Here is a 227,500-nt window from a genome sequence, read left to right on the forward strand (position 1 = left end):
ATTACATTTTTCTTCTTGACTCTCTTTTTCTTGATAAATGTTGAGGAACTTTTATCCATTTCAATGATAGATACGCTCAGTCTGGGCCGGAATGTCTGCTGCACAAAGCTTGCTTCTCAACTTTTAACCATGATTCCTGTTAAGCTCCCAAAGCCCCCCTCGGCGGGTCCTTTTTTTTTCTTTTCACGACACTGTGTCTCAGGGCATCTTAATATTTAAGAACCTATTAATGTGTTATACCAGATTAACGGGAAGAATCTCAGCTAACTGACGATACAAACCATTTTTACCAAAACAAAATATAAGTCTCATAAGAAGCATCTAAATGACCCCTGAGCAAAAATTGCTAACGCACTTAGGCACATAACTCAAGATAAAGATACCCTTATTACTTATCGTAGCTGCACACAAGATGTCCGTTTAAAGCTGAGGTTCCACAGATTATATAGGTATAGTATCATCACTGAGTGATCTGAACTCGCGACAGGGGAAGCAAACTCAGACATCACAACACGTACCTTTACGGAGCTTTTACGGGAGATCGTCTCACCGTAGCTGTCAATCTGATCAAAAGACGTATTCAATGGCATGAAAACGAGAAAAAAAGCGACTGAATCGGTTGATCCATAGGTTGATAATGTTTCTGTTGATTTGAAAAAATTATTTATAATCCATAATTCCATTTTAATGTAAAAATCGGAGAGTAAAAGTTAGCTGCTAATGGTAGCTACCAGAGTTATCGCAGCTTCCGGTTTTGGCTATGCGTCAGTCTCACACACACATATTACCAAATAAGGAGTATGTGGGAGTTCCCCTCGATTCCATTGGCTCTGACGGTTAGAAAGAGATGTCAATCAGCAAAATCGAGCAAGGGGGGCCAGAGATATGGAAAATCCTTCCAAATTATCCCAGAAGTGGGGTTTCTTTTGCTAAATCTCTCTAAAAAGGTCCAATTTAACTTGTTTTGCATCAATATTGATACAGGGTACTTATTATATGTTGTAGTTTGGATTCCTAAAGCTTTTAGTCTATCATCTCATCATTCAAGGGTGGTTTTCACTATAAGTAAACTTTTTTTTACTGTGTTCAATCTGAAATTGACTTAAAATAAAAAACATCTATATTGATTCTGACACTTCTACATCCAACTCACAGATGTAACCTTGCTTTGAGAAAAAATATTATTAATTTAACCCTTTAGAAGGGAAGATATGATCATTTGTTCTGGGAATGTCATTTTCGAGCCTGAGACCTGAAAAACAGGCTCAGGGCTTCACATTGGGGATTCACAGGTTTCATGGATAATGTGCTGAGTCATTAAATGTGATTATCACAGAGTATAGCATTGTATAGCAGCGGTTCTCAACCTGTGGTACGCGTACCACTGGTGGTACGCCAGCTCCCGCTAGTGGTACGCGTAGGAATCAGACATATACATTTGTTTTACATTTTATTGAACCTTTATTTAACCAGATGAAAACATTGAGACAAAATCTCATTTAGAATGCTGACCTGGCCAAGAAGGCAGCAACGTTACATGTTCTTGCACATAACACAGACATATAAAATACAGAGAACACAACTAAGTAAACAAAAAGACGAAAAGCAGTCACTACATTGTGCACATTCGGGACAGTAAGAAAGATACACTACTTATTACTGCAAGAGCAGCTGGTGGTAAGGACTTCAGACAACTTCAATTTAAAACAGGCTATAGGGACAAGTGAGTTTGAGGCTTGATTGAATAACATTAATTACAAAATAAATCATACTATCAAAATACTACAACGAATGAAAATAAGCTTGAGATAATTGAAACTCTGGTTTGAATACATTCTTATAGGCTATTGTTGTTTTTAGATTTAGAAATTAAAATGTTTTTTCTTTTTCTGGCATTGCTAATGACGACCATACTACCCGCGAACGATTAGCGAACGTTGCAAGCAAGCTAAAGAAAGAAGAAAGCTGAATGATGTTTGTTAGCAGGGGCGGATCTACCGGGGTGGCATGGGGTGGCAACTGCCACCCTAAACAATAGCCTTGCCACCCCAGCTGCCCACCCCAGTTGGCATCTTTGTTTTTGAAAGAAAAGTTGTGGCTCATCGGACATTTATGAGAGAAAGTCTCTAATGTCCGAGTGCAAGTGAATGCAGCACAAGATGCACGTCATGTAACCCCTCCCCGGGTCCTGGCGCGAGAGTGGAAATATGATTGGTGGCGAATTCACTTGAACCGGGGGACGGCGCAAAACGAGAAGCATTCGGACCCAAGCCACTGAAGGAATGAGGTAGTTGCGGTCTACAATGACAGAGAAGAGAAACGTCAGTTTGGCTGTACTCAGCATTGAATCAAAAAACGCACTACAGCTGTTGATCTTAATAAGTTTGTGAGCGTTTTGGCTGAACAAAAATAGTAATCGCCGCATTCAGCTGTAATAGACATGCCAACTTGATGCTCTTCATCACGGATGACCTCGATGAGAATAACAACTGTTAAGATGATGACCTTGTATGCGTGTATATATATTTTTTCTTTGAGGGGGTCTGCCCCCAAAACAGTTTTAAGTCCTGAGAAAGTAAAATAAGACGGTGTGTAAAACTACACTGGCCCAGCCAACAGAAAGTAACCACTTTGATTTAACTAGGCCAGTAGGTTAAGGACCTTCCACTGGATCATAACACTGCAGCGATGTTTTAGCTGAATATACGTTTTTTAACCCTAACTGATCAGTTAGTCACTTCTTTAATGTTTGTTCTTTCTGATGTAAAGTCAAGGTTGTAACTGTATATCAATAATGATATAATTACTTGTTTTCACAAATTTGAAGGAGGGCGAGCAAGCATCTTGATGAAACATTCATCATTAACTCCTCCAAAAAATATAGTTTATTCAATAATAAATGAATATGTGAATCATAACAGTCTTCACTATATCTGTAAAGCGTCTTTGAGCACCTGTAAAAACGCTAACAAATTAAATCTATTATTATTATTATTATTATTTATTAACAGTGATTGACAGCTGATAGGAATAATATGATTGTTAATAGTATCAATTCATTCCAGACAAACATCAATGAGACAGTTAATTAATGTACTTATTGCAGCAGTCTGCATAGATTGGTACCCCTGCTGTCTAAGAGTGAAACAACTTCATTCAGTTATTGTTCAAGTTAAAATTCATTAAATTACGTCGGCCACCTTATATGTAAGGCTTTACTGATGTGCCACAATAATATCACCTATGTGATTGAGTTAAAATATTAATATTGTGGCTTTCCAATTTAACATTGATTGTAGGGGTGTAACGGTTCACAAACATTTCGGTTCGGTACGTAGGCCTACCTCGGTTTTTAGGTCACGGTTCGGTTCGTTACGTTTTCGGTACAGCAGAAAAAATTATCACAAAACATTAAATATTGTTTTTAAATTATTATTAAACTGACTAATGTATTCAAATAAATACAAAATATAGTAAAATAAACATTAAGGTGCAGCATTTCGATGAACTGAAATAATCTGTATTTGAACTGTACTGTACCTAAGCAGCCGGCTTGACATTAGGACTTGCTTGTCATTGTATTTTCATGTTGTTTAAAGAAAGATGAACTTGTCCACATTGCTTGCTGAAATGGCAGATCTGCTGGCACTAACAATGCCTCCTGCTGTGGAGAACACCCTCTCTAGGGACAGAGGTAGCAGACACAGCCAGGTAGCGCTTTGCTAACATGGCAACATAAGGATACTTGGCGTTTGTAATAGCTTTGGCTCGGTTCCTGAACTCTCTGCGGAGTGGTGGAGGCTTAAATGCTAGTGGGAGTTGGGTTTGCACTTCAGTCTTTTTTCTTTTGGTGTACCGAACCGAAGGGCCCGTACCGAATAATTTCAGTACCGTTACACCCCTAATTGATTGATATGATTGCGATTTAAATCAGCATATACTTCTGTCAGGGGATGCCACCCCTCAAAATCTCCTGCCACCCTCTTGCCACCCCATGAATATTTGTCTAGATCCGCCCCTGGTTGTTAGAGAGGTACAGAGGAGAATATTACCAGCGAAAGTGAACAAGTGAATGAGGAGGACAGTCATCAACGAAGAAGTGACTCAGGAAAAAGGCATTTGCGCAAAGAATGGAGAGAAGGCTGTGACCGAGGTCAAAAGCTGAAAAAGCACACACTTGTCCTTAATTGTTATCTTTTTTTTTTTTTACTTTGCCACCACAGAAATGGCAATCAATCAGCATTAGCAGACTGAAGATTAGCTATTAGCCCTTAGTATAGACTAGTGCTGGGGGGAAACGATTATTTTGAAAACGATTAATCGGGCGATTATTTGATCGATTAGTCGACTAATCTAACGATTATTTTTCTGTTGTTCAATTCATAAAAAACGTAATGTAAAAAAAACGTAATGTAAAAACACATTTTTTCACGATACTGTGTCTCAGGGGATCTTAATATTTAAGAACCTATTAATGTGTTATACCAGATTAACGGAAATAATCTCAGCTAACTGACGATACAAACTATGTTTACCCAAACAAAACACAAGTCTCATAAGAAGCATCTAAATGACCCCTGAGCGAAAAATGCTAACGGACATTGGCACAGAACTCAAGATAAAAGTACCCTTATTACTTATCGTAGCTGCACATACAATATATCCGATTAAAGCTGAGACTCCACAGATTATGTAGGTATATAGTATCATCACTGAGTGATCCGGACTCGCGACAGGGGAAGCAAATACAGTCATCACAACACGTACCTTCACAGAGCTTCTAGGGAGATCGTCTCACCACCGTAGCTGTCAATCTGATCAAAAGACGTGTTCAATGGCATTACAATCGGTTAATCCATAGGTTTTTAACGTCTATGTATAAAAAAATGATTGAATTTATAATCCATAATTCCATTTTATGTAAAAATCGGAGAGCAAATGCTAGCTGCTAATGGTAGCCACCACAGCTAGCTGCTGCTTCTGCTAGGCTATGCAGCAGTCTCAGTGAGATATAAATATATAAATATCTTTGCGTTTTGGACTAACTTTAAAATATTCCCATGCTTTTGAAGACCTAGGGCGAGATGTTTTCGTTTGGGGGCTTCGTGCGCAATCCTGTGAGGAGGAGGTGGTAGCCGTTTCAGTCTCCATTGTGTTTGAAGTGCGATTGCGAACTGCTTGTTGCTTTGGGTGACCCACGTGTGTGTAGCGACGCGTCGACGCGGAAATATGTCGTCGACGATATTTTGAAGTCGCTACAGCACTAGTATAGACTCATCTGCTCCTGGAGGCTGTCATTATTATTGTGTAACTGAATTCCCGATAGGACATTCACACTTTGGTATTTGGTACATGTATGTACGGTTGTCATTTGTTGTGTGAGAATAAGTTATTATTATTGTTCTTTATATTCTCACTTGTGGTGTGTGAGTGAGTCAGTGATGAGTGTGTGTGAGAGAGAGAGAGAGAGAGAGAGAGAGAGAGAGAGAGAGAGAGAGAGAGAGAGAGAGAGAGAGAGAGAGAGAGAGAGAGAGAGAGAGAGAGAGAGAGAGAGAGAGACCTTTGTACATGTAGCTGTGGCTGACAATAGATAATGTTATTATGAATACATTTGCCTCAGAGTCCTGCATGAACTGTGCATAGACTGTATTTTAACATTGGTCATATGGTGGTACTTGGAGAGACATCTATTTTCTCAGGTGGTACTTGGTGAAAAAAGGTTGAGAACCACTGTTGTATAGGGACCGAGCCGCAGACTGAACATTTATTCTAAGAAAGAACATTATTCCTATCCCATTACGGCTTCATTATTATCCATCATCTTCCACTATTGACTGATGGAGGTGCATGAGTGGAGCTCAGCTCTCAGTTCAAAATGGAAAAAAAGTGGCAACTTCTCACACAGAAAAGCTTTCCCTTATTATTCATATCATGGTGTTTTCAGCAGGAGATGAAACTTCCTGTAATAACAGAAGATTCATTTTTCTTTTTGATCCTGCTCTGTTCTTGTTCCTGTCTTATTTTCTGAATTTCTTTGATCTCATATTGTTGAGGTCGTGTCATGTCTGTTCAGTATTCTTTTTTCTTATCTTTTTATCCCTGTACCCTTACGTCTTTGTGGAAACCAGTTTGTAAGAAATCCTCTGTTCAAAGGGAGCTCTGTAAATAAATGTGTTTTCAGTAAGAAGAATTCATAGAGAAAATCAGGAAGGGTGCTACCTGTTTACCGTTACGTATTGAGTAATGGCGCATTTCCACTGCAACGGGGTAGCCCCGTTTAAGCGTCCCTAAGCGTCCTCGCTCAGGCCTCGGGCTGCCTCGCTGACCGTCCGAGGCCGTGGCGCATTTCCATTACAGTTTAGGACCTGGGGTAGCAACGCAGTGTAGGCGGGGCGATCGGCTTCACATTTCGAGTTGTTCCGTCGAGCTCCCGCTGGATTTGATCATCCCCAATGAGATGTAGGAACGTCGTCACCTCCTCGGTCGACCACGGTGTGCTTTTCTTATTAGACGTAGCCATTTTTGTAGCTCCTCCGTTTACAAAATGCTGTTTATAAAAATGCTGCAAGCTTGCTTCTAAATATATATGCGACGCTAGGGATGAACTCGCGCGCGATCTTGTGACGATTCTCTCTGACCAATCAGCAGTCGAGAGTGTTGTCGTCACTAGTTCAGCCCTGGCCCTGGTCTGATAGAACCACGATTTTATGGGGCCGGAAAAAGAGGGAAAAAGTACCCACTAGCCGGTACTAGGCTATATGGAAAGGCCACCAAAAACTGGCCTGGCCGCTTGAGGACGGTTAAGGACGCTTAAACGGGGCTACCCGCTGCAGTGGAAATGCGCCATAAGTCACTAACATTTGTTCCGGGGCCATTACCAAAGTCAGTAAAATATATGTTCAGCCTGACAGCCAGAGAAATATGTCAGTGACAAAGCTTGAGAGTTGATGGTCAATTTCAGTTTCTATAACAATGGGCTTTACCGAGTAATATTAAAATATGGTACAAATTGAAATAAATTATATGTATCCACCACTATAAGTGGGGACAGGTCCAGCGGTTAAAATATCAAAACACTTGCAATGTACAATTTTATGTAATACCAACCAAGACATCTAAATATTTTAAGGTGTTTTTTACTGATCAACCTATGTTTAACATGTATTTTAAAAATAAAGCTACTAACCCATACACAATAATGTTACTTCAGGTTGAGGTGAGCTTGAATTGTGTGTGTGTTGGCAAGGTTGACTGATTTATTAAGGGTCATTAACTTAAAGTGGAGGGGTATAATAAAGGTTACAGCTGACTGTGTGTACACACACACACACACACACAACACAAACACACACTCTGTACTATATTAATATGTGTGTGGCTTGCCCAGCTGTCTCACACATGACAGCAACCATTTTAAATGTTAATGACTGTGAACCCACAACCTTATGGAAATTAGAAACGGTGACTTGATGAACCCACACGCATACATACACACACACACACACACACACACACACACACACACACACACACACACACACACACACACACACACACACACACACACACACACACACACACACACACACACACACACACACACACACACACACACACACACACACACACACACACACACACACACACACACACACACACACACACACACACACACACACACACACACACACACACACACACACACACACACACACACACAAACGTACCTCCAAGGTCGCAGATGATCTTGAAAGGCGAAAGGTCGAAGGCGGTGACCACGTCTTTACCACAGATGTTCCAAATGGAGTTCATTAACTGCATAAACTTCACCATCTCCTCATCAGACCTACACAAACACACACACACAAAAACATTCCTCTCAGAACATGTTTTCTTTCATTTCAATCTCTGTGTATTAAGGCAACATTTATTTTCTGTAAGCTGTCACCTAAGTTTACTTACTCTGTGTCTACAATAAACAGTCAAACACACACGTACACACACAGAGAGCCTCATCATCTACAAAGTTTCTTCCAGTAGCAACACAGTGTGTGTGTGTGTGTGTGTGTGTGTGTGTGTGTGTGTGTGTGTGTGTGTGTGTGTGTGTGTGTGTGTGTGTGTGTGTGTGTGTGTGTGTGTGTGTGTATAGCCCCATGGCAGGACAGAGTGCTGGGTGATGAGGTGGAGACTCCTCAGAGCAGCAGCAGTCACCACAGGCTCTTTTATTCTGCTACACCCTGGCTCTTGCTCACTCACACACATACTATATACACACACATACATTTACACACACTCTGAGTATCATCTGTTCTGCAACACTAAACTTGTATTCATCTAAACTTCACTGCAGCAAAATGATCAGCAATCCACTGGACCAGACTCCAGCTGACCTCCAGGGGAACTTTGAAAGTGACTCATGGTTGCGGCTTCAGACTGATTACATCGGATGTGAACAGATACAAATGACTGTAAGGCCAAACAGCAGACTGTCAGCTTTAATTTGAGAACATCTTGGATGTAAGTTATCGAATGCCCCCAACGATAACATCTGCAGCCCTTTTTGTTCCCGATTGAGCACATTTACATGCACACTCTGGTTATCTCTGTCCTTAGATATACATTGTTGTAATATCATGGTGGTTTGTGATCAGTCTGTTTGTGTTCTCAACATCCCCACAGGTCTCTGTCATATCTCTGTCACTGACTGGGTTACGGATCATGGCTGCCTGATCTCTGTTGTGTGTTTTATAGCTGTCTTAATGCTTTAGCCTCTCCATTTACTGTACAGATAATTAAAAAAAGGACTGAAAAATATAATTTAAAGTAGTGTACACTTTGACTATGCTTTGACCTCTACCAAAAATGGAGATTGTAATTAATGTGTTGTTTTAATTTCTGTGCGTCCAATGTGTTGTTGACTGATGGTTGAATCTCATTGGGCTGATCCAACATCCATATCTTGGAGAAATAATGTGGTATAATAATTATAATTGTTAGACCAATGTGACATTGATTTGATTCTGTCAAAGAAAATAAAAACTAATAATTAATCAGAAATATTTGAATATGTTAGTATTTCTTTCAAATACCATTTTGACTTTTAATTCTATTTTTTTATTAAGATATTTTACATTATTTGTAGGCTATTACATTTTATGAAATATATTCTTTTTATTTGAAATATATTGCCTGTTTTATTTAGTGCGATAAGCACTTTGAGCTTCATTTAGCACATGAAAGGTTGTGTACAGTTAAAGTCATTGTTATTATCATTGATTGTAATAATGATAATATGATAATGAATACATCAATATGTTCATTTCACAGCATCAGGCTAATTGATTAAATTAATGAAAATATTAACTATGTAACATTCATAATTTAATGGGTTACATGTATTACACTATGTGTTTACTTCTTTATTTTATGCTGAAGTTTGACTTATTTTAATGGACTTTAAGATGAACAATGTAATTACTAATGACCATATCAAGTGAAGCATATCAACCACTTATCTAACCCCTCAAACTATTTGAAATAAAGAAATATATATATAAAATGACATGTAAATCCATGCCACACATCAACCTGCTTTGAACAAAACGATGAGAAGTTTTCATCCGTAGAACGTATTCAGATACAATGTCTTGTATATTTTTGAAATCTCAAAAGCTCTGCAGCCAGTCTTCACTTCAATCTTCTCTGCTTTCTCGAGTATGAGAGTTGAAGCTGCAGACGGGACCGGGCAGTGAATTATTCAGGTGCAGTACACGGCTGGCTAAATGTCGATGAGTAAACAGGAGTCTGAGTCATCAGCCAGCTTCGGATCCTCCTGCTCTGCTCCAGCTCTCTAAGAATGCAGTGAATTACTTCAGCGGTTGTTTCCCTCTTGCTAATTTACCCACAGTATTCACAGGGGAAATCAGCGGGGACAAACAACTGCTACTCCAAATTAAATCAATTGTGCGCAGGTGTTAGAGTTTTTCTCCGAGGGTATTTTCTTTTTCAATCAATTAAAGTTGAATTGCAAATTCATCTACACGAGGGTGTATTACATTATGTGTGCACGATTCATATTTGGAATATTCTCATTTTGCATTTTTGTTAAAGAGGCTGTTTTTGAGAGATCATCAGCTGCTTTTCAAAAGGAAATGAGGACCAAAATGAATCAATTACAGAGATAGTTCAGCTTGTGTAGAACCCTCAACAAGCAGCTACATACAAACATAACTTGCATGACATGTTCAAAATCTAAAAAAATCAAGAGAAAGATTTGTGATATTGGTGTGCGAAAATAATTCATACATCTGCACATTGGTGTTGGTACATTCCATTGCTTTATGAGTAAAGTAATAATGGAAAATTGCGTTTTAACATCTGTTTCATCCTCCATTTGTGCGCATCAGATCAGCTTCCATCAAAGTGAAATGGCTGTGCAAATCATACTGAGGCAGGATGTTTTAGCACTGTGTTTGAGTTTTGACGGCCTCTGATCCCCTGGGAGCAGCAGTGTTCTACAGTACGGTGCCTCGGGCGGGCTCATCGAAACCTATTAGCAAACAAAGTGTGAGACTTTGAGCGTGTGACCCCTGAAAACTGCTGACCGGCAGATCAGTGAAGCGTTAAAACTGTGGGCACTAGTTACCATAAACACGAGACCTCAAGGACAATGGCAGAGATATTCTATATCTCTGCTGCAAGCGCCCTCACATCACCGCCCAAACCCTCTGCTGTCTCTCTGTCTCCCCCTCACACACCCACTGCCTCCTAATGAAGCCCACCAGTTGTTTTTTTAGAGGGAAGAGGATGACAGACAGGCTTACGATGGAGAGAAAGGAGTGGAATTTAAATAAGCAAACATTTGTGTGTGTGTGTGTGTGTGTGTGTGTGTGTGTGTGTGTGTGTGTGTGTGTGTGTGTGTGTGTGGTGTGTGTGTGTGTGTGTGTGTGTGTGTGTGTGTGTGTGTGTGTGTGTGTGTGTGTGTGTGTGTGTGTGTGTGTGTGTGTGTGTGTGTGTTTTGTACCTGTAGAGAGCTTGAAACAGGTCGTTGGAGCTGACTCCAAAAGCCTTTTCATACTGGTTTCTACCCTCCCTGGAAAAAAGACAAACATATTCATATGACAACATGATACGTGTTATATATATATATATATATATATATATGTTATATATTTTCACACATATGTTTATAATTCGAGTGTACAAATTGTGGGATAGGTATTTCTAAATTCTGCTTCAGCTTTATCTCATCTCCACTGTTCAGGTATGCTATGTTTACATCAATTTGCGGTCTATTTTAAGGTACATTCACATGATTCAGTGGTACATTCCCACACAGAAGAGGGTGTCTTCTTCCTTAAGAAGCATATTAACTGGTAATTGTTTTCAGTTTTGCTCACAAAGGGCTGCTGTCTGTCTACCCTCAGACATAACAATGAGAATAAAATCCATTTAAGCCACTGTTCAAACAGAGAAGGAGGACTACATCCTAAAACATGCAGTTCTCCCAGCCCTACCTGTGTGTGATTTTAATTGTAGCTTACTGATTTAATTGAATAACAAAATTCCTGGGAATTGTTAACAATAACAATGTCTTTGTATTTTATAAGCAGTTATAAAGCCCATTGATATGATTCTTGTTTTTATCTGCTCAACTCCCCTTGCAGCATTGTGTGTTCTCAAGTTACATTTTGTTACCTATATTGGTCCTCTACAGATTTTCTTATACAAACACATGTTTAATTCGACAGGTCCTTGTGAAGATATCTGAAAGGCAAAGCACCTCGAGAGGGAGCAAAGACAATCCCCCACATGAGAGACTAAACAAGAAATGTAAATTGATTGATTGTTTAATATTCTCAAATGTTTGCATTTCCTATTTTGTAACATTGCAATTTACACTGAACATTTTTGGTTGTTCATGACATTGTTTTAGGGGAAATTGCGATCTGACATTTTAAAGCTTAAAACGAAAAACTTGTAATTTAAAAAAAAAACATGTGTGACCTGACAGCGTCGGTCAGGTAGTGCCAGCAGAGGTAGATGGTTCTGGAGCTGTACTGGATGGATTGGTAGAGAGAGACAGGACTGGAGCGGGTCAGGTACACACTGGCCTGCTCTGTGTTACTGTAGCACACTGAAACAGGTGGGAGAAGAGAGAGAGGAGGAGGGGGCTAAATCAGTGCAGATGTTTTGATCTTTTATGTCCACATTGGAGACAAGGACAATTATAGGGAGGTGGGCACGTTGGTGGGGGAGCAATTGACAATGTATAACACGCATGATAAAATAAATAATGAAGCCTTGAAAATCAAGAGAGAGAAATAAAACATTCTGGTGATTGACTGTTTTAAGTCAAATCCATGATGTACCTCCATTCATCTGTGAAACAAGTGTGAGGAAACAGTTTTGCCAGGGTTATTTTTCAAATCGTCTTTTATAATCATTGTAATTACTCAAAGTTTGACCACTTAACTTATTTAGAGGTTGTTAGACTATTGAAGAGTGTGTGTGCTACTGCTGACCTTGTCCATTGTCCCGGTGTGTGTTGAGGAGCTGCAGGCCGGCGCAGGCAGCCAGCAGCCTCTCTGTGCCGTCCAGACTGGCTCCTATGGCCTGACTGATCTCCTCTGCAGACAGGGGGCGCTCTGCAGCCAGCAGCACATCAAACACCCCCAGCTCACAGGAGGAGAACACTGTCTGTGTCAGAGAGAGACACAGCTAAAGGGGAGTTCATTCATAGTAGAGGGATTCTACAATTTAGGGTACATTCCATGTCCATTGATGTCCATTGATGATAATTATAACTATTTTCTTCAAAAATATCATATTTTGCCTATTATTGGAAAGCATGATAATATCACACACACATTATGTGCATCTTATGCTTTATTTAGCTTGAAATGTGTCATGATGTTCTTAAATTGTCAGTTCTCATTCATAACACTCCGTTCGATGTCTCACTATGGGATGCGCCTCATCGCGGAGCAAACAGAAGCATCAATCTCATTACGCCAATCCTGATTGGCTGATGATCTTGACGTCAGCGTCAGGGAATTCACCCCCTATAAGTAGCTTGTGCAATGACGCATGCGTAATTCAAACACCTCTTCTCGCTTCAGAGCACATCTCTATAGTAGCCGGACAAGCTTAACGGTCCACAGACTGAACCCAAATATAACCATTTAGGTCGATGGGCGCTCGCCGGCTACTCCTTCTGCTTTGCAGGAAGACGGTAATACTAACGCCAGTTAGTATTGAAATCGACCTCGCCGTTTCTTTCCCCGGGAAAGTAAGGTAAGGTTTTGATTTTTCTCAAGCTAGCTACGCACCTGTTGCTAGCTAGCTTCCCCTTACTACCGACACCACGGTAGCGAGGACGCTTTTCTTTTTCTCTCTCACGGAGGAGAAAAGGATTAGAAGTATATTGACACACCAGTCAATATTCTTTGAGAACAAAGGACCCACATCGTCCCTTTGTTGAGACGCGGGAACGGAGCACCACGCCTCACCAGGCGGGAGCTCCCGGCGAGACCTCACCATGGTCTCGCCCGCGGAGGATGTCCTGGAATTAGACTGGAGGACGAAGAGGACACCTCTGAGTCCTTCCTGTCTGATTCGGATGAGCAAGAAGAAGATATCTTCATGTCAACGGCTCAAACGGCAAAGCCGGGAGCGATGGCTGCTCTCCCGGGCGATAGCACACCAGCTTCGCCCTGTCTGAGCATGGACCTGCAGGCCGCGTGTCAGCGCGCTGCGTTTCAGGCATCCCGTGGCCCGAAATGGCCAAGGAGACCGCCAGGTCCCGTTACGAGGGGAAACATTCTCCCCAAGCAACGAGGACAAGGAGGCAACTCCTCCCGGTCTTCCCGGAGATGTTGGATGAGGTGTCGGTCTCGTGGAGGGACCGACCCTTTAGCAACAAGGCCCCAATCCAGGGTGCCTCCTCCCTAGACTGCGACGGTATGGAGAGGCTCGGCCTGCTCCGCATACCGCCGATGGAACTGCTGGTGGCAGCCCGCATCCTACCGAGGATGGGCCCGTCACCAAGCAGGAACCCCACGCTGCCAGCGAAGGTGGACCGTTTCCAGTCGACCATGACTGAACGGTCCTACAGAGCCGCAGCGTTGTCCGCCAGGGTTCTGAACGTTTCCTCATTGCTAACCGCATACCAAGCGGAGCTTTGTGAGGATATGTCGAGTAATCCTGGACCGGCCGTTCTGGACGAGTTGGCCGCGGTCACAGACATTTGTCTCCGTGTCCAACGCTGCGCCGTCCAGGCCACGGGCAAAACAATGGGGATCATGGTGGTGCAGGAAAGAGCTAGATGGCTCAACCTCACCAACCTCCCAGACCGGGAAAAGGAGGATGTGCTTGACATGCCCATCGTTCCCGAGGGAATTTTCGGCTCTGCTCTTGCCTCCATGCAGAAGAGATGCGAGTCGAAAAAGAAGGAGGACGAGGCCCTCCACCTCTGCCTCCCTCGAAGGGCCAAGCCGCTGCCTTCGCAGCGGCAGCCCTTCGTCCAAGCTGCCCCGAACCCTGCTCGGTTCAAAATACCGAAAACGCAGAGGTCGCAGTCCGCCCCGAGTCCCCAGCCCAGGCAGGGGACGAGGGCGAGCTGGCCTAGAAAATCTCCGGTTCCGGCTGCAGCCCAGGCGCAGCCAACCCAGAATTTCGGCCAGCAGTCGAGGAAGAAGAAGCGAGCGGCGTGACAGCCCCTCCTTCACCCATCTGTGACAGAGCTGGAAGTCTACGGTTCCCCAGCTCTAAATGTGTTCCCGCCGCCTCGAGAGATGCCTCAACACCATCCTCAAGTCCGCATATCACATGTCACACACTTATTGATTTTTCTGTCATAAAACATTTTCCGCTGACGCATCCAGGCTTCGAGCCAAGGGCGCAGCTCGAAAAAATGAAAAGAAAAACAATTAAAAACAATAAACAGTCCGTCAATTGTTCCCCTTCTGAGAGCAGCTACGGCCTCTCTCAAAGGGCGGACAATTGACAGGTCTGTGAAGGCACCACCGTCACGCGCATGCGCAGTGCCGGCTGGAGCTGTAAAGGCACCACCGTCACGCGCATGCGCAGTGCCGGCTGGAGCCGTAAGGGCACCACCGCCACACGCATGCGCTGTGTCGGTGGGGATTGTCGAAATGGGGCACCACAGTGCTCAGACACTGGAGGGCCCCATAACACAACAAATAGAGAGTCAGAGGGGAAGAGACATGACATCTCAGCTGGCTCTAAGGAGCATACAGCGGGATATGCTCACGACATCTGCTTGGGTTTCTCAAGACAGTTACACGGAGCTACAGACTCCAAGTCACCGTCACCCCCCCTCGCTTCTCGGGCTATCTGTATTCCCAAGCCCGGGGAGAGTCAGCCCATATTCTGGAGAGAGAGATTCTCTCACTCCTAGAAAAGAGGGCTATATCTATTGTACCCGCCGAGCAGAGTCAGGGCGGCTTCTATTCCAAGTACTTCCTCATTCCCAAACGGGGAGGGAACGGAATTCGGCCAATACTTGATTTGAGGGCTCTGAACAAATATCTAAGAAGATATAAGTTCAGAATGCTCACTCACACATCTCTGCTGCGGCTCGTGCGACAAGACGACTGGTTTACATCAGTCGACCTGAAAGATGCGTATTTTCACATCCCAGTATATTACCCACACAGGAAATATCTGAGATTCGCATTTCAGGGGATCTGTTATGAATACAGAGTACTCCCCTTCGGTCTGTCTCTCAGTCCAAGGGTGTTTGTACGATGTACGGAAGCCGCGATAGCCCCGTTAAGACAACAGGGTATTCGCCTGGTGACCTACCTGGACGACTGGCTGCTTCTCGCACAGTCGGAGCAGGAGGCTGTTACGCAGACAAATGTCCTCGTAAAGCACCTGCTCAATCTGGGTTTCATAATAAACACAGAGAAGAGCATGTTGTGCCCCGCGCAGTCTATACTCTTCCTGGGTTTACACCTGAACTCGGTGCCCTTTTCAGCTCGCTTGTCAGCGGAAAGAGTGAAAGCTTTCAGAGCTTGTCTCGCTCTTTTCCAGCTGCGCAAACATGTTCTCTTCAGATCATGCCTGCGATTGCTGGGGCTCATGGCGTTAGCCATCCTGGTCGTACTAAAACTCCGCGCGCCATGGGATGAGAGTGATGGTTACTGTGAAATGCGTAATGGCACTGCGCCACTGGCTGCACCCGACTTTTCTAGTACGAGGTGTGCCTATGGGTGCTGTCTTTTCACGGAAAGTGGTCACCACGGACGCATGTCTGACAGGTTGGGGAGGTATTTATGAAGGTCGCCCGGTGAGGGGTCTCTGGAGCAGAGACCTCCAGCGGGCGCACATAAATTACCTGGAGCTTTTAGCGGTGTTTCTCACCCTAAAACGCTTTCTGCCTTTCCTCAGGGGACATCACGTCCTCGTGAGGACAGACAATACGACGACAATATCGTATATTAACCGCCAAGGGGGTTTGCGTTCTCTCCAGTTACACACACTGGCGCGCAAACTGATCCTATGGAGCGGTAGACGTCTCCTCTCTCTGAGAGTGACGCACGTACCGGGAGTGATGAACCTCGGGGCAGATCTACTGTTCAGAGGTATACCACTTTATGCAGACTGGACTCTACATCCAAGGATTGTGAACCAGCTGTGGGTGCGTTACGGCAGAGCCGCGGTGGATCTGTTTGCATCGAAAGACAACGCTCAGTGTCAGCTGTTCTTTTCGATGCGCGATCTAAATGCACCTTTAGGCGTGGATGCACTCGCGCACGATTGGCCCCCGGGCCTTCTGTACGCGTTCCCACCCCTGGCTCTGATACTCCCCAACTCTGGCCAGAGTGAGAGAGCAATGCCACACACTTATCCTGATAGCTCCGCACTGGCCAGCTATGTACTGGCTAGCGGAGATATATCAGCTGCTGTGCGGGCAGCCATGGCAGCTCCCACTATGCAGGGACATACTGTCCCAAGCGGGGGGGCGATCTTTCACCCACACCCAGAGCGCTTGGCTCTATGGGCCTGGCCCGTGAGTGGTACAATCTGAATACAGTGTGACATGAAGCTGACCCTGGCAGCTGCCAAGCGAGCCAGTGGCACTCATGCACTATCTGTACAGTCTTCATGCACTCAGTTCGCCCCAGGGCAAACAGAGTGGGGTTGAAGCCCAACCCTGCCTTTATCTTAAGGCGGTTGGTTCAGGTACCACATTTGACATTGAGGCATCCTCCCCGCCACTTTATTCCTCCGGGGAACAGCGGCCGGATTTGCCGTGTCTAGCCCGTGCTGTACGCATGTACAGGGACAGATCAAGGGTGCTTCGTCATAATGACCAACCCCTTGTGTCCTGGGCTAACCCTTATAAGGGCAAGCCTGTTACTAAGCAACGGCTCTCCCACTGGTTTGTGGAAGCAATTGCTTTGGGGCCCATACGAGTCAGAGTTCGCAGGCACGCTCGGGTCCGCGAGCTCTTTCGACTCAGGGTCTGGCTGCATCCTGGGCTCTGTCCAGGATGTCTCCCATCCAAGACATTGGTGCAGCGGCGAGCTGGTCCTCGCCGCTCACTTTTGTCCGCCTCTTAACAGGCTGGACGTTCTGCTCCCAGTGTGACTCAAGCAGTGCTTAGAGATAAGCTCGTCTGACAATACGGGAGCTACAATTTCCCATAGTGAGACATCGAACGGAGTGTTATGAATGAGAACTATAGGTTACTTACGTAACCCCAGTTCTCAGAGTAACATGAAGTGAGATGTCTCACCAGACGACCCTCCTTGCTATGGTGAAGCGAGAAGAGGTGCTTATTTTGAATGACGCATGCGTCGTGGCGCAAGCTACTTATAGGGGGTGAATTCCCTGACGCTGACGTCAAGATCACCAGCCAATCAGGATTGGCGTAATGAGATTGATGCTTCTGTTTGCTCCGCGATGAGGCGCATCCCATAGTGAGACATCTCACTTCATGTTACTCTGAGAACTGGGGTTACGTAAGTAACCTATAGTTTTTGCTATGTCTGCTTTTCAGTTGAGGGTGTCTTGGTTTCAAAATAATGAATAAAAAACATTAAAGTAAATACAAAAAAAGTATTCATTTATTTCACAAGTCTAAATACTAAAGAATAATAATATTTTTTAAATTTATTTCCTCCTTTAAATAATTTAAATATCTTAATATATGAATGTCCGCAAAAGTTCTGTCAACTATGTTACTAACAGAACTCCCCCCTTTAACTCAAAAATGGTTTGTCCCAATACCATGTCAACCATGCCAACCATGATGCCATGTTCCTCTTTGGCAGACATTTTGAACACACTGTGGTGATTGTCCTCTAATTTTGTACAATATTTGATGTGCACATTGTCAATGAGTATATTAATTGACCATCAACAATGTTACATACATTGTTATGGTTTACAATTGCTTAATGATTTTAACTCAATGATATGTTCAAATGTGATGTTAACCTGTAAAGAAAATGACATGTGGTCATCCAGGCAAGGCCTACCAAATGATGGGTCAAAATAGGGAAATTGTCAACTAGGTTACCTGTCAACTAAGTTACCCAGTACTGTAATAACTGTAGTAACTTAGTTGACAGGTAACCTAGTTGACAATTTGTATGACATGTAGACATCATTACACATCATTATCAATGGAATTTTGCACTTCTGCCTTGAAATGAACATAGTGCTGATGGTTAATAATGTGTCCAGTCAACTATGTTATTTCCGTCAAATGTTTGACTTTCATTGTCAACTATGTTACACCTCATTTTTTCAAATGTTAAATATCTAAAATAGTGCTTCTGATATCCTTTATAGTATAATGTATATCTACACAGGTTGGAGTTTTACATGACATCTCTTAAAACTATCAAAATGACCTGTATGGTAGTTTTATAATACAAAATATCCCTATCCTTAATGACAGTGCTGAACAAAACTTTAATACAATTATTTTTTAATCTTTAAAAAATATTTGGATATATGGTAGAATAGACTCAAGAGCCTTTCAAATTTGATTTTACTTGAAGTGCAGGACTTAATCAAATGATTGTAATGACATCAAGTTTGTCCGTAACATAGTTGACAAACTGAGTAGTGAAAACATCCTTTCCCTTAAAATAAAAAAAAATAAAAAAATGTTTAAGCTTTGCAACTAGTGGATATGTTACACTGAGGAATATACTAACTTGAACCACTGATTGTTCTATTGAGAAAGAACACTTTTTTTGTACTGTTTTGTTGATGAAATGCACCCTAAATTATAGAATCAGTCAGTAGATGATCAATAGAGTGCAGTCTGTCTGCAGCAACACTTATCTCCTTGAGCACACATGTGTTTATTGTGATCATTTGTTGTGGTGCTTCATTCAGGTGTACATGCAGGTCACTAACATGCAGAGTAAAGGATTAACTAGACTTAATATTAAAGATGCATTCTAACTGTCATGTTAGAGTGAGTTTAGCTGCAATTTTGATGTACATCAGTAATGTTTTTAATAAAAGACTGCTGAGCATATTGTACATGTTTGTGCCTTTTCTGATGTATTCATTAACTATAATTATTTCTCTTGTTTTTCTCTAGTTACCATTTGCTGAAATACCTTGGAATCCTTCAAATGAAGCTTCATCATCCATCCATTATAGTTTATATAATTATTTTTAAAAATGCAGAAAACTGACGAGTGGTTGGTGACAAAGCCTCAATTAGATTAGGGCTGCAATTAATATTCGTTTTGTTCTGTGAAACCAAAATAAAATAACATTTCAGAATTGTGTCTAAAGATTTTGTTCAAGAATGTTGACAATACATTTCTGTTGATTGACCAATTGATTAACATTGTTTTTGCTTTTATGAAAATACATCACATTGATGTAACATTAACCTTCAGGAAAAGAATGAGACACTTTGGGTCATTAGCTTTAAACTGAGTAAAAGGGAGATGCATCCCCGTTTGTGACCCATGAAGGGCAGTATGTATGCACAACATGTGTGTGTTACCTTGGAGATGAGGAATCCTTCCATATACTCCAGGATCTTCTTAGGATACATGTCTGCAGCTGGTTTCCCCTCAGATGAAGCCCCCTCTTGATTCTCTGCCATGGCCGCAGTTTGGACAGGACTCCCTGAAAACAATCTAAAAATGTCTTCAACATGCAAAGTGAACGTCTCCTGTTGATCAGTCCTGCTCCTGAGGCACTTCAGCAGGTGTGTGTGTGTGTGTGTGGATGCAGTGAAGACAGGCGCAGACTAAAGCAACACAAAGTGCCCACCCAGCAGTGGTTATGGTTAGGCTAAACTGATTACAGCCAGATAACCCAGATTAGAGCAGGGGCTCAGTCTGCAGTGGACAAAGAAATAACTCTGGCAATACACTGCTGCCTTGTTCATGATCACTCACACTCACTTGGATGGAGACTTTCACTCAGAAATGCTCACACCAGACGTGTTTTGACACCAAAATGTGGTTGTAGCGCCTGGTAGGGCTGCTCGATTATGGCAAAAATCATAATCTCGATTATTTGGGTCAATAATTGTAATTGCGATTATTAAATGCGATTATTCATTGACTTTGAAAACATCCATTTATTGGAGAAAAAAAATGTGAACAGTATGTTTTTAACAGTTGATTACCCTGAACTTTAAGTATAATTCAACTGAAAAAAGTAATAATAATAAAAAAATAATCGTTTTATTTCGATTACGTTGTTTTCGTAATCGTTGCAAGCCATAATCGTAATCGCGATTAAAATACGATTAATTGAGCAGCCCTATAGCGCCTGGACTACCAAACCTCTGGGGGGGGGGAACGGTGTTTTATAAAAGATGTGCTCTCCATCTCTTCTCCATAAGGCCTGATTGCACCTACACTGAGAGACTAATGGTGGCTTCAGACCTACAGTAATGACACAGACGGCCATGTCACAGGTCTGGAGTTGTGGAAGTTGTCACCATGTTCCTTCAGGAATTTAGTTTGAATAGAGATAACATTTTCAAGATCTGTTGTGACAGTTTTTAAGTACAAAGTTACAGAGGCAGAAAACTCAAGTTTTCTTTTGACTTTAATATTAACAATGTGTATGCAACGCATTCTCTAGTTTAGATCATGAGAACATAGTACACAAAACAAGAGGGCTTTGCAATGTCGAGTAACAATGTCAATGTAGCAGCGTAGGGCTGAACGATTAATCGATTTTAAATCGAAATCGCGATTTGAAATGATGCGATTATCAAATCACAAAGCCTGCGATTTTTTAAACATTATTTTCTTTTTTCTTGTGTGTCAGTCATCCACACCAATCAGAAGTGCTGTACTCCACATGTACCAGACATTGTTAACCAATCAGAAGTGGCCCATGATAGAAGGTGATAGACAAATTGATCCAATCACCTGCCAAGTGCTTTTGAAAGTGCCTGCCCTTTCCAAATGGCTTCCAATGGAGCTTTCCTAGATGGTTTGGTGAAACAAACCATCTGAGTCAGGTTAGTAATGCTCCATCACATGTTTCTATTACAGGGTGAATCTTAAACTGAAGCTTGACTTTAAAGCAACCCAACGGAAGTTACATGTAAGTTTAGTTCTTTCACTCGTAGCTCGGGCTGCGTGGGTGCTAGAGACGGGAGTACGTTGATACGACCTTCCTAGCCGCAGTTATGGCCGCATTTTACAATCAACTTCCGTTGGGAACAAATATCGCAATTCGAATCGCAATCGCAATATTTGTCAGAAAAATCGCAATTTGCTTTTTCCCGAAAATCGTGCAGCCCTATAGCAGCGTCAACAACACTGATGGGACTTTCCTCCCCAGAGCTGAAATATAGCAAAGAACGGTGTCTGATTCAGATTCAACGGCTTTAATGTCAGCTACAGTGTAGAAATGGCAATGAAAAGTCCCGACCTCCTCCAACATAGTTATATAAGACATAAAACAATACAAATAACACCAAAAAAAAAGCTTCATAAATGTATCCAGCGCTACATTGTGAAGCTAAAAGAAGGAGTTACATCCTAACATATCATTTAATTTGGTTGCATCATCATATCGCATTTATTATATTAACCCTCACACATTAAAACATATAAAATGAAATTAAAAGAAATCAGTCTTTGAGCTGCTCACCAGCAACACAGACAATACTCAAGCAGTATTGCAAGACATATTTCAGGCAGCTAACACATCAGGCAGACTGCAGGTCAGCGTAAACATCGAGGAACATTTGTTATGGTCTGGGGAAACTTCACATTTGTAAAGGAGCAGCAGCCTGTAGTCCACGTTAAAGTCTTCCACAACTATGGCAGCAACGAGGTCTGAAAGTGTGTGTGTATTTTCGTAAGTAATATGTGGACCAACTGACCGAACCACATCAAAATAAGGAACACAATTTGTTCTCTGGACTTGTTACTTCCTCGAAATCAATTATATTCATGCACTTGCTCACAGAAAATGGAGGTCAGACTGGCGTTCAATCTACATATACAGCGGGCTAACGATATTAGCCTTTAATTATCCAATGCTCAATGAAATTTGAATTAACTTCTATATTATGTATAATGCTTTTAAGAGTCAAAATGTTGATAAAATGTATTTCAAGCTTTACAAAGAATACTTTTTTAGAAACCAAATAGTAAATGTGGTGTTTCATGTATAAAATATGAAGAAAATAAAAAGGTAAAAGCATTTCCGTGGAATCCATTTCACCAATTGACATGGCTTACATTTACACGGTATACTCGAATTATGTTTTTTTTTTTTGTCAAGCTTGTTGAACTTCAGCCAAGAATAAATCAATGAACACTGATAATATTAACACTGACAGCAGGACTAGCAGCGCCTGGAGCAGGTCCTGTCTCTGCTGTTGCTGTGTCTCTTGTATCTGTTATGGCTGTGGCTCCTCCTATCTCTGCTCCTGTTGCTGGCCTTGGAGCAGCCTCTGCTGTATCTATGGTGCCTGTGGCTCTTCCCCCTGCTGTAGCTCCTCCCACTGCTGCTGCGGCTCCTGTCCCGGCTGGAGCTGGTGCTCCTGCAGCTGTGGCTGCGTCTCCTGCTGCCGTGGCGACTGACGCCCCTCCTGTGCCGACTGGAGCTCTTCTTGTGACGACTGGAGCTCCTCCTCCTCCTGCTGCTGTGGCTCCGCCTCCGCCGGCCCCGGCTGTTGGAGCTCCTCTCTCTGTGGGGGGGCTCACGGCCCTTCGCTTGTTCCCTACCGTGCTTGCTCCCCACCACCTCCTCCTTTCTTCTCTCTTGCCCTTTCTTCCTGTCCTCCCCTCCCCTCCTCTCTTCTCTTTTCTTCCCTGAAACGTGTGAATGGGCACTCGATTTGGACCCCTGCTTTTCTTTGCTCTCGCCGGCCTTCACTCCATACACCCTGCTCAGGACCCCCAGCATCACATCATCGCCGCGGGGATCAGAGGCCTCCTCGCTGGTCACAGGGCCCGCCTGCTCCTGCGTGAGAGGAGATCTTGAGCTTTTCATGCTGCCCTTCTTCATCAGGTTGCAGACCAGTCTCTCCCTCAGCTCCTTCTCACGCCGCTGGAGTTCCAGGGCTCGGTCCTTCTCCACCTCCACCCTCCGCAGCTCCTCCTCCTGCTTGCGTCGGAGGGCCTCCAGCTGATGAAGACGCGTGAGTTCCTCCTTCTGCCGAGCCCGCTCTTTCCGTTCCTGCTCCTCCCGCTCGGCCCGCTCTTTCTCCTGCTCCTGCTGCTTCAGGGCCTGGAGAGGTGGAGGAAACCACAATGAGATAAAAGACACTATTCAAATAAAAAACTAAATTGTCAGCAGAAATCCAAATTTAGGTCGGACACAAAGGGACAAAGCACTGCTCTAAACTACATTACATTACATTACATTGCATTTAGCTGACGCTTTTGTCCAAAGCGACTTACAATAAGTACATTCTACTCTACATGTTACATCATCCAATTGTCATACACAAGCAATTTTCTGCAAAGCACACAATCTCTAATTATTAGAATGTTCTACTCTTGTGAAATCTGGTTATTTGCAAGAAGGTATTAAAACCAGCTAGTGGCAACGAATCACACGTTTTATCTAAATTGTTTATTCGTACATCAACACAAGTGAATTCTTGGCCGTGAGCAGAAACATCTTGAAATGTCGTCTTCATATTTAACTGACAAATATGAGAGTAGAGTCAATTTCAGCTTAAGGAAGCCAGCCTTGGCATCAATAGCACTCTTTAATGAAATACTCAAAAAGAAAAGTTGCACTCAGCGTTTCTGAATATGTATGAGGCCTAGTGAGGTTTCAAACACTAAATCTTAACCTACTAGAGCTTCACATTTGGTTCAAATTAAGTTAAAAAACTACCAGACGATTAAAGAATCACATTTGTAGACATTAACCTAGGTATTGGTATGTTTACACATCCATATAGCTCTGTATGTATGCGTGTGTATCAGTGTTTCCGCCAGACCAGGGCTGAGAGGGCGTCCACCCCGAGAGCGGGGTGCTTTAATTTTGACTTGAGCCGTCCCTTATAGATACTGTCGCTTTACGTTAGTGAGCCGGATCATTTGGCTGTTTCGGCTCCCAAACGGCTCTTCATGTTACCACAGTTTACCACGGAGCCTCAGTTTCGCCGCTGCGAGGCTCTGGTGCTCGCTGCTCACGCACGTGCTCCACTAGCACCGCTCATCGCGTCCAAATCGTGCACGTTCCGTGTTGTCCTGTGGCAGGCACCTTCGATGTCGGGGAAACGATCTTCAATACTCCAAAAAGAATCCCACCAGACTCCTTTACCCCTGAGGGATGTCCTTGTCCTTTCTCCTTTTCGTCATTTCAAGCCATAAACACTCTCGATGTTCTCTCGAATTATTAATATTTTTGGACGCCCTCGGCTCGCGTTCAGGGCGTCCCGCGCTGAATAAGGGCGTCAAATGACGGCAAGACGCCCCCCTGGCGGAAACCCTGGTGTGTATATTCAGAGGTGTATTGTGTATGTGCATGGCGTACCTTGGCCCTGGCCAACAGCTCAGCGATGAGCCGGATGGACTCCAGGTTGCGCTGAGCCAGCAGCAGCCTCCTCTCCTCCATGGCGATCTTCATCTGCAGCTTCTTCTGCTCCTCTTCCTGCTGCCGCCTCACCTTCTTCATGTTCTTCTTCTCCTCCTTCTCCCGCAGCTTCTGATCTCGCTTTCGTATCCTCTCTTCCTTTCTCCTCTCCTTCTCCTCCTCTTCGTGCTCCTTCTGTTTCCTGTAAAAAATATGAAGTGAACATCTGTTATCTATGAATTGTGGTCAAACAGTGGAAATGCATTGTCACTGCTCTTGGTACAGTGTGGGAAGGATTCAAAGCACCGAAAAACAGATTGAGTGTAGTTTTGGTTTCAGAGAATGCATAAACATTCGCTGCCCTAAATCACTTTTCCGTGTTGTGCAATATAAGCTCGTTTTTGTCTTCCATCATACCTCTCCTCATCCTTACGCCGCTCCTCCTCTTCCTTCTCCCGTCGTTTCTGCTCCTCTCTCTGCCTCTCCAGCTCCTGTAACTTCAGCCTCTCCAGGCCCCTCCTCTTCAGGGCCAACTCACTCAGGTGCTTGTTGGTGTCAAAGGCCACCTGAGGAAAACACATGGATAAGGATTAGCAAAATGGTTCATTTTATTCATCAGTAAGTGAAACAACATGTACATTTTCTTGTAAGAATCACTTTTTATTCTAAGAACTAGACCCTCCAGAAAAACGCGATTCTGCGATCGCAGAATTTACCGCATAATCAGCAAAATGGCGCAGATTTTTTAAAAGGCCGCATATTTATCAAAAGGGCGCATAATCCCCGCATTTTTCCACACAAAGTTGAGAAGAGAAAAAAAGTTAACTCGTCTTGACGTGAAGTGATGATGACGCGACGTCATCAGCTCGTAAACAACACCGTAGAGTGAACGTGTGGAACTCACACGAGAGAGAAAACACCAAGATGAAACAATCTAATCCATCTCATTTACCGACAAACATTTCTGCTAAAGACCGGGCAAAGCAGTACCCCGATGTCTTGCACGAAAGTGGGGGGAAACTATTCTGCACCCCGTGCAACTGTGTTGGAGCATAAGAGAAAATCCACGGTGACGACGACCCACTTTGATTCATTCAAACATTCGAAAATGCTTTCTGCTGCTGCGGACAAGAAAGCCAAACAACTCACGTTCACCGAGGCATCGACCTCCAAAACCCTTTCGAGGGCTACAAGAAACGAGGTGAGAAGCCTACAAGATTGAAGCTGGTCAGATAACGAACAAGTAAATGAAAACAGAATGAGGCGGAGAAGTGTGTGTGTGTGTGTGTGTGTGTGTGTGTGTGTGTGTGTGTGTGTGTATGTGTGTGAGTGTGATTAAAATAGCCCAATTGCTTTTACAATACATAAACATTGAATGTGTTTAATTGTATAGTAAAGGGGTTTAACATTAGTGGCAGGTTGTGTGTGAGAGAGAATAAATAAATAAGACAGCCCAATATTGATTTTTTCCGCATATTTCCGCATATTTCGCAACTTCCGGCAATTTCACCGCATAAAATCACATAAAAACCTGCATGTTTGATCGCATAATCAAGGATTTTAGCCCGCGTTTTTCTGGAGGGTCTAAACTAAAGAATACTCCACTGTGTGCTACAATGTTTTATTGTAGTTTTAATAACGTTGCTGTAACGTGTCTGTGTTTTGCTTTGGTCATCCCAGACAGTGATGCAAAATCTAATTTAGTATTGTAGAGAATGGGAATAATACATGTATTTGAGTAACTCTGATAATCCACATTTTACAGCTTGATGATGTAATGTTAAATCACACAATGACAGTGCTTTGGTTAAAACAGACTTATTCAATACTGATCAGGCATGGAGAGTCATCGTTGTTTTAAAACAAAGTAAGATAAAGTCCTTCATGTTTTGGCAAAAGCTGTTTACCCTAATTTAGATTTCACAGTGAAGCGTTATGCTGTGGATTAAGAGACCTGGCTCTCCCCATACCCTCATTACCCTTGAAATGATGACGAGGCTTAGATTTTCATTCCACTAAAAGGTCTTAAAGCTGCAATGCGTCTCCCTGAACAACACAATCTAATTGCTGAAATCTGCCTATATGCAATATCACTGCAGCATTAACAATTCACTCATGGCCAAAACAGAGGTATGTGGAAGTCTGATAGGCCTACGTGGGTCATTCAGACCAAGAATAGCATTGTGTTATAAGAACTTAACAATCAAAATGGACATTGTTTATGTTACAAAGTAATCTCCCTCACCAAGTGTGTTTGTATGTCTGACCAACAAACTAACCCTTCAAGTTTTCCCATTTGCTTCATTGAGAAAATAATATAAGTTTTAGATATAGTAATGAACATATTTAGGATATCAAGCTTAATTTTGTGCACATGGTCACGAAGCTCAGTAAGCATTTAAGGTATGATATATTGACTATCTCAAAACTGCAAAAGTAAATCAATAATTGAGAAGATAAATAACCATCCCTTTCTGCATAATGTTCTTGTACAGTACTTAACAACCAGGAGAGCCTGCAGTACCTTGATGTTGCAGGCCACGGCCTTCCCATCGTCTCCTTTCAGCATCAGCTTCATGCTGCGCAGGGTGTCCATGGCCTTGGTGAAGCCCCCGTACTCCTGGTACTGGACATAAGCCTCAAAGTTCAGGTGACCACCGAAACTGAACGTGTTGAAGTTCTTGTCCAGCATCTCCTCCCTGTACGGGTCCAGCATGGGGATATCTACATTCCGCACCTAGGATTAAACAGTGGCATATTGGTCAAATCAAATGTTATTTTAGGGCTGTCAAACGATTAACATTTTTAATCATATTAATCACAGCTTAAAAATGAATTAATCATGATTAATCACCATTTGAACTATGTCCAAAATAAGCCATTTATTTATGCATATTGTTGTGTGAATGGAAAGATAAATGAAAGAAGGCGGATATATCCATTTCACATACAGTATCTATGTTTATTATAAAACATTTCTGCGTGTCAAAATGAAAGACAGCCCACACACCTATCAATCATCAAACCGTGGGGTCACGGAGACCGACTCTGTCGTCCGGTGATCTAACCGCCTTCTGGAAAAGCTTCACAAGTACGTCGGTACGCAAATGCGCTTTGTGACACAAGTAACGGTACGTATTTCAGATTACGCACATAACCTGCGTACCAGTTATGTGCACCCCTGTACTACAGCAAAAGTATTCTCCGTCGGGACTTCCTGCAACAACACCACGCCGTTATCAAAGATGTTCTATTGAGAAGACGATCGCTACGTGACAAAAGTTTTCAAAACCGTGGCTACTGAAATCAATCTGACTAACTGCTGTCTGTGCAATATACTCCGCGCGAGTTGGCAGACTTTATTTTGCTTACTTTAACATCATTTTTCATGGTGGGGCTAAGCCATTTATTGGTATGGGTGTAGTCTACCCCAGCCATACCCTGGCGCTGCCACTGGTGGCACACGGGGCGGGCCATTCTGCACATGCGTTAAATGCGTTAAATATTTTAACGCAATTAATTCAAAAAATTAATTACCGCCGTTAACGCGATAATTTTGACAGCACTAGTTATTTTTGGTTCAACCTCTAAATATCGATGATGCAACAATATAAAATACATGACGTTTACTGATTTGGTCAGTATTCTCAATCAAATGTGTTCGGCAACTCTATCATTTACATGTACAAGCTATCTATAATGAGTTATATTAATTTAATCCCCAACACCTTTTTTCCATGAAGCTCATTATTTCAAACAAACAAATAACAACATGTAGATTTCAATGTTCAGGTTAAGTTCCTGTTCAACATAGAACCAGAACATTTCCCACCTTGCCAAATGTCTCAAAGACCGCAATGAGGACCTCTTCAGAGGGCCGGTCTGGGAACGGGCTGTCCTTCTTGCTAAACCATCGGCAAGGAATTCCCTCCATGTGGATGGTGTCAGGCCTCTCCCCCGGCAGAGTCTCATTCATGTCCTTTGCATCGCGGAAGAAGGAGTCCCAGTCGTGACGTGTAGGGAAGTCCACTTTGTTCTCTACTGCACGGACCTGAGGAAAGAGGGAGGGGAGTGTCAATATACAGTTTATTAGGAACAATTAAATATATCTGAAAACCTCCCTGCGATGGATTATATTTTAGTTGAAGCCGTTTTAGAGAGGCATTGATTACATTTTATGAGCATTTTGGTGATAATGCCGAGAAGTACTTCTTATATTTAGTCATTGATATAAATGACGTGGGCAAAAATATAAAAAACATCTGTCGGTACAATAAAATGTAACTCAAATGCGCCAAATCTGCAGCCATCAACATATCCAAGTAAGTACCAGGAACAGACGCTGGAATTAGCAACATAACCAGCAAAGCTTTAAGATGGGCTTTGCGGTCAACAATAATGTCAGCCTTACCTTCAGTACATCAGTAAATCCACTCAGTTTGATGCTCTTTCCATCTAAGCGAGACAACAGGCTCTTGACCACTGTCCTGTTTTCCACCTCGCCCTCAAAGCGGATGAAGTCCATGGTGCTCTTGGAGATCCGCAGGGCTGAAAACTGCTCTGGAGCTACCATAGACTTCACCCTCTCCATCACCTCCCAGTTGGAAATGCTCTTGCCTGGCAGCTTGAGCTGGGGCAGGGCCACACTGACGGTCATTTTAGCAATGGGCTTGAGGTACAGGTTGTACTCGGAGGAGAGGCACACTGCCTCTGTAGTGTCATGGACAATGGTGGTCATTGTGGCCGACATAGTGGAGAAAGCTGCAGGAAGATGGAGACACTGTTAGCTCATCATATGTGCTTTTGAAATAATCATAAATGACTTAACTATTTTTAGTTTATTCACGTAACAAACAAAATCAAGCGAGACAGTGATTTAAAATGTAAAAATGATGGTTCTGACTAGTTGATACTAATACAATAACAGAGAGCTTTCCAAACTAAACTCCATTCAAAAAATCAATGTTTATCGGAAAACACACAGGTGGTTATTTTAATTGTATTAGGTACACATCAAAGTCAGAATGCAGCGCTTAAATGTTATATTAGGCATTTAGTTTACAATTAATTTCTTTGTATACAGAGGTTAACATATTCTTAGGGTAGATAATCACAGTTCTTTATGTCAGTTATCTTAAGTGATTTGCCTAATCAAATCGTCACGTTTTAAACAACTGTTTAGCTAACATTAAAACCTGTATGTGCCTAAAACGTAACTAACATGCTATGTGGCTAGGATAGTTACTAACAGCAATAGTGGTGTTGGCTCATGTCAATCTTAGGAAAATATTCTTTGTTTGACCCACTGTGAACGCAACACAAACGCTGGTTGTATGCTAACATGTAAAGGCTGTAAGCTAACTGTCGCTAGCGTTATACTACATCCCACAGGGAGACACACTAGCTAGCTAGCTGCCGTTAATAATAACAATGTATTGACCATGTTGGACAAGAGATAAACGAATAGCCAAGTGAAATTTGTAGAGGTTAATAGAAAACCAACTTAAATGTGTGTTATTTCTAGCTAACGTTATTTGCAGGCGAGTTAGCTTACAGTCATAAGTAACTCTATCCACACAATTACCTTTTGAACAACGCCGGAGAGCGTCAGTTATGAAAGTAGGTTTCACCGCCTCTTGCCCAACATCCGTCAGCTTTAATGCTAAAAACAAAAACGTACTGATATCGTAATGTAAAAGACTGTTCTATAATACATCCATGGAAAAATCATACATAGACAAACTACATGCCACTTCCGTATGCAGTAATGATGTGATGTGACCGTACAAAGAAACAACGAGTCTCAGCATCATAGTGGAGCTATTTCAGAACAGCGACTCTATGTGGAACATGCGCAAAGTACACATCAGGGAAATAATATATGGCAATACAATTGAATATACAATCATGACAATGTGTTGCATCAAAGTTAATCAGTTTAATTGAAATCACCTGTGTTTATGGTGTGTAAACAATGGGTAACAATGGATTGCATTACTTGAATATGACTATTGTAACCCCTTGAGGCAAATGTGTGATTGTGTCGTATAAAAAAAAACCCATATGCAAACAAATATTTCATATAGTTTAAATAACTCATTCACATTACTTGGAAGACATTTTGTTCTCACTTTGACATTAAATGGCTCTCTGATGATTAGCATCATCATTTCGTTAGTTTTTCAGGGTTGTAAAGTAAAACAATAAATCATGAAAACTCTGACAAGTATGAATACTTTTGTAGACACTGCATGTCACAAGGCGAACAGAAAATCAGGCAGACAGTGAACATTTGTTTACAACTTAATGGTTATTTTGTACTTAGTCACAAGTTAGGCGATGCATGTCATCATGGCTGTGGTGACTGTTAGGGGAAAGTGAGAGACGGGGATAGATTGGACGGATTAGTCCAGCAGCGAACGGCCCCAGGCTCAGAAATTGGCACAGTTTCCCCTGAAAAGATGGCAGAGGAATTTACATAATAGGCATTACTCCCTTCACTTTGTATGTAGGTCAGTAGCTGCAGTCAGACAGTCTCTCTGCTCCATCCAGATCAGCAGTCATCTAACAGATAGGCTGCCCTAAGGCAAATAGACTGAAATATACCGTCCCGGGGAAAAAGCTCATCCCTTCAGTGACTTCTAAGAATCTTGTTTGACGAGTCGACTACAGCAATACCAGAGATCAGAAAAAACATCAAAAGAGCAGACTCTGATTCAAGAGCTTTTACATTTTTCACAAGCAACCCATTTGAATGTAATGACTGTAATCCTGCTTTTATATGGCAGATTTGTTCTGGTAAACATGAAGTAGAACTAGGGACTAAGAAACGCTTCTGTGCCAGCAGAGCAGATTTGTTATGTACATTGAATACAAATGTACCATCCCTTTCATGATAGCATATGAATATAATTGAACTACTCAATGTTATACTTGTTGTTGCCTCTTATATCCTCGATGACATACTGGGGGATAACATGCTCAACTATGTGGCTTACCGAAAAAAAAACAAGCTACTCATCGTCTGTCAGACTCATATGCCAAATGTAGTGATACAAATGATAAACACCTTAAATGCAGTTTACTTGGTTGTGAATTTGCATTTAAAAATACATTCTTAACTGAAACATGTCCAGTGCAGACTCAAAGATCAGATCAACATAAATGCTCAATAATCTTGTAAAAGTGTTTCGTCCTCGGTACAGCAACACACACACACACACACACACACACACACACACACACACACACACACACACACACACACACACACACACACACACACACACACACACACACACACACACACACACACACACACACACACACACACACACACACACACACACACACACACACACACACACACACACACACACACACACACACACACACACACACACACACACACACACACACACACACACACACACACACACACAATATTATTGTGTGTAGTGTCACATGGGCAGCTTGCGGACAGGAAGGAGTGGATATACTGTAAATGGGGGCACAGGGGTCATCGGATCATCAATTATTCAGCACCAGCAGACAACAACAATCCCTTGGTATCCAGCAGGAATGGCAACAAGAAAGCCTGCTTCGATTTGAGTCACGATCCATACTGGTTGAATTAGCATTGACTTCATGTTCCTATCATGTTGTGTATTTGTTCAATTGGAACAACAGTAGCATAAAGGGAGAGCACTGACTTTTATGCAAACCAGTACTGCTTTATTTCATTTTCAAGGATGAAACATAAAGACAAGATGACAGTGGCTCAGTAACAGTGTATTCACACCACATAATAACTTCACAGTATTTCAAAAAGAAGACGGAACAAGGACCTACAGTACAGACATACACATGATCAGTGCACAGAATAATGTTTTCTCCCTATTCATGCATCTGAAAAAGTGACATCAAAGTAGGATACATACATTTCTACAACAAAAGAGTCAGCATTATATTAATTAGTCCTATGATTTGAGTACAAATGCTACAAAATACTAAGGGAACATTCTTAAAGACTAGGAATAATCATATATATGAAAGGATCACATATTTGGGAAAACAGTCAAAAAGTCAACGTGCTCCTCAGCTTAACATACAGTACAGCATATACTGGTCTGAACTCTTTACTATCAACAGATGATGCAGACATGATTGATGATTGAATGATTGTTTACATGCAGAGCAATACAGGAGGAAGATACAGGCTACTTATTAAATATAAAATCTGCTCCAGAGTGGTAAAGAAGCATCAGGTTGTTTGACTGTGGATTTACTGTCAAACTAAGCAGTGCTATGCTGTTTGTCTATGAAAAGACCTGAACAACCTTTCCCCAGATTAGTTTGATGCTTTTTTTTGCATGAATTGCTACAAAAAATGATCCTTTCTGATGAAAATGGTAAATGGTAAGAATTGGGAATTTGCAAAAAAAACACTGTCAACTTCTATTAAACTCCCATACTGTTAAACTCCCCCACAAAGAAGCAATGTAATAATGAGTCAACCAGACTCAGAGGATTTGAGGTACATTATAGTCAGTAGAAAACCCACATCATGTGCTAACCCTGTGAAACAGTCCTAAAGTGTAACTGATCATTGTCTTCATAGTAATTGGATCCAAGTAAATCCATGGCAGCTTTCTTTTGATGTAAACTATTGATCAGCTGTTCGGAAATGTATAATGCAAATTAAATTGTAGTGTATATATACACAGTGCATTATTAATCTAGAAGTGTAACATTTGATCACCCTTTTCTATCATGTACAATATGAACCTATCAGCATGATATCAGACCAATAACATCTGGTTTAGTTTGAGCCGTTTTCTCCCATAATCACAAACCATCTTCAAAGTGACGAGTGCAAACGCGACGGCTGAACATGGCAGTTTGGACATACATTGGAGTTCTCTGGTTACAAATACTAAAATCTGGTACTTAAAAATAAAAATTCACATTCTTGAAATGTGTTTTAAAAAATCAGCACCACTCAGGCAAACGAGGTTGAAATATAGGAATGTGTTGTATGAATATATTACTTTCATCTGCACACAAAATAACAGTTTGGATTAGTGTGTTGAATCTGTGTTGAAGTGCTATAACAAAAACCCTCACCATTTGGAGTCAAACTTAAAGTGAAAATGTGATACAATCCTGTTGCATTTGTGTGAACAGTTTTCTAGTGTAAAGTGTAAAAAAAATGTTTTCATGTTTGCTACCTGCTCTTCAACCGAGCCTAAGAAATAACGAAAAAGAAAAACTAAAACCAAAAAATTCAAAAGGAATTCAAAGAGTAGTTGCTCAATGAATTGTTGTAGCAAATCAAATGCTACATAAACTGTGACCCGCCCTCAGTGATCATCAACCTCGGCCTGATTACTGCAATAAAAACAAAAATAAGTTCGATTTTTAGATAAACATTAAAATACTATAATAATAAAACTTAGTATGTGTGCGGTTAATTTGGTCTAGAAAGGTCTGACCTGTCAGCTTATAAAAGGTGAGTAAACTGTATTTTGTAAATCAACGCACTATATCTCAGAGTTTTGTTACTTTATCCAAACAGGTTGGACAGTGGGCGGGTTCGGATGGGGCTGCTGGCGAGCTCCTCCCCCCTCCCCACCTCCCCCGTGTCCCTGAAGGAGGCGCTGTGGATGATCTGGGCGCGGTGGCGTCCGCGGTGCAGCCTTGCGTTCAGCCGGCTCAGAGACGACTTCCTCTGCATCCCCCCCTTGTTCTTCCCGTTCCCGGCCCCCTCCTCCTCAGCAGGTGGGTTCAGGAGCCGCAGTGGGTTCAGATTGCCCTGAAGGACTCTGGGAAACCGCCATCCACGTGTTCCGCTGTTACCTTTGTTAGTGTTTTCATTGTCCGACTCAGCACCCGGTGAGGTCACCACTCCCTCCTGCTGCAGGTCAGCGGCAATGGGCGGGGCCAAGTACTGGATGGCCCGCCTCCCGCTGTAGTCTCGAGCCTCAGGGTCCGCCTCCCAGTCTGACAGCAACACACGGACCACCTGTCAATCACAGCACATTAAATACACACAGAAGAGGGAATATTGCTTCCTATCATACTATTTTTAGGCATATATTATGGGTCTCAGATATATAAAAAACATGTCTATGAACTGTTTTGCTCAAAATACCAAACAGATCTCCCATTCTAGCCATGCCTCATACTCCTCTATTTCAGCCCTGTTACAGAAGTGCTGATTCTGGGTCAGTAGCTTTAAAAAAAAACAAATAACATTTAAAAAAATAATAATAAGGGGGGGGGGGGGGGGGGAGCTTATGCAGGAGAATTCTACCGGAAGATACTCAGCTATATGCTGTCGTGATTAAGCGCCAACAACCACATCAAGGATTATTTCTGAAACAGTATGGAGCTCAAATGCTCTTTCTCTTGCGGGTTTACCACAAGGTGAGTTCCTTTTTCTATTTCCTGCTTTTGTACACATGCTCTCTCCAGTACAGGTTAGCTCTGTGTGTTAGCGATGCTTGCTAATGTAAACAAAGACCATATTACTTCCAAAACACATCTCGCATTGTTTCTGATAGCGACGTTTCTAGTTTTTAGAGATGTGGGTACGGAGGAAAAGAGAGAGGGTTTAGTTTTCCGACCCTTTGCGAGTTCCCTTACACACCGGGACCAAATATGTATGTATATAAAAAGGCATCAAAAAGTGCATTTTGCATGATAGGAGACCTTTAAGATACTGAAATGATGATACTTGGTTTACTGGTGTGTACATCTGTGAAACATATCATATGAAACTCATTGTTAATCAAATATGTCAACATTGGGATAGCTGTCTTCTATTCTATTTCTATTTTTATTTTTCCTTACTTGGTATGGATTGTAGCCATCTACAGAATGTACAACTGGCAGATAGAGCACATACAATCATATGCCGCTTCACTAGAGATGTGTATAACATGACACCCCATGACCCCCACCATGATTCACGCAACCCACCTGTGTATGTCCATGCATGGCTGCCAGGTGTAGTGGTGTGTATCCAGCACTCGATCTCACATTTACATTCACAGGTATTGAATTCTCCTTTGCGAAGGCCAGCAGCTGGGAGAGAAGCTCAGCTTTACCCTGCTTCGCCACCCAGTGGAGGCAGGTGAAGCCCGTCACAAAGTCTCTCTTGGCGACGAGGCTGGGTTCCACAGCCAGAAGGGGCTGCAGGCTCTCCCACAGGCCGTCAGAGGCGCACAGCATCCACTCGTGCTCCAGAGGGTCCAGGGTCACTGAGCCGCAGTCTGACACTGATGAGAGGATCGATGCAGAGTCTCCTTCGCTCTTTATGGAGTCCCGGATGCGTGAACCTCGGCTGATCAGAGACCTCCGCACCTGCAAAGGGAAGACGATAGAAATTAAAGGGTGCATATACTAAATACAATTATTTGTGTCACCTTTAGATATTAATCCTTCAGAGTTGTAACACTGCAGAATGCTTTTTTGTGATATAAAGAAGGCTTTTGGAAACTTTTTTGCCACTATCCAGTTGGCTCTTCACAGGACCTCGAAGGCATTGTAAATACATGTTTTACAACACTTAAAAACATTTAAAGAGCCACATGCTTTATTGTTATTTGTGGAAGCTTTACAAAAGTAAACCATATGGCAGGGTAATGAACAACTCATCACAGTAAAGTATCAAACAGATGTTAGTAGAATACAATACCTTTTTGACCATAAACAAATGTATAGTTACATTTTGTATTATTGCCTCATGATGATCCCAGAAAAGGAGGTCATAGATCAACAAGCGTAAGAGTTAAGGCAAGCTAGATTACATAACCGTCTCTCTCAGTTACATAAGACAGAAAACTGCTGCTGGAGAGTCATACTTCATGAATATTGCATGTCTGGCTACTCACCATATGGTGTTTTCTATCAGCTATAAAAGACTGTGGTTTTGGCAATGCTGCAAATTAAGCAGCGGCAGCAAAGGCAGGGGAACCTGCTCAATGCCATCTCTCTATACCTGGGCACCATTCAGGGTTTGGAGCACACCCAAAGGTGAAACACAGGATGTGACATAGCTGCTTTAGGTGTGTGGCCATACGTGTAATACATTTGAAACAAATGAAAGGAGCATTTCTCTGTTGTATCTCAATATATGTAAGCGTACTTTCTCCCATGCCTAAATTATTAATTGTTTTATCAGCTACCCCCTGTAGAGAGCTTTGTCAAGCTGCCACACTTAAATTATGACTTATAATAACAATCTACAGGGAAGCTTTCTTCATGCTAGAAAAATAGTTTCCTACCTGAGGAGAACTGCTCATCATCAGCTCTATGAAGTTCCGGCGACTCCCCTTGGGTGTGTTGATATCTCCAACAGGGTCCAGCCCTTCCAAGGTGCTGTCTTCAGAGAGGCAGCTGGTCAGCAGGGCCCGTGTGGACCCTCTGGACACCCTACGTGCCCCTCTCACATGCTGGCTATGGGACCCCCCATGGTGAGCCAGGTCCAGATCTGCAATCCCAATGACTGGAGCGGACTCCCGCCTCCTCCTGTCCCTCAGCTTCACCTCCCCTCCTCCACCAAAGGTAGGAGTCGATGTGTTGGTCTTAATATTCTGGGAGGGGGCTGCATGTAGCCCCTTGCCATTTGATTGTTTGTCATTGTCCAGGCTGGCAGCCAATGAAGTGGATGCTCCTGTGGAAACATTGGACATTTGTCATTATCATCTGGCTCTGTGTGTTCAAGTTGCCACAAGCAGTTATTGTAGAATTGTGTTTGTTGTCATAAAGGTGTCAACATTAAAGGAAATAATTTGTCTACAAAATACTATAGTGGGTAATTTAGAGGGCCAATGCCAGACAATACAATCAAAGCAAATACATAAATAAATAGACACAGTGTTGGTTCGATAAACAAACAAAGGATTTTAAATATAGTTGTGATATTGAAACAATACCATAGATTTTAAAAGGACATGGTGCCTAAGCCTTTTTTGTCATTTGTCATTATCATCAAGCTCTGTGTGTTAAGAGTTTTCTATGGCCACATCTTAACTGCATTCACTCTAAATCAAACTTCCCATTTAAACCCTACAGGCTATTCTTGTAAACTTTTTAATTTGTCAATAGAATGTCAGAATTGAAGGATCTAATCATTTGATTTTGATGATTTCAGTCTTAGTTAGTAGTGGGTTGTTCAGAGAGCCAACGCCAGACAATACAATCTAAGCATACACATACATAAATAAATAAATAAATAGACACACTGTTGGTACGATAAATAAACATAGGATTTTGAATATACAGGTGCTATTTAAACAAATGAATCATGGACACAAATAATACCATAGATTAGAATACGATAAGGTGCCTATCCCTCACCTGTTTGGTCTCTGTTGTCAGGGTTCCCGTTGACATAGTTGTTGTCCAATGCCTCACGGATATTCCCGTTGCACTCCGCGTGATCGTGGCCGCCTGTGTCCGCACACATCACGGACTCCGCGCTGCCTTCAGGGTTCAAACAAACAAATTGCACACCGTCTTCCACTTTCACAACCCCCACGCTGTCCATGATGCGTTTCAGCACCTCTCGATCCACCTCTTCCTCTGACTGGTCATTTTGACCCGACGCTGATAGGAAATGATCGATCAGCTCCATCTGTTCGACCCTCCCTCCTCTCTCCATCAGGAACTCCTGCACGGCTTGCTCTGTGCGCTGGGACGCCATCATCCTCCTGGACGACCCGACCAGAGCAGTGCAAAGATAGAGTAACTGAATAAGTTACTCACAGACGTTTAAAAAACAATGCATGTTCACGCTACTGTCATTCACTCAGGCTGACGGTGACGACGGATGACAGCATCTTCTTCTTATTCTCCTCTCCTCCACGGGGAGTGTCGAGCCATGGCAGATAGGGGTCGCACGTAGCTGAAGCAAAAACACCAAGGCAAAACGGATGCTGTGTTCATGTGCAGCTCGTTAATTCCGGCTTCCAATACTAGCATAAGCGAACATGTAATGAAAGTTGTAATTTTTGGAATATGCAGTTTGATTGAGCTGTGTTGGCAAGACAAAGAAGTGGAAGTATAAGAAGGACCCGTTTCGGATGACATACTGACTATTGATTAGACCTAGATTATGTACTTTACTAGAGTAGGCTTATTTTAATTTTATGCCACTTTCTACTTCTACTCAACTACATTTTAGACGGAGGTATTGTAATTTTGTACACAACTATATCTATCTGACAGTTTTCGTTACTAGAAGTTTTACAAATGCAGTAGCCTACAGTACAAGAGTTTAACATTTTCAATTAACCTTCCATAGAATGTGTAGGCCTACAAGTGATGCGGACATGATGGGTTGCATACAAACAAACACGATGTTGATAGTTAAAGTAATTTGATGTGCTTTTGAAAAAGGTGCAGGTAAATTCTCTAAGGTCAAACCTAATATCTAAAACCTAGGTATCAACATCTAAATAGTAGTGGTTGCATGAGGTTGTTGCGTTGACATTGGCTTTACGATTTATCTGATGGTCCCCACATGCCATCGAAGATGCTGGGGAAATCCAGTTGCGCTGTACCATTATAGAAAAAAGGGGTGGGTGGGTGTAAACTGCTTTCAATTAACATTGTTTGGCATTTTTTTCTTACCGTTTACGTGGATTTATATATTTATATGGGCAGAGTGTTTATTTATTTTTTACATGTTGCCATCATTTATAGACATTTAGCTTTTAAACAAATGAACAGACTATAGTTTTAACCTCATTCCTATCGTGTTTTCAGTAGTGGAGTCTGCTCAGTTGTCGACGACGGTAGACGCAGTGAGGCGGTCCTGATAAGTGTACCAACAAATAAGTCTGTCTTTAGTTAGCTTTGTTGTATTATTTCATAATTTATCAGGGTTACCAACTACTGGGTAGAGTTGTAATGGCTTCATCGGATGTTGCTCGGATGCCGGTTAGTATTTTTCTTCCTTTTGGTTGGTTGTCGGTGCTCTTGACAGTTTCGTAGGGAGTGTCCGGGGCTATCATTAAGTTAGCTCCCGCTAGCCCGATACCTACACGGCTGTTCCAAGTGGCCGATTCACAATAAAGAACCGCACATTTGTAATTCACGTCCACCAACAACCAGAACATCAGGCTTGGTTTTTTTAAATTTAATTATGTAACTTTTCTAAGGGGTTCCGTGTTGCTTCCTTCAACAAATTGCACCGCTGATGACGCTATGTTGCTAACACTACTCTAGCTTCCCCACAGGGAAAAGTTGATGAACATAGTTGTTAGCAGCTCGGTTAAACATTCCTGTGGTAGGCTACTGTTAATATCGCACCATTGGGGCGCTAAAGCGTTTAGTCATGTTTTAATGGAAGAGTTAAGTGTATGTAGTAAGACTTATGCTATGTTGCTCGATAATAGCCACTTAATCTCGTATTTGTTTGACTGGAATTACGTAAATAAACATGCTGTCGATACTTCGGTTGTTCGAAAGTGTGGTGTGGTCAACACCACTTTCGAACAACCGAAGTATCGACAGCATATATAGTTATCAAAAGTCGGAAGTTTTATAATAGGGAACTGTTTTAACGTTACATTGTAACTACTTTTACCACATTATAACTAGGCCAGTGTTACAGCCCTATGCTTAACCGACTAGTTAAGCCTGGCTCAGGTCAGAGGAGGTCGACGCAGTTTGAGGAAGATGTGGGTGAGAAGAGAGGCGGTCTCTGGGTTTACACTGGAGATACTTGGAGCTTAAAGCTAATGAACAACCCCTCCTGAACCCTTTTTATTTTATGTTTAAGATTCCCATATTATCTGCCCAAATAAATCACCATTGTGTTTGTTTACATTACATTCTAAACAAAGTATTCAGGAATGCACTGCAGCTACCACTGTTTTTCTGCTGTTCTGTGATCTTGTTCGTGTGTAGCTCTTAGGACCAAGCTACAACTCCAATTCGTTGTGTAACCCTGCTGAATTGATCATTCAATCATTAAACAAAATAGTCTCTAAACGTTTAGAAGATGTATTTACATTAGTTGCCTAGAACAATTCATATGTATTGCGTGCTAAAATGGTAAGATATTGAACAATCAACCTACAAATGGATTATTTGGTGATTTCATTTGAATGATCTTTCATTAGGGCATTTCCAAATGTATATTACCTATAATGTGGTATGGATAGGTGAAGACATATTGCTAGAATCTGCATTATTGTGCTTCCCTCCAACCAACATTCTAAATTATGAAGCTGATGAACTACGTCTTGCAAATGATCAGTGCCTAAAGTTGCACTTCCCTGGGTCATTATTTTGTTCCTTTTTTGAGGGGGAAAATGGCTGCAGTATCTTGACATTAATCTGCCTATTTGTGTAATTTCTTCTTCAGGAGAAAGCAGTCCGGCCCCTGGGCCTGGCTGGCCATGTGGGCTTTGACAGCCTCCCAGACCAGCTTGTCAACAAGTCTATCTGCCAGGGCTTCTGCTTCAATATTCTCTGCATCGGTACGTTGTCATGCACACACAATTACTAAAAACAATACACACACCTTCATTGTAAAAACTGGCAGACAATAAGATTTTTAGGAACATTTAATTGAAAGCAGTTTATTTGAAGTCAAAGTGCTATCACACACTAGTAAATTAGATCTCAACCACAAAGATGAATAACAAAAAATGGCGTCTTATCTTTTCTTGCTCTAGGTGAAACCGGCATCGGGAAGTCTACCCTGATGGATACTCTATTCAACACGAACTTTGAGAACTTTGAGTCGTCCCACTTTGAGCCTCAAGTGAAGCTGCGGGCCCAAACCTACGACCTGCAGGAGAGTAATGTCCGGCTACGCCTCACTGTGGTCAACACTGTGGGCTTCGGGGACCAGATGAATAAACAGGAGAGGTGGGAGGAGGAGTGTGTGCGAGAGGAATACTGACAGACGCTCAAAGGGTTCAATAGTTTTCAGTTAACCCACATTTCTGATCTACCTTTAATGTCTCCCTGTAGCTATCAGCCGGTGGTGGACTACATCGACAAGCAGTTTGAGAGTTATCTTCAGGAGGAGCTTAAAATCAAACGCTCTCTCCACAACTACCACGACTCGCGTGTCCACGCTTGCCTCTACTTTATCTCCCCCTCGGGTCATTCACTCAAATCTCTGGACCTGGTCACCATGAAGAAGCTCGACAGCAAGGTAGGAGAAGGATCACTGTGTGTGTTTGGAAGGGTCAGACATGGCCATAATTACAGTATACCAAGGCATTGAGAAATCCAGCTGGCACGATTTTGCACATTGCCATACATACAGACATTTTTCTTAGATGTTGTATTTTTGTTTAGTGCCTCAAACACTTGACCGGGGTCAGCCTCTTCCGGGTAGAATCAGCAGCTGAGCTCAGAGACGGCATCAAAACTCTGTGCTAAATTGCTCATATTATTATACAATTATGCTATGTGGCACACCTTTTTTTTAATAACTGATATGTAATTAATACATTTTACATAAACATTTAAATAGCTTTTCAATAGTTTCTGCTAATACTACCATGAAAATATTCATTCAACATTGGGGGTGGACAAATTCCAATAAAGAAAGGTGTGTCCAACTTGTTATGTGTAGTAATGTAATGCTGCATTGATCTGGAGTCATTGGGTCATATGACATAATAGCTATTAAAAACCATTACAACTTTTAAGGAAAAATTGCTGATTTTCCCATTAAAAATATTAACATAAGTATGAAGTACTAAAATCAAATAAAAAGAGGTGTGTCTTATTTATTTAGTCAAGCAATTATATAGGCAATGGATTTTAAGTCACATGGTCACATAACATGGAAGCTATTAAATAAACAGACAAACTAAAATAAAGTCACACATCAATAATACAAATATGTGCCATATAGGATACATTTATTATTCAGCATCATTTTCATAATTATGAGGAAGTTGGCACAGGGATATTTTAATTAGATTAGTTTTGGGTCACTCAAAAGGTAACTTGTTGTTGTTTAAGAGCGAGGGCTTCTTCTGCCTGTCTTTGAAACTGAGACAGAAGACCAAAGTAAATGTCTGCCAAAAATCCAAACTATAACTAAGTGACTCCTCTGAGTTTTTTCTCAGTACTCCATCATCTCCGACGATGTGAAAAAACTAGATCCCGCCCAACAAACTAGTAGGGGTGATGGATTTTTTTCAAGAGATAAATGCAGGTTTAAGAGGAGGGTACATTGATCTGAAATGTGCCTGCATTTAATGGACTGACTCCAGTGGACATCGACATTTTAAAATGGACTTGTCAATTCGCTCTGCTGCCATCGACCCCCCCCCTTAATTGCACATTGTTTAGGAGAGATGTCAATATAAAACGTAAATAAACACGCTGTCGATACTTCGGTTGTTCGAAAGTTTGGTGTTGACCCTATAGAGTTATCAAAAGTCGGAAGTTTTATAATAGGGAATTGTTTTAACGTTACATTGTAACTACTTTTACCACATTATAACTAGGCCAGTGTTACAGCCCTATGCTTAACCGACTAGTTAAGCCTGGCTCAGGTCAGAGGAGGTCGACGCAGTTTGAGGAAGATGTGGGTGAGAAGAGAGGCGGTCTCTGGGTTTACACTGGAGATACTTGGAGCTTAAAGCTAATGAACAACCCCTCCTGAACCCTTTTTATTTTATGTTTAAGATTCCCATATTATCTGCCCAAATAAATCACCATTGTGTTTGTTTACATTAAATTCTAAACAAGTATTCAGGAATGCACTGCAGCTACCACTGTTTTTCTGCTGTTCTGTGATCTTGTTCGTGTGTAGCTCTTAGGACCAAGCTACAACTCCAATTCGTTGTGTAACCCTGCTGAATTGATCATTCAATCATTAAGGCGAGACACCCCAGGTGAATAGGGTACTTTTTTTTAACTTAAAGGTATCAGCTAGAAATTTCTCCAGTTAATTACTTACAATAAGGCAATTGTTTTTTGTATTACAAGTTTCTGAAATAGCATGTTTAAATATGCAAATTATCCATTATCTCATGAAATATGCACATATTTTAACACATTTCAGGAATCGAAATCTGAACTTTGGATATAGCCAGATTCAAAATTCTTGTTTCATTTTGTAGTCATATTAGTATCTAAGGCTTTTACAGAAGGGATATTGGATATCTCTTTTTATCATTCCATAAATCAGAAAATACTGTCAACAGCCCTAAAATATCAATTTTCGCCATGTTTTTAGGTATACAATGTTGTATAATTCAGGCTATGAATTATATATGAACAAACCCTTCTGTAAAAGCCTTCATAATATTGATAGGAATATAACTGGAAGGTTTGGTGTATGTACGTGCTACTGAAGTTGACATTTCGAACTCAGAGTAGGAGAAAAAACTCATTTTGAGAAAACGACCTTTAAAGATTGCAGTGAGGCGCTAGCTAAACCCTCCTGTTCTTTGGATGACAGCTTGCGCATCGACGCACTCCGTGAAGGTATTTCATGTTCAGGGTCATTTTTTTTTTTATAACCTTGCTTCGTGCAAGTGACAATTGTTGGCGTCTTCTCTGTGAACGATTTTTTCGCCGTTCTTTTGGCATTTTGAGATTTCATTTTCTAGCTGAAAGCTAACCAGGAAGGGTTTTAGCACACCACGTGACGCATCTGAACGAATCACGTTGTCAGAAATTGACACCAGCCAATGAGATTTCGTTTCTTGGTTTAAGACCCCTTTGTGCTTTCACGATTGGTTGCTGATACAAAGGAAATTACCATATTTGGATCTGATGAGATTGTGCAGGAGAGACACAGCTTTCCAGCGATACCTCTGTTGACATGGTGCACACAGCGGTCGTGGTACTTTATGTTACGTTGGAATGCTAACTTTTGGTAAATTTAGGAGAAATCTACAGACGCAAATAGACAAACTATAGTCAAATAAACACTTAAATGTGTATTTTGTACGTTTTCCTTCCAAAAGCCTGAAAGAAAACATGTTATGGAATCAAAATAGCACAAAATCTCAAAATTGACCAGTACTCGAAAAACGATGTTTTTGCCTGCCGTGTCTCGCCTTAAACAAAATAGTCTCTAAACGTTTAGAAGATGTATTTACATTAGTTGCCTGTCTGTAAAACTGAGACAGAAGACCAAAGTAAATGTCTGCCAAAAACTATAACTAAGTGACCCCTCTGAGTTTTTTCTCAGTACTCCATCATCGCTGACGATGTGAAAAAACTAGATCCAGCCCAACAAACTAGTAGGGGTGATGGATTTCTTTCAAGAGATAAATGCAGGTTTAACTGGAGAGAGGAGGGTACATTGATCTGAAATGTGCCTGCATTTAATGGACTGACTCCAGTGGACATCGACATTTTAAAGGAGACATGTCATGGCCATTTCCACTGATCATAATTCCATTGTTGAGGTCTACTAGAATAGATCTATATTGTGCAATGTTCCAAACTCACATTGGTTTCTCAAACAGCATCTCTAACTGCGTGTATTCACTGAATTTCACTCTCTGCCTTTAACGGCTGGTTGTAGCTCCAATAGCTCCAGCCCCACCCTCCCTGTGAGCACAGTGTGCTCTGATTGGTCGGGACGTTGTGAATCGCGCTAAGCTCCGTGGAGGTGTGGTTTCCTTGTTTAGCGATACACAGCCAAACTCACCCTGAGCACACACAAAGTCACAGCCGAAGTAAAAACAATAAGTGTGGCTTGATATTGAGTAAGAAAGAGGTTGATAAACGCTGTGAGAATGGGTCTGCAGAGAGAATCCCAACTGTCTGTTATCAGCCTGCAGCCAGGGAGGAGAAATCAGCAGAGCTGCCTGCACTGAGTGAGTGTGTGAGGAAGTCCGTGGATTGGTCAATTTGGACCAATCAGCCTGGTCATAGCTCTGGGAGTGTCCAGGAAGAACATGAGAAATCTCCAACGAGGCGTTTTGGGGAGCGTTTTATTCCCTACAGGGTGTACTTTGAGGGGTTTTGACTCTGCAGACCGTTTACATGCATAAAAACCTTCACAACACACAAGGGGACGGGTAATAATCGGAAAAGCATGACATGGGACCTTTAAAATTGACTTGTCAATTTACTCTGCTGCCATAGACCCCCCCCCCCCCCCCCCCTTAATTGCACATTGTGTAGGAGAGATGTCAATATAAAAGTAAAGACCTGTATCAGGGACCGTGCTGTGGTTGTTTCTAGACTTTCCTCCAAATGTTTTTTTGGTAGAGCTTCACTATCCAACAGACTAAACCCTGAAGTCCCTTCCCTCTTGAAGTGGTCCGAAACTTTCCCATGCTCCCTGTGTGTCGTGACTTTGTGTTTTTTGTGCGCGTGTGTGTTTTCACTGCTCTGGAGTGTCAGTAACCCTGGATTTGCATGTGAATGAAGGAGAAAAAGCAGTGGAATGCTGTAATCACCACACACACACACACACACACACACACACACACACACACACACACACACACACACACACACACACACACTCCAGTTATCCCTTTGTGTCACTGTACAGATACACACAGAAAGAGCCATTTATTGAATGTGCAGCACTGACAGAGAGACAGTCACTCACTCAGACGGCTAAAGGAAAATATCTCCTAGCATTGTTTTGCTTTCTGTGGGTTTGGGGGGGGGGGGGTCTGGCGCAGAAGCTTGTCTCATGATAACCCAGCCTCTCTTTGGTACGACGAGACGACGGACAGGCAGGAGAGGAATGTGGGACGACTTGGACACAGAGTGGGCTGCGGGGCCAGAAATAACATCAGTGACCTCGGTTTATATAACGCATATCCAAAAGCTTTAAACATCTCGATAAAGTCATTAAAAGCAAAACAGTTGGAATAGTTTTTGTTGAATTTATTATTGTATGTACCTTGCGAGAACCAGATTAATGGATGCCTTTGTATCCACCTAGTTTCATTCTTTCTTTATCACAACAACTTCATAAAAAATGTCATCGTATGTCCTGGCACAATGTTATCAGTGGTTTTCAAGAAGTCATTATTACAAAAATATGTTCTATTAAAGGTGTGTTTTGTTCTCTGAATTCTGCGGACTGCTACCATGTACATGAATATGTTCCCCCTCTGCTGCAGGTGAACATCATCCCAGTGATCGCTAAAGCCGACACCATCAGTAAGAGCGAGCTGCACAAGTTCAAGATCAAAATCATGAGCGAGCTGGTCAGCAACGGGGTCCAAATATACCAGTTCCCCCTCGACGACGAGACCGTCGCTAAGGTCAACACTACAATGAATGTAAGAAAAGCACATGTTAGCACATATTACACCTCATTAGCTGGGGTCCTTTCCTTATACGGGTTATTGCGAGATAATAACCAAGTATATAAATGTGCTCCTAATTACAATTGGCCTTTTACTTTAAACTGTTGTACCTATTGTCGGTTCAGTTTTTGCAGAAGTATTATCGATCGAGCCTTGCTATTCGCCTGCTTGCAGTTTGTTTAAACGTATAATAAAATCAACTTTTTTTCAGGGTCTTTTGCCTTTTGCGGTAGTGGGCAGCACCGAGGAGGTCAGCGTGGGCAACAAGATGGTGAAGGCTCGTCAGTATCCCTGGGGAGTGGTTCAAGGTGAGATGGATCATTGTTTGTTTCTTTGTCTGACACCTGTCTTTGTTTTGATGAAGCTCTTGCCGTTCATTTTAGCAATGGTTGAATTGAAATCTGTTTGTAGACCTGCATTTGTTTCCCTTCCACAAACACCCTTATCCCATGTAGAAATAAGTATTTCAGGCTCAATACAATAAGCACGTAAAGAACTAACATTACAGTCAATATAGTGGATTGTCTTATCTAGGTCTTTTTCAAAGGATTCTCAAAACACTGTTGAATATCAGCCGGATGTCTAATACTTATACGTGTCGGTGTGTGTCAGTGGAGAATGAGAGTCACTGTGACTTTGTGAAGCTGAGGGAGATGCTCATCTGCGTCAACATGGAGGACCTGAGGGAGCAGACACACACTCGACATTACGAGCTGTACAGACGCTGCAAACTTGAAGAAATGGGATTCCAAGATACCAACCCAGAGTGCAAACCCGTCAGGTGAGTTCACAAACACCTGCGGAGACACAGTACAACCAAATGAACCACTGACAACTGACTGTGTGGCTGTGTGTGTGTGTGTGTGTGTGTGTGTGTGTGTGTGTGTGTGTGTGTGTGTGGTGTGTGTGTGTGTGTGTGTGTGTGTGTGTGTGTGTGTGTGTGTGTGTGAGCAGCTTGCAGCAGACCTACGAGGCCAAGCGGCAGGAGTTCCTGGTGGAGCTGCAGAAGAGAGAAGACGAGATGAGGCAGATGTTCGTGCAGAGGGTGAAGGAGAAGGAGTCTGAGCTGAAGGACGCTGAGAGAGAGGTACACAGATACTCTTTATAACCTTGGAGTATGGGGACTTAATTTCAAAGCAGTCCAGGAATGTCAGACAAGACAAGTTGGCTTAGTTACACTTATTTGTTGGACAGAACAATGCTGTATGGTTAAAGTACTGTCTTTCAAACCTCGGAAGTTACTTTATTTTCCTTCTTAGAAGCGTTAATTTTTTGTGTAGTCATTACTTTTTTAAATAATTAAATGCATATCTTATTTTTCTTTAAAAAATATTGGGGAAACAAATACCATGAATGTTTCACGATATTAATTCTTCTACTGGATAAAAGCAAAGGAATTGCATTCCAGCCAAAGTAAATCTTTGTACAGTTCACATCTAATTTGTTGAAGTGTGAGAGACCTCATTATGAGGAAAACAACTTGTTGCATCATTTCTATTTGCTAATTTAATAAGGAGATCTAATGAGTTTGCTTGTTCTATTTGGTACCATCAACAATGGAGGCATCTCTGTAACTGGGCCTGTTCTCTGTGTTTCAGCTGCAAAGTCGCTTTGAGCAGCTGAAGCGTCTCCATGCCGACGAGAAAGCGACTCTGGAGGACAAGAGGAGGAACCTGGACGACGACCTGAGCTCCTTCGGGAAGAGACGAGCGGCCGCCCAGCTGCTGCAGGCCCAGAGCCTCACCGCCAACGGCAAGAAGGACAAGGACCGCAAGAAGTAAGAGGCCTCTCTTATCTGTAGGCAGTGAGGGTAAATATACTTTCTTCAGTCACCTGCTAGTGGAATGAATGTGAGGCAGCCCATCTGTTGTCTACTGCTGTTGACTGAGTGGATTTAAGGTCGAAATGATGTCTTTTCTTTTGGGTTGATCCCCCTGAATGAACCTCTCGTATTTGTTTGTAGTTCAAATGCTTAAAGTGCAAAACAGGCATTTTTTGAAGACATTAAACTGGCTTACAGATTTATTAAATATTGTAAAATAGATTCTCATCACCCTGCAATTTTTTTTCCTCTTCCAGCTCTGGCTTCATGTGAACACATCGGGATCTGAAGTACACTCCAGTATAACCAGTGACACGCTGGCCACCATCTTTCCTGCCCTTTGTGGCCAGTCTCAAACACTAACCATGCAGGACCCCCCTCCCACACACACACACACACACACACACACACACACACACACATACATACATACATACATACATACACACACCAGCAGTGTGTGCAGGTTTCTGCCAAAGTGTAATGACTGTACCCATGAATCCTGTGTACACTTTCTTAAATGGTATTTTTAATCTTCTTTGTGGGTTTTATACCTCTGTGTAATATTTTATATTTATCCTTTTGTACACATATACAACTGTTATTTTCCATATACCTCCCTTACCTTTGATGTTGTACTTGTGCCCTGAATGAGGGACTCTTTACACAGCCTCCTCCCCTAATGCTGTACATTGATCAAAGGAATTACCAACATTATATTGAAAGGGACCTCTTCACAAACATTTAATCTGTTTTGTATTGCAGTCAGCTAATGAGAAAGACATCTGTCACATGCTTCTTATTTATTATTAAGCCCCTTTCTGACATACATATCATTAGGACATTTGAGTCCATACGTCTAGATAAATGCCACTCTCTTTGCCATGAGAGTGTATCAGGTCATCAGTAAAGAGAGATAAACAATCACTTAATTATTTCTGCAGCTCACAGCTGTTCTCCAGCAGTGAAGTGTGAGTAATAGTCCTGTCATGTTTAAAAAGAGCCGTCAGTGAATAATTACACCACTGAGACCTATATTCAACAGATTTGTAGCTAAATCCAGCACGGCACCAGAATCCGTGTCTGAAAGGGCTTTAAGTGATCTTTCTCAAAGCTGTTTGAATGCATTCATCATCAGGGGCGCGGGGGGGCATTATAACTCCTTATCCTTTTCCTGTATTATATCCGAGTGTTTTTCTCACATCTCCTTTATGCTCAAACCATGAACACACCAGCGTCACAGAACCCTGCAGGAGCAACAGTGTTGGTCCAATCCCAGTTTTCTAGTCTGAGGCTTGGTTTTGTATTAGGTACATGTTACAGCATATATTTATATACATTGTTTTATTTTGCTCCCATATTTTCTTACTGACACAAACAGTCGAAGTTTGCAATGCAGTCTGCCTGAAAAGAGAGACTCATGAGGAAATGCTTTACGCGGAGTCAGTGTTTGTTGACGGGAAGATGCATTTGTGACTATTTTTTATAATGAGACAGGGTTTCACACTTCAAAGCATTTGTTCAGTACAGAGTAAACCACAACAAGTGTGATTTATAAACCAACATTTACTCACAAACATTGCCACTTTATATATTTACACTAGTGCTTGATGTTAGTGCCTTATCTGTGTGAAGCTTACTTACACTTAACTCGTACATCCAGGGAAACACCGATTCCTAACAGAGTAAATCTTGTTTAAGACACATTTGTACTACGCTTATATTTATGGAATAAACAGTGTTATTTGGGAGCTTTCTTCTTTTAAATAAATCCTTGTATTTTTGTCATGATTCACTCTGCTTGTTTGTTTTCATCACACAGAATGACGGTTACAATGTTTTGACAAAGTGTGTATATATTGTTTTTGAGGACGGTTCATCACAACTATCTTACTTTTGGTATAAAACGGTATTCAGCAAATTACTTGAAATACTCTCCATGTTTTGCTTTCCCTTCTACCACTCACGGTGGAGGAGGTTGTGATGCTTTACTAGTAAAACTATCAATACCAGAATATAAAGGGTTAACTGCTCTGTATTTAGCTACTTTTCAACAAATGTAGTAAGACTACAAATGCATTGATGCAATATGCACATTTTTAAAGATTTCACTTTCTCCAGAGGTGGGAAGTAACTAAGTACATTTACTCAAGTACTGTACTTAATTACAATTTTGAGTTACTTATACTTTACTGGAGAATTTGCATTTTATGTTACTTTGTGCTTATACTCCACTACAATTCAGAGGTAAATCGTGTACTTTTACTCATCTACATGTATTTAATACCTTCAGTTACTTTACAGATTTTGATTAATAATGTGAAATATTATTAACACTTAAATCAGACTTTAGTTACACCTGGAGTAAATCCACAAACTACCCTGCAGAATACCAAGTCATTAAAACTAGCTGCTCCTTTACCAGCTTTGAGAACACTTTAATGCATACATAATTATAATCAAAACATATATACTATTCTGAAATGGACCCAACTGCATAATGAGTACTTTCACTTTTGGTTATCCAAGTATATTTTGATGCTAATTATTTGTATACTTTTACTAGAGTAACCTTTAGAATGCAGGACATTTACTTGTTACAGAGTATTCCTACACTCTGGTACTTTTACTCAAGTGCAAGATCTGAGTACCTCTCACCTTTTCTCACAAAACACCACTTACAAAACATCAAACTTCAGTGCAGACAGAGAATTATTTGTTACAGTGTCTTGGACTCCTGACGTTGGATAACAGAGGTTCCATCACACTGCAACGCTTCAGAATTTCTACTACACATTTCTGGTAATGAAAGGGTGTTATTTTTCCTTCAGGGTATTGATGAATTGAAATGTATCATATCTCTCTACCTGCAGCCATGCAGGACATTGACGGTCTGATCAGAATATTTTTACAGTAGTTCCAGTTTTGAGAGCACAGCACTATGAATGATTTTCTATGATGTATATGATATTGAGATAGTATAGTAATCATGACTTACAGGATACAAATATCCTCTCAGTGGCAGGAATAGGCTTCCATTCCTCCCCTTTATCAGGGGTAAGAGGACAGAGGATGATCTCAAGCTTCTCTCTCACTCTAAAGGAAGATCCAGGAGACAGCTGAACATCTTCCTGCCAAACATTCGGATGTATTTGAACCCACACCATGGAGCTCCGCATCTCCTGGTAGAGGTCTCGTTTCCTGCAGTGTCTTACCCTCCAGCTCTTTGCCCTTCATGTGACTCCCAGCTGGCATGCAGACAGGTAGACAGACAGGTAGACAGACAGCTCCTGCGTAAAGCTGATCGATTCTCTGCAGGGGCCCGCAGCCCCGCGCTGGGACGGGGTGAGAGGAGGACGCCCTGAGAAGCATTGATTTGGGTCACATGATGAAAGCTATTGAAAATAAATGAGACTTTTCAAGAAAAATATGCTGTGGTGATCTAATGCTGCAATGCATGGAAATACTGAGTCACATTACATGTAAGCTATTCAAAAATAATCAAGACCTTTCAATGAAAAAACAACAGCTGAATTTAAAAACAATATTTGTAAATAATTAAAAAAATAACTTCATCTAATAAAAAAAGTTGTATGATATTGTATAAGTGTAAAAACACAATCCGGCATTGATTTGGAGTCATTAAAGGTCCCCGATTATACTGTTTTTCATCAATATATTATAGGTCTCAGATACAAAACATGTCTGAAGTGTTAGGTTCCAAATACCAAACAGATCATGCATTGTAGCATCCCATAAACCCCTCTGTTTCAGCCCTGTTTCAAAAGTGTTGATTCTCTGTCTGTTACTTTAGATGAAAATAAGGAGCCCCTCGGAGAGATATTTGGTTAAAAAAAACCAAGATGGTGCTCTAGGAGGAGATTCAGGTGATAAAGTGGCTTACACAAGCTAACAAATCCTTATGACATCATAAAGTGGTCAAAATCTGAGGGGACACATGTTGCTTTAGGTGACCTCTAAGCCAAATTCAAGCTTTTAAAAACGTCAAATTTTACATTTTAGAAACTGTTAATTTGGTCATTACATGTAAAAAGAGGCGTGTCTCCTTTATCCAGTGTAGTAAAAATTATGCTATACATTTGTAGTCACTGGATCACATGAAACGGAAGCTATGTATGTGAAGGTTAGCATGGAGGTATTGGAAACAGCATTGGTTTTGTGTCTGGTTTATTGATGGTTCCTAAATGAAACCCTGTGGTTAAGATGGAGAGCTCTGATGTAACCATCCTCTGGCAGCCTGGGAAACTGAGGAAGAAGACCAGAGTGGATGTCTGTCTCCTATCCAACCTGAAACTAGCTTTACCGCAGACCAAGAGGGCTGTCATATCCCTGCACTCACACACACTGACTGACACGTGCACACACTGACACGCACACACACACACGCACACATACCCTTGTCACCTTTTGCTAGTCACTCTAAATGCAAATGGAGCTGATCATTGGAGACAGGCCCTGCTGCTGAAGAGATGAGGTTGTCATTTAAGGGGAGTGGTGGCGACGTTGTGAAATTACCAATTACACACCTCGTCCATGCCAGTGTTGGCTTGAGAACACAAGAGAGACAGAGGGAGAGAAGGAGGGGAGAAGATGGAGGCATGATGAAAAGAGTGAAAGTGTCAGCTTTATTTCTAAAACATACTCTACTAGCTGGTGATAATAATGACAGTAAAACACTTCATCAGACCGCCCTACCTGGAGCGTAGCTCAGAAGGCTTCATAAGCTCATAATGAGCACATTGTGAGTGCAGATAATTATAATTAGAGCAGGATATAATATGATTCTCAGGATTAATCCTCCAAAGGGCAACACTAAAATCCTAATGGGCTGTACAGGTAATGTGTTCGTTCTGCATCAGAGTACACACGCGGGTTTAGCTTCCTATCACTGCTGGTGTTATCTCCATTATAAAGCTGCAGGTGGATGCAAGAGAAGACACAGACAATCTGCTTTAAAACAAAGGCATTTATTGCGAAAAATGCACTTGACATGAAAAAACAATCAAATCAACCACGGGTCATCGGTACAAGACGATGTATAATGATCACATGGTAGAGCGCGGCATGGCCAGCGCAGAGCATGACTTCAATGGCACAAAAGGCCTATAAATATTCTGCACAATATAGAATAATATATATACTTTATTTTTTCCTGTTTCCCCTCGCTGTACCGCCGTTTTAAACCGATCTTAGTCATGATGAGGCGTGAGCGTCAACGCCACACCAAACTTTTTTTTTAATAAAGTTCCTTTTTTATGTAAAGAGCTACATACAGAGGCCCCCTCCCCTCGCGCACACACACAAACAGACACTCACACACACAAGTATCCATAGGAACAATTATGGCCGACATCTAATTCAAGATGGCAGGGTGAGTGCTCAGGCTTCCTGGAAGGACAAAAACAGGAAATGCACAGTATTTCGATATCAAATCCGATAAAAAATGTATGAGAAATGTTTTGTTTTGTGTTCATGCCCAATGGAAATGACCACTGCTGTTTACAATTTCTACAAGGCGCCACCGTAGATTCTCGAGTGGTATTTACAACCAGGAGCTTTAGGCGAAAGACTAGCTCACATCACACAATTGTGAAACCATAAGTTAAAGATATAAGATGTAAAACAACTACTGTGGTTTAACTTCCTGATGTTTTGACTGTTGTAAACTGTTTTCCTTCTCACAGCATCAACCTCGTGAAAACAAAATAAGACCTTATTGAGGACTTGTGCTTGAGTGAGACCCAGTAAAATGTGTGTCTTCTGTTCAGCGGCATAAAAAAAGGATAAGGTAAACCTTGCTCAGGGTATGTGCAGAGCTGTTCTTGGATCTGCTAGTTTTTGTCACCAAGTGAAACAAAGCTAATTGTACTGATAAGAAGAAAGTAAGAACAAGTGAAAAGATTGGTCTGCTTGGTGTGAAACTCTGTGAGTGTGTGTGTTGGCATTTGTAGGCACTAGGATTTGACTGGCAGCTTTAAAGTCCAATGCTGATATTGTTGGATTGAGGCTTCAAATAACACAACATTTGACAGTAAAAGACTTATATTTTACCTCAATTGAAAGCCTAAATAGTCCGGCACACTTCAGAAATATGGTTCAATAAATAGAAAACATTTATTGAAAAAATATCTAAAGACAAGCTGCTTCATAGCCATGATTTTAAATGCAAAAGCAATATTGTCAGATTAGCCCTAGTGTTCAACTGCGTGTGTGTTTGCTCGAGTAGTAGTTCATCTGTTGCTCCAGAAACACATGGATTACCCATACTGCACTGCAAGCAGCCCGTGCTTTAATCGCTTTGTAAGGTTTACTCTGTTTACTTTTCTTCACAGTTTAGTTAGGGTCAAGTTTTTATACCCACAATCCAAAAACAATGTTCAAAAAACAAACTGCCAGCCCCACTTCAAGGTGAACAAGAAATAAAAAAAAACTAAAATGTGCTTCCCTTTTCTTTATAATTATTATTAACCAATTAATTTTAAAGACCAAAAATAAAGGAGGAAATAAATGCTTGACCATTTATCTGGGATAAAGGTTGGTCAGGGAGAACTAAATGCATTTCAGATTGTATTGTCTCTATTAGGACTTCTGTGTTGTGCTTGTTTGTCTGTGACTCTGTGGAGAGCTTGTAGCAGTGACTACACCATATGACATAAAGGCAGTTCACCAAGAAGTCAAGTGTCCTTAGCCAATGGACGACGAGAAGAGCGAATTAGACATTTGTGTGCTCAGCCAATAAGCTGTGTGCCAGTAAGTGTTTGTGCTTTACTCTGGCCTAGTTTAAAAAACACAGCATGTGAGGAAAACCCTTCATTCATCTGTTCTCTTATTGAGACATGGCCAGTATTATTCACACACGCACACACGCACACACGCACGCAAACACACACACACACACACACACACACACACACACACACACACACACACACACACACACACACACACACACACACACACACACACACACACACACACACACACACACACACACACACACACACACACACACACACACACACAGCTCTGCATTTATGTGCTTCTATCTCCAGAAACAGGGTAACAAGGTAGATGGTTGTGGCTGGATGTAAACTAGACAAGCTCCACACTCAGGACGTAGAAATTCACAAAGCAGACTGACTGTACACTCACTGAAGCCGTACAAAAAGATTGGAGGAAAAGTTGTTGTCAAAGGTTGGCAGTTGTGTGGTGGGAAACTCGACCCTGCCGTCTGATCTCAGGAGTTTCCTCCTCCTGTACATTCTCCAGTGAGCATCGAATCCACACACATTTGGTTTCACAAACAGTGTGTAAATAAAAGGCAGGAGGAGGAATTGCTTTTAACAATAATGTATTGATTACTGTAACTTCTTTGTTGGTTTGAGTAGCTTCATAGATTTCATTTCTGTTGTGCCAAAGAGGTTTGTGCTGGCTTAAAGAAAAAGAAGGATTTCACTTGTAGCAACGGAAATCCCGCTTGTCAAATAAATAATAATTGAGTGTGTTAAATACTGTATATGTCGATACTGTATTGGCCCTTTGTTTAAAATATTACCAAGTGCATTCTGTGTGTGTAAAAGAACCTAATCAAGTACAATTCAATTGGTTTTGGTGTAACCTTTTTAGTTTCCTCCTACATTCAGCAAGCCAGTTTAACCCAGTTGTGGGGTGTCTGTAAAGGTCATATTTAAAAAAAAATTAAATGGCGGTATAAATGTATGTGAGATATATAAAAAGAATGAACCACCTATTTCACTTTTTGCTTGTTGCACCTTTTGTTTTGTGACAGATCATCACAGCATGACTAGTTTGGGACAACACAAACATCTATTTCAACATATATATAAAAAAACATAATAATGCTACATGCATCGTTATTAACACATATTGGGTTGGTAAGAAACACATGTGCTTGTTGTCACAAACTAGACAATGATGGTGGACTGTAGGCTCACACTTCCCTCATCACCTGGTGAGAAATCTGCACTTCTCGTAGAAAGCACCGAAGTCAAGTGCTGAGGTCTCAGTGGAAAGAAGAGCTAATGCTTTTTGTGCTAGTGTTTGCTGGTGGGTGATGCTGAGGGGGGGGGGGGGGGGGGGGGGGGGGGGGGGGTCTGTGCTCTCTGAGCCTAGGCCTTCAGTAGTCTTCATCACAGGGCCAAAGACGGGGGGGCCCCTCAATCCAAGTCGAAGCTGGGGCTAGCTTTCCTGTATGTGTGTGTGTGTGTATATTTAGTTGGACCGCAATTAAATTAAATGATTGAAGGCAATTACTATTGATTATTGTTTGTGCCAGTCTTAAAAAGCTATTAGTTGGAACATTGTAGTGTTTCTTATTCTGGAAAAAAACGTGCTGTTTCTTCTCTGATGAAGTTTTCAAATGTTTTACTTATTTAAAAACATTTTTTATTTTTTTTATCTGTGTACATTTAATTTGAATTTAATTTTACTTTGCTATAATCTTATGTTGGTTATTGTTGTTATTGATGGTTATTATTATTAATATTATTATTATTATTATTATTATCAAAAGAAGTCTCTTTTTTGCATTTTGTGTTTTCTTGAAACCAATTTGGGTCCATCCATCCAGTTGTGTATGTATGTAGAAGACTGTGTGTATGTGAGTTTGTGTGTGTGTGTATGTGTGTGTGTGTGGGTGTGTGTGTGTGTTCTCGACTCAGAAACAGGAGCAGTGTCTGTCCGTCCACCTCATCCCGTTCAGAAGCTCTCTACGAAGCTGCTGGGGAACAGGCCGGTCTTCCCTGTCCTCTGCAGGGTTCCTTTGTACCAGCCGTCCTCCCTCTTCTTGTGGACAAACACCACGTCTCCCTCCCGCAGCTCGATCTCTGCCTCACTCTGGGGGGGGGTAGGGGACCACCACACGAAACCTGCCACACACATACACATACACAAACACACAGATAGTTAGAACACACACAACAGCACATCAACAGAGCAGGTAAGAGTGGAGAGTATCAGTATCATAATCAGAAATACTATAACTATCCCAGGAGAAATTGGTTTTCGTAAAAGTTGTTCCATCTTAGAATGAAATAAAATAAAAGAGAAATTAACTAGATGATTTAGAATGTGCAATAAACAGATACAACAGATCATATACATATATTTACACTATTTTAAATGTAAAGAAAAAATGTCCAATAAAAGAGCATGATATTATATAACATAAAGAGATAAGTGGCAGCTTATTGACTGGCCACAGGCAGGAGTGACTTCCTGTGGTGCTCTAAGGACAGCAGTGTGAATTATGGGTAAAAGGAAATATCGACCCTGGGATTCTCTGGGACCCGTCAAAATGTTTAATGGATTCTGGGAATCACACAACCATGTCTTGCTTACTTTATGAGTAATCCCCTGCATTTCCCAGTATACATTTTGTACCTCAGAGAGGAAAAACTGAATTGAAAATGTTAGCAATAGTTTGAGAGATCACTATGATTTTGCTGTGTGTGCCCACCTCTCTCTGGACAGGGGTTTGGGTTCAGGCCGGAGGACCATCAGGGCGTTGATGGCGCGTGTTGCCGGGGGCGACATGGGGAAGTTGGTGTCCAGGGAACCCGACTTCCTGTGCAGAGGCTCCAGCCCAATGGCCCCCGCCATCTCACTCTCGATAGGACAGGAGCCGGCGCGCCCCTGGGCCACCATGGGACAAGAACCTGAGCGGGCGTGGTGGTGGTGGTGGTGGGGGTGGTGCACGGGGTCGTGGCCGGCCAATGAGGGGTCGTGGGTGGGCGGGGAGGAGGGGGGTGAGCGGGATTTCTTCTTGGCTGCCGCCCCCGACAACAGTTTTAATAAACCTCCAGCTTTCCTCTCCTTCTGAGGACAGGCAGCATGGATGGAGATGAACAGGGGTGGCGGGGTGGCGGGGGGGGGGGGCAAACACACAGAGATGATGGTGAGATATCAAATACAGGTTTAATGAGAGAAATACAGGTTTCATAAAGCCTATCTTGAAAAGTGACAGCATAGTAATGAAATCTCTGTGTAAACAATACCTCTACAGAGTGAAGAGAAATATTAGTTTTCTCTACATGAGAAAAAACTCCTTACACATTAATCAAAAAACACATTTATGAAACAAATTGAAACACATTTTCCTGTTAACTCCACCTGACAAAAGGAATCAAACTGGTGATAAAAGTGCCTTTCTTTCATCAGAAGGCAGACAGTAAATAAGGGTGAGCCGCACTAACGGCCCCTACACACGGCAGCGTGCGTTGAAGCTTGCTAACTGTCTTCTTCACGCTGATGCTTACGTTGGAAGGACACTGAGGACATGCACTTTAGATTAAATACATTGAAAGCAATAATTACACATGAATACAACTGTGAAGGTTATTAGAAAAATTGATTTTATCTGTAATATATACTCCAACTGCTTTGCTTGATTGATACATTGACCAATAATGATAGTTTGCTGTGTTTGCAGAGCGTCCATGCAACTTTCTTACAATAAACAGTGTATCAAATCATCCTAAATCTGAATTAATCACGTTTTTATCATGTAGACTTCTCTTGTAGATTATTCATGGTAAATAAGAACAGTGCAAAAGTCCAGATCTGTTGTTTTTTTAACCATACATGGAAATGTGATGTGGGATTTATGAGCAGAACCATTAGATGTAGGTGAAGCATCTCCTCTGAATAAAGAGGCAGCTTGATCTTTACCTCGTTCTGACCTTCACTCAAAGCTCTGAAATAAGGCATTCATTGTTATGGGAGTAGGAATACAACTCAAGAAAGTATGCTTAATAATATAATGGTCTGCAGGCACAATGCATATTTTAAAAGGCTGGTAGCCGAGCAAAGCGGTAAACTAACGATCCTTCACGCTGATCACATGTGCATCTACAGCTATATTGATTATAGGCAGAGTGTTTTTAATGGTACCTTTAAAGGCAGAGTCACGTTTTTCCATTTCTTGTCCCATTCATGTGTGATTCTGAAAAGGCTGTACAACACTCAGATATGTATAAACAGCTTTGTGTCTTTTGCTGCTTGACCTGATTTACAGTCTCAGCCATGACGAGGGGATCAATACTGAGCATGCCTGAGCGTAATTACATTTTTTGAGGGAAAGACGCATGAAGCCTCCATATCGGCTCTGTCAGCCATCTGCTGCTTTTATACATGGGCTGCTGGAACGAGCATCGTTTTTTTTTAGATGTGTTTCCCATCCAACACTGTCCTTTCGATGCAGTGATTGAAAGTTGCCATGGCTACGGGGAGTTGCAAACATGAAAGCTAAAAAGCTAAATGGAACTCACAGAATTAAAAATGTTCGGTTCTTAATTGTCTAAAAATGGAAATAGTAAACAATATATAAACTACTTTAGATTAAGATGATAAAAACAGATAAAACAGCATTAGAGAGGAAGATGGTTCCTTTAAATAAATGCAAAGCAACAGGGAGAGTGGAGGAGAGAACAGAAGGAGAGCGTGTGACCTGTTGACCAGCAAACTACTGCAAGGTAAATATATCACACGAGAGAAAACAAATGAAACGCTCTCCTAACAACAAAGCAATATTAAAGCCCCTTGAGGCAAATGTGTTGTCTTTAAAGAAGAAGATTCAACGTATTGTCATTACGTAGTACAGGTACTATGTAACGAAACGGTTTCTCTGCATTTGACCCATCCTAGTGTTAGGAGCAGTGGGCTGCCATTATGTACGGCGCCCGGGGAGCAGTGTCAGGAACGGTGCCTTGCTCAGGGACACCTCGGTAGCACTTGGTCTTTCCGGGACTTGAACTGGTGACCTTCCAGTTGCCAAGCCAAGTCCCTATGGACTTCGCCACCATAAAGAATTGGCTATATAAACAAAATGGCCTTTACTTGACGAGAGAGCTGTTTAAAAAAAGATATAGGACCCTCTCAGTCCATTGTTCAACTAATACATCCTTTTGATCTTAGTCAACTAAGACTTATTAAGTAAAGAAGTATAATTGTGCTTATTTTCATGCTTTTCTATGCTGAATGGCCAATAGAATATACACTTTTATAGCACATCTCTGGTAAGATATAAAGTGGTGCTTCTGCATGACTCATGGTGGAGACACTTAGTATTTAATATCTGTCTGTTAAACTCATCATATACTCAAAACAACAATTGTATGAGGGTTAATCTACCAATCATTTCTATAGTCGTTTCTCAGTAGCAGTAAGAAACGACACTATGCAGACTTTTCATCATGCCGTGCACCTTGTCAAGGTCTTCAGAAACGTGTTGATGAGTGTGAAGTTGAACACTTCTGACTGTGAAGCTGACGATGGAGCAGACAAAGTCGTCAGTGAAATTCAGAGGGACAAAGGAAATCAAATACTGGAGCTGTGTGTGTGTGTGTGTGTGTGTGTGTGTGAGTGTGTGTGTGGCGCGTGCTGCGGACCACACTGCAGGACTGGCCGCTCAGGAATATTGCATGTAATTGAAACTGAACGGTACATTGAATTGGCTCCACTTTCTTAGATATAATCGTAAAGGGAAGTACCAAAGCGCCTTCCATGAAACAGAGGCAGTAAAATCAGAGGATGCACATGACATGGCCTGAACTTCATAATTCAGTGTGATCCTGTTCTACAAAGTCTGGCACACAGTCTAAAAAATCACAGTTATATACACAGTATGAGGTAATGTCCCTTTCCTCCACATTTTCACAGATTTCCTGTTAGGTTCTGGTGTTTGTTTCAGCTTCCTCCACCTGAACGTGTAAATATTTGTGAACAACATTTTTCTCACATCGTAAGTGCTAACCTTGATCAGAAACTGTTAATGACTTTATTCTCTCCTCTTTACAAGAGGGCATCACAAGCCTTTTCATTTTCTTTGCTCCAGTTTTCATAATTTCTCCAAAATGTATTCATTAAACATGCTGCATGAGAGACTATTCTGACTTCTAATCACATTGCTAAGGCCACTGCTTCGATATAATGAACATTTATATCTATTATTTTTACCCGCCCAGCTGTCATACCAAATTGACAAGCCTTAGCAGATGGCTCAGTAACACATACAGCTCGTCTTTAAACCGCCTGAGCTTCATGACTGCAGTTAAAAGGAGTAGTAAGAAAACATGGAGACGATCTCAGTGATAAACTGTCAGAGATACAGGAAAAAACGACAGAAAGAAAAAAAAGAATATACTTTATCGGCACTGTCCCAATTTGGGAGAAATTAAATATTTCAGATTGGGATTTATTGGGTTTTTGCCATGGATGCATTAATCCATTTATGCTTTTTAATCACTGTTTTTGTGTCATTTTTTATTGTGATTCTGCTGCACTATTTATTCATGCTCTTAAGTTTTTATTTTTGTAAAGCACTTTGAATTGCCTTATGTTGAATGGGTGCTATATGCTTGCCTTGCCTTTTTTATTTTTTGATCAACCACTTTATTGTTCAAAATGTCCATCATAATTTCAAGCTCAAATTAACATTGCAAAATAGCTTGTTTATCAGTCGGACGAAATGTTCAAAAACCTAGAAATACATTATATATAAAAATATATATTTACAATCCAATCGATAACATAGCATAGTTTAGACACTTTAATACAATCATAGACACTCAAAGGTGTCTATGACACTGTGGATAATTGTGGACTAACAAAGGTATTTCATGGCAAAAAAATCAGGGCCAACTTAATAATATAAAGAATTGAAACATTACAGCACAACAGGAGAACTTTAAGGAGTGTTGAGTTCACAGACCTGTCCATCATATTGTAAGTATTACGGCCCAAAGTCAACATCCAACAACCATACTTATGCATCAACACTGAAGAAGTACACTGTTTTCCAAATCACTGGTATAAGTGTCTGATCAAAACCAAATCAATAAAAAGTGTAACGACGACAACTCCTGGCCCTAATGACCAGTCTTACTATGTAAATGTGGCAGCACAGAAAAAGTGCTGACCAAGCAAGCGATGCTGTATAAACACTTTGACTCAGCAGACCGACTGGAACAACAGCACACCTTTAGAGATGTTCTGCATCCCCCTAAACAATAAGACTTGGTTATTTCTCACAAGATTAGGTTTATAAAGCTTTTGTTGAATTACTTTAACATAAATCAAATCTTGCTCACTGCCTACAGTATGCATATGAAATGTTCCACCTCTTTGGCAACATAGACTTCTTTCCTGTCATGCAATAAAGCGCCTTTTAATTTTAATTTGGGAAAGGGAGAACAAAATGGAGAGAAAATAAAGATTAAGAGAAGGGGAGAACATTGTGTGTCAGAGAAGGAGAAAGCAATGAAAGAGGAGGGACTCTGAGAGGGGGGGAAAGGTGGAGAGGACAGAGGAAAGGGTGTAGAAACAGGAAGATAGCAGGGAGGACAGAGGGGTGTAAAAGGAGAGAGGAAAGGAAGGAGGTGGGACTGACAACAGCGGAAAAAGTGAGTAAATACTCCCTCTCCCCTTTCATCTGCAGGCTTAAAGGCTTAATCAGCTGCCTGTGAGTGTGTGTGTGCTCCCCTGTGTGTGTGTGTGTGTGTGTGTGTGTGTGTGTGTGTGTGTGTGCGTGCAAGCAAGACAAACTGCTGCTACTGTTGTTCTTAAGTCAACCACCAGGTGGCAGCATACACTCACAATTTCATTCCTGTGCATTTGAAGTGTAATTCAGTACAAGGCCTTGCACTGCAGCACATTGGCAGGATGCTGAAACAGGGAAGCTCTTTTTGTTTCCATTTTGCTGTTCCTTTTATAAACCTGTTTGTACAAAATGTGTACTTATGCTTGTAAATGTGAATCTCTTCCCAACTAGAAACCTCCAAGACACTTACATTAGAAAGAAGAAGACATACTTTATTAATCCCTTACGGAAATATGTCTTTCTCCATTCTGTTGTGTTTGCAAACACTACACACACAATGTAGAAACAGTTGTGCTCATTTACTGCTCAACACTACAAATTCCAGATTTGAAAGGAAAATTGGTCATACTATAGTCACTCCTCCCATTTTCATCGAAGACCAATGCCATCAATGCTTCTGTATAAACACTTAACAGACCTTCTGACATCCTGCCTGACTTACTGACAGCGTTTCAGTTGTCAGCTGTCCTGTGAGTGCAGACTTATTCGGAAAGTCTACAAGAACTTCTCAATGTCCAACGTGATGTGTGTCTGTGATGCAGGCTGTAGACAGCGTGACCAACAGAGATGACTCTGTGTCCGCCAGACGGTTATCATAGCCGCTTCATCATGGCCGTAACACATGGCCGTAACAAAGACTGACTCTGTTCGGCTCATCGCCACCCTGACTTCAACCTGATGCTTCTGCCCCCCCCCATGCTGAAAGCAACACATATAAGCACTGTGGATAAGGGTAAGACTGAACATTTGTTATTTTTGTGCCATTATTCAGTATCATTTTCAACCTCTCAGGGAGTTAAAGCTTCCAAAACTGTATTTTGATCATATTGTGATTCTTAAAATAGCCAAATCCATATTGAAAGGACGTTTTGGGGTGGAGTGGCAGCTTGTTGAGACTCGGTGAGGCAGGTCGTTGCTTAAGATTAATAGAAGGCAGAGAAAAAGCATACCAAAAAACACTAGAATTATTGTTTAAGGCAGATATTTCATTTAGTATAACAAGAAACAACCTTTGTGATAAGGTGGCATTCTGTGATATCAGAATGACAAATGGGGCATTTTAAACACCTTGTTCCAACTTTTATGAGATATATTCAGCCTATGAGTAATGGTCCTGAATTCGGTTCAAGCCATCTTTGAGTGTGCCGATGTAAACAAGGCCGCTTCCTGCTGTTCCATAGTCAATGAGCTGTTTGTCAGCTAGCCATAGATTAGCTGTCCCAGACAGTGGAGCCAACAGTGAAACAAATGGAGCCGAAACAGATGCGAGCTCTCGCTGCCATCCTTCACTGTCAGCGCGGCCCGATTTAACATCCAGCGCTCTAACGCCGCACATCTCACAACATGGAGGATGGCATCCAGGAGGTGTGCCAGCTGCCCGGTGAATGACACTAACGGAGGTGGGAGGGGACTACTGGCACATCAGAAGAAGGGGAAGTGGCACCATGTTTTTCTTCTTCTCACACTTATGGCGCGTTTCCACTGCAGGCCTCGCTCGGCCTCGCTCGGTTTGGTTAGGCCTTATTAGGCCCGGCTCACTTGCAGTGTAGGCGGAGCCGTGACGTCATCTTCAATGAGAGCCCCAGAAAAACAACACAGCCGTTAGCTCTTAGCACTCAGAGCTCACAGCTCCTCATATCTGTTCAGAAACTTGACAAAAGTTAAACAAGTACAAACCACAGACTGCCTGTGTCATGGTGAATACAGTCGCTGGTTTATTTATGTCTGTATAGGCCGTTGTTGTGAGTGTGGACGGTCGGAGCATATATAACGTTAGCTTAGCCAAGCTACATTTAGAAAACACGCATTTTAAAAGGGTTTTTCGCCTGCCGTCTGTCTGCAGACTTGTCAAAGCATTAATTCATGGTTTTTACTAACCGGTATCAGTATGTTGTTACTTCGGCATCATTTTGAAATATTGTCAAATATGTTCATCTTGTTGTAGTTGTAGCCTCCTTGCCAGCGATTCTCTCTCTAGTTTAGCATACTCAGCCCGACTCAGCCTGGTTGTTCCTGGCCCTAGAACCACGATTTAGTCGGGCCAGAAAAAAGGTGAAAAAGTAGCCCCGGGCTAAAACTAGGCCAAGTGGAAACGCAACCAAAAACGGGCCCCGCACGGCTCGGCACGCTTAAAGTGAGCTACCCGCTGCAGTGGAAACGCGCCATTATTGTATTTGCACTATTTTAGCTGAGTGGTCCAAAACAAGAGGGATTGTGTTTTCTTAACGGACTCAAGCAAACTCAGTATTTGTTCTATTTCGTATACTGTATGGCTTCGCCCTCTAAGGCTATCGCTATTGGGTTATCCCTCTGCGCCCCCGCGCAGCACTGAAACACTTTGTAGTCCACTCCACCCGCCAGGTGGGCCCCACCCTCGGGCCTCCTTCCGGTATAAATAGGAAGGGGGCCCGGCAATCTGCTCCCTCTTTTCTTCAGCAACCAGCAGTACTGAAGCACAAGAAGATCGAATCATGAGCAATGATAGTGTCCGCGTGTGTCCCTCGTGCAAAACGGGATACATCATGAGCTATGATTTGCACCCAATATGCGAATCCTGCCTGGGGCCAGAGCACGCGGCTCTCAGCCAGCAGGTCGCATGTTCACATTGGGTTCGTCTCCCATCATCCGACAGGAAGCGAAGGGCGGACGCTCTAGCTGCTGCGGGTGAGGAGGACGACTGGCCCATCCAGAACAGGGACAGCAGCCTGTTTCTGGAGGCGAGTGGGGGGCAGGAGTCGGACGACTCCTACCACGTCTCCCTCCATGGCTCGCCATGCGGCTCTCCCCTCCCCCCTCTTCCCCGGATGGGGGAGACGGGGTCGGAGCGAGATACAGAGGTGGCGGCCGAGCACGTGGTCCCCTTCTCCGTGGCCACGGCGCTACCGGCGTTGGGTGGCATTATGCTGGAGCTGCCGGAAATAATCAGCAAAGCAGCAGCATGCAGAGGTCTCCCCGTTCCCCGAGGACGGGAGAGGGTGGCTCTGGATGACATGGCCAGAGTGTTTTCCCGGGTTCAGACGGGCAGGAGTGACCCGATCTGGCCGCGCTTCTCCTTCATTAGGAGATACCAGGAAGGGGCAGCGGCGAACCCGAGGACCTTGAGGGCTCCGGTGGCCACCTTTATCCCCTTCACTAAGGTGGAGGGGTTCACAGAGGAGGGTTTTCCAACCACCCCCGCTCTGGAACCGAGCTTAACAGCGTTCTTCAGGGTTAGGCAGGCCAACTTGGTCGCCGGACGGCGCCCTATGTTGGCCGCCCCCAAGGACCAGTATGTCGCCTGCCAGGCTGACCGGGCGCACCAGTGTGCGTTCCAGGCCTCTGCAGCAGTGAATAACATCGCGTTGCTGACCAACTCGGTGGTGACGCTGGTCGAACGGTCCACCACCGTGGCACCAGAGGAGGCGGAAGAGATCGCCAAGGCGGCCAGCACGGCACTCACGCTGTGCGCAGCCGTGGCGGTCTCCCAGGCAAGGATCACAGCCTGGATGACTCAGATCCAGCGCCACCTCTGGTTGCAACAAGCAGCGGTTACAGAGCCAGCCAGGAAGGTTTTGCTGGACGCTCCGATCAGCTCGGACGGGCTGTTCGGACCCCAGTTCCTGGCCATGGTTGATCCATGAAGGCGGCATCGGAACAAGAGGAGGACATCCGCCAGCACGTCGGCTGGCTCCAGCCAGCGGTGAAGCATCAGCAGCAGCAGCAGCAGCCAACCCGGCCACAGCGGCAGACAGAGAGACACTCGCAGCAACAACAGCCGAGGCATCAGACTCGTCCGTCAGCGGCGGCTGGGGCACCGTCCCGCGCCTCCGCCCCCCCACCAGAGAAGGGGGGTAAGAAGGGAGTGAGGTACTCCCATTCGGCGTCTGCTCCACGAGAGCCGCCGAAAAAACAGAGCCGGCCCTGACGGTTTGGGGGGGAGTATGAGGGAAATAAAAAAAGATTATTTCCCAACATGTGGTCTGAGTCATCAGTTGCAAATGTTTTTCACATATCCCCCACCCTGGGTGAACCAGCTGCCTATGACCTATCGGTTAATAGCCAGCAGGGTTCGTTACAAAAGCCTGAGCTATTTAATCTATCGATTAATAAGCTGCGGAGCACAGTAACTACGCCAGCTGCCTCTAATCTGTTGATTAGTAGGCAGCAGGGTTCGCTGCAGAGGCCTGGTGGTTATGACTTTTCGGTTATTAAACCACAGACCTCGCGGCATTCCTCTGTCCGAGTAACGCCACCTACACATGGTCACAATAAGCCCATGAGCGCCGTGGTAACGCCTCATGTGGATATCACTGCACACTCCACCCATCCTCTGAGCGTGTACGCGCCTCATGATGAGAGGCGGAGTGAAATGCAGCATGTGGAGGCCTCCTCACAGCCCTTTCGCTCTAGGCCCACCTTGGGTTGCCTCACGGGTAGCGGCGGCGAGGGCTCTGGCGTGGCTCGTCGTCATGACGACCACAACACATCTCGAGCATGTGCGCCCGCTCTCAGAGTGTTTCTCGGAGTGGCAGCGCGTGTGTCTGATGGACAGATGGATGAGCAGGCTGATCAGCAGAGGGTACACCCCACAGTTCAACGGGATACAGGTGACACGCCTGTCATCCCGAGAACAGTGTCTTGCGCTCCAAGCAGAGCTACGGGAACTCCTGTTGAAAGAGGCTATTTCCAGGGTTCCCCAGGAGGAAGAAAATCAGGGGTATTACTCCCGCTATTTTCTTATCCCGAAAAAGACGGGGGGAATGAGACCCATCCTCGACCTGTCAGTTTTCAACAAGGCAATAATGAAAAGGCCTTTGCTGACAGCTCTCCTTCGACGCGTCACACCCCGCAGCGTGGTGACGTCACTCTCCGTGATGCGGCTGCTCGGCATGATGGCAGCAGATCACGGGGTGATTCACCTGGGTCTCCTGCACATGAGGAGACTACAGAGGTGGTTTATCAGCCTACGCATCGACCCCGTACGACAGAAGAGGCGCATGGTGGTCATCCCTCTGTCCGTGGGTTCAGACTTAACCTACTGGAAAAGTCCCCACGTCCTGTCAGAGGGGGTGGCCCTGGGTAGAGTTACGTCACAAATCTCGGTGTTCACAAACGCATCTCTCTCAGGGTGGGGAGGAACGTGCATGTCGCAGGCAGTGGGAGGACAGTGGCCGGCTCACATGTCTTTCCACATAAATGTGCTGGAATTGATCTCCGTACGGAGAGTAATTCAGCATTTTTCCCCGTTGCTGCGGAATCAGCATGTGTTGATTCGCACAGACAACAGAGCCGCAGCAGCCTACATCAATCGCCAGGGCGGTGTACGCTCAGCGCAGCTCCTGAACACAGCCAGACGGCTGTTGATCTGGGCGCGCGCACATGTGCTCTCCATCAGAGCACTGTATGGGGGTGGACGCGTTTGCACATCGGCCATGGCCCAGGGGACTGCTGTACGCCTTCCCACCAGTCCCGCTGATTCCTCGGTTTCTGGACTGAGTGCAGGAGGAGCGGCTGTCAGTGATCCTAATTGCCACGGAGCGCACAGGAGCTTCCTGGTTTCCATGCCTACAGCGTACGCTGTCAGGCAGGCCGTGGGAGATTCCGTGGCGGGGGGACGCTCTCTCACAGGTGGAGGGAGCGATCTACAGTCACCCAGTGATAGGCCAGCCCTTATGGGCATGGCCCCTGAGCGGGAACACTTAGAGAGGTTGGGTCTCTCTCAAGATGTTGTACGCACCATTCAGGGAGCCAGGGCCGTGTCTACCAGAGCGTCCTACACAGCCAAGTGGGCAGCGTTCCAGCGTTGGTGTGTAGAAAGAAGCCTGGACCCCATTACGTGCCCCCTGCCTCACGTGCTGTCATTCCTCCAGCTGTTGTTGGACAGGAATTTGGCGTTCAGCACAATCAAGGTATATGCGGCTGCCATATCATCTTGTCACGTGGGTTTCGGAGCAGGGACGTTGTTCAGTCACCCCCTGACGAAACGGTTTCGGGGTATGAAGACTCAGACCGGTGTCACGCGCACTGGCGCCTCAGTGGGATTTGGCTTTGGTGTTACGAGCACTAAGCAAAGCCCCATTTGAACCTTTAGAGCAGGTTCCCCTCAACATGTTATCAGCCAAAGTAGTACTGCTTTTGGCTCTAACATCGGTGAAAAGGGTGAGTGATTTATCCGCTCTCTCTGTGGCCCCGTCATGCCTCCGGATCCAAGGGGATGGCAGTTCGGCTGGGTTACGTCCTAACCCAGCCTTTATGCCAAAGGTCATCACAAGCTCTTTTAGGTCAAGAGTGATCACCCTGGACGGGTTTTTTCTGCCGCCTCATAAATCGGAGGAAGAAGCCACATCTCATCTCCTCTGTCCGGTGCACGCGCTGTCCTGCTATGTGGCGCGCATGGCGGCATGGCGCCGTTCTCAGCGCCTGTTTGTGCATTATAGAGAGCGCTCGATCGGGCAACCTCTGTCTGCACAACGGCTGTCACACTGGCTGTGTGAGGCTGTGTCACAGGCATATGTCTCCTCTGGGGTGGAGCCCCCGGAGAATATCAAAGCGCACTCCACCAGAGGAATTTCCTCCTCCACGGCGTTGCACGGAGGAATGTCAGTGGAAGATATTTGCACGGCTGCATCTTGGTCTTCCCCCTGTTAATTTATTCAATTTTATTTGAGGGAGGTCTCCCATTCCTCTCTGACGCACCCTGTACTGGGTGTCCTGTCGGAGTGAGTGACGTCAGGGATCCAGCGGTGCGCCTCTCTCCTGCCTCTCGGCACACAGAGAGCGGCCCTTTTTCCCTCGTATGAGAGGGATGTTCCCTTTACTCTGACACACTTCGTACGGAGTGCCTGGTCAGAGTGAGTGACGTCAGGGATCCAGCTGAGCGCTCTCCTACCTGTCTGACACGGAGAGAGCAGCTGTTCCTCCTCTATGATCGCAGGACAAGGTGGAACCTTCGTCTCTACTTTCTCACAGCGGCCGGTATATTCCCAGCCTTCACCCCGTCGGGAAGATAGGCATGTTTGGCTATGTTCCAGGGACGGTGATGCGCCATTACGCATGGCACAACAGGCAGGGGGGTGTGATTGAGCAGGTGTGTCTGTGCTTCTAGTGCCGGACGGACCCAGTGGGGCGCAGACTACATCATGCTTCGCCCTTAACCCAATAGCGATAGCCTTAGAGGGCGAAGCCATATACGAAATAGAACTGAGGTTACCTACTGTAACCCAGCTTATATGAGTAAATGGCGCAGCCCTCTAAGCGCTGGGCCCCACTGGCTCTACCAATAGCTGAAGAAAAGTTATATTGTATGGGAGCAGATTTCCGGGCCCCCTTCCTATTTATACCGGAAGGAGGCACGAGGGTGGGGCCCACCTGGCGGGTGGGCGTGGACTACAAGTGGTTCAGTGCTGCGCGGGGGCACAGAGGGATAACCCAATAGCGATAGCCTAATGGCGCATTTCCACTGCAGCGGGTAGCCCCGTTTAAGCGTCCTTAATCGTCCTCAAGCGGCCAGGCCAGTTTTTGGTGGCCTTTCCATATAGCGTAGCACCGGCTAGCGGGTACTTTTTCCCTCTTTTTCCGGCCCCATAAAATCGTGGTTCTATCAGGCCAGGGCCAGGGCTGAACTAGTGACGTCAACACTCTCGACTGCTGATTGGTCAGAGAGAATCGTCAGAGAGAATCGTCACAAGATCGCGCGCGAGATCATCCAAAGCGTCGCATATATATCTAGAAGCAAGCTTGCAGCATTTTTATACACAGCATTTTTTGACGTTCCTACATCTCATTGGGGATGATAAAATCCAGCGGGAGCTCGACGGAACAACTCGAAATGTGAAAGTGTTCCAGGATGTCTCTGCGCAGATGCCCCGCCTACACTGCGTTGCTACCCCAGGTCCTAAACTGTAATGGAAATGCGCCACTGCCTCGGATGGCCAGCGAGGCAGCCCGAGGCCTGAGCGAGGACGCTTAGGGACGCTTAAACGGGGCTACCCCGCTGCAGTGGAAATGTGCCATTAGAGGGCTGCGCCATTTACTCATAGAAGCTGGGTTACAGTAGGTAACCTCAGTTTTCCCATATTGAATTTCTCCAACAAAACAGATGCCTGCCTCTGGATATGTTCATACATTAGAGACCGTCAGGTTTAGAGTTATAACAGTTACTCCATTCATCAATTTGTTTGAATGACAGAATCAACCAGCAAGAATTGTAAAAATGGATCAATCACTTGTTGTTTTTTTATAATAACAAACGTTTCCTTGTGTTAGCTTCTCATTTGTTATAAGCTTCTGCTTTCTTTCTACTGCGTTGTAGTCCATCAATCATTTATATGTTTTGGAGTTTTGTTCAGAGAAAATAAATTACTTGCAGATATTAATGTACCGTGCGTTCAATTTGCAGACTAAATGATACATTCTTTAATCAAGAAAATTATAACAATAGTAAAAGAGGGTGGAAATAATGAATAGAAGTAGCCCATATTTAGAAGGCTGTGCTCTTATTTGATTAACATGTTACTTGATTAAAATCAAACATTAATTAAAACATGTTGAACCATTAGGTATTCAAGACTTATTTTATAAACAAGATTTTCTCTTTTGGGGACCTGTTTAAAAAATGATATCTTGTCTTGATGTTAATGCGCTCTTGAGTATGCATGTGGTGAGCATAATAGAAGTAACTTTGCAGAAGCAAGACATCCAATTATTCTATTAGAGAGTGCTAGTTGCTCTAATTTCTCAAAACACAATACATCTATTGCAAATCTGTTTAATCACTTTTTTTTCCACAGAGGATCCTTTACACTGCAGGGGTGCCCAACCAGTCGATCGACCTGTCGATCGCGGGGAGATTCCCAGTCGATCGCGAGATGTGTCTAAAACTAGAACAACAATATTCTGTTTTATCGTTAATGTCCTATAACATAATCTTCCTGTGCCAGAATAATGCACTTGAACGCATCAAAGCTTTGTGATTGGCCCGGCGTGACCCCATCTGTCGGGGCGTGGCTGGTGGGCAGTGGGCACTATTTCGCTGACGTTGTCCGTGTCAACCTGGTGTCAACAGGAGTGACAGTCCGCACACACACAAGACCGCAATTATGGCAGAAGCAAAAAAGCCTAACATATATAATTTTCACTCCGAGTGGGAGGATGATTATTTTTGTATCTATTCCAATTCAAAGTCCATCTGTCTCATCTGCAATGGGAGCGTGGCTTTATCGAAGAAGGGTAATTTAGGAGCGGCATTTCAAAACAGTGCACAAACGCTACGAGACGGAATTCCCTCCTAATTCTGCCCTACGCTCCCAAAAGGGGAGGGGCCTGAAAGGACAGCTAAATGCACAGCAGTCCATTTTCACCAGGCCCAACAACAAGAGCAAGGCTGCTACCAGGGCATCTTATCGTGTCAGTCACGTTCTTGCGAAACACATGAAGTCTTTCAAAGATGGCGAAGTTGTGAAAGAAGCATTCCTGGAGGCTGCCGACGCGCTTTTTGGGGACAGTAAAAATAACAGAAGCATTTCAACAGGTTTTTGATATAATAAAAACTTAAGTTAGATACCGTTATTAATCAGCTGTAAGTTTTAGTTTGTTTGAACTTATTCATTATAATTATTGTACAAAATGGTATAAGAATGCAAACTTAAATTGATTATAGTCTATTATCAATTCAGGTTAAGAAACTAGTGTTGCTTGCATCCTATTTTAAAGGCATTTATTTTTATACTCTAATAAAATGCAACAAAAAAAGGGTTTGATTCTATTAATGTTGTCTTTTTTATTGCACTTTGGCAGCAGATTCCTGTGTAGCTTCAGATCTGAGTTGTCTTATTAGTAAGCCTCATTTATACTTTTGTAGCAACACTATTTTTATATAATGGCAAAGAAAGGGTTCAGAGTATTTTCTTTTTTCCCTGTGTCATATGTGGCAGCACTGTTCAATGTTTCTTGAAAACATTACCCACTGTAGTATGTGATGTGTGAATAAACTCCAACTCTATAACAACAACACTGTTGTGTAACTTCAGTTAAATACTTGTATGTGTGTAGATTAGAAAGAGGTAAGATAAAGGATCTGCAGTATTTTATGAAGTATTTATCGTACAAAGGTCAGTTTTATACAAGTAGAAGTGTGTATTTACCTGGTAGTAGGCTGTCAGTAATGGCTACGCCTCGCTATTTGAACTGGTAGATCTCGGCAGACTGGCAACTTTAAAAGTAGCTCTCGGTTCAAAAAAGGTTGGGCACCCCTGCTTTACAGCATGAATTGCTTTATACTCTGAAAAGTGGTTGAATCTAAAAACAAAGCAATGACACATGGCTCGCAGCTAAAATGTGCTTTTGCAGTTGTCAAGACGAGGCTCACCTTCTCTGCTTTGGGTGCGTGGGAGGGGCCCGGCGATGGCGGCTGGAGGGGATTGGCTGGGTCGCCGTTGAGGAGCACCGCTGACACGTTGGGAGGCGTGAGGCAGGACAGAGGGGAGGAGAGCGGGAGGAGGGGCCTCGAGGCGGGTGAAGAGAGAGGGGAGGGCCCTAGGCAGGGTCCCGAAGACACCATGGAGTGAGGACGACCCGATTGGCCGGGGCAGCGCGAGGGGGAGGAGCTCTGAGGACGCAGCGGGGAGAGAGCCACTGTGGGACGCTCCGGGCTGCCAGCTGGTGGACTGTGGACTAAAACAGAAAAAACACTTGTTATTGTTAATGGAAAAACTGATTATAAATGCACTTATTTCGTTCCTGAGTGAGTCCATGCCAATGTTTTGGGAGCTCTCAATATCTGAAGAGAGATATGATATCAAGATAATCCTTCAAAAGCCACATGCAGACTTTAGGTTACAGAGAGACTCTCTTTCTGAAAAGGGATACTGGGTAGAGCAACATTAATTAACACCCATTATTTGTTTATGCGTCAAGGCTTTAGGATGACATAGGAAAAGGCTGCTGAAAATAATGAGAAGTTAAAATGTACTACAGTATTTATGACATTTCGAAAAGAAAGCACATAAAATAAATAAATAACTAAACTGGCTGAAAATGTGTAGGTGGAAGCTTAAGCTTCTAAAACCGACAATGTTATCATATCATATTATAATAAACAAACTCTTTCACTACAAGGTTTACACAAACAAACAAACAGATTAACACCAAGTTAACACCTTGGACAGATATCACTTTTAAGTCTTCCAACCTTTGTTTTTCTAAACATGCCTATCCCCATATGTCATATTAAGTTAATTATCTATGAGTATCTTGTTTAAAAGTTTGGAGTCTTCAATTCTCCTACATTGTCCATTTCTTACTCTGAATAAAACTCACAAACACCAGGTAAACAGCCCAACCTGGGAGAGTAAGGTTGAATAGTTCAAACCCCATCCCTAAAACATTTGAATATGTGGAGCACTGTGAATAATCTAAGCTTAATTTTGAGCACCCTAAATTCTGAACAAACCCCATCAGGAACAAAAACTGTCTGAGATGTCCTGAGTTTTGGGTCACTTTTCCCAGCGTTCAATTTGTACGAGGTAATTTGTTGCTCATGAGGATACAGTACACAGATACACACACACATAGGCATAGATGCTCAAAAACACACACTAGCCACCTGTTCTTCCACACTGCAGTACTTAGGCAGAAATCCACAGAGAGGCTCGCTGGTCATGTGATAAAACCACTAAGCGCTAGAACTATGCACATACTTTATTTTGTAATGGAGACCAGATGTGTGTCTGTTTATGTGTATGTGAGAGTGAGAGAGAAACACAGAGGGGGGAAAGGAGAGAGGCATGAAGCTCTGTCATTACGCCTCCATAAAACAAAAAGCAAGCACAGTGATGTCATTCAGCTGCGCGTACAGGAAATATGTGTGTTCACTGTGCACATGCCTGTGTGTGCGTGTGTGTGTGTTATTCTTGGCAGTGTTCTCACAGTGTGTACTTGTCAGCATCCCAAAGAAACGGTCACCATTATTTTCTCAGAAGGAGAAAGAAAACATACAAAGGGAAGAGAGAAAGGGGTTCTGGAGAGATGAATAGACTCAGTGCTGGTACAAGGCTGGTATGATCTGGACCTTGTTCACAAATAGGTGTGTGTGTCCCGTTTGTGATTGTGTGTATGTGTGCACAAACAATACCACTGCTCGATCAGATCTCTGTTTTGTGCCGACTGTATGTGCACAGTTTCAGTGCATTCTGCAGTTGTGTTGAATAATTCTGCTCCGAGTTGCAGCATGTTCTTGTAGCTGTTATGCTACAGAGGCTTATGTTCAGCGATGATTCAGTGGGTTCGTATAGTGCAGAGGAAAGATGGAGTGAGCATGCATGATGTTCATAAAACAATATCATAGGGTTTTTTTCAAGCAAAATTGTTCGCAGCATGAAGGCTCTGTTTTTCAATTGTCCCCTCACAGCAAGAATACACCTTTTCCCTTTTTGCTCTCTCTCTCTCTGTTTGAATGATTGTTTTGTGTTTTCTTCTCTATTCTGTGTTTTTGAACAGTCAAAAGACAGGCATGTTTGGGCTGCTGGGGGCCTACAGTGGATTAAGGCTCTGACAATATCATTGCAATTCCCCCCAAAATCTCTTTCTCCTAATCAGCTTTCTCCTGTGTCTACTTTATTGTTAAGGCAAACATGTCTGAAATAAATGAATCACAAGATCTGATGAATAGAATACTCAAAATGAGTAGGTCTTTGTGGAAGTGTCAGTGTGTCTTTATAAGCACTGTAACTAAAAAGTTAGAGATGATCAAACAGATGATGTGCATATGACTGATTTATCAATATGTATTTGATATACGATAAATATACTTATGGCTTGTACTTTTGGTGTGTTTTGCAATGAGATTCTCAACTATCTTTTATGATCTTAATGTTCAAATGTGTATACTTTTGGCAATGTTGTGTACTTGAATGTCACTAACTGGTTCTTTCTTTAGTTCTGATTCCTTTCAGCATGATGGAACCAGAGGTTAAATAGTCTGCTGTTAACATAAACCTGCACAGTTTTACATGGTGCAGAGGCTACTTGAATTAATGATTGATCAATATTCTATTATTCTGTAATCACAGACTAAGGGGATAAAATGCCGTGACGACCCAAATTATCTGCACTCTGCTCCTTAAAGTCTGTAGGCTGCTGAGCAGTCTTATCGCGCGCCGTGATATTGCCGAGCATGACATGAAAAATAGCAGAGATGTGAGTAAATTCCTTCCACTTGCTTAACATTTCTCTGGAGGGTGCAACAAGAAATGGCTCTCCTTTCTCATGATGTCATACTGTGAGTCTTTAACGTGGCTGCTTCTGTTGCAGGATGTTTGTTTCACGCGTAGATATCTCAACTTCTATTTGAGTGCAGCTTTGGAAAGGAAAACTATACATAGTTCATTTACTATGTAAAGATGTGATTATGTTAATTCCTAAATAATCAGTAAACATGTGATTGGATTGACCAATAAATAGAAACAAAACCGAACCTTCTGAATGTTTCATGGATCCAGTGCTTAATGATTAAAGCCCATTTTGTGTGTTTCTAACATGTGTTTGTCTCTGTGTGTGTGTGTGTGTGTGTGTGTGTGTGTGTGTGTGTGTGTGTGTGTGTGTGTGTGTGTGTGTGTGTGCGTGTGTGTGTGTGTGTGTGTGTGTGTGTGTGTGTGTGTGTGTGTGTGTGTGTGTGTGTTTGTGCTTACCCAGCTGCATTGAGGTGCGGGCCTGGTTGGCTGTGTGCTGGCTGGAGCGCAGGCAGTTCTTCAGTTGGGCGGCGGCAGTTTGTGGAGAGGAGGCGGGACTGGCAACAGAGTTTACTAGTGGGGTGGAGGGACGCGAAGAAGAGGACCCCGGGGAGCATGGGGACGAAGGGGCAGAGTTTCTACTGCACCCGCTACCTCCTCCTCCTCCACCCACTGGACTGGATACAGACGACCGAGAAGATCCAACTCCAAACGGAGCCCTGCGGGAGACAGAGGGGTGAGGCTTGTCATTGAATGTTTTGAGACTTGTCATTGATGTTTTTTTTAGATTTTTTAAATCTAATTATATGTCACCAACAGTTACATTGCTTTAGGAATAAGGGTCTTTCTGTCATACCAATTAATGTGTAATGCCTTTTTTCTCCATCATTACTTTCTTTCACAACTAAATACCAGAACTGCTGATTAGCTATTGTTGTCATGCTAAGAAGCTAAACAAGGCTTCATTATACTTGTTTGTGGTGTTAGCATTTAGCTCAATCAAACTCTATGAAGCTGTGCCTGAGTACAGCCTCATAGAGTTTTGTTTAGTAAGAAATGTTAATCGCCAGTGTTTTGTCCATAATGGCAGACCAGGAGGTGCAAACGGGGCCATTATCCTCTGTCAAAGTGAGTGATTTCAGAGCTATTATCTGACCGGTGGATCAGCACGACTTAATGTCCAACTGTAACACCTATGGAGCTGCAGGCTGCTCGAGCTCCTCTCTGCAGAGTGCTGAATGGCAGAACAGTGAGCCCAACATTATTGACTCGTATTCACACTCTTATGGCCGCCCATCGACTTCTTGTCACACACATACAGAGTTATGGCTTTCTCTGCGTGTGTACAGCATGTGTGTGTGTACCAACAGAAACATCAGAGTTATTCACACACTCTTTGCCTATCGAGTAATAATAATAATAATAATGCATTTTATTTATATAGCGCTTTTCACAACTCAAAGACGCTTTACAGTATGAGGGAGGGTAGACAAACAAGGACAGGCAAACAAGTAAGTACAAAATAAAAAGGCAGTCAAGATGAAGTTGATTGAGAGGGGGGGGGGGGGGCTTATGGGTAGACAGAGTTGAAAAGATGTGTTTTGAGGCGGGACTGAAAGACTGTGAGGGACTCAGAGTCACGGAGATCTTGGGGGAGGGAATTCCAGAGCCTAGGAGCTGCCACTGAGAAGGCTCTGTCCCCAAAGCTGCAGAGTGTGGATGTGGGAATGGATAGGAGTCCGGCTTCGGTGGATCTGAGGGACCGTGGGCGTTGATAAGGAGTGAGAAGGTTTGTGAGATAAGGGGGGGCCAGATGGTGGAGTGCTTTGTAGGTGAGGACCAGAATTTTGTAGTTGATGCGATGGGAGACAGGAAGCCAGTGGAGGTCTTTGAGGACTGGGGTGATGTGATGCCATGATTTGGTATGCGTGAGGAGACATGCAGCTGCATTTTGAACCCGTTGGAGTCTGTTGAGCGATGTAGTGCTGATGCCGTAAAGAAGTGAGTTGCAGTAGTCGAGGCGAGAGGAAATGAAGGCATGGATTAGTCGTTCGGCTGCGGGGCGGGTGAGAGAGGGTAGGATTTTTGCAATATTGCGGAGGTGGAAAAATGAGGTTTTGACTGTTTGGCGGATGTGAGGTTCGAGGGAGAGGGTGGGGTCAAAGATTACGCCAAAGTTGCGAGCCTGATTGGAGGGGGAAACAATGGTGCCATCGATGGTGAGAGTTATGTTAGTGACCTTGCTGAGGGTGGATTTGGAGCCGATTAGGAGGAGTTCTGTTTTGTTGCTGTTCAGTTTGAGGAGGTTATGTTGCATCCAAGTTTTAATAGCTGTCAGACAGGAATCAATGTGGGTAAGGGGTGGGTTATGGAGGGATTTGGTGCTGAGGTAGATCTGAGTGTCATCAGCATAGCAGTGGAAGTCCAGGTTGAAGTGGCAGAGTATCTGACCGAGGGGGAGGATGTAAATGATGAAGAGGAGGGGGCCAAGTACTGATCCTTGAGGAATGCCTTGGGTGACTGAGGCTGTGGCAGAGGAGTGGTTTGGGAGGGAGATGAAGTGGGATCGTTCTGTGAGGTAGGACTGGAGCCATCTGAGTGCAATACCTTCAATACCAATGTCCCTGAGTCGGGTGAGCAGGATGTTGTGGCTCACGGTATCGAAGGCTGCACTCAGGTCGAGGAGGATGAGAATATTGAGGGAACCAGTGTCAGCAGAGGTGAGGAGGTCATTGAGGACTTTGACGAGTGCAGTTTCTGTACTGTGGTGAGGACGAAATCCAGACTGAAGGGGTTCATAAAGCTGGTTGGTTTGGAGATGGCAGTGAATTTGTTTGGCTACAATGCGTTCAAGAGTTTTTGAGAGGAATCGTAGGTTGGAGATAGGGCGGTAATTAGTGAGGGAGGAGGGATCAAGACCAGGTTTTTTGAGGATTGGAGTAACGGCAGCAGTTTTGAAGGCAGAGGGGACGGTTCCATGGGACAGCGAGGAGTTGAAAAGGTTAGCAAGATAGGGGCAGAGGACTGGGAGGCAGGACTTCAGGAGAGGAGTGGGTAGAGGGTCAAGGGAGCAGGTTGTGGGATTTGAGGAACCGATCACATGGAGTATTTCAAGTGGGGTCACCAGGTTGAACTGGGAGAGGCGGCGCTGGGGAGGAGGAGTCAGGAGGTTAAGGGAGATGGGGGGAGAAATGGTAGTGGTGGAGGTTGGGGGAGATGCTTGTATATCAGATGGAGCTGAGAAGGAGTGGTTAATGGCGTTAATTTTGTCTGCGAAAAATTGGAGGAATGAGCTGCAAGTAGCGGAAGTAGAAGTAGGGAGGTTATCAGCACGGGGTTTGAAAAGCTTGTTAACTGTGGAGAAGAGGATCCTGGGGTTACGGGAGGGGTCAGTGAAGATGTTGGAGAGGTAGGCAGATTTAGCGGCAATAAGAGCATCTTTGTATGCATTGAGATGGAGTTTGTAGCTTATGTAATGGACTGTGAGGGATGATTTGTTTGAAAGACGTTCAAGTTGGCGGCCTCGCTGCTTCATTTTACGCAGTGCGGGTGTGAACCAGGGTGAGGAGGTCTTGAAAGTAACAGTTTTATTTTTGAGGGGGGCTAAAGTGTTGAGGGAGGTGAGTAGGGTGGAGTTGAGGTGGTTGAGCAGATCATTAGGGGAGCTGAGGGTTGCGTCCAGGGGGAGATTAGATGATAGCAGTTCGGAGAGATGGTTATGGTCAATGGAGTGTAGATTACGGAAGGTGATGTTTCTGGGTGGGCAGGGGTTTCGGGTGGGGGGGGCAATGGTGAATTGTATGAGTTTGTGGTCGGAGAGGGGAAATGGGCAAGGGTGGAGGTCAATCACTGGGAGGTTGGTAGAGCAGACGAGATCAAGAATGTGTCCTTTGTCATGGGTGGGGAAGGTGACATGTTGGGTGATAGAGAAATTGTCCAGTAGGGTTGTGAATTTGGATGCCAGCTTGCAGGTGGGTGAGTCAATGTGAATGTTGAGGTCACCAAGTAGTAACAGACGTTGAGAGAGGGATGAGGCAAGTGTGAGGAATTCAGTGAGTGAGTGTGTTTGGCTCGCTCGTAAAGTCCCATACGGATGTTTTTTGCTGCTATCAGTAAGTGATTGTGATTCTTACTACAGTATTTTACAAGAGGGAAAAAAATCAACCTTTACACCAATAGCGCATCTTGCCAGAGTTCAAAATCCTCATGAACAGCATTTATGCATTATGAAACTCAATCATTTATCAAAAAATATCAAATTAATTCAGGAAAACTATGATAAAATGCATTCAGGAATCTTGCATGTTTGTACCAATCATGACATTCAATTCCACAACATACACTGAACAAAAATATAAACGCAACACTTTTGTTTTTGCTCCCATTTTTCATGAGATGAACTCAAAGATCTAAAACATTTTCTATATACACAAAATAACCATTTCTCTCAAATATTGTTCACAAATCTGAAAAAATCTGTGATAGTGAGCACTTCTCCTTTGCCGAGATAATCCATCCCACCTCACAGGTGTGGCATATCAAGATGCTGATTAGACAGCCTGATTATTGCACAGGTGTGCCTTAGGCTGGCCACAATAAAAGGCCACTCTGAAACGTGCAGTTTTGCTTTATTGGGGGGGTCCGAAAACCAGTCAGTATCTGGTGTGAGGGTTAGGGTTAGGGTAATGTTGTGAATCGAGTGGCCTGTGTTCGTCGTCCATAACATACGCCTGCCCATACCATAACCCCACCACCACCATGGGCCACTCGATTCACAACATTACCCTAACCCTAACCCGATTATCTCGGCAAAGGAGAAGTGCTCACTATCACAGGTTTTTTCAGATTTGTGAACAATATTTGAGAGAAATGGTTATTTTGTGTATATAGAAAATGTGTTAGATCTTTGAGTTCATCTCATGAAAAATGGGAGCAAAAACAAAAGTGTTGCATTTATATTTTTGTTCAGTGTATATTCAAAAGTGAGGGACTGACATACTTATTTAGCAGCCACAATGTGTGTGTGTGTGTGTGTGTGTGTGTATTTGTGTGTGTGTGTGGGCATCTTTGGCAGCCTCTCATTAACATATTGTAAATGTTCTGAGCTGCACTGCAGACAAAGGAGGGGAGATAGGTAAGGAGCGACGGAGGGAGGGAAAGAGGGAGAAGGAGAGAGTATGCTTGCGTAAAAATAACAAATTGCCTCTCATTTGATTACTTGCCTGTCCTCTCTCTCACTCTCAGATTGTATAACAGCAGAATGTGAAGCAGCCATTCATATCCAGAGAGGGATCCCTGCTGTTTCTGCAACCGTTTCATCTCTGCATTTCATTTTCTCTTTCTGCCTCTTTCCTACTACCTTGTATTTCAATTTCTTCCCACCTCATTCTGCCTTTCTCACCTCTTCACTCTCCCAGTCTGTTTTCCTTTCCCTACACTCATACTTTCTATCCTACAGTTCCATATCTTTCTTTTCATCTTGTCGTTATTGTTCTCCACCTCATTTAATCCTTTCTATTTTCTTTCTTTCTATTATTCTAATTCACCCTTGCTTTAATTCTCTCCCCCTCTCTCTTTCTTTTTCTTTGACTGCATCATTGAGCAGAATACAGATTAGATGAACAGCCTATGCAAATGTTTTCACGCATACAGGAATAATGAGGGTGATTAAATTGCCAAATATGATTTCAGCACACTCATTTTTCTGCTATATTTGGTTTTAAGAGATTTGAGTAACAGTGTGTACGATGGTGATGAAAATGATGACGATGATGGTGGTGGTGATGATGATGATGATCTACACTAAGTTTGTGGTAACCCGACCTAAGGGAGTGTCAGTATCAGCTGACTGCTGTTTTGTACATTATATTGTATTTTAACAGATTTTAAAACAGATTTCAACAGATTGGATAAAATGGATTTTCTTGTGGTTTCCACTCTAATACATACTTCAAAATCTGGTCTTCTTTCCTGCTGAAAAAGTAAACTGTTCACAGTTTTCAGTCCCTTCCTGGTAAGAATATGTTTTCACTGGTGTGACCAAATCCTTTTTGTCAGTTTTAGTGCCAGATATGAAAGCAGGATCCTGACAGTGCACGGTGTGGTGCAGAGGACGAAGCAGGAGGAATACATGATCAGAACCAGGAATACAGTATGTATCGGCAGATTGCGACTCCACTTTTTCGGGGCGTTCCTCTGTGACAAGAGGCAGCGTGAGTACTGGAAGACGTGTAATTACGTGCCGTAACAAGTAGCAAAATTGCACTGCTCAGCCTGATGTGTATTCGGGTTCAGTTGGAGCCAGAAAATTACCACAAAAATGTCAATGCAAATCACCACTGCCTTTGTGTGAGGACACAATTAGGGGCCTCAGTCTGATTGTACTACACTGCTGCTGGGTTGACATGACCAACACGAAGGAACTCAATTAGTAAGTGGAGCAAATGTTGGAAAAAAACAATGACATGATTGCTTGAAGAAGAAGCTCCCTGACCATCTCTACCAACCCATCAGCTGTCTGATCTGAACGAGGTAGCCACAATTACATTTACAGTAAATTACAGTTGTTTTTACAGACAGACACTTTGCCATGACATTTTGTCCCTTTTTCAACTTGAGCAAAGAAAGTGTGTTACTGCACAACACCAGTTCAAAAGCATTTCCAGCCAACCAAGTGGAAATGCCAAGAGGCTAAAAAATATATAGCGAGTATCTCATGATTTGCTGAGGTAGAAAATTGGTGTACAATAGAAACAGATTAAGCAACTGTATGATTATCTACATGAAACAATTATACTTCAACACACACTAGAGCATAGCTCATCTGAAGGGATGTAAAACTACAGGAGCAAAAAATAAGTATAGAAATATCCTATTTCCTTTGATTCTGTCTACATTGCTTTCCTGGTTTCAGCTGAGACAATCTCTCGATGTATCACATTGTTTTGGAGCACCCTCTTCTTCTGTAATGTTGCAAACTACTAAAGAATTAAGATATGGCACCACATACTGCTTACTTAGATTAAATAACTTTTTGCCAATTATCTCAAAATGTGCAATTCATTTGAAACCTAGCTATAGTTCCTTTGGAAGGTGTGCCACCACGATAATCTCCACCCTCCCCAAGCCTGAGCTCACTGACCTGGACACGGGGGTGACGTAATTTCCCGGGAAGACACCGGAGGCAGCGGTTCTCAGCGAGGTGCCTTTGAACCACCCGTCTTGGCACTTCTCTGTCACCCGATACATCTCCCCTTTCCTAAGTTCAAGCTCGTCTGCCTTCTGGGGCTTGTAGGCGTATAAAGCCAGATATCTGTGGAACAAAGGCAACAGACACAATGTAAAAGTAAGGAAAAATAAAGAAACCCTTTCAAGTCAGCAGGAAATCTCCGAAAACTGTTCATTAAATCCCCATCATTTCTCATGTGGGTTATTCCTAATGTGCATTATGCAAAGTAAAATCAAATGAATGAATAACTAAACAAATAAATGAAAATGAGCAAATCAATCATTTAGAAAAGCAACTGTTAGGAGGGAGGAGAGAATACCAAACTCCAAAGGTCTTTAACTTGAATCAGAGGAAAATAACAGCTTTAGTATACAAAAAATGGCTCACGAATATTCATTAATAATCTCTCTAGAAGTGTTTATTTGATATATCTCTTTTTTAGGTGTTTGATGTACAGTGCAGAGGATGAGAAACTGCACAATGTCGATGCAGCACCTACTCCTTCAGAAAGCAGTCCTACAGTAGGATCTGTGTCAGCTCAAAGAGAGGAGCTGTGGAGGCTGGTCCTCCCACCATATACCATCCTTTTCCCCAGAGCGGGAAAGCAACTGTAGGTGGCAACAGTAAATATGAGAGATAGTAGGAAATCAGTAATTGGTCTCCATCAGCATCTGAAAATAATTCCATTCAAACAGCAACAACAAAACACCCTTTAAAGTTTATTTTGTGGGGGAGGACTACAAGTTAAGACAAGCTTATTTAAGTAAATCAGGATTGTTTTCTGAATCCAATACAACTTTCTACTTAAAGGCTCTCTACTATTTATATCTCAACAACTTAACGGAGTAAAGATCTTTACAGATAGTTTTACTACAGTTAAATGCACAAGTCGATTTGTGCTGTATCATACGAACGGCTGCCGCTAATGTTCGCTCAGCTTGTTCTCTGATAACTTCAGATGTAGACGTTGCTGACTTAAATTCAGATTTCTCTTTGAAAATATTGGCAACATTTAGGATAGTGAAAGTACTCATTATTCAATAAAATACATTTTGAGGCATATAACTAATAAATCCTTAACATATATTTTACTACATCTATACTATATACTATGCTAAACTATATATCTACTATATCGACTTTGTTACCTTGGACTACAGTCTCCTTGACAGTTTTAACCGGGTGACTATGTAAAAGAATGAGGCCTTTGGAGTTATTATTGTATGGAAATCCCTAAATACTAGATTGTTCCTATTTGTACTACAATTTTAATTTATAACATGACCAACCAATTTCCCGAAAAATGTATTTATAAATGTATACAAAATGAATAGTACCAGTTGACCAAAATCAGGGGCTTTTTGTGTTATATGATATTGGAGTAAATGGTGCCCTTAAACTATAACAAAAGACATTGTAAAAATATCAGAATCAGAGGCTCATATATAAAATCTAAGATGTATGACGGTTTTAATGTTGCAGTGTGGCCTGTGATTTATACAATTCTCAAGGAGAATTCAAATAATTTCTCTCGGAGGTTTTAATGTGACCACCAGAGGCTGCCTCAATGATTTTCCCTCCCATATTGTGTGCTGTCCCATGAATGGGAAATCAATAACCCCATGTTTACCTGTCTGCTCACAGGTACGCTGATAAATGCAGAAATTAGCATCCACTACATGTGAGACTGTGTTCATGAGTGGTGCCTCCGCGTTAACATATAAATAAGTTTCTGGCCCCAGCAGGATGTTAGTGGCAGGCTCACGACAGAAGACGATAAGACCGCAGAGTAAACAAGCCCTATATGCGCTGATTCCCCGTTGCCATGGTAACAGATGTGGGGACCGTCTCCCGTCTTTCCATGGCAACAGGAATAGTTGCCAGGTCAAGATGGAAACGTCCGACCTCATCAGCGGAACAAGCCTACTCCGGACGTTTGTGTGTGTGTTGTGTGTGTGTGTGTGTGTGTGTGTGTATATGTGTACAGAGCGCTATTTGGAAAGTGATATAATTAAAGCTGACAATGTTGCAGGCAGGATCCCAGTATACAGTTAATAGTATACATCACACACACATGTGCACGCACGCACACACACACACACACACACACATACACACACACACACACACACATACACACACACACACACACACACACACACACTTGTACTTCTATACTGGTGAGGACCCTCCTGGCCCATAAACCTAATTCCCACGTTGGAAAAAGTGATTACTGACCTTATGTCCTCACTTTCCAAAAATATCCCAAAATGTCCTTACTCTCAAGGTCTAAAACTCGAATCGGTACGCATACAGGTAGAATTACAAGGGCACAAACACACACTCACCTTGAAGATACCTGTGTGTTTCTGGCAGTTACCTGGTAGATTAATTAGGAGGTAAATTATAGAACAAGTCTTGCTCAGCGTTGGCGCCTCACCAGCCATCTGGATGTGACTGGTGTGGTTAGATTTCCACCAGAATTGAATTGTGTTGGTATGTGTCAGGTGGTTTTCACTCTTAATCCATTCACACAATGATAAGATAAGATAATTTAAGTCACTGGGACAGCTTCCAAGCAAACCCTACAATGCTTCGTAATACCCATCTATTGTAAATAAAATGTGTAAGAGGTTGTAATATTTGAGCAGATTTGGTTGAAAGGTTGAAAAAAAAACAAAAAACAAACATATTTTCTTTCATGTCATCCTCATCTCTCTCTCTGTTACCCGTGTGTATTAGGGCCGGACAGTACATTGGTGTGACACAGTTGAAGCCTGGCATGATTTTTTATTTTACCTACAATGGCTGAGGAAATAGTGATAAGAAAAGGTGATGAACTAGCTTTTCCCATGGCTCTTCCCTATGAAAGCAAATCACAGCTGTACAATGAAATGTATTGTGAGTGTAAGGGATGGCTGAGCTGTTGAAAGCCTCGTTATGAAACACTGATGTAAGCATCAACTCAACGGAGGGCACGGTGTGATGGTATTTTTCCTTTCTGAGGGGGATTTGATCGTTGACCAGTGGAGGAGTAAATGTGGTTGCAGAGGTGGTGGAAAGTGGCCAATAACTTTGGGCACAAAAGAGGAAATATTTTAAACGTTGCCAGGAGGCAGGTTCAGAAATCATGCTTGGATCTCAGGGCTCGTATCCACTCGGGTGGAAAACAGAACGGGGGAGGAAGGAGGGGTCACAGGTGGGAGAGCTGACAGCACCCTGAGGTGTACTCACATGTTGAGTGGCAGCTGCACCTTAGCGTGGGCCAGCAGCTCAGAGGTTATGGATGCCACTTTGGGGGGCACCAGTACCCCTGCCAAGGAGGGAGAGGGACCCGGGTGAGATACATCCTACAGACACACAGAGATACAAATCAGGTGGCTTCCATTTAAAACAGAACATTACTCCAATATATGCCAGCAGCATTTCCAGCTTTTCAGTATGCATCCTGGGTGTTATTCAAAAACGCATTTAACCCAGGTGTGAATGCATCCAGAGGCAATGAATGCAGAAGCAATGTGTCTCCAGTCTCCAGCTATCAGAAAGAGCAATGATGTTAGGCACATCCAACTGTCAGAGTATGTGATAGGGGAATAAGTTAATAAAATATCTAGTGGAGAGGGGACACCTGCATGTTTACTGCATATTTAAAGCATATTTTTTAGAGCCAAACCAAAAAATAAGCTGGGCACAAACGAGGCGTACTGCAAATACTGTTGATCCAAATCAGCGTATACATGTTGACAGGAAATTGCAATACAAAATGTCAAGTTTATCCATATACTAAATACATAATAGAGGAGGAAATTAAATAATTCATTTATGTGACACATTTAAGTACAGTTATAATGTACCTTTCCTTCAGTATTTCTCATATATTTTCTTTTCATATTTAGATTAAAATAAGTAAATTAAATCAGCTCCATTTTCACTATCAAATGTGAAATGCTGCTTAGCAAAAATAACCAAAAAATGTAATTATACAAGGAGCCAACCTTCAGGATATTTCCTTTCCCATACATATATTCATGTAGACTAATTGCCTGACGTTTCAGTTTGTGCAGTAATGGCTTGTTTTAAAATGAAATAAAACCTAATTTCTGCACTTATTGGTACTGTCAACCCGGAAAACATTGCAGGTTTAAAATAACATATATAATTATATATTGTATATGTTTAAATCAATCTGCAGAACCTTATAATGGTGATAATCTGTTGTTTTGATGGCCTTCATGTGTGACAAACTGGACTCATACATGTCCTTAATCCAAACATATTAAGCAGGAAAATAGTTTTTCAGATATGTAAATTGCTATTAAGATAACAAAAATGTTTTTACATTTAATTTAATTGTTATATGCATTTTTTTTCTTCATATACTGTATTTAATTAGTCAAATGGCCAAATGTAGCCACATACGGCCTGAAAATAATTGAAGTACTGCAACGCTTGTGTATATACTTCACACACTTTGACTCAAGTTTGAATGCACAAACTTTACATTCACACTGAAGTATCTTTATTTAATTCCAAAAATATGTAATTAACACCACTGCTTCATATAAATACTCATAACAGTGTGTGTGTGTGTGTGTGTGTGTGTGTGTGTGTGTGTGTGTATGTGTGTGTCTCTGTGTGTGTGTACCTGTATGCGTGCAGCAGCTCGGGGGTCCGAAGAGCTGATGAGGACAGGGTGGGAGATCTCCATGCTGTGTCTGTTGTTGAGTTGCGCGGCCCTCTGGTTGACTGACAGCGCGGAGAACGAATGCCTCTTCTTGGCGTTCTTCTTCCCTTCGCCTTTCCGGTGGCCATTTCCATTTCCATTGGACGGCGAGGCGCTGGGGGAGGGACCAGGAGAGCAGGGACCCAACGTGGCTGGCTCTGAGCTGGGACCTGGACCGTTAGTCAACGTGGGCTTGTCGATTTCCATCAACTGCTTTGCTGTTTCATTTAACTGAGAGGACCGGAAGAGGAGAAGCAGGTGGTTGACAGATCAGAGAGGCGAGGAGACGGGGAGGACAAGAGAGAAGAGAGGGAGAGTTCAGGTGTTACATTTCAGTCCTTAGTGGTTCTCATCCAGAACAAATGTTTGTGGCCTTTCCTCGCTGGTTTTTGTTGGCAGCTTTTCAAAAAAAGAGCAGCATTACAATCATCACTTACAACAGCTGGCCCAGTGAGACTGTGTAAAAAAGTCAAAAAGAACTCCCACGCACAACATAACGAAACATGAGCATCCCGTTTTTTCCCACCTAACTTTGGTTTAATTAATGCTTAGATGAATGCATTAATTAGATGAATGCATTAATTAATGCTTTAGAACAAAGTAATGTTGTTGTACCTATAAGACTGTCAAGATGTAAGATATTAACACCCTTTAAATCAACGCATTTCTACCAAATGTAGTCACCAAATCACAAGCACACACACTCAAAATAGCATATTTGAAAGTTTAAGGAATGAGATTAAGATGTATGCAACACACTGCACATCTAACCAAAAAGGAAAATCTGTCATCTTACGCTTTACAAATGAGGTATTTTTTTTAACAACAATGCTAATTGGCTGTTAGGAATATGTTTTTGCTTTTATCATTACCCCAATACATGTAAGAAGTAAACATTCCCTCCAGCAAAGAGTCCATAATTAGCTGTATTTATCACATGATCTGGTCAATCTGGATTATAATAATATGGTGGGTTGTTTTTTGTTGTTGTTTAGAAACTGCTGAGGAGTTTAAGGTACCAAAGCTCCCTCTGTCACGGTACGTTGACATGACAATATTAATTATAATAATGTAATAGTAAATGAAAAGTATGTCAGGCACTTTACAAAGCTTTGTAGATCCAAACAAGTGTGAGCACCATCATTTAAAATGTGTGTCTGGCATTTTAAATTGTTTGTGCTCTGTTAAAAAGGACAGTTCACATGGCACCGGATGTAAACAATACTGGCAATAAAGACATTGATTTGGGGAGTAACAATATTTCCATCTAGTTCTAATAGATTTGAGAGAAGACACATATCTGTATCTAATGTCTCAGACACTCTGCAACTCACACCAAAACAAGATAGGTTGATGAATAGCACAAGAGGCAAGAGGACACGTATTTCTGATCTTCTGTTCTCTAATATGTGATCCTCATTTTCCTCACTTCCAAAATAAATGACTGGTGTAGTACATAACACAGTTTAATGTGTAATTTTAGCAAGCTAGAGCTGAGACTTGTCTTATCAGAGTGGAGTGAAAATAAAGTTGTTAAAATGAAAGGATGGATGTTCCATACACATACAGATAAGCAGCATATTGCAATAACTTATAAAAGCTGAAAAATCCCCTATATAGCTATCACACAACGTGACACCTTAGTGTTTTGTTGCCTTGTGGCTGAGAGCATGTCTTGGTTGTAAATGGAAAAACAGTCAGCGTGTTGACAATTATGGGGCTTTGATATTTCTTAATGCTCTATAATTACCTCTGCACAGTGTTAAAACCTTGTCTCTACAGAGGAAAAAGCAAGCATATAAAGAAAATATGTGTAACTCTAGGCTTGGGTGACTATGCCCGCACACAGGCCAATGTGAAAACAGGGACACATAAACTGACACATAAATAGACAAAATCTTCAGTCCTCTAATGTAAAATCCTGTCTGCTTAGCGTAACGTCAAACTCCTGAATTATCCCTGGAGACAAAGTTTAGCATTCCTTTTTTTTTTTAACGAATGTGTGTGTTTGTGTGTTCGAGGCAGAAAGAGAGAGAGTGGACACGACTGACCCGTCTGGTCTCAGCGTCGGTGATGTTTCATTTACATATTAATAGATATGCTAATCAATGCCAAATCATATGCTAATAAGCATGATGGATTGATACCGCAGATACAACTCAGTTTGTTCTCATGAGGCGGACTAGAGGTCGGACACACATGCGCACACACACGAACACACACACAAAGAAGGTAAGTGAGTCAGATATGCCCCCCAAAAAAGGAACCAATCAAGTAACTTTACCCATGGATTTAAGTTTATTCCTCACACACAACACACACCACACCACACCACACACACACAAACACACACACACACACACACACACACACACACACCACACACACACACACACACACACACACACACACACACACACACACACACACACACACACACACACACACACACACACACACACACACACACACACACACACACACACACACACACAAATGACTGATAAGGAAGTTTCTCTTTAACAACCACTGCTATATTGCCTGGTCATGCTGCAGTAAAGGACACAAGGGAGTGTGTGTGTGTGTGTGTGTGTGTGTGTATGTGTAAGAGAGAGAGATGTTGAGATTCTTCGCTTGGTGATTTTGGCCGGATGAAATCTCCAAGGTCATCTATTTTGTGTTGAGCTAACTGTACTCTCCGTTCTGTGAGTCTTTTGGAGGGTGGGTGCTCTCCCCAGGTATCGCTGAGACTCGAGCTGATGAGCTGATATCTGCAGTGCGAAAAGGGTAAGCCGGCAGGATATATGCATGCTCATGCACACAAACGTACCCAGTGGCAGGTGTGTGCCAACTCCCTCCTGCCGCAGAGACAGGTCGATGCATAAAGTGAAAGAGGGAGAAAGAAAGGGAAACAAAGGGACAGAGGTGTCCTTGACATGGGTTATACCATCTGACCCACATTTATGACAAACCTGTCCACCTGTTCTCCCATCTGCATGACTCAACCTCACATCTGCCCAAACCCATCCACACTCAAAAGCAAACGCATATAAGCTGACGTCAAATCAACTTATACAACACCATCCAACCCACTCAGCACACCCACCCATATTCAATTCTGGTAGTTTATTTATAGCAACATAAATCCACACCAGGTGTATAAACTCAACAAACCATCAAACATGTTCCTGATCGAGATACAAATACACCCACAGAAACACAAACTCTGAGCGAATCCATCCACGACTGCCAACACATAACTCACATTCAGTACCTACTATCCTGCAATTAGCTTATATAACTAATTCCTGACAAGTTAATTATCTGTTTTATATGTACAGTGTACTAAAAAGAGTAATTCTGATGCAAAACTTCTGTCTCCTTTGGCCATTTAACCACAATACATTTGAGAATAGATTATTAAAAACTGCATGTTTATTTGACTTAACCTATGTTGGAAAAGCTAATTAATGTTTTTGATTTCAGTAATTTAAGTTATCCTATTGATTCTTTTTTTGCGATAATATCAGAACATAGGTATTTTAATCAAGGACAAAGTTAAACCAGTACTCTTTGTGTCTTTGTTTCTATTATCATGTATCTAATAGCACAGCCTGGAAAAAAGTGACATCAGCATTGTGCAATATACCACATCTTCTGTCTTCAATGAGACATTTGTTGGCACAGCGGTGGTCCGGATGCAGACGGCTCCAAGAAACCTGTTTCAGCAAAAATAGTTCAACTTGGCTAAAAGTCAGTGCAACATCAACCAGCAATGCAAGGTGCTGGCCAATCGAATATGTGTACAACATTCCCAAATAACTTCACACAACTCCATGCAATTATGACCATTTCAGTGGCATCTCTATCAGCAGCAAATCCTTCATCTCAAGTCTGTTGATCCAGAATACAAGCAGTCGGAAATTAAGACAAGAAGATGTACTTCATATCCAGAGAGACACACACACACACACACACCACACAGATCATCAGCAGTCCAGCTGGGCCCCCCTCATTAAGCTCCCACTGCGTACACACACACACACACACACACACACACACACACACACACACACACACACACACACACACACACAACACACACACACACACACACACACACCACACACACACACACACACACACACACACACACACACACACACACACACACACACACACACACACACACACGACATGCCCCTGTAACCCCTGCTGTGTCAGAGTGATGGAGAGCTCTAAATAATTGATGCATCTCTATCTAATAGTAGACCCAGTGTGTTTGTGTGTGTTTGTCCCTGCCTCTCACAGCCTTCTGTACGGCTTAATAGTCATCACCTAAGAGAGCCGTTTGGTCAAATAGCTAATTTCAGCGACATGATTGGGCAGCCAAGAGTCCAAACCCGTTCAGGCTGTCATCCCAGGGAGAGAGATGGTGTGTGTTGAGAGGGCAGCATGATGAAAGGATGGCTAAACAGAAAAGAGAAGCTTGATTGTAGGGATGTTGCTATCAAAGGAAAATAATGTTTGCAGCATGAAGAAGTCATCCCATTAGTGTCACTCTTTAATCTCTACGTAAATGAATTTCTCTAAGCCACAGTACATGAATACACAATTCAGAAGACATGTACATTGGGTCTTATTGCTTTGCAAAGATGCATCTGTTTTGAATGTGTCATCGTTTGTTTACAACAGGGACACAAGATAATTAGCTCACACTCAATTTTGTGGTGATGAAATGAAAAGAGACAGCTTACAGAAAACATAAGGAAGCACACTTTCTTTCCAGTTTCTACCAACTGCTTATTTACTACGGCTTAAAAGCCTTAAATTCGATGCAGAGCAAATTGTGCATGTTTTTTTTTTCAGTAGCACAGGGATTAAAAGTAAACTATATTTCACTCTTGACAGGCATGGCACTACGAAAGACGGTAAAATGTTTCGGGTGATGGGGGTTTTATCCGTTTACTGAGAGGAAATCCCTTAAAAAAACTCCAGCTCTGCCTGGTTTCAAACAGCATTTATAACGCAATTTATATTCCAGGGGAATTGTTAATATTTGGTCGGGCATTTCTTTAGATAGGTGGACAAACATAGAAAACACAACATCACATCCTCACACTGAAACATCATGTGGAACCTCAAGTAAGACAAACATGCAATCTCCATGTTTAAAGGAGGAAAATAAAGTTTATCTTAATATCCATCTTTCTTTTGTGAACCGCAAAAATTGCACTTACATGTCAAGTTTTTGTACATTTTGAATGGATGTTAGCAACATACTGGGAATATTTCCATTCATACAAACAAAACATTGACATTGTTTCTTGTCGAAGTACACAGCATATACTTTCAACCAAGAAAGAAAATGTTCTCTTCATTTCAAAAGTAGCATTATGATAAATGAAAATACTGTACTGAAGGTGTTGTGCTGTTGCTTTTACAGCTATTTCTGAAATAACCTGATATGTAAGTGTTTTGTGTGTGTTTCTGTAATGTCTGTGGGTTTACCTCCACATAGAGAATGGGGAAGATGCCAATCTTGTCTCCCAGCATGCCTTCTGCCCAGTTCTCGTCCACTCGCCTGATTACTGTCAGTACCTCATCCTGGAGAGAGAGGAAATGAGTATTGAGACTACACACATTGTAGGTCCACCACATGTGTTCAAATCCATTTGTATTATAATAAAGTAAAGAAAAGGATAAATAAAGAAAGAAATGCGGCTTTCTGTCTTCATCACTTAAAAACACTTTATTTATCAGAAACTGGCCAAAACAAAGCATCTCAAACTCTTTGTGAGTGGATGTTTGTGTCTTCTGAAATTGTCTATTGAATCCTTACACGGTTTGAAAAAAACGTTCCTCACCATTTTGTATGTCCATCTGTTGGATTGCTTAACTTAGGAATGATGGCGAATGGTGTTTTGCAAGTTGTAGCTCATTGACTACAAATCGTGCGTGGATATGGTTTTAGATTGATAGGCAGATACTGGTTTCACTTCATTTCAATTGCCTTCATTTTTATCTTATAATGTTTTCAGCAACATTATGTCTGACACACATGGAAACATATTATGTTCTTCATTCAACCCCACCACACACTTCCTTTTCCCTCAGTTGCTCTTCTACTCCCATGCACATGCAGGTCTTGGCTACACCATTAGGGAAGGCAGTGATAATGCTGGTAAATGACTGTTGTGTATTAATCATACTGAGAAATGGTCTCTCGCATGAAAAAACAATATCACAGACACTGGTTTCTGCATGACATCTCACACACAGCGCACCCCAGGGACACTCGTGTCTGTGTGAGTGTATGTCTTTGTGTAATCTTCAATCATGAACCTGATGATTAGATTAGCCCTAAAACTCAGAATGATGTGAACTCTGAAATTCTCGTCATTATCCGTTAATCAGGATGTAAAGCAGAGTGAGTTTGTAACAAGGTGTCTATGCTTTGCATTACTGTGATTAGTCCTACAGCACCTACAGTGAAGTGTACTGTACGTTGTAATGTAGTAATCTTCTTCCCTCCACAAACACACAATTACAGGGCAGAGACAGAGAGAGTGTTCAGTCCTCAAATAAATGAGTCTGTGTAACAGCAGGAACAAATAATAAGCTCTTAGGAACAGAAACATATCAGAATACAAATTACTTTTTTACACCAAACCCAACCTGCATACATACTTTTAAAAAGACTGACAGGTGAATTCACAAAGAAAGGATTACAGCCGGTGATCTTGTCTTGGCATGACACACCTTATAAATGCCACCTTATAAATGCTCTTCAGTTACCACCATCTCCCTGAAGACTGTATTTGCAATGAGGCTCAATTTGGCGTCAAATGTAGACCTACATATCAGCTCATTTAAATCCATGCAAGAGCACCAAGGAAAGCACTAAGGGGGGTATTTTAATCTTTGCTAGTGCCCTAGAAAATGACACAGTACCGTTATGTCTAATGTGTGCAGGGTAACTGCTGCAGAAAAAGCTGTAGAATCCTTTTGTGAATTTGCCCCTGAGTATCTTCTCTGATCTAATCCATCCCTTTGAAACTATAATTTGTTTGATACCGTGTGAAATGATTTTGAACCTACTCTAAACTGATCCATAGAAAACCTTCCCCAAATCCAACATGTACACATTATTTAATTTTAAATAGGAAGACATCTATATCAAAAGGGACCTGAAGACCTGAAGATACACCTGAAGATAATTGGCACAAATCCTAAGAGCCATCAACTTTAACAGGTGCAGGAGAGACACTGTGCTTGTTAATGAGCAGAGCATGCCGCTGTGCTAATTAACAAGCAGCCTTGGTCAGAAAAAGCAGACATAAGGTATGTGCCTACTTTCCTGCACTTTCCAGTTGTCACTTTACATCTCTCGGTGATGATGCCTACAGTACACCTCGCTGAGATCGCTCCCAGTGTTTCACATGTTACCTCTCACACCTGAGATCCAAAACCCCACAAGACCAACAGGATACATGAAGACAAATAGATGCAGGTTCCTGCATTTAGAGAAAAATATACTTATTATTAATACTGGCAACCAGAACAAACATAACATCGCTTTGCTTCACTTAAATGGAAATTCGACCAGGGTTGGTGGAATTAGTTTGTAGGTCAGCATGACATAATAAAAACTCACCATCAATGGCACAACATAATGTATTACTCAACAAGTGACAATCTAAAGTGTCCTACTAGATGGAGAGGATAGGTTTGTTTGTTTCATGTTGTTGAGTATTTTTTTTCCAAACTCATTGCAAAAAGAAAAATCCAATCATTTTAATGAGCATACATCTTAGATGCCAGAATCTATATTCCAAGAATACTAGAGTACATTTAAAAAATGTTTCAGTCAAAGCCCCATGGTTAGATAAGTAACTATCAGTAATTAAAAAAGTATTTTTAGGCAGCAACTGCTACTCTTTGTCAACTCCAACCTCATATCAGACCCACTGACTTGCAGAGCTTTTCATGCATCATTTGAGGTTGAGTTGCAAGAACAACATTAATGTTAAATTGTTAAGGCAAAGGCAAAACTAAAAGTACCAACTCATTTCTTGTCCAGAAATATGCAAGCCTTTGTGACTTTAACAGAAAAACAAAAAAGTGTGAAGAAGCTCATCAGCACTTGACAATGACAAACACATTTCCACCTTACATCAAACAAACACACAAATGGCTATGGAAGTGAAAAGTAATTTTTCTTTTATGCAGCAATTTTATTTTCCTGTACTGTGTGTGCGATATCAGGACTGACATGATCTTCTATGATGACAACAAAAGGGTTTGGGACTACAACATATTTCAACAGTTTCTATTGACCGAAAATACATTACAACTTGACTAACAAAACATGATTGGGTTGATTAAATATTTTTTTAAACTAACAAGGTAATCTGACTCAAGACATAAAGTGAGACCAAATTAAACATCTGACAACATGAACCAAATCAGAAATAGAAATTTGAACAAAAGGTTACCAAGTTGCTCTGGTTAACAGTCTGAGAGCCAATCTAAAGGGGCTAGGCAGCAGTAATACATTATTAGAGTCCTACAAAGATTCCCCTGCTTTAAAACCACAGATTAGAGATGCACTTTTCCTGTTGTTGTAAATTCAGCCATTTCACTAATCTCCCTCCACTGATTCATCCATATTTCACATTATTACCCTTGCAAAGAAGGTTATGTTTGTGGATTGTTTGTTTGTTTTTCATCAGAAACTAATGGCCTGTGGTTCAAGAAACTTTGTGCAAGTGTGTAGCATGGGCCAAGGGTAAATTCAATTTATTTTGGAGCATACACCCATTATTTTTCACTTATGGGGAAGGCCATGGCTGGCGGAGGTCTGCACTCTCGAAGTGCCGTTCGAATAATATTTGTTCTATGTTTCATATAAAAGTGAAGTGTGTGTGTGTACAGCATGTGTGTGTGTGTTACCTTGCTGAAGGCCAGACAGTCTTTATCCTGGTCTTTATCTTTGACCTCAAAGTCGTACAGTGCTTTGCCCTGCGGTGGAGTTTGGCTCAGGGGACGCAGCAACTGGATGTAACTAGCGGGCAAGAAACCATGGCAACTGTTGAGCTCGCCATGGTACCAGTTGTCATCCACCTTGCGTCGCAGGATGATGATGTCACCCTTGGAGAATTGGAGATCGCCTGGTTCCTTTCCTTCATACGAGTAAAGGGCTTTACCGCAGGGCAGCGCTGGGATACTCTGAAAAACAGAGAGACGTACACTTACTGTACAAGCAATTACATATATCAAAACACAGCAGCGAACATATCCCTATGTTTAGGAGCACCAAGATGTTCTTTGTAGTGTTATCTCTATCCGTTTATTGTCCGACAGTCAGATTAAGGTCTGAATTGTAATAAACCTTGATCTATCTGTTCCACCTACAATTTCTACAAGTAATATAAATGCTAAATGGACTTTCAGAGTGGTCACAATTTCTCATAAAGTAAAATAAAGCACATAAACATTTCTATACCAAAACATTTCCATATTATACAACTTCTTTCTACTTTTAGTGAGAAATACAGGATATGTATCTCTTTAGGTTTCTTTAAATCCCTTGAACGAAAAGATCTGATATGGAAAAAAATATTTCACTGGGCAAAGACCATAACTTGTGTGAGGCAACTGTGTCTAATGGGTTAAATGGTTTTGACCTATTGGAGCGTCAGTGGTGCATGGGCAAGATATGGATCCCTGTAGTGTTAGTGTTGTAGTGTGATAAATACACAAATTCCCCATAATCTCTGTGAGCTTATAACACCAGCCAAAAAGGAAAGGAACACTCACATGCTGCAGATTCAGACTCTCTGTATGTCTCTGTGCAGAGCAGATGAGCAGATTACCTATCTTCACTTAGGTTTCCCTACCAGGAAATCTTCTCCAGCAGCTAATGGACAGACAGCACTGCTCTTTCTCTAACAGACTGAAACTGGACCGATACACAACATATCTCCTTCCAACAGCAATAACACAGCTCACCTCTGCCCTTTTTTAACCAGATTCAACTCAATTGTGACGCTGACAATTGAGCGGCCCAGACCAAGCAAGGAGGCAGAGGCAGCACGTCCCAACTCACTATAAGAATAACCATCTCTGTGCTCTGTGTAGAAGTAAAGCACTGCTCCATACAGCTGACCTAGTGAAATGATGAGTTGCAGAACAAATCTGTAGGGCTTGTTGGTTAGGAAGGCAAACACAGCCCAGAAACTGTGAGAGTTGAATCTGGTCACACAATATATACAACTTGCAGGGTTAAAGTTCAGAGTTGAACTTATTGCATCTAAATAAAATAAAAACTGTGACTACACTGCACAGTTTAATAATCTAGTTATATAGTTTACTATGTTTAAAAAATGTTTTAATACTACAGTAGGTTGGTCTATTATATATAATATAGACATGCATCTTTCCACTGTTGGTCCTGTTTATTTATGTTTATTTTATTATGTTCTACTTTCAACCAATCTGCAATGGCTTTTTAACATGCTGCTATGACATAACAATGTCCCAATGTGTGATCAAAAAACCACATCTACCCTAATTACATCTCCATTAACCCCAAAGAAAGTTCTTCTGTGGTGCACTTCTGCTTCAGCTGTATTTTTACTTAAAGTCTTTCACAGAGCAATTGTATGTGCATTGTGAGAATTAAAAGCATTGCTGGAAGGTAAAGGATCCCACTGTGTTGAAAGATGCCAGATATACACCTGGCAAACCTTGGGGTTGTTCTTTTCCTAAATTCACTGTGAACAGTAGTTTAATTATATTCTTTCTATTTAGGAGCTGTGTGTCTTTTGTGCCACCATGTCTGGAACAAATCATTTTTAAGTCTGTTATGTAACAATATGTTGTATGGGTTGTATGGGTCTATTTGCATTGTTTTCTTCTCTTTACACTTTTATGTTTGTGCCTTACGTTGAAAGGGATTAAAATGAGGCAGTGACTTCTGAAGTGATCAGTAAATGAATACAAGGAGAAATAAAGCCTGGGGGCAAACTGGTTTTGAAACAGCTCAATATATGGAAAAATCCAATATGTTGCAAACTGTTGGCCCTGGAGAGAAATTTGGAAAGCATGGGTAAGTGCTCTGAGTTTCGTTTTATTCCCCGGCAGCATGTGACATATGACTGGTTATTAAAATGTTTGCCAGGTAATTGCCGCTGCCACCTTGGGCCAAACAGTCATTTTGAAAATGCCAGAGCGCTGTGATCCATTACTCCCCAGAGTTGCATCAAAATCAGGTTTGTGGTGTTTTATCACATGTCAAGGACAGACACATACACACATTGACTTATTTACCCCGCACAAAATGATGTTTTAGTGAAGCCCGGCCGGTGTAGAAAATGATGGAAATGTTGCATTGCACTTCATATCATAGATATAACTTCATGTACAAGTTATTTGAACAACAAGGGCAGGGTTATTTTCACTTTCACTGTTAGCTGTGAACTTCTTAACATAATCTGTCCAATCACAGCATAGCAACCATAATTAGGGGCAGCATAACTATTTGGTTACAAGTTACATACAAAAAGTCCTGTTTTTGGCAAGCACATATTTTTGCAATTTTCAAATTGCACTCAATGATATTATATGCTAAACTGTCATATTAGCTTCTCTGTATTAAAAGTCACCTATCATGCTATTTTTAGGCAATAGCATAGGTCTGTGATATATACAAATATACAAAAAACATGTCTATGAAGTGTTTTGCTCAAAATACCAAACAGATCACCCATTCTAGCCATGCCTCATATCCCTCTATTTCACTTCCTGTTTCAAAAGTGCTGATTTTGGGTATAAAGCTATACAAAAAAAAAAGAATTGATAAAAAAAAGGAGGGGGCTGAGCTCATGCGGAGCCGGTAGCTACTGTCTAAACGAAATACTGCGGTGATGAAACGCCATATCATGGATTATCAAGGATTATTTCTGAAACAGTATGGAGTTTAAAGGCTGTCTCTCTTGCCGGTTATACCACAAGGTGAGTTCCTTTTTATTTCCTGCTTCTTCACACACATGCTCTCCAGTACAGGTTAGCTCTGAGTGTTAGCGATGCTAATGTAAATACCGACCATATTACGTCCAAAACAGTCGGGCATTGTTTCTGATAGCAACTTTCTGATAGGCACGGAGGAAAAGAGAGAGGGTTTTATTTTCTGACGCTGTGTGAGTTCCCTGACACACCGGGGACATATATTTATGTATAAAAGACATCAAAAAGTGCATTTTGCATGATAGGTCCCCTTTAAAGAAAAACAGTCTGAAATGCAAACTAAAATAAATAAATAAATAAAATACTTGGTTTTAAAGAAGAACATTATAAAATGCAAACACGAATAATTGAACATATTCTTGTCTTTAATAAATAAATAAGAAAAAAATAATTGTGGTTTTAAAGAAAAATACTCTTAACACAAATAAAAAAAGAAAACAAAGTCATTTAAAAGGGATTCTCATGGGCTGATCATAAAACATTTCTCTACTTTTAAATAATTAAACATTAATAAAATGTTCAAATTATTTTAAATAATTGATATTCAGCTTTCTTGCTTCCTGTGTGCTTCTGCTGCTCGTCAGTATACGATATATCGTCTGTCTCTCATCTCTGTCTCTCAGAAATGAGCATTTGGAGTGCAGACTGTGTGAGTCATCCAAACTGATCACATCACATCACATGGCCACTCAACCTGCTACAGGAGCTGCATCCATCATTATTAGAAAAAAGTGTTCTGTACTCTCATCAATCGTGATGTCCTTTTTCCAGAAAAATAAGTTTGCTTGTACCGAAAGCTCTCCTGCCATCAGTGCCATGTATTTTCTCATTGGCTGTCCAGAGCTGGTCCAGAGGCGAAATGCAATGGCAATAATTGTTTGGGGATTTCCTGTGACAGCCGTAGTGTCCACCTTCAGTTGCACTTGTAAACTCAATCTGAGCACCGTTGATGAATCAGAAACGAGCACTGATTGCCATTAGCAGCTCCGCCAACCCACGCCAGGTGTTGGTGTGGACAAAGCCTGTCAGGCAGTAACTGAGCAGAGTGGGAGTCAATTAGGAATTCAATTGTATCAATTTCACTATATAAGATGTGGTGAGATAGGAGGTTTTCTTGTATGAGGCCCGGATTGACAAGCTAATATAGTTGTTTAACCTTTAGATGACACAAAAGCTACATTTCTATACACCCAGTGACACAGCGATATCTATCATCACACCTATATTCACATTCACCAGCACACACACCCAAACAAACAACACCTCAGCGTTCGGCACACACTTAATATACTGAACAGGTATTTGAAGGAGACGGGTATTAAAAAGGGAGTTTATCTTAAAGACGATCCAGGAAAACAAACAGCAGTGTGTAACAGAGGAATGCATAAAAGACAAAACAGCTTCTCTTCTTCCAGGAGAAGGTGTTGACTATGCACACACACACACTCTCTCTTTTTAGACACTCGCTTACAGGCTGATTATCCCCAGACGTTACGCTGAAGAGAACAGCCCAAGGCTCCACGGCATGACTGTTGAGATCAGTGGTGATGCAACATAAAGAAACGCACAGAGACACACACACTTACACACACAAACAACTGAAAATACACAGAACGTGCTGCTGTGACTAATGCTACTATCAAATACTATTTCTACAGTAATCACTCGTATAGTGACAACAATTAACAAGTCAACAAGTTCACAATTATCCAGAAACACAAACACATTTAACACAAAAGGTGTATCTTCTCCACCAGCTTTAACGTACACACTCCCACACCGACACAGATCAATACTGAGGATGGATGCATTTCCAGCTTTTCAACATCTGGCTATAATTAGTCTCCAACCCTCTAAAATATGTTTTTCTTTTAAGCTTCCTTGAGCTGGCATAGCACATTTCTCCAAAATTAGCTGACCATAAGGTCATTGTTGAACATTTAAAACCCTGACTGTGCTGCTGTTATAGCCTGAATTATTCTGGTTTCAGGCTTTCCACAAGATTTTGACACCAGCAGGGATTTGCTCTCATTAATCCACATAGAGAGGTCAGGCACTAATGTCGGGTAAAAAGGCCAAAGTCATTGTTCCAATTCATCCCAGAGGTGTCGGAGACGAGGTCATGGACTTTGTGCTGTCAAGTTTTTTCAATCTGTACAAAAACATTTCTTTGTGGACCCGACTTTATGCAAAGGGTCATTAACAGGATGAAAGCAACTGCTGCCCCAAAGGAAGAAAGACAGCGAAAAGAGGAAAGGAAAAACAGAGGTGAAGCAGCACATATAAGAGAGAATAATACAAATCTGCAGCAAAGAAAGAGAGAGTGACTGACAGCAGAGAAGCAAACGGTCTGTGGTTCCATCCGCGATAACCTGCTGTCATAAAAAAGACATTCATATACTAAGAATTTGTTACCCGAATTACGTTGTGGTGAGAAATGTAATTGCTGTCTGGATTATGTTCGCAGGCTTCATTTTTATGTGACATAAAGTGGATAGCTGCTTTTCTTCCCTCTCCCAATAATTCCCCCTTTGTTCCTCTCCCCCCAGGCCAGCAGACTGGGGGGCCCTCCTGAAGGCTGCTGGGGGGCTCCATCAGGTAACTGCTGGCTGGGTCTGATGCTCCACTTTGGGGGGAAGGAGGTCGAGCAGCTGGAGCGAGGGACAGGTGACTCCCTCTATAAACTGAGCCAGGGGGCAAGAGGGCCAAACTGTTCCCAAAGAAAAGATCCCACCTGAATCTAAACAGCGGGCCAATTTCATTTTTTGATGTTGTATAACTCCGGTTATTTTTAACGATACAAAATCCATCACAAGAGCGCTGTCACTGGAGGCATGTAAGACACCATAATGTGAAAATCAGCACAGCTAAGTTCTCCCCAAAAAACTTTCTGTGCACCAATACTGACATCACTGCCTGCCAAACGTTCACATGAACTAATGACAAGCTTTGAATGAAAACACTTCTTTAGGTTACCATTAATTAATTCCTGCACTGCTACTTAAGTCAAGTGTTGGCTCTTCAGATAAAATAAAAACAATCAGACACCATAAGACCTTGAATGTAAGGGAAACCACTTAAAATATGTAAAGATGTGAACAATGAATGTATATTTTCACTTTATTTTCTCTTCCCTTGACTCTTTTCTTTTCTCCTTCTATTGCCGAGGCACTTCAGTGACTATGGCAGTGCTGGTCTCTTTATAGCGTTGTAAAAACATGACTCTATAAATGTTCAGGCAAGTTATCTTATGGACGTCATGTTTGAAAAATACCCAGAGTCACTGTTAAGTTCACTCTGAACACTTGCCAGGAGCTGGTAGATTTATGTAACACTTCCTCTGCCAGAATAAACCTCAGACATGAACACATACTGCATAAGGATGTAATAGATCTGTAGACATTTGAATGTCTAAACATACTATACACATACACACAGTTGTTTATACTGTGTAAATATAGCCACATTCTTCAAATAGTAATGTAATAAATGCAATTATGATTTGTATAATTGAATAATAAATAAATACTGTGGATATACAATTTGAGATATATTTTAATACCTCTCCTTGAATATTTTCTTTTTGTTGCAGAGCAGGGTAAACAAATCTCCTCGGAAATCCCCCTGATATAATTGCATTCTGCATACACAACACAATCTACGTTTTCTGCTTTAATCTAACTCCGTACAGCATGAACATCCAGGAAAACTGCTTTACCTGCACGATCAACAGCATGTAAGGACTTAAATACAAAGCTGGGACATTTAAAACGTATCGGTTTCAATTTGTTCCACTGTTTTTACCGGCTGTGTTAAATAAGCATCATCATTCTATCACAAATGAATGATGGAAATGAGAGCACAATTACTCATCTCGTAGTCTGGACACACACTTTAATTATCCAGATTGGGTGCTGCTGCAGCAATAATCAGCTATTTGCCTGAACGTTTTAAAATCCATCAGTGAAGCATGTACACATGTAAACATGCGCTCTTTCTGACAACCCTCTCCTTTTTTTGGTTTAAATTGTATTAAACTCACCAATATCCTCATGCCGTGCTGCCACCATAGTTAGAAGAGACGTTATTCTATAGAGAAAAGTCATCTCATCATTGTATGTGTTAGAAATGGTGTGAACGGCACGGAGCTGGCCAGGATTGTCATATTCTACATGTGTGAAGAGGATTTCTCAGTGTCGTACCTGTCAATGGCACACTGTTATCATCAACCAAACACACACACACACACACACACACACACACACACACACACACACACACACACACACACACACACACACACACACACACACACACACACACACACACACACACACACACACACTTCCTATCCAGGGTGTACACTCACCCCTGTGGTGCAGTAATTAGGGCTCGTGGATTTCTGTTATGGACAGAAGGAGTGTGTTAGTGTGTGTGCCTGTGTGCCCTGCCCTAAGGGACGTACTCACAAACACACAAGTCCCTCCATCACCGAGATTCCCATCTGTTTAAGTGTGTGTGTGTTGGTGTGTGGGTGTGTGTGTGTGTGTGTGTGTGTGTGTGTGTGTGTGTCTGTCTGTCTGTCTGTCTGTCTGCTGTATCCATGAGGTACAGGGAGGTGACTTTTCCTACATGGGACCTACTGCTCCATTCAACAAGGTCTCTGTCTGACACACACACACACACACACACACACACACACACACACACACACACACACACACACACACACACACACACACACACACACACACACACACACACACACACACACACACACACACACACACACACACACACACACACACACACACACACACACACACACACACAGTGTTATTCATTATTATTAATTTGAACATTGAACTGTAAAAGATTGAGACTATTACCTGATTAGGAAATGTGTATTGGAGTTATGAATTTGTTTAGAGGTCGGGTCTTCTTCTCATAGACTTCTACACAATCAGCATCTTATCAGCATCTTTAGGATATGTAACAAAACATACTTTTCAGGCACATATTGATAGATACATACGCACATACACACCTTTATAATAGGATTAGAGACTGTATGCCAGACACTCACATACAAGCTGAACTTATGATAAATGTTTGACCAACAGTCACCTTTAGCTCTGTGCAGGTAGGCGTTAACAAGAAGCGGTTTCTTCTGCTAGATTGGCTGAAACATCACGCGGCGATCTATTATACCAGACAGCATCAAGAAACAGAAACCCTAGGAGTACATTTGTATCACTGCTATTGACATTTTGACTAACGCTGTATGCACCAGCAGAAGACCCATGAGGCCAATATTGATACTTATAATAGAAAAGCCTATGAAACAATTGTTGTTAAGCGTCTTTGAGTTTCATGAAAAGCGCTATAAAAGTCCCATGTATTATTATTATTATTATTATTATTCATACTTTGACCATTTAATACTGATGTCATTAGGGATTCAAATTGAGACTATGTTGATAGTGACATCATAACAAAGTTAAGTGAATGAACAGTCATGTAAGACTGAAAAAGAGCCTACAAAATATATTTAAAGTGGAAGATGTTTTTGCACTTCAATGAAATAGAAAATATATAAAGATATGTAAATGTTTTCTTTGCTTTGTTACAACTTTCCAAAATTATTTTGTTTAGTTCTACATTCAGGCACCTGCCACTTTAATACACTGAAGTGAACTGAACATCTCAAGTTAGCCTTTACCATTTATTATACACTTTATTATAATAAGCCACTTTGTGCCTATTGTAAAGTAGCAGTTGTCAAGTAGCCTAATTTATTTTGAGCAATTTACATTTTGAACAGGCTTTAACGGTGGACAGCAGCCTGGCCTCTCTTGTTTCAGTGATTTTTTTATGTTGTTAAATGTCATTTCATTGTCATCAGCACAAACCTTCTTCGACAAATTAATAGCTTCTCCTGAGGACTCATTCAACTAATGTGTCTCAGTTTGAATAAATCAACCTGAATGTGTAAATACTTATAGCATTATATATAAAAACACAACATTGGCTCTAATAAGTACTTCAAGTTAACTTGACGTCTCTGTAGCTGAGACCATTTTGCAAATTGGGAAGAATAAATGTTACCCACGAGAGGCAGAATCCTTATGTAGAAAATCCACGTTGGCCCCTAATATAAAGACCAAAGCTATGAAGCACTGATTTATTTACTTTTATTACTTCACCTATACCTTTTATTACCTATATTACTTAAAGACAGTCGTTTTAATGTGACTCAAAGGACGTACAAATTCCATTATGCAGTTTATCACAAATGCAGGTAGAAAATATTTGACAAATGCTGGTCCACTAACATATTTAAGTGCTGTTTGAAAATATAGGCTACACTTTTACAGAAGTCTTTTGTGTCTGCTCTGACTTTTCTATAATCTGGAGACAGCCACAATTCCGTCTGATAAATGCTAAAGCCCTGGAAGACATTATTCAACATCTGAAATCCTCCTCCTGTAGCCTCGATATTATTCCGACAGGATTTTTCAAAACTGTTTTTCCCTGCATGGCCTCAGATATACTACACATAGTAAACAACTCTCTTCAATCAGGTGTATTTCCACAGGCCCTGAAAACTGCAGTAATTAAACCGCTCCTAAAAAAGCATAACTTAGACCCAACCGTAATGAATAATTACAGGCCAAATTGATTGAAAAAGTTGTTTTTCAACAGTTGAGTCATTTCATGTTTTTAAATGACGGTTTTGATGTGTTTTAGTCGGGCTTTAGACCTAACCACAGCACTGAAACTGCACTTGTAAAGGTCTTAAATGACATTCATTTAAACACAGACAGTGGCAGAATATAAGTTTTAGTATTATTAGATCTCAGCGCTGCCTTTGATACTGTTGACCACAACATATTGCAAGACCGTCGAGAAAACTGGGTGGGAGTTTCAGCAACAGCTCTAAATTGGTTTAGTACCTACTTAAAGGACAGAAAAAACGTTGTCTTAATAGGCAACTACACGTCAACTTTGACAAATATGTCATGCGGGGTTCCTCAAGGCTCCATCTTAGGACCTTTGCTTTTTAATATTTATATGCTACCTCTGGCTTAAATTATTAAAAAGAGCGATCTAAGCTATCACATCTATGCAGACGACACCCAGATTTATTTTAAAATCACACCAGGAGACTATTCTCCGATTAGAACACTGAGCAAGTGCATTGAGCACATCACTGACTGGATGACTCAGAACTTTATCCAACTGAACAAACAAAAAACAGAGGTCATTGTTTTTGGAGCAAAGAAGGACCGATTAAAAGTAATTGCAGAGCTTCAGTCGGCAGACTACAAAACCACTAATAAAGCCAGAAATCTAGGTGTAGTGATGGACTCAGACCTGAATTTCAACAGCCACATTACAACAGTCATTAGGTCTGCTTATTATCACCTGAAGAATATATCGAGGATTAAAAAACTAATGTCACAACAGGACTTAGAAAAGCTTGTCCATGGGCTCACCAGAGCCAAACAATCCATCAGAAAACTGCAGCTGATTCAGAACGCTGCTGCACGTGTCCTCACTAACACTAAAAGAGTGGATCACATCAGTCCGGTTCTGAAATCTCTACATTGGCTTCCAGTCGGACAAAGAATTGATTTTAAAGTACTATTGCTAGTTTTTAAATCATTACATGGTTTAGGACCAAAGTATATTGTTGAACTCCTACATAATTACGAGCCATCAAGGTGCCTCAGGTCTTCTGGGACGGGTCTGCTATCGGTTCCGAGAGTAACAACAAAACATGGAGAGGCAGCATTTAGCTATTATGCCCCGACAATCTGGAACAAACTACCCAAATCATGCACGTCCGCAGAAACGCTTACTATTTTTAAATCGAGACTAAAAACATATCTCTTTGCCGCTGCTTTTAATTGAGATGATCATATTCCAACTACAGTATGCCTTTTAAACATGTATTGTATACCTGTGGTGTTTATTTTTATTATTTTATTATCTTTGCTTTGTAATGCCTGTTGTAAAATGCCATTATATACTGTGTTTTTACTGTATTTATTCCTAAAAAGTATTTTAATTTGTTTTGTAAAGCACTTTGAATTGTCGCGTACAGAAAAGTCCTATATAAAAAAACTTGCCTTGCCACACTAGCAGCTTGTCACTCAGTCTATCAGTCAGACCACCATTTTGTGCAGTTTGATATATCTCCAAATAGCTTGTGCATTTCCATGCAATTTGTAAGAGATATCCCTACTACCCAGAGGATGAAAGACTTGAGACGTCTTGTTAAAAACAAATTGCTGATACATATTTTTTTAAGGGTTCAATGAGATAGCTTTTTAGAGCAGGATGCTTCTTAAGCTATTCAATTGATGTAAACAAAAGGCACGACATGTACCTGTATTGAAAACGATATTACTATAAATTGCTCACATTTGAACATAAAGCACATTATCCACCACGACTTAGATATACGGAAAGGTAAGATTTAGACGACCAGGCTGCTGTGTTGGATAAAGCTCGCCTTGAGTTTAAAGCTTGGTCTACCTTTCTGAAAGCAATTTCACTCATATCATTGGCCATCAATATCCATAGAGTCCACTAACTTAATTTCAATTATACATTGCTTAGCTACACAAAAAATATTAAGTGAGCTGGAGAACATCATCACCGCACTGAATGTGAATGCACAGCAAACTTAGAGATAAGAATCTAGGTTAAAAACACGTCAACCTTTAAGAACTGCAGAAATACAACAATGACCACAAGCTTGACCTCCACTGAAGCATTACGCTGCATTATGGTTGTGTCACCAGGTCACGAGAGCAAATGTGTGTACCAGAAGTTACATAAAAGTGATTAAATAATATCTATAAAGTGAGCACCAATCCTCACAGGCAGGTTGAGTATTACAAAGACAAATCTGCTTATGTAGACTTATCTATAATAACAACGCATGGTAAATAAGATGGCTGCGAACACAGATGCATATCAATCTATTTATTTGTTTGTAAGGGAGATTGGAGAACACTGTGAACCAGAAGGAGAAACTTAACGGAGTGTGAAATGGAGGTGGCTGTTGTTTAGGCTGTGGCTTTATTGGAGGAGATTGAGGTTTTATTGCTCGGTGGCCACAGCCCTGGTATCACCAATCAAAGAAAATGTGTTGAGTGGCAGCAAATCCCGGCCGCAGTAAATATCCCCTGACTTAGAGACCAAACCCTTTGTTCTCATTCATAACACTCCGTTCGATGTCTCACTATGGGATGCGCCTCATCGCGGAGCAAACAGAAGCATCAATCTCATTACGCCAATCCTGATTGGCTGGAGATCTTGACGTCAGCGTCAGGGAAATCACCCCCTATAAGTAGCTTGCGCCACAACGCATGCGCCATTCAAACACCTCTTCTCGCTTCAGAGCACATCTCTATGGTAGCCGGACAAGCTTCACGGTCCACAGACTGAACCCAAATATCCATTTCGGTCGACGGGCGCTTGCCGGCTACTCCTTCTGCTTCGCAGGAAGACGGTAATTACTAACGCTAGTTATTGTTGAAATTGACCTCGCCGCTCTCTTTCCCCGGAAAGTAAGCTAGGTCTGACGTTTTCAAGCTAGCGTTAGCTTGCTCCCTCACTACCGACACCACGGTAGCGAGGAAGTATTTTCTTTTCTCTTCCCCACGGAGGAGGAAAGGATTAAAAGGAGCATACTGCCACACCAGTCAGTATTCTCTGGGAATAAAAGACCCACACCGTCCTTTTCTCCGGATTAAGGACAGGGTGGTTACCTCTTTTTCTCCCAACCTACCTGTTGAGAGCGGGTCCTCTCCACGCCACGAGGCGAACAAGATGGACGCCCCTCTCCCTCACACCAGAGGAGTCAGGGACTCGGTGGCTCGACTCTGCGGCTGCGGGTTGAAGATCTCGGGCACAGACACACACCAGGTCTGCTCGTCCTGCCTCGGGCTGGAACACGCCCGAGGCGCTATCGACAACCCCGGCTCGTGCGGACATTGTGTCCGCTTCACCGTAAAGAGCCTCCGCCGACGGCTAGCACGCCAAGCTAGCCTGTCGGAGCAGGAACCCCCCATGTCCTCTGACCTGCCGGCCGGCAGTCAAGACGCGGGGGCATCTGCCACAGAGAGTGAACCCCTCTCCATGTCGGTCTGGGGCTCAGTATCTGCGATGGCCGCAGAACCGGATTCCCGCGCCCTGGCAGGCCGGGACCCGGTGGCGGCAAGACACGCGGGAACGGGACCCCACGCTTTACCGAGCTGGGGCTCCCAGTTAGACCTCACCATGGTCTCACCCGCGGAGGATGTCCTCGAGCTTCACTACGACGAGGACGAAGAGGACGCCTCGGTGTTCCTCCTGTCCGAGTCGGATGAACATGAAGAGGACATCTTCATGTCATCGGCTCAGGCTGCAAAGCCTGGAGCGAGGGCTGCTCTCCCAGACGATAGCATACCAGCTTTGCCCTGTCTGAGTATGGACCTGCAGGCCGTGTGCAAACGCGCTGCGGCCAGACTCGACATCCCGTGGCCTGAAATGGCCAAGGAAACCTCCAGGTCCCGCTACGAAGGGAAACATTTTCCCCAAGCAGCGCGGACAAAGAGACAACTCCTTCCGGTCTTCCCGGAGATGTTGGATGAGGTGTCGGTCTCGTGGAGAGACCGGCCCTTCAGCAACAAGGTCCCAATCCAGGGGGCCTCCTCCCTAGACTGTGACGGAATGGAGAAGCTCGGCCTGCTCCGCATACCGCCCATGGAACCGCTGGTAGCAGCCCACCTCCTACCGAGGATGGGCCCGTCACCAAGCAGGAACCCCACGCTGCCGGCAAAGTCGGACCGATTTCAGTCGACAATGACTGAACGGTCCTACAAAGCCGCAGCGTTGTCCGCCAGGGCCCTGAATGTGGCCTCGCTGTTAACCGCTTACCAAGCGGAGCTCTGCGAGGACCTGTCGGGTAACCCGGGTGCAGCCACTCTGGACGAGATGGCGGCGGTCACAGACATCTGTCTCCGTGTCCAACGCTGCGCCGTCCAGGCCACGGGGAAGGCAATGGGTATCATGGTGGTGCAGGAAAGAGCGAGATGGCTCAACCTCACCAACCTCCCAGACCGGGAAAAGGAGGATGTGCTGGATATGCCCATCGTTCCCGAGGGAATTTTCGGCTTCGCTCTTGCTTCCATGCAAAGGAGGTGTGAGTCGAAAAAGAGGGAGGATGAGGCACTCCACCTCTGCCTCCCTCGAAGGGTCCAGCCGCTGCCTTCGCAGCAGCAGTCCTTCGCCCAAGCTGCCTTGAACCCTGCTCGGTTTAAAACACCGAAAACGCAGAGGTCGCAGCCCGCCCCGAGTCCCCAGCCCAGGCTGGAGACGAGGGTGAGCTGGCCCAGAAAATCTCCGGTTCCGGCTGCAGCTCAGGCGCAGCCAACCCAGAATTTCGGCCAGCAGGCGAGGAAGAAGAAGCGAGCGGCGTGACAGCCCCTCCTTCTCCCCTCCGTGACAGAGCTGGAAGTCCACGGTTCCCCAGCTCTAAATGTGTTCCCGCCACCTCGAGAGATGCCTCAACACCATCCTCAAGTCCGCAAAAACACATGTCACAAATCTGTTTGTTCCTCTGTCATTAAACATTTGCCGCTGACGCATCCAGGCTTCAGGCCGAGGGCGCAGCTCAAAAAAATGATAAGAAAAACAATAAAACCAATAAACAGCCCGCCAACTGTTCCCCTTCTGAGAGCAGCTTCGGCATCTCTCAAAAGGCGGATTACAGGCGGGTCTGTGAAGGCACCACCGTCACGCGCATGCGCAGTGCCGGCTGGGGTTTTAAAAGCACCACCGCCACGCGCATGCGCAGTGCCGGCTGGGGTTGTGAAGGCACCACCGTCATGCGCATGCGCAGTGTCGGTGGGGATTGTCGAAAGGGGGCACCACTGTGTTCAGACACTAGAGGGCCCCATAACACAACAAATAGAGACTCAGAGGGGAAGAGATGTGACATCTCCACTGGCTCTAAGGAGCATGCAGTGGAAGATGCTCACATCATCTGCTTGGGTTTTCAAGACAGTAACACGGGGCTACAGACTCCAATACGCTGTCACCCCCCCTCGCTTCTCGGGCATTCTGCATTCGCAGGCCCGAGGAGAGTCAGCCCATATTCTGGAGAAAGAGAATCTCTCTCCTAGAAAAGAGGGCTATATCTATTGTACCCGCCGAGCAGAGTCAGGGCGGCTTCTATTCCAAGTACTTCCTCGTTCCCAAACGGGGAGGGAACGGAATTCGGCCAATACTTGATTTGAGGGCTCTGAACATATATCTAAGAAGATATAAGTTCAGAATGCTCACTCACACATCTTTGCTGCGGCTCGTGCGACAAGACGAGTGGTTCACATCAGTCGACCTGAAAGATGCGTATTTTCACATCCCAGTATATTACCCACACAGGAAATATCTGAGATTCGCATTTCAGGGGATCTGTTACGAATACAGAGTACTCCCCTTCGGTCTGTCTCTCAGTCCAAGGGTGTTTGTACGATGTACGGAAGCCGCGATAGCCCCGTTAAGACAACAGGGTATTCGCCTGGCGACCTACCTGGACGACTGGCTGCTTCTCGCACAGTCGGAGCAGGAGGCTGTTACGCAGACAAATGTCCTCGTAAAGCACCTGCTCAACCTGGGTTTCATAATAAACACAGAGAAGAGCATGTTGTGCCCCGCGCAGACTATACTCTTCCTGGGTTTACACCTGAACTCGGTGCCCTTTTCAGCTCGCTTGTCAGCGGATAGAGTGAAAGCTTTCAGAGCTTGTCTCGCTCTTTTCCAGCTGTGCAAACATGTTCTCTTCAGATCGTGCCTGCGATTGCTGGGGCTCATGGCGTCAGCCATCCTGGTCGTACGACTGGGACGCTTACACATGAGGGAGTTTCAGCACTGGGTGGCCGCCCTAAAACTAAACCCTGCGCGCCATGGCGCGCGGAGAGTGATGGTTACTGTGAAATGCGTAATGGCACTGCGCCACTGGCTGCACCCGACTTTTCTAGTACGAGGTGTGCCTATGGGTGCTGTCCTTTCACGGAAAGTGGTCACCACGGACGCATGTCTGACAGGTTGGGGAGGTATTTATGAAGGTCGCCCGGTGAGGGGTCTCTGGAGCAGAGACCTCCAGCGGGCGTACATAAATTACCAGGAGCTTTTAGCGGTGTTTCTCACCCTAAAACGCTTTCTGCCTTTCCTCAGGGGACATCACGTCCTCGTGAGGACAGACAATACGACCACAATATCGTATATTAACCGCCAAGGGGGTTTGCGTTCTCTCCAGTTACACACACTGGCGCGCAAACTTATCCTATGGAGCGGTAGGCGTCTCCTCTCTCTGAGAGCGACGCACGTACCGGGAGTGAGGAACCTCGGGGCAGATCTACTGTCCAGAGGTATACCACTTTATGCAGACTGGACTCTACATCCAAGGATTGTGAGCCAGCTGTGGGTGCGTTACGGCAGAGCCGCGGTGGATCTGTTCGCATCGAAAGACAACGCTCAGTGTCAGCTGTTCTTTTCGATGCGCGATCTAAATGCACCGTTAGGCGTGGATGCACTCGCGCACAATTGGCCCCCGGGCCTTCTGTACGCGTTCCCACCCCTGGCTCTGATACCCCCAACTCTGGCCAGAGTGAGAGAGCAATGCCACACACTTATCCTGATAGCTCCGCACTGGCCAGCTATGTACTGGCTAGCGGAGATATATCAGCTGCTGTGCGGGCAGCCATGGCAGCTCCCACTACGCAGGGACATACTGTCCCAAGCGGGGGGGGCGATCTTTCACCCACACCCAGAGCGCTTGGCTCTATGGGCCTGGCCCGTGAGTGGTACAATCTAAATACAGTGTGACATGACGCTGACCCTGGCAGCTGCCAAGCGAGCCAGTGGCACTCATGCACTATCTGTACAGTTTTCATGCACTCAGTTTGCCCCAGGGCAAACAGAGTGTGGTTGAAGCCTGACCCTGCCTTTATCTTAAGGCGGTCGGTTCGGGTACCACATTTGACATTAAGGCATCCTCCCCGCCACTGTATTCCTCCGGGGAACAGCGGCCGGATTTGCCGTGTCCAGCCCGTGCTTCACGCACGTACAGGGACAGATCAAGGGTGCTTTGTCACAATGACCAACCCCTTGTGTCCTGGGCTAACCCTTATAAGGGCAAGCCTGTTACTAAGCAACGGCTCTCCCACTGGTCTGTGGAAGCAATTGCTTTGGGGCTCATACGAGTCAGAGTTCGCAGGCACCCTCGGGTCCGCGAGCTCTTTCGACTCAGAGTCTGGCTGCATTCTGGACTCTGTCCAGGATATCTCCCATCAAAGACATTGGTGCAGCGGCGAGCTGGTCCTCGCCGCTCACTTTTGTCTGCCTCCTAACAGGCTGGACGTTCTGCTCCCAGTGTGACTCAAGCAGTGCTGGGCACCTGGTTGAGTCAGAGCTCTACCTGTTAAGTTCTGGTTGGTTTGGTGATTTTCGAGATAAGCTCGTCTGGCAATACGGGAGCTACAATTTCCCATAGTGAGACATCGAACGGAGTGTTATGAATGAGAACTATAGGTTACTTGCGTAACCCCAGTTCTCAGAGTAACATGAAGTGAGATGTCTCACCAGACGGCCCTCCTTGCTATGGTGAAGCGAGAAGAGGTGCTTATTTTGAATGGCGCATGCGTTGTGGCGCAAGCTACTTATAGGGGGTGATTTCCCTGACGCTGACGTCAAGATCTCCAGCCAATCAGGATTGGCGTAATGAGATTGATGCTTCTGTTTGCTCCGCGATGAGGCGCATCCCATAGTGAGACATCTCACTTCATGTTACTCTGAGAACTGGGGTTACGCAAGTAACCTATAGTTTTGTCCTTTGTCTTTGTAGTCATTGAATGCCACTCTTTGATTTCTTTCAACTCATTATTTAATGTACGGTTGTTTTCTTGCTTAAAAAAATGGTGGTTTTCAGATTAAAATGGACTTCTGCTTTGTTTTGGCAACACTGTCCTGTGGGTTCCTCTGGTGGGGACAGGAGTCACGGTAGCTTCCTGCCCTAACCTGCATCTATAACTGGAAACTGCATCGTTTCTGTTGCTATTCCTTAGAGGGAAGAAGATCTGATGGTGGAAGAAACTGCTGGCTGTTCCTAGTTCCTACAGAAACATTGTTTTGGTCTTGTGTATTGTACTGTGGCACAAGGAAAGTCACCTGAATACCAAACTATAGTGGACGAAAGTTGCATATGTCTTTGAAGGATGTTAATTTTGATTTTTGACCAATAGTCTTGTTTATGTAAATATATTTAACATGTTCGTACAAATGCAAAACTTTTTAATGTGATATCTTATTTTAAAAGTAACTTTATTTTTGGTGTATTATTATTTTAATTTGTATTCTATTTTATCTTTATTTTTACCCTGTGTGAATCCTGTTTCTCATTCTGTTCTGACACTGTTGCTGCTTTTAATGCCTGAATTTCCCAAAGGGGATAAATAAAGTTCCATCTTATTTGATCTTATCTTATCTTATTGATCATCAACCATGTATAGAAAATAATAAAAATAAACCATTTATAATGAATTAATGTCTCTGACCCATTAAATAATTACCAGCTTACTTGTTTTTATTTAGAAATTGCAACATGTCAACATGCTGTGAGACCCGCGGCTCAGAGACAGAGTGTCCAGCCCGAGAAGCCAGTCTGATTACCTCTCCACCAGGCGGGAGGATTAGTATCCAAAGAGGGAGGATTATTTCTCATAAAGGTGTTCACCTCTGTCTCTGGGTCATTAGCTCGTAGAGGGGTGCTCTAATTGTTTCCCTGGAGCAACATCATCATCGCCCTGCTGCGTCATATGACTCCAGTGTTGGCAGCACAAACTGCTGTCTCATCATCTCCCCCATTGAATAAGTTATAGTATTTTTATTTTTAACGTGTTGCAAAGGTTTGTCTGTTTAATTACTTAACAAATGTACTATTATTTTCATTATTTTATTATTTTTCTTTTAAACCTAAAGCAATGTGTAGCTAAATGATTATTGTCTGTGTATTGGTTAATTATTGACATCCGCAGTGTCTTCAGAGTGTTTCCACTTTAAGCCGACAATTCATTAGTATACACAGATATTTTGTCTATATGTGCACAAAAAAACCCACTTAACCACAATACATCTTTTAAGAATAGCCAATTACATGTTTACTATTGCACATTTCAGTATCTTCTTGTTATTTTCAAAAACAGAATTAAATAATATAGGTGAGAAATGTTACCCGATAAAACAGTGCAGAAATGTTTATTTGAATTCAAATGCAACTCATGGAGTAATGTGTGTGCCACCGTTTAAGAATTGAGACTCAATTTTTGAGGTGTCACATCAAAAGGCAACATTTGCATACTGTGCAGAGGACGTGGAGGAGCTTCAGGTTAAGTGAGCTTTGAAGGAAATTTGAGGAATTAAAGGAATTGTATCCTGGATTCTCTCATCTGTCAACTGTACTGCTCTGCAACACTAACACTCCACAGCCAGTGTGTGTGTGTGTGTGTGTGTGTGTGTGTGTGTGTGTGTGTGTGTGTGTGAAGGATGTTGGATGGGACAGGATGTTCCACTCCGCTCATATCCTCATCCATTTTCACAGCACCAAAACCATTTTCTGTCCCTTTTAGTCCATCTATTCACCTCCCTGCAGACACACTCTCTCTCTCTCTTTAACTGTGATTACTCTGCTTGCTCTTCTCTTTGCTCACCCGTCCTTGGAGGGGCACTGGGCCATTACAACTCTTTTCCTCAAGGGGTGAGTGTGAGAGAGTTTGTGTGTGTGGTGATATAGCATAGTAAATCTGCAGTGCTCTTTTTCCACTATGCTGTGAGAGCGGCATTCGATCTTGCTGCGCAGTTTTATTAGGGCAGACACTCAAGTACAAACACAAACACACACACACACACACACACACACACAGCACCACACAACACACACACACACACACACACACACACACACACACACACACACACACACACACACACACACACACACACACACACACACACACACACACACACACACACACACACACACAGCCTGTTTGGCAGTAATTCAGTGCACTATTGATTCACTTTCTATCTATAATTCATGACACAATAACACACCCTCAGGTAAAGTGTGACGACACACACACACACACACAAAAACACACAAACATGCAGTGCGCACACAACACACACACAACACACACACACACACACACCACACACACACACACACAACACACACACAACACACACACACACACACATCACACACACACACACACCACACACACACACCACACCACACACACACACACACACACACACACACACACACACACACACACACACACACACACACACACACACACACACACACACACAGTTTCTGAGAAGTAGGAAGACGAGAAACATGAGAGGCCGTCTAGCTCACAACTCATACTTGGTCTTACATACAATATCAGAATCTCACACATACACCATTACACTATTTTATATATATTGCTAAACACTTTTACACGCACAATCATACTCTCTTTCACACACTTTTGTCTGGGCCATAAATCAAACTTACATACATGCCAAACTGTACTTTCTTTGATACACTATTATTCCCACTTACAGACAACATCATACTACAATAATACTCTAGTAGTGTATGCAAGATAGAAAACTTTGTGTGTGAGAAAGAATGATAGTGTATATGAGAGAGGAATTGTAGTATGTAATATGTATGAGCATGGGCGTAATTTCCACTGGGGACAGGGGGGACATGTCCCCCCCACTTTTCAAAATTCTGTTTGTGTCCCCCCCACTTTTCAAATGTGTTTATTATTATTTTTTTACGCAAGCGCAGACCCGGCGCCGTGGGAGGGCCCGGGAAAATCTTCCCGGGGGAGCATGCCCCCGGAACCCCCTAGAGGAGGTTAGGTCCCCCCCCATGTATACAAAAAAAAAACGTTACCTCTGCTTACACCTATATGCCGTGAGCTGATTATCGAGCCTTCATTGTAACAGTCGCGGCTGTACTGTGTATGTGCGTGTGGGGAGTGTTGCAGTAGAACATTCCACTGTAGCACCCGGTACATTAATGGGAAACCCTACATGTTTGAGCACCCTCTATGAAACGTCAAGCTACCCCACAGCACCCCCAAAAGAAAATCTCTGGCGTTGCCACTGGCCGCGGCACATGACGTTTTTGTGTGCCCTCCCATGAAAATCATATGCCCTCTCTGTAGATTTGTTCTGGTGCCTGTGTGTGTGTGTCACGAGTGCATTTTGTGTGAGTGTGCGAGAGAGAGAGAGAGAGAGAGAGAGAGAGAGAGAGAGAGAGAGAGAGAGAGAGAGAGAGAGAGAGAGAGAGAGAGAGACGAGAGAGAGAGAGAGAGGAGAGAGACAGACAGTGCACCAGTTACGGGGGTTGTTGTTAGCATCAGGTGCTAGCTCAGAGCTAACAGAGATTATAAACTGTTTCAACAATAAGGAGAGGGAGAGTCCTCTCCTGTCGGACTGAGAGGCTGAGATAACGTTATCTCAGTGAGGTAAAGGACTCTCTGAGTGATTAGATTGTAAACTTTAGTCTAACTTATCTCAGTGGGTCTCAAACGGTTTGGTCATCTATGTAAACATCTATTTAATATAGTAAATTAAGAAATCATTCCAATATAGGTCAGTAAAAAATAAAATACACAGTTTAAAAGTGATTAGTCAAATATGCATAAATAAAAAGAAAATATGCAGACTAGGTAAGATAAAGATAGGAGAGAGGAGTTTATCAAATATTTGTTATTGGTTGTGAGCATATTCTCATGGTTTTTTGATTATTTAGATATATACAGTTCTGTTTCATATGAGTGTTGAGAGCTGTATCCATAACTCTCTTAATTTTGCCCTCAAAGTGCACCAGATTGATGCATTTAACTTCAATTTAAAGAAAACAAAATCTTCCCGGGGGTTTGAGGTCCACCAAAAAATAAAACAGGTTCACATGGATATAAAAGCAGATAACAAATTTCACTCTGTGTGCTGTGTGCTCTGCATGTGTGACCATTCAAGAGGGTTTCATTCCTTCCTTAATTATATTCTATACATCTGCACACTCATCTTCTTATCACTATAGTCCCTAATACATTTGTAGAAAGGCCAGAAATTGAATTAAATTGAGAAAATGTTTCATTGCGGAGGACCCCCTGTTTTGTGTCCCCCGACTTCTCAAACCAAAGTTACACCCTTTTGTGTATGAGGGTATAGTAGTGTGTGTGAGAGAGAATGATAGAGTATGTGAGACAGTCATTGTAGTATGTATGAGGGTATATTAGTGTGCATGTGAGAGAGAATGATAGTGTATGTGAAAGACAATGCTTGTGTTTTTGAGAGCTTATGACAGTTTATGTGAGAGGACATTGTACTGGTTGTGAGAGAGTATAATATAAAAGGAAGTCAGGTTGATCCAACAGGAAGCCAGTTTAAATATTCATTCCTTGACTGGTTTACAGCCTTGAAAACAAAGCCTGAAGCTGCTCAGAGCACTGCTAGCTACATTTGAGCTGCAATAAGAACTTTTGGTAACACTTTATATTAAGGTACACAAATTCACCATCAACTAGTTGTTAATTAACATGCATATTAGCAGTATATTGGCTCTTTATTAGTCATTATAAAACACTTATTAATGCCTTATTCTACATGAGCATATTATACTATATAAGTAATAGGCCATTAGTTGAGAGTTTTTCCTCAATAACCCTCTCATTGGTGCTTATTTATTGCAAGTAAGGAAGTTGTTTGGTCTTAATATGCTCAATATGGGCCTAATAAGGCAGTAGTACCACAAGAATAGTAATTCTCCCATAATAACACTTAACACATATGATATATCCTTATGTAACAAGACATGAAACTATAAGTGTTAATTAAGTCTAAACAACTCAAAATTAGGTATTTCTATCGAAGAATATGTTCCCTATTTTAAAGTAAAGTCTTGTTCATAACCAATAAGCTAGCAGTTTGACTCTAATTGACCTGAACAGGTTCCCTATTCTAAAGTTGTCTCCTCTTCACACTTTGTAAATACAATATAGCACGCAGCTACTGAAATTAACCTCAACAGCACATGGACAAAGTACACCCATTGAAATATCTGTTTTATTAAACCACTAAAGAGAGGTTCAGACACATACCAAAACATGTCAAGTTTCTCCAAGGCTGAGAACACATATGCAGCCTGTATACTTCTTAATAAAAACAGATTTTTAACAGATTTTATGTATTTGTGATCATACTGTGTGACCTGCTTGTATGTACTTACACACTGGGTGTACTGTTCTCTCTACGTGTTGTACTGTCTCAGTGTGAACATAGATTAAACAGACAGGCAACCTCTTTTGAGAGCCATGCTCCCTTATTGACTTATTTGCAGTCACACACACACACACACACACACACACACACACACACACACACACACACACACACACACACACACACACACACACACACACACACACACACACACACACACACACACACACACACACACACACACACACACACACACACACGTTCTCACTCCCATCCCGTCACATATTGACGGACGGTCAGGGCCCCTCCCCGTCGCTATATTACGTACAGGGTACCCCTTGACCGTCAGGCTTCTACGGGCAGGGCGTCCCATAGACCTTCATTGCGGACAGTGGACCCCTTAACCGTCAGGCTTCTACGGGCAGGGCGTCCCATAGACCTTCATAGACCACGTGATCAACAACAATGGCCGACCTTCGTGTTATTCTCGGTGGAAAATGCCTATTTTAAGGTTCATTTGGCCATTAAAATGCGTTTTGATGTCATTTTATGCGAGTAATGAGTTTTTATTTCTGATTATTTGTGCAGTACATGTAGGCCTACATGATGTTTAGTTTGCTAGTTATTATGACGAAGATTACTTCATGAATGTGTACACATTCATGGTTGCTAAGGTGGTTGCTATGGACACTGCAACAGCTCCCAGACCACGTGATCAACAACAATGGCCGACCTTCGTGTTATTCTCGGGGGAAAATGCCTATTTTAAGGTTCATTTGGCCATTAAAATGCGTTTTGATGTCATTTTATGCGAGTAAAGAGTTTTTATTTCTGATTATTTGTGCAGTACATGTACATGATGTTTAGTTTGCTAGTTATGACGAAGATTACTTCATGAATGTGTACACATTGATTGATTGATTGAAAAGTTTATTAACAGCTTGTATATTGGGTACAGTACAGTACAGCTCAAAACATACAATTGTTAAAGGCCCTGTCACACTGTCCCGAAATTGACACCCGATGGACACACGATAAAGGAAATGTTCAAATTCGGCTGTGATCGTAGCAACATCGGGCCATTCGTGAGGGCATCTTAAGCCATCGTATGACCGCCGGTGGAGTTTCTCAGGCTCCGGCAGCAACTTCGTGAGCGGCAACTTCGTAAGGCATCGTGAGGGCATCTTGTCAAATCGTGTCATCTTCGTGTTATCATCGGTGCATTCACCCTCCCTCTGATCGGGGCGAATGCCCGATGGCACCGATGATGACAAGATGCCCTCACGATGGCCTTACGAAGGGCACAATTGACACACGAATTCAACACGAAAATGAACCTTCGCAAGGTCCTTCGGCAATTTGTTGGCATGCCAAAGATTTTGCCACCGCTCACGAAGTTGCTGCCGGAGCCTGAGAAACTCCACCGGCGGTCATACGATGGCTTAAGATGCCCTCACGAATGGCCCGATGTTGCTACGATCACAGCCGAATTTGAACATTTCCTTTATCGTGTGTCCATCGGGTTGTTTTATTGCACAACAAAATCATGTAAATATATTATGTAAATAACCCAATTTGTGTTCTGTGAAACTAAAAAGGATATAATATATTATTTTGAAGGACAGTTGACAGGAAGTTGTTGTTGTTATGGAAACAACATTAGGCCTACGGAGAAAACGTAATATTTTCTACATATAACGACGGATAAAGTAAGGCAAGGCAAGGCAAGGCAAGTTTATTTATATAGCACTTTTCAACACAAGGCACAAACATGTAAAGAACAAAGTCTGAAGATATCAGTACAGTATCATAGTACTGTAACATAATTGTTTTTGGTACTTTCATTGCAGTTGTATGTCTTAAATGTAATGTAAATGTTGCCTTCGTGTGTGGTTCGGGGCCATCTTCGTGCGGAATTCACAATTCCATATTCGTGTGTTCATCGGGTGTCAATTTCGGGACAGTGTGACAGGGCCTTAAGGGGATGCAGACCAGAGAAAGACTTTCGTCTTGTTTACATCAGGGTCCCCCATTTCCAATTCATCATGTCATTTAAGACATATAAGACATATTTGACATACAGATGGCTTATTTACAATTTACATACAGGTGGTTTTTTTACATACAGATTGCTTGTTTACAATTTTCATTTTAGATTTCGTTCTAATACATCCTAACCGGACATTTAAGACATACCAAGTCTACAGATATACAGTTAGTAACAGAGTCTAAAATGCGAGTATATACATAGATGGGGGGGGGTTGGGGGAAGCTGTCCATTGAACGACAGGTTGAGATTTGTACCATTACCGGGGCCAGTTTTGCAATGCTCTCCCCCGAAGGTGCTCTTTAAGAGAGGTTTTGAAGGTAAGTATAGTTTTACTTTCCTTTACAGTTGTGGGAAGAGCGTTCCACCTTGATGTGGCATAATTGCGAAACGTGTATTCCCCCTTTTTTGTGCCAAATCTGGGTTTCACATGATTTGTGGAGCTCCCTCTGGTGTTATGATCATGGTATTCCTTGACCTTTGGGAAGAATTTTGACATGTACATGGGTACCATAGAGGTGTAGTGGATCTTGTAGACCAGGCCCATTGCAAGTAGCTGTACTCTGTCGTCTACTCTAAGCCATCCTAGGTTGTCAAAGTAGGCAGAGGTGAGGTGGGTTCTAGATGAAAGGTCAAGCAGTAGTCTGACCAGTTTATTTTGCGATGTTTGAAGTTTTATTTTTAGCGCCTTGGAGGTGCTATGGTACCATGACGTGCAAGCATAGTCATAGTACCCTTGAATGAGTGCTCCTGCCAGAGTTTTCAGGGTGTTTTTGTTTACCAGAGAGGAGATCCGGTATAGGAATCTAGTTCTTTGATTGACTTTTTTTTATTACATTGGATGCCATTTTGTCACAGGAGAGGTTTGCCTCAAGAATAGATCCTAGGTATGTAATTTCCTTCTTACTTGTGACAATAATGTCGCCCACTGCAACTGAGAAGTCGTCGGATTTGCTGAGATTATGTTTCGAACCGAAGAGAATGGACTCTGTTTTACCCAGGTGTAATGATAATTTATTATCGGCGAGCCAGGTGCAGATTCTGCCGAGCTCGGAGCTGAGGGTTTTTTCAACCTGCAACCTGTTCCTGTCAGAGACCAGCAGGGCTGAGTCGTCCGCGAACAGGAACAAGTTGCAGTCACATGCTGATGACATGTCATTTACATAAATTAGGAACAGTAACGGACCTAATATGCTTCCTTGTGGAACACCACAGCTCACTGGGAGGGGGGGAGGGGGGGACAGAGTACCGTTTATGCAACCATTCATGGTTGCTAACGTTTTTTTGGTGGAAATGTGTTTTTTCACAGCAAAGTCACCCTCTGTACTTGGACTTATTGGGAGAATCTAAAGGCAAGAACATCCCAAATATTCATTTAGGTCTTTATTTTAGACCTTTAGTGTTGCCGTCTGTGAGGAAAATAAATGGGGCTCAGAGCCTCGTATTTTTAAAATCTTTTTTTCCTTCTAATTTGTTATTCTTTTCAAAATAGCACACTGTTATTTACTCGCCAATAACACACAATTATCCTTGCTTTTATTTATTGGTTTAATTCCATAATCTCGGTCTTTTTTGGCGTTCGTCAGGAACTGAATTTCAAAATAAAAATAACCGGAAACAGACGTAGGCCTATAAGGGACATTTCGAGCATCATTGCGATTGTCAACATTTTTGAGTTTAGGATGGCCGAAGACACTACACTACCCATAATCCCCAGCTATCGATTAGGACTACAGTCCCCGTGATTAATCTTCAAGGTCTGGGATTGGATGTTGGAGTGGCAGTGCGCCAAGGTTACGCCAAGCGTCAAATAGCTGTTTGAAATGGAATGAAACCACGCCAGACTATCCAAAACTGGAATCGAACGCCCCCCCAGAACTACACACTACACTATTGTGTTTCGCAAAATGTTCTATGGGACGTCTCTACTGAACGTTTTCGTTTTTCCCACAATTAGAAGTTGCCAGTATTAAACACATTGGTGTTATCAAATGTAAAACATATAATTAATAAATGGGTGAAAATCGCTGTCCCACATGACAGCTCATTGATACTTTGTAATTCTACTCCACTACAATTCAGAGGTTAACCTGGTATTTTTAATCCACTACACTTATTTGAGTTACTTTGCAGATTCTGATTAATGATGTGAAATATAAACAACCCTTAAATCAGACTTTAGTTACACCTGAGTAAAATTCAGGTAAGGTGATTGTCAAGTGCCAACAATCAGGAGAGATATTTGATAGTTGGTGCTTGAGAAGACTAAACATGTATCTGCAATTGACATGAATGGAAACGAGTAATAAAGTATATTAATTACTCGTTATTCTCTACTAATAGTTAATTAAAGACTGTATAGTATGGCTATTTTGCACATCCCTTTCAAGATTTCAAGATTTTCAAAGGTTTATTGACAAGCTCTGCTATACACAACTACGGTGTAGTTATGCAATGAATGAAAAACTTGGGTCACAGGTTCCTCAACAGTGCATTACAAGACATCTATCAATATATGTGTCCCTCCACCATTAAACTGTCATATTCTGCACATTTCTTATTCTATCTATCTACATAAGAGTATAATCCATATGTATAATATCAGTTAAAATAAGTGCTTCAACATAGTTAACATTGCAGGAAAGCAATATATTAGACGTTAAGTAATTTGTCAGGCTTAATATTTATCTGTAGATAGATACCCCCAAAGTTTTTTTCTTATTTAAAAGAAGACCTTAATCTGTTATTTAATGTTTAAATAAAGGTAAATTAGTTTTTCTGTTTTGCACCTCCTCCTATTAATATCTTTGTACATCCTGCACGAAACTGTTTTATTGTAGAGATCACTTATATTATCTTCTTGATTTTTTATATTCTATATTTCTATCACAGACCTTCTACTTTCCCCCTATGGATCTATGTACTCTTAATATTTATATTAATAAAATATAACACATAAAAACAATAATTCAATAACGTGCTTTAACCACTAGGCGGTGCACACAAGGTACACACAGCCATGATAACTTTGTATTATTAGTGTTGGACACTTGTATGTACAACATCTGAAGATGTGTAATTTTATTCATGCTTTCACATAATTTTACAGCATATTGCTATACTATTTCATACTCAGTATTTACATTTTTACATTTAAAATTCAATCCAATTCAAATCAGTAATATCTTTAAAAACTACAAGTCCTTTTATATCAGCTGTGCACCGTCATGGTGTAAATATAACCTATCTATGAATTATATCAAATGTAAAAGTCAGCCGAATTAGTGTTGATACTGCAAGGAGACGTATTGTGTGAAGAGAAATTGAAGATGTTGTTTAATTGTTGAAATATTTATGATCCACCTCAAGTATTCAGTTTCGGCGGCATTTCTTCAGTTTTTCCAAAGGTCTTCTCATCAGGGCTCTATAAATAAAGAACTACGGCAGATCTGTAATATTTAATGCAGCCGAACCGTGTATTACAATGCCGTTATGTGATGACTTTCAAAGAGAAAAGCAAGAGCACTCGGAATTAAGTATTATTTTATTCTTTTAAAAATGTTTTCCGGATTTCATATAATATAAACACCAAATCCCAGCATGTATTGCGGCTAAAACATCCAATCAGCGTAGCTGAGGGTCTTGGGTAATCGCTCGAAATGCCTACGTTTGTTTCCGGTTATTTTTATTTTGAAATTCAGTTCCTGACGAACGCCAAAAAAGACCGAGATTATGGAATTAAACCAATAAATAAAAGCAAGGATAATTGTGTGTTATTGGTGAGTAAATAACAGTGTGCTATTTTGAAAAGAATAACAAATTAGAAGGAAAAAAAGATTTTAAAAATACGAGGCTCTGAACCCCATTTATTTTCCTCACAGACGGCAACACTAAAGGTCTAAAATAAAGACCTAAATGAATATTTGGGATGTTCTTGCCTTTAGATTCTCCCAATAAATCCAAGTACAGAGGGTGACTTTGCTGTGAAAAAACACATTTCCACCAAAAAAACGTTAGCAACCATGAATGTGTACACATTCATGAAGTAATCTTCGTCATAACTAGCAAACTAAACATCATGTACATGTACTGCACAAATAATCATAAATAAAAACTCATTACTCGCATAAAATGACATCAAAACGCATTTTAATGGCCAAATGAACCTTAAAATAGGCATTTTCCACCGAGAATAACACGAAGGTCGGCCATTGTTGTTGATCACGTGGTCTATGAAGGTCTATGGGACGCCCTGCCCGTAGAAGCCTGACGGTCAAGGGGTCCGCTGTCCGCAATGAAGGTCTATGGGACGCCCTGCCCGTAGAAGCCTGACGGGCAAGGGGTACCCTGTACGTAATATAGCGACGGGGAGGGGCCCTGACCGTCCGTCAATATGTGACGGGATGGGAGTGAGAACGTGTTGCGCGCGCGCGCACTAGCAGGAGTTCATTCATCTCAACCTTGTCTTCACCTCTCCATCTCTCCCTCGTTCCTCCTCTCTTTCCTCACTTTCTCAGCACATCACTCCAGCTTAGCTCCGGTGCCACACTTCCCTACTCTGCTCTCACTCATCCTCCTCTTTCCCTCCCTTTCTCTGAGTAATCTAAAACTAAAGCTCTGGAATAAAACAGGATCATCCTCTGGGATGATGTGCAGTAAAATGTCACAGAGAATCTGCCTTTCTGATGTTGATATTTAGAGAGATAATAAGGAATTGTGCTTTGGAGATTACACCGAATGCTTTGATATTTGTCCAGTCGTTTCTAAGATACCTCCGGAGCAACCTGACAGATGGCAGGCTGGCTGAAAAAAACACAAGCTACTAGCAGGCAAAATATGTCACAGTAGGAAAGAGACTGAGGGAAAGTCAGGTTTAGAGCTTCATTGTTAGTCAATACACATACATATATATTGCCAACTATTTGATAATCAATGAAGTGTTAAAGAAAAGGCTGTTTCAGCCTCTTAAATATGGATATTTACTGCTTTTATCTGTCATCACATTACAATACAATACATGTTTGGATTTTGGATTACATTAAAAGAGATATCACAATGTAATTTAAAAAACTCAGCTGGACATTTTTCTGATAAATCTGATCTAGAAAATAATCAACACTAATCCAAAGGAAAACAGTAATTAGTTGCAACCCTACATAAAAGCACCTTGTGATGTGGCTTATAGTTTTGTTTATTTTGGAGACAAAATAAAGTGAGCCCTGCAGGAATTACTAAGTACTTCAAAACCACTGTGGACAACACAATAGTAAAATCTATTCATTAAAAATCCCTCACAGTTTGACATATCTGCACACCAACACACACACTTTCTCTTTTAGCACTATATGGCAAAAGCCACTTCACAGAGCGTGTTTGTTTTTATTGAAATGAATGGGTCAGTGAGCGTGAGCACTGCACCCAGCAATCAGCGTGAATCATGTGTGTGTTGGAGCACCGCTGACAGTTCGAAGCTCGGTCAGATGGATGGGATTTTTCACATGTTTGTTCGAACTTGTCTGCTAATGCAATGCTTTTTTAACCTCTTATTGACAATAAAGTGTTTTTGTTAGGGGTTGGATAATACAACATCATTGTTTACCTCACTGATAGATCAGGCTGTGAATCAACCCTCAATACTTTCTGAATTCAGTGTTGTACAACATTGTGCTTTTTTCATGGAAACTAATCAGGTCTAATAAGATTATTACTGCTCAGTAATAATTACAATACTAATCCTACTAATACCTTCTATAGCTTGCTAAGAAGGGCTTCTCCCTGGACTCCCATAAGCATTATTACATTCAAAGTATAGTTTTTTAGGGAATCCCTGAAAAGCAAGTGTGAAAAAAAGTCTGATCTGAACTGCTGGAAAAAATATGTTTCTTACAATGTTACTTCTTCTGTAAAACAGATAGAACAAGTAAGACATTTGCCAGGTGAATAAGAAGTTTTGCCAGGATAATTTTAAGTTATGTTTTCTCCATCTGTAATGTGACAGCCGAAAAACATTACAAATTTCACACTGATAACACTGTTTATGTTTTCTTCCAAGTGAGATTTAAATTATGCATGCACTTTGGACATATGTGTGTTAGCAATATATGTAACATGACTGTCTTTATTTTAGCTAGAAAACATGAACGCTTGTATAACTAATGAGAACTTGGGGCAGCGGTGTACTTTTGGCCAACATGGGCATTGCAACAACAAACCCATAGGAAAATGATCCCTGCAAAAACGTTTTCTCAACTGTTTTTGAGTCATAAACATAAGACACCATTCGGATAAGACGGTTGGTTCACCAATATTTCCATTCTTTGGCTTGGGTAAAATGTATACCAGAGGTATCAAACAGATCTTTCGTTCCCCAAAATCAATCAGCATTTTCTCTCCTGCATCTCAGTACTTTGTTTCACCTGCGTTACTGCAGCCTAATATACTGTACAGAAATATTCTCAAACTGGTGTGTGCTTCTGATTATACTTGACTAAAATCATTTTCGGAGACAAACGAATAAGGGATATACCTATTACACTATACAGATTGACACATATATACATTACACAAGAGGATATGTTTTTAAAATCATGAAAATATGTATATGATACAACAAAGGACTGTGGAGAGCACAGAATAATGGCTGCACCCTCAGAGCAGAGACAACCTGTCACACTGAATTATAATTGTTCCTGCACACGCACAAACACAAAGTTATCTTCAATCTGCCCTCAGACGGTTTTACAATGACGTACACTTTCATCTTCACATTGAATATTCTGTGTGAATATCATCCATGATGTACTTTCATGACTTCACGTCAGGCTCCCTGCATTGAATGTGTTTGACTGAGTGAACGACTGAGATAGAGGCAATGACAGAAAGAGAGGAACAGGGCGCGAGATGGGAGGGAGTAACGACAGCGAGCTTTAGTGCAGAAAGAGAGGGGATCGCATGCATATTCATGAGACTCATTTCCATCTGAGCTGTGAGAGAATGTGTAAAAAAAACACAAAAAACACATACAGCAGAGCTTGATAAATATGCAAGCTGTTCAGTGCCATGGAGCTGTGAAAAGGATGTCTTACCTGAAGGAGTATCCGAAATGTCGCATCAAGGGAGGCAGGGAGAGAAAACAGAAAGGGAGAAGATAATTAATATCAGTATTTATCGACAGAATTAATCCTCAATAAATTCTTCAATTAAATGTAGCTTACAATGTATTAACTGTAACAAGTACATCACACTTCGCAGCTGACTGTTAAACAAACATTAAGTTCCACAGACTCAGAGGCAATTACACAGAGGGTTAATATTCAATATCTTATCAGAATATACTGAAGCAGTTACATCATTAAACACTGATTACATGATGCAATAACTAACATAAGACTTGACATGCCACCTGATGGTTATCATAGGGTTATTTATTAGAAGCATCTCCAATCTGTGCAGTTAAACACAATGTTTTTGCAATATGATAATTAATAAAAAATGCACTTTATGTGAAACTTATGCAGCTTTGTGAAATTAATCAATTTGAATTCTGAACGATGTTTTTGATCTCAGATCTATCTTTGAAACAGAGACGACCTGATTTAATAACAGGAAATTAGATAACATAATGATGACACAGATGTAATACTGATGTTAGAATAACACATCTCTTATTGCATCATCTATTGGAAGAAAACTAGGTCCAAAACAATGTTGCAGAAACAAATTATGCCAAACTTGTAGAGAGCAAGGCAATTTATTCAAGCTGCATTCCCCCAAACATATTCATAGTACTCTGGAAATATATGTTAATCATAGTTTTCTTTTTTTAAATATATATATTTGCACCACAGTAACATAGGCAATATTCATGTACTCGATAATCTATATTGTCTGCTTAACACTTTAGTCCTCGGTGAATTATCGGTGGCATTCATTTAAGGCCCTGTCACACTGTCCCGAAATTGATACCCGATGGACACACGATAAAGGAAATGTTCAAATTCGGCTGTGATCGTAGCAACATCGGGCCATTCGTGAGGGCATCTTAAGCCATCGTATGACCGCCGGTGGAGTTTCTCAGGCTCCGGCAGCAACGTCGTGAGCGGCAACTTCGTAAGGTACTCGTGAGGGCATCTTGTCAAATCGTGTCATCTTCGTGTTATCATCGGTGCATTCACCCTCACTCTGATCGGGGCGAATGCCCGATGGCACCGATGATAACAAGATGCCCTCACGATGGCCTTACGAAGGGAAACATTTACACACGAATTCAACACGAAAATGAACCTTCGCAAGGTCCTTCGGCAATTTTTTGGCATGCCAAAGATTTTGCCACCGCTCACGAAGTTGCTGCCGGAGCCTGAGAAACTCCACCGGCGGTCATACGATGGCTTAAAATGCCCTCACGAATGGCCCGATGTTGCTACGATCACAGCCGAATTTGAACATTTCCTTTATCGTGTGTCCATCGGGTTGTTTTATTGCACAACAAAATCATGTAAATATATTATGTAAATAACCCAATTTGTGTTCTGTGAAACTAAAAAGGATATAATATATTATTTTGAAGGACAGTTGACAGGAAGTTGTTGTTGTTATGGAAACAACATTACGGAGAAAACGTAATATTTTCTACATATAACGACGGATAAAGTAAAGAACAAAGTCTGAAGATATCAGTACAGTATCATAGTACTGTAACATAATTGCTTTTGGTACTTTCATTGCAGTTGTATGTCTTAAATGTAATGTAAATGTTGCCTTCGTGTGTGGTTCGGGGCCATCTTCGTGCGAAATTCACAATTCCATATTCGTGTGTCCATCGGGTGTCAATTTCGGGACAATGTGACAGGGCCTTTAAGACATTTTTAAAGGATAAACCAAGCTAGACAAAAATTGTTCATAGTGCATTTCCTGATCCTATGTGAATAATGTATTCAGATTAAATTACACCACTGCTTTAGGGACATCAGTAGATAAGTTGTTTTAGAAATGTTATTATAAGGCTTTGCTCAAACGTGTTTTAAAAAAAATATATATAATACTAATCATAGGTGTAGGCTAATCTGTATCTTGCAATGTCACCATTCAAAAATAAAATAAAAAAAGGAAGGAGGAAAGCAGCATTTAAATGTTGAATTAGATTTCAAATGTCAACTTCACCAATAAATCTGCGACTACACAGTATAGCCCAACTGCTGATTGTTTCTGAGAACCCCTCAAAGTAATATTACTTTTGAAAAAAAACAATTTGGAGACTGTTGAATGCAGATATGTACGTCACATTTCCTTCATTAATTTTCAATCTCCAAACACCTCGTGTTGCTGACATGTCACCTTGTCATCTCCGCTGCTCCTGACCTTTCAGAGCTGGGGGTCAGAGGTGTGGCAGGAAGAGGAGGTAAACCTTGTTAGCCCCCTCTGTCATTACCACCCAGGGCCCCCAACCTGCTTTCATAATGAGGCTGCTCTTTTCTGAAGCCCCTCGCTGTGATTTAAGTCACACATACAGCCAGTGCTCGAGAACTGACTCAATTATTCATAGCTAGAAAATGTGTGTGACTTTTTGAATGCCAATATCTTAAGATTTCTAACGGCGTAAACTCAGCCCTTGTGTAAGAGCAACTAAGAAAAATTCACTATGAGGGTAAAAAAAAGGAAGCAGGGGGCAGGTGACGTTGCTAAGGGTGACAGGTTGTCATGGATGTGCCCTTTCTATTGGTCCCCTCCCCTGTCTAGACCCTGTTACTGTGGCGACGGGGGGGCTTGAGTGACAGATGGTTGCTGAGGCGTGTCGGCAGTTGTTAAGAGTACTAAATGTATCATTCACAGTCACAGATATAAAGAGCTTAAAGGATATAAGCAAGGCCAAAAGAAACACCAACCCTAGCGAGTGTAAGAGAAGAATATGGAGCAAAATACATTTGATATAGTCTCAAGCGTTTAGTTAGGTGTGTAAGATTTCACGTGTTCTTTAAAAGGCATCATTAGAAGGTATTAATGTCACTTAGTAAAAGTAGCATCAAATAACTTGCTTTATGTGTGACATTTCTAACCAAGTGCATGCTGGGATACACTCCAGCACCCTTGAACACTGATCACGTAGTATTCAGAATAAGTAGTTTACTAAATGGATGGATAATAATAATGAATAATTTATCAACTCAGCATTGATTACACTTTCTTTTTAAACTCTTCTTGTCGAGAGGCAACCCGTCCATTATAAAGCGACAACATGTGAGCACTGTGTGGCTCTTTTGTCAGCATTTTGAGGAGAAAACAGAATGAAATATGCTTTAAAAACTTTTTAAAAGTTTAATACTAAAGGCTCAAGAATTGGGTGTAAATTGAGCGCTTGTTCCATTTACTTTCTCAAGAACTACTGGCAACACCAGCAAGATAGAGAGACATAAGTGGTACTGACATGTCTGACCAATCAGATAAGGTTAACATGGATTGAACTCCGTGTCCATTGAGCAGTCTGGGCATCTGACAGAAAGGGTTGAAATGGAATGAAACACAGTCTGAACCTGAATGCTGAACTCTGAAGTCTAATGGAAAAGTTTAACATAGAGTGCTACACGCTAATGTAAAGGGCTGCACCACACTAGCCTGATTGGTTCAGTATTGTAGAGATAAAGAGTCTTACGTTGCTACAGTGTCTCTCACACACTCTCACAAGCATGTGCACACATGCATGGGCCCAGGAGTCAGAGGGAACACAAACTGAGGCTCTTCCCAGAGGCTCTTCACTGAGCACTTGTTAAAAGGAGATTCCTCCTCCATGATGTCAGTCCTTCACACACACACATCCTGCACCAACACACTCGCACTGACAACAAAGATAACTGGTGAGAGAGCTGTTGGCAATGACCAATCATCGTAGAGTAACGTGAAAAACGAGATCCAAATGATGTCTTTGGGGTCTTACTGCATTGCCTTCCCTATCTACATCCTAAAAATACGCTTGACCTTTTCTCCCCTTATGGAAAGGAGATAATTGAATATTAACAGAATCTTCTTTTGTATAGCAATTGGATAGGAAACAGATTTTCATTACTTGGACCCCTTAAAATACTTTTAGTAAATGACACCTCCAATAAATGTGGGGTCCATTCTTCCAATTCATTAAGAGAATACATTTACAACTCATTCCCGATTGAAGCAACTGTTGTGGTTTGAATTGTTGTTGTTTTTTACGGTTTGTTCATCTTTTTTGGAGTGCCACTTGTTGTAGTCTTTGTACAATGGCAACACTCTGATGACAACAAAAAACGTTTCTGTTAAGCCCTACAATCAAAGTTTAGAAAATTAAATCTTGCAGTTTCCTGCGATGACAGTGCTGTCTATTTCTTTTATCTTCCTTCATCTTTCTACCACCTTCTCTCTGCATGTCTCCATCAATAAATCCCCCACCCTCTCAAACTCCAACTGGCATGTTTGCCTCTCATGGCACATCTCTCCCTCTTCCTGTCTCTCTGCATCTATTCCTTCCTCTCTACTCTGTCTCATCCTGTTGCTCCGGGCTGTTTTTTTTTCTGATTTGTCTCCAGTTGTTTTTCAATTTTCAGTTTCACTTTATATCTGTTTTATTGACAACTCAAACAAAGGCATTTAATAAGAAAGTGAGTGCAACAAATATAGGAAGAAGACAGTAAGACTTTGTCAAATAATAATCCTAGTCACACAGTATAGTAACTGATATAGTATACAGCTTTAAGATCTGGTCATGTTAGTGCTTTTCACATAATAATAGGATGATTACGATGCATTTTATGTTACCCTACAAATCACTGCTACACTGGCAGGCAACAGTGAAGCCCTCAGGCTGCGCTTTTTGATCAAAGTGCAAACAAGTACATATGATTATCGTTCCTTTTTCAAACAAAAAGGACAACTTCAGAAGTGCTCTCTGATTCCTCTTATTGACAGATCAAATATAAAATAACTCAAATTGAATCTAAACTTAAGTTTCTTTCTCTATTTGTGCCCTCCCTGTATCTGATTAGGTGTAGTGAAGTGCTTAAGGAGTGCTTAGGCACTATATGGACTGAAAGGCCATGCAGGGGGTGTAAATTACCCCAGCAGCACAGAGGAAGACATTTACTGAGATTTAACTGCAGACTTGGGAGTCTTACATCACCTGAAACACGGCACAGAGAGAGGGAGTGAGAGAGACTACCACTCATACTCTTCCTCTTGATGCTGCTGAGTAACAATTAGTTTTATTTGTCCCCCGGTGTACTGTGCACACACTCTTCCTCCACAGTACTATCACCATGGTTTCATCACATATGTTTTTGAGGCCTATTCAAACCCTAAACCTTTAATTTGTTTACTTTGGAAACTAAATAAACTGTGGAAAACCATAATTAGTCATATCCACTCAGGTAGAATGTTAGTTTATGTTAATGTTTGTATGCAACAGCCCAATCACACTTCTCTGATAAAACAGTCTTGATTGACAAGCACATTGACAGCCAAAAGGTATGAGCAAAATAAGATATTCCTAAAGTAACAACAAGAGTTTAAACAGGTAAAAGGGGGTGACAATCAAAATCCCACTTTTTCTTTGAGTTGACAGCCATTGATGGCAGGAGTGCAATATTTATATATTTTCAGTATTAGCAGTGTCAAAATGCTCTATTACTGCTAATGAAAACATTTCCTACGACTGCAGCCTCACATTCTTAGAGTTTGACTGACAAAAATCTGTTTACTTTTATTATGAAGTAGTCAAAGGAAATGCAATGATGCAAAACAGCTTGAAACTAATCGCTATTTACCACCAAAATGTGTCTACAAAACAATAAAACTGTCTTTTTCTTCAGAAAGGATCAGTTATAAAAATGGAGTAATGGACAACTCCAATTCTAAGCAAGGTAACCTGCTGACTTCACTTCTGCTCTTTGCAGGTTAATGCCGTGTGCCGCATACTATCAGGTTACAATTGCTCAAAGAATGATAAAAAAAAGCCAATCATTGCCTGACTTTTTTTTTTTTTTTTTCAAACAACAATAGTTTGTCTTGCTGCCTTAGAAACAAATATGAACCAAAACATAGAATAATGCACTACGTTGTATCTGTAGTATTAAACCACATTGGTTGTAACCACAAGTTACTATGTTGTTGTCTAATTAAACAGGACTGAAATGTGAAGGATTCTACTTTAATACTCGAATGACAGCAACACCCCAAACATACTATTTTCATCTGCAGGATGCTCTGTAGCACAGGTTGTATGACACATTTTGCACTACCATAAAAGTCCTTATACTAAAGTTGTGAGGAAATATGCAGTTAGCATATCAGCTGTTTAATTTAGACAACAGCAGATTGGGGCTACGCTGGCTGCGAGGTAGTGCGGTCGTATTTCAATTGGAATGTGGGTTTGATCCCAGCCGTTGCAGTCTACATGTCGATGTATCCTTGGGCAAGATACTTAACCCCGAGTTGCTCCCGATGGCACGGCCTACGGTGTGTGAATGTGTGTGAATGTAAGCTTACTTGAGCAAATGTCACTGCTCTGTAGAATGAGGTGTGAATGGGTGAAGGATGACTCGTAGAATGTAAAGCGCTTTGAGGGGTCGTAACATAACGTATTCAGTCTATTATAAATACAGTCCAGATGGAAATTGATCAACCATAAACTAAAGTAGTCCGAATTATTCAGTATTTTTAAGCAAGATGACATCTTCATTAAATAAAGACCCCAACTCATTCGTTTACGTTCTACCACCAGAGCTGTGTTTATCTTTTTAGTAGATTTGCTCCATGCTAATCCGATAAATGACATTTTCAGTAGACTACTGTAGATGCTGTAAGAAGATACATTGCTGCGTGCTTCTCAAGTTAATACTACATATTTTATTGTTGATAGATCTCCGTGACCACAAGCTGCCTCTACAGATTTATCCAGTAGGCTACATGAAAATAAAATATTCTCGGATAGAGCGGTTTGGTGGTGAGTAAATGAGCCACGACTGATTCTGTGTAGCGTAGTGCTCAAACAGACGTCCCCCCCCCCAACATACAAATGCAATATTCACGCTCGTTATTTCCTGCTATTCACTTTATTACAGAAAAAGGTATATGAATAAAAACTATAGACTGTTTAGTTCTGTCAAACAGGTTAATTTAATAATGGCAGATTTTGATCTTTGTGTGCCAACAGGCGTTTACCACAGAAGAAGAACACCTTTAATGTTATTAGTTGTAGAGCTGCTGCAGGGTTATTGTGCTGATATATGGGACACATACATGGACAAATCCACTTTAAATATCATTTTATTTGGTGATTTGCTGTAAGAATATTTATAATTCTCTCCATCTCACGACAGGTGTACTGTTGAATGATTAATGGGTAGCCTGCACTGTACAGGTTGCCTGCAGTTTTAATTTAACGCTGCCTTACGGCTTGTTAAAACAACAGGGGAAAACTCTCAGCTGATAATGAATGCAGCCAATGGGAGTGCTTTATCTCCATATTTCTTTTATAGCGATATAGATATCAAGAGTTTTACATTCTAATTGCACAAGTACAGCTTCATATTAGGAGATATGCATATTTATAGAGCGGAGAGACTGGCTGAGGTACTTGGCCACGCCGCTGCCACTCACACTCAATGGCCTGCCGATGTGCCGTCATTATACCTAATCTCTTGTGAACATCTTGTAGATTTTAATGAAGTCTCTGAAAGATTGCCTCACCTTATTTTTCTCGAATTACAATAAGTTGAGTCATGTATGCAAGAAATGTCTTCTCTCATTTTTAGATATTTTTGTGTGTCTTTATTTAGCTGCAGTGTTGAAGGGGGTAGACAGATGGGGGTCTGTTCAGTTCAATAACATAACACATTATTGTAAAGGGAGCTTCATGTAATCAGATCATTGGTTGCTAAAAGTGTTTTAGATGTACTATACAGAAGCATTGATCTGCATTTATAGGAAGACAGATATAAGGATAATAATACCACAATAATATGCAAATCAAAGGCTTGCCATTAAAGATGACATGAAAAAAAACAATGATGTGGAAAAAGCAGAACTCCCATTATTGTAAGACTAAAGAGATTAAATAACATGGATCAGTTGTACCTGTGGAAACGTGTTGCAGGAAATATTTCATTTTTGGCTTGGATTACATTAGATCCTGAGTAATGCAATACATAAGTGAGCCTATTTTATTATATTTCTCTACATTATTTTCAAATGATTTATTTCAACAAACCAGACACTAAAAACAAAAGAGATTCTGCATGAATTCTAAACTGAGCAGCATTAAAGGTCAGCTTTACACAACTTTATATTTTTTACTAAAAAATATACTGTCATAGATAATATAATACACTTCTAAAGGCTTACTCCTACTGGAGATACAATTGTAATAATTTCATTTCACGAGGTGATTATGATACCTTGAGTCTCTTTTTCAGTGGTTTCATAATGTTCCCACCGTCCCTTAAAAGCAAGAGTGTGAAAGACAAGAAAGAAAGTTCCCTGACCCGTCTTTCATATCAAAGTAATCCAGTGACAGTTGTCTGTACATCCATCTTCACACTTCAAACGGTAACAGCTGAAAGCTAATTTGGCGTACTTTAAACGGCGCCATTACGCCTCAATGTGAGCAGTTGTCTCAGTTTTGTCTGTCTTAGAAATCCACTCATGTATCTTACTGAAGACACATATAAAAACAACTGCAGAGCACTCAGGAAAACTTCCACCAATGCTGCAATCCTCCAGATTTCACAGCTGGAACCTCAGTGAGGATTTATGTTTATGTATTCTTTGTTTTCCTGGCTTGATTTCTGTCAAAGTAGCATATTTGTGTCACACTGTTTAGCATCTGTCTTGGAAGTCCTGGGTGTTAGGCCCTTCCAACATTAATGTAAGCAGCATGAGTTACAGCTACAAATAATGATCAAACAGCAAACTTGGATCCCCATCAAACACTGAATCTGTCCTCGTATTACAGCCAAGACTTATCCTTTCTGGTTCTTTCACAAAATGTTGACTTTTAGACAGTTGAGAGAGAGATGATAATTGCACTGGACGAAAGCAGCTACATGGTTAACACCTTACTGCTCTGCTCTGGTATGAAAGTCACAAATAACAAATGGAAAAGCCTCTTTCTAATTTAGCTGTAGAAAAGAAGCAGCTAGCATGTGTGAGTGATATCTACGTGCAAGACTGATGTGAGCAAAGCACCCTCCTGTGACGTTGTCAGTGAGTGAGTGAATGTGTCGGCATTGATGATAGAGTGGAAATGATCGGGACCATTTCAAATCCTCCCTCTTGTGGAAAAGTAAACAGTATTTTCCATTCTTTAAGCAAATCTCCATTTCAAAGTGCCCAAAATGCATAATTTGGTGCCTCCTTGCACCTTGTTACTTTGAAATGCTAATGATGGCTGTGGTTCATGCTTGCCTGGTGTGTGTACGTGTGCGTGTGCGTGTGTGTGCGTGTGTGTGTGAGAGAGCTTGGTCGGTAGAGACTAGTTTGCATCTATGCTGTTGACTGAATGTCATCTTCCCATCTCATCACTCACACACACACACACACACACACACACACACACACACACACACACACACACACACACACACACACACACACACACACACACACACACACACACACACACACACACACACACACACACACACACACACACACAAGCTGTTTGGGAGAGGGAATAATACCATTAACCTTCGTCAATTGGTTAACACAAAGTATTTGCATTAGCTTGAAAAGGTTTTTGCCTTTGTGGTTATTAGCCATTGCACTGAATGGGATATGAAAATAACTTTTGCGAAGAAGTAGGGAAGTAGCAGACATTTAACTCACATGACCGACTTGTTTCACCAGATATATATTTATAATGTCTTTGTGCCTGAACAGAATAAAACGTGGCAAATTCAGCCAACAACACAATTCAAACTTGCCCAATCTAACTGCCCATTCGTCTCCTTTCAATGGGTAAGAAGGCCGACATTTTCTGAACTATACTTATTTTACTCTTTTACAGGCGGAAAACAGTTATGCATGATTCATAGCTTACACATCCAACTCCTGACAAAACTACACTATACATAGACTTAAACCAGTTGGAAAACACAGCTTATCTCCATTTATCTTTTGCTTAGAACTAGCTTGACAATTGAATTAAAACACAACAACAGAATCCCATATCCTTGAGAAACGCCCCTATCTCTCTCTCTCTCACATGCAGGCCTCAATATCTATCTTGATGTTCTAGGTAGGAGCACGCGCTGCCAGCCATTACTCTTCATTTATCAAGTCATGCACTCTGCCGCCTCCCTGGCTATTACACCTATATATCTGTCACGCACATTCCCACACTGCTTTTTATACCCGCAGTTACTTAGGAAAAGGTCATGACCTATGTAGGGTTCATTAGTCATGCAGCACAAACTGCTCTGATTGGTGCTTTCACTTTGACCAGGGGTGGGGTTTGACCTTTGAGAAAGCGATGAGGGAATAGTTGTTGCAATATGATGTAGTGATAAGCGTAAAAAACGGCATAAGAAAGGATGAATAAAAGAGGGGTTAGAGGGAAGGAAAGATGGTTCACATTAGTCCCAAAGTAGATCTAAGGTTTTTTGTCCTTCACTGTGACTTTTGTTCTTCCCTCGTTGTGTAATGAATGACTTCTTTATATAAACATTGGTACTTTTAGGGTTTTCAAGTCTACTCAGCGTGGGTGTGTGTGTGTAGGGATGTCTCTTGGCAGCCGGATAAAGGAGAGCACTAAAGGAGATGACAGTGAATTGTAAAAGAAGGTAAGAAGGATAGATGTAGCAGTGGGGAAAAACATGAGGGTTTATCTACAGAATGTGTGCCCTTGGGGGGAAAAAATAGTAAGTATGCAAAACCCGAAATTTGATTGCCAAGTGATCTCAGGGAGATGCAATGCATCTACACTAATCATTCTAAATGTAGGCTCGAAACAATGAGAACTGCCACATTATACATCTGGGAGCTGATTTATAAACACTGCATGAAGAAGTTTGAAGATGAATACTGCACTTCCTCTGCAGCAATCTTGATTTAAACAGATTTGACAGGAGCTATGAACAATGGGTTACAATGGGTGGAAGAAGTCAAATTAAACTGGATGTTTTAATGAGCTTTCTGAAATAGTTCTGTCCAAACCAAATATAATTACTCTTATAATTATACCCTGTCACAGGGGACATCTAAAGCTAATCAGTGTTTGTTTTTGTTTCAGAAACTGGATATGAAATGTCGGGCAGCTAATGAAGTGTGACTCTTATTAACTAGCAAGGAATGCTCTGTTCAATTTGATACTTTTTCTCTCTGTGTACAATTCAGATCAAACCCTGACATTACTAAAACTAACAAGACTACAAAACCTGACCAAAACTAAAACTAAATGTACAAAACATACACTGATGTTTTACTCTTGCCCAGTATCAATCAGTATCTTCATGGGAATAAACTGTAATGGTTTTATATCCTGCAGACTGTCAGCAACAATGTACCCAGACTGGGACGCACTGATCCTCATACAAGCACTTAATAGTTATAACATCAAAGACCCACAAATCAAAGGATTGACCCTGGAACACACTGCTGCTGGGTCAAACTAAGCTAAAGTAATTATGATCAGACAAGGTTATGCTACTGAAGCTGAGCTAAAAAACAAAAACATCTTTACAAACATCAGATCAAGAAGGGAGCTGCTTTAAGTGCATTGTTTGTCCATGAACTCAGACTAGTCAAAAGACAAAATGAATCATGAGTAATGGGACAATTCATCAGAGATCTGATCAGATGATCCATGCCTAAATAATAACGATTGACGTTACAATGCCCTTGTAGTGCACTTAAATATGGTAAAAGATGTAATGTCACTAAAGGAATAAAACAAACTAAGATCAGATATTAATTCCTATATTGCCAACCCTCATCAGGAAGGAGTTATACTTTTCATTCAAGTGTTAAGTAAAATATTTAAACACAAGAAAATATTGTAAAATGTGCAAACGTTTCGAGATGTCAGTTTCCTTCGGGGTACCTTTTTTGTTCAAAAGAGCCCATTTAGCTAAAAGCCACAAATATTTAGAGAAACAATAAATCATGTTATTCTTGGAAAGATAACAACCTGCCTCGCACCACACACTGAGATTCTTACAATAATAAGTACGGGTGTCTCGCATGTGTCTGAGACCCCAGGGAGCAGCCTGGGAGACGAGGGGGGATTGAGTAGCAGAGTGTAATGGCTCAGGGAGGATGGGCTGGATCAGGTGGCACATTGGGTGGGTGCTCGCTCTCTCTCACACACACACACACACACACACACACACACACACACACACACACACACACACACACACACACACACACACACACACACACACACACACACACACACACACACACACACACACACACACACACACACACACACACACACACACACACACAACACACACACACACACACACACACACACACACACACACACACAGGTAATATTCATAGATATACAATATACTGTAATGTACACCATCTAACAGAGACACATATGCAAGTCATTGTAGCGCAGACAAACTGCCTGGGATAATCTTGCATAGCAACAATTTGGTTTCTTCCCTGACCTTCTCCTGACTCATCTTGACCTGGCAATAACCCCCCTGCCCATTAGCAGACTGTACGTGCGTGTGTGTGTTATCCTCAGCTGTTGGGCTCATTCAGCCCTCCCCAGTGCTCAGCTGCTTCACTGAGCTTCTTTCTCTGCAGTCTTCACAGCTCTATCTGAGCCTCTGTCACTTCATCTCTACACAGCATTATCTCACTCGCTGCCTTTACATTTTATTCAACTGTTAATTAACAAGTGCCATCGCCACCTTTCTGGGAGAAATGCAAAAATAATCATAATGTAAAAGCTGTTGAAGCCATGACATCACCTACAGTAATGAACAGGGGAAAACTAATGTCCCTTACTCAACAGATTTGAAAAGGCAAAGATCTATATTCAAGTTGTAGAATCATAACGTTCGACATGTTTCATTAGACTACAGAGCAAACAGACATGCTGATTTAAGGAGATAACATTACATAGCTGGTTGATAAACAGATACTTAGTAATTATGTAGTGTACAAATTGCAGCCCCAGGGGTTAGTAAGTAATCCTACAACTTTTGAAATGAATACTGAGATCACACGCTCAGATATTCTGTCTATCTGATGTTTTCTTTGGTATCATTCCCCTCTACAGTACATACACACTCACAGGACGCTGCTCAGTGGCTGCAGATAGCAGGCAGAGCTATCAGTAACAAAGACAAATATTCATCAAATCCCACAAGACGATGCATAATTCATCACACAGGGATTTGAATTATATATATCGATCATTAAATATTTACAGTATTTGCGTTCTTCAAGAACAGGCTCTGGATGTATCTTTCTATGGATCGGCTCAAAGTGACAGAGAGGGGAAAAGACAAGAAATAACACGCTGGTTTCACAGAACATGATGGGAAAATCTAGTTCTTTTTCTTCACATAAATTCATGGGACTTTTAGTTTTCTGCTGCCTTTTATTAAATCAAATATATATTCATATCTTCCACTGCACTGTAACTTGTATTCTTGTATTTTATACCCGTCTTATTCTATTTGAGCTTGTTAAAGGTGGGGTAGGTAAGTTTCAGAAACCGGCTCGAGATACACTTTTTGTTATATTCCATAGAATGCTCTTAACATCCCGATAGCAATGAATATCTTAAGTGCTTTGACAAAAAATCCATAAAAAAATGTCATCTGTGGAAGCCGTAATACTGTAAAAAGTACAGCCAATCCGTTTAGCCGGCCCGGCTAAACCGATTGGATTGCCGCCCTGTCTGTCAGCCTTCCATCTCGTGCACGCACAAATGTATCTCGTGCCCTCATTGGGCGTGCATTGCAGCAGTACTTCAATGACTCGCCAGCAACAGGCGGCCACTTTCACCAGTCTGCTGACGTCATGTGCGCGTTCATGTGTGTTGGAGGAGGTGCTCTGTAAGGAAGTCTGAAGGAAGGGGCGGATTCTTTTCGGCTGTGTACTTTCAAATTTTAGTGCACTAGAGCCGGTTTCTGAAACTTACCTACCCCACCTTTAATTTGATTTAGTTTTTTTCAATGTATTTAAATGTATTTTGTGATGTGTTTCTATGGCACTATGTCTTAAAGCGGCGCTATTATGTTAATTTTCAGGTTAATATTTGTATTTGTTGCCTCTATATTGTGACAAGTTTACATGATTTAATAAAATGTAAATTATAGTGTCCGTCCAAAACAAACATTACTTATAGTGAAAACCACCCTTGAATGATGGGATGGTAGACTAAAAGCTACATATAATAAGTACCCTGTATCAAGATGAATGCAAAACAAGTGAAATTTGACCTTTTTTTAGAGAGATTTAGAAAAATAAAACCACTTCTGGGGTCATTTGGGTGGATTTGCCATAGCTCTGGAACACATCGGTCGATTTTGATAATTGACATCTCTTTTGAACTGTTAGAGCCAATAGAATGGAGGGAAAATTCCTAAATCCATCTAAACATTACCCATTGGTGAATGAGAGGATGCACAGCCAGCATGCCCAAAACTGGAAGTTGGGTTACAGCTCTCATGCATTCTATGAAAACACAACTTTTGATCAGAAAAAAGCAACGGTAAGATGTATTTGCCGTTCTCATTCATAACACTCCGTTCGATGTCTCCCCTGCTCCCCCGGGCGAAAGCACACCAGCTTCGCCTTGCCTCAGTATGGACTTGCAGGCCGTGTGCCAACACGCTGCGTCCAGGCTGGACATCCCCTGGCCTGAAGTGGCCAAGGAGACCTCCAGATCTCGCTATGAGGGGAAGAACTTGCCCCAAGCAGCGAGGATGAAGAAGCAGCTTCTCCCAGTCTTTCCAGAGATGCTGGACGAGGTGTCGGTCTCGGTCTATGAAAACACAACTTTTGATCAGAAAAAAGCAACGGTAAGATGTATTTGCCGTTCTCATTCATAACACTCCGTTCGATGTCTCCCCTGCTCCCCCGGGCGAAAGCACACCAGCTTCGCCCTGCCTCAGTATGGACTTGCAGGCCGTGTGCCAACACGCTGCGTCCAGGCTGGACATCCCCTGGCCTGAAGTGGCCAAGGAGACCTCCAGATCTCGCTATGAGGGGAAGAACTTGCCCCAAGCAGCGAGGATGAAGAAGCAGCTTCTCCCAGTCTTTCCAGAGATGCTGGACGAGGTGTCGGTCTCGTGGAGAGACCGCCCTTTCAGCAACAAGGCCCCAATCCAGGGTGCCTCCTCTTTGGACTGTGACGGCATGGAGAAGCTCGACCTGCTCCGCATGCCGCCCATGGAGCCGCTGGTGGCAGCCCACCTCCAACCGCGGCTGGCTTCGGCACCGAGCAGGAACCCCGCGCTACCGGCAAAGGCAGACCGCTTCCAGTCAGCAATGACCGAACGAGCCTATAAAGCCGCAGCTTTGTCCGCCAGGGCGCTCAACGTCTCCTCGCTGCTGACCGCCTACCAGACGGAGCTCTGCGAGGACATGACGATCAAACCTGAGCCTGCCGTGTGGGACCAAATCGCAGCGATCACGGACATTTGCCTCCGTGTGCAGCGCTGTGCAGTCCAAGCCACGGGCAAAGTACTGGGGATAATGGTGGTACAGGAGAGAGCCAGGTGGCTTACCCTGACGAACCTTCCAGACCGGGAAAAAGAGGACGTCTTGGACATGCCTATTGTTCCCGTGGGCATATTTGGCTCCGCTCTAGCTTCGATGCAGCAGCGGTGTGAATCCAAAAAGAAGGAGGATGACCCCCTAATCCCACCAGGAGCGTCTGCGCTGCGTTGCGCTGCGGCTGCGGCGTTTTTAGCGATCGCGGCCACTCTAGTCAATGGGTGCTATTCCACCAGACACGCTGCGCCGCGCCGCGGCTCGAAGCGTCCCAGAAGCTCCTCGCCGCAAGGAATTTCTAAAATATAGGATGAATCCTATTTTTGACGCGGCGCAGCGCGGCGCAGGCAGGAAGTGGAATGTTCATCCAACAACTGCGAGGCTGCACACACGACGCTCCGCTTCCGCAACGTTTTGAAACGAGCCTGGTGGGTTATGACGCAGGAGGAGGTCGCAGCGCGGCGCAGCCGCAGCGCAGACGCTCCTGGTGCGATTAGGGGGTGAGGCTCTCCAGCTTTGTCTTCCCCGAAGGGTCCAGCCGCCGCCTTCAACGGCCCCGCGGCAGTTCTTCGCTCAGGCTGCCTCACGTCCTGCCCGTTTCAAGATCCCGAAACAGCAGGGGCCACAGCCCGCCCCGGGTCTCCAGCCCAGACACGAGGCGAAGACGAGCTGGCCAAGAAAGTCTCCGGTTCCGGCAGCAGCCGCTCAGGCACAGCCGGTCCAGACTTTCAGCCAGAAGAAAAGGGCGGCCTGATAGCCTCCTCTCCTCTCCTCGATAAAAGAGCTGGAAGTTCCCTGTTCTCCAGCTCCAGAACACGTTCCAGTGTTAGATGCTCATGTGTTTCCGGGGTGCAACCATGCCCCCATCTTCCCGCCGCCTCGAGTGATGTCAGAACGTCATCCTCAAGTTCGCGCCATGAGGGAAATGGACTTAACATCAAAGACAGCAAGCTCCGCTGCTTGTTTAAGTCACACAAACACATGTCATCACTATTGTTTCTTAATAAATCATTTTCCACTGTCGTTTCCAGGCTTAAAAGCCAAGGGCGCAGTCAATAAAAATGGAAAGAAAAACAATAAAAACAATAAACAGTCTGTCGTCTAGCCCCCTTCTAAGAGTGGCTGATATCTCTCTCAGAAGGCGGACGATGGACGGGGCTGTGAAGGCATCACCGCCACGCGCATGCGCAGTGTCGACCGGGGTTGTCAACCTGAGGTACTACCGTGTTCAGACACTAGAGGGCCCCATAACACAACAAATAAAGACACAGAGGGCAGACGACAGGGATGTGACATCTCCACTCGCTTTGAGAAGTGAAAAGTGGAGGATGCTCACAGATTCTGCTTGGGTTTTCAAGACAATAGCACTGGGTTACAGACTCCAATTTGCTGTCACCCCCCCTCACTTTTCGGGCATTCTACATTCGCAAGCCCGGGGAGAGTCGGCCCATATTCTGGAGCAAGAGATTCTCTAGCTACTAGACAAGAAGGCTATATCTATAATACGCTCCGAACAGAGTCAGAGTGGCTTTTATTCCAAGTATTTCCTCGTTCCCAAACGGGGAGGGAACGGGATTCGGCCTATACTAGATTTGAGGGCTCTGAACAAATATCTCAAAATATACAAATTCAGAATGCTCATTCACACATCTCTGTTGCGTCTCGTGCGCCAAAACAATTGGTTCACATCAGTCGAAAGACGCGTATTTCCACATCCCAGTATATTATCCACACAGGAAATATCTGAGGTTCGCCTTTCAGGGTGTCTGTTACGAGTACAGAGTACTTCCCTTCGGTCTGTCTCTCAGCCCACGAGTGTTTGTACGGAAGCCGCGATAGCCCCGTTAAGACAACAGGGTATTCGCCTGGCAACTTATCTGGACGATTGGCTCCTTCTCGCACAGTCGGAGCAAGAGGCTATTACGCAGGCGAATGTCCTCGTAAAACACCTGCTCGACCTGGGTTTCGTAATAAACACAGAAAAGAGCATGTTGTCCCCAGCCCAGACTGTACTCTTCCTAAGCCTACGCCTGAATTCGGTGCCCTTTACAGCCCGCCTGTCAGCAGAGAGAGTGAAAGCCTTCAGGGCTTGCCTCGCTCATTTCCAGCCACGCAAATATGTTCTCTTCAGATCATGTCTGCGGTTACTGGGGCTCATGGCGTCAGCCATCCTGGTGGTACGACTGGGACGCTTACACATGAGGGAGTTTCAGCGCTGGGTAGCTGCCCTCAGACTGGACCCCGTGCGTCATGGCGCGCGGAGAGTGATGGTCACTATGAAATGCATAATGGCACTGCGCCACTGGCTGCACCCGACTTTTCTAGTACGGGACGTGCCTATGGGTGCTGTCCTATCGCGGAAGGTGGTCACCACAGACGCATGTCTGACGGGCTGGGGGGGTATATACGAAGGTCGACCTGTGAGGGGTCTCTGGAGCAGAGACCTCCAACGGTCACACATAAATTATCTGGAGCTTTTAGCGGTGTTCCTCACCCTGAAACGCTTTCTGCCTTTTCTCAGAGGACATCATGTCCTTGTGAGGACAGACAACACGACCACAATATCGTATAACCGCCAAGGGGGTTTGCGTTCTCTCCAGTTACACATGCTGGCACGCAAACTGATCTTATGGAGCTGCGGACGTCTCCTCTCTCTGAGAGCGACGCACGTACCAGGAGTGATGAACTTCGGGGCAGATCTGCTGTCCAGAGGTGCACCACTATATGCACATTGGACTCTACATCCAATAATTGTGAGTCAGCTGTGGGTGCGTTACGGCCGGGCCGCGGTGGATCTGTTCGCATCAAAAGAAAACGCTCAATGTCAGCTGTTCTTTTCAATGCGCGATTTAAAACGCACCGTTAGGCGTGGACGCGCTCGCGCACGTTTGGCCTCCGGTCCTTCTGTACGCGTTCCCACCCCTGGCTCTGATACCCCCAACTCTGGCCAGAGTGAGAGAACAACGCCACACACTTATCCTGATAGCTCCGCACTGGCCTGCAATGTACTGGCTGGAGGAGATATATCAGCTGCTGTGCGGGCAGCCTTGGCAGCTCCCGCTACGCAGGGACATACTGTCTCAGGCGGGGGGGACGATTTTTCACCCACACCCAGAGCGCTTGGCACTATGGGCCTGGCCCGTGAGTGGTACAATCTGAATACAGTGGGGCTCCCTCAGAAGGTGATAAACACTATTCAGAGTGCAAGAGCTTCCTCCACCACGTCCCTCTATGACTGTAAGTGGAGGGTGTTTGAGGAGTGGTGCCTTCAAAAAGGACACATCTCTTTTCAATGTCCTGTCGGGGTGATTCTATCATTTCTACAGGACCTGATTGATAAACACAGAGCTTTCTCTACGATCAAAGTGTACCTGGCTGCTATTGCTGCATGCCATGAGGGAAAGACGGCTAGCCAACATCCTTTGGTCTGCCGTTTTATGAAAGGGGCTCGCAGGCTCCTCTCTGTTTCCAGGTCACTGGTGCCCTGATGGGACTTGGCAGTGGTTTTAGATGGGCTCACTCGACCTCCATTTGAACCCCTGGAAGAAGCTGACATGAAACACCTGTCACTGAAGACAGTGTTGTTACTGGCTCTGGCATCTGCCAAGTGAGTCAGTGACATTCATGCGCTCTCTGTACATCCTTCATGCACTCAGTTTGGGGCAAACAAGAGTGTTGCTGACGCCCAACCCTGCCTTTGTACCTAAGGTGGTTGGCTCATGTACCCCCATTGACATTGAGGCATTTCCTCCGCCACTGTGTTCCTCTGAGGAACAGCGGCCGAATTTACTGTGCCCAGTCCGTGCTTTACGCACCTATATGGACAGGTCAAAAGAGTTTCGATGCAATGACCAACTCTTTGTATCCTGGGCTAACCCTCAGAAGGGCAAGCCCGTTACCAGGCAACAGCTCTCCCACTGGATTGTGGAAGCGATTGCTCTGGCTTATACGAGTCAGGGTTTGCAAGCACCAATGGGCCTGCATGCTCATTCTACTCGTGGACTGGCTACATCCTGGGCTTTGTTCAAGGGTGTTTCCATCCAAGACATTTGTGCAGCAGCGAGCTGGTCCTCGCCGCTCACTTTTGTCCGCTTTTACAGGCTAGATGTCTCTGCTCCAAGTGTGGCCAGTGCTGGGTCCCATGTTGAGACAGGCTTCTACCTGTTAAGTTCTGGTTGTTTTGGTGATTTTCGAGATAAGCGTGTCTAGCAATACAGGAGTTTCAATATCCCATAGTGAGACATCGAACGGAGTGTTATGAATGAGAACTATAGGTTACTTACGTAACCCCAGTTCTCAGAGTAACATGAAGTGAGATGTCTCACCAGACGGCCCTTCTTGCTAAGGCGAAGCGAGAAGAGGTGCTTATTTTGAATGACGCTGCGACGTAGCGCAAGCTACTTAAAGGGTGGGTGGATTCCCTGACGTAGACGTCAAGATCACCAGCCAATCAGGATTGGCGTAATGAGATTGATGCTTCTGTTTGCATACGCGTTGAGGCGCATCCCATAGTGAGACATCTCACGCCATGTTACTCTGAGAACTGGGGTTACGTAAGTAACCTATAGTTTTGGCTACGTAAAGTGAAGTTGTGTGTTGTCTTTGCTGGCCTTCGTTGCCCTGAGTTTTGGTCGCTCAGTGATGATACTTATACCATTGGAATCTGTGGAATCTCAGCTTTCATATGATATCTAGTTGGTGAAGGTCCGATGAAGTATAAAATATTTCTACCGTAAGTTATGTGCTAAGTGCGTTAGCACTCTTTCGCTTAGTGCTAATTCAGACGCTCAGCGTTAGAGTTCTGTTTTGTTTTGGTCAAAATTGTTCATATCGTCAGTTAGCTGAGTCTCTTCCCGTTAAGTGGGTATGACACATTAATAGGTTGTTAAATGTTAAGAAGCCCTGAGACACAGTTTCGTGAATATTGTTGTTTTTTGCCCCCGTGGGAAGGGGGCATGGGGTTTAACAGGTTAATTGGACTTTTTGTAGAGATGATTAGGTTTGTTTGGTTGCGTGTTTATAAAGCAAGCAAAACAATTGACTTTATTGTCTAAGATATTAAACGTTATATATTTACAGCTTTACACTACTGTGCAGACTGATGGCAAATTAAAATCCAGCAAAGAGGACGACGGAGGCTCCGACAGGGATTATGCATTGTAAGCTGTTATATACACGCTGACAACACATATGCACACATTTGTCTGAAAAACAGATCCGCTTGATCTCTGGATTTCCAGCCAAGTAACGCGAGTGGGCGAAATAATGGGAGCCTACAGTACCAGAATATATTTGAATCTAATCCAACAAATCTGAAAAAACACAACCTTTTGAAAGAATCATAATATTCTATAAGATGTTCTTGTGTTTGTGTCCTTTCCTTCTGGAATTGCCTCGATGAAGGGTGGATTTACTTCCCCCAAAATAGATGGATTTTGTGAAGATAAGAAGCAGATTAACTCTGCGTATGCTTGTGTGTGTGCCTAGGTTATAATTCTGTTTTAAAGAAGATTATACCTTTATTTTGGCAAACATGGTGCTCAAAATGATCCTACACACACACACACACACACACACACACACACACACACACACACACACACACACACACACACACACACACACACACACACACACACACACACACACACACACACACACACACACACACACACACACACACACACACACACACACACACACACACACACACACACACACACACACACACACACACACACACACACACACACACACACACACACACACACACACACACACACACAGTAGGGGTGGGATTGGGACGTGGGCCAGATGAGAGGGATGGAGGGAAGTGGCCTACTGCGGAGAGGAGAGGGAAAATCAAACGGAGGGAGAGAAAGGGAGACGTTGAACATGGATTGGAGGCAAGTAGGACAGATGTAGCAGGCCACAGTGGGTCAGATAACGCTTCACTGATGAAGAGCGAGACACAGGGAAATCTGATCCTCTCTCTCTCTCTCTCTCTCTGTGTTTGTCTGTCTGGGTCAGGCTCTCTCTCTCATGGAGCCAATGAGTCTTGCAGTGAAGCATGCAGCTGTCAGCGGCTCTCCTCCGTCTGTCTGTGGACGTTCAGCAATACATCACGCCTCCATCGACAATAAATCATATCGTATACTGTATGAGGAGTTTAATGGAAAGTATTTTTTGTTTCTGTACGTATAATTCCTGGCTTGGAACGCTTGGGTGCAGCAGGATGAAAAATGAATTGGCAAAGAAAAATGCCCTTCATTCATTTAAATATAAATGGTAATATCATGCAATGAGTCATCATTCTTGCTGCAAAAATAATTCTGTATGGTCAAATAAATATAAAAAAAAGAATTAGGACTGGATGATCAAAATAAAAACAAATAATATTTAGGACTGTATCGTAAAACAAAACGATTATATGGACTGTATGGTCCAAAAAAATAATAATTAGGGCGCTTTCATAACCCATAGTTTAGCTATTTGTATTACAGTGAAATTGATATTTAAGTGTGGTATCTATTGTGAAAAAAAGCGGCCCATATAAAAAAAAGAAATTGCTGAGGGGTGAGTTTGAATGAGCACGGCTGGAAATGTACTTGCAGAAGTGTTTCTGATAGGTCAGAAGCTTTGCAGTGGTCATAAACTAAAGTACTGGACAAATTGAAATTGTGACCGGGTGCTGGTGCTCTCGGGAGATGGAAAGTTAAGGGTCATTATATTTCATCTGGTGGGGAACATGGATCTGTGTAGCACATTTCACTGCAAGCCATGTGACTGTTGTTAAGATCAGTCTGGGCAGGAGAACCAGACTCTAATCATAGGAAGAGACACACATTATCGATTAAGACGTTCAGTGTATTAAAATGAATTTATATTGATATTTAGAGCCAGCAGGCAAGGCCATGATTTTCCTATTTCAATTTTGACAAAGTTAATGATCCTCTCTCACCCTGGATGTCAGACTTCCAGGGTGAGAGAGGATCTTAATGCAGGACAGAACAAACTGATGCACACATGAGGGGACAATATGAAAGGGTTGGAGCTCTGAGGGCTGAAGGCTGCAGATCTCTGATGTACTTCAATTTTCTTGGAAGCATTCCACTAGAAACTTGATAAGAGTCACGGAACATGAAAAAAAACTTGATAGGAGTTGGAAATAAAGGAACATGATTAGTTATAAAGAAGAAAGGAATTTTATATGAGTCACAATTTAAAAGGAACTAGATAAAAAGCATTCATGTATGATAAAAGGAACAAGAGGATTAGAGGGGAGATTAATCTGACATATTTGAACGCTACACAGGCGATCTGTCGTTCAGCATGCGAGTGAACACCAAGGCACACCAGAATCTGGAAATGTAATATTGCTTTTTATTTGTAAATGTATGTATATTATAGAGAAGTAAGTACAATATTACCGAATTTCTGCCCACTGTTAATGTTTGCCCCAAACACCATATATGTATAGCACAATAAACAAGATTGAGCTTTTCTGTTGCATGCCAAATCAAACACTTTTACTCTTTTCTGGTATATGTAATAATATTTTAAATAATGGCAAAAACAAAAAAAATGTTTGCATTTCTGTTTTCTTTGCATGAACGACAGACTACAGGAGCATATTATTGGAGCTAGTAGCCAGCTTTAATGTAGAAAATAATGACTTTATTTCTGTAATGAGCCTAACAGATTAGAAAGTTGATATGTTATGGAGATTAGAATTTACCAGCAGATTTAGTGGTTTATGAAAAGTCCTAATGGACTCCAAAAGCAGCTATATTACCAGACAAAAAGGCCACATTAAAGCAACAGTAACTTAGATGGAGGGTAATGTAAATGGAGTTTATCTACTGAACCATTCCATATAAGGGAACGCACCGGGGTTAAGGACCTGCTTCACTCTCCATTGCCTCAGTAATAGTGAAAAAAGCTCTAATGAGAAAATGTTGTTCTTTTTCCTTCGTGGGCAACCGAGCGTGTGTTCATTGCAGATGGAATGAAAATGACCCAACATCATAATATACTGTGTTTGCAATAACACGATAATGGGCAGACTTCCCATAGAGAACACTGCAGGAGAAATAGAGGAAGAAGATGTCATGACCAAAGAGTAGGAGGCTGGGGAAGGAAGTACACAAGAGCGGAATAAAGTGTATAAAAAGGGAAGGGAAGATGCAGGCTGTGGTGTCAGATGGAGAAGGCAGATGGTGGGAGGATGTGTTTCCAATAAGCCTGATGGTGAATACTCAAACACTAAATCTAGAGAAATCTTAGTATTAAAAAACACAAACCCTCATTATAAGGCTGGCCTTAAGGTTGCAGAACACACTGTTCATGCTAAATCAAACTCCCAATGAAGGCCAAAGTAAACTTAAAAAGGGTGTATTTATTTATATTCATTCATTTTAAGACAGTGCAAACGAGAGCACCACATGAATAACTGACATTAAGTTTAGGCTCATTTGTTTTACTTTGTATTCTTATCATCAAAGTTGTCTTAAATGGTAAGGTTAAGGAGCAGTGACTCCCTTCCCTCTCTTTGTTCAGTCAGTTACACTTCACTCATCAGTTATAGTGCTATAGGAGTTGGAATTGAACTGCTTTGAACTTGCTCCTGTGGGGATTGTCCACAGTATTGAGTATGTAAGTCGCTTTGGATAAAAGCGTCTAACAAGTAACATGTAATGTAATGAAATGCTTTTAAAGCCAAATATGATAATAGGATTTGTTTTACTTTCACCTATTTCTTAAAAAGGGTTTCCTACACTAACTGTAATCACAAGTACACAGGTATTGCAAGCTGCTTCTTACCTTTGTGTAAGAATTAGTTTCGGGCAGATATTTGGTATCGGGAACCAGGAGGAATCTGATGTAGAGGAATCTGATGTGGAGGAAAAGCGACTGAATCGTTTATCTTTAGCAAAGCAGTTAAAAGAAAAGCGTCTGCAATGCTTTTTCTGGTTTTGCTTTTTGGTCGGGAGCGGGGCAGGATTCACTGAGCTTCATTCTAAACAAAAGCCATTGCAACCTCCATCTAAAAACTCAAACTAAACTAAAAAGAATGTGGCTGTAATGGATGTGCAGTAGGCTGTGGCAGCACCAGAGCTAAACTCCAGTTAAAAGTCATGTTGACAGTGGGTTGACATTAATAACAGTCTCTGCCTCATCACTCAGACATTCATTAACCCTCCGACACGCCCCCTTAGTGGATATCAGCTGTTGATCGCTGCAGTGATGAATGAATGAAATGAAATTAATGAAAACTATAATAGATTCATCTCAATACACCCCTCTGAAGTATTTTAGTTGTTTTCTGACTTACAATCAATTTCATGAATAGGAAAGAGTGTTCCTTTAATTATATGTTTTTACAGAGGCAAATAATGACTAAGAGGCTATATTAACGCATTGTCAGTAATGCTTCCCGTGTAAGGTAATGACAGGGTGCAGGGTGTTACATTACATTACATTGTAATGTTACTCGTGTTTGTTACAGGTTACAGACTGCTGCTGCTCTAGCAGTGATGACTGTGTGAGTTTATGAGTAGGGCTATTACTCCTTTAATATTCTGTCAGCTGTTAAAGCGACTGAAAGCTGATCAGCTGATCAGAAACACAAGTTGTTCATCAGTGACCCTCTACCGCCAGTCAGAAGAGGAGTGGAGAGATTCAGCAGATTGTTTGCACTGAACACTGTGGCTTTCAACTGTCTGTATTGACCATTCTGTCCATTTTATTGACAACTTTAACTTTTTCTGGGACCGCAGACATCTTTTTAAGGCAAATGGAGTTTGCCTGAACAAGTCAGGAGTGAAATTGTTTATCTCTAACATATTCAACTGCCTGCGTCATCAATCTGTTCCCTCTGCCAAGGACAAGCAACAAGAGGAATCAAAACAAGAGAAAGACACAACACATCGCTCAGAAAACCTTGAAAATCTATCACTGCACCCGCCTGAGGAATGTCTTGATTATGGGAGACAAATGGAGGAGTCTCCACCGCCCTTAACCCCCCCTATCACCTCTGAGGATACTCTTCCTTCACCCCACAGCTCTCTCTACTCTTTGTTCACCCTTTCACCCTCGCCCACCCTCCTGGAGATCACTGAACACATGAAGGAGATACAGAGGGTTGGCACCGATTGCTTCCTGGAGTTCAATAACCAAACTAAGGCGCTACGCAGGGCTGGCAGCATGTCCTTTACCCCCGCTCCTCAACGACGGCCATCAAAATCACCGAAGCAGAGACGCGCACCACCTCCCCCGTCTCCGTCACCGTGCCTACGTCAACCACCTCCTCCCCCTGGACGCACACCAACACCCCCGTCACCATGCCTACCACAATCATTCGGACCAAAACGTCCTCCACCCCCTTCAAGACTGCTGTCTCCGAAGCCTGATAAGGATGTGTGTGTAAAAAACGCAAACACTGACTGATATATGCTGGGTCCAGGCTCAAGGGCGTATGGCACTCTCAACTCTTTCCAGGACATGCCAGGGCCCTGCCTGCCTGTAGCTTTGCCAATATCTGTGTTGATAGGTAATAGATTAAGAGCGGTGAATCAGCTTAGACACAGGAAGCGCTCAAAAGTTTGTGTGAGTTTATCAAATTTAGAAGTGATTCCATGTCAGCCACAGCTTGTTACAAAAAACCTGACTGATAGTGTGTTCAACAAACTTAAACTAGCTTTATTAAATGTCAGGTCTTTGGCAGGTAAAACATTTTTAATCAATGATTTTATCACTGAGCACAATCTTGATTTTATGTTTTTAACGGAAACATGGATTGAACAAAAATAACAGTGCAGCTGTTCTTATCGAATCAACCCCTCCCAACTTTAGTTTTATGAGTCAGGAAAGAATGCATAAGAGAGGAGGTGGAGTTGCTATTTTGTTCAATGATTCCCTTCAATGCAGGAAGACATCTTATGGGAACTTTGCTTCTTTTGAATATGTGGCCCTTCAGCTGAAATGCTCCTCTCGAGCTCTGTTCCTAAATATCTATAGACCACCCAAATACTGTGCAAGCTTTTTTGATGAATTTACTGAACTGCTGTCTATAGTGTGTATTGACTTTGACCGTCTAGTCATTGTTGGTGATTTTAACATCCATGTTGACAACCCCCAGGACAGAGGGGCTAAAGAACTGTTTTGTGTTCTTGATAGCTATGGACTGACTCAGCATGTGACGGAGCCCACGCACAATAAGGGGCACACTCTGGACTTAATTATCTCAAAGGGTCTGAATATCTCTAAGGTTGTGGTGACTGATGTTGCACTCTCTGATCATTCCTGTGTTTTCTTTGAGAGCTCTATTTCTGTTCACAAAAATGTTCAAAAAGAGGTAACCACAAAGCGATATTTAACTGAAAACACTAGGGAAATGTTTACTCAGAATGTTTCTTCCACACTTGCCCCTGCCAACATCTCAGTAAATGAGCTAGTAGATCATTTTAATTCAAAAATTTAAAATGTTATAGATGCCATTGCTCCAACTAGGGTAAAGGAAGTGACTGGGAATAAAATATCTCCATGGAGAAAGGCAATGACCGTGAGAACAGAGAAAAAAGAGAATGTCGAAAAGCTGAACGCAGGTGGCGAAAAACAAATCTCCAGGTTCACTTTGAAATCTATAAAGAGAGACTTGGCCTTTATAATTTGGAATTGAAATTTGCCCGACAGTCTTTCTTCTCTGATATCATTGCCAAAAACAAAAACAACGCACGTGCCTTGTTCGCTGACAGACAGACTAACTAACCCCCCAGTGTCAGTAGCCTCTGAATTTCTATCCACCAGGGCGTGCAATGAATTTGCCTCCTTCTTCACTGACAAAATTCAGAAAATCAGACAAGCAGTCAGTGCCTCTGGATCAGGAACAGCAAATGTGTTGTCCCTATGTCCACCTAATTTCAATTCAGACATCATGACACAATTCCATCAGATTAATGATAAAAAACCTACAGTAGAGGACATTATACAACTTCTGAAATCCTCCTCTTGCTGCCTTGATATTATTCCAATAGGGTTTTTCAAAAATGTTTTTCCTTGCATGGCCTCAGATCTACTTCATATAGTAAACAAGTCTCTTCACTCAGGTGTTTTTCCACAGGCCCTTAAAACTGCAGTCATTAAACCGCTCTTAAAAAAGAATAATCTAGACGCTTCAGTAATGAACAATTACAGGCCCATATCAAACCTGCCATTTCTAGGTAAAATCATTGAAAAAGTAGTCTTTCAACAGTTGAGTAATTTCTTGCATTTAAATAGCTGTTTGGATGTGTTCCAGTCAGGATTTCGTCCAAACCACAGCACTGAGACTGCTCTTGTAAAGGTCTTCAATGACATCCACTTAAACACAGACAGTGGCAGAACTTCAGTGTTAGTATTATTAGATCTCAGTGCTGCATTTGACACTGTTGACCACAACATATTACTAGACCGACTAGAAAACTGGGTGGGACTTTCGGAAACAGTTCTAAATTGGTTTGAATCCTACTTAAAGGACAGAAACAACGTTGTTTCTATAGGTAAATACACATCTGAGTTGACAAATATGACATGTGGGGTTCCTCAAGGCTCCATCTTGGGGCCTCTTTTCTTTAACATCTACATGCTATCACTGGCTTGGATAATGAAAAACAACAAAATAAGTTACCATAGCTATGCGGATGACACACAAATTTACATAACCATTTCACCAGGAGACTATTCTCCAGTTAAAACACTGAGTAAGTGCATTGAACAAATCAATGACTGGATGTGTCAGAACTTTCTCCAATTAAACAAAGACAAAACTGAGGTAATGGTCTTTGAAGCCAAGGCAGAATGTATAAAAGTTAGCGCTGAGCTTCAGCCTGCAATGTTCAAAACAACAGATAAAGCCAGAAATCTAGGTGTAGTCATGGACTCTGACCTGAGTTTCAACAGTCACATTAAAACAATTACTAAATCAGCCTACTATCACCTAAAGAACATATCTAGGATTAAAAGACTAATGTCACAGCAGGATTTGGAAAAACTTGTCCATGCTTTTATCTTCAGTAGATTCGACTACTGTAATGGTGTCTTTATAGGTCTCACTAAAAAATCTATTAGAAAGCTGCAGCTGATTCAGAACGCCGCTGCTCGAGTCCTCACTAACACTAAGAAAGTGGATCACATCACTCCTGTTCTGAAGTCTTTACACTGGCTTCCTGTGTGTCAAAGAATAGATTTCAAAATACTGCTGCTGGTTTATAAAACACTGAATGGTTTAGGCCCAAAATACATTTCTGATCTTCTGCTAAATTATGAACCATCCAGATCTCTCAGGTCTTCAGGGACTGGTCAGCTTTCTGTCCCCAGAGTCAGAACTAAACATGGAGAAGCAGCGTTCAGTTATTATGCTCCAAATATCTGGAACAAACTCCCAGAAACCTGCAGGTCCGCTACAACTCTTACTACTTTCAAATCCAGGCTGAAGACTTATCTTTTTGTCGCTGCTTTTAATTTTAATTGAAACTGAGCCGTTGTGTTCATCAGTAAAGTGGAACTTCTGTGTGAACTATTAATATCTTAATGCACTGTAACTTTTTATTCATGTACTTTTTATTCATGCATTTTTTCTTTTAATGTTTCTTTTATTATCTTTTACTGTTTTTAAATGCCTTTGTCTGAATGTCTTTCATTTTTGTAAAGCACCTTGAATTGCCTTGTGTTGAAAGGTGCTATATAAATAAACTTGCCTTGCCTTGCCTTCAGGTGATGCTGCAGGAAAGGAAGGGTCTCATTTCTCCACATTTCCTTGTTCCCTCTCTCCTTGCATGGTTTCAAACTCTTCTTCTAAAATAGTCGTATACATATTAGCTCTGGGGAGGACATAAAGCCTGTCTTGAATGCACTATGAAAAACGTTGCCAAGCGGGGGCTTATATTTTGAAATGACATCCAAGAGTTCTGCTCCACTCCTCACCACAACTATAATTGTTTTACTTTAATTTAGTAAAGCATAACGCAAAACATTTGAATTTCAGTCACTTTTCCGTTTACTCCGTAATGAAGGTACTCATTATAGCACTTTTCACAGCGCTACAAGAAAATAACAAAATAAATAAATGCTGACAGGACAGGTACAAATCTGTGCTTGGGTATGTGTTTCTGTCGCCTTGCTTGTCATCTACATCAACACAAGACTCCAGCTGCTTGGTGACTTCATTTCAACCCGGAGAGACGTGATGTAAGAATTACATATTTATTGTTTACACGTCATATGAATGAAATGATTGCCATGATAGTACAACAGGAGAATGTAATGGTGTTTGGCGATTAGGCCCCCGGTTTGCAGGATAATCATTCAGGAGGGAAAGCACCGCTCCGATGAAATCCCCGGGGTCTAGACACTGGTGGTGGTGATGAGTAGGTGAGACCAGTCTGAAGGAGGAAGGTTTAGCTTTGTCCTGAAGGAGACGGGAGGCGAGAGGGGTGGAGGCGGGTTGCGTGTGATCATCTGCAATGACAACTGACAGGGAGGAAGAGCAGGTATTTAAGGCATTTAGCATGTGCAGCGATTGGCTGCTGAGGCATGACGCCCTCATATTTAATGAGGGGGGAAGGGAGCCATAGAGTGACGTGTGAGTGACTCGAGTTAGGTCTTCCTTATTGAACTTGCGCTAAAGCTTTCATTTCAACCCGGAGAGACGTGATGTAAGAATTACATATTTATTGTTTACACGTCATATGAATGAAATGATTGCCATGATAGTACAACAGGAGAATGTAATGGTGTTTGGCGATTAGGCCCCCGGTTTGCAGGATAATCATTCAGGAGGGAAAGCACCGCTCCGATGAAATCCCCAAAACCAGTGAAGTATGAATACTGAGATGAACTGAGTTGCTTACCTTGTGGGGTGACTGGTGATCTGGGGAGGAGAGATAATAGATTAACACGTATATGAGCGACACTGTGCCGGAATCACTGCCGGAGCTTACTGGTCATGCTGAGACTCTGACTGCCGAAATCAGTGCCGGTCTTATCTGAAAACGACCTGCGGGTCGCATGCCTGGCCAGCAGGGCTTGACTACGCCGAGGAGCGAGCGGTTTCGTTTTGTAACGGTGGCCCAACGTCCACGACACCGAAGTGTACGGTAGCCTTCCGCTACGACACCGAAGTGTACGGTGGCCTTCCGCCACGCCTGACTTCGCAGGCTATATATATATATATATATATATTTCTCTTTATTCTTTTTCCTTTGTTTTGTAACTGACACCGAAGTGTACGGTGGCCTTCCGCCACGCCTGACTTCGCAGGTTATATATCTTTTCTTTACTCTTTCCTTTGTTTTGTAACTGACACCGAAGTGTACGGTAGCCTTCCGCTACGACACCGAAGTGTACAGTGGCCTTCCGCCACGCCTGACTTCGCAGGCTATATAGATATTTTTTTCTTTATTTCTTTTTCCTTTGTTTTGTAACTGACACCGAAGTGTACGGTGGCCTTCCGCCACGCCTGACTTCGCAGGTTATATATATTTTCTTTACTCTTTCCTTTGTTTTGTAACTGACACCGAAGTGTACGGTAGCCTTCCGCTACGACACCGAAGTGTACGGTGGCCTTCCGCCACGCCTGACTTCGCAGGCTATATATATATATATATTTTTTTTTTCTTTATTTCTTTTTCCTTTGTTTTGTAACTGACACCGAAGTGTACGGTGGCCTTCCGCCACGCCTGACTTCGCAGGTTATATATATATATATATATATATATATATATATATATATATATATATATGTATCTTTTTTCTTTACTCTTTGTTTTGTAACTGACACCGAAGTGTACGGTAGCCTTCCGCTACGACACCGAAGTGTACGGTGGCCTTCCGCCACGCCTGACTTCGCAGGCTATATATATATATATATATATTTTTCTTTCTTTACTCTTCATTTCTTTTCCTTTGTTTTGTAACTGGCACCGAAGTGTACGGTGGCCTTCCGCCACGCCTGACTTCGCAGGCTATATATATATATATATATATATCTTTACTCTTTCTTTATTTCCTTTGTTTTGTAACTGACACCGGTGGCCCGAGTCCACGCGGACTGCAGGAAATACATTTTACACTGATGCGTTTGAGCAAGGCCTGGGAATGAAATACCTGTGTGCCGGAGATGAAGCCCGTTACCTGTAGTTGCGGCGTGAGACGAGACATTATTCCCTGTGGGCGGGGCCCGCGGAATTAGGACAGGAATGCAGTTTTGAATATCGGGAACCTTAGTGAGACATGTATACTTGTGAATGTGTTTGAGCCACCACCAGTTATATGTATAACTACCATAGTTAGGGTCTGAGAGATCTTTGGGAAGCCCGTACGGCGCTGATGTCCGGACGAATGAAGGTTGTGAAGGCGGAGGAGGACCACCGTCTTGAGGTAGAAATTGACGGGGCCATGACCCTGCGAACCACTCTCCCTGGAAGAAACCCCCCAAAACCCATGGATGGGCGGCATCCGTGAAGACCTCATTGAGTCAGAGGAACGCACGAGGCCATCGTAGAATAAAGTAATTCCGTTCCAGTGGGCGAGCAGGAGGGACCAGAACCGAAGGTCTGAGCGGCAGCCTTCGTCTAAGAAAACGCAGTCATGGAGGTTGTCGACCGCTGATGCTGCGTCCAGGAGGCGGGAGATGAACGAGCGCCCCTGGGGGATGATGTGCATGGCGAAGTTGAGGTGTACGAGAAGGGAGAGCGACAGTTGTTTTGTGATAACTTGTTGCTCGCAGTATGACTTGGTGATGTCCTGGATGCGCTGCGATTTGTCTGAGGGGAGAGACGCCTTCATGTCTATGGAGTCGAGGATGATGCCCAAGAACTCTAAGCGTGTGACGGGACCTAACGTTTTCTCTTTGGAGAGAGGGACACCTCACTCCTGAAGCAGTGTTTAAGCTTGGCCAGTGAGATCCCTGAGCTGTCCTGTGCGGGTTTATGGGGAGGAAGTCGTCCGGTAGGTGAAGGACGGAGGGGATTCTGACGATGTTCAGCAGGATCCAATAGAGCGCTTCCGAGAAGGAATTGAAGATGCAGGGGGCTGCTTCTGCACCCGAAGGTCAGGCGAACGCGAAGATAGAGTTTGGACTCCCACTTAATACCGAACAAGTTCCACTGAGACGGATGAATGGGGATGATTTGAAGGCATCGGTAATGTCCGCTTTGGAGAGCCGAGCTCCGTGCCCTGTGAACTTGATCATCTTTATTGCATTATCCACTGAGGCATGGTGAAGGGAGAACTGATCTGGAGGGATGATGCTATTGGCGCTGCAGAATGGGCCGGAGCAGGGAGCGGACAGATCGAAAATCAGCCTTTTATTTACGTGTGACTATTCCGATGGGATTTGAACGGAACACTGAGAAGGGGGAGGAGCTAAAAGGACCGATTATATATCCTTTGAGAAGTTCTTTGTCGATGAGCTGGGAAACTATGTTGGGTTCTTTAGCGGCTGACTGTAAGTTTCTTGCTACGAAAGTCACTGTGGGAGATGGGAGGACCCCTACCCTGAAGCCTTGGGAGAGCCCTGACGGGAGATAGTCAACAAACACGGAATCTGTAGATAGTGCAGCTGCTGGCTGAGGGATGTTAATGGGAGTGGAGGGGTGATATTCCAGAATGTTTTATTTTTTTTTTTTTTTGTGTTGATGTTTCTGGCGCAGAGCCACTGTGACGGCCCGTCCACACGGTGGCGTGCGTTACAGCTTCCAAATGCTTCTGCCCATTCACTTTGAATGGGGTGACGTCACTTTTAGTAGAACTGTATTTTGGGAAGCGACGTGGAGCGTTTGCTGGCGTTGCTCGCTTCAAAAAGTTGAGCAATGTTCAACTTTTGGCGCCTCGGCAGAAGCGTCAGCCAATGAAATCCCGTTTATGCAAATCTGCCGGTACAGCGCTAGCCAATCAGACCGCGTGTATGTTGGGAGAGACTACGCAGGTAATTCCTCATATTCCAAAAATGTGAGGGAAAATTCATTATGGCGGTAGTGAATCACCCGGTGCTGTATGATCAGACTCTGTTCGTCTACCGGGATACAAACCAGAGGAGCGAGGCATGGAGGGAGGTGGCAGAGACAGTGGGTGAAACTGGTAGGTTTTCGCCTGTTGGGGATTTATTTTTATTTTTTATTTTTTTCCAGTTTACTTAGTTTTAACATTGCTATTGCTTTGTGTGTCGGGGGCAAGAGATTCATGTGATTGGTTGTTGCTGCTGTGCGGACCAGTAGCGTAGGCAGAAATTTACTTTAGGGTGGGCCTGTAAAAATATAGGGTGGGCCAGATTTTTCTTCTGCGCATCGGAAACTAACCACGATCCCGCCGGTACCGGTGGCAGATTACTTTTAGAATACTTCCTTTCCTCTTCTTTTTCTTCCTCCCTCCTCTTCTTATCTTTTATTTTCTCCTTTTCATCTTCTTTTTATCTTTTCCTCTTCTTTCTCTTTAGAATACTTTCTTTTCCATAACAGATGGGTATGTTTTGGTGAACGGGAGACACGTATTTTACTGTTTTAATGGCTTATGAAGAGCACGAACACAACATTTTAGTGTCATTCTTGACAGCTCTCTCATCTGCACCGTACATAAAAAGAAAAACTCACCCGGACTGCATTCTTTGTACTGTCTTAAAACCTTTCCTTGGAAAAGTGTATGCATTGTAAGGTGTCCTTGGGTGCTTTGAAAGGCGCCCCTAAATAGAATACATTATCGTTATTATTTATTATCTGAAACGATGTAATCACTTTTAAAACTTTTCCCAGTTACTTGCCCCATGCATTCGGCAGCAGCAGGCCATTCAGTTAGATTTGATCCCGTTATGAATGTCATAATTTCGACAATACATAAATGCTACATAAACGTTATCTTCCACGTTTTATCTAAACATCTCCGTTTCTACCTTCCAATATGTTTTGAAAGAGAACTCTCTCTCTCTCATCTGCGTGCGGGGCGGGGCCTCACGGACACGCTGCATCTCTCGCTCGCAGATACGCTGCAGCGCTGTGCACACGGTTCTGCCGGTAATGAATATTACATTGTGAGGAAACTTTCCACCAATAATTCCAATAAGTATTCACTTCAGGTTTACGAAAGTAACTGCACTCAGTTTACTCGTTTTTTCAAATGTAACGCCAGCTGAATGTACTGATTTTTATTTTTTTTTTCTTTCTTTTTCTTCCGATTACGTAACACCGTTACATGTATTCCGTTACGACCCAACCCTGTGTAAGGGTCGAGTGCAAACGTTTTCGTTAAAAACTAGTACCTGAGTGCAACGGAAGTTGAAGCTCCTGTGGCGGAGTCTTCCAGAGCCTGGAGGCGAGCATCGATAGCTATCATGGAGCTAGCCAGGGATTGCAGGGAGCCGGCCGCGCTACTCTCCATAGGGGTGTGTGACGCTCCCGGACTGGCGAGCCTGAGAAGGGGTGGATTTTTTTTGGAGGGGGACGGGATCCTGGAGGGCTCGACTTCCTGCCCTTTTTTTTACCTCCGCGGCTGCGGCCTCGTCCTGCTCTCTGGGAAGCTGGCTGGAGCTGCTGCCCCGGACTGGGGAGCTACGCTGGAGACCTGGTCCGAGAGCTATCGCCGCTGAGAGAGAGTGAGGCCTGGGGCTGTGGGAAAGCCCTGCTGCAGGAGCCGGGCGATGAGGAAGTCTTCCTCTGTTGATAAGCCACTGTGGGGAGCCGAACCGGGATCGGAGACTTCCAGAGAAGGTTCGTGTTCCGAATTGTCCGAGTTGGACATCTTGAGCTAGTTGTTTCTTACGGTTTTTCTCACGAGAAGCAGTATTGTATTGCAACTACCATTGCGTGTGATCATCTGCAATGACAACTGACAGGGAGGAAGAGCAGGTATTTAAGGCATTTAGCATGTGCAGCGATTGGCTGCTGAGGCATGACGCCCTCATATTTAATGAGGGGGGAAGGGAGCCATAGAGTGACGTGTGAGTGACTCGAGTTAGGTCTTCCTTATTGAACTTGCGCTAAAGCTTTCATTACCATGGGACAGCTCAGAACAGCTGCAGGACCCCATAGAGAGAGACAGAGAGGGAAAGACAGAGAGAGGGGAGTTTAGGTCACTGAACCAAACCTTAAATCCTGCTACCGTTGTGTTTTTCTCTTTTTCTCACAATTTGTCTTTCTGTAGCACCCATAACCTTTCATTAACATTCAGAGCAAAACACAACGTTTACAGTTTTCTTTGGGACCTCACAAACATTTCCAAAAATACTACGGGTGGAGAAGATTGTAGCCGTAAATGTGGTTCAGTCAGTCTGAGGTGCACCCCACACTACACACACAATACAAGCTGCTGTATATTTACTATACATGCATACGTGCACATAGCACCTTAGACAGACTGTGGTCAGAAACATTTGTGATTTAATGATATGCGTTTGTTGTTGTGTGTGTGTGTGTGTGAGTAGTCTGTCCAGTGTGTGTGTGTGTGTGTGTGTGTGTGTGTGTGTGTGTGTGTGCCAGAGTGGTCTGGCCAAAACCACAAAGCTAGGGGAAGTTACTACCGGTACAGACGACCTCATGCAGGCACACACACCTTCCTCCATCTGTCTACTTAGCGGGTCAATCATAACCTCATTCACGCTGAGAAAGAGAGAGACTGAGAGCATCTGTCTCCCCACCGGGACCACAAACACATTCACATCCTCACCTTGTGAATTGAGCGGGTCCGAACCAGTTTACACTGGACTGCAATGGGATTGTGCTGAACTGGACTGGATCATGAGGGTCTTAAACTGATTATACTGGAATAGTGGATTATAAGGACCTGGATTACACTGGAAAGATTGTGTAGTGGAGTAGGGATACATGGCAGTGAGTTTAAATCGACTGAATCAGATTATACTGAATTGAGCCCAATTTCACTGCACTGGCATGGATTTAAATGGGATTACTGATAGTTGAAAATGAACAGGTTGAAATTAATTGGTATAAAAGATGCAACACAGCTCAAATACCTCTTTCCTTTCTGTTCCAATTTCTGTTTCATTTCACTGACGCAACATTTATTCTCAACTGTACCAAAGTAAAGTGAGGAAAGGTTTACTGAAAGGAAATATAATTAAGTATTATGAGTTGATTAAAGCCTACTGAATAATCATTCAGTGATTTAAGTGATCTTTTAAAAATATAAATAATTTGTGGAGGGATTTGTAGCTTAGATATTTTGATATAGATGTATACACTTGCCAACTGCTTAAGGTTTCCCACAGTGTAATAGCGGAGGCCAAATGTTGCTTGAAGTAAATAATGGGTCTGGTATAAAGGTGTGTAATAACATAATCAGTTATACACTTGAGTATTGGGAGACCATATTTTGTGAAACTATTTAAACTCTCAAAAACTCTGTCAAAGTTTAATTAATAGTTTACAGGCAAAGATTTGGGGCAGACAGTGTTTTACGCTGTATTATGTTAAAACTACCCAACTGTAAATAGCAGTGTTTATTTATCAAAAAGTAGATCTATGATGTTTAGTTTTACAGGGATTATGCAGTTTATTTTATTACCTACTTGAGAAATTAAAAACTGGCATGCTGCATGTGAACCTTTAAATCATGTTCTTAAACATTTAGACTGTATGTATACAACACTGTCTGTTTATATTGTCTTAATTTAATTTGTTAAGCCAGATAATATCGCAAGCATCTTCATTACAACATGAAAACAACAAAACCCCCAGTGAATTTAGTATTCATTGATTGAAGTGTGTTTCTATGAAGCGACATCTTGTGAATGGGTTAACACCATACACTCTAAAAACAAATGCCTTGGCTCAACAAAGAAAATCAAGGCAACAGTTTGCATCGATGTTTATTGAGTTAAGACAACTTCTAATGAAATTGTCTTAAAGCAACAAAGTTATTTGAGTTAGGAGAGAAAGCTTTTCCTCTACAATCAGAGGTGTTTTTAATTACCACTTACTTAATAATTGGTAGCATAAACACACGTTTTGAAGTTGATTACTCCAAAAATTAAGTTGCTCCATCTTGTGTTACCGTATGATTTAAAAGGAATTTTAAGTTGTACTTAATTACCATCATTGTGAACACACGTTTTTAAGTTGACAACCATTTATAAATTAAGTTGCTCCAAATATATTGTATTCAATAGTTTTTTTAGGGATGCACGATATTGGTTTTTTGAAACCGATACCGATAACTTCCTGCTTCTCAAGACCGATACCGATAACCGATAATAATATAATATATATATATATATTAAATGTACCTGTAGTTTTTGCACACTTGGTGGTAAAAAAAAAGACTAGTAGTGAGCAAATGACACGAGCATTACTACTATGAACAAAACAAAGCCAAGAACAGTTTTGACTCTCGTCAAGCGCCATCATTTCTATGATGAAGTTAGAGATCGTTTTAGCCCTGGGGTCGTCTCTGGCAAACTTCTTGCCTTTTTCAAAAGCCTCGTCGATAGGTAAAAGCCCCGGTGCCTTTGCAGCTGGCTTTGGATTCGCCGCTAGTTTAGCAGCGCAGGCGTCTTCGTACGCTTTTAACACACCATCGTAGCGATGGCGATGTTTCAGGTGACTAATCAGGTTGGAAGTATTATAGCTCGTTGCCTTTTTCCCTCCTCGTGGAACTTCTGCATTGCATTTGTTAATACAAATAGCAAGCAAACTATCTAACTCTGAAACTTTGAAATAGTCCCATACTACCGGCGACATGTTTGTTTACTGTCCTGGCTTCACGGCCGCACACCATTTACGTCACAGCCAGGCAGTTAGGGAGCGCTGGATTTGTGAAAAACTCCCCTCTTCCTAAACCACTAATAGCAAAAAAAATACTAATACTAATACAAAAAAATACTAATACAAAAAAAATACTAATACTAATACAAATTACTAATACAAAAAAAAATACTGGCAAAACGGGAGGAGCCGAGTAAAAAACAAGCGCCCCTCATCCCAATCCACCCACACCGCAGTATTTGTTTATTTTTTTTTACCCAAAAAATATATTGTATATTATCGGGGCTATTAATACTGTTATCGGGTTTATCGGGATGACGTCATAATTCCTAATATCGGACCGATAATTATCGTGCACCACTAGTTTTTTTCCTTAGCTTTTTCATGTTTTTGCCTTTAAAGAAATTAATTCATTGATTCCACAACAAAAATATTAGGCAATTCACTTTTTATTTTGAACTGCAGTTGTTTATTTCAACACATGATGTTTCAATCAGGAGAGAATTCATTTTGTTTGAACATTTATTGACACATGCCATATGATAAGGTGCATGAACACCTGAAATCACAGCTGACTGCAGGAGAGAGGAGAACCATTTTATAGTTTGGCTGCAGCACGTTGATTGGCTGCTGGAGAATGAGGTGAAATGTAATAGGTTAAAGAGAATGCCTGTGATGAGCTGATTATATGCAGCTGCGGAGTGAATGTATATACACCCAGTCTTCCTGAAAGAACTTGCGCTGAGCTTCATTTCAATCTTGAGAAAAAAGATAAATAACACAAATTTAAATTGCCCCACAAATAATAAATAAACACATTAGCCATATTACCATGGGAAATGGGCACACAGCAATTTGCCTATACAGTGCAACTACAAGGCTATCTGTATTTGAATGACAAGAGATGACACTCACCTTAAAATGTCCTTTGTATATTTCTATTTGTCTTAACTGTGGGAACTTGTCCAGGCATGTTAAGTGGGAGTGACTTGAAATCCTTAACTCAAGGTGTAGAACAATTAAGTTATCAAGCCAATTGCATTACTTACTACAACTTGAATTTAGTTTGAAGTCAATTAACGCAGAAATCAGAGTTCAAATTACACACAATATTAAGTTGATGTAATTACCAACATTATTACGTCAACACAACTTATAAATTCATGTTTGCAACTTCAAATGTTTATCTAAATCAATTAACTCACATTTTTATCTTGCAACCATGCATTTAATTAAGTGGAGGTGAAAGGTCGCCTGAATTCGTTTTTAGAGTGTAGACTGTATAGGTTAACACAGACACAATGGTGTCCTGAAGCAGGACATTAAAGCCCTGCTCAGTATTTGACCTTCAGGAAACTAAGATGTTCCCAACAGGAATCAAGAGAGGAGCGTATCATTATCTGACATTAAATTGGTTAATTTATTTACATTTCACTGCTACGCCTCAGTCAGCTGTGAGGTCAAACAGACACACACACAAACATGACCACACACACATGCAGATGGAAATTGTTTTTGTTATTATATTATAATAAAATAGGATATATCGTAAAAGGAGTTTCCTGCTAAAAATGAAAGAAGAAAATTAAGTTCCTGAGCGGAATCATATCATGTCATATGAATTGGAACACAGTCATAGCTATATTAAAACCCAGACTCCACTCACTATAGTCACAAGCACACAGGCATTGCAAGCTGCTAGTTGACTGCACACAAAAACAAAAATGGTTCACAAAGGTGGTGGTGATGGTAAAACCTGGGATGCTCCCCTGTCTTCCTCGGTATGTTCTTGTATATTAACCTCGAGAGGTAAGACTTCGTACTGGGCAGATATGTGGTTTCCAGATCCAGATGGACTCTGATGTGGAGCAATCTGATGTGGAGGAAGCTGATGAGGAGGACTCTGATGAGGAGGAAGCTAATGTGGAGGAAGCTGATGAGGAGGAAGCTGATGAGGAGGAAGCTGATGAGGAGGAAGCTGATGAGGAGGACTCTGATGAGGAGGAAGCTAATGTGGAGGAAGCTGATGAGGAGGAAGCTGATGAGGAGGACTCTGATGAGGAGGAAGCTAATGTGGAGGAAGCTGATGAGGAGGAAGCTGATTTGGAGGAAGCTGATGAGGAGGACTCTGATGAGGAGGACTCTGTTGAGGAGGAAGCTAATGTGGAGGAAGCTGATGAGGAGGACTCTGATGAGGAGGACTCTGTTGAGGAGGAAGCTAATGTGGAGGAAGCTGATGAGGAGGACTCTGATGAGGAGGACTCTGTTGAGGAGGACTCTGTTGAGGAGGACTCTGTTGAGGAGGAAGCTAATGTGGAGGAAGCTGATGAAGAGGAAGCTGATTTGGAGGAAGCTGATGAGGAGGAAGCTGATGAGGAGGAAGCTGATTTGGAGGAAGCTGATGTGGAGGACTCTGACAATGAGGACCTTTACACAGATGACTCTAAATCCTCTGTGTATTCTGAAATCGAAGATCTCTATATGTTCTTGGATGAAGATGTACAGGACGTCGGTGTGCCACCAATTTCCATTGACATCAGCAAAATGACTGCTGCTCCAGAACAGAAGAAAGAGTCACTCCCTGCCTGCAAGAAGAGAGCCGGGGAGGAAGATGCAGTGCCGGAGTTAAGACACTCTAGACTCTGCAGATGGAGCTTGGACTCTGATGCAGGTGCATAAGAGAACCCTCTGCCTGAAGGATCCAGAAAGAGGGCACGCGAAGACGGTGAGAAAGACGAGGAGGAGAGGCAGAGGCAATTGTTGAAAAGGTATGCAGAAAGTGATGAGGAAAGTGACATCACTGATGAAGAGTGAAGAGAAATAACGTCACTCAACTGTCTCAACGTCTCATGTCTGCGTGATGCATTCATGAGATGTTGACAGCAGCTCTGGAAAAGAACACCTTCCCTGCACACCACCTCTCCAAACAGCCATTAAACCCTCATGCAGTGTGACCTCCATCAAACACCAGCAGAGATAACTGTGGGTTTTGTCAAGAACCTCTGGTTTCCTCCCAAAGACCAAAGACGTGATGTCTTGGTAAATGAGTGACTCTGAATTGCCTGCCGTAAATCATAAATAAATGTTGAAAAAGGCATTTCACTTGTTGATGCCTTATCTTTGCTTTTAGAAACCTTTGTATGAAGAAATGCTGCTTGGATATTTAGATATAACAGCCATATGTCAAAACAATAATAATATTCTAAAAACTTCTGATAAAGCTGACTTTAGCAAAAAATATTAACAATAATAAATAATACATGACTAAATATACAGTTTTTCACAGTGCTAAAAGTCGTTTTACAAGAAAACATCTACACAATAACAACAAACATGATTTTTCCAAATCATGCAGTCCTAGCTGAAACTATTAGCAGCAATGTGAAGACCTGCAATTCCCTTTTCGGGATCATAACGTTCACCTTGACCTTCAGTTGATTTAAATCAACACATTTAAAAATCAATCAGTGCAATCAGTCTCAGCAATTTGTCAAAAATGATAAAGAATCTGTGGAGGGATTTGCAGCTTAAAACTATTTGTATAGAATCCTGGGAAAGGGTTAAAGATGTTCCAGACAGGAATCAATAGAGGAGCGTATCAATATCTGACATTAAATGGGTTAACTTATCTACTTTTCACTGTGCTCTTTCTGGGAAAGTGCTGTGAAATACCTCAGTCAGTTGCCAGGTCAAACAGACACACACACACACACACACTGGCAGCTCACATACCACATACAGGGAAGCCTCTGCCCACAAGCACAGACCAGACTGGCTCCAAATGTCACACACACACACACACACACACACACACACACACACACACACACACACACACACACACACACACACACACACACACACACACACACACACACACACACACACACACACACACACACACACACACACACACACACACACACACACACACACACACACACACACACACACACACACACACACACACACACACACACACACACACACACACACACACACACAGACCACCAGTTGGACAGCAGACTTCCCCACCTGCCCACTCAGGACCACCAGTAGCTATCTGATTAGTGTCCGATGCAGTGCGCCAAAGCAAAAAAAGACACTACTGGAAAAACAATCAAAACAGAAACACTCTTTATCTGCATGTGTACTCATGCGTGTGTTTGTGTGTCTCATGAGCCACAAGCCAGTCATGAAATTCAATTATGGAAAACAATAAATCTTTATTCACAATTGACAACAACAACACGCAACAAACATCTGCAGTGTTCAGAGCCATCTGTTGTTACAGACTGCTCAATCAGCCCGGTGTGTGTGAGTGTGTTACAAATGCAACATATCTCCCTGTGAGACATAAACTATTGTCCTCTTAATGTGTGTGTGTGTGTGTGTGTGTGTGTGTGTGTGTGTGTGTGTGTGTGTGTGTGTGTGTGAGAGAAAGAAAGTGAGTGTGTGTGTTTGTGAGAGAGAGAGTGTGTGGTTTCTGAGAGTATGTGCAGCTTGTGGCTGGGAATGCAGCCTGTCTGCGAGCAGGAATGTCAGTCAGCAGAAATCCTATGCTTTATCATATGAGAATAGGCAAATCTATACTTACACACACAATCACGCTGATTATTGTCTCCAGCATATCAAAATATACATATACAACTATGTAGAAAGACGGAAAACATTCAACCATTAATTGCCTAAAAAGACAGTTGTTGAAGGATTACCTTTCAACCCTGAAAGGAGGAGAGTGATAATGGATGATATTTAGTTATAAATCAACGTGTTTTATTTATTTGTGATCAACTTGTTTGGATGTAACAATGCAAAACTGACAGCAAAGACGTCAGGAGCAAATGTGAGCATCCCAACTAGACCTCATATGATCCAGTGACCAGTGGCATATGTCGCGTTTGACATACCGCTTTTGTAAGATTATGTCATATGTGTATGCTCAATATATCAATGCATAAAGTACAACGTCACATTGTACCACAGTGATTCATTCAGTCCTTCATACAACTTTGATGATTGTTAGCGGATTGATTGATAAAACACAAAATAATATTATGGCTTTTTGAGTGATCACAAGAAGTAAGAAAACATTTGTTTAACCTAGAATTGTTTAATACAAAAATAACACATTTGTATTTGGCCTTTTATGAGGACACTGTATAGTTCATACAAAACTCTAAAAGGTAAAAAGAAACACACAAACAGAAACAGAGGTCATCAATACAGATTTTGTTAGATTAACTTCATTTGAAATTATGCTTTTATTTGAAAAAGATTAGAATCCCAGAAGTTAGAAAAAGAGAATGTTTTATATTGTGAAAATGTAATTGATTACGAAAAATAGTTTGCCATGACGGTCAAATAAAGTTTAAACCGTTATTAAATATGAGCAGAAATACCAGCTACAGTATTTACAATTGTCAACAAAACAATAGCGTAGTACATCCCACATCAGCTGGGAGCTACTGTGTGTGTGTGTGTTTGTGTCTCTTTCCATACACATAGGAAGATGAGTGACTTATCTGGGACAGGGACATCACAGGGAACAACAGCGGGGGAAATTCATTTTTCTGGTGGCGATAGAAAAGGGAGCGAGAGCCTGAATAGGTGAGACTGCAGAGGTTTCCCTTCAATACAGCCGAAAGATCATACAATGCACAGAGCAGCTGCCAGGAAAAGCCTTCCTGCTGACATTGTTTTATGTCTTAAAAAGTGTGTGAGAAAGTGCATGTGTGTGTCTAAAGCTGCAGCAGCTGAATTCAGCAGATATAAGGAGCACTGTAGTAATGTCACTCAAAACCAGAGGGAGAGAAAAGAGAGAGGAGCAGATAACAAAGAGGGACATTAACAATGGGGCAACGGCAGAACTGGAGAGTGGACATTAGTCAATTGAAGAGGGTAGCTGCTGTTGTAAAGCGTTTACTTTTTGTATCACTAAAGAGTACATTTTTATTTAGTTTTCTCCTGGCAGTCAGTTTGAAGTACACCTCGGGTACTTCATCACTGCACTGAATCATAAAGGGCATCAACACTGCTGCTGCACTGCTGCTATGCCGGGTAAAACTTACAAGCATGTTGCGCCTTTAAAAAAACAAAACACAGTGATATCACAGCATCATTTATCACTTCCACTCTAGTAGTTCGCACAGGGCAAACCGCCCACATGTCACAGACTAAAACACCATTGCAAATTAAAATAAAATGCCTAGTATTAGGTTTAGACAACTAGAAAAAACATTTGTTAAAATAAAAAAAAATATCCTACTCACGGGTTTAAAAAGTCAATTTGTGAAATTAAGTCACTTCAAAAAGTCAACGTTAAGGTTTGGTTTCACAGAGGACACGAATACCATTCTCCTGACTTCCTTCTTCGCTCTCTTAATAATACCTCCAGCAACTCAAGGTTTTAGTTGTCTTGTGTTTGTATCAGTGATCTCGCAATTATCACTGGCCCCGTGTATCTCGTAATCGATATAACCGGCCTGCTCTCGTCTATCCCACATGCTCCACTGAGATCCAACATCTAGTTTCTGGTGGCCTGTGGAACTGCCAGTCAGCTGTTCCTAAGGCTGACTTCATCTCTGGCTACGCCTCCCTGCAGTCTCTGGATTTCCTTGCTCTCACTGAGACCTGGATTACTCCATCCAACACATCCACCCCAGCAGCTCTCTCCACTGCATATTCCTTCTCCCATACACCCAGACCAACTGGCAGAGGAGGTGGCACTGGTCTCCTGCTCTCTCCCAAATGGAGCTTTTCCCTCTTCAAACTACCTAACTTCACTCCTTCCACCTTTGAATTCCATGCCGTCACAGTAACCCATCCTATACAGTTAACCATTGTTGTTCTCTACCGTCCACCAGGCGCCTTGGGGGACTTCTTGGAGGAATTAGATCATCTCCTCTCACACATCCCTGAAACTGGCCCTCCCGCTGTACTTCTCGGAGACTTCAACCTCCAGACAGGGAAGATAGACGAACTAACATCTCTGTTAACCGCCTTTGCTTTCTCACTGTCTCCGTCCCCACCGACTCATAAAGCTGGCAATGTCCTTGATCTCATATTCTCAAAGAACTGCGCTACTTCTAACCTCTCTGTAAACCCGCTCCACACATCCGATCACTTCTTCATTTAATTCTCTCTACCCCTTTCCAAACATAACAAACTAATCTCTTCTCATCCTGCACTTGTCCGCCGTAACCTTCGCTCCCTCTCCCCCTCTACCTTTGCCTCATCGGTGCTCTCAGCCCTCCCTTCCTCTGACTCGTTCCAACTCCTGCCTCCAAACTCTGCTGCAGAAACTCTCCTCTCTACTCTCTCATCCTCTCTGGACTCTCTCTGTCCTCTCACATCTCGGCAGGCTCGTCAGTCCCCTCCTGCTCCCTGGCTAAATGATGCACTGCGTGCTAATAGAACCGTCCTTAGGGAAGCAGAGCGGAAACAGTGGAAATCCAAACACCGTGACGACCTCCTAACCTATCAGGCTCTCCTCTCCTCTTTCTCTGCTTCGATCTCTCAGGCAAAAAGCACTTTCTTTCAAGATAAGATCCAATCTTCCTATTCCAATCCTAAAAAACTATTTTCCATCTTCTCCACCCTCTTGGACCCTCCACAAGCCCCTCCCCCCTCCTCACTTCTGTCAAGCGACTTTGTTACCCACTTTGAAAAAAAGGTTGATGATATTCGCTCTTCTTTTTCTGACTCACCTTTACTCACCGCTGGGTCACCAGACCCTCCTTCCACCAACACACTAACCTCCTTTTCCCCTCTCTCTCCAAGTGAGGTTCTTACCCTCATTACCTCTGCCCGCCCTACCACCTGTCCTCTGGACCCTATCCCTTCAAACCTCCTTCAGACTATCGCTCCTGATATTCTACCGTTTCTCACCCATTTCATCAACACTTCTCTAACTTCTGGTCACTTTCCAAACAGTCTTAAGGAGGCAAGAGTAAACCCTCTCCTAAAGAAACCCACTCTCAACCCGTCTAATGTTATAAACTACAGGCCTGTCTCTCTCCTCCCGTTCCTGTCTAAATCACTTGAACGCGCTGTCTTTAAACAACTCTCCTGTTATCTCAATCAGAACAACCTTCTGGATCCGCACCAGTCTGGTTTCAAGGCAGGTCACTCCACAGAAACTGCTCTCATTGCTGTCACGGAGGAACTGCACACTGCCAAAACTGCATCCCTCTCCTCTGTCATCATCCTGTTGGACCTGTCTGCTGCATTCGACACGGTGAATCATCAGATCCTCCTTCGCACTCTCCAAAAACTTGGAGTTTCAGGCTCTGCACTTTCCCTCCTCACCTCATACCTGAAAGACCGTACCTACAGGGTGACTTGGAGAGGGTCTGAGTCCGACCCTTGTCAATTAACTACAGGGGTCCCTCAGGGCTCTATTCTTGGTCCCCTCCTCTTCTCCCTGTACACAAACTCGCTCGGATCAGTCATTAGCCCGCATGGTTTTTCTTACCACTGCTACGCTGACGACACCCAATTAATTCTGTCCTTTCCCCGCTCAGAGACCCAGGTCGTCGCACGCATCTCTGCTTGTCTAGCTGACATCTCTCAGTGGATGTCTGCTCATCACCTCAAGCTCAACCTTGACAAGACTGAGCTGCTCTTCCTTCCGGGAAAAGATTGTCCCACTCTTGACCTAACAATCAACATCGGCACCTCAGTTGTTTCCCCGACTCAGACTGCAAGGAATCTGGGTGTGACCCCTAGATAACAATCTGTCCTTCACTGCAAACATCGCTGCTACAACCCGTTGCTGCAGATACACGCTTTACAACATCAGGAAGATACGTCCCCAGCTGACACAGAAAGCGACTCAGGTTCTGGTCCAGGCTCTCGTCATCTCACGCCTAGACTACTGCAACTCCCTCCTGGCTGGTCTACCTGCATGTGCCATCCGACCTCTGCAGCTCATCCAGAATGCAGCGGCTCGTCTGGTCTTCAACCTTCCTAAATTCTCCCACACCACTCCGCTCCTCCGCTCCCTTCACTGCCTTCCGGTAACTGCTAGAATCCACTTCAAGACACTGGTACTTGCTTACCATGCTGCGAATGGATCTGGCCCTTCGTACATCCAGGACATGGTTAAACCGTACACCCCAGCGCGTGCACTACGCTCTGCATCAGCCAAACGACTCGCTGCACCCTCGCTGCGAGGGGGACCCAAGTTCCCATCGGCGAAAACACGTGGGTTTGCTGTCCTGGCTCCAGGATGGTGGAATGAGCTCCCCATTGACATCAGGACGGCAGATAGCTTGCACATCTTCCGGCGCAAACTGAAAACTCATCTCTTTCGACTCCACTTCGAGCGATAGAACTATTAACGAAGCACTTTTATACTAATAAAGGACTGGCTTATCTAAAGCCAGTTGAGTAGCACTTGAAATGTTTGGCTCTATGAAACCTGATGTACTTATATGATTCTGTTTTCTTCAAGTTTGTATTTTGTTGGTCGAACGCACTTATTGTAAGTCGCTTTGGATAAAAGCGTCAGTTAAATGCAATGTAATGTAATGATCAAGATTTAAAATAGATGATGACTGCTGTCTCACCCTACAAGTAGGTGTATCATATCTATAACTCTGTTCACCACTGATAACTCCCATCCAAAGGGCTAATAACATTCAAAGTGGGTGATTACAGAAGGTGTTTTAATCAGGCAGTTTGGGACGCAGCCGTAAAGCACTAAATGTACGACGAGAAACATTGGGACCGGAGCCTGTAGGTGTTAGAATATTTTCCACACATGCTTTAAACTCTGCTGCAGCAATGCATCACAACTTAATTTTAGAAAACCACAGCAAAACATCCTGTCCTTAAAATAAAAATAAAGGAACAAGCCTTGGAGAGAAGAAGCAGAGTATCCCCTTGAGTGTGAGACACTTAAAACTCACCAGCCTCACAAAGAAAAATAAACACAGTGAGAGAAGAGAGAACCAGGTAGTGATGTCACATCTCTTAAAATGTTGTCGTTTTTCTTTGCCCCAGTAGTCACTCTTCAAAGTGCATGCTAAGAATAGCATCTGACTGGTTGCTCACGTATACCTGAGTGATGTGCAATGACACCTACGCTGTCATTGGAGGCAGTCGCAATTTCTACAGGCTTGCACTTACCTGTTAGCATCTGGCATCTGTTAGCATCTGTTAGCATCTAGCAGCATCTAGCTCTCCTGCTTACAAACGTTTAGCCATCCCTGCTTATACAAGTAGTAGTTTTAGTTGTCTGCGAACTGTGGAGGCCTACTCCCACCTGTCGAGTGCGGCTGTACTGAGGTGTTTTTCCTCCGGAGACGTCGCGAAGAGACGGAGCGGCTCCACCTGTTTGCTGCCTGCGATCTGCGATCTACGGAGGCCTGCTCCCACCTGTAGAATACGGCTGTACTGGAGAGGTTTTTACCCCGGAGTCGTCGCGGAGAGACGGAGTGGATCCACGCTTCGGGCTTGGCCTGCTTCCACCGGGCGTGTGCTGCTGTGCGGAGGAGGATTTTACCACCGCTGGGGCCTGCTTTCCACCTGTCCTGGTTCTGCTGTTGCAGAGGCCTGCTTTCACCCCGGGGATACCACGGAGGGACCGGAGCGCTTCCACGCTGCTGTTTTCGCCTGTCCTTTGCTGCTGTGCTGATTTTGCTCCAGGAACATCGCGGATACTGTGTGCTGGTCAGGGAAAATGGCCCATATCGGGATTCTGCTGTGCCTGTTAACTGTTTTGGACTATGAGAAGATCTCTAGTCATTCTGAGAAGACTACTGGATTCAGGTCTGTTCTGCCACCAGCAGTGGGCATCCCCTGCAAAGGTTCGGATGTGTTGCTCAAACAATTACCGGTTGCCTTGTCACAGTCAATCTGCTCGACAAAATATGTTTGTCTTTTTTATTTTCCTGCGATGATGGTTCTTCAGGACTGCTTCTTAAGCTCTAATCACACTCTCGCAGACTTTTCCGGTGTTTCTAAATTAGATGACAATGTATTTGTGTCGTTTAAGAGGAAAAGATGCCTGGTTTTTTTGTTGTTATTACTGTCAGGAAATGTACAACCTAACCCTGGTCCGCCCAGTAGTAGTAGTAGTCAGATCGCTACTCCTGCTGATTTTAAAGCTAGGTCTGGGTTGGGTTTCATCCACTTGAATGTGCGCAGTCTGTTAGGTAAACTAGATTTTGTCCGTATCTGGGCAAAATCTACTGACGCTGACGTCATTGTTTTATCAGAAACATGGCTAAACAAATCTATTTTGGCCTCTGACATTGCCTTAAATGGTTTTAATGTGTATCGTACCGACCGGCCTAATAAAGGTGGTGGCGTTGCCATTTATGTTAAGAATAAGTTCAGTGTAACCACATTAGTTTCCAAATCGATCAGTAAGCAATTTGAATTTTTAGCCATAAATATAGAAGTGGCAAAGGGTCAACAGGTCATGGTAGTGAGTTGTTACAGACCCCCCTCAGCTGTCAAATACTCCTTGTCTTCACTAGCAAATCTTTTATCACAACTAGACTACAAGGAAATAGTGCTACTTGGAGATTTTAACTGGGACTGGTTAACTGCAGTGTCAGAGGATTTAAAAAACCGTTGTATCTCTTTGAATGTTACTCAGATTGTTGACAGTCCTACTCGCCCAAATATTAAGTCCCCTAATAAATCCTCCCTAATTGATCTCATTTTAACTAATGTTCCCCATAAATATTCATCTGTGGGAGTATTTGCAAATGATCTGAGCGATCACTGTGTTGTAGCCACAATTAGGGACACTAAGGTCCAAAAGGTTAAACCTCACATTATCATTAAGAGAGACAAAAAACATTTTGTTGAGCAGGGTTTTGTGCATGATCCGTTTGATTTTGATTGGGGTAAAATCGATCTGTGTGCTGATGTGGAAACCGCATGGTCTTATTTTTATCTTGGTTTTATGGAGATCATTGATAGACATGCACCCCTGCGTACATTTAGAGTAAAGGGACGAGACAATCCTTGGTTTTCTGCTGAGCTGTCTAGTCTCCTTCATGAGAGAAACAAGGCCTGGGCAAAGGCTAGGCAATCAGGCTCAGAAGTAGAGTGGCTGCGTTTTAGGCAGCTAAGAAATAGCTTCACTTCAAATGTCAAAAGTGCAAAGTCGAAGTACTATTTGTCAGTTACCACAGAAAACCTAAATAATCCTAGGACATTTTTGGAAAGCAATAAAATCGATATCCACCGGTGAGATCCGTAATGAGCTACCTCCGTGCCTTACCACAGCATCTGGCACTATATCGGACAGGGCCACTATGTTAAATTGCTTTAATGATCATTTTGTGTCCTGCGGTTCTATGTTTGATTCTGTGACTAACTCTGCTTCTGTGAACACCCCAATCCGTGACTCTGAACAATGTGGTCTGGAAAACCCTTTCAGTTTTACTCCTTTTACTGTCAATGTTGTTCATGAAGCCTTATCTAAGCTAGATCCTAAGAAACCGGCTGGCCCGGACAACGTAGAACCTTTCTTTTTAAAGATAGCTGCAGATTTGATTGCTCTTCCTCTTACTACTCTTTTTAACCTCTCCCTCAGCACAAATGCAATTCCAAAAGTATGGAAGTCAGCTTATGTCTTGCCTTTACTAAAAGGAGGGGAGGCAACTATTTTAAATAACTATAGGCCAATCTCTAAATTGTCAGTTCTGGCGAAGGTGCTCGAACGCCTAGTGAGTGAACAGGTAAAGGAGTTTTTATGTAAAAATGATATCCTGTCTAAACATCAGTCAGGCTTCAGAAAACAACATAGCACCATCACTGCCACAATGAAAGTGGTGAATGACATTACGAGTATTTTAGACAATAAGCAGAGTTGTGCAGCTCTATTTATTGACCTTTCCAAAGCGTTTGATACCGTCGATCATCGCATCTTAAAGCAGAGGCTACTCAGTATCGGCATATCCAGCCATGCAGTGGGTTGGTTTGTGAACAACCTCTCTGAAAGGTCCCAATGTGTTCACTTTGATGGGCTGTCTTCTGAGTGGTTAAACATTGCTAATGGTGTTCCTCAAGGTTCTGTTTTAGGTCCACTTTTATTCTCCATATATATCAACAGTTTAGGTGAAAATGTGGATGAAGCTACTTTACATTTTTATGCTGATGATACCGTGATGTATTGTGCAGGTCCCTCCATTAAGGAGGCTGGTGTTAAATTACAGGCTGTTTTTAACATTATTCAGACTCAGCTTGCTGAACTTAAGCTTATTTTAAATGTTGATAAAACCAAGGTAATGCTCTTTTCTAAAGCTAAAAAGACACCAGAGCCTGTTTTGGATATTGTTACTATGCAAGGACGTACTTGAAGTGGTTACCAGTTATAAATACCTAGGTATCTGGCTTGATGATTGTCTTACTTTTAAACTTCATGTCAATAACTTGCTTAAAAAGCTGAGGGTTAGACTAGGTTTCTTTTTCAGAAACAAGTCCTGTTTCTCGCTTGAGGCCAGGAAAAGGCTAGTCACTGTGACCTTTTTACCTGTGCTGGACTATGGTGATTTGATCTATATGAATGCACCTGCCCATTGCCTGGAAAAATTAGATGCCGCCTATCACAGTGCCCTGAGATTTGTTACTAACTGTAAAGCACTTACTCATCACTGTACCCTGTATGCCAAGGCAGGTCTGCCTTCACTAACTGTACGGAGGCTCAGTCATTGGTACATGTTCATTTACAAAGCCATGTTGGGTAAACTACCTTTTTATATCTGCTCTCTGATCTCTCGACGAATTGAAAGTACATATTGCCTGAGATCTCATGATGTTGTTTTATTAAATGTGCCAAGTGCTAGGACTGTCTTAGGGAAGAAAGCTTTTAGTTGTGCAGCTCCACTAAATTGGAACAGTCTGCAAACATGTTTAAAACTGAGCACTTTGGTTCCCCTGCATCATTTTAAAACTCAGCTGGGTGACATGCTGTTTGATACTCATGGTACCTGTCTCTGTAAATAGAGTTTGTAAACTGTACCCTGTACATTATGTTGTATGTCATCCTTATTGTTGTTCTGTTGTTTTTATGTTACATGTGTAACTAATGTCCTGCAGGTCACCCTTGAAAAAGAGATCTTTTGATCTCAAGGGGCTTTCACCTGGTTAAATAAAGGCTACAATATCTATTAGGGCTGTTTGGAGAGGGCAGACAAATGTTTTCAATTTTCCCATCACTATTTCATACTTTTACCGGAGCTTGCAGCATCACTGGGATTACAGTTTCAAAACAGGGCATTACACAAGCATCATGTCTGTGTTTATTTTTGTCAAAGTGTTTGTATGGTTGTGCAGCTGAAACAGAAGTTTGTTGCTGTGGTATTTTGGGAGGAAACTATGGCATCTGAGTGGTATAGTGGTGGCATTGGACTACTTTTGTTATCACCATGGCTGCAGGTGTGCAAGTTGAGAAAACCAGGGTGGCGTTACATCACACATTCTCAGACTGTGTGTGTGTGTGTTTTAGGGGCTTGTGTTAGGAAATCATGGTAACAGCCACATGGGCTCTTCTCATTCCCTGTAAAAGCAGTGCTCTCCCACCATGATGTACTGACAGTTTGGGTAATGGAGAGTGGAGAGAGCAGCTTCGCTTGAGAGGAAACTTGTCCGGGAAGAGAAGGGCTGCAAGTTAGAATATAGAGCAGAGCAAATGTGCTGCCTGAGGATAAAGGATGTCTTCTTTTGTTGACAGCGTTAGTTTAGTTTATTTATTTTTTTCGAGCGTGTAAAACCAAAGAAAATACAAATGAAACAAAAGATGATACAGACATGATACAGTACTATACAAATGAATGCAATAACAAAACGAAATATTTAATTAATAATTGAATAATCTGTACTATCATTGTCTGATATCAATAAACAACAAAGCTTTAGCTAATTACACGTCCGAAAAGGGGTCGGAAGAAGTTTACACTTATTTCATCCGACCCCTTCTCTCTTTTTTTTTTTTTTACATCTTAATATATGTTAACATACAATATAAATGTATACTTATAATCCTGAATAATTTATATAATCATTCATATAATATATACAGGAAAGTTAGGAGAATGGTCTCTATATATTTATATATATATATATATATAAGCATAAGTAATGAGTAGTAATTTTATTTGGAGTCACAATATGCACCTGTAAAACTGCACGGCGCTACAATCAATGAAATCAAGATGAAAGCTATATTTGCTTATATAGTTTGAGTTGCTCCTAGTACTAGACTCCTGGTATGGGTTAAATACAGAGGCCAAATGTCACTGTGTGTGCTGTGTGCTCTGCATGTGTGACCATTAAAGAAAGAGGGGTTTCATCCCTAACATTCTATCAATTCTAGCTTCTATCTATAGTTTGATTTGGATGATATGATGATTTACATTTGGGCATTATAAACTCAGTATTGCCGAATGGGAACAAAACACCATCTATCTATAAGTGTGCATGGAGGCAAAAAGTGACAAAGACAAGTTTGTGTAAAGAAAATGAGTTGCTCCTATAATGATGATTTTGAATTAAAAAGCACTTCAATGTACAGGTAAATCTGTAGTGCAATTAAACATAATTACACATAATTACTCATTCACTGTGTGACTCCAGTAGTCCTGATGTGTTTTTATGTTGGCAGACTTTGTCAAAAAATGAGCCATAACCAATCAATAGTAGTAAGAACACAGACGTCTGTGTGTGTTTTTTCTACCTGGAGCTGCAAGTCTTGATGAAGTAAACCACAGGGATCTGGCTTGCATAACTTTGACAATGTAAAACAATCAAATGAGTGACTTTAGATATACACATACCTGCCGCCTGCAGCTGAAAGGGAAATCCTTAAAGCTGCTGGAAAGAATTAAACACTGATCTAAACTCTGCCTTACTTGCTTCAAGGCCGAAATAATGTTTCATCTGGGTGCCTCTGCAGTCTCTTATTCAGTCACTTAGACACTGAATACAGATTAAAACATAAGCTATGTATTAACAGTTTGTCAGTCAAGTAAAAATACAAATTAGTAATATTTACATAATCACCAAAATGACAACTAGATGACCAAAAAGTGTTTTCCTTGCATCATACTTGCAACAATGCCAATTACAGGAGAGGTAGCAGACACCTTAGGTAGCTGTGTTCACATGTCTTGTGATGAAAAACTATTATGACAATTGTGTGTTATAATCAATTAGTTTCGTATTTAATGTTTAGGGCATTCTTCTTTACTATGGTAAGACACTGTTAAAAAACAGTATTTTTTATAGATTTATATTCTTTATTATCTCCCGGTGTGTTAACTGATTTCAAAAGCCCATCTGCCATTGTAGGTTTTCTTCCTACTGTGGCACTGACTCATATTGATTTTTGATTTCCTCCAAAGGATCTGTTACCATCCCCTGGTATTAGACAGGTTTGTCACTTTAACAGCACCATTGTCTTTCATTACCAAGAAGCACAATGGAGCTGAACATAGCGGGGATACTGGGAAGACTGGGGGAAGAGAAAGAGGACTCATGGAGGAGGGAGTGTGTTGATGAAGAGAGAAATGGGGTTAATGTATGAAAGAATGTGTTTTTAGAGAGGAAAACGGGAAAGCCATGGCTGCGGGGTCTGACTCTGTCCCAGTTTCACTACTGTGCCAGTATCTCCTGTGGCTCTAAAGCACATTTCCACCCAGTTGATTAATGCTGCCATCACAACCATCGCCATCCCCTTTGAAGACTGAGAAAAAAGACCATGATGAGCCACATAATATTTCTGGTGAACGCTGCACTCAGTTTTAGCCTAGTTTTATTCTCCGGTGCCTGAGACTAAGGGCCATGGCGTCAGGACGGTGGAACGAGGCCGTGACTGCTGCTCAGGTCGCTCTGTGACAAATTACATTTATGGCGCGACAAAATGGTTTTCTAAAAGCTGAAGTCACTACACTATTGTGTCAGTTATTTCTTTAAAAGGCATCATTTTAGAGTTTAGTTTGTATTTATCCGTTTTTATAAGCAGAACTGAATTCCTGTTAAATCGTAACTTGTTTTTCTTTGTCCGGATAGGAGAGTTTCTCCTTTGCAGATTGTTGTGTGTGTGAATGTCGAGGTAGATAACATAGAAATCAATAAAGGGCCAAAGCTGACAGCATTTGTCTATCTCAAATGGGAATCAATCGTTTTTTAGAGACGCAATCTTTGATTTTAAGGCTGCAATTTGTAATAATAACATAAATTACTATTTCAAATCCATACTCACTTATATGAATAGCGTGTAACCCGAAATTATTTTTGTACAATGTGGCTATGAGGCTGGAAACCAGAGACATAAGTGTTGCTTGCTATTATTCCTGTTGTATGAAGACGCTGAATGCAGGATGAAATATTGGCAACCAAATATCTCACAAACACACACACAGTTTCAGATCCTCTATGTCTGGCTGTTATCGGTGCCTGTACTGTGTAGGGATTTGATACTAATTGATTTCTCTTATCATTCACAGATAGCCTCTGCTTCGATACAGTTTCATATGAGACAAAGGGGGGGACACTAGGGGCCTCCATTATAATCATGGCTATACTGGAGAATAACCTGTGTCCCATATAAGGATTATTATTTATGCAGACGTATTTTTACACAAACGAAGTTCTGCTGTATTTGCAGTAGTATGGGGATTCCAACAAAGCACTCATACTGTAACTTCTCTAAAGGCTGCATTTACAAACTACAAGACTGTAAACAACATGATCAACTTTGCATAGGCAACAGAAGAGACAGAAGAGTGAAATGTCAAAAAAAAGAACAACAATCAGAAGAAAATGAGTCAAGAGTTATCATGGTCATCGTGTATCCACAGACAGTTTTGACAAGAATGTCTGATAGACAAAAGATGATGGGTATTGTTGATATTTTGCAGGCAATCAATTTCCATAGCTGCAGCAGATGGGCCACTCATTATTTAACTGAAAGACCAGTGTCTCTGTGTGAAAAAAAAAACCTCTTGAATATGCTCAGAAATAGATAATGATCACATTTCCACAAAGGACTGGTATTAAGAATACTATGAGGTCTCCCAATGGCAGCGATACGCAGCCTGTGCCAGACAACAGCATGATGACCAATGGTGTTTAAATAGAGCTGGCAGGACTGGGCAGAGGGAGCCGGAGATGAGTCTGGAGCAAGGCCAGCTGTCTGAGGACTGATGAAGAGAATGAATGGAGAGCCGAGTGGAGAAGTGGCTGCAATCATTCCCCACAAGTCCCTCTCCAAGAGGACAAACATCACTCAAAGACAGAGAGGAGAGTAATGAAAGGGAGGCAGCGGAGAAAGAAGAAAATGAAACATGAAGGAGATGACAGTGATGCAGAGCTGCGGAGCAGGAGGGCTGCAGAATACTAACTTTTTGTGCCAGATAAATAACATTAAATGTTTTCAATGCACAGGCTGTTAGAGGCTCAGCTGTGTTTGATCAATGTGTATCGATTTAACATTGTCATTTGCTTTTTTTTTTAAAGTATAGGCTAGTTAGCATGTCCTTATAAAAGGGTGACCCAGTTATTTTACTGTACATCATCATTGTATAGTTTACTTAACTTGTAGGCCTGAGAACATAGTTAAACAATGTCTTCTGAAAAATAAGTTTAGTTAGAATATCCTGGCTTCAGCTGCTTCTACCATTATTTCTCTCTGTCTCCCTCAAGTTCATCAACTTAATGAAAGTGCATACTAAATTGATGTAATGCCCCATAAAACTCATCCAGGAAATATTGGAAATATGATAGTTGCTACGTGCATCCTTGCCTTTTAAGATTGAGTTTGACTTTGAACAGTTCTACTTTCTTCCAGCGTCAACCCATTCTCCTGGTTTAGGGTAGTTTGACATTTTAATGATGGTACATTTCACAAAGCAGTAAATATGAACTTGCATTCCCACTGTAAAGCTTTCCTCTTTAGTACCACATGTCATAATGGCTCATAGATCAGAGGTTTGCAAAACTTTGTATCATATTATCAGTTACCTAATATGGCCCATAGTAGCCTTCTCATATCAGGAAAAGTGTCTTTTATTACATGACATCCTCATTGTATGATATAGAGTACATTGAGGATATTTTTAAGCACTACTATTTGGCCACTCATTTTGTCAGGCAGTGAGACGAAAGAGTAACAAAGTATTGAGATGGATGATGGATGGGGAGAAGAGTGTGTGAGATTGATTCCAGTTGGGGATTTACAGCTGAATAAAAACTGTGACATCTCTATCTTTCTCCCTGGAAATGAGTTGTGGAATGGATGATGATTGACCTAAAGTTTTATCACGCACGCACACACGCACGCACACATGCACACACATACACACACACAGTTTCAGAACAAAGCATATGAGTCAGAGGATAAGGAATAGAGTCAAACAGAGAAAACAGACTGCTATTTGTCTGTAGTTTGGTCATTTTAGTCAGTGCTGCTCCAGGCTGAACATGACTCAGTGTTTTTTCCAACTAAGAGCCACTTGAAACCAACTTAAAACACAAACCAAGATCTGTCTGTGATATAAAGATAGTGATACTAACAATACTAACTGTTTTGGTTAGGGATTCAAAAACAAACATCAAAATACAACCATTGAAGAATTCACATCAAATTACATCCAAAAAAACATAGCCGGAATCAAATTAATGACTTTTATAAATGCCTTAAGCCTTATCGAAGTATATATGATAAAGATATATGTGTCCTCAGGAGTCTTATTGCAAACTTGAAAATAATCACTTAATAGACATAAATGAGGCAGACTTATTGCCTCAGGATATATGACTAAATGGGACGGAAAGTTTCCCACCTTGACAAACTGTGAGGCTGTACATGTTCTTTTTTACCAAAGGTAAGTATGTTAGGACATCTTTCCACCCACAAAAAGGGATGCATTGTCCCCTCAAGCAACAGGTGGTTGGTATTAACCATGTGGTAACCTGCTTATAATCCAAAATCCCTGCAAATGCTTTCTTTATTATCTGACATCAAATGTCAATTGGAATATTGTTTTAATTTGTATGTGTGTAGATTAAAACATGGCATATTTACAATGAAAAAAATACATTACAATTTGAAGCTGACAACAAGGTTTGAACAAAACATTTCGATCCCTGTTTAGTCGATGATTTTAAGTGCCCCTACAAATAATTCTCAGTTTAATATAATATAAAACTGAGAAAAATGAATTCATGAAAAATGTCATACATATAACAAGTGTTCTAAAATAGTTAGCGAAATGTTTTCCGTGTAACATATAACCCCTGCAGCTTTACATGGATGTACGATGCAACTACACTAAAATGTTACATAGAATACAAAGTCCATGTCTAAATCCATAATGGATGATTCTGCAGCAAAAGGAAGTAGAGGTCCAGGTCTGGAGAAATGAGTCATCAGCAGCCAACAGTGTTTGTATAACTGCTTCCATGTCTCACTATTGGCAGTGACTGTTGTGTTCGGGGAAATGCACCGTGATGCCCACACTTTCTAAAGCTGAATACAAAGTGTTATCAGCAGGTGGATGTGATAAGTACCTTACATTAACAGTCAGCAAAACATGTTTTCTCTTCACACTGCGCTCCTTTCAGAGTTCCTCATTGAGCAGCTCTCACTTCTCTCTTCACACTGGTACATGTGGGCACTTAAGACTCTGCAGGACAACGTCTCCGAACATGATTATCACTGATATTGTTAGAATGTCCCTCAACTACAGAGAAATCATCAACAAATAATTGATTACACAGAAAGAGTGGATTTATTATAAAATACAAATAATTCGCCTAGCCCAGATATGATTTTATATTTAATAACTATGTTTTTTGATATCCAAAAGTCTACCAAAATACACGTTTGATTTTATTAAATTAAAGGTGCGGTAATTCACTTCAGAAACACTTATTTTTGTTATATTCCATGGAATGCTCTTAACATCCCGTAACATAAATTAAATGCTTTGACAATAAATATATACAAATATTTCATCTGTGGAAGCCGTGGCGCCGTAAAAAGTTAGACGAATTATCTGCCTCGGCCCGGCTAAAATAACTGGATGGCCTACCTGCCTGTCAGCCTTCCATCTCGTGCACAAACTTATCTCGTGCCCTCATTGGTCATGTGCGCGTTCGTGTGTGTTGGAGGAGGGGCTCTGTAAGGAAGTCTGAAGGAAGGGGCAGATTTTTTTCGGTTGTGTACTTTCAAATTCTAGCACACTCGAGCTGGTTCCTCCATTCTTACCTACCCTACCTTTAAGGTGCCTGTGATTGATATCATATGACCATCTAGTTATATTTTAACAACTCATAGAAATAAAATAAAATAGTAACAGTTCCAGTTCCATTGGAATTTCAAAATGAAGGTGTATGTTTCCACTTTTAATCAATGCTCTTGGCTCATTGATCATCATCTATATATTGATCTAGATTGACGGATAGTAACACCATTACATTTTGTGCTAGTGACTCGTGTACTTTTTATTGTATTATCTAGATTAGAACACAGGTTGAACATGTTTCTTTTAAACATCCGCTCCTGCCTCTTTTTCATGAACAGAGCCGCTTTATGTAACGTGATGTACATTTGAGCACCCGGCTGGTCTGTGCATGTTACTATGGCAACATGTTGATATGTCTCATCATCTTATCAGTCACTTTCTTCCTCTCTCTTCATCTCTTTACATATCTATTTGACATTTAATAGAAAGGATATACAGGTCATAGGTAGTATCTGAGAAAATGTTCAGTGTCTCTGGAGAGAGTTGAGCTTTTCCATCTAAGAGCAGAGGGTCATAGTCCCAGTGTTCCCATTGTTCCCAGTCCAAACAGAACACAGCCTGATGGACAGAGGCTGGTATTTAACCTCGCTTCGCTCTGCTTACATAATCCCTGTCCTGGAGGAAGAAACTGCCCCAAGATCTGTCACAACACACACACACACACACACACACACACACACACACACACACACACACACACACACACACACACACACACACACACACACACACACACACACACACACACACACACACACACACACACACACACACACACACACACACACACACACACACACACACACACACACACACACACGACCCGGAGCCTAAAATGCTGTACAGTAACTGCCTATAGTCTTTAGCGTTTTCCTTCCAATTTTCCCTGCATACTCCCTCTTACAAACTATGACACACTACAAGCCCTTTGAACACACACACACCAAATCATTCTCCAACCTCAAGTCCAGAACTGTAAAGCTTGACAAATTCTGCGTAAAAACTTAAAGCAGCCAAACACACACACACACACACACACTGATGCCTACAATTATTTAAATACATACTTCATACATACTTCAAAATAAAACAATACCTTATTTATTTCAAACTACAATAGGAAACCACTTCCATACCCCATGGCTACATGCATATGCCAATACAAATATGCACACACACACACACATAGCATTCATTTGAAATAAAATGCACACACACACACACACACACACACACACACACACACACACACACACACACACACACACACACACACACACACACACACACACACACACACACACACACACACACACACACACACACACACACACACACACACACACACACACACACACCACACACACACACACACACACACACACACACACACACACACACACACACACACAGCCAGGAGTGGATGTTTGGTCACAGACGTCAGAGTGGAAAGCTGATCACAGTTGTACTGCAGCCATGAACACTGAGGATCAGACTGTGTCCCGAAATAACCTGATGTGTTCTTATCTGACCCCCATAGATTAATGCAGCACGCATTTATGACGAATATCACATTCATCCTCGGTGGAAAATAACATTATTCCTGCAGTCACAAAGTGTTATGAGTCATACTCATTAGAGAGAGTGTATGGTGGCCATATGGCTGTCCATGAAAACTTCAATCACATTGCAGTAATGTTCATATTCCTGTGACTACATTACATTACATTTAGCTGACGCTTTTATCCAAAGCGACTTACAATAAGTGCATTCGACCAGGAAGATACATCAGGTTTCATAGAGCCAAAACATTTCAAGTGCTACTCAACTAGCTTTAGATAAGCCAGTCCTTTATTGGTATATAAGTGCTTTGTTAGTAATTATTTGTTAGTAATTATATCGCTCGAGGTGGAGTCGAAAGAGATGAGTTTTCAGTCTGCGCCAGAAGATGTGTAGGCTTTCTGCTGTCCTGATTTCAATGGGGAGCTCATTCCACCATTTTGGAGCCAGGATAGCAAACCCACGTGTTTTTGCTGATGGGGGGATACTAATATGGATATTATATATGCTTAGTATGTTTGTGTTGGTGTCATTTCAAGCATATTTTAACCACCTCACTATTAGCCAATTAAATGTACTTATGGATTTAAAATTGGTTCAAGATTTAATTTCAATGACTCAATACCGTGATAACATTTTTTTTTTATGTGATCTTGTTTTTTGCAGTCTTTAGTGCTCTTTTCTTGACATAATAAATGTAGTTAGTTAATGAAAGACATTCAAACTGCTATAAGGTCCAATTACCCTGACATTTTACAGAAAAACCCTTCAGGAGGGACTGAACTACCTCAGAAAGTTCATTCAGGCCTACGAGGGAAGTAGAAAGAAGAGTGGAAAAGAATGATTCCTCAAAGATCCATAAACACTGCCGGTGATAAATTGAAGTTGAGAGCTGTGAGAATGAGCAGCAGGTCGATGAAGAGGGAGACCTGTTTTTGCTGCCATGTTTCCAAATTCTCTTCAGATGTGTGTGTCTGCGAGTGTGTGTGTGTGTGTGTGTGTGTGTGTGTGTGTGTGTGTGTGTGTGTGTGTGTGTGTGTGTGTGTGTGTGTGTGTGTGTGTGTGTGTGTGTGTGTGTGTGTGTGTGTGTGTGTGGTGTGTGTGTGTGTGTGTGTGTGTGTGTGTGTGTGTGTGTGTGTGCTGATGTCTTGTCTCTACTATAGCCAAGACTCTGTTTCCTGCCAAATCTAAAGCGGGTGGTGGGTGAATTTCAACATCTCAGCATTGCACTGTAAGATGAGGAGGTGGAGGACTGAGGAGGCATTTCTGCAACAAGACAGGAAGGAGCTGTAACGTATTACCACTCACACACACACCTGCACTGCCTGACACCTGGAGAAACCACAGTGTGTTTCCACAAAACTATGTCCCCCAAGAGAACCGTTCCAATTATTCAAGCACATCACCAGTGGAACTTCAGCTGTAACTACAACCGACACACGCATTACGTAGAAGCTCCTGGAGGAGACAGCGGAATACAACTACCTGCAGTCACAGAATATGACTTGTAACACTTTTTTCCTACACTGTAGAAGACTGTTTAAGGCGGCTATGGGTAATTTTACACTGTGACAGTCTCATATGGCAGCAGGGGGGGGGGACTGTCTGAATGGTGCTGGTTTCATCAGCCAGCCAGAAAAATGTAATGTGATGCCAAGTGCAGAAGAGAAAGGGAAGAAGTCCTCTATTAATCCCTCTTGGGGAAATTTAATTATTTCACTCTGTTTGTTATTTATTATACATTCACAGGACATACACACAAATATATTAGGAAGATGCCGGAGTGACGGAGCTGCCACATAGTCGTGCTTGAAGCAATTGGGGGTTAAATGCAGAATTTTCCATATAATTGTATCTCAACGGAACAACCCCGCCAGGCCAAAACATTTTTTTTTTTTTAAATGCCAAAATAAAGCAATTTCCATTGCAATGTTTCCCCTGTATTCATTCTGCAGGAAGCACTGCCATGTTACAGGGCGATTGTCTGTAGTTACTTCACATTAACAACAGTACAGTTGAATGTCCGTTATCTAAACTGCTAAAGTCAGTTGAACAAGTGACTTAAAAAAACGTTTTTTGTAGTATACAGTGCCATTTCTGCATTTGGCTAGAGAATATTGGGTTAAAATAAAGATTAGTGCTGCTGTGTTGCATTTATGACTATCACTGATGATCATAAAGTAGCTAAGAAGCCTATTTTGTCTAGTGGGCTATGATTAAATTGGCATGCAGTTTCAAAACTATTCATATGTAAGTTCAAATGAAAACTATAGATGGAAAAGTTATTATATGAAGTAGTTGCTTGACACATATAACGCAGCATTTAAGAATCTTGTTGTCTTAGAAATGGCTTATTTAAAACATTTGTTTTAGCATGTGACACTTACAGTCACACTGAACGACAGTTGTACATTTTTTGCGTGAGGAACAATACAATTAGTGTGATGTGCTGTTTCTGTAGTGTAAATGGATATTAAACTACATGTTCTTTTCTCTTTTACAATAAACCACATAGTGTTTAATATGCACCATTAGAGACAAAGAAATACCTATTGTGTGTTTTGTATTCCTCTTGGAGAGTACTGATTTTATGTTGTAGCGGCCCTATAACTGTCTGTGTGGCCGTTGGAACTGACGTAATCATTTTATAAAATTCGTGGCACATGGACAAGGGATGCTTTCCTTGCATACAAAATATCCAACTGATATTTGTTCTATTGGCAATAATCAGAAAGAACTGCCAATAATAGATTTAGAAAACGTAATTTGCGTAGTGACTACCCATCCTGATGTTGTCAATGCATGTTCATGGTGCCATTTTTCCATTTCAACCTAATAATATGCCACCATTACTCTGTCAGAAATGTATTGGCTTGACCAGTAGAGTGACATCTCACCCTAATCTCCATAGTAACAATAGGACCGGGAGTGAGGGGGTTAACCCTTAACCTTATGTGTATGTGCCCATGCAACTGGGGGATGGGATTGATGGGATTCCACCCATACACCCGTGGGAATGGCAGTCAAGCTCCAAAGCTTGTTTAGGCTTTAACACCCATTACACATCCACCCTCCACACCACACACACACACACACACACACACACACACACACACACACACACACACACACACACACACACACACACACACACACACACACACACACACACACACACACACACACACACACACACACTATCTACCGAGGAAGGGCTGGTGCAAGGTGACATCACCGGCAATCAGGTCAACATGAACACAAGTAGTGGGGCATCACTGATATGTAAAGGAAGTAGTAGGGACATGCTACCTGGTCAGAAGACAGCAGGATTTAGAGTAGTACAATATTTAGAGTCGCTCATCTCCTGATTCTGATTTAAGATCAGCTTAAATAGCAAGCAAGTCATTTCACCCATTGGTTTCTTGGCAATTATTCCACAACTTGCATTGCTCAGATCCAGTTTTACCACAAGCGGATATTACCAGTCTTTAAAATAAGTAAAACAAAACAAAACATTTTATTGGTAATCTTATTTGGACCAGCTGGGCTGCCAGGAAACTATTGGACTTTGGATCATTTATCATTTATTGAATAGTTTAGTACCACCCTATATTTCAATGAAGAGTAAAGATAAATGCACTTGCAGAAGCTTTTCTAGGCAGATAAAAGAAAAGAATTCTGGAGGAAACTTTAACACAGTACATTTTTGGTAAGAAACCGGTTTAGACTACAAAATGTTACTAGCTGTGGGCAGCTTTATTGCAAACCATCCGAAATTCATTTGGTGTCTTGTGTCTACTAGCAGCGTCTACTTGGTAAACAAAAACACAAGCATGGAAATATATGAATGCGTACTGCTGTATATGTTTGCATACACACACTTGCACACACACACATGCAGCACAACAGCATAATCCCCTAGAGCTCCCAGGAGATGCAGAGCATAGTTGTCTAGTTTTAACTACTGCTTAAATGTCAGCGCGGGCATTTGTGTGTGTGTGTGTGTAGAGGGAAGCTTCATTATGTGGTAACACTGAAATTAATTACGTTTTCTTCACAAAAACATCAGAGAAAAAGCAAAAAGGAGATGTGAAAGAATGAGTAAAGAGTGACAGAGGAGATGTGTGTGTGTGTGTGTGTGTGTGTGTGTGTGTGTGTGTGTGTGTGTGTGTGTGTGTGTGTGTGTGTGTGTGTGTGTGGGTGTATTTAATAATCTGGGTTGGAAAGGCAAAAAAGGGATATTTTTTTCTCTCTCACGCACACAGCCACAAACCATTCATCTTCTCAAGACTATCTCTCTGGACACATTTCTCTTTAACACATAACTCTTTGCGTGTGTGTGTGTGTGTGTGTGTGTGTGTGTGTGTGTGTGTGTGTGTGTGTGTGTGTGTGTGTGTGTGTGTGTGTGTGTGTGTGTGTGTGTGTGTGTGTGAGTGAGTGAGTGAGTGAGTGAGTGAGTGAGTGTGTGTGTGTGTGTGTGTGTGTGTGTGTGTGTTTGGGCATACAATGTCAGGCCTTCGTTCAGTATTTATGAAGTGAGGAGGGTAATGTCGAGGTAATGACTGAGAGCTTGTTGTTTACTGTCACAGATCTAATGAATGTGCATGCACGTCCTTGTGTGTGTGTGTGTGTGTGTGTGTGTGTGTGTGTGTGTGTGTGTGTGTGTGTGTGTGTGTGTGTGTGTGTGTGTGTGTGTGTGAGAGGAGAGACACAGCAAAAATGAGGCTTTCTCACTCTGTGTTATTGTAAAAGTGTGGGAGATATCCAGATTAACTATGAATGGAGCTACAGACCGCGTATGCATTTCTAGTGAGTTTTAGAGTGAACATGTTGGTCTATACTGTAGTACTTCTTCAAAGGGCCGCTGTTGGACTTGGTTTTAGGGTTGAGGTAAGGCATTGTGCCTGTGTCTGTGGTGCGTGTGCGTGTGTGTGTGCGTGTGTGTGTGTGTGTGTGTGTGTGTGTGTGTGTGAGAGGATTATGTGGGCTTCCACAAAGGAAATAGTCTGTTACCAATCCCTGTAATGATCCTTTTAGCCTGTGTCTTTTGTGTCATATTGTACTAAGGACACACACACGCAGACATTGGAATGACAGGGCAAAGCAACGTCTCGCTCCAGAGATCAAAGCATGGGGCATCGTTGCTTTTAAATACGTTACTGTGGCAACCTCGGGCGTCACCACAGCAACCCCAGGTAAATACAGGTAAGAGGGAACATCAAGAGTCGGGGTCATTATGGGACACTGCTTTTTATGAGAACTGGACTGGAGGGGTTCAAACAGTCAATGGTTATAGGTTTATGGTAGGTTTAATACAGTTTGCTTTATTACGTGTTAGATTATTGATTATTGACTACATTGGGTGTTTAACAGGAATTGATTTAGATGTTTCATTTTAATTGAACGAGCTCTGCAGTCTTATCAGAGCGATGAGTATCCGAAGATAACACCATTCTGGCTAGTTATCTGGATTCTTGTTTCTGCATGAACGTTAAAATGATCAAAACACACATTGTTTAATACTTTCAGCACAGAGCAAAACTGACTTTTTGCATACCAAGCAGAAACCTGGGTCAGTCCCTTAAGTGCAAAAGAGGGACTATGTAATCAATTAGGCTCCATTCTCAAAGAACAATACACTCCTTCAGGACGTATACCTGCCAAGGCAGACCAGCAAAGGCCAGTCAAAATTCATGAATTAATGAGAGTCTTCCACCAGTGTAGCTGCTGGGTACAGTTTTAATAACATTGTAATGCCTCATGTGCAGACTTAAGAATTCGCCTATTCCAAAACGTTTCCAATTTTCGGACAACTTATCAAATTAAACCAAAGCAAAAGGCTCATTCTGTACTGTGGGAAAATTAGACCATTGTACTGGGTTTTCTCCGTATCTGTTACATTTGTCCAATGCGTTGATATGGCAAGAAACGACGGAGCGAAGAACAATGACTTTGAAGAGTTTTTCTAGTTAGCATGCTAGAAAGCACTTACAGATTATGTACATCCTAAATGGATGCCTAATCCTCCAAAGATGTTATGTCAATGATAGAATAGTTGGTGATTGAGTCGATTCATTCAGCAGGATACGTGCAATTATAGACGAACAGGGCACAAAGCAGATTTCTGTCGAATAAGATACAAGTATTTGATCAGAAAAAAAGGAAACACGTTTTAAAATGCTGGGTTGAGAAGTACTTTCCCAGCTAATAACTTGTTCTAAGGTCCATGGGACAACATTTCCAAATTCTATTGAACTATGTTACACATTTTTTGGGATCACAAGATAAAAACAAACAACAAACAGAAAAGCTGAAAGCATGACCTCCTTGGCAACAGCTACAAGAGCAGCCACCATAGCTACAGGAAGTGTGCAGTATCTGCTGCTGTGATGTTAAAGACCTTAGAAAACCGGGATGATCACATCATTTACCTGTGTAATTTATCCACTCTCCTCTATCATGACAAATGACTTGCATTCGGATGAAGTTTCAACATTCTATTTTTATGCTCATATGCCATGAATCTGAATGAGGATTTGGATCTAAAACAGAGTATTGATCAGCAGTAGTGCAATTAAAACAATAAGTGGGTGTATTATAATATTACAAAATGTGTCATTACAGAGCCTTGTTATGAATTTAAGCAACACCATTTGATATACTAATAGACAGAATACACTGATACTGGTTCCTGATGAGCATCTTGTCTTAACTCAGAAAAAAAACACGATATGTCTCATAAAAATGTATTCCAGCGCTATTATTCAGAGTACATGACACTGCTACATTGTTGAAACACCTCTTCTGTTTGCATACTGTAGTCTAGGTGTCTTCGCACTGCTGTCTGTGAACGGGGGAACAAGTGGCGAGTCATCTCTGCAACAGCTGATAAACAACACTGCAGCTGAGGGACGAGCTGAGGCGCTGCCAGACTCATCAGCTGCTAAACAGGAGCAACATTTCTGCTTTGTGGGTAAAAAGAGCTACCACCAAGAGGACAAGATCTACCAAATCAAACAAGAGATTTATTATTCAGCCAAATTACATCACAACCTGTTTAGTCTTATCCTTCTAAGTCTTGTGTTTTGAATGTTTTTTTCTGTTATCAAACAGGCCTCAATTCAATTAGATTCCTCAAGGCTTTTCCACATGTTTGGGATCTTCATGCACTGTGGAGGCATGCAACAATAATTGTTTCCTCAAGAATTCGAAGTAGCACAGTCAGGTTTATAAAAAATGGTCATTAAAGGGGTTAAGAATTCCTTTAACTTCACACAGAGCTAGGCAAAAAAAAGGAAATGATCAGCCTTGATAAACTCTTATTGGTCGAAGCACAATGTCAGCAACACAGGCACAAACAACACAAACAGCTGACTCAGCACTTCAGGCTGTTCTGCTATTTCCATAGCAACCCATTAATTCTCATCTACAACCCTCAACACCTGATGGAGAGTGTTTGTGTTTGACCCGTGTGACTCATTCAGTTACAACGGATGGTGTGTGTGTGTGGCGGTACTGCATTAGTGTGTCACTCAAAGTCAGATGTAACTCCCTTTGCGAGACCCCTGCTCTTTGAGTGCAGGGGTCTGCACTTACAAAGGCACACACACACACCCACACACACACACCAAGTTAGAAGAGATTAATTCACACTTTCATCACCAAGCCATGGTCCCAAGGGGGGCTAGAGGAGACTTGGGCAAAGTGTCTGCAGGGGAGAGGGTAATGGGTTATACATGTAGGTGTGTGTGTGTGTGTGTGTGTGTGTGTGTGTGTGTGTGTGTGTGTGTGTGTGTGTGTGTGTGTGTGTGTGTGTGTGTGTGTGTGTGTGTGTGTGTGTGTGTGTGTGTGTGTGTGTGTGTGTGTGTGTGTGTGTGTGTTGTGTTGTGTGTGTCCGCAGTTAAAATGCTCTCCCTATACGGGTCATAAAACCAACACAGCCTGGCCACGGTACAGACGACGATGTGCAATGTGTATATTTTTGCGTGTGTGTGAATGTGCATGCTACTACATTTCCCTCTCTGTAGGTCAACTCTTTCAGCCATACAACTCCCCCAAATGTCCCTTATTTCATAAAACATTACATTCTCCAATATGTCCTGGCTCAAGTCTTTCAATTAAGATGTTTCTTAGCCTCTTTAGAAAGAGCATTTCTCAAAAAGAGAACTATATTGTAGCATTCCTCTTTAGTATATTCATTTTTTTCTTCATGCACTAGGCATCACGGTCGCACTATGGGGACCGGTAAAGTTTATTGAGTGAATTGAAATGGAGTGTTAAGTATTAGAGGAAATGTCACTGAGGGTTTGGATTCCTGTTCATCGCCATTAATGAGTGACTGCTCACTGCTGCTGCACTTCATCACACCATTGCGCTCCGCTGCTTCAATCAATGGCCAGTCTGCCTGATAGTTTCTGTTGTACTGAGGAGGGGTGTGTGCAGGCTGATTGCAACGCCTTTGTTACCCCGGTGGTTCAGTGCATCCCTCTTATTGGAAACATCACTAAACTCAGAGAAAAAGCTGCTGGATGGGAAACATGAACACACCTGCCCACGACCCTCATGCACTCCAACTCTGAGAAATCCCTTTGCGTTTAGGAGTAATCACACAACAAAAGCTCACCTTAGACAAATACAGTGAATCTGTCTTTACAAGTCACAACATGAAGTTTTGACTATAGAAAACTTGTATTTTTTCAAAGGCAAACGAGTAAAAGCTGGGAGTGAGGTGAGGTCATGCCTTTTGCTTCTTGTTATCTGCAAATGCATGTATTTTTTCAAATGACCATAGCTGTTAATCATGATAAACAGCTGTCAATATAGATTGCTAATGGAAGATGTTATTTAAATACGATATTTTGTCATTTCATAAAATATGCCTTTATTTTCACTGATATTGTGATCGAGCTGCAATTCTTAATCAACTAATCAAAGTGATTAAAAGAAAAATGATTGCCTCCTTGTGTATGTTGATAATTAAAAAACACGCTTTTCCCGACTCTACAACATGTTGATTGCGTATATTCCTTTGTTTTATATCATAATGAACTGAATATACAGTATCTTAGGTTTCACATTGACAATCCAAGACATTTAAAGACATCACCTGGGACATCTTTCACTATCTAAATCCTGTTTTGGACCAAAGGATAATCTAGAAATATAATATGCAAATGATTAATAATGGAAATAAATGTTAGTTGCAGCGCTACATCTGTATATGCACCAGTTGGTGTGAATTATGCAACACTTAGTTGGAATGACATAGAAAGAAAAAATATGATCTGCCCTCAAATAAAACCTTTGAACAGTTTCTCATAACACATTTTTAAGAAATGTGAAAAGTTGTTAAGTGCAGCTCTAGATTTGCACCTCATTATGTTGAAGCTTCTAGGAAATGAAAGTGCAATAAAACTGGGGTTTTCTATCTCACCACGGCTGCTTGCCGTTTTTCAAGATTTGTGGGTAAGATCTTGGAAACCAATTGGAGGAGAGATGACAAGCAACATATCTTGCAGAACAGTGCTGCTGATGCCATCACATTTTCTGTCTAATTGCCACATTACAGCCACATTCTTCAACACGCCTCACATCACAGCCACCAGACAACGCATAGGATGAACTGCATCGCAAGCAAACAAGGCTCTCCATTCCTCTTCACTGAGCTTGGGTTATGAAACCTCTCACTGCTGCAGCCTATAGGCAAGTGTTCTTCACCAGGACTATGGCAACAGAGACAGGTGTCCCTCCTTTGTCCACTTAGTTCAGCTTATTTATACCTCAGTTACATCACAGGACAGACACCCTCATTAAGACAAAGTAGTGCCACATCAGGGAATATTACAGGTGATAACTCAGCCAAACAATCAATAGAGAGCAGTACATCAGTCAATAGATGTTTGTGCAGTGCACTGCTGTTTTCTTCATTCTTTCTCCCTGTTCCATAACTTGGTATCAGCCACCAAGTGTGTTCCTCATCACAGTTATGAAACAATCTATACGGAAATCAGACTCAATGCATGAATATTCTGCATAGACTCAAGATTCACATCTATCTATACAACAGCAGTGTATCTGTACAGGCAGCATGCTGTACACCCTGTTCCCCTGCAAACAGCAGAGATAAACAATAGGGAATTGGTCTGAACTAGTGCCCTCAAAATCTTCTTCCAACAACGCCTGGTGCTATACTGGGCAGCAGGGAACAAATCCTGAAGTTGTTATTGGGTTTTTTGCATGCTGAATTGAAAAAAGTACCACTGACTTATAGCCTACTGTGTTTTTGTGAATAAACAACGATTCATGTAACGGTAAAACACGTAAACATTAAACTTGTTGCTCTTCATTGAGAGACACTTGCACATATGGATGGTGGGAAAGTAACCTACCTTAACAGCGGAGCTCCTGACGGCTACAGGCAGCTCTCTGATCGCACTGCCCGGGGGAGAAGCGCATATCCCGACTGCGTACCCCTGCAGCGAGCCCCCGGCCAGGGACAGCCTCGCTCCTACTCCTCCGTTGCCTCGCTGCTGCGGCCGCTGCTTAATACCGTCCAGCAGGCGAACTAGGAGGATGTTCGCCGGCAGGTCGTCCACCCTGCAGTCCACCAGGATGCGGCACTCCGGGCAGCGGAGCTCGTTCCTGGAGCTCAGAATGTTTTCCAGGCAGCGGCGGCAGAAGGTGTGCTGGCACGGCAGCACCTTGGCCGTGGTGTCCAGGCGCTCCAGGCACACCGAACACTCCAGCAGATCCAGCAGAGACGAAGACTCGTCCATGTCTGCGGAGAGGGTGAGCATCTGGGCTTTAGAGTCCGTGGAGACGCCGCGACGACTGGCTCGTGTACCGGAGAGAAGAACCGGGGGCTGGGAACATGCTGGGAGGGGACGGACGCCCCGCGACAGAGTCCTCGCGCCGAACAGTTTACCGCTGTGGTGTGAATGTTCTCCTCTGGTCCGTACCTCGCTCCGTCTCCCTCAACGTGTTTGTGTTTCTCTCTTCCTCCCTCTGTGTCTCCCCCTCTCTCCAGCAGCTGTGCAGAAAGCGGTGAGGTCACGCTCTCATCATCATCATCTGCGCGCCGATCAGAACTGTGGCGCGCGCTCACGCACTAGAAACAGATTGATACAGACTGAGAAAGAGAGAGAGAGAGAGAGAGAGAGAGAGAGAGAGAGAGAGAGAGAGAGAGAGATAGAGAGAGAGAGAGAGAGAGAGAGAGCGAGAGAGAGAGAGAGAGAGAGAGAGAGAGAGAGATAGAGAGAGAGAGAGAGAGAGAGAGAGAGAGAGAGAGAGAGAGAGAGGTGTACAGCAGGTCAGTTTTTCTCTTCTCACGCCTTCACACTGACTGGTTAAAACATAAACACACACACACTTAAACCGGAGAGAATGTTGAAAGGTTGTCTGTCACCTGCTCACAAAGCCAAGCTTATATATAGCCTCATAGTCAAACTCAATACAGTCAGGCGTCAATTTACAAAACTGTCAGCCAACCTATAGGCGCAAAGTATTGTCACTGGCAATACTTCTATGAGAGATATTGCCCAAGTTTGAGCATGAGGGAACTTTCAGAACAGATTTCAAACCGAGAAGATTGTTTTGCTTAGTTGTGTTTTGCTTACTTTTAATATATTTTAAACTTAAACTGTAGCAGTGCTCACCCTGTCATAGCCATTTGACAGGCGAAGAGATCTCTTCCATACCTCAGGAACTACATTCAGTTGGAAATCAAGAACATTTGGTTTCTGACGACATCTAGTGGTTAACATCTGCTGATCTTTTAGTTTTTTACCTTGTTCAAACTATTTAAATCTCAAAAAATTATAATTTGAACGTGAAATGTTCTGTAATTTCCCGTAATATAAACTATAAAGCCAATCAGACTCAACACTGGTATTCCTGGAATGGTTGTGAATGGACACAACATTAACGAAACAAAAGCCAATAACCTTTCTCGAAACTGAAGGGATTGATGTTAATATTATTGTAAAGTGAAGCTATATTGAACAAAATATGCCAATATAAAGTATAGGATAAAGTACAGTGTAATGTGAAGGGGGGGGGGGGGTAATATGGACAACAACTGTCGGTAGGGGTTGCCTAAAACTGCGTGAATTGGGTTGTAATTCACAGAAACAATAGCAGCCATACTGTAGCTAATGTATTTGAAGAGGACTAATCTTATATATTCTAAGATTTGTGTGTGTGTGTGTGTGTGTGTGTGTGTGTGTGTGTGTGTGTGTGTGTGTGTGTGTGTGTGTGTGTGTGTGTGTTTCTCAGCCGTGACAGCTCTGTCTGTCCACCTGTTCAGACCTGCTCTGCTCTATCATTCTGCCCTGGAGGGGTATGGAGTGATTGAGTCAAATGTGTGTGTGTGCGTGTGTGTGTGGTGTGTGTGTGTGTGTGTGTGTGTGTGTGTGTGTGTGTGTGTGTGTGTGTGTGTGTGTGTGTGTGTGTGTGTGTGTGTGTGTGTGTGTGTGTGTGTGACACAATGACGCCTTCCTGGATGAGGGGTGGGCCCACTACCTACCACCCACGACGAAAAGCAGAAGGAGGACTGCTTAGGCATACAATGAGAAGGCGGGAGTGTGTTTGTGTGTGTGCATCCATATTTACACTGATTAATCAGACACTGAGAATGTCTGCTAAATTTGTTCACAAGGAAGTACCTAAATACCCCTTCCAGCATATTGCAGTTTTGCTATTATATGCGATAATGTAATATAAATATAATAGAAAATACAATGATTTCTTGTCAGATCTGAAAAAAATTGTAAACTAAAACACATAATATTACATTTACATAATAACACAATACACAATAGAAGCTTCTCTAAAAGGAACATCGGGTGCTCGATTGACAAAGCTGAATCAAGGTTAAATAAATATAATAACATTATGTGTGCTGGAGAAGCAAGCTGGCTTTAAACATTGTCAATAACAGTTGAAATGCATGCAACACAATGAAATCTGGCCCAGTAAATAAACATAATGACTGAGACAAACTAATTTAGTCCAGCAGTCTTTGTACATACGTGGTATAAATCAAAGCGACATTAATTCAACATTTTCTAGTAACTAAATGCAAAATGACAGTCATTAAGCCCTAAAATCAAAAGACAACAAGACGTAGAAAGAGCTTCTACTCATAAACTGGAGAAAAAATGAAGGTTGATTCTCTTGCAGCAGTAATGACTTGAAGACTTTCTGCTCTATTCCCCTTACATTTAATCTTCATAGACTTGCCATTTCCTATCGGTTCCCCCATGGCTGCGAAACATTGCAATGCTACAGTAACGCAGCCACTAAAAAACGTTAGTGTATGTTGTTGTTGTCAAGCTTTGATTCTGAATGCCTCGCTATAACGCAGCGGCCCACAAATGCTGGCATGGAGTCCAAATGCATGGTGTCTCTCTCTCTCTGTTTATTATACCCACTCATGTCTCAGGCCCAGCGTGTTTCGTCTGCCTAATACAATTCTCCACAGCCAATGATTCAGAATTAGAGGAGAACTACAGGGAGAGAGGAACAAAAAAAAGATTGTTGGTTGAAAATCCCCTCAATCCATTTAAGCAGCATGGTCGGGGCTCCCTGCAGGACGCATTGCCGTCAATAACAAACACGAGGTGGACGCTGTTTAAACAGGAGACGTGTCAATTAGGGAGGGAAACTAGCACTTTGCAGATGCATGGGTTAAACAGCTCTGTTTGATGTCAATACGATTGACACCTACATGCAAAACACATGCAATAAAGGCCTACTGCACAACAGTATTCAGTGTATGCATAAACTGTACACGTTATATACTCCGTGGGAATATGTGTTGTTTTATTAAATGGTGTGTCCATGTCCAGGTTATGTCGTTTTGAGCACTGACTGGCATATTATGACATGCTAAGCAGACCTTGTGAGGGCCCTTTCCCCCCTTAAAACTGTATTATTGCTTTGTTTTTCTCTCCATCCTGAGGGTAGAGGGTCAGTCAAGGGTGCCAAGTTTGCTTGAGGCTTGCCAAGGTAAGTTAGTTCGGCCTCTTATGTGTTTTCAATGGGCTTTCAGTGCTCAACGCACTGCATTTTAGCTGCACACTGTACTGTGATATTTGCAATAAACAGCGTAATTAATTTGTAATTGAATGTTGTCCCATGGGAAATTATTGTGATGATGAGCTAAGAAAATAAACTTGAGTTGACCTGACACTGCATTCATTTTTTATTTTTTATTGTTTTTCTTCTCCATCAACCTTTTTTATTTCCAAGGTTCACCAACGTTTCATATGCTCCCCTTTTATCCTTGTCTTTATCAATGATATCCATAATAACTCTCACCCTCTCATCATTGCTATGCAAACAGCCACCTTCTCCTATTGACTGAGAATAAGGGTGAAAGATTTATTCATATTGGCCTGAGACGATCAAATATAATGAATATGTAGAGCTTGTGTGTGTGTGTGTGTGTGTGTGTGTGTGTGTGTGTGTGTGTGTGTGTGTGTGTGTGTGTGTGTGTCCTCTATGTACCTATACCATACACCTCTCTCCAATCGACCAATGTCCTTCGTTCATGCAAAAGTAGGTTAGCTGACACAGTAGTTACCATGGCAACCAGCTCTTTGCTTCCTCGTTGAAGAGTAGTTAGAGGATGAGTGTGTTCTCAGTTCTCTCAGACAATGTGCAAAGGGAGGGGGGGTGTTAATAGGGGTGCTAACAAGGTCATAGAGTCGGTAGGGGGTCTGTTTGTACAGCGTGTGTGTTCTTAAAGTAGTATATATGTAAAAGTAAGGTAAAATAACCAAATAAAATTTTAAAAAGCAGCAGGAGTGCAAAAAAAGTCAAAGCAACAACTATATACTGCAGAAATACAAATCAAATCATAAGAAAAAGAGAAAGAACAAATCGAATCATGGATGTCATTTTACATTATTAAATGTACAGTACAAATGTCTAACTAGCAAACTCTGGTTAAATTACTAAAAGTTAAAGTACAATTTATTCAGAATAATATATATTATAGGGTTATGGTTATTGATGCATCCTGTGTATTGATCAATCTCACTTTAATGTTGCACCTCATTAAGGTTGGGAACAATCTGAAGGTATTTAAATATATTTTATATATATATATATATATGTTACTTGGTGAATATACCCGCCCTGGGACCAATAAAGTGTTATTGGTATAATATCATAATGTATTTTTTGTTGATTTTATATTGCAGCAGTATCCTGATATTGGAAAGTAACTAGTATTTTAAGTAAGCATAAACCTAGTGAAGTAAAAGCTAAATATTTGCCTCGAAGTAAAAGTTAACAACAGCAGTAAATGGAAATTATCAAGTTAAGTACAAGAACCAAAATCTGTGCTTAGTTTTAAGTAAATGCACTAAATTGCTTTTCACCAGTGTGTTTCAGCTTGGGTAAAACCAACATATTGGCTTAATATAACATAGCTGTTTCAACTGTAAAGTGATGCATATTGCCTTTAGTTTTTATATTTGGTTGGAAATAATGGATATATAGAGTAAGTAAAGTAAACATGTATGTTATCATTTGAAATCTGGAGTTGATACTGTACGCTCTGTGGTTCAAACGTGCACTCTTCCTTAGAGGATAAAAAGGCTAGTATGAAATATCAGCTGAAGCATATTTTTCTCTTTCATTAATTTCATCCATGAACTTCAAAACACTTAGACCATATTATTACTTTTCTTCTTTCAAAGTTAGAGTCTCCTTGGGGCACATAAAAAGCATGAGGAAGTTTGCTTTAATGATTTTGCTGCAAATTAAAGTTAGCCTAATTTCATTATAGCACGCAGCAAACGAGGCCTCCGCTGACTGCTATCTCTCTGAGCTGCAGCGCTTTGATGTGCGGCTGAGAGGGGTTCAAACAGGAGAGACAGTGACAGCTGCTCTTAAAAACTCAAGACTCCAACATTAATGCATGTTGACCTTAAGACTTGGTAGAATATTTCCTGCCAGTGATGAATGTATTTATGAACCAAGTTTTCATAACTCAAACCCTATTTGTTTAGCGCAAATTCATAAAAAAGACCCATAAATAGATAAGTAGAACAGGAAGGCAGTACGTCAAGTCTATATATTTGGAAAACTAAAAATAAACAGTACATTTAGGTCATGGTGTTCCAAAGCATGCTTATCTTTAATGTTGACTGAAAAAATAGCTACAGTACGCAATGGTACATTCCTATATGTGAATAAGTCAACTGAATTGAAAACAACACATGAATGATCTACAACATTTGATTTGTAATGGCACTTTTCAATCATTAATGCTGTTTTTCAAGCATTCTATGTTTGTCTTTCCCTTCCAGGTGCATATTTGTATTATAAATGTATTTTTTTCTTTGCTGCATCCTACTAGTTAATGCAACAAGAATTGTCCCACAAAGAACATGCAGTACACAGAGGATATGTTATCCGACCATATGTGATGTCGCCTTATCGAATAATCCGATATCTCTTGTATCTGATCTTGTTAAATCTTTTTGGTCAGCCTGAGTTTGCTATATTTTTTGTTGCCTCGTGTATTATATATGTCTCATTATCTCAACATTTCCTCTCTTGTTATACCCAATTTCACTTTATGCAGCGTCAATGCAATGTGTTTTTCTGTTACACCATCAATCACAGTAAATACAGGTCTTGCTTAATATGTGTTTTTGTCCGGTGTGTGACAGAGCAGCCATCATTCTCTCAGCAGAGCTCATCAGTCTCCTTGTTATCCTCTCTCATCCTCTCTTTATCCTCTCTTCTCATCTAATCTCTTCTCCTCTCATCCTCCCTTTCAGTCAGGAAGCCCCTGGATCGACATCAAGGAGCCTCTCAAAGAAGGAGGGGCACAGAGAGACAGAGAGACGAAAGAAAAGAGAAAGGAGGATGCAGACGGAGAGAAGGAAACAGACTGAAAGAGGGACAGAGAAAGTGTAAGAAAAAAAGAGTGACCACGAAGGTAAAAGAAGATGAATGTACGGAGAGAAATAAAAGTAGGGACAGGAGGGTAAAAAAGACTCCCAGTGTTTTCAAAGCCCCTCTTTTATCTCACCTTTCCTGTGGCTGAGAAAATAAGTAGCAGCGGAAAGGAGGAGGAGGAGGAGGAGGAGGAGGAGGAGGAGGAGAGGAAGACTAAAGTCCAAGCTTTAGTCCAACTCAGACAACAGGCTCCAGTCATATCAAACAAACACACACAGACACACTCAAACTAATTCATAGTTGCTCCTACAAAGACAGTTTGTCATCAGAAAATAGTGTTTTTTACGTGGGGGTTGTCTTCACTTTAAGTACTGTCAGGGTAAAGTTGTTCTGTAGTGTGGTTGTTATGTGCGCTGTGCACGTAAGTCAAAAGTCTGCCTCTGTTTTGCCCTACAGACACTGCATACTGAGCTTTTATACCAATACAAATGGCAAAGACTGTTGACGTGTAAGTGAGGTGAAACTCTAGAAGTGTAAGTGGTGTTAGCACGTAGTTGCAGATATCTGTAATATTGACTAAGACATGCCAATTATTGCAGTATTGGTAGCAGTAATAGTAATGATCCTGGTAATGGTGTAAGTTAAAAGTCACATTGTTGAACCTAGATTATTTTAAAGACGTCAATGTGGGCTCTAGAAACTAGCTAAGAACATATTGTATTTCCTATCCTAATAATTCTCTATTATTTGAGAAATCAATTGGCAAATGAATTGATAATGTAAGTCATAGTTATTTGCAGGCCTGATACGTAAGTCTGCTCGTGATCAAACTCACACAAATTCAGTACGGGACAAGCATCTACAATATTAAAATAATGTTAGTTTTAGTGAATATCCTTTCTAGAAATACTGCTTTTGCTGATTGAAAAATCATCAGAACACATTTGATGAAAGTAATTGCAAAGGGTTACTAATAGACTAGGCAGAATTTCAGAAAATGTGCTTATTTAAAGTGCTGAAGGCATTTTGTGTTTATTTATGCTATACAACATTTCTAGGGGTATTAAGGGGTGCTGAATCCAAATCTGCTGTATATGAAGCTCAAACATTTCCCAGAATGCCTCAACATTGAGAAATCCAACATGGCCGCCACCGCCAGGCTGAAATCTATTTTAGTACATAACATTTTGACTAAACAAGGTATAAACTAGAATTAAATGTGTTTTTATATGTTTTCACACATGGGGAATTGAACATACTGTCCTGATTTTAGATCAAATGTGAATAATCAGCTTGAAATCATACATGTATAGTGAAAAAGGTGGTCATTAGTGATAAATAAGTTGTCAGACTCAACCAGGGCTTGCTTAGAAAGTGTATTAATACAATTTTTATTTGGCCACCAAACCATAACGTAAACATGACGCGATTCGGCCTACAGTGGAGCAACTGTACCGTCAACAAAGCCCTATAGATGCTTTTATTTGCTCCAATACAGTAAGAACATACTGTATGGGTGGCATTGGAATTTTCAACTCAATAAGAATACAAATCATACTGAAATGGTAAAAACCTCATTCAAGTATCTCATAAAACACCACCATATATCAATGATTACAAAATAATAATAATAATAATAATAATGTAAAAATATATTAAAACAACAAATAAACCCAAATTATAGCTCTCAGGCCATCCAATAAATGTTATGTTATGTTATGTTGATGTTAAGGCAATGAAGAAGAAGGAGTGGGCCTGTTCACACCGCCTTTTTTACATCAAACCCTATGGGAAATTGCCAAAAGGCAGGCACTTTTAAAAAGCAGCGTCTTCTTCAGTGTTCCGGCAGGTGTTGTCATGTTTCCTACGGTTGCATGCCTCTATACGTTCCATGTGACTCTTTCTGAATAGAATAGAATAGACAGATTATGACCAGTACAAGTACAGGTACATTGGAATACACGTTACAGTTATCCTTACACTTATTGTGTTCCTTTGTTACTTTTTTTCTCAGTTATAGGTTCACAATTATCCGGTTATGGTTTCAACAATCTGTTAACAACAAACAGTCAGCAGTATGCAGTCTGGCAGGCTGATATTCTCAACCAGTCTATCATATTTTTACGATCTTGTACACATTGATCAGTTAATCCTCTATACACATACCTGCAGCTGCAGCGTTGGCTGAGGCATCCCTTGGTACACCCACATGAAGTGAACTCCATGCAGGCTTTAGGCATAGGTGGCAAAGACAGTAGCCGTGGCACTAACTGACCTTCCTTGTGCATCCATCCCATTTCATCCACGGAAGATCAGGATGTGGCAGGTGAGCTTGGTTCCAGATTGTCGATTGATAGTGTGAACTCATGATATGAAACTTCACTGCATCTGAGGTTGGTGGCAGAGTCTCTTGTGGACGACCTTTGCAAAACAACTTCACTCTTGCTTTGTTGCATGTATCAACCTCTGGCACACCATACATCTTACAGATACATTTATCTGTTGATGTCACAATACCTTCTGTGAGAGGGCCCTTCCCAAGGCCAGTAAGATCGGTGTGATGTTGCTCGAACACCTGCCAGGCTGTTTTCTTTCCGTGACCGCTGAACTGAGACACACTATCACAGCCAGTGATGGCATGGAAGGCAAGGAGTGTGTCCACTTGATCATCAGATAATAACTTGCGAATGTCATGTTCTGGAAAATACTTTGGATCCTTTGATGTCCCGGCTTTAATGTAGAGATGGGTACATCCGATTCTGTCATGGTGTGCAAAAAGTAGAAGAAGCACGTCTGTGTCACGCACTGACACAACTATTGTGTCCATTGGAGCCTGGATGCAGTGCAAAATCAGACGTGTATCAGCCTCCTCGTGGTCAGCCATTAAAGAGGAGAAATCAAGATCTGGATCTGATGACTTGACAGTGGTTGCTTCAGCAAACCCACCCGATATTACAACCACAGGCTCATCTTCTGGGCTGTGTTCTATCAGATGGTTTGAGAGTATTCAAGCGAGATCTGCTTTGTTCTCTTCCAGTGCCATGAAGCATGACCAGTCTGCTGGAAGTGGAACGGAGTCATTAACGATTTCTCTGCGTACTGGTCGGTGACGCTGTTTACGTTTCCTCCTTGTGCCCGTTTTGATGGATTCGTCATGGTACCTGTCAAAGACTACATCAACCCTCTGGTACTTCTCTCCCATCTTCAACACCGTCTCAGCAAACTTGTTGGCATAGTCGCCAAATGTTGTAGTGTCAGGCGGCTTCCCAAGTGCCATTACAAGTGCTTGGCCATCAATAGCCAGGCAGCTGGGTTCCTGAAGGGGCACACCTGCAGGCGTTTGGACATGTTTTGTCAGTATATTTGCTAAAACAGACTTGTTGGTGGAATGTAGACTGCCGTTAGTTGCGGCCAGAGATGGCGGGATGGGCATGAGTTCATGCTGGAGGACATTTTCCAGGTCTACCTTACGACCTGCTCTGTAAGCTGTGACTAGCCTTTGTAGAATCTGCCTGTCCACTTTGATTGTGTTTTGCTTGTTCTTGGAAAGTTGCACGACTTCATACAAAGAGGCAAATGTCTTGGCTTTGTTCTTTCAAATGGGTGACTTCAGTCCCAAGTACTGGTCACTAGCTGGAGGTTCACACAGACGTTTGTCCACAAACACTTTCATTTGTGCCTGTCCAAGGTGTTCTGCACCAAGCAGAGATTCTTGAATCTCCGGTGTGACCACTTCCTTGTTGATTATGTTCTTGAGTGTGTCCCCACCATCTTGAAACACACAGTGCTCTTTCAATGATACCCATATTTAGCTTTCATCCCTGTCGTCTCTCTCCATTCTACTCTTTGTGCACTCAGCATTACTTTTGTCTGAGAAGCTATGACTGTTCTCAGATTATACGACAATGTCCATCTACTGAGGGGTGTTGCTATCCTGGTGGTGCCCACTAAACCACCACTCTTTTTTCCTGTAGCGTTTAGCCACTCAGTACTTTGATCCGCTGAACCTGATTGAAGCGTCGATCACTGCGTTTCACCAAGAAGTTGCCTTTCTGAAAATCGAGGAGGATTTCTGGTGCGAGAGCAGACATCTCAGCCAGGTACACAGTACCCCATCTGGCGTTGTTTATATGATCGTACCTGAAGAAGAAGGACAGCATACGTTTGAAAGCATACAGGTGGAGATCCCACAATCCATCACGTTGCGCTCTTATGAAGCAGAGTACGATGCTGACCATAGTCATGTAGTCCCACCAGAATGCGGCATTCGGGTCATCAACTGCAAGCGATGCAGCAAACTCTTTCATGGGCTGCTGGAATCTGTCTGTAGTCAGTTTGTCGACCATCTGCGCGATGTGGTCAGCATCTACGGATTGGCAGAGATCTGAGAGTTCAGCTCTCAGTGTAACATCAACCTCATCCAGATATGTGTAAAGCCGTGGGAGCAGTAGCTGCCAAAGAGCCTGTAGGGTAAGTTTGTGGGTCCTTATGGCACGTGCATACCCCTTTCCTGCCATGACATGCTGAGCAGAATTTGCTCCCAGTAGATCACACTTGACCCATAGCTCGCTCAGGCCAGAATCAACCATGTGTTGTCCTATCACACCCAGGAAGTTCATGGCAATGTGAAGGCCTCCAAGGCAAGGGATAAGCACGTCCTTGTATTCTTCTACTGACCACTTTAGTTCTAGCAACTTCGGATAAAGTGCCTCGCCCACTGTCAGAATGACATGCTGTTGTTCCATTGATTTGGAGATATGAAGCATTCGCTTGATAACTGTGTTCAGTGGCAATAGTGGGGAAGGCAAAGGTTCCATCACAGCACATTTGAAACATTTAACCTCAAAACAATATACATCGTAAGTAAAAGTAGCCTGATAATAATAATAATAGCTGAGTAATTATTCATAGTTAAAAACAACTATTTTTGCAATATATATGAGATCTAAGCAGTTTATTCACATTACATCTCAAATCTGAATATGGCATCAGATTGCCCATGTAGGATAACTTACAAAAGCACATTTAATTCAAGTTTGTACCTTGTTTAGTCAAAAAGATATACTTTAAATAGATTTCAGGCTGGTGGTGGCGGCCATGTTGGATTTCTCAATTTCGAGGCATTTTGGGACATTTTTGAGCTTCATATTCAGCAGATTTGGATTCAGCACCCCTTAATACCCCTAGAAATGTTGTATAGCATAAATAAACACAAAATGCCTTCGGGGTTCTGATTTTGTGAAAATTGACCCTGTCTGTAATGTCCGTCTACGATAACCATGACATTATATTGCTACATCACCCATACACTACCACCTTTTACACCTTTTGGTTTGCAACTGTGTACGGTATGTATACTTTATGCACTATTGTGTCCCTTACCTTTCTAATTTTTTATAATTCTAAGCCCATATTTAAGTAGCATTGTTTGAGGAATCCTGCGATATAAGATCTTTAAGGTATTTCATGTGCATGTGAGTGACATTCAAATACCTCGAAACTTGAGTTTATCCACTTCCATGGTTCTGCCAGTGCAGGTCTGTGTCCACTAGATGGCGGAGTTGAGTGGCAGCGTGCCGCTCGTTAATTGTCCCGCAGAGAGAGCGTCTACCTGGGACATGTTAATCCGTCTCTCATTCAGGGCGGAGGGAATTTCTCACTTTTTTCCCATCAAGGAGGAGCCTGCAGACACACCGACATGCACCAAAGTGGAGGCTGAGACACAACTTGGATTTAGTGGAGTAAGAAGTCGCAGACAGCCAGTCCCTCGGCCATGCTTACCCGACAGCTCGCCAGAGATTGATCCCCGGTCATCAGGACCGAAAGAGCCGCCAGCCGAGCCTCAGCGCCGCGGAGAGAGCAGAGCAGCGTCCCCGTTCTCAGAGCTCCAGGTAAGACTTCACCGCAGCTCCGCTCTCAGGAATGCAAGGACGGATTGCTGCAAGACTTTGGGGAAATTCCTGAGCCACACTTATTATGCAAAACAAACATTTGCTTTATTTAATTTCACCTTAAAAATGATTGTTTTTTGCAATAAGAAATATAGAGTTTAGGACTGAAACACTGCTGATGAGTGTCTTAAGAAAAACATGGTCTACTAATGTTGTCTGGGTTGTGTTAAACTATGCAAAAGGACACTAAACTATGCTTTTCTACTTTAATTAAGATGGCATTTTTATTTATTTGACAGGCTGATGCCAAAGTGTTTATTTCATGCTTTAAATGTAGTTTGTTGTCATGCATGAGACTGGAAAATGATTCTCAGCATGAATGTCATCTGCATGAAATACATTTTTAAGTAGCCTACAGTCCATGTGTAACAGGCATATCCTCTAATACATTGTGAAGTTTGTGAAAGGTACTGTGCGTGTTGCTGCAAAGGTTGTAGCCCAAGGTGGAAGAACAAACAAGATTATTTTCACATCACCAGCTTCACAGTTTAGGCCTGGATTGCTTTTTTGACAAGGCTGTGACTTTTGGATCTCAAACATCTGCAGATGTAAACACTGAGTTTATTCTCTTGGGATTGTTTTGATCATTGTGATTAGAGAAGAAGAAGATGCAATAGCAAAGGTTTGGGGTTAGGATATAATCTTGATAACAAATTATTTAAAATGCTGCTTATTATTTCTCTATAGTCAGAGAATAGACAGTCCTATAGTGTCTGATGTGTTAGGGAGTCAATGACACTGTATTTGTGGCTGTGTGTTTGAGTAAGTGTGTGACCTTGCACACCTTTCTCCTCTGTCTGCATAATTGTTTTCTTGGTGCCGCCTGACTGTCCCGGGCCCCGGGGCCCCTGGGGGAAGTCCTGCCCGCAGACAGGCAGCGCGGCCCGGCTGGGGACGTGCCGGGTCCTGCCGAGCCTCTGAAGTCTGCTGGCTGGCTTTGAACTGTAGCTGCTGGAGGTGGAAATCAATCCGTCTCTCCCCCCCCCTCACTCTCTCTCTCTCCCCCTCTTTCTATCTCTCTATCTGTTTCTCTCTCTCTCCTCCTCTTTCTATCTCTCTATCTGTCTCTCTCTCTCTCCCCCTGAAGCCCCCAGCACAGAACGTCTCCGCTGCCATTGAATCTTTCATGTTCACAGGTAGAAAGGCAAAGAGACACAGGGAAGAAACAGGGGAGGGAGTGTAACTCATCTTCAAAAGAAGTTAATATGGTTTCTGAGGATTAAAGGGATGAAGGCAGAAAAAAGTAACAAAGCCAGCGCCTGTAGTCATGATCATCCTCCTCCAGAGTGAAGAGCATAGATGATTTGTTGACTTATACGCCGCTCTGTCGCTTAATGTTTCTCGGTACTAGATTTCACACAATGACCCCATTGATTTGGGGCTGATGTCATAGAAAGGGAAGGGATTTCTCTTGTTTTTTCTTCCAAAATTATCGTGTGAGATTTATGTCACAGCTGATTCCAATTCACAGAGCGTAACTGGCGAGAGAATTTATAGATCTCAGGAGGCCTGTTAGGGCTGAATGTTTCATAATGCTTCTCACATCTAAGATGAAGTTCTGTTAAACACATCAAAGTAAGTTTACTTATGGAAGTCAAGTCATTTCAGCTCATTAAGTTTGTTTAAATGTATGGCAGGACTGTTTGGTGAAAGCTTTTATCCAAACTGTCTCACCAGAACCAGAACCATGTGCGAGAATTTTTGCTTTTTATTCTAGGCCTATAGCATTTTGATTATCATCCACAGTATGTGAAGGAGAGACTTGTAGGTTTATAGGGATACGCTAACGATCCACAAGGAGCTACATCTAAAGAAACTAACATGTCAGTGTCATACTCATCCCTACAGGGATACTCATGTGTATGACATTTGGACAAGGCTCCACTTGAACAATTTACTTCTTTACTAGCACAGTTTTTAGAGCGCTCAAGTCAGACTTAGCAGAAAGGACGCAGTATAAAGAAGAGAGTAGTTCACAAAATGTGCATTACTTTTTTCAATAGAGAAACATAACATGCTCTTGCCTTAAGGTAAATTCCAAAGTGACAGAATAACAAAAACATATATAGCATTTTACTTGATTGCAAAAATGCTTAATGATGAGATTGAGAAAAACAAGTGGTAATGCACACAGTAAAGTGCATTTACATTGACCCTCACAGGTATTCTTAAATGATCAAATAAATAACTCCCTGATAAAAAAAAACAGGCTATTAAAATGTAATCTTCAATTCATATTTTATAATTCTGAGGAACTTTCAGTGTGCAAATCTAAAACGGACGCACACTGTCCTCAAAGGAACAAACAAAAGTAAACAATATAATATTACATAACGGACAGTCACCAGGACGGGCAACCAACAAATACATTAGATTAAGACAACATATCTTCAGGACTCCCAGAGGGGGCTCCAGGTGGTCCCCTGCAAAATGAGGAGGTAGCTGCATTTCATTATATTTTAATATATATATATAAAGGAATAAATAATCTAAATAAACTTTTCTAATCATGAGTTATACTCTCAATATTATTATATCCTTACGCATAGCAAACCAATATTGAAACGTCTTCATGCAGCCTGAAGGGAGCACGTTTAATCAATTTGGGTTTGTATGTGTTTGCTGAAGAGACCTCTGCATGGGAAACCTTCATCAATTTATCCTGCAGTGCAGTGGGATATCTGGGACTAGGGAGGGGGGTCTTGATAATGATAGTTTTATTGGCAGGTGGGACGCTGGTGAGGGATTGCTTTGTAGTTCGGGGCACCTGTGCAGATGGTGGGATCTGTGTGACGCCCTCCTGGGGGCAGCTTGAAAATACGTTGGCAGGGTTTGACGTAAATGCTTCTCTTTCTCTACAACTTTCATCCCTCTAAGTCACTGCTTATATTCTTAAGTCTTTACCTGGGATTGGCCTCAGTGGATAGATGAGGATTTGCGCTTTGAATATATCTACATCCATCATGACTATAGCTGCTGCTCAAATCACTAGAATTATCCACATGCTAAAAAAAGACTTTAAAAGCCCTAAGATTTGTTTTAAGAACTCTCTGAAAACCCGGTTTATTATTTCAATGCTGACAACTGGAAACAATCTGAAATCAACCATGTGGATACAATGCTGATTTATGTTAGTGAAAAGGAATATTTCACAAAAAAAAGGGTCATAAATATTCGAGATTTGCCAGTATGCTTGTAAGTAACCCAAAAGGCTGCTTGAGTTTTGTACATTATTTTATAGCTTGTTGCTGTTCTGTTTAGTCTAGAAACATATTTATCGTAACATATAGCCCATTTTTAGTTAAGAGAATGGCTTTGTATTTCAGTCCCTTTATTATCCGTTAGTTAGAGGGCAGCAATAAGACGTACAGACGGGTTCCTGATTGCAGATTAGGCTTCCCACCTACAGCCAGCGCAGAATAAACAGCGACGGAGACAGATAGATGTTCTGCCCCAGCAGAGCTAGAGAGGGGAACAAGGGATCAGGGAGAGGAGACGATGAAAGACAGATCACCGGCAGGCAGAGAATCAAAGAGCCTACTGACTGACTGGGGCTGGGATAGGTGTGTGTGTGACTTCTTTTCATGTGCTCTAAGGGTTTGTTTTTCCTGCGCACAGAGTGGGAAGCTGACAGTAAGTCTGTAATTAAAGCAATCAAAAGATGAAGAGAGATGAAGAAACATCAAGTGTGCACGTACAGAAACACACACACACATTTCCTGGTTCATATCTGCTTTAAAAATGTATTTAAGGAATTAGTTATTTACATAAGGGAATCACTTTCCTTCTTCTGTAGGTGATATTTGAGCCTTTGTGTGTCCCAGTATAATTTCTGCAAAGCATGTTTTGACATTCCTGTGAAAATACAGTTCGCACTGATAAACCTCCGTGCTGCAGTCGGACGGGGTCGGAGTGAATGGATATTTAGTCAGGCAGACGGGGGCCAGCTGTTGTCTGAGGTCTGCGCCTGTCTCCAAAATCAAAATCACTTTAATCATGGGTTTATTTTCACATCAAGCTGAGATGGTCATCATGTTGCAAATTAGATTTATTCATGGCTCATTTAGTTCCTGATATGTGAGCCTTGATGGCTAATTTGCTCACTGAGTTTGACTTCCTTTAGTGAGAGGCTGAACTCTAGTAATGTGATAATAATGATTAATGTACAGTTGAATAATAGCGCTGTATCGTAGATATTTTACCAATCAGGGAGTTCTGTTTGAAAGTTTTGACACACTGTAATTCAGCCGAAGGTGAAAGCGGTCGGTCGATTTTGACTGACAGCTCTGCCGCCACCCATCTATTTACTCTCCAGCTGCCTGCAAATCATAGAAAGGAGACAAAATGCCAGCAGCACATTCCTCCGTCATCCTTCACTTTTTAAAGAAAGACAGTAAGGCCACTTATAATTACTTAAAGGTGGATTGGCCCAATTCTTGAACACACACTTGGAATGATTATTGATAGTCAGACTGAACTTTGTTTTGCTGCTGTTCAGCCAGAGCATTAGAGGTGTTGGTAGATGGGTATTATACAGTTAATTACATGGTATTATACTGACTCAAATTGTCTGATTTCTTTTGATCTGATGATTATAGACTATTGTAAGAGAAGATTTATTGATTATAATATACTTTAATTCACAATTATTTCTACATTGGGTTTCCGTTTAAGGTTGGAGTATACATTTTAAGATATGTGGCGAAATGAATCTTGTGACGATGTTTACCAGAGCTGCTGGAGGTGTAAATGATAGACTGCAGAGACTTCATAGAGGGGGAAATCCAAAACTGTTCAAATCCGCTTGGCTGATGTTTTATTACAAATGTTTTATTTTATTTTATTTGTCGGTCATCATAATATCCCAGCATATATTTAGTTATCATTTAATGTGGAACTTTTTGCCAGTCAACTTCTGTATGTCTCTTGTGTTTAGGTAGCTAGCTAAATGTATATTTGTTACTATTAAAGCTATTTTTAGTTTGATCTAATTAGTGTAAAGTGCACTGAATTGTGCAGTCCCGATGAAGAGGAATGTAAAAATACAAACTGGTCCAATGTTTGCATAAAATGATGTACATTTTTTAATATTTGGAGCATTTACTAAAGGCAGACTCATCCGTCAGAGGCTCAAAGCTGGTGAATTTGATATACTTGGTTGGCTGGAAAACAGCAGGATATATTTGAGGTGTTGCTCCCGCACACAAACAGGCAGTCAGTCAGAGCAAGTCACATGTGTTTGAGATCTTCCTAGGATTTAGCTAGTTGAGCCTGTTCTGTAAAAGGATCAAGTAATTGTTTTTTTTGGGGGGGGTAAAGCGCCACATTGATTGACTTTGGAACTTGTTTATGGCCGGGAGGCTAATAGATTATGTGAGAGTGTGTTTATGGTAAGGGCAGGCCCGGACTGGCCATCGGGAGGACCGGGAGGTTTCCCGATGGCCTGGCCTGATAAATTGCCTGCTGGCCTGAGGATTATTTGTTTATGTATGTATTGTGAACGCAACGCTGCGCAAATGTATGAGGGGCCGTACAGGCCGTAATTCATACTGGTCCTCTCAAGCACATACATTCTTCTTTTACATACATATATTTTCACTCTTACATACATACATTCTCCTTTTACATACATATATTTTCACTCTTAAATACATACATTCTCCTTTTACATACATATATTTTCATTCTTACATACATACATTCTCCTTTTACATACATACATTCTCCTTTTACATACATATATTTTCACTCTTAAATACATACATTCTCCTTTTACATACATATATTTTATAATATATGCATGTCTGAAGAGAATATATGTATGCAAGAGAAGAATGTATGTATGTGTGAAGACAATATATGTATGCAAGTGAAGAATGTATGTATGTGTGAAGACAATATATGTATGTGAGAGAAGAATGTATGTATGTGTGAGAGAAAGTATAGTGGAAACGGAAGGAGTATGGTTGAAACGGAAGGCAGGTCATTCTTGCGCTGTGATTGGCTGATAAGGTCGAGCGGGGCGGGCTCATGTTCAGAACTTCTGATTCAAATCAACATGATGGAGGGAGAGGGTTAGGTATGAGGGGCCGTACAGGCCGTAATTCATACTGGTCCTCTCACGCACATACATTCTCCTTTTACATACATATATTTTCACTCTTACATACATACATTCTCCTTTTACATACATACATTTTCACTCTTACATACATACATTCTCCTTTTACATACATACATTTTCACTCTTACATACATACATTCTCCTTTTACATACATATATTTTCACTCTTACATACATACATTCTCCTTTTACATACATATATTTATAATATATGCATGTCTGAAGAGAATATATGTATGCAAGAGAAGAATGTATGTATGTGTGAAGACAATATATGTATGTGAGAGAAGAATGTATGTATGTGTGAGAGAAAGTATAGTGGAAAACGGAAGGAGTATGGGTTGAAAACGGAACTGCAGGTCATTCTTGCGCTGTGATTGGCTCAGAAGTCGAGCGGGGCGGGCTCATGTTCAGAACTTCTGATTCAAAATCAACATGATGGAGGGAGAGGGTTAGGGTTAGATGACTCCGTGTATCTACGGACCACTTGTTTTTCTTTATTAAACAAGTAAACGGAAGAGTGTCTGCGAGGCGTTTTTGTTTTTACCTTACTAATGGTCTAATGGTCATGTAACGAGGGGGGGGGGGGGGGGGCGCGATACTCGCGGAAGTGATTTCAAAACAAAGCACTCGTTTGCTGTTGAACATAATTATAAACAAGGGGAAACAAGGTGAATTTAGCGATCACAATGAAAACGGCCAAGACACACATTGAGCCCAGAAAATGAATGTTATTAAGGCTGTAAATATAATAAGCATGTGTCTAAAATGGACAACATTGTTAGGAGATTTAACTATACAGCGATTCTGCACTGCGGTCACTCAGCCGTCTCTCGCGTTTGTCTTTTCAAATCAGCTGCTCTTTATATTTTACAAATATTTTTTACTGAAAGTTCTTAATAAAACTGACACTGTTGGACTCGAGGGGAGAAGAATAAATGGACAACATTGTTAGGAGATTTAAACTATACATAGAGCCGTTTTTTCAAATCAGTAGCTCTTCATTTTCTTTTTACAAATATATTTTACCACAAGTTCTTCATAAAACTGACACTGTTGGACTCGGTACTAGTTTGACTGCTACTAACAATACATTGAAGTACTTTTACTGTGTACTTTGTGAGAAATACTCTGTCAAAGTCCCCTCCATATAGCACATAATCTAATGCATCAGTCCGTCCCAGGCGGGAGTTTATAAACCAAAGAGTAACCGCCCTTACGGCACGCTCTGATAAGTAAAGCGAACGCACCCGCAAGGACACCTGGCCAGGATGTGACAGTTTCAGGGGTTGACAAAAATGTTCCTTAAAACCCCTAATGCTTGCTGCAATCTACGCGATTCATCTCCCTCCATCATGTTGATTTGAAATCAGAAGTTCTGAACATGAGCCCGCCCCGCTCGACCTTCTGAGCCAATCACAGCGCAAGAATGACCTGCCTTCCGTTTCAATCATACTCCTTCCGTTTCCACTATACTTTCTCTCTCACATACATACATTCTTCTCTCACATACATATATTGTCTTCACACATACATACATTCTTCACTTGCATACATATATTCTCTTCAGACATGCATATTATAAAATATATGTATGTAAGAGGAGAATGTATGTATGTAAGAGTGAAAATATATGTATGTAGAAGGAGAATGTATGTATGTCACAGTGAAAATATATGTATGTAAAAGGAGAATGTATGTATGTAACAGTGAAAATATATGTATGTAAAAGGAGAATGTATGTGCGTGAGAGGACCAGTATGAATTATGGCCTGTACGGTCCCTCATACAAATGTGGGTGGGTCTGACTCTGCCTCACAGAGGGTGACTGGCTGTCTACATGATGTGGCCTGCCGACATGGCCTTACATACAGATCATACACTAATGCCCTCGATTGGTCTCTGTGTGTCATTCAAGCTCGGGAGGGTGTGTGTTAGTGTATGTGTGGCGCGAGGAGTGAGATAAAGCATGCGCACCCGTTACGTGTATTGTTGTTGTTAGCATCTGGTGCTAGCTAGCTGCGCTAACGTATACGGAGCTGTTTCAACAACAAGGTGGAGGGAGAGTCCTCTCCAGTCAGACTGTTGTGCACTGTCAAAAGTGCTAGTCAATCATGTTTCATGTTTATTTTGTATTGTTTTTCTCTTCCTGTTTTGTTTTTGTCACGTCTCATTTTAGGTCCCCTGACTCCCTTTCCTCATGTGTTCTCCCGCCCTCATCAGTATCAGCCCTGCCCCTGATTGTGTTCACCTGTGTCTTGTTGTTGAGTGTTTAAATTCCCAGTCTCCCAGCGTTCAGTGTCAGTTCGTCTTGTCCTGTCCCCATGACAGAGCTATGCTCTTCAGCTCGCTTTGATTCAAAGCCTATGTTGGCTCCTGAAACTTATTATAAGTTTAGTTCCTCACGTTGTGAGTGATTTTCTGTTTTGCCTTGCTCAAACCTTTGTTGTCATCTCTTAAGAGTGATCTTCTTTTGTTACCTTTTTTGTGCAAATAAAGTATCTTAATTGTACTTTACCTTTGGCTTCCGGGTCGTGCATTTGAGTCCTTATCCTTGTGTAACCAAGTTCATAACACAGACTTAGAGACTGATAACCTCAGCTCAGGTGAGGTAAAGGACTCTGAGTGTTTAGATAGTTCACTTAGTCTAAGTTCTCTGTGGGTCTCAAATGGTTTGGTCACCATTTATGTAAACACATATTTCCATTTGAGGGGGGGAGTGATTAGCAAAATATGCATGAATAATACAAAAAAAAACGTTAACTAGGTGAAAAAAGGTAAGATAAACTATTAAAACTTGTTGAGAGCTAGAACTAGTCTTTGCTTCTGCCTCAAAGAGGAGCAGGGGGAGAGGAGGGAGACAGGAGAGGCTAGTTCAGGAGCACAGACACCACTCACAACTATAAATGAACCAAAAACAAATAAATAAACAAGTTTCAATGTTTTTTTCATATTGGATGGGATGTTATTGGTTATGGCCATGTTCTTATGATTTTATGATTATTTAAATGTATACAGTTCTGTTTCATATGGGTGTAGTCTCTTTATTTCCCCCTCAAAGTGCACCAGATTGATGCATTTAAGTCCAACATTTAAAAAAAAATCTTACCGGGGGAGCATGCCCCCGGACCCCCCTAGAGGATTTGAGGTCCACCCCCACTTAAAATATGTTCACATAGATTCCTAAATAAATGTGCACATTTTTAAAAATAGTAACCCATGTCCATATGTTTATTTTTGGGTAGTAGATTTAGACTAGAGGGCTATCACTATGGGCAGCAACGCTGTAAAAATTGACAAATAAATCCAGCAAAATGGCACAAAAAACTGGTAGTGGCCTGGCTGGGTGTATAATTCCCGGCCTGACTTATTTCCCAGTCCGGCCCTGGGTTAGAGCAATTGCCTAGTTAGCTGTGGGACCAAAATTATATTTGTGTTTAGAGTGAGTGTGAAGCGGCTGGGATGAGGATCAGCACCTCCAAATCTGAGGCCATGGTTCTCAGCAGGAAACCGATGGACTGTCCACTTCAAGTAGGGAATGAGTCCTTACCCCAAGTGAAGGAGTTCAAGTATCTCGGGGTCTTGTTCTCGAGTGAGGGAACAATGGAGCGTGAGATGGGCCGGAGAATCGGAGCAGCGGGAGCGGTACTGCAGTCGCTTTACCTTACCGTTGTGACGAAAAGGGAGCTGAGCCAGAAGGCAAAGCTCTCCGGGCCATTTTCGTTCCTACCCTCACCTATGGTCATGAAGGATGGGTCATGACCGAAAGAACGAGATCGCGGATACAAGCGGCCGAGATGGGTTTTCTCCGCAGGGTGGCTGGTGTCTCCCTTAGGGATAAGGTGAGAAGTTCGGTCATCAGGGAGGGACTCGGAGTTGAGCCGCTCCTCCTTCGCGTCGAAAGGAGCCAGTTGAGGTGGTTCGGGCACCTAGTTAGGATGCCACCTGGGCGCCTCACTAGGGAGGTGTTCCAGGCACGTCCAGCTCGGAAGAGACCAAGGGGTAGACCTAGGACCAGGTGGAGGGATTATATCTCTTCGCTGGCCTGGGAGCGCCTTGGGATCCCCCAGTCAGAGCTGGTTGATGTTGCCAGGGAAAATAAAGTTTGGGGCTCTCTGCTGGAACTGCTACCCCCGCGACCCGACCACGGATAAGCGGGAGAAGATGGATGGATGGAGTGAGACATTGAGACTGACAGTAAATGGCCAAAACGATCAAATGTTAGCAAAAATCATCTGCTACATGTAGTTCGAGACAAACAATATCAGTATATACAGTCCAGTCCTTAGAGGGACATTTTCATTTGAATAACAAGCGGTTCTTGCATGTGTTGCTGATGGATCATTAGACTTAAAATATATCCGATACAAAGACAGGAAATAATAAATTAAGTAGGAGAAGAAAGAGAAAGATTTCAATGGAAAACAGATTTTCCTTTTTCGAAATACCAAAACCAGTACGACAGTCTCCTGGATCCACATGCTGATGATTTCATTGTCATCAGAAATAAAGTGCCACGGAAGAGCCCACAAACCAACCCTAACCTAATTTTTCATCTTCTCCATTGGTTCGCTTCCTGGCCGAGTTCCTTTGCCACTGATTGGCCTATTACTTAATTTGGCAGGAAGTCATTATCAAACAGCGTATGTTACAGGGTTAAACACTGATGGTGAAAATCCGTTTCCCACACAAAACAAGAGATGTATTCGTCTCCATTTTTCGCAGTAAAATAAATGAATATAAATAACTCAATTGGACAGTGAAAAGAGACAGAAAGAGAAATGATTAACACTGGTTAACAGTGTGGTTTCCATTTAAAACCAAACAACAACAATAAAAGTCCCAAAGAAGGATGGCCGGTGATCAATGCGCCTGCGCCTACACTTCAGATTATGTTAAGGCAACAACAATACTTGTTTAGGTTAGGAAAAAAATGTACTTGGTTGAAATAGCAAAGGAAGTGGCTTTACTAAAGTATGGAAGATTTGTAAGAAATAAGAACTCTGGTATCAAACGGGACACAAACAGCAGCCGCGCAGCTGAAAGTCCCATGTGTTTGGAACCTGCTACGCAGATTTTATTTGTCTTTATCCTACATCCCCCTTGCCTGGCCTAAAATGTTGTATACAGTGCAATGTTTAAATACGAACAGTGTGTTAGAAGAGCCACGTTGGTGCCATCTACCGGTAGCGGTCTCTTTGTGGCGCGGCATTTGAACTTGTTGCATGTTTTCTGCTTCTGGTTGTCCCTGGACTACACATGGAGTGAAGTGAGATCTTGGTAATATTGAGAATCCTCAAAATGTTACACTGCAGACCTCCTGAGGCCTATGACAGAGTTAGGAATGACAAAAGAGTGTAGTGTGAGGGAATTGGGCCTGCACTTTGGTTGGAGAAACTGCTTAACCACAGACTGATCATGCAGTAAAAATGTGCCCCTTACAAAAGACCAAAGCAAATGTGTCGGTATGATTGTGCTGCCAGAGGGGGAGTACTATTTCCAAGTAATGACCAATGATAATTAGCTCATTCCCTTTTCCCTTAGGAAACTACTAATTACCTGAAATTGTTTTTAGTTAACAAAGACTTCATCAGCTGCCATTATTGTTTTAACACTATGTTGGTAATCTAAATAAACAAAGCATTATCACACTGGATACAAACACAATGACACATTTCATTTCATTGAATCGTTTATATGAATAGGGACAGTGCACATTAATGAACACTTAAGACAAATAATGCTTCAAGTGTAAATATTCCGGATTTTAGCTTTGAGCTAATTTCCATCCGTAGTCCCTCACATACAACATATAAGAACATTTATAAACATAGCAACAAATAAATACATGATATACAAAAAGAGCAAGAGCAGCATACACAAGTATGTACCACAAGAGACTGGCAAGGATGGGTGGATGCCTGCTGCGACTGCCAGACAAATAATTACCATTAACTGTCAGTTTAATGTATGTGTGCATGATGGTCTATGGGAATTTCCATATGTCAACCACCCCTTTCACCTACAGCAATCTAACCTCCACATAATGACTTTGAGCTTAATCTATCACATGTATCACATTTGGCTGTCAAATGTAGCTGCAGTCCATATCAATACAGACTTCATTCTGCTTTGAAGTCATAAGTGATATTAAGGCATTATGCTTGTCACTGTAGGCCAGGGAACTCGGATGAAGGATATTCAGGTCTCATTGAATCGCATTGTATGCATTTTTTAGGTCAATGGGTTGGTTATTGTGCATTCTTTTAAAGAAGCAGAGTAATAGTAATTGTCTTCCCATAGTTTATGTGGGGTGTTGGGTTTCCTCTGCTAACACAAAGAGAAATCAAATGAAAAACAGAGATGAAGACAGCTAATGAAGGATGAGGGAGAGGGACGTTGCAAAACATGTTCACAAGTCAAGCAAGCATTGAAAATGTGGCTTTTAAAAGATATTTATCCAGTTCAAACCCGATACAATCGCTGTGTTCTACCGGTGCCATGGGGAACTGAATAGATTCTACCTGGTAATGACACAGCTAAAGACAGAAGGGTTATTTATCGGAGATTATGTGGTCGTTAGAAGATGAATACCCTCGGGGGGGAAAGAGACGTGGGCTGACTTTCATCTCAGACCTGCCCCGACAGAGAGAGTGAGGGTGAGAGAGACAGAAAGTTGGTGGAAAGAGGTAGAACAGAGTGTCAGAAGACACAGAGTCTTCAAACACAGCGCTGTGTGTGTGTGTGTGTCACTTTAACCCCATAATGAGTAGCCTTGAGGGGGTCGACAACCATTTGGCAGTTCTTCATTTCCTGATTTTTTTTTTTTTAAGTGCTGTCTACCCTTTTATCTCTTTCACAACAACACACAACTTA

The 227,500-nt window shown here is 42.1% G+C and overlaps 6 protein-coding genes across 7 annotated transcripts in view; 2 read left to right on the plus strand and 4 right to left on the minus strand.

Annotated features, from left to right (window-relative positions):
* Positions 1–20,113, minus strand: part of asmt (acetylserotonin O-methyltransferase) — a 25,364-nt gene extending 5,251 nt beyond the window's left edge. Inside the window, exons 1-5 of the mRNA XM_034236927.1 lie at positions 20,012–20,113; positions 12,525–12,699; positions 12,007–12,136; positions 11,024–11,092; positions 7,728–7,846 (exon numbers count right to left, since the gene is read on the minus strand). Coding sequence (XP_034092818.1) covers positions 7,728–7,846; positions 11,024–11,092; positions 12,007–12,136; positions 12,525–12,699; positions 20,012–20,113 — 595 coding nt within the window. The remainder of the gene's footprint in view (positions 1–7,727; positions 7,847–11,023; positions 11,093–12,006; positions 12,137–12,524; positions 12,700–20,011) is intronic.
* A 1,736-nt stretch (positions 20,114–21,849) lies between these two features.
* On the minus strand, positions 21,850–30,790 carry akap17a (A kinase (PRKA) anchor protein 17A). Its single transcript, XM_034236821.1, has 7 exons — positions 30,608–30,790; positions 29,435–29,784; positions 28,856–29,074; positions 27,548–27,760; positions 25,441–25,589; positions 24,985–25,225; positions 21,850–23,721 (listed from the first exon to the last, which is right to left on the minus strand). The coding sequence occupies exons 2-7, from the start codon at positions 29,771–29,773 to the stop codon at positions 22,834–22,836; spliced, it is 2,049 nt and encodes a 682-aa protein (XP_034092712.1). The 5' UTR covers positions 29,774–29,784; positions 30,608–30,790; the 3' UTR covers positions 21,850–22,833.
* A 1,941-nt stretch (positions 30,791–32,731) lies between these two features.
* Positions 32,732–39,185, minus strand: sowahca (sosondowah ankyrin repeat domain family Ca). Its single transcript, XM_034236841.1, has 4 exons — positions 38,389–39,185; positions 37,314–37,702; positions 36,007–36,390; positions 32,732–35,047 (listed from the first exon to the last, which is right to left on the minus strand). The coding sequence occupies exons 1-4, from the start codon at positions 38,735–38,737 to the stop codon at positions 34,589–34,591; spliced, it is 1,581 nt and encodes a 526-aa protein (XP_034092732.1). The 5' UTR covers positions 38,738–39,185; the 3' UTR covers positions 32,732–34,588.
* Positions 39,186–39,680: 495 nt separating this feature from the next.
* sept10 (septin 10) lies at positions 39,681–50,919 on the plus strand. 2 transcript variants are annotated; one of them, XM_034236843.1, is made up of 10 exons: positions 39,681–39,972; positions 41,405–41,519; positions 41,718–41,913; positions 42,019–42,205; positions 47,118–47,279; positions 47,518–47,614; positions 47,919–48,087; positions 48,261–48,393; positions 48,905–49,116; positions 49,386–50,919. In XM_034236843.1, the coding sequence occupies exons 1-9, from the start codon at positions 39,943–39,945 to the stop codon at positions 49,085–49,087; spliced, it is 1,272 nt and encodes a 423-aa protein (XP_034092734.1). In that variant the 5' UTR covers positions 39,681–39,942; the 3' UTR covers positions 49,088–49,116; positions 49,386–50,919. The 2 variants fall into 2 exon arrangements, with proteins under 2 accessions (XP_034092734.1, XP_034092733.1); XM_034236842.1 differs by having other exon boundaries at positions 48,905–49,083.
* Positions 50,920–54,100: 3,181 nt separating this feature from the next.
* On the minus strand, positions 54,101–202,750 carry LOC117560086 (E3 ubiquitin-protein ligase SH3RF3-like). The gene is given in 11 exon segments (XM_034236850.1): positions 54,101–58,014; positions 58,016–58,037; positions 58,628–58,986; positions 74,112–74,416; positions 77,431–77,690; positions 84,113–84,283; positions 87,434–87,549; positions 88,845–89,153; positions 94,434–94,529; positions 97,878–98,153; positions 202,021–202,750. Coding segments are annotated over 11 exon segments (2,469 nt in total). The 5' UTR covers positions 202,429–202,750; the 3' UTR covers positions 54,101–57,867.
* Positions 202,751–214,246: 11,496 nt separating this feature from the next.
* edar (ectodysplasin A receptor) overlaps positions 214,247–227,500 on the plus strand; it is a 39,580-nt gene continuing 26,326 nt past the window's right edge. Inside the window, 1 exon segment of the mRNA XM_034236928.1 lies at positions 214,247–214,440. The gene's annotated coding sequence lies outside the window, so the exon portion shown is untranslated.

The sequence above is a fragment of the Gymnodraco acuticeps genome, unplaced genomic scaffold (assembly GCF_902827175.1).
Source record: "Gymnodraco acuticeps unplaced genomic scaffold, fGymAcu1.1, whole genome shotgun sequence".
Taxonomy (NCBI): Eukaryota; Metazoa; Chordata; class Actinopteri; order Perciformes; family Bathydraconidae; genus Gymnodraco; species Gymnodraco acuticeps.

Excerpts from the sequence above, each read along its gene's own strand:
- akap17a (XM_034236821.1), bottom strand. The coding sequence starts at position 29,773 with ATGTCGGCCACAATGACCACCATTGTCCATGACACTACAGAGGCAGTG. Across the intron at positions 27,761-28,855 it reads TCTTTGAGACATTTGGCAAG|GTGCGGAATGTAGATATCCC; the intron begins GTGGGAAATGTT and ends GTTTAATCCTAG. Across the intron at positions 25,590-27,547 it reads CCGTGGCCTGCAACATCAAG|GTGGCCTTTGACACCAACAA; the intron begins GTACTGCAGGCT and ends TGTTTTCCTCAG.
- sowahca (XM_034236841.1), bottom strand. The coding sequence starts at position 38,737 with ATGATGGCGTCCCAGCGCACAGAGCAAGCCGTGCAGGAGTTCCTGATG. Across the intron at positions 36,391-37,313 it reads TGATGAGCAGTTCTCCTCAG|GTGCGGAGGTCTCTGATCAG; the intron begins GTAGGAAACTAT and ends TTCCCTTTGCAG. Across the intron at positions 35,048-36,006 it reads CCATGCATGGACATACACAG|GTGGTCCGTGTGTTGCTGTC; the intron begins GTGGGTTGCGTG and ends TGTGATTGACAG.
- sept10 (XM_034236842.1), top strand. The coding sequence starts at position 39,943 with ATGGCTTCATCGGATGTTGCTCGGATGCCG. Across the intron at positions 41,520-41,717 it reads CTTCAATATTCTCTGCATCG|GTGAAACCGGCATCGGGAAG; the intron begins GTACGTTGTCAT and ends TTCTTGCTCTAG. Across the intron at positions 42,206-47,117 it reads TGAAGAAGCTCGACAGCAAG|GTGAACATCATCCCAGTGAT; the intron begins GTAGGAGAAGGA and ends CCTCTGCTGCAG.